Source organism: Lynx canadensis, chromosome A3 (assembly GCF_007474595.2).
Source record: "Lynx canadensis isolate LIC74 chromosome A3, mLynCan4.pri.v2, whole genome shotgun sequence".
NCBI lineage: Eukaryota > Metazoa > Chordata > Mammalia > Carnivora > Felidae > Lynx > Lynx canadensis.
Genome location: NC_044305.1, coordinates 35,046,804 through 35,335,161, shown reverse-complemented (window position 1 = coordinate 35,335,161; position 288,358 = coordinate 35,046,804). Strand labels below are relative to the sequence as shown.

Sequence of the window (288,358 nt, the reverse complement as noted above, 5' to 3'; positions counted from 1 at the left end):
AAGTGCTTGCTTCATGTATCTATGTAGCCAGTGCCAGGAAATTCAGTAAGTCTGAGAAGCCTCTTGGAAACCTATGTATATTTTATATAAGCACCACCAGGTGACTCTGGGGTCAAGATTCAGAAACCACGGTAGTGCTTCTCAAACTTCAATGAACACATGATTCACTAGGGCTCTTGTTAAATGCAGATCATGATTCAGCAAGCCTGGGTTGGGGTCTGAGATTCTGTACTTCTAACGAGTTCCCGGGTGATACTGCTGCTGGCCGCACACCATGCTGTCAGTGGCAAGAGGCAGGAGGTCTCCTACCATAGCCATGACCCATGCTTCCCTGGTGGGCCTCTGAGGCTTTATTAGGCTTCATCGGATATTTGAAATTTCTTCTGTGTTAGTCTTTGCTTTCCTTGATTTTAATACTGCTGATGCGATAAACTTCTCTATCTGGTATATGGTGCCTTACATGTCAGATTTGGGGGATGGTTTTTTTTTTTCCAGCTGAACAAACATGTTTTATTTATTAAAAAAATTTTTTTAATATGAAATTTGTCAAATTGGTTTCCATACAACACCCAGTGCTCATCCCAACAGGTGCCCTCCTCAATACCCATCACCCACCCTCCCCTCCCTCCCACCCCCATCAACCCTCAGTTTGTTCTCAGTTTTTCTTTTTTTTTTTTTTTTAATTTTTTTTTCAATGTTTATTTATTTTTGGGACAGAGAGAGACAGAGCATGAACGGGGGAGGGGCAGAGAGAGAGGGAGACACAGAATCGGAAACAGGCTCCAGGCTCCGAGCCATCAGCCCAGAGCCTGACGCGGGGCTCGAACTCACGGACCGCGAGATCGTGACCTGGCTGAAGTCGGACGCTTAACCGACTGCGCCACCCAGGCGCCCCTGTTCTCAGTTTTTAAGAGTCTCTTATGTTTTGACTCCCTCCCTCTCTAACCCTTTTTTTTTTTTTTTTTTTTTTTTTTTAAAAGGCAGGACTTTAGAAGACATGGAGTCAGGAATGCCTAATTGAGAAAGGGAGTTTTTATTGGTTTCTGAACAACATACTGACCATAATGTTCCCATTTGTTTTAATTCTATCTTTTCCCAGAAGATGTCTATTGGCAGGTTATTTTTCTCTTACAGTTGATACTCGAATGCAGATACAGAACTGCAGCATGTTTGCCTAAAACATTGGTTTAGGTAAGCCACAGGTGCTGGATTACATTAGCTCTTCCAACATCCATTTGATCTGCCTTTATTGCGGAGATGATCTGTTTTGAAGGCTAATGTTGTTAGAATCTTCCCAATTTTTTTCTTTTCTTACTGTTTGCTTTTAGTAAGTCATCCTAATTGTTGGGATGCCGAATATCTCCATTTTCACGTGAGGAGAATTTATCCCTTTCCTCTCTGAGAAACTGCTGTTTCTCAAGTACTTCGGTGACCCTTGCACTTCAGAGTCCTCAAATGTGTGCTCAGATGTGTCCTTGCATATCATTTGATGCTAAGCTGGGCTTGGTGTAGTAAGTGGTCATTGGTTTCCTGGGAAAGGGGCTTTGTCAGTTCAGGCAACTGCAGCCATTAATTCTGGATGTCAAAATCTAGTAAACCCACATTCTTAAAATGAGCTCTTTTTTGTGCCATTTTCTGCTTTCCTAATAGTGGCAGTGTTCTGAGTTATAAGCACTGATGATGTTTGTTATTGTCCTTTATTGTTTCTTGAATGTTTTAAGAAGCTTTGGTGCTCTTCAAATAAGCGTCTTTAGGGTTAGTGGTGATTTTCTGATTTTAGGTTTTCTTGGTGCAGCTACCTAAGTGGCTCTGTATTTATTTAGTCTGTATTTGAGGAGTGGATGAGAACTTCCATATTTTTAAGAATTTTTACTAAACAGTGCTTTTAATGTAAGAGTAATGCATGAACATGTTTATAATATCAAATGGTACAGAAGTGAATAAAACAATAGTTAACTGTACTCCTTCTAGCCCCATCCCTCCTTTTGTTTTCTGCTTTGTTTCAAACACTATTTTGACACCACTCTTTCTTGCTTGATGCAGAATTTCTTCAACCCTCACTCAGGGAAAGTATGGGGAATTAAGAGTGATTACATCACCTCTAACTGCTGTGGTCCCACCCCTCTCCAACCCCCAGGTTTTCCCCTTCCCAACGTTATGTATTTCTCCTTTAGGACTTTACAGTAGATGTTTAAATCCTATTACTTTTTCATAGCTCTAAATTTTGATAATCATTTTCGAATAGGAAACACATTTATATGGTTCAAAATCAAAACACAAAAATGTTTTCATGTTATTAATTTCTGGGCTACCCTGTATATGCTTTCAACACATATGAAAGATGTGCATGTGCTAGCTCCTTCTGCCAGTGACATCTGTCTGAAGCGTCGTTCATAAGCCACTTAAGGTCCTCTTGGCTAGACTTGTCTCTCTTTCGAGTCACTGCTATGGCCACCCACTCACTGTGGCCTTTACCTGTTGTCCCACACATCTAGCCTGGTCCTCATATTATGCATGTGCCACGTGCCTTTTGCCTCCCTTGTTTATACCCAAAGCATGAGACTCCACGAGATCTTACTTACTCTACACAAACATACAACCCAGAAATAAGGGAAATGAATGCCTCAAGGGGCTAATCTTTGACAGATGGGAAACAAGAGCCAGTTAAAAAAAAATTCTACTCCCAGATTGTCCTAAGAAACATTTATTAAGGCTTCTCAGAGGATTGTCTCCCAAGATCAAGTGAAATCAGTCACCCTTAGTTATGGCCAGCACCAGAAAGTACTTTTGTATTGGCTCTTTGCTTCCCTGTCTCAATTCCCACATCCTTCACTGTCGCTTCCTGAGCTGGCACTCTGATAAAGTAGTAATGTACAAACTTTTGCCTGAACTTTTGCCTCCTCTTTCATGGTATTTTGGTGACCTTTGGTTTGAGTTATTTTTATGTAGAATGAACCTTAATTTATCTCAAGCTATTCAGAATTGAGATACTTGAATTTACACTGGCTTTTCCTACAACTAGTCTGAATTAACAAGGGTTTATTATACTTAAATGTTGAATTACAAATCTTGTCAATATCACATTTAATGAAAATAGAATCTGAAATCATTATGGGATGGAGAGGAGGAAAATTTTATTTTTTCTAGCTGGCAGAAATAGTTTACCTGCTTACATGTGTTGCACACACACAAATACAGAAAAAAAAATCTATCTTCTATAGGAACTGAGTTTCTGAGATATTTTCAAGTGATAAAGAAACTCTTTAAGAAGATTGGTCTACAAATTTGCTGCTTTAAGTACAGAAGAAGAAAATCTTCATTCAGAACACAGCAGGATATTGTGAGATACATAGGGTATGCTATCTAATTATTGTCTTCAGCAAATCAAAACTTTTAAGACTGACACTAGCATATATATTTGGCAGAGTTTGAAAATTTGAGACTTTTCATAAGCCAGAAGAAAAGGAAGAATTAGCTGGGTGCTATGCCTAGTGTTTTCTCCCCATGGCAAATAAATGCATCTAGCTAGTGTCCCTTTTCTTCTTGTGGGTTGCAATGAAGGGGAGAGTGACCCACTAAGTTATTCTCAGCCATGACCTGAAAACCTTCTTGACAGGGGTGATATATAAAGTTTTCATGGTATCTTTTCCCACAGGGACAACAGTAATACTGAAGTAGGAATTCTCTATTCATGTTTTCTTTTTCTTTACTGATTCCATATCTTACGTAAAGATAAAAGATTATGCATTAATTGGATAATTAGATATCCCTCTCTTATATAACTATGCTGTTAGCAGACTTTTCAAATTCTCCTATAGCCTTTGAATTTTCAGCATGTGTCTTTATATTCATTTCTTTCACTATTCAGTTTCTGCAGTGCATTTTGCCACTCCCAGGGGTCTCTGTCCTTCAGGAGCTGGAAGCATGATCTAGAATGCAACTCCTTAGCGGAGGGAGGTTATGTCTGTGATGTTGGTTAGGCTCCTTACGGAAAGAGCAGGTTGGCAGTAGGTTGACATTTGTGACTTAGATTCCCCTCTCAGAAGGTAGAAGTGGAGATAGCAGAGGTTGTTAGGCCATAATCAGTCATTTCACCAGCCATGGAGATGTTGGAAGTAAATCTACCAAAAGAACCACCGTGAACTGCATCATGATAGATTCAGACTCTGGGTCTGGTATTATACATTCATTTCTTACTTGCTGGTCTTATTTATCATTCTGTCAAAACTAGTCCTAGTGCAAGAATATTGGGAAGTAGAAGGTCTCAGGGTATATTTTTCCTGCTTTCTCATAGGCACAAAGTTCAAATAGATGTTAATCTTCACGATAAACAGTTGAGCATTTCAATATAAGCTGTTTTGATAGTGGTTAGATAATAAACTGAAAGTTTAAAGAATGAAAGTGACCTGTAACTCCTTGCTTACAGCTCAATGAGAAACTCAAGTTGTTTGGTTAGAGTACAGGCACTGTTAGAAATTTAAATAACAAACAAGTAAAGTGAATTTATGTGCATGAAAATGGAATTTGGAACCCTCAAAACATCATAAATCTCAAAGTTCGAGAAGAAGGTAAAGATCCTTGTTGTAGACCTTAGCTAATGCCATTCAACCTGGACCAAAAGCCTGGGGGATCAGGAAAGATGGTTCTGTTTTATTAGGAAGTACTATTCTTATAGGTGGTACTAAAAGCTGTGTCCTTAAAAATTCTACCCTTGAATCTTTTAAAAAGATTTATGATGATGAAGTCTACGCCGTCCATCATCTGTCCGTTATTCACAGATTTCTTTATGGTTGTCCTGCTGGTCTCTTTTTCTATATTCTCTTCCCTCCAGTGAAGTCTCTATTTTAGGCCAAATATTCCCCATTCAACTATACCTTATGTTCGGTGGTCTCAGGAAGGCACTTTATCATTATGGTAGAGTTGTAGGTTACAATTTTTTTTTTTCAAAGTGTGTTATCCAGAACTGAGTAGGAAAACCCCGAGGAATCTTCCTGGGACAGAACTGAGTGGGAGTATTGCTGCAGTTGAACAGGACACACATTCCTATTAATGGAACCATACCATACTCTGGACTTCTTGCCTGTTTTGACTCAGACTCCTCTGGCTCTTTCCCTGTATGTTTTTGTGAGATACCCTCATACTGTTTTTCTAATTTTCATTTTGGGGAACATAAGTGCAATAAAAGATAGACAACAGTAACACAAAAACAATCACCAAAAGATAACTTTGTCACTTTTTAAATGGATGTAAATGATACAAAAATAAACTCAAAATGGATAAAGGACCTAAACGTGAGACAAGAAACCATCAGAACCTTAGAGGAGAAAGCAGGAAAAGACCTCTCTGACCTCAGCCGTAGCAATCTCTTACTCGACACATCCCCAAAGGCAAGGGAATTAAAAGCAAAAGTGAATTACTGGGACCTTATGAAGATAAAAAGCTTCTGCACAGCAAAGGAAACAACCAACAAAACTAAAAGGCAACCAACGGAATGGGAAAAGATATTTGCAAATGACATATCGGACAAAGGGCTAGTATCTAAAATCTGTAAAGAGCTCACCAAACTCCACACCCGAAAAACAAATAACCCAGTGAAGAAATGGGCAGAAAACATGAATAGACACTTCTCTAAAGAAGACATCCAGATGGCCAATAGGCACATGAAAAGATGTTCAGCGTCGCTCCTTATCAGGGAAATACAAATCAAAAGCACACTCAGGTATCACCTCACGCCAGTCAGAGTGGCCAAAATGAACAAATCAGGAGACTATAGATGCTGGAGAGGATGTGGAGAAACGGGAACCCTCTTGCACTGTTGGTGGGAATGCAAATTGGTGCAGCCGCTCTGGAAAGCAGTGTGGAGGTTCCTCAGAAAATTAAAAATAGACCTACCCTATGACCCAGCAATAGCACTGCTAGGAATTTACCCAAGGGATACAGGAGTACTGATGCATAGGGGCACTTGTACCCCAATGTTCATAGCAGCACTCTCAACAATAGCCAAATTATGGAAAGAGCCTAAATGTCCATCAACTGATGAATGGATAAAGAAATTGTGGTATATATACACAATGGAATACTACGTGGCAATGAGAAAAAATGAAATATGGCCTTTTGTAGCAACGTGGATGGAACTGGAGAGTGTAATGCTAAGTGAAATAAGCCATACAGAGAAAGACAGATACCATATGGTTTCACTCTTATGTGGATCCTGAGAAACTTAACAGGAACCCATGGGGGAGGGGAAGGGAAAAAAAAAAAAAAAGAGGTTAGAGTGGGAGAGAGCCAAAGCATAAGAGACTGTTAAAAACTGAGAACAAACTGAGGGTTGATGGGGGTGGGAGGGAGGGGAGGGTGGGTGATGGGTATTGAGGAGGGCACCTTTTGGGATGAGCACTGGGTGTTGTATGGAAACCAATTTGTCAATAAATTTCATATATATAAAAAAAATAAAAAAAAAATAAATGGATGTAAATGAAAAAAGAATTGTTCGCCTGAAACTAACATAACATTCATTGGATGTTATTCTACTTCAATAAAAAATTGTTGGGCAAGTATACAGTGCCGGGGGCATGGTTTTGCTTTGTGGATAGGTATGTAGAGTTTTTGGAGGGCCATTATGTAATATGTATCACAATTTAAAATTTAAAATAGGTATACGTCTCATTTAAACACAATACTTTTTAAATCTCCATCCAAAAATGGCTAAGGTATTTATAAAGAATGTCTTCACAGCTTACCCACTTCTTATTCTGTGGATCATCAGTATAATTACTCTTGCAGATGCATTTTAATTATTAGCACACTTTCCCTCCTTTGCTTTCACATGGCCAAAAAAAAAAAAAAAAGGAAAAAAAAACTCTTCTTAGATTAGAGGTTCTCAAACTTTCTATTGCATCAGAATAACCTGGAGAGCATGTTGACAGATGGCTGGGCCCTACCCCCAGGCCTTCTGAGATAGGTAGGTCTGGGGTGGAGCCAGATATTTGCATTTATCATAACTTATCAGGTGAGACTGATGGTGCTTGAGCAGGTAGCATACTTTGAGAAGCATTTCCCCAGATGAACCCTTCGTAAGTGTTACTTGACAGAATCACGGCTGGAAGGTGGTTGTCACTATGACTTCACGAGCCCCAACTAAAATGGAAGCAAAACATGACCTGGAGAACCTACCAAGCTTCCTTTTCCAGTGTCCACAAAAAATTCAGCGTGTTGATTTTTCCCCTTCAAACTCCTCTTTTTAGAGGCACATAGATATATGCACTTGAGCATGACTTGCCTCATGTTTTCTTGAGAAAATAGAGACAATTTGAACGAATGTTCTTGACATCACAAATCCACAAATCAGCTGGTGTCTGAATCCCATTTTCTCCTTTATTCACCCTCTTTCCTAAAGGAAGTTAAAGATAAATCTGCACTTTGAATCCTATCCTTTCTAACTTTTTCCAGACTTGATTGTTGGTGTGGGTATTCTCCCATCATCATACACATTGATTAATACACAAACATGCTATAGGATTTCTCATTTTAAAATTATACTTAGAGCAACAACTGTGAACCATTTTTGATCTTATAACTCCTGTAGTTACTCTTCTGCAGATTTTTAAAGTGAAACTTCCAAGAATTGTCTTCATATACTTTGTCCTACCTTCCCATGACTGGTAAACTCATTCCAATCTGTTTTTGCCCCCCAAATATCCCTGAACTGGATTTCCCTGTGGTCTCCCCCTGCTCTGAGTTCCACGTTCTTGTCTGTGTAACATTTGACCCAGGTAATCTCCGCACTGCCTCCTTTGCCTGAGCAACCTCCTCCACAGTCTGTTTCTCTCAACCCACTTTTCCTGTGGAGAGGAACCCATAGTTCCTCTCTCTGTGGATGATAGTCAACCATTCATAAGCTGAGGAATTGTTTCTATGTAGCATAGACCTTTGTGCTGAGATCCAGACTCTCACATTCACATAATTGACACCTCCACTTGTATGTCCAATAAACAACCCAAAACCAACATATCCAAAGTGGAACTCTGCATTTTCCCCTAACCCTATTCCTCTTAGCTTTTTCTGAAATAGAGGAAAAATGAATCTTGTATTTGCTCATCCATTGTCCCTACTCTGGTTCTAACCCCACCACTCTTACCTGTGCCCTGTGGTAACCTGCAACAGTTCCCCTCATGTGCTAATCCCTGGTGCGTCCCCCACAGCGGTGAGAGGGGTCTTTTAAAAATGTAAATGAAATCATCACTCCCTCACTCCTCACTCTTCGGTCATTATCTGTAATATTTGGAATAAACTTAAAACTTTTTTATTTTTTATTTTTTTTTAGCATCTTGTAAGATCTGCCCATTTCTCTCCCTCTTAAGCCAGCCTTGTTCTGTATTGTCTATACCATAGTCACATTCATTGTCTTTACTGGAAACAAGATTTCTCCCTGAGCCCTTTGCATTAGCTGTTCCGGGTACTTAGATGCCCCTCACACCTTTACAGCTGGCTTCATTTTCATCTTTTGGATTTCCAGTGACTGGTTACATCCTCAGAGGGACCTTCCTGCCTATCTGCTCTACGTCTCTTCCTTCTGCTCCCCACTCATGGTACAAATTAAAATTGGAAAGGATACATTCATTTTTGTTTTCTTGTTCTCAGTCTCCTTTCGTGAACTCTAGAGGTTAGAGTTCTTAGCTGTTTTGTTAGCATCTCAGTCTCCAGAGTCAGGCTCATCGCTTGGTGTGTGGGTGCTCAATAAGTATTTGTTGAGAGACTGGATAATGCTTATTGCAGCATTGTTGTTAACAGCAAAAAATCTGGCCACTTTTTAAAGGTCCATCAATTTAATAGTGAAGTTACAGAACAATCCACTTGAAACCTCGATAAAGAAAGAAGTAACTTTGCGTGTGGATATGGGAAACTGAAGAAATATTAAGTGGAAAAAGTACTGTTAAACATCATACAGACTTTACCATTTGTTCTTAAATATAGCTCTGTATTTATATCTGCATGCATCTCTCTATCTCTTTCTGCGTGAATTTCCAGGATTTCTGCTGGGATTTCTTCCAGGGAATGGCAATGTAGAGTGAAAAGAATTTCTCTCATTTCATCTCTTTTTGAACTATTAGATATTTAAACTTTTATAATTTGCACATAGTCCTTTTATCACAACCTCGTTTGAAAACAAAGACCTTTTAAAGCAGATTGCAAAACTGTATGTATTCAGTCTACAAATATTCATCGTCTATGTACTAGGCACTACTGTACAATAGGGATCCATTTTTTCCCCATAATTGGATATCTGAAAAAGAAGGTAAATATTGTGAGGATTTATCTCTGAGGGTGGTGGAATTATGGTTGGATTTCATTGTGCCTTATTTCCAAATTTTTGATGGTAAACACAATCAAAGTTGTAATCCAGTTATTTTTAGAGGCATTTAAATGCTTATATGGGAAAATACTCATTAATCATTTTGGAACAGTCTATTTAGCCAGGTGCATCCTTTTTGATGGAAAACATTGATTGTATAAATACCTTTGGTGTAGATGCAGTTATAAAAATATGTGTGGTACTTACAGCTTAGTAAGTTTATAAATATGCAACGGTTCCCAGTAGGAAACACAAAACTCAATCTTGCTTTTCTTTGCCTAGAAACTGATTTCTTTAACAGGTTTGGTGACACGTTCATCTTGGAAAATGAGTACCCAAGGGAGCTTCAGGATCTTCTGTTAATTGCTAATATTTGTAACACACACCTGAGGGTATTTATGGAAGCCACATCTTGAATCCAGAAGGGCAAAGCTCTCTATGTGGTGGAAGCTGAGTTATAGTGGAGTGGGTGCAGTGGGGGTCTGAGGGATGGAGGGAGTGTACATCTCGTGGGGGAAGAAAGATAAAAATATGCAGTAGGAGAGGGAAGGCATGGTGGAATGGGAGACAGAGGGAAAGCCATCCAGGGAGCCTCACGGACTAAAGTTGGGATTTTTGTTTTATTGGCAGTGTGTAACTTGGAGGGGGGAAAAAGACAGCTGTCAGATTTGGGGACTTTAAGGGAAAATGAAATGGTCTCTTTCAACAAGTATCATTGTGACAAACTTTTCAAAAACAAGGCAAGCACAATGTGTGTCCACATTTCTTCACAGGTTCCTTTATCTTCTCATTTCCAATGACCTATTTGTGCATTTTATCTTAGCCACATTCTCCCAAGGTCACACTGGGAGTCCTGGCCAGAAACACCTGTGCCTTCAACACAGGTGGTTGTGTATGTCCTACTCTCTGACCAAACCTTCTATCCTAGTTCACCTGCTGTATTCTCCCACAAGTGACATTTCTCCTTCATCAAACCACTGGTCTGTTAATCCACATTTTTCTCTCTGTATCCCTATCCTGTTTCTCTTTGTTATTTATGCTGAGATTCAGTGATTTACATCCACATCCTTGTATGTGGATGTATCTCCATCAGCTCTTGTGCCTTTTTCTCCCTGTGAAACTTCTCATAATTCTAGAATGCTGAGTCTTCCCTCTTACCACCTGAAACTGACTTAGGTCACCCATGGATACCTCTAGGTAACCTTTTGGTATAGGTACCCTCACCCACAGATTATTTAGTACAGGACAAATAATCCAGGACAAACTGATGTCCTTTACAGAATATTCTTATCTTTTAAAAACACTTGTTTACTCATTTGTTTCATGCTTTTGCTACCAAAGATTGATAATCACAAGGTTACGATTAAAGTTCATATCCCTAGGAAGTTAGTCCATTGCGGCAGAGTAAATTTTCAAATATTTGCTGAATAAATGAATGAAGTTAGCTCTAATGAGAACACAGAGAAGCAGAGGGAGTGGCCAGTTGGTGGATATGATTCATAAACTCTTCTACCTATAAGGCACAAAATGGCATCTCTGTGGTGCTGAGAAATTGATGAGACACTATCAGTTATTTAAAAAACTTCCCCCCTAAGTTTTCAAGGTAATCTGCTGATGTAACAGAGTAATTGATTTAGTCTCTTTCCTCTAAGCAAGCAGTCTAAGTTACCTGCCTGTTAACTTTGTGCCAGTGTCTTTGATTGATTCATACCATGATTGAGTCCTAGAAGGATTTCAGGTGCCAGCTTCCACTTGATCTGAGGTTAATTCTATCTCCTGTAACCTACGAATCTCTCACATAGTCTTGCTTTCTGAAAATACTGCATTGCCAGGGTTACTACTATAACATGTCGTAAATATAAATGGGTTGTCAGTCATCCCTGAAATGGTAATATATTCTCCAGCTTTCTATTCAATATGTTTCTTTGGGGTCTGTTATTAGGTATTCTCAAAAGGATTGTCTTCACTTACGCTTCTTGAAAATTAAGTTCAGAGATGTGTCTTCCAGAAATTACCATCCCACTTAAAAGGTTCCTGGCAATTCTTGGATACATCTTCATGTGAAAATAACTCCTTTTACTGTTCGTAGGCTGAGGAATAACGGCAAACAGCACTTCTGAAAGGCACTTAACTCATGGCTCTGTTGTAGAACTATTGTGACTTTGTGACACAAAATATTGTCTCAGTTTAGGGGCCAGAACCAGGGATCTTGTTCACCAGGATTACTAATATGCTTTTCCTCCTTAGATATCATAGTTTGGATTCTGTAACTTTCTTGTTGTTTGGAATAGATCCTTTAAATACTCAATCCCCATTTTCCTGCCAGTGTAAAGCTGTCAAAAATATTATCTTCTTAAATTGTTCATTCATTTTTATTTTATTGATTTTTAAATGTTCATTTTTGAGAGCAAGTGTGAGTGGGGGAGCGGTAGAAAGACAGGGACAGGGGATTTGAAGCAGGCTCTGCGTTGACAGCAGTGAGCCCAATATGGGACTCAAACTCATGAACCACGAGATCATGACCTGAGCCGAAGTCGGACGCTCAACCTACTGAGCCACCCAGGTGCCCCTATTCACTCACTTTTAAATTTATCTGTCTAATAAATATAGCATGTACTGTTTGCAGTGAGAGTATCCAAAATAGTCATCAAACCCAGTCCTGCCCCTTAAGGTGCTTATGGTCTAGTGAAGGATGTAGGCAGATGAGTAAGAACAAGAACATGGTAGAGATTCTGAGATAGAATGCACTCTTCCCTCCCAAATGCCTCTGACTTTGTTAACTAAAAGGTTTGCAGGAAGAAGCAGCTTCATAAAGAAGGTTTCCCTTGGATCAAGTCCTCAAAGACAAAGCGTTCCAGGGATGTGGGAAGCAACAATATCAGTAGAGGCAGCAGCTTGAGCAAAGCCAGGGAGGTGTGACCCAGTCAGTAGGGACAGGTCCCTAGGGAAGTTGCTTTTATGCCGCCCATGGCTCATCCACAAAATGCCTTTTTAAAGGACTCTTTCTTTGCTTTATTTCCAGGCCATAGCCCTTGGATATAAGGCAGGTTTATGCAAACTAACTATAAGAGTGATTTGGTCTGAGCACCAGTGTCTTGTTTGAAGCTATACTTTTTTTTTTTTTTAAAGAACTGGTGTGTTGTTTGTACCTGCTCATCCCATCCCTTGAGTGCTTTGCTGCTCTCCGAGTCAGGTTGACGGCCAGCCTGCTACACAGGTGGCAGAGAGACTTGACATGCAGAGAGAGGTAGAGCTGGTATTTGGAAGTCCCGTGTGTGTGAGGTGGTAAAGACAGAGGGTATGAATGGGGCACACTCCTGCCTCTGTTGACATGTGCCAGAATGACAGGAATCCAAGATGATTGAACATTTTCCTTTAAGTGATTGGGTGAGTGGTGGGTCATTCACTAAAACTACTCATGGAAGAGAAGATGGAGCATCTTTGTGAGGAGTCCAACTGTAGACAGATGTGTGGACTGTCTAACGCTTGAAGTCGTGCTGATGGACGTGTCCAGGAATCAAGGAATTTGGAGTACATGTCTAGAGCTTAGAGGTGACGTCTGGCCTAAAAATTAAGGTTTTTAAGATCTGCAAGTGGCTAATGGCAGCGAATGAGCACAATAGAGGGAGAAGAGAAACCTAAGAGATGCTAAATATGGGATGCTACTCTCATGTAAGGGGAGGGCAGATGAAATGGGTCTAAAAAATTGATGTCACGAAGGAGGGGCAAAATCAGAAGAAGGAAGATCAAGGAATATGGGAAATGCAACCTACCCATTCCCAGTGCTGCAGAGAGGTGAGGGAAAAGGAGGACTAGATCCCATGGCTTTGTAAATAGGGACTCAAAATCAACTCTGTTAGAGATATCAAGGGGCAGTGGCAGTGGGTGATAAAGAATGAGATGGCCCCACTTTTATGAAGCTTGATGATAAAAGGGAAGAAAAATGGAGTAATGACCAGATGGGTTTTGGGATAAAACCAAAAAGCTGTTCATAACATTAAAGGGAATTGGGCACAGTAATGCCTATGGCCCATCCCTTGACCTGTGTGACCTTGCCTATCCAATTGGAAGCTGCCCCTTGGTCCTAGACTGTGGTGCTATTCCCTGTTACGTGTTGAGACACCTTAACTTTTTCGTTTTCCTCTTAGCCTTGATTGGATCTGAGACCAACTGTGAAGCTGGGGAAGTTTATTTTCAGAACTAGTCTCTCCCCTTTCCCCATCTTTGATCCAAGATCAGACTATAAAATAGAACTCTTCGCAGGTGGCTTATTTTAGCAGCCACTTTCCCTGCGGGTAATGTTCCCACCCCAAGCCTTCTGTCCTCCCTTTCCCTCATGTCCTGGAATACATTTCTTTCTCCCCTGTCTTCCTCTTCCCACGCTTCACCTCAAAATAAGAACTTCTCTTTCCATTTGCTCTGTGACAGCAAACAAATTGGATGAATTGTTTTGTATAAGGTGCTATGGCTTAATAATGGTGTGGTATCGTTTGTGTCTTAATGTTGGATCTCAAAGCCTTGAGCCAAAGCAGCTGGTTGCAGGAATTTCAGACATCATAGCAGAGCCAAGATAGAAACTTTTGTGGGTACAGTTGGCTTTGCCTCGGAATGTGGCAGGCTCTTTAGCTGTCATGGATTGCTATTGGGCAATTAGGGTAGAAGGTTATGCTGGGGAAGAAGGTTCCTTAAGCTGAATTTTCTGACACCCATCTCAACTTCTTAAGGCTGATGCTTATTCATTTGCTTGCATCTTGGGTATAGAGACACCCCCCTTCTCTGATTTGCATCAGCATCTTTTTGCAAACTCATGTGGTTAAGATTACAGGGAAATGAGCCATTTAGTCTTGTTGATATCATTCCTGGGGCAGTTTTTGACTGATGATAGTCCATATGGTCCTCAGGAGTGACCTTAAAATAGTCTCTGGAGGTTCAGGGAGAGGGGATGCTTTATTTCAGCCTCTCCTGGAGCCTCCGCAAGAAATTCAGGAGACAGTTCCTTTGCTTGCCCCTAGAAATCCTGGTCTGCCCAGTCTTCTCCAGACTACCCTCTATAGGACCAGGAATGGATATTCAGGCTGGTGCTAGCAACCTCCACTAAATGTATTGAACCCTTCCTCATCCAGGGAAGGTCAAGCTTGCGGTGGTCTTGAAGTCCCCTTGAATGTTAACTCCAGATGATGGAAAGAGTTAACATTTGATTTAAGTGATACTTTATGAAAAACAGAAAAGAAGGGTTAAAGGAAGCTTTTTTTCTTCTTGTTGGAAGAATGGAAAGTTAAGTGACTTTTTAAATTTAGAGGGTAAATACTCACACCTTGAAGAGCCTAATGTTGCACTGGAATTGTGAGGGCATCTGGTGTGTATTTTGAATGGAAGAGTATTTTGATAGCCATCTGTCTCCAAGAAATGCAGCCTAGGCAGCAAGATGAAGCAAAAACGACATTCTTGGATTGAGAGTTGTGAATTAGGCATAACTTCCATTACAGATAGTGTTCCATAAAGAAGAAAGTGCATGGAGAGATTGTCTAGAAGTTTTCAGAGTATTTGAATGAACTTGAATGTTGAGATGTATTTGAGTAACTGAGGGCTTGACTTTGTGGCAGTGAGCACATACTTCTACAAATAATTGATCACTTCAGTCCAAATTGCATACTGATAGTTTGTAATGCAGCTTAGCTAGGAATGCTCTTAAGGCCTTCTGGTGGCCTTATTCTAATTGGTGCATCCCCTTCTGGAGGCTGCACCTTGACAGGTGCATCCCTTTCTAGAGGCTGCACCCTAAGAGTTAGTTTCACCTTGGTGAGTACATGGAGAGATGTCTGAGGACAGGATCTGGGTCTTTATTTGCTTGTATATCCTTACACATCCCAAGTTTGTATTTGATGCCTATTAGAAGCTCTGGCACCTGAAATTCACCTGCATGGCTGTGTTCCCTTGGTACCTGGCTCAAGGTGAGTTTTACTCCTTGGGTTTAAATGCTCTTCTCTTGGCTTTGTCAGTGATGAGATAGCTCTGGGATTAAGCTGAATCTTGGAACCTCTTTGATTTGTATCACATGAAGAATAGGATGGAGAACTTGAAGTGTTGGATGGAGTCAGGCATAAATTGGCCCAAATGTCTAATTTCAAACAGTTGTAAAAGCATGTCAGTGGCTTAGCTGTGAAGAGAGACTATGAAGACAAGTCACTTTGTATGATGTTTTGGCTTCAAAGTAACAACCAGGTTCATCTGTGTGCTCCATCTGCCAAATGTACCTTGGAGTAGAGGAACCTTAACTTTCTCTTGGTTCTCAAGTTGGCAGCCAGCACTTAATGCTTCTTTCCCCCATTTTGATCATATTCCCCCCACTTGGATTTTAACATAGTTGAAGCAGGTTGGCGGATTAGGACTTGGGTAGTGGTGTGGAAGGATTGGACCCTAACCTTGATTTAAAGCTTGTCTGGGTCTGTAATGTGTCCTGACAAACTTTTTGGAAATCTGTCAGGGTGAGATTTTGTGAAGAGACCAAGTATCTACTACAACAAAAGGCTAAGCCATGATATATCCCTGCCTTTTTACTGGAGACGCATTTTCTGAAGTTCCTTGGTTGAGATTCCTTGGTAATTCTCAGTATAATGTATCTCCGTTTCTGTGCATTAGCAATGAAGTTGCTGCTGTAGCCCCATGATTAAACATGCTATTACATCACTGGTACAAGATCCCATTCAATGAAATCAGTGCTCCCTTTAATTTAGGTCTGTTTAGAGAAAACAAAGAAAATAGTGTAGTTTTTCATTTCTGTAATAGCCTTGGCTTTGGTTTATCCAGTGGTGTTTGTAGACACATGCAGTGTTGTGCCAGAGCCAACTCATTTTCAGCCATTATTACAAATTATGTAAACATAGAAATTTTAAAAAGTAATAAGCATTTAAAACCTCCTCACTTCCTCATTATTTTACCATGTTTGACTACGTCCTTGCAGTTTTTATGTCCATTGCATGTATAGGGAGGAAAGACTACATAATGGTGTGATACTGTGCATCTTGTATTTAGCAGCATCAGGAACTTTTTTTTTTTTTTTTTTTTGGAGAGCCAAGTTGTTCAACATTTACCAGTTGTTCAACATTTACCAGTGGAAGCATGCACACGCATTTACACTGTTATATGTACATGCAAATCCTTTCCATAACCACGCAGACATAGGTGTCAGTTTGTCTGTTTCATACATGAAGAAATGGAGACTCAGAGCATAAGTTACTTGCCCAAAGAACCACGCTCGTGCCGCAACTCTCGCAACTCTCTCTCAACTCTCACAAACTGAAAGTAAGGAAGCAAGCAAGCATAGGGAGTGACAAGGGAAGACAGAAGCTGCACTGGAATAGAAGTAAAAAGCCAAGATCTGAAGGAAGAGCAAGAGGCAGGGATGGGGGAAGGGGTGGGGGAGACGGAGGCATGGACAGAGTGGGGTACAGCCAATGCAAAGGCGCAGGAGTAGGGTCATGTGTTTCTGAGCACAGCAAGGATGTTTTGGAGGGCTGGAGTGGAGAGGGGGAGAATTTAAAGAGGTGAGAAAAATAGGGCTAGATAGATCACTGACCACCTTCATGAAACCACACAAGTGACTTTGCTCTCTTGGACTTAATTTTCTGATCTGTTGTGTGGGTCTCTTCATGCTTGCAGTGTGAATAAACTGATGGTAATATGTGTGAATTCACTGTGTTTACATATAGTTTCCCATTAGTGAAGCTAAGCCACTACCATGCTTGTTATCGGTGCTTTTTCCCTTTGACTTAAAATCATCCTCTCTTAAAATGATACTTTTCCTGCCATCTTTACAGCAATATGATGAGTGATTTGGAAATACTTAAATATACCCCTTAGAACTAGTACCTAATAGCTTACTTACATCTACGTAAAATCCACAGTGCAGTGCAGCTTAAATCCATCTGGGATTATAGGGGCCTATCTTTGGCTATGGTAGAATCCCAACAGGATGCTCTTGTGACACTTTTCCAATGGCCAGTCACATGGCTCATGCAGTAATAGTAAAAGAAAAAACAAAACAACAACAACAAAAAACAACGAAATGAATTCTGTATTTTGAAAATATGGGTCTTCTGATTTTTTACCATTCATTATTCATAAAATAGTTTGCCAAGTCCTCTTATCCGCATATCGATTTGTGGATATATCTTAGAGTATAGTTAATAAGTTAAGAAAGGTACAACATAATAGGCTTCTGCGGTTTGGCAAATGTTCTGTTTCTTCTTACATGAGTATGTTCAATTTATCAAAACTGAGCAGGATGTATGTTTGCTTTGTGCACTTTACCGTGTATGTGCTATACTGCCATTTTATGACCATTTTTCTCAAAATAATGAGTAGGATTTCAACAGAGAGGAAAGTGTGTGCTCTACTGGACCACAAAAGCAAGACACCAAATGAGGTGAGGCTGGAGTTAGCATGGATGTGACCTGCATGTCACAGGGGGATGGATCATTGTACAATATGTAAATGTTCACTGAACACTTATTGTGCCCCAGCTGGAAGACCCTGAGGGCTGGGTACCCTAAAATCATTTACAACCCACATTCCCCTTGCCTACCTTTTTAAATCAAAGTTGGGAAAGCTCAAATACTCAATTTATTAACCTTGCCAGCTAGGCATGGCAATCTGTAAGCTGTTGAAAGGGCATCCAGAAAAGCCTTTTCAAAAGGGGGAGACCCACTAAACATACCCCCCCAATCCTTTTGTCTTTTGCCTTCTCTCTTCTTCATCCTGCTGGAATGGGGTGATAGCACCCAGAATCAGGTCAGCTGTCTTTCAACCATGCCATGACAAGTGTCAGGAAAGAGGCTTGTGTACTCAGAATGGAGGCTGGACAGATAAGAAGAGTGAAGTCCCCTGGGCCAGTTCTCCTCATTGATTGGTCAGTATGACAGGCAGGCTACATGAGTCAGAGATGTGTGGGTCAGTCTATTTTAGGACGCTGTCTTTCAGACCTTGAGCCTGCCCAAAAAGTTGCCCTTTGGGAATTTCAACATGTTTATATACAGACGTGCTACTTTTTTGAAGAATTATTTAGGTATTTGTTTTTATATACTGGACATAAGCTTGCAAGCAAGAACACATGATCAAATTAACCTAAGTTTTGTTGACCACCAGCTTTTTCAAAGTTACTGGCAGAAGGTTTTTATTGATTCAAACACTTTTCTCTCCTACTCCTTGGACTCCCACCCCCACCCCACCCCCAAGATGGTAATCTCATGTCCTCTTAGTCTTGGAGTTGTTCTCTCTAGAAGGAAACATTTTCAACATTTCCATAACTGGAGAGAATATTTTATCTTTACTTGGAGACTTGATAATTTACCAAGGAGACATACTCAGAGGGAAATGGAAAGACTGGAAAAGAATTTGATAAACTTGGAAAGTTGACAGAACAGATGCTGTGATTTTTTTCAGTTGAGCTAGCACATTTTATCACAGCCATTTTGAAGCTGAACATTGAAATTCTTTGCACACCATCATTTGTCACCAAACTTTTTATTTGTTTGCATTTTGTTGTTATAATTGGACAAGTCATATGTGAGTATACCAAGGCATGCTGATAATTTAAATAATGCAAATATAGTTGTATGTTCGTTTGCCAACTTTGAGGAGAAAAATGGATTAAATATGTTTAATAATTATGGATGAATATTTTTACATCCTTTCCTAGAAGACTTGATTAATGTCTGGACTTGCCATGATCATAGGGTACAGATTGGGGGAATGTTTACTGATTTTGATATTTGAAGCTGTAACTTGATATAGGTGTTTTGAGAAGATACAATGTAAGTAAGAGGGAATCTCATATGATACGAAGAGGTGCTGCAGTTACTGGAAAAGTAGGATCATACTAAAATGAAGAGAATGTTCTTCCCTTGAAACTAAGCTGCATTTAGTTCAATTTAACAAGCATTTGACCAATTTGTTCCCTTTATGTGTCTGTAAAGAGTGAGAGAATTTAGGCAAGTAGGATTGTGAGATGCCAAGCAGTGGTGTGGCGCCAGGTCTTGTGGTTTTCTCCTTGCATTTTGCTTGTGGTCCACTTCCACTTGGCAGAGACTGCCTCTGCTTCCCTCCCTCCCTTCCACCCACCCACCCTGGGGCTCTTGAACTAACACCAAACTTCCTGCAAACCCTGAGCTCAGACCCCACCTCCTCCCACCTGATCTAGGAGTTTGCATCTCCAGATAAGCCTTACATTTTCCAGGGGTATTCAGAGTATTTTTATTTATTTATTTTTATTTTCAGTATTTTTATTTTTTAAGTAATCTCTATACCCAGTGCGAGGCTCAAACCCCAAACTCCAAGATCAAGAATCACATGCTCCATTGACTGAGCCACCAAGGCTCACTGAGAGTGTTTTCTTGCCTCCTCATTCTCAACCCACAAATAGCATCAAGCCTTCCCACCCCTTGGCTTTCCCTTCAAGCAACTGAAAAACCTCAAGTGGTTTTCCTCCAAAACCTCCATATTGAAATGCCCGTGCATTCTCCCGTCCTCTCTTCAGCCTCAATTGAAGGTTTTTCTCATCCTCCCTTCTTCTAGGTCTCCACTTGGAACCCCATCAATGGCCAAGCTCTCCCTGAAAGTGAGAAACTAGCCTCCAAACCCAACAAGACATTTTAAGCCTCCATCCACCAGACTTCTGAAGATTCTCCATTACTTCCTCTTGACTCTCCTCCTCATCATTCCCTTGAGGTTTTCTTCACTTCATGGAGATTTTTTTCTGCCTTTATCTTCAGGCTACCCCCTCTCTTTGTAATTGTGTCCAGCCCTAGGGCTCTCAGTGATCCCCGCAATGCCTGTCACCCAGTCTGTGTCTCCCAACTCTGCCCTCTTCCATGAGCACCAAAGCTGCATTTCCAATTTGTGCTAGATGTCTCCACCTGGGTGATATCTTAAAAATACATCCCCAACCAAATTTATTTTTAGCCCTGTCTCATCTTTGAAGTCACTCTCCCATCCCCAATCCTATATCTCCGCAGTGGCAGACCCCAAAGCAAAAATTAAGCTTCTGGGGCACCTGGGTGGCTCAGTTGGTTAAGCATCAGACTCTTGATTTCAGCTCAGGTCATGCTCTCATGGTTCATGGGATCTAGCCCCACTAGATTCTCTCTCTCTGCCCTTCCCCTGCTCATGCAGACATGTGCACTCTGGCTCGCTCTCTGTCTCTCTCTCTCTCAAAATAAATAAACTATTAAAAAATTAAACAAGAGGGGCACCTGGGTGGCTCAGTCGGTTAAGTGTCCGACTTCGGCTCAGGTCTTGATCTCACAGTCCGTGAGTTCGAGCCCCGCGTCGGGCTCTGTGTTGACAGCTCAGAGCCTGGAGCCTGTTTCAGATTCTGTGTCTCCCTCTCTCTCTGACCCTCCCCCGTTCATGCTCTGTCTCTCTCTGTCTCAAAAATAAATAAACGTTAAAATTTTTTTTAAATAAAAAAAAATTAAACAAGATTCAGTATCATATTATAGAAATATAGCATCAATAATAGTCCTTTTAGGGCCTATCAATAATAGTCGGTTGAGCATCCGACTTCGGTTCAGGTCATGATCTCACGGTTCTTGAGTTTGAGCCCCAAGTTGGGCTCTGTGCTGACAGCTCAGAGCCTGGAGCCTGCTTCAGATTCTGTGTCTCCCACTATCTCTCTGACTCTCCCCCATTTGTGCGCTCACTCTCTCTCAAAAATAAGTAAACATTTTAAAAAAGAATAGTCCTTTTAATTAAAGTTTAGACCAGTAAAAATCTTTAGTATGTATATTTTTTGTGTTTTCTAAGATTCATGTGGTTGGTTGTGTCATTGTAAATTATTGAGAGGAGAGTAGCATCTGCTATTCAATTTTATTTTTTACCTTTTCATGGGACCTAAATTATGATTTCACTGTAGAATTGTAGTTGATTGATGTACCCCATTTCTTGCCAAAGTCCTACATTATGAATAATTTGATTCATGCGTTGATGGGCAATTGGGATAGTTAGAAGAATTTTACAGATGGGAGATTCTTAGCATGATTAAATCTATTAAGGAAATGAGAGCACTTTTGGCCTTCAGAATCTTCAAAAGCATCATGTTAAATGAGACCCAACCAACAGAATATTTCTAACTCTCTTTCTGACTTAGAGTATTCACATTGTATTGCAATTAAAAATTGAGTCCTAGAGTTCATAAACTTATATTTGATTTAGAGAGTCATATATATACTTTTAACCTGTGAAATAAATATCATTAGTCTCTATTTTAACACAATGTTCTGTAGCATATCCTGATAGGAGAAAACAAAATAGACTCCTTTCCTGAGGGTAAAAATAACTATCTTCTTGAGAGTTAATAATAGGATCCAAGATATTGATATGGAGAGGTTCTGAGTTTCTGGCACCTTGCTTAGAATTGATGAGAAAGAATTTCAGAATATTACACAATGTGTAGAGGCAGAAATGGAAGAAAGACAGGGTACCTGAGTTCATACTTCAGGATGGGGGTGGACAAAGCATCTATGTGAACTTGGAATAACTATAAATATGTATACATGTCTAATGATAGTTTAGTTGATATATTGGTGCCTTTTATGTCAATACTCTAATTTGTCCCATTTTTCAGTTTGGCAAAGAAAAAAGGGGGGGGAAATATAAACAACTATGCATACTCTCTAGTTAGCTTTGGAAGCATGGTTGGGGATCTCCTCTGAGACATCTCCTCTGAGATGTGCTAACATCATAGCAGCACACTGTAATTCAATCTCCGATTTATAGTCAGGCTTTCTACTAGACTCAAGTTCCTCTTGATAGCAGATCCTGTGTTTTCCTTACTGTATCTATAATGCCTGGTGCAAAGTAAGTTCCCAGGGAAGACTTCCTTAATGGATGAATGAGAATGGGAGTCAGAAGTTGACATCTCCAGTAGCTCCCCACTGTCATGCTGCTGTGCGTTTTGTGTAAGAGGTGAGGGAAGATACTCTCAAAGTACTGCCTGCCATCCATATGTCATTGATCCTAAAGTACCTATTGTTTCATATTTTAACATCCCCAAAATACAGTGAAGGGCATGCCATGGTTTTGTGTGTCCTACCAAGATAATGGTATGATTCACAACTGATGGCATCTGAAATTCAGTGAAAGTACATTGTGTTGAAAGTACATTGTGTGAAATTCAGTGAAAGTACATTGTGTTTATCAGGGTATAAAATGAGAACAAGGTAAGAGGCACTGAGTGGGTTGGGTTGGGATAGTGAGGGGGAAGGAAGGTTGCAGTGTTAAGTAGGATGGTCAGGGTGGGCATTATAGAGAAGAGGAGATCTAAGAAAGACTACAAGGAGGTAAGGGAAGGAATATGTGGATATCTGAAAGGAGAATGTTCTAGGGAGAAGGAATATAGTGCAAGGGCATGAGTGTACCTGACTGCCCCACACCTAAGGAACTAAATAGGAGGCAGCTGTGCCTGGAGCAAGGGGGAAGTAGTAGGAGATGAAGTCAGAGATGGAATGAAGGTTGGGGAAGTAGATCTCGCAAGGTTCTGAAGGTCATTGACTTTTGCTCTAGTGACATAAGGGGCCCATGCAGGGTTCTGAGCAGAAATTTGACTTGATTTGAATTTTCTTTGTTAAAAAAAAACATGTATTCTGTCTGGTGGCCAATAGCAGACTATATAGGGACAAGGGAAGAGACTAAGAGACCTGCCTTGAGTCTCTGACATGGATCTGGGGGAGAGAGGATGGTGGCTCAGGACAGGTGGTGACGACAGTGGAGGATGTGAAAAGTAGTTGGAACTTGGATATTTTATTAAAATGGAGCCTGGCACCCTCTCTTCCTGAGGGACTAGACACTGGTGTGAGAGAAGGACAGGGTTGAGGACAATGCCAAGGTTCTTGGCACAAGAAACTAAAAGGGAGGACTTGCCCTCACCTCAGTGAGGACAGCTGTGGATAGATGAGTTTGGGAGAAAATATCTGGAATCCAGGTGTGGGCATGTTGAATTTGAGTTAGCCTGATGGCAAGTGATCTGAATAATGTCGATATTGTCCAGCACTGCTGGATATTAGAGTCCCTGTGCTGGGAAAGAGGTCTGGTCTTGATATGCCTTAGTGTAGCATATCCTGATTTAAGCAAATGTATGATAAATGTTGTAACTTACTTGCTCCTTGAAGCCCCACAACAAGCAAAGACAACATCCTCTCAACTTCATTGTCGTGATCAGATAGCCTTCTCTGGGGGAGTGGTCACATTTAGACCTGCTCCGCAGAAACCTTTCTAAACTTTCTCTTTGCCTTTCTTTACACCTTATTTTAGACAGACTATCCTTTCTCTCCGTGGTAAATTCATGAAGGATCACTTGTACCTTTCTCCAAGGCCTGCCCACTTTGTTCAAATCCCAAATTGAATCAGTGACGGGATCTGTTTAGAAATGGGGACAATTAAGACTTAGTGCCCTGCGAAGGTCTTTTCACCTGATGATGCTATACAGCAGTATTTGTGTCAGTGTTAGTGGTTAACTTAAAAGAAAACTCAAATGGATAGTAGACAGTTTTTCTTAATTGCAGAGCATGCTGTAATAGGCACTGTCCATTTCCTGAAAAAAAGAGAGAAAGTCTGAGACCTCTGTCAATAAAAGAAAAATAACCATCAGCATCACAAGAGCCAGGTAAGTAAAGGAACAATGCATTAGGGTTGTGATGATATATGAGAAGATTAAATCATAATTACTATATGATTATAACCTTTAAAGCACATGATATATGGATGGAACACCAAGGAAGTTAAATCTCTATCTGATTAACATTAAAATGGTTATGGCATATAAAAAGGCTTGTTCAGAGGAAGCTACTATCCAATGCTTGTATGGTTTAAGCTAACAGTCTCCAAGGGGTTATGTGTGAACTAGATGATATAAGGGGTGTGGGAAGAAGATAACTAAGATGTGTAGCTTAGTTGTATATTTTAACCTAAATACAGATATTAATCTTTCTAATATTTAAAATATAGATTAGCACTAATAAAATATGGTTCTACTAAAATGTAGATATATTGATGGATAGGACGAATTGTATTTGACTGATGATGTATATAGTATAAATGTCTCAGCATCCTCTAGGACCTGGATAATATTTGCTTTTGGTTGTGAGAATATTATTTTCTATTCAAACTGGAAATAGAGTTAGTAGCAGAATAAATAAACATTGCTTTGAATATCAAAGCTGAAGAAGCATGAAGTGATTTTTCTTATTTTTGGTAAATATTGGCTTAACTTTGTAAATTTCACCCTTTTATATCCTATTTCTTTCTCTTTTTATCTATAATTTTCCTGATGTAATTTAGTGTTTCGGGAAAGTGAACAAGAGGTAAAGAGAGTTCTAGAAGGGTTATTAATGTGACTCTTTCATCTGATTTTGTCCCATACTAATAGCAACTCACTAGGAGCTGCCTTTTCCCCACGAGTCTAGAAAATTCATTTTTGGTCCTTTGGCCTCATCTCCAGACTGTGCAGAAAATGTGCCTCATGATAACAGTAGCTAGCTCCATGAGAGATTGTTTTAGAGATGGTGCTCTTAAGAATTGGAAGTCTAGTTTAGTGTGTTAAAATGTGAATTTTATCATAGAATATACATATTGGAAGTGGATGTCAAATACAAATTCATATATGTATTATTTTATTCAGAATTCATTTTCTTTGTTATTTGAGCTATTAGTAAAGAGCATAGTTTTAGTGAAGATGCATTGATACATTTTCCCTTTGCTGCTAATTGAAAATAAAGGTCTTTAGCAAATAACCTACTAACAATGCTACTTAAATGTTTAGTTGTAATACTAAAGTGACTTTAAGGGACTGTAATAAATTTCCCCTGAAATATTAAAGTTTATGTAAATATAATTTTAAAAAATACATAAAAGTGGGCATATATATATTTCAATATACAAAGGTGGGAAAATATGTAAGGGAGGGACTTTGCATCCCTTCCCCCACCAATGCTAAGTTTTAGAATTGGTAGAATTCTAAAGGAAGGAAGAATTACAATCTATTAATTTAATGCAATACTAACCAAAATGCTAATGTAATTTTGTGAAGTATAAAATCTAATTCCAGAATGTATCTGGGAAAGAAAATGCTCCCAAAACAAAACAAATGAAAAATGTGAAAAAAAGAACAGTAACGAAAGTTTACCTAGCCAGATACCAAAATTTACTATAATAATTTAAAAAGTGAATTATGAACAAACTTAATTGTATTGCTTAGAGATATGTATATTATATAAAATATGTATGTGTGTGTGTATGTATGTGTGTATATATATGTATATGTGTATATATATATACACATGTAGATTTATATACGTGTGTGTGAATGGTTACCTGAAAGTTCACTTTATGCTGTTCATTACACTGTACATATAAATTGATTGCCCTTTCCTGTGTTATTTTGTATTTCACAATAGGAAAATAATGTGATCTAGAACCAGGAATAGACAAATATATTGGTGGAAAGAATTGGTAGTTGAGAAATGGACTCCTGTTTATATGAGAATTTAGGTAGCATTTCCATTTAGTTTAGAGAGGGTGAAAAATCAAATAAATGGGACCATGTAGAAAGATCATCCATGCTTCATTATGTATAGTAAAAGTCAGTTAAAGAACCAAGTGTAATAAAAAAATAAAAGTATTAAAAATAAACATTAAAAGTATTAAAAATAACATTGGAGAACTTGTTTGTAATCATGGTAAGTTTGTAATACTCCTGAGGCTTAAGAGATGTTAAGACAAAAAACCCCATATCAATAAATTAAATATTAACCTACTTACAGTTCTTTGGATTAATATTTTAGTTAAAAGTTACAGACTTAAAAATAAATACGCATTTTTAGGGGCACCTGGGTGGCTCAGTCAGTTAAGTGTCCAATTTTGGCTCATGTCATTATCACGCAGTTTGAGATTGAGTCCTGCATCAGGCTCTGTGCTGATGGCTCAGAGCCTGGAACCTGCTACAGATTCTGTGTCTCCCATTCTCTCTGCCCCTACCCCTCTTGCACTTTGTCCCTCTCTGTCTCAAAAGTAAATAAACATAAAAAATATTTAAAACACACACAATTTTAAAGGAATTTTGCCCAATTAATAAAAGCACTCTCCAGAAATTCCTTCATCTTCATACTCACAGAGCTTCACACAGACCTGTCCTCATGCTCAGCCTTCCCAGGCCTTGTTATAATTCAGGAAATACCCTTGCTTCTTGACCCCACAGTTTTTGCTCCAGATTGCACATCCTCAGCTTGGTCATTTTTCCTTTTACACTAGGTTTTCCTCATCACACTATATGTATAAATTGATAGTGCTTATCTCAAAAAAGCAACAAGACCCACCGCTGGCAATGGCCCTCATCTTCCATCCTAGCTTTCTGCCATTTCTTTTGCCCTTTCTCCCTGAGATTTAGGAAGACATATGCATACAGTTCTACTTATTTCTATCCATTTACTCTTGATTTTACTCAAGTAATTCGTTTCCAATTACAGTAACTGATCTTGTCAAGGAAACAAGCTACCTTCGTGTTGTCAAATCCAATGAACACTTTCTTTTACTCCTCCTTTATGTCTCAGGTGAAATATTAAACCCACAGAGATACCTCCCATGTCCACCATACCTAAAGTAGCACTAGCCCCTTTCTACTTCTTTCAACCTTTTGTTTTCTTCCTGGCACATCTTATACTAGGGGCTTATAATGAATGTATCTTTTTTGTCTATTTAATTGCTGTATGACAAACTGTCCCCCAAACAACAAGTGTTTCTCCTCTTATGGTTTCTATGGATCAGGAATTCAGGAGCAACTTCACTGGGTCTCTCATTCATGTTCCTTCATGAGATTATAGTCAGAGTATTATTGATTAGGGCTGCAGTCTCTTCTGAAGCTATTGATGGGTTTGGGGGTCAGCTTTTCAGCTTTCTTCTGTGGCTGTTGTCAGGAAATCTCCATTCGTTCCTCACCACATAGGCCTGTCTATAGGGCTGCCCAAGTGTTCTCCTCATGGACATCTGCCTTCTCCCTGAGCAAATGAAGGAGGCATGTTGACAAACATTGGTTGAATGAGTAAATGGATGGATATACTACTAGACAGCAAAAATGGAGGTATGGAGTTGTTCAGACCAGGGATGAAATTCTGCCTTCTCCTTTTAGTGGCCCTGAACTTTGAGCATATTAATTTCTATGAGCCTAAGTTTTGTCATGTCACCTGTGTTCTGTTAACACCTATTTTCACAGGAATACTATGAGGATGAACTGAGATTGCATACACAAAGCACTTCCTTGAGAATTCAGTACAAAGTAAGCATTCAAATTTTAGTTTATCTGATTTTCCACTGTCTTGCCATTTTCCCCGACACTCTTAACAATAACCATTTCTCCACTATATGATGTCAGAATTTTAAATGCAACTCTTCTCATGATAAATTACTTAAATGATCAGTATTTGAAGAAAAATTGATTTACATTCCATTGGGGGAGATTTAGCATGAATGTATAATCCCTAGCTATTAGGTCCCCCCCCCCCAAGAGAATTCTAATATGTATATAGGGGGAACAGTTAACAAATGTGTCAGATGGACAGCCAATTTTTCAGTGTAGGAAGACTACCTGCAGTTTAGAGTCGATATTCTGTCTAAAAGAAATGAATGTGATAATACTTGTACCTAAAGGAAAATGAAAGGATTCATCTATAGTTACACCATTTATTCCTATGTGAACTGACAGCAGGGTGAATTTGGAAAATTGTTTAGTGAAGGGCATATGAGGCCATGGGACTCTGTGCATGGAAAGGAGCTGTTCAACAACTTTGATTGAATCCCAAACTGTAACAGACTTCACCCAAGCTGTCCTGAAACTTGATAACATATGAGTGAGTATACTGATGCTGTTCTTTTTTTTTTCTCGAAAGAATCCTAGGTGTAATTTATATTAATGAAAGGCACAGGTGTACATTTTATGGTTATATGAGTTTTCACAAATGTATAGATATGTACAATCCACACTCCGATAAGGATAGAACATTGCTGTCACCTTAAAATATTCTTTATGCCCCTTCCCAGTCATGTACCACAACCCCCAAGGTAACCCTTGGTCTGATTTCTGTCATCACTACATTAATAGCCTATTCTAGAAAGTATGTACTGTCACACCTATAACTATACCTTTGAGGTCCATTGTTGTATATTATCCGTAGTTCCTTCCTTTTTTCTTTGAAAAAAGTATCCCAGCATATGGGTATACCACAATTTGTTGATCCACTCATCTGTTTGAACAGTTGCATTGTTTTTGTTTTTTGGCTGTTATGAATAAAGCCTCAATGAACTATTTTGCACATCTTTTCTTTTGGGTAAATACAGAGGAATGGGTAATAAGGTTAGTGTTGAAATTGTTAAGAAACAGCCAAGGCATTATTGAAAGTGGTTTTACCGTTTTATACTCCCACCAGCTGGGTAGGAGCTGTCCAGTTGCTGAACCCTTCTAACATTTGAGGTTGACTGCCATTTCACTTTTAGGTATACATAATCTCTCCTAGTTAGGTTATATGCATACTCCAATTTTCTCCAGTCACAACTTTTGCTTTAGTTTCATAAGAGATTTTGGTCTTTGTTTCCTTCTTTTCCCAAACTCTTCTAGTCAGAAGGGTTCCCACCAGATGATGGTGATGGTCTCCTCCAGGGCACGTCTCTAGCCTGCTGGCACTTCCCAGCAGGAAGTGAAACACCTTGTGAAAACACAGGGTGTTTTAATCTCCTGCAAAATGGGACACCTCAAGCCAAGGTGTTTTCATCACCTGCAAAATGGGACACTGACAGTAATCACCTAGTTGTGGTCATGTGAGAATAAAATGATAAAAATTATTGTGAGAATAAAGTATTAAAAGCACTTAACCAAAGGTACCTCAGGGTCCCAACTCTGCTATCTGTTATTATCATGATGGCTGTTAGAATATTAATGTCTCTATTGTCACTTCTGGTGCCTACTAACTTGGCTCTTTCCCACCTTCTGCCTTTGCTTGCCACATGCTTTTATTTTCTTTCTTTTTGTTCTCTGTTCCATTTCACATAGTCCATAGCCATATTAACTCAACATGTAATCTTCAGGGTTTGGGGTTTTCTTTTTCACTTATAAGACCAGTTGAGAGAAGTGTGACCTACAGCCAACAAAGGTGGGGGGGAAGTAACATATAATTTACTAGCATAACATGCACTCACTGTCAAATGCTTATCATATAGAATTGAAAGAGAAAAAAAGGACAAGCCATGTCTCTTTCTACTGTTGCATGTTGTAGTTCTTTGGGTAAAGCCAGCTCATCTTCTAGACAGATCCTCATGAGTGGCCTTCCATACCTTGTTGAATTCATCATAGCCCCTTTTAATTTTGAAGGGTAATGAATCTAATTTCTCAGCATGTTGACTTCTGTATCTTAGTTTGAGTTTTCCCTGCAGACCTTTGAGGAGACTGTGTAAGGTGTACTGGAGTTTTCTCCACTGAGGGGTGAGAAAGTTGGGATATTTATCAACACTTGCTTGTTTGAAGATTGGTCTTGGAGTCAACTCCCTGGCACTTCCAGCTGGCCATACACACAGGCTGAGCACCACCTCCTTGAACCTCCAGCCAAGGGAAGCAGGAGTAACTTGCTAAGTGAGGAAAGTCTCTGCTGGTGCCTCCAGTGTGGGCCCAGGGGATATGCATGGGCACTGACAGCATCTGCTTTCTTACTTCTCAAACACCAATGCATGTTAACCACATTTAGTACAGAGACTAATGTATGAAAAATAATAGTGCTGCTTTATTAATATTCAATGAGACTCCTGACCACCAGGAATTCCAAATGTGTGTTCTGACAATGACAGCCTCTCTTTGTGGTTATATCCTGGTGCGAAGCCAGGTTATCTTCACAAAGAGATTGGAGCTTTCAGAGCTGGTGATGTGAGCTTCTTGGCTGGTGTCCTTAAGCTCTGTAGACCAATGGCATCCATCCCTGAGCAGGGCTTTTCCTTCATGGGGACAGCCTTGGGCACTCCTGTAAAACACTCAGTCTTGAATCTGATTCTGTTTTTGTCCTTTTACTGTAGACACGTGGCTGACCACTCTCCTCCTCCTGACCGTGCAATTGCTCAGACATAAGCGTGAGGGTTATAATCATAATCCAATTATACCTTCCCCAGGTCACCTTAAATTAGTTCTTAGAGTCACCAGTAATCTCTTAGTCACAGCTCCAGATGGTTTCTCTTCTCCGTGACTTTTGGATTCTTTGTCCTCTCTGTACCAAGGTTACATTTAATTTCAGTTTTGGGGAGATTCTTTAGTGTTACCTCCACCTAGCTTCCTGCTAATATTTTCTTCACAAAATTTGGAGAGTTAGTTAGAAATGCAATCATTTATTTAAAAAAAATCATTGTTGTCCGCTCATGCTTGACACTGCCATAGTGGAAAGAGCTCTGAACTATGTTAGTTTGAATGCTATAAAAGTAGCAATATCTGACCACTTTTGACCTATAAAATAAGTTTCATATGGGTTTGCTGACATAAAGGCAGTAATTTCCAATGTAAAAACTGAGTTAAGGGGCGCCTGGCTGGCTCAGTCAGTTAAACATCTGACTCCTGATTTCTACTCAGGTCATGATCTCATGGTTCGTGAGTTTGAGCCCTGCATTGGGTTCTGTGCTGACAGTACAGGGCCTGCTTAGGATTTTCTCTCTCCCTCTCTCTCTCTCTTCCCCCTCCTGTTCATGCGTGCATGCTCTCTCTGTCTGTCTCTGTCTCTCTCTCTCAAAAATAACCATGAAAAACAATAAAAAATAGAAACCGAGTCAAGATGTCTGTGTTACTATGATGAGGCTTTTATGTGGCTGTGGCTTCTTGTCTCACTCCCACCTGTTTGGATCTTACTTACATGTAAAATGGGTTTGGCTAGAAAAATTCTAAGGAGCTTTCCAACAATAGTAGTCTTTGGTTTTATGAATCTTAAGAGAGGCAGGAAGGCTCCAGGATGTGGGTCACTGCTGTGGCTACCACAAGAAATCCTGCTTCAGGAATCTTTTTCATATTATATATCTACAGTCTTAGGAAAATGGTCTTTCCAGGTATCTGTTTACTCCTAGTAGTTCTCCCCTCTCCTTTTCTAATGTCTTCCTTACTGGACACTTTTTTCTTGCCCTCAAGACTGCTCTAGTCTGAGCTGTCTGTTCCCATGATAGCCTTAAGCAATAGGAGACTCTGGTGACTTGGCATCCATTGATCCTACCACCTTTACACCATTCCTCACCCCCTTCATGTCCTTTCCCCCTGTTCCAGCTCAGATTCTAGTCTCACCTCCATTATTATAGCTCCTTTCTTGCCTACACGTGGTATACATTTCCCTTTTCTCCTTTTCTCTGCACTTGGCCACATTCTAGCCCTGATTACATTCAACTCTTGACTCACTTGCTGCCTGCACTTGCCCAGCTAAACACAGCTGGAGAAAACCCTACCACTGTGTTGGCTGGTTTCACTTTCCATTCATGACCACAAACCACCCAGGAGCCCTTTGAGCTGCTGGGCATCTGATGATATTTCCTGAATCCATTTGGTCTCTTGTCTTAGGTACCTGTTCCATACCTTCTCTTCTGTCTCATTTCTACTTGTACCTGATATTCTTCTTGTTTCATGAAGAAAAGAGAAACCATCAGAATAGAATGCCCCCTCGCCACCACCATCACACTACCAATTTTGATTCTGCACCTATGGTCTCTGCCTTGTTACCTTTTCTCTGAATGAACTGTTTAGTTCTCCTGCCAGGGCCATAGGGTCAAACCTTCCACTTAGGAAGCAGAGTGCCATCCTTTCTTGCTTGCACTCTCAACTCTTCCTCTCTCCTGAACCATCGGTTTTACCTTTCTGCATCACCCACATTTATGCTTATTTTTTTCCTTTTAAAACATTCTCTAGAATTTCCAGCTATCATCCCCGTTTTTCTATTCCTCTTTAGAACAAAATTCCTCAGTAGAACCATTCACACAGTTCTGCAGTCACATCATTGCATGGTCTCCTAGTTCTGTATTCCACCAGCTACTGCTGATGACTTTGGACCAGTTTCAGTTTTTAAAGAGCTTATCCCTCTAGAAATAATGCATCTTAATACCAGAGGCCAACTCACATGGGGGAATGGCTGGTTTGTGGTTTCAAACAGATGAAAAGAAGATGAAGAGTAGGCATATATTTAGAGAAAAGTGAAACCATTCAATTCCATCACCGTTGTTGAAGCATTTCAGTTTACTCCGTACCTTCAATGTGCTCTCTCTAGCCCACAGCTGAGCTAAAGGCACATTAAGTCTGTCTAACTGGGCTTGAAGGAAAGCTTGGAGACCATTTGTTCTCTTAAATCTCTTTGGTTTGCAATTGTCAGATTCAATTTTGAGGTGAAGAGTTCAGAGCGTCATTGAAAGTTAGGAAAAGGGGAAGAGCTATAGCCCAATCTGATAAATTATGTCAAAGTCTTCACCCTGTAGCGGTTGTAGCAAAGAAGTATTTTTAGTCTGATAGCTGAGGGGTAGAGCATGTCACAGGGACACCGTATATTGATGCAGACTGGCCGGGATACAGAGGAATTAGTATACTCTCTGCCTTGTATTTTGATGGCATGCTTTATTCCATGGGCAAACTTTGCAGGTAAGATTGGAAATCTTACATCCACACACTTGGAAATGGGTCTGTTTCAGTGTCCCTGTAGTGATGCCATGGTTCAAGTCACACCCTGTCTGCCTATCTTTGCATTCATCTAACAAATGGTAATTATGCCACATTTGCTGTGCTGTGCATCTGATAAGTTAGACGTTCAGGCCTAATAAGTTATAGCTCTGTGGTCGTTGGCTTATTTTGAAAATGTTTAAACATTGCAGTTAGAGGGAATTCAGGGAAGGTGTCAGTCTGGAAGGCATAGTTTATTATCTTTTACAATCCTCTTACAAACATGGGGCAATTAGATAGCAAAGCTGGAAATCCACGGACAATGATTAGAACAAAACTAGGTGACAGGCTGTCCCCTTGAATCCCAAGTATAAGTAAGACAGGCCAGACCCCCAGCGCCACAAGACCTGCTTGGTATCCATGTGTAGCAGGAAGAAATAAGGGGAAGGAGCAGAGGGACTGAAGGACTACCCAACTGAGACATCTAAAACTAGGCAATAGATACCCGGTGGAAAGTGTAAATGTTGCCTGGAAATGTGTTTCTTCTTTAGTCTTTTTTTTTTTTTCTTTTTTAAAGCACTTACTGATTGTCCACATTCTGCCAGGCCCAGTTTCAGATACCAGAGAGGGCATGTCAAACATGATAGAAAAGGTCTCTCTATTTTTAGGGTTTTTTAAGTTTGTTTTTTTTTTTTAATTTTATTTTGAGAGAGCGAGAGAGAGAAAGCAAGCAGGGGAGGGGCAGAGAGAGAGGGAGACATAATCCCAAGCAGGCTCCATGCTGTCAGCCCAAAGTCCCAATGCAGGGCTTGAACTCCCAAACTGGGAGATCATGACCTGAGCCAAAATTAAGAGTTGGAAGCTTAACCAACTGAGCCACACAGGTGCCCCTATTCTTAGGTTTATTTTTATGTGGAGCTTATGTTCCAGAAGAGAAACATATAGACAAAATTTTGGAGACATAGGTGTGCTGAAGAAAATAAAAGGGCAGTGGGAAGGGGCCTTGGGTGTAGAAGTTCTGTTATTACAGAATAAATAGAGATTTACAAATTCCATTGAGGGGGTGACATTTGAGTAGACCAATAACTTAGGGGACCCAATTTAATAAAGAGAATGATTAGGAAAACCTTTGCTATGATCTGAATGTTTCTGTCCCCCAAATGTCATATGTTGAAGTCATGATTCCCAACAGTGAGAGTATTAGGAGACAGGCTTTTGTGAGGTGCTTAAATCATGAGGGTGGCACCCTCATGAATGAGATTAGTGCCTTTATAAAAGGGGCTTCAGAGAGAGCTCTAGTCCCTCCCACCATATGACGGTACAGCGAGAAGGTGAACCAGGAACAGGACCCTCACCAAAACATGACCATGCTGGTGACTTGATCTTAGGCTTCCCATCTGTCAGATCTGTGAGCAACAAACTTGTTTGTATACCACCCAGTCTGTGGTATTTATAGCATCCCTAATAGACTAAGACAGCCTTGTTGTTTATTTGATGCAGTGTTGAAAATTATTCACTTAAATAGGTTAATCATTCTGCTTTGCAATCTTGATATTCAATTTTTTTTCCTTATCGAATACCAAAGGCTGCCTTCATCCAAAATCGGACTGAGTAATTTTGATGACACAACTACCCGAGGCCAAACAAAAATGATATTTATTATTTCCAAAACAAAAGAGCCAGAGGGACTTCTAAGATTGGTGCAGTGATTCAACCTTGTCATCAGAGATCCAGCTCTGCTACCCACAGGGTGTTGGTTAAGATGGCGGTCATAGTTCCAGGCATCCAGGTCTCACACAGCCGTATCTTAATATAAGAAGGAGAAATAAAGTCTGCTCATCTCTTTTCTCTCTTGTAGCTTCTCTTCCTCACCTTTCTCTCTCAAAACAATATTTTATCGAAGTGTATTATACACACAGAGAAGTGTACATATCCTAAGTATACAGCTTGATGTATTTTCACAAACTAAACGCATCTGGTATCTAGCACTCAGATCAAGAAACAATATATAATTAGCACCCAAGAAGTCTGTCAGAGCCCCCTTTTCCATAACTGCCTTCTCCAAGTGTAACTAGTTGTGTAATTTTAAATTTCTAACACCACAGATTAATTTGCCTGTTTTGAAGTTTAACCTAAATAGAACCACATACTAAGTACTGTCTTGTGTTGGCTTTTTTCACTCATTATGTTTGTGAGGTTCACAGGCATTTTTTGTGTATGGTTGTAAATTGCTTTCATTGCTTGATAGTGCTCTATTGTCCATTCTGTTGATGAGCATTTGAATAGTAAGCAGTTTTGTTGTGAGTAGTGCTGCAGTGAACATTCCAGTACATATCTTTTAGTGATCGTATGCCTGCATTTCTTTTGGGTATACTGTATAACTGTTCCATTTTTAGTAGAGAATTCTTTCTTGATGTTCTATATCCTATTTCCTCTCAAGCTTTATTGGTCAATATTGAGTCATATGCCTATCTCCTATTTGCAGCAGTCCCTGGGAAAGAAAGTAGTCAGCGATAGGCCATTAAACATTGAACACCAGCTCTCTGCATGAAGATTTGGGAAGTGGGGCTGATCTGTAGTATTTTCCAGTTTCCTTGGTGTAAATACTTCCACTGTGGCCAATTTCTAGGTACCTATGTTACATCAACTGGCTTGCAAAGCAGCTCTCCTAACCTAGTACAGGCTGGATCCAGCATACCACTAACTCTCATTTTTACCATTTAAAGTTGAAGTTTGGCTCTGCCAGGAAAAAAAAAAAAAAAAAAGGCAGGGGAAGGGTAGAGAAGGTTGTTCTTTATCAAGGATAAATTAATAGAACACCATTCTGTTCCAAAGATTGTTCTTGTAAAATTCTGACTATTGATGAAAACTGGTTTTTAGAGACTGTTAGAATATACTAGATTTATACTGTGATTATATCCCCAAGTTACAGCAGCTCAATACACAAGTCATTTTTCACTCACACCCTGTCCTCAATAGATGAAGCAACCCTCCAGGGCTGCTGTTCTCAATGCGTAGATTCAGCAGCCTTGGTGGGTCCTGTGTTAGGACTCTTCATTTAAACACTCAGGCTCCATGGCCATTGGAACAAAGGAGAGACGTCAAGGTTATGCATGGATGTGTAGGAGCTTCAGCTCAGAAATGACTTGTCACTTCCACTCAGAGGTCATTGGCTAGAACTGGTTACCTGGTCCCTCCACACTGCAAAGGCAGTTGGCAAATGTGGGAGGTCACTTGGGATATTTGACGCACTGTAAATGTCTCTGCCACATAGAGACCATCCACTCAGGGCCATGTGTTTTTGGTTTTGTTTAAGTCTTCTCTTAATTCATTTCTGTTTATTTCCATTCTTGCCTTTATCTGAATTATTTTAGAAAATAACTGACAGCTGTACTCAAAGAATTATCCCCTAGTAATGCATTTTCTCAACAAATAGAAAAGCAGAGAAACTCTTTATTAAACAATAATAGCATCAGTTGTAATGAATATTTTTGATATATGAGTGATGGGCTTTTATGTTGGACTCTGTCTCTTGTATGTATAATGCTTGAAGCATAATACTTTGCAAACACCATAGTGATTAATGTCGGCAAGTCATTAGTGGATGCTAAAACCACTGGGTTAAAGGTTGTTGGTCAAGAGAAATATTCACATAGTCTTAAAACTATCATCCACAGGGGCATCTGGGTGGCTCCGTCAGTTAAGTGTCTGACTTTGGCTCAGGTCATGATCTCACAGCTCGTGAGTTCGAGCCCTATGTTGGGCTCTGTGCTGACAGCTCAGAACACGGAGCCTGCTTCAGATTCTGTGTCTCCCTCTTTCTCTGCCCCTCCCCCGCTCACACCCTGTCTCTCCTTAAAAAATAAACATTAAAAAAAAAAGTATCATCCACAGATGATTTATTGCCTACAACAGGGAAAGATACCATTAAACTGCAGATATTTGGCAGACATTGTTCTTTCCAACTGATCAAATTTAATACTGTCAATAATGGGACATATTGAAACCATGTACCCTATAAGATGCATTGAGACAGGATGTAATGTCATCTATGCAGTGTTTATTCCAAAACTTAAGGTAATCATGAGGAAATATATTGGACAAGCCAAATTGAGGATGATTTTTGAAAAAAAAATTCAGTTATACTCTTCTAAAATGTGAATGACACAAAAGCCGACACGTTGGTATGGATTAAAGGCATCTCAAGAATCTTTGTGATCAAATGCAGTGTGTGGTTCTGGATTGGATTCTGGAAAAGTGAAGCTATAAAGGACATTATTGGGACAATGTGGAGATTTAGATTATAGACTAAACATTAGATAGTAATAGTGTATCAATGTTAAATTTCCCAAATACGATCAATATATTGTGGTTACATGGGAATATGACTTTAGCCTTAGGAGAAATGTTCTTCTTTTTTTTTTTTAATTTTTTTTTAATATATGAAATTTATTGTCAAATTGGTTTCCATACAGCACCCAGTGCTCATCCCAAAAGGTGCCCTCCTCAATACCCATCACCCACCCTCCCCTCCCTCCCACCCCCCATCAACCCTCAGTTTGTTCTCAGTTTTTAACAGTCTCTTATGCTTTGGCTCTCTCCCACTCTAACCTCTTTTTTTTTTTTCCTTCCCCTCCCCCATGGGTTTCTGTTAAGTTTCTCAGGATCCACATAAGAGTGAAACCATATGGTATCTGTCTTTCTCTGTATGGCTTAAGGAGAAATGTTCTTAATACTCATGAGTAAAGTGCCATATATGCAAATAGCTTTCAAATAATTCCCTGGAAAGTATATGTCTATATCAATATATGTAAGTATGTTTAATTATGTACACAGTATACAGATATACATAGAGCTAGGGAGATAGAGACAGGGAGAAAAAGCAATGTGGCAAAATGTTAGCCTTTGGCTAATGTAGGTGAAGGCTACGTATGCATAAATGTTCTATTCTTGCAACTTTTCTACAGTTTTGAAATTTTTCAGAATAAAAAAATTGAGAAAATGCAGTTGATTCCATTTATTCTGCAGTTTTACAACTCAATCCATTCTGTAATATTTTGGCCAAAGTCTTACTGGGATCAACTCCACTGTGTTTAATCTGTATTTGTCTAGGTATCTGGTGAGAATTGAGCTTTAAGAGGAAGGATTCTTAGCAATCAGAGCTCTACCCCGAAGACACGTGGAACAAGGGAAAGATCCCATCCAGAGAATCTTATGTGTGTTTGGATTGATACAGCATCATGACTGGACAGGATTAATTTTCTATGAGAAACAATGACTTCAGGAAGAGTAAAACTAGACATAACTTCCCCCTTTATCATTTCTGTCAGTTTAGATCAGCCTATGGTATTACCCAAAACTGGGGGGAAAAATCTTTGTCTAACTCTTGAATAACACTGGTGATACTTGATATGCTTATGTTGTAAGGAAAGTGATTCAGCATAATCTCTGGTGCTAAATGAATAAGCTGTGCTTCTGCAACAGGCCCTGTTATTTTGTGGAAAGAGTATCAATGTTGGTTGAATTGATACAGATGATGAACTTCAAAAAGAAGCTGAACTCAGATAAATATGCATTTTCTCTAAACCATCAAAAACTTGAAATTCTGTGCTGGGAACTTCTGGGAGCATTCTGTGAGAAATAGGCTGATGGATTTCTGGAAGCAACATTGATACTCATCATGTCTTTTAGGAGTCCAAATCCAAAAGTGAGAACAGCAGATTTGTGTGGGATAGTTTTGCTCAGAATTGAAAACAACAGTCATTTTTTGGGTTGTTCCCAGGATGATTGTTGATCAAAGTGATCATTAAACCCTCAATACTGGCACTTCTTGTGAATAGCATGGAGAAATAAATGATGAAGTTTTAAGATGTTTTCATTATTTTGTCATTGCCCTAAAAGTCTGGAATGAGCTTTTTAATCTTCTCTTTTTTCTTTAAAAAAAATTTTTTTTAATGTTTATTTTGAGAGAGAGAGAGAGAGTGCGCACGAGAAAGCGCACAAGTGGGGGAAGAACAGAGAGAGAGGGAGACACAGAATCTGAAGCAGGCTCCAGGCTCTGAGCTGTCCGCACAGAGCCCAGTGCAGGGCCCAGACTCGTGAGTGGCGAGATCATGACCTGAGCTGAAGTCAGACACTCAACAGACTGAGCCACCCACTTCTCTTTTTTCTTATTCTTTACTTTTTTCTTTTCTTTTCTTTTCTTTTCTTTTCTTTTCTTTTCTTTCTTTTTTTGTTTCTACTTTTTGAAACACATTTTTTTAAAAAATATTATTTGTGGTAAATAGGCCTCACAGGGCTGGAATGCTGTGGCTGCCACAGCTTTTCATAAAGCCATACAGCAAGGGCATCCACACTGTTTGATTTAATTACACATATTTAAATACCTTTCACTACAAGCCCAGGATAAAATGAGGTAGGGGCATACCCCTCAGTAGAGTAGCAGTTTATCCCGATGTGAAGTTGTGCACTTACCTAAAAGTTTTATTTACTAAATGGCTCATAGGTGGATGTTGAATAGAGAGTGACGTGGTTGTTTCCATAATTTGGCTATTGTTGAAAGTGCTGCTATAAATATGGGGGAGGGGAAAGAAAAAAAAAAGTTAGAGAGGCAGGGAGCCAAACCATAAGAGATTCTTAAAAACTGAGAACAAACTGAGGGTTGATGGGGGGTGGGAGGGAGGGGAGGGTGGGTGATGGGCATTGAGGAGGGCACCTGTTGGGATGAGCACTGGGTGTTGTATGGAAACCAATTTGATGATAAATTTCATATTAAAAAAAAAAAAAAAGAGGATGACATGGTTGGTATACATTGTGACCTGAATGTAACCTTAGGTGCAAAGCTTGAAATAGTCTCTTGATGTTTTATAAGATCCTCTTCTCCAGGATCCAACATTCTGTCACCAGGCAACATTGTCTTCCTGCCTCTAGGGAGTCATTCCCAGGTGTGTTTGAGTAAACGTGGTAACAGCACTCCTTGTGGGCTTCACAAAAGACACCTGCATGGGACTGGAGGTACCTCCCTTCTGGACATTGTTCACTGGGTATGGTCTACACTCAAGGTGCAGCTTTGTGCAGAACAGGTACTCAAATGGAGGTCCATGTGCTGGTGGCATCATCGTCACCTGGGGGCTTGTTTGAGATGCTAGCTCTGGGCCCCACCTACTGACTCAGAATCCTTGGGAGTGGAGCTCAGGAATGTGTTTTTCTTAAATTTATTTATTATTGTTATTATTTAATGCTTGTTTTGAGAGAGAGAGAGAGAGAGAGTGTGTGTGCACGCACAAGCATGAGTGGGGGAGGGGCAGAGAGAGAGAGGCAGGAAAGCCCAATGTGGGGCTTGAACTCACAAACTGTGAGATCATGACCTGAGCCGAAGTCAGCTACTCAACCGACTGAGCCACCCAGGTGCCCCAGGAATGTGTGTTTCCACAAGCTCTCCTGGATAATTCCATGAAGTCTAACAACCTTAGATTTCCATTAGGTGTGAGATGACAATCAGACATACAGCTTTACACTTCTCTGAAGATAATCTTGATCATTTTTTTACCCTGCAAGTAAAAGTTGTTTCCCAAAACGCAAATGAGTAAACTCTTATGTATAAGATATGATAAGAAGTAGATTGTTACAAATGGAAATGCGCTACAAAGTCATTTCCTTAAAACATGGCATTATTAGATGCTTAGCAGTGAAAAGAACAATAGAGGCAAAGCTAGATTTCACAACATCTAGAGGAACTGTCATACACCAGATTTTTTAAAATTTTATTTCCTTGTAGCATTGTAGGACACAATGTTAAGTGTTATCTTCCTCATTGGATTTTTTCTTATAATGGATACTTGCTTTCTCATTAAAAGTTCTTAAGGAGCTAAGCAAAGATTACATTAGTGTGTAACTCCTCAAGGGACTGTTGTGTCTGGAATCACAAAGGGTTCAGTCCCTTTTAGAAAGCAGGCTTTGAACTAAACTCAGTCCTGGAACCTGTTCCTACGTTGATAAAAGCTTCGCTGCCTTTCTCTTTCTTTTCCTTAGACATGGCCTCTGGGCAAGAGTCAAAGCAGACAGTTCATGGATAAGTGAGCCTCTGGACTGGACTGAGGCATTTCTTGTCCTTACCGCGGTGGAGATTTCTCCTGCATGGACAGAACACGTTTTCTTTTGATAAACTGCTATGCTGTTTCTAGTTTGCCCAAATTCAGTAGTGAGCTGGTAAATGTTAGCAACCTGCTGTGCTGGGGTTGGGGAGGTAGTTTGTAGCATTGGCTGATTTTTGTGATGCTAATACTCCCACCGTGGCCAATTTCAGGCTAACCAATGTGATGTCACTGGAGTGGAGCTGGGACAACCGGCTGTCACTGTCCCATGCCAGCTGGCCTCAGCATACCACTGCCCAAAGTACATCCTTCCCAGCACTCTGAGATTGAAGAAGGTGGGAATTGAGCTAGCCCTTGGAGGACATGGGTGGGAGCGGGGAGATCACTTTTGGTTCACAGGCTTGGCATGTGGGGAGGGAGACAGATCTCTGGTTTTCAGTAGGTGAGAAAATACATTGTTGTATTTGAGCCAACTGCTTTCCATGCTAATGTACTGGCCCCTGTGTTGGGGCGCTTTAAAATGTTAAAATGTTGGATTCTAGGGTGGCTGTGGCAAAAAAAAAAAAAGTTGGATTCTGTGTTTTTGTTAATATGATGAGTTACCACAAAGCATAAGGCTGGGCAGGACCTCACACGGTCGATTTTCAGATAAATGACGTAGCAATCACCCTTTTTCCCAGCCAAGGCTGCAGCAAGAGCAAAAGCCATATGTGAGCACAGTTCTTCATTGTTCTAGAAGGCCGTTAAAAGCATACATTTGCTCTTGTAGGAGAGAATAAAAGAGCCTGAAATCCAAATAAGACTAGGAAATAGCTTCCAGGGGCAACATAATTTCTGAAGCAAACTCCTCCTCCTCAGAGAATCATGTTCATACACCAAGAACAGCAAATGTGCACATTTACTTTTGTCAGTACCTGAGTAACCAAGGTATTTGGAGAGAAGGGGAAAGGTATTCAAGTAAACGTTTAAAAACAGAGCAGCATGAAGGAAATCAATAGAACTGGGGATAAGAATTCTCTTAGAAGTCCTGGAATGTGGAAGGTTTGTTTCATATGTTTACACAGTTCTTGAAATAGGGTCATTTTATGAGGGGAGAAAGTGATGAGGCACCTGATCTACAGATTCAAATCCATGTTGAAGTATGACAAAACCCTCTGTTGAATCTCAGAATCTCTGAACTTTGGTATCTCTTCCAAAAAGTCAGAACTTCGCAAACAGAATCAAAGAGGGCAGAGCATAAAATCTTAATGAGTGGATTGGTGGAATCCAATAACATATCTAGAAGGAAGACAACTCCATATTAGATTTGGTGACATTTAATGTTTATGTTTTTATTTTATATTCACATATTTTTTTTTGAGTCAAAGTCGGATGTTTATTTTTTTTATTTTTTTTTAAATTCTTTAATGTTTATTTTTCTTTTATATATATATATATATATATATATATATATATATATATATATATATGAAATTTATTGTCAAATTGGTTTCCATACAACACCCAGTGCTCATCCCAAAAGGTGCCCTCCTCAATACCCATCACCCACCCTCCCCTCCCTCCCACCCCCCATCAACCCTCAGTTTGTTCTCAGTTTTTAACAGTCTCTTATGCTTTGGCTCTCTCCTACTCTAACCTCTTTTTTTTTTTTTCCTTCCCCTCCCCCATGGGTTCCTGTTAAGTTTCTCAGGATCCACATAAGAGTGAAAACATATGGTATCTGTCTTTCTCTGTATGGCTTATTTCACTTAGCATTACACTCTCCAGTTCCATCCACGTTGCTACAAAAGGCCATATTTCATTTTTTCTCATTGCCACGTAGTATTCCATTGTGTATATAAACCACAATTTCTTTATCCATTCATCAGTTGATGGACATTTAGGCTCTTTCCATAATTTGGCTATTGTTGAGAGTGCTATATTCACATATTTTTATCCCATCTTGGATAAGGCAGAGCAATAAGTTTGATGAGCAGGAGAAGAATATCACCACACTTTTGTGTTAATGAGTTAAGTTTATGAAGAGTTGAAATGGAACTGTTTGGCAGATTAAAAGGTGTAGAGTGTGTCTAGAAGGTTTGTTTTTTCTGTATTGTAATTTGGGTTCCACCAGATGCAGACCTTGAGAGTGGATTCTTTTTTTTTTTTTTAATATATGAAATTTATTGTCAAATTGGTTTCCATACAACACCCAGTGTTCATCCCAAAAGGTGCCCTCCTCAATACCCATCACCCACCCTCTCCTCCCTCCCACCCCCCATCAACCCTCAGTTTGTTCTCAGTTTTTAACAGTCTCTTATGCTTTGGCTCTCTCGAGAGTGGATTCTAATACAAGTATAATTTCTTGGAAGGAATCCCAGGAAATATCTGGGTGAGTAGGAGTGATGGAAGTGAAAGAAGTCAGTGAAGAGTATATTATCGAGTAAGCTGCCCTTAGGGGAACCTGGTACTCAATCCTGCTGGAGAATTTCAGGAAACAGGGATTGTCCTAAACAAAAAGGCAAGAAAATGGGTGTATTTATTCATCTCACTTTCTGCCATTGGTTGAAGGTGGCTTCTGAGTTCATTAACTATTTGAAATTACTGTCTTGCTTTAGCCTGATAGATGCCCTCTGGGAAGTAAGGGGTTTGCAGTAAGGAGTCTTCACTGTGCAGAGGCAGGACATTCCTTAGTGCATCACTGTCCAAAAAAGTTTAATGCGAGCCACTAATGTCATGTACCTGTGTAATTTAGGGTTTTTTAAGAGCCAGTTGAGTAATAAAAAGACCCAGGTGAAATTAATCGATGTATCTTTTTTTAAAATTTTTTTTAATGTTTATTTATTTTTGAGACAGAGAGAGACAGAGCATGAACAGGGGAGGGTCAGAGAGAGAGGGAGACACAGAATCTGAAGCAGGCTCCAGGCTCTGAGCTGTCAGCACAGAGCCCGACGCGGGGCTCGAACTCACGGACCATGAGATCATGACCTGAGCCAAAGTCGGACACTTAACCGACTGAGCCACCCAGGTATCCCAATAGATGTATCTTTTATTAAAATTGTTTTTAACTTTGAGAGAGACAGAGATAGCATGAGTGGGGGAGGAATAGAGAGATGGGGAGAGAGAGAGAATCCCTAGCAGGCTCCACACTGTCAGCGCAGAGTCCGACGGGGGGCTCAAATTCAGGAAACTCTGAGACCATGACCTGAGCCAAAACCGAGAGATACTTGGCCAACTGAGCCACCTAGGTGCCCTTTAATATATCTTTTAGACTAGTACATCCAAAACCTTATTTCTACCTGTGGACAACAAAAATTATTGAGCTATTTTACTTTTTTGCCCCAGGGTTTTGAAATTTGGTGTGCATTTTCCATTGATGGCATTTCTTATATCTCAACCCACACTACCCACTTTTCAAGTGCTCTGTAGCCACATGGGGCCAGTGGCTACTGTATTGAGCAGTACAGTTCTCGGGGAAAGGACCAGTGTTTGACTTACTGTTAACTGCATTTGGGGGGCATGTGTCCGTTATACTTGGAGTCACCTCCCAAATTAATTCTACCCAGTACACCGGTGAACCAAATACGCAAATTCCATTTTTGGCTCAACTGAGCCTCTACTTTCTCAATTAGATTATGTTCCTTGGATTTCTCAAGATATAAAACCCAGGAATTGCAGGCTTCTGCTTATGTTATAGAACTATTGTGATCTATTGACATTTTGAAGGCTTTAACATTTTTAATGTCTTTGAAAACATATGTCTGCTGTCTCCATTAATAGATCAGTGTAGTTTTACTAGTAAAAATTAGGTGCTCATTTATCTTTTGCTTTCTCCCTCTACCTGCCAAATACTGATAGAGCACCTTTGTTGGGCCATGCACAATTGAGGCCCTCTGACCCTTCAGGAAAGAGACAAAGACTCTACCTCCATGGTGTTCACAGTTTGGTGGGGGAAGACCCAGTAAACAGAACACCATATAAACAAGTTCCATGAACAGGGTCATTTAAAAAAATAATTTATTACTTTAGAATGGTTTAAGGCTCACAGCAAAATTAAAAGGAAAGTACAGAGATGTCCATGTACCTTCTATCCCCACACATGCACAACTGCCCCATCAAATCACCCACCAGAGTGTGTATTTATTACAGTTGGTGAACCTGCATGGACACATTATCATCCAAAGTCCATAACTGACATTAAGAGGAAGAGGTTTTAGCAAATGGTTTTTGCAGGGTGTTACTCTGCTTTCTCTTGATCAAATGCCATGTGTAAAACTCAGCATGTATAAAAATAAACAAGTTGGATAGTGCGTATTCAAAATCTTCTTAAAAGAGTATTTCTCACTTTTCAGAACTTGTCACCTAAGGGTTCCTTTTACTTAGAGCCTTGATTTAGATTTGTTAATTTACAGGGGACCTTTAGGGACTTTACTGTAAAATGCGTTGCACTAACTCTGGTTAGGAAGATATTCACACTGCCATATTTTGCCTTTCCTGGTGCCTAGTTTATGGGAATTAAGCATCTTGCTTTCCCAGGGCTGTCAGATGCTGAATCACTGTGCCATCTTCGTGGCGTAAACTTTGTAGGCCTTTGAAAAGTAGCTGCCAGCAGGGCAGGTCAAAGACTTTACATTTCCATATTTCCAGATGAACCCTAGGAGGTATTTGAGTTGCTAATGTGAGCGAGGCTATGGTTTTCTCTATTAATTAAGGTTGTTTTATTCATTGGGTGAAATGTGAAAACATTTAATAATTTAAAGATGATGTTTTCAAGCATAATCAACTTTTGAGGTTGGAGACGCCAAAGAAAAAAATGTTAACTCTAAGCATTGGCACTTGGAAAGATTTTACTGCAGCTGATTATATATGCAGGGTATTTCTGGAGTTATGCTAGGAAGATTCTTTCAGTAGGATTTAACTGGCTGAGTATAATAGAGTGTTTTATTACATAATAATTGCCTTTAATGGGTGTGGGCATTTCATTTGGCTATTGGAATCATGCTAATGTAATTCTAATTGAAAAGATTACATTTACTTTTAAACATTTTTAACACATCAGATTGGGTCAGTGGATTCAGTATTGAGGATCATACATTTTGTTCTCATAGATCTCATTTTCTAGGGTGTATGGCTTTCTGAAGCTTCTTTAAGTCATTTCCCAGTAGACAAAAGTAGCTATTGGGTTGCTTTCTATACATCTTCTTTCTTAATTTGTCACTGGTTGTGAGCAAAATAGAAAAGGACGCTGGCTATCTTAAGCAAAAAAAAAAAAAAAAAAAAAAAAAAAAAGACTTCCTGGAAAGAGTGGGATTAAGAGAGTTGATAGAAGCCTTGAGCCTCAAGCTTTGCAAAGAGGCAGGAGCCGAGGGGTGCCATAGGGGTGGCTTAGGTTGGGGTTTCTAGAAGCAGAGCCTGAGATGAAGATTCTTGTACAAATGACTTAGGGAATGCTCTCTGAAGAAAACTGTAAGGGAGTGAGGGAAACAGAAAAGGGCCTGAGAAGGTGTCGAGAGGAAAAAAATGAAAGTTCAGGTGAAGTGTAGCCTGAGCTGGCTTCCAGAGGGAGCTCTGGAGCTCATCAGAGAATAGTTCCAACTTGTGGCATAGTGCCAGCTTCTTGTGCTCCTGTATCAGTCAGTCACTGGCTATAGATTGCCTCTAGATGGAACATAACCTCCCAGGCAATGATGTCTTGGTGAAGTGGTTATCTAGGGAGAGTAGAAACAGATCTAGAGTATTTGCCAATTTCCACGGTGTAAATACTCCCACCACGGCTTCTTTCAGGCTACCAGTGTGAAGTTACTGAATGTACACTTGCGGGGAATGTGAGCTGTAGCTTGCACAATAAGCTCTTGTGAGCTAGTATGAGCTGGATGCAGCAGATCACTGTTCCCGGGTATCTCTTGGAGAAGGGCTAGCTGTGTGGTGAGGGCAAGCCTTTGGAGAAAGAGGCAATTATAAGCTGTTAGCAGCCAACACTCACAGCAGCTGGGGATAGGCACACTAGCCCGCTAAAGATCTGAGAAAGATCTAGAGGCTGATACAACATGGGGAACATGGAGAGCCTCACACAGCAGGAAAAGGAAGGTCAGCGAGCAGGCCCCTGTTGCTGCTTTCACTGCCTCTTTAGTGATCCAGTCCCTGCCATTGCATTGCTCACTGAAAATGCAAAATCTTGAAAGAAGGTATAAATTGGTCTGCCCAAGGCACATGTCCCCTCTGGTTGTACCAGGAAAGTATGAGGAAAGGTGTAGTCCACTGTCCTTCAGTAGTAGAAGGGAAGCGTTAACTTCCTGTAAGACCAGACAAGACTTGCGGGAATGATGATTCCCAGAGAGGAGGCTGGGGGAACTCTTCTTGGTGGGCAATGGAGGCTGTGTAGCATCAATGGAAATTTTTACTACATATGGAGTAGAGGTTAGCATAATTGTAACAAAAGGAACTAACATACCATTTTTTTTTACTAAATGCCAATTCTCATTTGCTGGCAACTGTTTTAGCTAGTCCATATATGGTGGCAGAAATCGTTGGTTGCCTGCTTCCCTAGTAAACCTTTCTCTTAAACTTCCTCCTTGATGGCAGAATCCTACTCTCTTTAAAGAAGCTAAAAAATGCCACATAGTGACTTTGCCAGCATCCTTGGCACAGAGGGCATAGGCATATGACCCAATTCTGACCATTGGGTCCTGAGTGGAAGTCTTCAGGGAGTGAACCTTCTGAGAAACATTTTTCCCTTATGTGATAGATGGGTAAAGGGAAACCCCGAACACCTTTTCTTCTTGCTTTGCATGAAGTCATGTGAGAACACAGTGCTTAGAACTGTGGTAGCCATCTTGTGATGAGTGGAAAGCCAAGAAAAGCACAGAAAATCTGACTGGTAACCCTGATGTCGTTCTGGTAGATGAACTCGGAAGCCACCCATTTTTGTTGACATTACTACATGAGATTTTACATATTCTTATTATTTATTCTACTTTTATTTGGAGGTTCAGTTATGATATTTCATGTTATTTTACAGTATCCTGTGAGGAATATATTCTTATTTTCATTTCACATAGGGGGAAACTGAGGCAAAAATCATTAAATAACTTGACTGGGGTATGAGAAGAATGCAAACTTTTATGTCTGACTCCAGGATCTGCGATCTTTCTCTATACCAGACTACTTTCTTTTTTTTTTTTTTTTTTTTTTTTTTATATGAAGTTTATTGACAAATTGGTTTCCATACAACACCCAGTGCTCATCCCAAAAGGTGCCCTCCTCAATACCCATCACCCACCCGCCCCTCCCTCCCACCCCCCATCAACCCTCAGTTTGTTCTCAGTTTTTAACAGTCTCTTATGCTTTGGCTCTCTCCCACTCTAACGTCCTTTTTTTTTTTTTTTTTTTTCCTTCCCCTCCCCCATGGGTTCCTGTTAAGTTTCTCAGGATCCACATAAGAGTGAAACCATATGGTATCTGTCTTTCTCTGTATGGCTTATTTCACTTAGCATCACACTCTCCAGTTCCATCCACGTTGCTACAAAAGGCCATATTTCATTTTTTCTCATTGCCACGTAGTATTCCATTGTGTATATAAACCACAATTTCTTTATCCATTCATCAGTTGATGGACATTTAGGCTCTTTCCATAATTTGGCTATTGTTGAGAGTGCTGCTATGAACATTGGGGTACAAGTGCCCCTATGCATCAGTACTCCTGTATCCCTTGGGTAGATTCCTAGCAGTGCTATTGCTGGGTCATAGGGTAGGTCTATTTTTAATTTTCTGAGGAACCTCCACACTGCTTTCCAGAGCGGCTGCACCAATTTGCATTCCCACCAACAGTGCAAGAGGGTTCCCGTTTCTCCACATCCTCTCCAGCATCTATAGTCTCCTGATTTGTTCATTTTGGCCACTCTGACTGGCGTGAGGTGATACCTGAGTGTGGTTTTGATTTGTATTTCCCTGATAAGGAGCGACGCTGAACATCTTTTCATGTGCCTGTTGGCCATCTGGATGTCTTCTTTAGAGAAGTGTCTATTCATGTTTTCTGCCCATTTCTTCACTGGGTTATTTGTTTTTCGGGTGTGGAGTTTGGTGAGCTCTTTATAGATTTTAGATACTAGCCCTTTGTCCGATATGTCATTTGCAAATATCTTTTCCCATTCCGTTGGTTGCCTTTTAGTTTTGTTGGTTGTTTCCTTTGCTGTGCAGAAGCTTTTTATCTTCATAAGGTCCCAGTAATTCACTTTTGCTTTTAATTCCCTTGCCTTTGGGGATGTGTCGAGTAAGAGATTGCTACGGCTGAGGTCAGAGAGGTCTTTTCCTGCTTTCTCCTCTAAGGTTCTGATGGTTTCCTGTCTCACATTTAGGTCCTTTATCCATTTTGAGTTTATTTTTGTAAATGGTGTGAGAAAGTGGTCTAGTTTCAACCTTCTGCATGTTGCTGTCCAGTTCTCCCAGCACCATTTGTTAAAGAGGCTGTCTTTTTTCCATTGGATGTTCTTTCCTGCTTTGTCAAAGATGAGTTGGCCATACGTTTGTGGGTCTAGTTCTGGGGTTTCTATTCTATTCCATTGGTCTGTGTGTCTGTTTTTGTGCCAATACCATGCTGTCTTGATGATGACAGCTTTGTAGTAGAGGCTAAAGTCTGGGATTGTGATGCCTCCTGCTTTGGTCTTCTTCTTCAAAATTCCTTTGGCTATTCGGGGCCTTTTGTGGTTCCATATGAATTTTAGGATTGCTTGTTCTAGTTTCGAGAAGAATGCTGGTGCAATTTTGATTGGGATTGCATTGAATGTGTAGATAGCTTTGGGTAGTATTGACATTTTGACAATATTTATTTTTCCAATCCATGAGCAGGGAATGTCTTTCCATTTCTTTAAATCTTCTTCAATTGCCTTCATAAGCTTTCTATAGTTTTCAGCATACAGATCCTTTACATCTTTGGTTAGATTTATTCCTAGGTATTTTATGCTTCTTGGTGCAATTGTGAATGGGATCAGTTTCTTTATTTGTCTTTCTGTTGCTTCATTGTTAGTGTATAAGAATGCAACTGATTTCTGGACATTGATTTTGTATCCTGCAACTTTGCTGAATTCATGTATCAGTTCTAGCAGACTTTTGGTGGAGTCTATCGGATTTTCCATGTATAATATCATGTCATCTGCAAAAAGCGAAAGCTTGACTTCATCTTTGCCAATTTTGATGCCTTTGATTTCCTTTTGTTGTCTGATTGCTGATGCTAGAACTTCCAGCACTATGTTAAACAACAACGGTGAGAGTGGGCATCCCTGTCGTGTTCCTGATCTCAGGGAAAAAGCTCTCAGTTTTTCCCCGTTGAGGATGATGTTAGCTGTGGGCTTTTCATAAATGGCTTTTATGATCTTTAAGTATGTTCCTTCTATCCCGACTTTCTCAAGGGTTTTTATTAAGAAAGAGTGCTGGATTTTGTCAAAGGCCTTTTCTGCATCGATTGACAGGATCATATGGTTCTTCTCTTTTTTTTTGTTAATGTGATGTATCACGTTGATTGATTTGCGAATGTTGAACCAGCCCTGCATCCCAGGAATGAATCCCACTTGATCATGGTGAATAATTCTTTTTATATGCTGTTGAATTCGATTTGCTAGTATCTTATTGAGAATTTTTGCATCCATATTCATCAGGGATATTGGCCTGTAGTTCTCTTTTTTTACTGGGTCTCTGTCTGGTTTAGGAATCAAAGTAATACTGGCTTCATAGAATGAGTCTGGAAGTTTTCCTTCCCTTTCTATTTCTTGGAATAGCTTGAGAAGGATAGGTATTATCTCTGCTTTAAACGTCTGGTAGAACTCCCCTGGGAAGCCATCTGGTCCTGGACTCTTATTTGTTGGGAGATTTTTGATAACCGATTCAATTTCTTCGCTGGTTATGGGTCTGTTCAAGCTTTCTCTTTCCTCCTGATTGAGTTTTGGAAGAGTGTGGGTGTTTAGGAATTTGTCCATTTCTTCCAGGTTGTCCAATTTGTTGGCATATAATTTTTCATAGTATTCCCTGATAATTGTTTGTATCTCTGAGGGATTGGTTGTAATAATTCCATTTTCATTCATGATTTTATCTATTTGGGTCATCTCCCTTTTCTTTTTGAGAAGCCTGGCTAGAGGTTTGTCAATTTTGTTTATTTTTTCAAAAAACCAACTCTTGGTTTCGTTGATCTGCTCTACAGTTTTTTTAGATTCTATATTGTTTATTTCTGCTCTGATCTTTATTATTTCTCTTCTTCTGCTGGGTTTAGGCTGCCTTTGCTGTTCTGCTTCTATTTCCTTTAGGTGTGCTGTTAGATTTTGTATTTGGGATTTTTCTTGTTTCTTGAGATAGGCCTGGATTGCAATGTATTTTCCTCTCAGGACTGCCTTCGCTGCGTCCCAAAGCGTTTGGATTGTTGTATTTTCATTTTCATTTGTTTCCATATATTTTTTAATTTCTTCTCTAATTGCCTGGTTGACCCACTCATTCGTTAGTAGGGTGTTCTTTAACCTCCATGCTTTTGGAGGTTTTCCAGACTTTTTCCTGTGGTTGATTTCAAGCTTCATAGCATTGTGGTCTGAAAGTATGCATGGTATAATTTCAATTCTTGTAAACTTATGAAGGGCTGTTTTGTGACCCAGTATATGATCTATCTTGGAGAATGTTCCATGTGCACTCGAGAAGAAAGTATATTCTGTTGCTTTGGGATGCAGAGTTCTAAATATATCTGTCAAGTCCATCTGATCCAGTGTCTCATTCAGGGCCCTTGTTTCTTTATTGACTGTGTGTCTAGATGATCTATCCATTTCTGTAAGTGGGGTGTTAAAGTCCCCTGCAATTACCACATTCTTATCAATAAGGTTGCTTCTGTTTATGAGTAATTGTTTTATATATTTGGGGGCTCCGGTATTCGGCGCATAGACATTTATAATTGTTAGCTCTTCCTGATGGATAGACCCTGTAACTATTATATAATGTCCTTCTTCATCTCTTGTTACAGCCTTTAATTTAAAGTCTAGTTTGTCTGATATAAGTATGGCTACTCCAGCTTTCTTCTGGCTTCCAGTAGCATGATAAATAGTTCTCCATCCCCTCACTCTGAATCTAAAGGTGTCCTCAGGTCTAAAATGAGTCTCTTGTAGACAGCAAATAGATGGGTCTTGTTTTTTTATCCATTCTGATACCCTATGTCTTTTGGTTGGCGCATTTAATCCGTTTACATTCAGTGTTATTATAGAAAGATACGGGTTTAGAGTCATTGTGATGTCTGTATGTTTTATGCTTGTAGTGATGTCTCTGGTACTTTGTCTCACAGGGTCCCCCTTAGGATCTCTTGTAGGGCTGGTTTAGTGGTGACAAATTCCTTCAGTTTTTGTTTGTTTGGGAAGACCTTTATCTCTCCTTCTATTCTAAATGACAGACTTGCTGGATAAAGGATTCTCGGCTGCATATTTTTGCTATCTAGCACCCTGAAAATCTCGTGCCAATTCTTTCTGGCCTGCCAAGTTTCAAAAGAGAGATCAGTCACGAGTCTTATAGGTCTCCCTTTATATGTGAGGGCACGTTTACCCCTTGCTGCTTTCAGAATTTTCTCTTTATCCTTGTATTTTGCCAGTTTCACTATGATATGTCGTGCAGAAGATCGATTCAAGTTACGTCTGAAGGGAGTTCTCTGTGCCTCTTGGATTTCAATGCCTTTTTCCTTCCCCAGTTCAGGGAAGTTCTCAGCTATTATTTCTTCAAGTACCCCTTCAGCACCTTTCCCTCTCTCTTCCTCCTCTGGGATACCAATTATGCGTATATTATTTCTTTTTAGTGTATCACTTAGTTCTCTAATTTTCCCCTCATACTCCTGGATTTTTTTATCTCTCTTTTTCTCAGCTTCCTCTTTTTCCATAACTTTATTTTCTAGTTCACCTATTCTCTCCTCTGCCTCTTCCATCCGAGCCGTGGTGGTTTGCATTTTGTTTTCCATTTCCTTTAAAGCGTTTTTCAGCTCCTCATGACTGTTCCTTAGTCCCCTGATGTCTGTAGCAAGAGATTCTCTGCTGTCCTGTATGCTGTTTTCCAGCCCAGCGATTAATTTTATGACTATTATTCTAAATTCACTTTCTGTTATATTATTTAAATCCTTTTTGATCAGCTCATTAGCTGTTGTTATTTCCTGGAGATTCTTCTGAGGGGAATTCTTCCGCTTGGTCATTTTGGATAGTCCCTGGTGTGGTGAGGGCCTGCAGGGCACTTCCCCTGTGCTGTGGTGTATAACTGGAGTTGGTGGGCGGGGCCGCAGTCCGACCTGATGTCTGCCCCCAGCCCACCGCTGGGGCCACAGTCAGACTGGTGTGTGCCTTCTCTTCCCCTCTCCTAGGGGCGGGATTCACTGTGGGGTGGCGTGGCCCGTCTGGGCTACTTGCACACTGCCAGGCTTGTGATGCTGGGGATCTGGCGTATTAGCTGGGGTGGGAAGGCAAGGTGCACGGCGGGAGGGGGGGCAGGCTTAGCTCGCTTCTCCTTAGGTGATCCACTTCAGGAGGGGCCCTGTGGCAGCCGGAGGGAGTCAAATCGCTGCCGGAGGTTTGGCTCCGCAGAAGCACAGAGTTGGGTGTTCGCGCGGAGCGAGCAATTTCCCTGGCCGGAGCCGGTTCCCTTTGGGATTTTGGCTGGGGGATGGGCGGGGGAGATGGCGCTGGCTAGCGCCTTTGTTCCCCGCCAAACTGAGCTCTGTCGTCCGGGGGCTCCGCAGCTCACCCTCCCTTTGTCCTCCAGCCTTCCCGCTTTCCGAGCAGAGCTGTTAACTTATGACCTCCCAGACGCTAAGTCGCGCTTGCTGTCGGAACACAGTCCGTCAGGCCCCTCCGCTTTTGCAAGCCGGACTCGGGGGCTCTGCTTGGCCGGCGAGCCGCCCCTCCGCCCCGGCTCCCTCCCGCCAGTCCGTGGAGCGCGCACCGCCTCGCCGCCCTTCCTACCCTCTTCCGTGGGCCTCTCGTCTGCACTTGGGTCCGGTGACTCTGTTCTGCTAATCCTCTGGCGGTTTTCTGGGTTATTTAGGCAGGTGTAGGTGGAATCTAAGTGATCAGCAGGACGCGCGGTGAGCCCAGCGTCCTCCTACGCCGCCATCTTCCCAGAATCCTCCCAGACTACTTTCTTAAATATTAACAACACTTTCCACTATGTCCAGTATGATACAGTCCTCTGTTCATTCTTCTTTTTTTTAACTTTTTATTTTTTTATTTTTTAAAATTTACATCCAAATTAGTTAGCATATAGTGCAACAATGATTTCAGGAGTAGATTCCTTAGTGCCACTTACCCACTTAGCCCATCACCCCTCCCACAACCCCTCCCGTAACCCTCAGTTTGTTCTCCATATTTATGAGTCTCTTCTGTTTTGTCCCCCTCCCTGTTTTTATATTATTTTTGTTTCCCTTCCCTTCTGTTCATCTGTTTTGTCTCTTAAAGTCCTCATATGAGTGAAGTCATATGATATTTGTCTTTCTCTGACTAATTTCACTTAGCATAATACCCTCTAATTCCATCCACGTAGTTGCAAATGGCAAGATTTCATTCTTTTTGGTTGCCGAGTTATACTCCATTGTATATATATACCACATCTTCTTTATCCATTCATTCATCGGTGGACATTTGGGTTCTTTCCATACTTTGGCTATTGTTGATAGTGCTGCTATAAACATGGGGGTGCATGTGTCCCTTCAAAACAGCACACCTGTATCCCATGGATAAATGCCTAGTAGTGTAATTGTTGGGTCATAGGGTAGTTCTACTTTTAGTTTTTTGAGGAACCTCCATACTGTTTTCCAGAGTGGCTGCACCAGCTTGCATTCCCAACCTCTGTTCATTCTTTTTCCTGCTTTGTCCTTACCGGCCTCCCCGCTGGCTATACATTGAAACCTGAGTTCTCAAGAAAGCAGTCTTGTAGAACTATCAGGCTAAAGGTGAGGATCACATCTCTATAGGAAGAAAACCATCTCTGACAATAGAGAAACAACCCGTGAATATCAAATTCCATTAGAATAGCTCCAAACAAGATCGTGAGCAGCCACTTCCAACTGGGGCCCGGGTCATCTGTGATCTGCACAGAGAAGGTGTACTTCACGGAGGAGAGTTTCCAGTTTTAGGGTGGGGAGGCCTTAACCGCTCAGTACTTCTTAGAATTCATGGTTAAAATGAAAGGAGTAGTGGTACGTGATGGGAAAGCTCTCACTTACAGAAATAACAGTACTCCAGAATGTCAAACTACTCATACTCTGTGATGCCAGCCTTCTCAATTTTTTTTGTACCGAATGCTAAAACCATAACTGCTACCATTTCTTCTTTGAGTTTTGCTCTTAGTTATGTCTTCATTGCAGGCTTAAAGTTTTCCCTTTTCCATTTCTATGGTAGTCCTTATTATTTAGTCCCTCTGAGCACATACCCAAATGTGGTATTTAAAAAATAGATAACATTTTGGTGATAGGACAGTTGTTAACATAAAAATGAAAAGACATTAGAGAAAGCATTGTCAGGTGTGTGATACAAACATCTTTGGCTAGAACTTGAGTCACGCAGAGAAAGTATCCAAAGATGGGGTGTGTGTGTGTGCTTTTTTTACTCCCCACCAGCTGATCTTTCAGTACCCCTCCCACCCTACACACCTTAGGTTATGACATGGCTCCTTTTTTTTTTTAAATCACCTCCACTTTTTCTGCCTTCAGGAAAGTTAATAAAAATCTAACTTATCCTTAATCCATTTTTGTTCATTTTACTTGAATTGATGGTGGGATTAAACAGAGACAATATTCTGAGACTTCGAGATGTAACTAGATAATTTCCTTGGTAACTGTGTTGCATCCCACATGAATTATTGGTAGAAAAGGTCAAAGACTAAGCATATCTATTTTCTAGGCAGTATGCTGGGTGGACCGTGGTGAGGGAACCTAAAAAATGGAGTCCTTCTCTTCTTATACAGTATCAGAGATGGGGTGGTCCTCAATCCTATATTCTCTTTTTGTAAGTAAGTAAATTGTAGGGCAGAGGATAAAGTAACCTTGGACACAAGGGCACATTATAGCCCAAATGCTCACCTCTCTTGTCCTTCCATGAGCCCTCTTCTACAGTAGTCTACAGGTGAATGCCTATTTGGGACCATGTTTTTAAAAGGCCTGTCAAATCATGAAAAGTATGGAATGCTCTCCATGAAATTTTTCATTGGGAATTGTCTTTATGGAGTATCAACTTTTCATGAAATGATAGGGTTAGGAGAAGCAGATAAGTTTGGGTATGTGTGCATATGTAAAATGTCCTTACTTGGTAAATTGAGAAGTGGATAACTCTGTTAATTGACACCTAGAATTAAAAAAATACTCTGCGAAATGTGATAACAAGTAAACTCCTGAATTCTTACCTGGTATTATTAGTTAATATGAACTTTAAAGAATAGGAATTTATCATATCTTTCCCAGCTGGTCATATATCTTAATATAAACCCACCCTTCAGTGATACATATATGCTTGAGTAACATGGCCTTTCTCTGATTATAATAAATACTACCTTAGGGCTGCCTGTAGAATAAGAAAACATAAGCAAACTTCCTGGAATAGGGTGCTGCACTTGTATAAATTACATAGTGTAAACCTTATACTTGATTCTTAGCTTTCCCACTTAACAGTAGGTTTTTGCTGTGTAACACACAATACCTCAAAATTTAGTGATTTGAAACAACAAGCTTTTATTTTGCTCATTGGTCTTCAGATTTTTCTGGATAGCTATGCAGATCTAGGCTGGACTTGGCTGTGCTTAGCTGGTTGGCTTGTGTGGGGGGTCAGGTGGAGATCAGTGTGGGTTTGGCCGGTCCAGGGTGCCCTCTGCCAGGGTGTTGGCATGCCTGGGGCCTTTTTCCAAGTAGTCTTTCATATTCCAGAAGACTGGTCTGAGTGCATTTTCATAGGAATAACAGGGTTCTAGAAGAGAGTAGAAGCTACAAAGCTTCTTAAAACCCAGCCTTAGAACTGGCTGAGGTGTTGCCTCTGCCATGTCCAAGTGTTGACTCCCGGGGCAGAGAAGTGGACTCGGCCTTCAGCAGGAGGAGGTGCAAGGTCCTATTACAACAGGATGGAGGATGGGTGGTGATGTTTGCAGTCTGCCGCATGCTGCTTCTGCATGTTGAATAGGTCATTTTACCTATTCTGTCACTAAAATATTTTTAATAAAATTCATCTGTCTCTCACCACTACTGATCCAAGCAGCTGTCTCGCCCGGTTGACCACAGTAACTCCCTGACATCTCTCCCTACTTCCACTTTGGGCTGTCTCTAATCTGGTTTCCACATGGCAGGAATGGTTACTTTTTAAAAATATAAATCAATTCTTGTCTCTTGTCACTCTTAGAATAAATCTGCACTCCCTCCCATGGTCAGAAATGTCCTACCATGATCTGACTTCCATCTGGCTGCACCCTTACCTGCCTTCTATGAAGTCCTGGAGCATATCATGCCCCTTCCATCTCAGGGACTTTGTAATTGCTGGACCCTCTCCCTGGTATGTTCCTTCTGTACCTTTCATAGGACTTCTTTCTTCATATAACCACATCTCCTTGAGGGTGCTTCCTTAACCACTTGTCTCAAATAGGACTTTTTTCAATTACTTTCCACCATAGTGCTTTGTGCACTTCCTTATTAATACTCTTTGGTTTGTTAACTTACATGTGTATTGCTTCTCTGTTTCACCAAAATGTGTGCTTCATGAAGTCAAAGAAAGTATCTGATTATACACATCATTGCATAGTAGACCACTTATTAAATGTTCATTGATTCCCAGGGTGCCTGAGTGGCTCAGTCGGTTGAGCATCCAACTCTTGATTTCAGCCAAGGTCATGATCCCGGGCTTATGGGATCAAGCTCCATATTGGGCTCCATGCTGAGCATATAGCCTGCTTGAGGTTCATTCATTCATTTCTCTCTCTCTCTCTCTCTCTCTCTCTGTCTCTGTCTCTGTCTCTGTCTCTGTCTCCTCCTATGCCCCTCTCCTCTGCTCATGCTCTCTCTCTCTCTCTCAAAAAAAATCAAAAATTCGTCAGGCTCTGGGCTGATGGCTCAGAGCCTGGAGCCTGTTTCCGATTCTGTGTCTCCCTCTCTCTCTGCCCCTCCCCCGTTCATGCTCTGTCTCTCTCTGTCCCAAAAATAAGTAAAAACGTTGAAAAAAAAAATTAAAAAAAAAAAAGGGGGCGCCTGGGTGGCGCAGTCGGTTAAGCGTCCGACTTCAGCCGGGTCACGATCTCGCGGTGCGGGAGTTCGAGCCCTGCTTCAGGCTCTGGGCTGATGGCTCAGAGCCTGGAGCCTGTTTCCGATTCTGTGTCTCCCTCTCTCTCTGCCCCTCCCCTGTTCATGCTCTGTCTCTCTCTGTCCCAAAAATAAATAAAAACGTTGAAAAAAAATTAAAAAAAAATCAAAAATAAATGTTCATTGATTCCCTACAGAGCAGACCCCTCCATAAAAGTTGTATTAAATAACAAAGTTAAAGAATACTTGCAACCTTCGTTTTAAAACATGTTTTATTTTCCCGATTTTCATGGCAATATACTCAGTTACACATCATAAATATTGGATCATAACTAATGATCTTTTATTATGGAAATGGAGTTGGGATGGTCCAAAGAATGACAAGTGGATGTATCTGATGCTGCATCTATAGAGATGATACTTAGAGAAGAAATGTATCACTACCTTGCTTAATATGACACAAGTAAACATTTTCAGAGAGGAGTCTTCCAGATAAAGGCCTCTGTATGCAGAGCCTTGTTTCCCAAATGGAGAAGAGAAGTCTCTGAAATTGAATTTTATTCGTGCTTCAGAGAGAAATGAAATCTCTCCATCATGAAAAATGAGTATCAGGTGCTTCTGATTTCCTTTTATCAGCTGTTAATCAGAAGTGATGAAGAGAGAGATGAGCTAATGAAGAAGCCAGCCGTTGGACAGGCGGTTGTGTTGCAGGAGGGTTTGTGACTGTTAATTAGATGATGGCCTTGGGAAATACATTGTGAGACAGGGAGGTGGAGAAGGAAGAGTATATTGCACAGCCTCCCCCTAGGTGGATCCCATCTCAAAGAGTTTATGCTGAAATGGTTTGAGTTGCAAAAATGACATTTTGAGCAAGAAACATCTGTTTGAAAGATGCTAGAGACCTTTTTGTTTTTATAGGTCCTCTTTACCTTAGTAATGATTCATATAGATACATTAGTAATTATTCATATCCTCTTTTAGCATGAATAGTTTGGAAACATGTTGCAATGTACATTGGTAACTCGGGAAGGCTGCCAAGGACCCACAGTCCCTTTTCTAGCTGTGAGAATTGCCTCCTTTTAGAGTCTGTAGATGCTGTTCCCCAGCCTCCTTTGCAGCTAGGGTACAGGTATGTGGCCTGGGTTTGGGTTTGAGGGATCAGATAAACATGCCCTAGACTGGGATGAAAGAGCGGGAAAGAATCCATTTTATTGGTAGAGAAAGTGACAGGACCCTAGGGCCAGGAGGAACAGTGACCAGTGCAGATGCTGGTGGCATTGCAAATCATGTGACAACACCTGTCTGTCCTCACTGGGAAGATTGGAGTGGAATTGTAGCCATGGTCCATGTTGGCCTCCTTTGCCTCTCCCTGGTTCGTTCTTCAGCCTTCTCAGCAATGCTGCATTGTTTCTTATTATTCTTTCAATAAACTCTTTTACTCTTTTTGTTGCTTACATATAAGAGCCGTGACTGGCTCCCTCCAATTAATAATACTTACAAGGCAATGAGTAGTTCTATTTCATTAAATATGTTGTCCCTTGTTGGTGTGGCCCAGTACCAGCCACATAATGAAAATTTTATTTAGGAGGATTTCGAGGTTTTGTGTCATTGGTTTCCAAATTCTTTTATTAAATCATAATCATTTTAAATTAGAGCACTTTAAGTCAATGCCATGCTTCATTCTGTTTAAAAAGATGTCACTTTTTTCTTAGAATAGTTTGATTAAATAGAATTAGTCTATTTAACATTTTCTGTGGAGTCTGATCATTCTCATGTTATGTTTTAGGAGGTATCCGGGAGGCAAGCATTTGCTGCTTCCACCAAGAGAATAATTCCCCTTGGTAGAAAGTTTGAGCAGAAACTGATAAAGATAAATATATTAAATAGTTGAAGATTTATGTGGTCAACAACTATTTGTTGAAAGTATTTTATTGGATACTCACTAACTGCCAGGAATTATGAAGCACTAGAGAGTCACAAAAGAATCATGTTTGAGTAATTCCTCTTTAGGAAATAGCTCTCAAGAGTTTATAGTCTAAGGCAACCGTACTCAAAGTATGGTCCATGCACCTGTGCCATTGCACACCGTTACTGGTCAAACCACGAGATCAGGAATTTGTGCCAGAACAGAAATGATTCAGTACACTGTTTGTCCAGCTGGTGTTTTCATTGTAGAAGATTTTCTTGGAGGAAACAGTGACTTGAGTTATATCCTTATGCAAGTTCCTTGTCACCAATCATCAAAACAAGTTTGTATATCAGCTACTCTGAGTAGCAGTAATTGAGGGGATAATAAATATTACAAAAAGCAAGAGCAATGGGGCACCTGGGTGGTTTAGTTGGTTAAGCATCCAACTTGGTCTCAGGGCATGATCACTCAGTTCACAGGTTCGAGCCCCGCATCGGGCTTTGAGCTGTCAGAGCCTGGAGCCTGTTGGATTTTGTGTCTCCTCCTTTCTCTGACTCTCTGCCACTTGTGTTCTCTCTCTCTCTCAAAAATAAATAAAAATTTAAAAAAATTAAAAAAAAAATAAAAAGCAGCTAGTGATACATCAACCTGTGGAACAGCAAAATATGACCTCGCGTTAACATTCACTTCAAAACAAATTAGTACTTAAAGGCCTTGTTTTCCTCTTCCTGCCATAAGTGAACTTTGGACAGGTGCTAAATACAAATCACTACTCCGGATTTTGTTGGGTTTACAAAAACATCTAAGGTAAATGTGGTCATCAGGATTTTCCAACCTCATAAGTGGGGAAGGGTATCAGAATAATTGTGTATGTTCAAATACCAGATATGGTGAGTGCTCAGGGTTGTTTTTAATAAGAATTATAGCTCATTAGGAAGCTCTGTCTGTATAGTATCTTAAATGAATATTGAGTAAGTTGACTTAATGTTTTTATCGTGTGTGTGGGGGGGGGGAGAGAGAATTGGTAGCTTTCAGTAGATCTTCAAAAAACTACTTGCCCCTGAAAGAGAATTAAGAGTATTTATAAATAAAAAACAATGATAATAATGAAGTAGGACATTGGCTTTTTTGTTGTAGCTAAAGGGTTGTTTTCTAATGTTTATCCATCATTCATTCACAGAAAGCACCAGATATAAAAACTAAAAATGTTTTTGATCACCATAAATAGAGACAGCCAAAATTCACCTGTGGTATTATACTGGCGGTCAGAAGAGAGGAAATGTACACCTGAAACTAATGTAACATTGTGTGTTAACTATACTTCAAGGAAAAAAAAGAGTAGTCATGTTTGGAGAATACGGGCAAGGGACAGGGTACAAGAGAAAGTTTGAGGTGATGAATGTTCTAAGCTTGTGCTGTCCAATATGGCAACCACTAACCACTATGGCTAGTTAAATGTAAATTAATTAAAATAAATAAAATTTAAAAAGTGAAATAAAATAAATACAGTTAAAAATTTCTCAGTTGCACTAGCCACATTTGATGTGCTCAGTGACATGGTGGCCAATAGCTAATGAATGGGGCAGAAATAGTTATATTTCTTTACAGAAACTTTCCATTCACTGCAGAAAGTCCTGTTGGACCACACTGTGTTAGACCTTGGTATGGGTTGTTGCTTGGGTGTACAAATATTGAACGTCAGTATTCATTGAGTCTTACACTTAAGACTTCTGCCTTTTACTGTAGTAAGTTATATGTCAATGTGAAAAGTATATATAGAAGAAAATAGAGATTTGGCTCTATTGGCTTTTTCAGTTCAACTCAAGGGATATCTGGATCCCTTGATCAACTCAAGCCATTCCTGGATCCTGACAAGTCTGGGCAGGGACTTAGTTGATATAGAGAAGATGCATTATCAAGACCTGCCCCACAGGTACCCTCCGTGGAGCCAGGTGGCCCTCTAAGGAGCAGGTGTCAACGGTGTATAGGGCAGGGTAAAGCCTGCCTCAGATCCACCAGCCTAAAAGGGAGAGCCTGGGACACCTTAGGAGTGATAACAGTCTTTGGAAGATCATTACCAGAAAAGACGTTACTCTCTGCATGGGAAACGGGAAAGTTGTGGAAACACTTTTTATTAATGTTGGACTTGCTCTTAGCCATTTTAAAACCTTGCTTATTTGATACCAGACCTTCTTTTCATCACTTGTGATGGGGGCTAGTGCTGGGGCAAAAATTAGTGAGAAAATAATATATTCCATTAAATTAGACTCCCAATTTCTTTTGTGGTTTTTACAATGACACTTCCTCCTTTTATTTTCCTTCTCAGAGTTTGAGGATTTCAGCAGCATTAACTCACTTCTCTGTCCTTCATTCATTTAAAATCTTATTACTCAAGATGTAGTCTGGGAGGAGCAGCAGCACTGGTATCACCTGGAGTTTGGTAAAATGCAGATTATTGGGCTCTGCCCCAGACCTGAAAGCTAGAGCCTGTATCTCAAAAGGAGATTCTTTTGCACCTTGTCACTCTAGAGGAAGCATTGTGTAGGAGTCTGAAATTAATGGTGAAAATAATACGACGCTCCCAGAATAGCACATTAACAACACTAATAAATTAGGTTGATTGTTTGGTAGTACATTAGTCAAGACAAGTTGTAGATATTAACTATCTAGTGTCCGCTAAATTTCACAACTGTAAAAGGTGGTTTCCTTTTTGTGGGATTTCTCACTCACAAACTGAGTCACCAGTGTTGCAGTCCATTTTCTAACAGGCATGTGGGATGTCAAATGTATTTTATATATTAAAAGTGAAAATTGCTTTTTGATGTAGTGTCACTCACAGTGAAAAATGACATATAAAAAGATAAGTGCACCATTTTAAGCCTTGGACTAAGGCAATTTAATAAGGTGGCAGTTTAATAAGAAATAAGTGGGTACTGACAGCTTTCAATTAATCTCTGAAGTGGAAAGAAGAAAAGGAATGAATAACCCCAAGTGTCAGATAATTAATTTTACTTATAGTTAGCTTTGTAATGTATGTTCTGCTTACCTTTGACTAGGGATGACTTCATTTCAAATCACATGCTGAGGACATGCTCTGAAAACCTGACCTGAGAGGAACAAAGCTTCCTCAGGTTGGAAAGTTTCCTCTCTTTCCGCGCCCCCATTTACCTGCTATTGAAACTTCCTCAGCAGCTCACATCATAGGCACGATGCACGTTCCCCCAAGAGGCCTCACCTGGTCGCCAGAATGAGCTGATTTTGCGTAGATCACACACATAGAAAGCAAAACTCAATATTGACCTGGAAACAAAACTAGAACTGATGCAAAATGTTGTGGGTGTGCCAACTGCTGAATCCAAAGGCAAGATCAAGACAGGTCCCCATCACCATGGAGATAACTTTGAACTTGTCTGGGGAACACCATTCAAGACTGTCATCCCACCACACACTTGTCCCAAGGGTGAAAGAGTTCTGCTGGGGTGTTGCCTGTCATCAGGGAGATAGTCAAAATGGTCTCCCAGTATTGTGTTCAGTCCATAATCCGCCTAACTATCCATCTAGTCACCTAGCATGAACTTGATTTTTCCCCCCAAACTCTTAATTTGTTAATGTTTTAATTTTTTATCCATTCATTGGATATATTTCAAATGCCCATGAGGAGCTGTGTACTGAGAATGCCAATGTCGTCAGAGCAGTCTTTGCTCGTAATGAGCTTACCTGGTCTAGCCCCTACACAGTCTAGGTCTCCTATTAGGAGCACAGGCCAAAATTGCCAGTTAAGTGAGCTAATAACAGAAATGATTTGTCTTAGAGGAAGCCATATTGCTTTCTCGGGTTTTTCTATTTTAGGAACTGTTTGAGGGCATCTTCAGGGTATGTATTATTAGTTTCCTGTGACTGCTGCAATCAGTTACCACAAACTTGTTGGCTGAAAACAGTAGAAATCTGTTCTTTCACAGTTTGAAAGGCCAGAAGTCTGAAATCAGTATCATGGGGACGGAATTGAGGTACCAGCAGGGGCATACTCCATCCTGAGGTTCTGGAGGGGGATTTGTCCCTTGCCACTTCTATTTTCTGGTGGCTGCTAGCCCTCTTTGACTTGTGCCCACATCACTCCAGTCTTCAAGTCTCTCTTTCCAAGCGGGCTTCTCCTTTTTGTGTCTAATCTCCCTCCTCCCCCTTGATAAGAATACAAGTGATGGCGAATTCAGGATAATCTCCCCATCTTAAAACCTTTAACTCAATGACATCTGATAATTTCTCAGCCTTCCACAGACTTCAGGGAATTAGGGCATTTCTGTTTAAAATGTTGTTTATTGGGGGCAGGGGGCACCTGGGTGGCTTAGTCAGTTAAGCATCTGACTTGTGATTTCGGCTTAGGTCACGATCTCAGGGTTCATGGAGTGAAGTCAAGTGTCTGGCTGTGCCCTGACAGCACAGAACCTGCTTGGGATTTTCTTTCTCTCTCTCTCTCTCTCTCTCTCTCTCTCTCTCTCTCTCTCTCTCTCTCTCTCTCTCTCTCTCTCTCTCTCTCCCCCCTCTCCCTCTCCCTCTCCCTCCCTCTCTCTCCCTGTCCCTCCACTTTGTGCATGTGGGCTCACTGTCTTTCTCTCTCTTTCAAAGACAAAAACAAAAATTTAACATTTTAAATGTTGTTTATTGAAGAATAGATACTGTGTCTAGCGTGTTCTTCCACAAAGGATCGTAGATCTTACCCAACATCAAGCGTTACTAATAATTAAGAATAGGAGCAGAACATAAACCCAATCTCGGCCTCCAGCTGTCTGTAACCTCTGACACACCTTCCTAAAACTCTGTTTTGATGTCCTGGGATACATTTTGGTTTAGGAGTAACTGATAATGTGACCTAAAAGTGTGATACAAGTTAGTTCAGGTGAAGCCATTTAGCTTTAGGGCTTCTCAGTTTTTTATACTTGATTAGTTACATGGGTAGAGAGCCTTTATGAGTTACCTTTCCCCAGAAGGCTGTATCCTATCAATCCAAAAATTCTGGGTTAGTTTTTTGAAGCACTCAAGGCAAACCTGGAATGACCTGTTAAAACCCTAGATCGGAAATTCTGGGTTATCTTCCTGCTGGTAAATTCCAGCACAGTTATTACAAAAAGTTTTAGTTTTGTCAAGTCAACACTTCCTGGGGTAAGGGGTGGGAGGAACATCCTAGGGAGGGAGAGAAGGAGGGAGAAGTGATAGACCCACAGTGAGTTCTCTTTTTACCCACACATGAATTATGTTTTAGATGCAGAGAATATTCACTTTCGGAACGTAACCTATTTGGAGACCAAGTATTGTAAATAAATACAGAAAATTATTTTCTTAGGTCCATCCTGAAATGACTTCGCTAGTGTGTGTTTTCTATGACAGGCGTATAGTGCACACAGCGGGAATGAATGGGAACTATGTAAGAGCAAGGGATGTGGGCGTAATGTCTGCTGTTTGAACAGAACTTGGTATATTTGCTTATACTCACGATGCCTCAGGGACTTCTGCTAAGAGAATGATCATCAGTGTGTGTAATTTATTTATGGGATATTTAGATGCCTTCATTGCGTGAGATTAAAAACAATTAAAAACCTACTTCCATCTGATGAATGAAGGAATGACTGGGATAAAGTAGTGGAGCTCCTATTTTTGTTTATGGGCAGATCTACTTTAGTTTCAGCTAACCTTGGTTATGGAGACAATAATAGAAGTAAGATGATTCTCTTTCACTTTGATTTTGGCTTTTGCATGGAAGAAACACTGTGTATTTGGCACCTGATATTTACAGTGCCATCTGTCTATTGGTTTTCTTACTGTGAAGATTCACAGTAATGTGTGGGGGTGTGGGGAGGAAGTCATTATCAGAATTTTTTCTAAGAAGGTCAACCCTGTGTGGCATCTGAATGCCCTTGGGCAGTGAGGGTTGGAGAACACGTTGCTTTATTCAGCTTTCCTTGCTCTCTGCCTTAGGATGACCTGATCATCGTAAGACCACTGCTGGCCTCCACCTTCTCTTTATATCTTGTTATGGAAGCATTTAAAGGAAGGGAAGAAGGGCAAGATCTCTGAGTAGCCATGTTCAGTTTTGGGCTGACATTTTTCAAAGTCCTGCTTTCAGGAGAGGAAAAAGGATGTTTTTCTCTGCTGGATCATTGGGATCCTACATAGTGTTTCTTGAAAAAGTTGGTATCTCAGAGATTCTGAGTCAGACCTCAAGAGACTCCCCCCACCCCCAGCCAGGTCTTAACTAGTTGCCTTAAAGCCCCCCCCCCCCCCCCCCCCCCCCGCCAAACAAAGACCTTTGCCCTTAGCAACTGTGCTCATGATAGACCCTGACATTTTGTAGAGCACCTTAGGGTTTTAATTGCATTTTTATGGATATTAGCACATTTTCTCCTGGAATAACCCTCTGAAGTAGTCTGGGCAGGAATTAATCTTCAATTTATGGATGAGAAAATGGAAGCTAGGAGAGGTGAAAGACCTTGCCCAAAGTCATGTCATTCTTAATCAACAGAATGGAGGCTAGAGGAACTTAATCCAAAAGTCTTATTGTTAACCATGGTAGACATATTCATGTTCCTTCAGGGGCCTTGTGGATTAACATAGTCGAGTGAGATTGGGTGGGGAGAAAAAGTGGTGGGGTCATGGGTGATCTAAAGTAGTGTGAACAATTCTATAAGGTATTGTATTGTCAGTCTTAATTGCTTCTGTCTTCCTCTATTTCCTATCTGCAGTATTGGACATTTGTCACTCCTGTTTTTTCGACTTTGCAGGCAGTGTGAACATACGTGATGGTTATCCAGGAGGGGACCTTGCATAAATAAGTTTGACTAGAAACAGATTGCTGGTAGTGTTGGGCAATATAGTATGTGATAGGTATGTTTAAGGTGACAAGGAAAAGGTTTTGACAGGTGATCCCAAGACCTCCTGTTGGTTCAGTTGCGGAAATCTGAGCTGTAGGATCTGAGAGGCCATCTAGTTAAACTCTCATTTTCAAGCATTTCAGAGTATGTGAGTGTTAGAGCAATTTTCTACTACCCCAGTAATGCCTCATGACAAACGCAGAGCCTCAGTAGCATAGTGTAATAAATGTTCATTGCTCATGGGTCTTCAATGAGCCAAGGGTCAGCTATATCGCCTTGATGATCATGGCTGGCTGTTGGCTGATCTAGGTGGACCTCAGCTGGACAGAGGGAGGCAACTCAGCTCTCCAGGCACATTTTCAAGATGGGGGCTGTTGTGCTGCCAGAGCACAGGTGGGACCTGACACGTTCACTCAGGACCTTGCCTTGGAGTAGTAAACTGTTACTCTGTTGGACAAAGCAAGTTATCTGGGTGGAGAAATATACCTCACCTTTTTTGGAAACAGCTCCAAAATCAAATGGTAAACAGTATGGGTACAAGAAGGGTAATTACTGAATAATGGAATCATTACTACATCTGTCAGTCCCAGTTACCTAACAGTTTAGGAATAGAAATAGGACAGAACCAGGCCTTTGCCCCACCCCCACACTAGTTCCTTTCACTTCATTTCCAGAGAATCCCAGTTTGTCTTAGATATGCCCCTCCACCCCAAATAAACCCCGGGTATTTAGAGCCTTCCATTTGCTGCCAGGCTCCCTTCTAATTCCCCAGTTGTGCTGTGGCCTTGTTCTCTGCCAACAGTCCCCCTAATCCCTGCCACGGTATTAACTCTAAATTAAGGTGTTCACTGATAAAGTCCATTGGTGACTCCAACACTTTTACCACCAAAGAACATTGATAATTTCTTGTTCCTATAGGCTCCATGTTTGGAAATTGCTTTGTACCAGAGTTCTTAATAATTATTTTTCCCTTTAAAAATATGAAGTGTATGCAACTGCCAAGTAGGGCTTCTGGTTGGCATGAGATACTAGACTGAGCAAAAGCTAGACAGAAATAAAGACTGTCAGTGGTTCAGTTAGCTTAGACCTGCATTGAATGGGTCAGTGCCAAAGTGTGGTTAGGCCTTTTGGTTTTCATTTCTATCTTCACTGACTGCAGTTTTTGAGTTACAGTGACAAGATATGCTTCTATCTTGGGCATTTTCTTATAACTGGACCTCTCTGAAGATAAAAGATCCTTCCCTTCTGTCAGTCACTCAGTTTGGGGATTTCTCAAATGAGTCCTGGAAGATTGAGACTGAATAATCAATATTTTTAAAATAATCACAAAAGTCATCAATCTGTCCTCTGATAAGTTGAAGCAGAGGCACGGGTTCATTTTGTCCTGGGTAAAGACAGTTTAAAAATCCAGAGAAAGGGTAGGATAAATTAAAAAGACTGTTCTTTTGGGAAGGCAACTTAGTTCATGTATTTCTGAATTTAAATTCAACTTGCATAATATGCTAAGGGAGGTTTCAGAAGTTTTAGTGATTGCAGTTTACTGCTGTACTTCACGTGCATGAATTGTGTTCCAAATGCATGCAAGTTTCCTTTTATCTCTATCACGGGGAAGGTCAAATATGGAGATCATTTTATGCAGCTGGAATATTTGACTCTTTGTATGACTGTAGCCAAGTAGAGAAGTCAATGAGCACTTTGAAAATGGTTGCCAGCTGTGATTAAAAAAAAAAAAAAAAAACAACAAACGACCTTGTGTGGATCCAACATGAGGATGAAGAATTTTTCAGTGTGGTGTGGCATCATGATATTTGAAGAAGTTTGCATGTATTGCAGAATATTGCAAACACTGGATAAAGTACCTGAGGCATTTGTGAGAGGGAGAGTAATCCTTGTATGCTTTTGAAAATTTATCACTCCTTAATTACAATACAGGACTTAGAAAAGGGCTGATTGAACTTTCTGCTTTGATGGGAATGTTTTACTTTAATTTTTCCCCCAAAACATGTTTCTCCATTGTATAACATATTGAAGGTTATCATATTTTAATTCAGAGAAGCAGAAATTTTGTCTTTTAAGATTATGAGCTGAGTAAGGTACAAATTTGGCATGATGGAACATACAATAGGGGAATAATGGCTTCTCTCTTTCTACAACTGCATAGTCTCTCCTGTGTCATGTCTGTGACCATGTAAACATCATCCTTTTCAAATTTACTAATATAGTTGACCCTTAAACAAAAATATTAAGGGTCCATTTATATGCAGATTTTTTGATAAATACTGTTAATGTATTTTCTTTATTTTCCAACATTCTCTTAGCTCTACCTTACTTCATGGTAAGAATATAGTATATATAAATATAACATACAAAATATGAGTTCTTTGTTATCAGTCAACATAGTTGTTTAAGGGTCATCATAACTATGTAAGGTACATCATATCCATTCTTTTTTCATTGCAATACAATCAATCAATCTTTCCTCTGTGGTGGTGATCTTAACATAAACATAGCACGTCATTTCACATATTTGTTCATGATAGGCTAGTTCCTTGTACAATCCAAAGGCAAGGACATGTACTTGCATTTTACATTCTTAACTGTATTTCAGATTTAACCTGATTTCTTAGGAGCATTATATATTTCTTTTGAATTATACCAAATACATAGGAAGAGATTACTTTTTATCTCTACCTATATCATTTACTATATGGGCATTAACATAACATGTTAGCTGTACCAAATTGGGAATCATGCCAGGGTTTGAACTTTGAGTAATGCCACGTGATCTTCAAAGAGGTAACTTATCTCTGGCACAAAATAGAGTACCATCTAAAATCACTTGCAAGACAGTCTATTATTGTTGGTTTTCTGAATGATGGCAAGGTTTTGTATCTGCACTGATAGTATAGTAGACATTAACCTTACAAGGTTATCAAGCTTATGTGTATGACTAGTACAATTGAGGAACTAAATACTCCCTAAAACAAACAAACAAACAAAACAAATCCAGCTTTATTGAGGTGTAACTGATATACACATAACTGCCCCTACCTAAAGTATACAATTTGATATGTTGACATATGTATACAAACATGAAGCTATCAGCATAATTAGGGCAGTGAACATTTCTATCACTCCAGAAGTTTTCTTGTGGCCTTTTTCAGTCTCTTATTTCCCTCTCTATCCACCCCCACATCTGTGCCCAGGAAACCACAGATCTTATTGCTGTCACAAGGTATTAGGTTGCATTTCTTAGAGGTTTATATGAATGAAATCATGTAATATGTATATTTTTTTGGTCTGGCTTCTTGCATCATTATTCTGAGATTCATCCACATTGTAGCACATATCAAGAGTTTATTCCATTTTATTGTTAAGCAGTAGTCTCTAGGATGTATATACCACAAGTGGTTCATACATTTCCCTATTGATGGACATTTGGGTTGTTACCAGGTTGTGTTGTGTTGTGTTTTGTTTTGTTATTACCAATAATATTGCTATGAACACGCATGCACAAGCCTTTGTATGGACATGTGCTTTGATTTCTCTTGAGTTAACTACCTGAGCATGAAATGTCTGGAGTATAATAGTGAACATATGTTTAACACTTTAATTTCCAAAATGTTCTCCAAAGTATTTACAACATTTTTCATTCACCAAGGAATGTGTGAGAGTCCCAGTTCTTCAGCATCCTTAGCAAGACTTGGCATGCTTAATCTTTTAATTATATCACTTCTAGTGATAATGTAGTTGTACCACATTGTGTTTCTATTTTATATTTTCCTAATGACTAATGCTATTGAACATATTTTCATGTGAATGTGTATCAGTGTGCAGTATATTCAGGTAGTCTGCTCAAGTCTCTTGCCCATTTTTTAATTGGATTGATTTTTTAAAGATTATAAAAGTGTGAAGGATATTTACACATTCTCACTACAAGTCCTTTATCAGATTTATGATTTTAAAGTAGGTTTCTCAGTCTTTGGCTTGCGTTTTCATTCTTTTAAGAGTATCCTTTGAAGAGTAAAAGTACTTAAGTTTGATGAAGCTTAATGTTTTAAAATTCTTTTATGACTTATGCCTTTCATGTTGTGTCTAAGAAATCTTTTCTTACTTGTGACCACTAAGATGATCTGTGTTTTATGTAGGTCTGTGATCCAGTCTCATTTATCTTTTTGTGTGGTGATAAGTACGATTGAGGTTCATGTTTTTGCAAATGGATATGCAGTTGTTGCAATACCATTTGTTGAAAATGCTTTCTCTACTGCATTGTCTTTCCATCTTTGCTATAAATCAGCAGTCCATATATCTGTGGTTCTATTTCTAGACTCTATTCTGTCCATCGATCTGTTTGTCTCTCTTTCAGTACTACACTGTCTTGATTATTTGTCCAACTGTTATTTTTCAACCTTGTTTTGGCTATTCTAAATTGTTTGACTTTCAATATGAATGTTAGAATCAATTTGTCGTTTTCTATAAAAAGATTGCCTCCTGGGACTCTGATTGTCATTGTATTTAATCTGTAGTTCAAATTGGGGAGAACTGGTCTCTTAACAATATTAGGACTTGAGACTTAAGAGCAAAGTGTGTTTCTCTATTTATTTAGGTCTTTAATTTTTCTCATTTATCTTTTATAGCTTACAGTGTAGTTTTGTCATGTTAATAGCTTTTTGTAGTATTTCATAGCTTTTAAGGATATTTTAAATGGCATTTAAAATTTTCAGTTTCCACTATTTGTTGCTAGTACATAGACATACAATATATTTTAATATATTGGTCTGGTATTCTTCAATCTTGAGAAATTGCTGTATATTCTGTAGCTTTTCTGTAGATTCCAATAGACCATTTTTATGAATAAAGAAGGTTTTACTTCTTATTTTCCAATACAGATGCCTTTTGTTTTCTTGCCTTATTCCCCTAACTAAATTCTCCAGAGCAATGTTGAGTAGATGTCTTTTATCCTGTTCTTTACTTTAGGGGAAAAAACAGTCCTCTTACTATTAAATATGGTAATAACTCAGTTTTTCATAAATGCCCTTTATCAAGTTAGATAGTTCCCTTGTATTTCAAATTTCCTGAGATTTTTCATCAGGAATGGATGTTGGATTTTGTTAATGCTTTTTATTCATCTATTGAGAATAGAGTCTTTTCGCTTAATAATGTATGAATTATGTTAATTTTTTAATATAAATCAACCTTGATTTTCTGAAAAAAATCCCATTTGGTCATGATGTATTTTCTGTTTTATATACTGTTGGATTCACTGCTAGATTTTTTATTAGAATTTGCACATCTGTGTTCATGATGGTTATTGGTATGTAGTTGTCTTTTATTATAAAGTATCCTTTTGGTTTTGGTAACAGGGTGATATTTGCTTAATACAATTAGTTATAAGGGGTTCCTTCATTTTAATTTTCTGGAAAAGTTTGTGTAGAGTTGGTATTATTTAAGTGATTGAAAAAGTTCACCAGTAAAGTTCTCTAGGCCCAGAATTTTCTTTGATGGGAGGTTTTAAATTCTAAAGTCAATTTCTCTAGTAGATATGGTATTGTTATTCAGTGAGCTTTGGTAGTCTGTGTCTTTTATGGAATTTGTTCTTTCACCCAAGTTCACAAACAAATTTATTGTCATAAAGTTTACAACATTTTTTATTATACTTTTAATATTTGTACAATCTGTAGTGATGCCCTATAATTCTTGATATTGGTAAATAAAAAATCACAATTGATAAATCATGTCACCTTTCTTTTTCCTGATAAGTTTCACTATCAGTTTTATCAGTCTTCTTAAAAACCGGGTTTATGTTTTTATTGTGATTTTTATTATTTACTCTCTTGTACTTTGGGTTTAATTGTTATTCTTTACGTGGTTTTGTTAAGGTGGAAGCTGAGATTATTGATTTGACCTTTCTCATGTTACTTTATAGTTTAGTGCTGTATGATGTCCCTTAGGTACTATTTTCATGGTATTCTACTATATATATATATTTAAACATATATTTAAAATTTTTTTGCTTCTGAATACTTGCTAATTTCTGTTTTGATTTCTTCTTTGAGTCATGATTTATTTACAATTGTGTTATTTAGTCTCCAAATACTTGGGAATTTTCCAGAGATTTTTCTGTTACTGTTTCCTAATTCCATTATAGTCAGATAGCATACTTGATATCAATTTTTTTTGTGAGTCCTTTGTACTGAATCCTTTTAAACTAATTGAAACTAATTTTATGGCCAAGAATATAGCCTATCTTGATAAGTTTTCTATGTGTTTTTGTCAAGAATGTTTTTGTGCTGTTGCTGGTTTAAGTAGTCTATAAAATGTTAATTAGGTCAAATTGGTTGTTCGTGTTATTCAGGTCCTCTGTAGCCTTTCTGAGATTGTTTTATGGAGATAGCACTGAGTCTCTAACAATAACTGTAGATTTGTATATTTCTCCTAGTAGTTCTATCAGCTTTTGCTACGTGTATTTCAAAACTGTTTTTAGATGTACAAACATTGAGTATTGTTAGGTCTGGGTGAATTTTTCCTTTTATTGTTACAATATGACCAATTTTATTCTTGGCAATATTCTTTGCTCTGAAATCTACTTTCTAGGGCATTAATACAGCACTCTAGCTTTCTTTTGATTTGTTTTAGCATATATTTTTCTATTCTTCACATTTATTTATTTATCTGTAAAATGTGTTTCTTGTAGGAAGCATATGGTTGGGTCTTGCTTTTTATCCAGTCTGACATCTCTGCCTTTTAATGGAGTGTTTAGACTATTACATTTAATGTGGTTATTGATATCGTTAAGTTTAAGTCTGATGTCTCTTGCTATTTCTTTCTTTTTGTCCCATGTGTTTGCCTCGGGGTTTTTATTTTGGGGGGGTGGTGGGGAATGAATGTGGTTCTCAGAATATCATTATTTCACTTTCAGTTGTGTAATACATTTTTTTAGACAGAATTCTAGATTGACATTTTTTCTTTTACTACTTATAAGATTTGATTCCACAGTTGTCTTGTGTATGTTATTTTTGATGAGAAATAGGTCATCCTTATCTTAATTTCTCTGTACATAAATGTCTTTTTTCCTCCCAGCTTCTGCTAAGGTTTTTTAATCACTGTGAGCAGTAAAGTGTGATGTGTCTTGGTGTAGTTTTTTTCACATTGTGTGTGTGTGTGTGTGTGTGTGTGTGTGTGTGTGTGTGTGTGTGTGTGTGTTTGGGTTTTTTTGAGGTTTTGGATCTGTGGATATATAGTTTTTCCCTCTTCCTCTCCTCTCCTTCCCTCCCTCTCTCTCATTTTCTGGTATTTCCTGTTGAAAACTCCAGCTGCTTTTGTCTCTTTGGTCTCACAGCTCAGGGAGTCTGCTGTTCCTCTCTTGGGTTCACCTGTATGTACCCCAGCCTGGAAGCTTACTCTTGGGCCTTAGTTTTCTGATGTGAAAAAAATCGAAGTATCTAGAACCAATTGGTATGGTTGTTCCAAAGAATGAGATTGTATATATAAAGCACAGAGGTAACAGGAACTCAATGAATATAAATTCTTTTATATAGTATTGTATATTGCATATATTGTTCTTAAGAGTAATTTTGAGAAATGGCAGTTCACTCACCACTCTGAAGTCAGCCCACAAGGAAGGCTGTTTCTCCCATTCATTCTTCCATGGCTCTTGGATCCAATAGCATCTTCGTTCACCAGCTTGCTTGCCCACCAGTATGGTCATCTCTACTCTTCCTTCATTTCTCAAAACACTTCTAATCCTAAGGGGAGTATTGCTAGCAGATTTTACTAAAGAGTTACGTAGAGAAATGATATCAGACAGTGATAGAGAAATTTAAGTTTAATGTTACTTATTAATATTTTAGACACATGACATTTGCATCCATAGGGGAATTCACACTGGCTCTGTGCTTAACATTATTGGCCTCAACTTTGTTAGGTCTCGCCTTTGTCTCTTCCTTTTCTTTCTCTTTGTATCTTTCTGTTTGTGTTTCTCCTATTGTCCCTCCTCTCTCCCACTATCATTCTGTTCATCTTTATGTCCCTGTCTGTCCCCCACTTCTCCCCTTATTCTCTCTGATTTATCTAGTTGCCTACTCACTTCTTTCAAATTCCTTTTACTCTTCCATGGAGGCCAAACTAGCTCTCTGCCTTATCCCATCAACACCGTAGGCCTACTTTTGTTATATATACACATTCAGTATACTGCTTTTGCTCAACAGAGATCCAAAAATGTCTCCAGGTTTCTATCCTCTCTAATACAAAAAGCTGTCATTTTCACAATTACAGTTAAAAAAACTTTTTTAAAATGTTTATTTTTGAGAGAGAGAGAGAGAGAGAGACAGAGCACAGCAGGGGAGGGGCAGAGAGAGAGGGAGACACAGAATCCAAAGCAGGCTCCAGGCTCTGACCTGTGAGCACAAAGCCCAATGTGGGGCTTGAACTCACCAACTGTGAAATCATGACCTGAGCCAAAGTTGGATACTTAACCAACTGAGCCACCCAGGCACCCCCAATTACAGCTTTTTAAAAGTATATCTGAGATCGGCTTCATAGGTAGGATGCCACAGTAGTTTTAAAGGGAGACATTCCCCTATTGTAATAGGAAGTCTAATTGAAGCTTCCTAAAGTCACCTTTTTCTCTGTGGTAGTCTTTGGAAGGATTTCCTTTTTTTTTTTTTTTTAAAGGAAAGCCACCTCCATATAAATGACTTTACCTTAGTAATTGATTAAAAAATTATTTGCCACGGCCAGTGTGTACAACCAGATACAATAGTATCTGTCAGTGCAGATAGCTCTGTTTGGGTCTCTTTAGCACAGTGCTATGCTTCTGAGCAGAAAGGTCAGTGTTGGTGAAGTGGTTGGGAAACTTCCTGGGTTCTTGATAGTCTTTCAAATAGGTCTTTATGTCAGAAACTAAAGTAGGCAATATCATCTTCTCTGTGTCCACATTCATGTCCATTTCTTTTGCAGCACTGATCCCAGTAGGTAATTATGTACTTATTTGCTGACTTGATTGAAAACTATTTTCTCTACTAAAATATTACTTCTGTGAGGCCAAAGGATCATGTCTGCTTCATCCACAACTCACTGTCTGGGCCTAAACCCAATGTCTGCCCTTTAAAGCACTTGGCAAATGTTATTGTTGAATATAGAGATTCATGTGAGAAAGTAGGTTCTTTCAGGCACAAAGTAAAGCTTAGTAAAATATGGCCAAAAGGTTATGTTTATCAGCCAGTACCAATGTTATTAGTGAGAAAGAGAGAGAAGTTGGTGTCTATTCCCAATAATTCTGTTTTACAGTTTTAAATAAGCAGGACTGATAGTCTGTGTTTCTATGAAGCACCATTTCTTCTTACGAGCACTAAAAATCTTTGAGCTAACTGGAAGAGTGTGGGGTTTTTTTTTTCCAACATTTTATTCATTTTTGAGAGATAGAGCATCAGCAGAGGAGGGGCAGAGAGAGAGAGACACAGAATCTGAAGCAGGCTCCAGGCTCCAAGCTGTCAGCACAGAGCCTGGCATGGGGTTCAAACCCACAAACTGCGAGATCATGACCTGAGCCGAAGACATATGCTAAACTGACTGAGCCACCCAGACACCCCTGGAAGAAAGTGTGTTTAGGCTGAGGTTTTACTGTGTGGGTTTTCAGGGTATAGTTGAGGGGGATGGAGTGGAAGGAAAGGAACAGAAGACATTGACAGATCAACCCCAGATCAGAGTGCTTCTGAACGCTGTACAACCTTTGAGTAGATGGCTGTGTAGGAGAAGGGCAGCGTATGGGTACTTGTGTGCCAAGTGGGATTATCAGATCTGTTAAGAGATTCATATCTACAGGAGAGCCCACATGAGTATATTATATCACCAAGACCTGGCAGTAATAATTATAATAGTATAGACATGGAAGAATATAGACTAAAATAACAGCAGTGTTTTAGGTACTAGGATTCTGAGTGATTTTTTTTCTATTTTGTGCTTTTATGTTTTTCCATTGTTTCTACAACGAACACATGAACAGTAGATAAGGAAAGTTTTTTAAATGTATAACTTTTGCCATTTATATTTGGTGCAGACTGTTTGTTTCATGATATCCCAAAATGCAATTAAAATCTGCCCTGAGAAGCACACACTGTTACTGACTCGTAGTTTGACAGCTTGGAGGCTTGCAGTGTTTCATTGATGTTTGAGTACTTAAGCTGTTTAAAAATAAATGTCTTTACATAAAAAAAAAATTTAGAAGAGTTTTTCATTTTCTGCACAGCACCTATTTTTGCCTAGAGGTTTTATAGCTTATTAACATGCAACTGGACCTCTATACCTTATATTTGACCTACTGGTTGCATATGTCATTCTAATGAACTAATTTGACTCTGGAAAAAAATAATCCCATGTCAGTTTTTAGTGTAGATAAATTTTGACCTAAAGAGTAATAATTGGATTGGAGGCTGATTATAAGATTATGCTGTTAGTTTTGACATTTTATATTCACTTCAGGCCTCCTATATTATGTTTTATTATCTGTGTTACAGAATATAAATAAAAGTGTTTCATTATTTGCTTGGTATATTTCACTAAAGTTGAATGGGTTTCATTTTGGTATACTTTAATGTCCCAATAATTTCTCTATTCACAAAGAACTTACTTTAAAGTGGGTGTATTTAAAAATGAAAATAGGGGCGCCTGGGTGGCGCAGTCGGTTAAGCGTCCGACTTCAGCCAGGTCACGATCTCGCGGTCCGTGAGTTCGAGCCCCGCGTCAGGCTCTGGGCTGATGGCTCAGAGCCTGGAGCCTGTTTCCGATTCTGTGTCTCCCTCTCTCTCTGCCCCTCCCCCATTATGCTCTGTCTCTCTCTGTCCCAAAAATAAATAAAAAACGTTGAAAAAAATTAAAAAAAATAAAATAAAAATGAAAATAAAAATCTAGCTAGTTGGTGACAATTTTTCATTTTTTTTTAACTTTTTATTTTTTATTTTTTTTATTTTTGAGACAGAGAGACACAGAGTATGAAAGGGAGAGGGTCAGAGAGAGAGGAAGACACAGAATCCAAAGCAGGCTCCAGGCTCTGAGCCATTAGCACAGAGCCCGACGTGGGGCTCGAACTCACAGACGGCAAGATCATGACCTGAGCCAAAGTCGGATGCTTAACCGACTGAGCCACCCAAGCACCCCGGTGCCAATTTTTCAAATGCTAGTATAATTTTTTACCAAATTCTTGGAAAATTGATTTACTCATTGTATTTTAAATCTCATTGTTTTCTTCTCTAGTTACTGTCACTTCTTAGATTTTTAAATGATCACACTAAATCACAGAGGACTCTAGACTTGCAGTGTCCAGTATGGGAGCCAAGAACCACAGTGACTACTGAGAACTTCAGTTGTGGCTACTCCAAATTGAGATGTGCTGTAACCATAAAATACACACTGGATTTCAAAGACTGATTATGTAAAAGATAAATGAAAAAAATTATTTTGGGCCACGTGCATGGCTCAATTAAGTGTCCAACTATTGATTTTGGCTCAGGTCATGATCTCACGGTCATGGGATTGAGCGCCATGTCCATGCTCAGTTTGGAGCCTGCTTGGGATTTTCTCTTTCTCTCCTCTGCCCCTCTCCCCGACTCATGTATGTTCTCTCTCTCAAAATAAATAAAATTAAAAAAAAATATTTATTAATACATTTTGAAATTCTGTTTTGGCTATATTTAAGAAAATGCTTTATTAAAATTAATTTCACCTGTTTCTTTTTTTTTTTTTTTTACTTTTTTAATGAAGCTATTATGGAAATATGAAATTACATTTGTGACACACATTTGTGGATCACATTATATTTCTATTGGACAGTGCTGCTTTAGAGCCTACTTCTTCCCCAAGAAGACATGTCCTACTAAAATCTATTGGTAAATAAACACTGCAGGACTTGGCAAAATGGTATCCCAGTTCTCTGCCATTATGTCAGTGTCCACTGGAGCTCTTCGAATTGCTTCTGGCTCTATGTTGCAGCACATAGAGGTACTTCTGAGGTATTTTTTCAAGAAGTATTTCCTATCAATCATTGACATACCTGCATCTCATTTCACATTGGATGAGGCTGAGTCTCTATACACTAGATAAAGGGTTAGCACAGAAAACGAGCTGACAAGAATATGAGTTCAACAATCAAGAGCTCAATGAAATATACCATCACTTGCTTGGGCTACCAGTGGTTGTTGTCACTTCCAGTTTAATTTTTTTTTAATGTTTATTTTTGAGAGAGAGACAGAGCATGAGTGGGGGAGGAGCAGAGAGAGAGGGAGACAGAGAATCCGAAGCAGGCTCCAGGCTCTGAGCTGTCAGCACACAGCCCGATGCAGGGCTCGAACCCACGAACCGTGAGATCATGACCTGAGCTGAAGTCAGATGCTTAACTGACTGAGCCACCCAGGTGCCCCTGTCACCTCCAGTTCAGTGTAGATATATGTACCTGTTCATTCCAAGAGAGCATACCATATCAGAACACACCCATATCATACTTTTTTCAGATTTTAAGAGCTTTTATGTTTTACAAAAAATCTTTGGAGCCAAAGGTACTCTTGAGCATGCCCATATTTTTATTTCTGTTTACTTTTTTTGTGATGCATAATGAAATGATAAATACCTAAATTCATAGCATGGGCTTGATATTCTTGAGTTTCTCATGTAACTGAATTAATGTAAAAAAGTGGAGGTCTCTAGGGGTGTCTGGGTGGCTCAGTCAAGTTAAGCGTCTGAGTTTTGGTTTTGACTCAGGTCATGATCTCACAAATTCATGGAATTAAGCCCTGCATCAAGCTCTGCACTGACGGTGTAGAGCCTGCTTGGGATTCTCTGTCTCCCTCTCTCTCTGCCCCTCCCTCGATCATTCATACACACACACACTCTCTCTCTCTCTCTCTCTCAAAAGTAAATAAATACTTTTTTTAAAAAAAACGTAGAGGTCTCCAAAAGAGAAGTGTCTCTTATTTTTTTATTTTTTTATTTTTTTTTGGAAAACACAGCAAAATACCAGTTATAAATTGAAGCATCTTTTTTTGTGGTAATTTTATTGATAGAAACTGCCATTTAGTTTTAAAATGGTAAATATAAAATGATAAAATTGAATTGTACTACTTTTCATTAGCAATATAAACTATTAATTGCTCTTAATGTATTTTAATTGATAGGTTGTCACTTCTTGTATATTTTTTTTATTTTTTATTAAAATTTTTTTTAATGTTTACTTATTTTTGACAGAGAGAGACAGGGCATGAGCAGGGGAGGGGCAGAGAGAGAGGGAGACACGGAATCCGAAACAGGCTCCAGGCTCTGAGCTGTCAGCACGGAGCCTGACACGGGGCTAGAACTTACAGACCATGAGATCGTGACCTGAGCCGAAGTCGGACGCTCAATCAACTGAGCCACCCAGGCGCCCCTACTTCTTGTATATTTTAAACAATCATTACATTAAGTCTGTTCTAATTTATGTATAGCTAATTATCATACATGTACATTATTATGACTATTAGGACAATGTGGTTAGCATTTGTTTGAATTATTGTATGTATATATGTTAAAGGAAATGGTAGCCTGAGTTTTCACTTTTTTTCTACATTTATACGGTTCTTTAAAAAAAAAAAAAAAGGTTTTCTCTCTAAAGGGATTTCATTGAACCTCCAGTAGCAGTTGACAGAGGCTGGCATAAGTTTAGTAAGTTTTGAATACTCTAAAAAAACATCATTCCAGTTATTTCTTTCGTATCCCATGGGTATTTCCACTGTTGTCCTGAGCTATAGTCCTCCAGCTCAGGTGGTTTGGGGTGTGGTATGAGTTTCACACAGAGTATATAACCATCTTCAAACATGCTTCCTTTAAAAAAATCCACTAAGTTAAGTGAGCCTCATAGTTCAAAGTGAGACCGAAACATCCTCTTTCTAACTCTTTTTCAAAAATGTGGCTTTAGAGTGGAAGTCGCACATTGGAGTGCTATCGGGGCAAGGCATGTGACATAAATGGGTGACACATGAGGAATGCGGATTGTAGAAAAGTAGACAGCTCATGCCCTTTACGTATCAGGAATTCTATTTGGTGACAGGAAAGACAGACTGGACATAAAAGTGGTTTAGACAAGATGGCTTTTTTGTCTTATAAAAGATGACCTTAGGTTTATCAGGGCGTCTGGTTGGCTCAGTTAGTAGAACACGCAACTCTGGATCTTGGGGTGGTGAGTTCAGACCCCACACTGGGGTAGAGTTTACTTTAAAAAACATAGATGACCTCACGCAAGAAGTCTCAGGCCACAGCAGTAACTTCATGGTTATCAGAGATGTATGTTCTGTGTCAGGCCACTAACACCATATAGAAGACTATCCCAAACTCAGTGTCATAAAGCAAGAATGTATTCTTGCTTATAAGTCTACACAACACCTGGGAGAACTTTCTGGTCCTGGTTTCATTTGCATCTGCAGTCAACATTGGGTTGAATAAGTAGCTCTGTGCATCCTGTATTTGGGGGCCTGACTTTAGATGTCCTCAGCTAGGACCACATGGGTCCCACCCTGCATGACCTCTCACCATTCTCTAGCACAGGGTATTTCACATATCAGGGGAAGGTTTCTAAGAAAGTATCTCTCAGGGCCTGTTGAAGTCTAGGTTCAGAACTGATACTGTGTCACTACTGCCGGATTCTCTTGACCAAATCAGGTCATAAAGTCCAGCCCAGATAAAATGGGTTGGGAAACAGGTTTTGTTCCTTGATGAGAAATGTTGCAAAGGGTATGAATGCAAGGATGCGTGAAAAATTAGGCTACAATAAATCTACCACAAGCTTCTTCCATTCTTCAGCTCTGCCTGAAGTGGATGCATGACTGCTCTTTTCACCTCATGGTCTAATACAATGGCTGAAACCCGAGCCATCACATCGATTTTCCAAACAAGAGGCAGTGGAAAGAGGGAAGGGAGAATATGGCTCATACCCTATTTTAATGAGCTTTCCTTAAAGTCTCATGGGAACAGTTGTGCTTCTGCATCATTGACCATCCCTGGCTCTCAGAGAGACTAGGAAATAAGGTCTTTAACTGACGCCTTGTGCCAAACAAAATTAGGGTTCTGATGTTATGGAAGCCAATAGTGAGTCAATAACCAGCAGTATCTGACACATTAGCCACAGGTCCCAACGTTCATTGTACTGTGATTTTGGACAATGTTATGAAATTTTCTGGCTTCAAAAAAATCTACGTAGAGATTTTAGGTGAAATTTCTTGAATTTTATATGTCAGCACTTAATTTGAATACTTTAAAATTTTTATTTTGAAATTTTAGATCCAGAGAGATGTTGCAAAGATAATACAAAGAGCTTCTGTATGTTCTTCATCCCTGATGTTAACATTTTACATAACTGTAGTACAATTACCAAACGTAGGAATTAAAAAATGGTGCAAAACTATAAGCCAGGGGTTAGCAAGCTTTTTCTGTACAGGGCCAGATAGTAATAATCTTAGGTATCTGCCACTACTACTTAACTGTGCCGTTGTAGCTTAAAAACAGTGTGCGAACACATTGTATCTGTGTTCTAATAAAACTTTATTTACAAGAACAGGTGGCAGAGCACATTTGGCTCATGGCCTATAATTTGCCAACTTCTGCTATAAACTAAACTACAAACCTTATTTGATTTCATCGCTTTTCCCATTCATATCCTTTTTCTACAATCCAAGATCCCAAATTACATTTAATTATCATGTCTCCTTAGTCTCCTCCAAGCATAGACAGTTATTCATTCTTTCCTTTCATGAGCTTGACACTTGAAGTATATAGTAGCCAATTATTTTTTAGAATGTTTCTCAAGTTGGATTCCTCTGATGGCTTCTCATGATTAGATTGAAGTATACATGAATGCAGGTGTGTGTATATGCCTGGGTTAGTACACATACATAGATTTTGTAGCTCTGTCCACTGAAAGAGCTTAAAGTCAATGACACCTCAGGAGCAAAGAGCATCCTTTGCACCAAGATCTTGATTTCTAAACACTATTCTCCAATAAAAGGAATGAGGGCTCTTTGCAAAAGTGATTGATTCCAGGAAGGGTAAGAGAACTACCCAGAATATTTGTGTTGTCAAAAAGTAAGGTAGCACCCTAAACGGAACAAGAACATATCAACAGCCCACATGAACTAACCTGTCAGGGTTATAAATGGACAAAATTGGGGTAGTTGAACAACTAAATATATGAGAGTGTTATACCTGTAGGAAAAAAAAATCCCCAAGTACCTGCAGATATAAATAAGTAATTGAATATATACATGGAGTGAAGGGACAGTTCTCCTTTAGGGAAGAATTCCAATTAAATATATGGAATTAAATAAATTCCAATGGAAGAGTAGAAAGAAAATTACCATTAGGCAAATACCATAGTAATAATTGTTGCAGGCACAATCCACTGATGGATGCTAAAGTTAATGGGATGAAGTTTGTGGAGAACAGGATATTTGCCTAGTCACAAAGCATCTCTCCCCACCCCCCAAACCAAGATGGTTACTAATTACAAAGTGTGGAGAAATGGTAACTGTTTACTATGTGGCAGATACCACCTTAAACAAATATCGAAAATCCTTATGCTCTTTTTCCTTTCAGCCATATAATCAAAGTTCTATTCATGTTTTTCTTCAAAAAAAATTCCTATGCTCCATTTTGTCATGAATTTGATTAATTTCAGTTTCACTTAGAATCAGTTACCCTTATCAGGATTTCAATTCATTGACACGCACGACCAGCTGAAGATGAACTCCAGAAGTGGAATTGCTGTGTGTAGCCATCACAGAGACAGACAAGGTTACCCAAGCTGCTGCTTTTGGACTGTGACATTTCTAATTTGATTGAACTGGTAGTCATGCTTTGTACATACATTTTAGTTAACTTTTTAAATTTAAACTTTGAGTAATCATACTGAGGAAAAAGTAGCCAATGGCCCAGCAAACAAGATCCATAAACCTAAAGATCCATGAGTTTCAAAGGTGTGTCAGGAGATACAAAATTAAGTAGGAATGTGAATATTCAGAGTAAAATATTCCTGACAAATTACAAAGCTAAAGAGGTAACAGTGGAACCATCACAAAATCAGAAAAGCAGTATACTTTTATTAATAGCCTGCCCACTCCACCCCAGTAATACCTTGACCCATATACATTTTGGCTGAAAATGCCTGGATTATCTCTTTACCTTTACATATAAAAATTGTTTTGAAACTTTTTTTATAGAGCAAATGGAAATATAATGCAGCCTTTCTGTTAAGATGTCTGATCGAAATTTATTTTTTTACCCATATTTAGAAAAGTGTATTTTGGCATTATGGCTTATCAGAAATTACCTGTAAACTTCTTTTAAAAAAAAATGTTTGTTTATTTTGAGGGAGAGGGGGGTAAGGGAAGAGAGAAGGAAAGATAGAATCCCAAGCAGGCTCCATGCTAATAGGAGGGCTCCATCTCACAAACCATGAGATCATGACCTGAGCTGAAATAAAGAGTCAGATGCTCAACCGACTGAGCCACCCAGGTGCTCCAACATGTAATATTTTTTAAAAATTACCGGATTTTGGAAAAGCTCTATCACATGTTTTGAATACAGGAGGCCCAGGATTTCAGTGCATTTGAAGTTTGCTTGCACGATGACTAATCTTAATATTCTTCAATGCCCTGCATCACCACTTACTCATCAATTCATCAATGTCTTCCTTGTTATGACTGTGATGAGTTCTATGTTATCTTCACATTCTTCATTTGTGTCAAATCAGGAAGAATTTAAATATTTTCCGGTGTTCATACGATTCACTCTTTATTAGTTGAATTATCAAACAAGAACCAATCTGTTACTTTGATTGACAATTTCCTTCCTAATAAATGCTTTGGGTGTGGTTTGAAAATTTCTTGGTACCAGAGGCTTCAGAATGATTGTTATTGGTTCATTATTTTAATTGTTTGTCTCATATTCTCAATTTTTTCTTAGGTTTTCTTCCATTCTTTAATAAATACAGTGATGACATTAAAAGGTACCTTTCTTATATGATCAAAGCAGGGAGATTTAGTGTTTCACTTGTTTTAATGATACCTCGAAAACATCTTACCATATTGCAGTTAGATGGTATGTTCAAACATCAAGTTTCTAAACAAAAATTTCGTGAGCCCTTGGAACACATTTTAGCATATGAAGTATTGTACCCATGTTGCGTGACTTAAGAAGCTTTATAAAAGGCAGACTTCCTCCATGCACCTGCCTCCAGAGCTGCTGGGCACACTTATGTTGCAATGTGCTCACAAGTCCTGCGTCTCTGTGCTGTGATGCCAGGTCAGTCAGTACAGGGAGGTGTTGGAGAATTCTTGGAAGTCATTGCTGCATTGAGATGACCACCAATACTGAAATATAATGGAAATTTACTGCAAAACACATAAATAGAGCCCGCTAATTACAAATCAAATGCATCCTCAGCTCAAGTTCCCCCTTAGCTAGAGCTCCAAAATAACCATCACCACCCCAACTCCACGCAACACATAGAGAAGTGTGATGTAGGAAGTTGGAATGTAAAGAGACAGCTGTCTTAACCAGTTGCTGTTAAAATATCTTACTTTGCCTGGTTTGTGAAAATAGGACCATATGAACATATTGCTAGGGTCCTTCTCAGGGTCTTGATGTCCATAAACAAGTGAATGGCCTTGAGCCTTTGGCTTCATGATATATTTGTCTCTGTTCCTTCTTGTGCAGAATGGTATTAGAAGCCAAGTCAATGAGGATATTGATGACAAATTAATAGTTGAATGTTGGCAATCCAAAGAAGTCCTGAAATGCCCTAAAATCTTACACTTGAGAGAAGTTTCTTGAATTTAACAATAATCCTTAAAATATACTGCAGTATTAAAAATCTTAATAAACTTTCCTAAACTACAGATTTTTAAATATTTTTTTTAAACGTTTTTTATTTATTTTTGGGACAGAGCGAGACAGAGCATAAACGGGGGAGGGGCAGAGAGAGAGGGAGACACAGAATCGGAAACAGGCTCCAGGCTCCGAGCCATCAGCCCAGAGCCCGACGCGGGGCTCGAACCCACGGACCGTGAGATCGTGACCTGGCTGAAGTCGGACGCTTAACCGACTGCGCCACCCAGGCGCCCCTAAACTACAGATTTTTAAAAAACTTAATTGCAGTCACCCAGGCTGGGCCTTTCTTCGAATGGGCTTCTACAAGTGAGGGAGCCTGGAATTTGTGGTTCATTCGTTATTTATGATTCAGGTTTGGTTACTAATTTCCTATGGCATTCTGTTTGTAACACAGCAGCTTAGAATGTTAGAACAGGATTCTGTCACACACAGACTCTTCGGACTGGCTGGGATGGGCCGCCACTGCAGTTCTCATGTATGGGTGAAGAGGAAACATCCTGTGTCAGTCTTATATCATCATGAAAATGCTGTGTAACAACCAGCCACACAATCATACATCTATTAAGTTCACAACTCTGCAGGGTTCAGCTAATCCGAGCCAGGCTTGCTTGTACATCTCGGGTCAACTGTAGGATGACCTGATGGTCCTGCTAGTAGTTGACTGGGCTTGTGCCTATTTGTCAGGTGGCTATTTACGTGTGTAGGATGGTTTTGGCTAGCGTGATCAGGGCCATGTTTCTTTCCCTATCTCTACATCAGCTATCCTGGACACATATTTACGGTAATGTCAGACATGCCAGAAAAGTCACAAATGTGCAAGTAATTGAAAATACAGGGAAGCTGCTAATGTCTCATTGGTCAAATCAAGTCACATAGCTAAACCTAGAGTCATGGAGGGAGGGGCCTCAAGAGTTACCTGCTGAAAAGCATGGATACAGTGGAAGACAAAGAATTTGGGCCACCGTTTGCAATGAATCTGTTATGTCCTAAACTGAACCCTTGATTTTCTTGACGAACACACTTGCTACAGTCTGAATGTTTGTGTCCTACACACAGGACATGCGTTAAAATTTGTGGGGCTTTGGGAAGGTGATTAGGTTGTGAGGGTGGAGCCCTCATGAATGGGTTTAGTGTGCTTATAAAAGAGATACCACTGAGCTCCTAGCCCCTCCTACCAGTGAAAACTCAACCCAGAAGAGAACCATCACCCAGCTGTGCTCCCATCCTGATCTCAGACTTCTAGCTTACAGCCTCTAGACTGTGACAAATAAATTTCTGTTGTTTCTAAACTATCCGGGCTGTTATATTTTGTTATAGCAGCCCAAATGGACAATAGTTCCACTTACAGCTGCTCCTCTCCAGTTGCCTTCCAGCTCAGTAAGTGACATTCCTGTCCACCCTGCTCAGGCTGGAGTTCCTTTTCATGCACCATAGCCAACCCATCAAAGAGTCATCTGGCTCCACTACTCCTGCCCTGGTACAAGTTGCTAATGGTTTTTGTTTGTGCTGCTAAATAGCCTCTTAACTAGTGTTTCACCCTTGCCCACCTGCTGTGTTTCTACCACATCTATTAACAGTTTTAAAAATTATTTTTTAATGTTTATTCATTTTTTGAGAGAGAGAGGGAGGGAGGGAGGAAGGGGGGGCAGGCAGAGAGAGATGGAGACAGAATCCAAAGCAGGCTCCAGGCTCTGAGCCATCAGCACAGAGCCCAACATGGGGCTCGAACTCATGAACCGTGAGATCATGATCTGAACCAAAGTTGGACGCTTAACTGACTGAGCCACTCAGGCTCCCCAATGAATAGTTTTAAAATGTAAATTAGATCACACCACTTTCTGCTCAAAGCTCTCCAATGGCTTCCCCATCAGATTTACAATAAAATCCAAAATGTTACCCATGATCTCTAAGGCCATCCACAGTCTGGTTAGTGGCTACTTGGCATTGCTTTATTTTTATTCCATTCTTTCCCCACTGGTTCCAGTGTTCCTCATGGGCCTTCAATGTTGTTCCATGAACATTCATGACCTCAGGACATTTGCGCATGTTATCCCCATAGCCTAGAATACTGTTCACCTCACTGTTTGATACTCACTAATGCTCATTCGAGTAATACAGAGGAAATGAGTATCAAATACTTTATTCAAGTTTCTGTTCAAACGCCACCTCTTGGGAGTCTCTTTCTTGATCTCTTTTTCTAGTAACTTGCTGTCATTCTCATTCCTGCCCAGTTTTTTTTTCTTTCTTTGTAACATATGTTACTGGTGGATGTGTATTTGTTGAATGAAAAACACCACCTAAGGGAAGTGCAATAAAGTTCTAGGAGCATCATACCTGGCATGAAGATATCCCTAAAAGAGTCAATGGTACACAGGAGAACCGACAGCATGGGAAAACCGTACTACTGCCAAAGTAACGTCCACCGCTTCTGCTCGTTTAAAATGTGTAGTTTGTTGTGGTAGCTAATGGCTATCTTTACCTGAAAATTTTTTGATCATTCTCTGTTTCCTGGAATATATCTGTAAGTCTATATTAGAAACATAGTGGCAGACAGGACTTAACAGCAATGTAGTGCTCGTTGGTTACGTCCTTGTTTCCTGTTAACTTGAACTTCAGGCCTCCCGTGCTCTGGTATGCTAGGGAACTTTGCATAACTGTGGAATAAGCCCAGCATCTTCAGTTGGACCAAAGGAAGAGGAGGCTGTGTTTGCTGTGCCGTGGACTTCTTTGGCAGTCCCAGAAAGGCTGGAAGCCAATTTTGAGCACCTTGTTTGGTTTTACTTATCAAGATGAAGTTCATGTGACATAAAATTAACCATTTTAAAGTAAGCAACTCACTGGCATTTAATACATTTGTAACATGATGCAACCACGGCTTCCATCTAGTTCCAAAATCTTTCCACCATTCGAAAGCAGTCTTCCTCATAACCCTGAGCCCCATGGCCCTGGTAACCATCATTCTTTCTCCTTCTATGGATTTATCTGTGCTGGATATGTCATATAAGTGGAATCCTACCACATGTGACTGTGTCTGATTTCTTTCTCTTAGCATATTTGAGGTTCTGTCCACGCTGTAGTATGTATCAGTACTTCATTTTTATGCCTGAATAATACTTTGTTGTATAGAAATACCACATTCTATTTATCTTTTCATTTGTTGATGGATATTTGGGTTGTTTCCATTTTGGGGCTACTGTGAATAATGCTGCTATAAACATTCCTGTACCAGAACTTGAGTATTGGTTTTTAGTTCTTTTGGGTAGATAGGTAGGAATGGAATTGCTAGGTTACCACAGTGACAACATGATGTTTTAATTTTTTTTTTTAATTTTTTTTTTCAACGTTTATTTATTTTTGGGACAGAGAGAGACAGAGCATAATGGGGGAGGGGCAGAGAGAGAGGGAGACACAGAATCAGAAACAGGCTCCAGGCTCTGAGCCATCAGCCCAGAGCCTGATGCGGGGCTCGAACTCCCGGACCGCGAGATCGTGACCTGGCTGAAGTCGGATGCTTAACCGACTGCGCCACCCAGGCGCCCCAACATGATGTTTTAAAATGCATTAAATAAAATACCTAGGGTTATAAAGGAAACCAATTATGTTGACATAAAGTTTACAAAACCTAAAATAACACAAAAATAAACTAAACAAAAATATATAATAACACAAAACACACAAAAAATAACACAAAACATAAAACACAAAAATAAATTTGTTTTATGGTGATATGTGTTACTTGATTTTGAAATACAATATCCAATGCCAGACCTAATAGGTGGTGTATGTTTAGAGTAGTGATGAATGCAAATGATGTTTCATGGTGTCTGCAACAATCGTAATGTGGTATGAAAAGGTTTATGTTTCTCAATCACAGACCCTTAGAATATTCCTGGGTTTTGTTGCCTGTTAAAGGCTAATGAAAATAGGTAGTTTCTTATCTCAATTCATGAAACTCGTAAATCCTATCTAAATGATCCCAGGGGCTTGAAGTGAAGACCCCGGTTAAGAACCCCTACTTTAGGGAGCCTGGGTGGCTCAGTCAGTTGGGTGTCTGACTTGATTTTGGCTCAGGTCATGATCCCAGGGTCATGGGATCGAACCCTGTGTCAGGCTCCATGGTGAGAGTGGAGCTTGCTCCGGATTCTCTCTCTCTCTCTCTCTCTCTCTCTCTCTCTCTCTCTCTCTCTCTCTCTCTCTCTCCCTCCCCACCCCTCATACCCACTAGCACTCTACCTCTCTCTCTTACTCTCTCTCTCAAAAATAAAAATAAATAATAAAAAAGAACCTCTGCCTTAGAGGAGTGGTTATAAAAACTGCCTCCATGGTGGCCCATTCTCTCTCTGTCTCTCTCTATATATACCCCACTATCGCCCCCATTTCATTATCTCAGAAAATCTAAGCTCAGGAGCATCAGCTTGGCCAGGTGCAGATCTGTGGAAGTGGAAGTTAGAGAATCCTCATATTTCAGAGATGTTATCACCAAATTTTGAGCTGTTATCTTTTCTGTATCAGATTATATAACTGAAACACATAGGAATTAAAATAACTCTTCTAATGTTGTATAGTACTTCAGAGTATCTAAAGGTCTTGCACCTACAGCATTGCATTTAACCGTCTCAAAGATGTGTAAGTGTGTGTGTGGCATTACCAGTCATTTGAGATAAGGCAGCCCTGATACAGAATGATTTAGTCAATCAAGCTTGAAAAGCAAGTACTTATCAGAGGAGCTAGGACTCGGGGTATCTCCCAAATAAAAATTCAAAGTGCCTTTTCTATTCAACTGGAAAACTAATATATCCAAACTTAATTGTTTACTCAGATTTTAGCCTAAAGAATAGTTACTCCTAAAATAAAAGCCAACAAGGAAACTGCTCTTGCAAATGAAAGGAGCGTTAACATGAGAATACCACCTACAGTTCAGTTCAGTCCTGTAAAGCTCAAAGCTTCCATCATCTCAGGGGAAAGGTTTCATAGAGGCCAGACTTTTGAACAGGATATTTTCCTGCAGGAAGAGGTGAGATTGGTTTTAGAAAATCGAGGTTCATTATTCCCTGAGAAGAAAAACCAAAATAGTGTTCCATCCACATTAGAGGAAATCCAACGACAGCAAATAGTTCTATAGGCCCCCTAGAAGTTTCCCTAGAGAGGATTTGGCACACTTGACAGGTGCATAAATAATTACTGCAAAAATGCAGTTCCCTTTGTCAGTTACCTTGCTTTGAATGAAAGAAAAATCTGTTTTTCAGTGTATGGGGTTCTCTTCTCCCCCAGAGTTATGTATTCAGATTTTTAGTGTTTCTGTTTGTTTGCTCCCAGGGAACGGAACACACCTTATTCCAACAGTGAAGAAAGAGGAAGGGCTGCTGAGCTCTGGTATAAATATTTTATTATATAGAGAGACAAAGATCACAAAGGGGCAGATGAGGAGCAGAAAACAAATTTAATGTTGTTTTCAAGTCCTCAGAGAAGGTTTATATTAAACTGTCTCTGCCAGCTTGTTTTCTGCTTGGCTTTTGCACTGTCAAACCCAGTAATGAGATCCTTTTGTGTATCTAGAGTTTTCCAATTGGATGAGGAGTGCTACATCTAGTTGAAAGTGTAGAATTATCCACGTCATAAAGTAGACATAAAGAAAAGGCTGTTATAAAATGGCACAGTGATGAAGGTATATTTTCAAGAAGGATGATCCATATTAATTTGTTTTGGAAAGATTCTATCATAGTCAAAAAAAGGTTAAGAAATAAATTACAGGTTTTCTTCATACAATCCATTTATTTTTCTCCTCTTACCCCAATGTCTTGGAGTTGTTGGAAGACTTTGACCTGATGGTATTTAGCATCTTTCATGATTTCATAATCCGCTGGACTTCATTTGCTCAGAACTCACTATTAATGAGGATAAGGTCATAGCCTTTTCTCTTTGAGAGAGAAAGAAGGAAAATAAATCTGCAATTCACAAACTCAAATTTCTGGGTACCAGGAGAAGTGGATAAAAGGGTGAATAATGCAGCAAATATTCTTAGATTGCAAGGCTGATGGGCCTATTTCCTCCCCGGGTCTAAACCACCTTAAAATGATCTGCATAAGTGCTCTTATTCTTGAATGAGAGAAGAAAAACGTGTGCAGGGCTAGAAGTATTTGTACTGAGTTGATAGCAAATCTTTGTTCTGTTTTTATGTTTTACGTAAAATAGAGTTTTTTAGTAATTGGCCAGTGAGCTCAATAATATATCCATTTCTGAGTCAGGTGCCATTTGTAGTGAAGCTTTTTTATTTGATCTGATGGTCAAGGAGTCCAATATTGAGGGGCCAGTTTACCAGAGAATCCGTGGAATTGAAATGTACAAAATGGCTTAGCTTAGACTTATGGATAAAAACTTAGTTACTCTCCTTTGGGTAGATCTCTATTTTTATAACAGACACATATAGAGATGCTTATTTTGCTGGTAAGAAAAAATGTGGGTGAACTCTAAATTTTCCTTTGATTGTTTCTTTTGCAAATTATTCACTGATTTTTGGTTTTAAGAGCTAAATTTAGTTGTCCGAAATGCTACTTGGGTTGGTTTTGTACTTCCTAAAAACCAGAACTAACATTCTTTGCTCTTCTCGATTGGCTGGGTAATTTACATAGGACATGTTCACTTTACCCCAAGGACCCCTCTGTGTTGCGGAAGATTGTGTCCATCTCCATTTGTCAGATGATAAATAAACTTGAGCAATGATGAATTGGCCCAAACTGTGCAGCTAGTTCACACTGGAGCAAGTCTGTTGGTTCCAAAGTCAAGCCCTTCCTCTTCAAAGGTTGCAAATAAATTTAATTGGCATCAGTACCTCATAGTAAGAGGTACATTATCAGCAGGTTCAGAGTGGGATAGCTGTTATCCGAACATAGTCTACTGAGCATTCAGAGTGCCTTTTCTAGTTCAATAGCGAGTGGCAATATGGCTCTACAGAGATGTATAGGTAAAGGTTTCATAGCTGCATGTTTAAAGAAAAAACAATTTGAGAGGAGAGTTTTAGTGATACTCTAGGCACATATTAAATTTATGGCATCTGACTTTTTAAATTTGGTTATTTCTAGTATAAATAGAAAATTAAAAATCATGCCAATTCTTACAAAATAAACGTACAGCCACCATATTGGTTAATTATATAGAAAATGCAATATAATGGTACTAGTAAGGAATAAAACATGCATTTATTTTGCTTAACTTTTCTGGATCAAGATATTTCTCTGTAATATATTACTGTTATATGACAGACCCATATGGCTATATCAGGCTTGAAATTGCATTTCCTGACACGGTGACTTATTTTTTTGCTACTCTGAAATATATGAAGAGAAAATCACCAGACTTTAAAAGGAAATTATGTCTACTTATATTTTAACTGATTTTGAACTAAATTAAAAGCATGTTAAAAAAATTAAAGCGTGCAACAACTGAGCTTTCAGAACTATCTAGGATTTTTCATTATCTATGCAAGACATTCATTTTTAGGAAGTTCTGATCTTAGCAATCGTAGTTTAAAACATAGGGCATGCTTTTAAGATGATGATTTTACCAACAAATTGCTTTCCATGAACTACAAATAAATCAAGTTTAAATTTAACCAGTTTTAAATATTAAGAAGTAAACTTAATTGGAAAATCCTTGCAACAGCTTTAAAACATAAATCTGTATTCCTAAGGAAGTCTTAAACATTTTTTTGAATGCACAGGAAAGTAGATACTTAAAGTGTGCTCCCTCCATTTTTTAGATCATAAAGTACTGGCATTTTTACAGAAAATACAAGCACACTAAGTGTGTACATTGTGTACCTACAGTTAACTGATGCATGTAATGAAATAAAAGCAGGTATTTCTTACTATTCAAGGAGAAAAATGGAGCCATCTTCTGGAAACAGTTTGGGTTGTCCCATAATGGATAGGGTAGACTGTCAACCTATAATTATTTTCAGGGACGTTTTCTTTGGACTTGTCTGAAAATTGGATGAGCAGTGATTAATATCAGGAAGAAGAAAAGAACTAGGACCTGGAATTTGTCTTTTTAATAGGGTAGGAGAGAATAACTGCTTTCAATTTTTGTATCTTTCATGAAGCTTATGAAATCTGTATTTAGTTCCTTTGTATCCTACCATTAGTGTTTATTATTTCAGTGGCAGTGCTGTGCTGGACCATAAGCAAGACTAGGAACTTACAGATATACATATAACTTTGAATTAGCCAGTGTGTACATAGTCTTCATTATTCATAGATTTTGTATTTGCAACTTCACCACCTCACATGTTTTGGCAATTCTGTGCTTTTGTTGGTGGTTTTGCTGTGTGAAACGGCCCCCCAGCATGGTGCTAAAGTGCTGTCTAGTACTCCTCAGTGTGATGTGCTGTATGGAAAAAATAATATGTCTTCGGTTGTCTTCATTCAGACATGAGTTCTGGTGCTATTGGCTAAGTTGACCATTGATGAATCAACAATATATATGAAATGTGTCTTTAAACAGAAACACACCTGAAACTATCAAACAAGGTTATGTATCGGTTGATTGGTGAGTAGAGACGAGCACGTTAGCGTCAGAGACTTGGAGAAACCTAGTCTTGGATTTCCCGGAGGAGCAGTGGGTCAGCATTCACTAACCTGGTGTTTACGGCTGCCTTATAGAATGTGACTGCTGCAGATAATGAGGATCTCTGCACTAAACATGTGCAATTACCAGTTAGTGGGCTCAGTCCCAGAGATTCGGGGACCATGGGAACAGTTCCTGCCTCCGTCGGGCTCACCATCTGTTGGAGAGCTGGACTCACAGGGGACCGATTTGGAAAAGTGCTATGACAGATGCAGGAGAGGTGCTAAGGGGGAGCCTGACACTGCCGGGGGGTCCAGGGAATAACAGGTCAGCGGCCGCATGCCTCAGAAATGATTGAAACAGTAGAGAAAGGATGTGCAGCATGTAGGGGAATGTGAAGTAAGTGAGGTGTGTGTTTATTTTTAAACAGAGCATAATGTTGGTGGGTTCCTGACGCATGTTGGTACCATGTTGTTACAGAAATACACTGTGGCAAAATGCTTCCACCTCTTGCCAAAATGAACACTGAAGAAAAATGAAGAACACTGAAGAAATCCAACAAAAAGTTGCAGAACAGAAATAGCCAAACTCCTCTGGAATCTGATTCATCCACAGCCATCATAAAAAGGTAGGGGAATGAATTGTGGTACGATTTTGCATTTTTAAATTTTATTTTAAATCATTTATACACACACACATACATACACGCAACAGAATACTATTCAGCCATAAAAAGGGAAGTCTTGCCATTTGAGACAATGTGGGTGGACCTTGAGAACATTATGCTAAGTAAAATAAGTTACATGGAGAAAGACAAATACCACACGATCTCACTTATATGTGGAATCTACAAAAATTTTGTTTAAATCTGAACTAAAGGTTACAGAGAACACATTGCTGGTTGCTAGAGGTGAGGAAGCGGGTGGACAGTCAGTGAAATGGTGAAGGTGGTCAAGAGGTACAAACTTCTAAAATAAGCCAGTAAGTTATGGGGATGTAATGTGCAGCATGGTGACCATAGTTAACAATACTGTATTGTATATTTGGAAGTTGCTAACAGAGTAGATATTAAAAGTTCCCATCACAAGAAAAAAAATTATAACTGTGGGGGTGAGGGATGTTAACTAGACTTATTGCAGGGATCATTTTGCAGTAGATACAAATACCAAATTGTGTGGTATACCTGCGATTAATGTTCTATGTCAAGTGCATTTCAGTAAAAATATGGAATGGTAAAAAAAAAAAAGCAGAGGAGAATGTTTATTAAACTAATATCCATTGGGTGGCTTCTATATATCTGCAAACTCTTCTAGACACAAGGAATGTGGTAGTAAACAGAAAACATAAGGGTATGGCCTTGAAGGAACTGACATTTTGGCTGGAGGAGATAAGTAAATGCACAGGAAACCAACAGCTGTTAATCATGTCTGCAAACATGGTGAATAGGGTAGTGAGTGAGATGCAGGGTGATTGAGGGGCTACTTTAGTTTCAGTGTCAGAGAAGACCACTCAGAGAATCTTGGCTTGAGAGTAGAATGATGGGAAAGAGCCAGCTGAGTGAAGGTTTGGAGAGAAAACCTTTCAGTGCCATGAACCAGGATCTGGACATACGTGTTTGAGGCTCAGAAAGCAGACCTAAATCGCTTGGAGAAGGGATTTGGAGAAGCATGAGGTAGGAGATGAAGTTGGAGAACCTTTAAGATATAGAAAGTTGCCTGGATTTAACTCCAGTGGAGGTAGAAGTTATTGGAGAGTTACTAGCAGAGAAGCGAGCTTATATTATAGTTTTAAAAGGCCTTTCTAGTATATTTAGCTAAGGGGTGGGGGCTTAGTGACAGTGGAAAACAGGGTGCCGTCACCTAGGCAAGAGATGATGATGAATTGGTTTAGGGACATGGCATTGGGGATAAATGGATTTAAAATATATTTGGGGTCTGCTTCAGCTAGATTAAATTAGATGATCGCCAATGTTATTTATGAATCCCCGGACATAATTCTATGTTCCATATGAAGAGTATGTTGTTCATTTGTGTTTTAATATATAACAGTCAAATGGTATTTTTTTCTTTCACATTAACAAAGAGCAGCATATGATGTGTATGTTTGTGGTGTGCTTCTGAACTTAGAGGGGGCTGATGTCAAGTTGTGAGAAAGAAATAAAGTTCCGCCCTGAAAGCTCAAGTTCTAGGCAGGTTATCTCATAACACTTGGAGTTGTGAGCCTTCCAGATGCTTGTGCAACTTCTCTCCTGCTTCCAGCAGGGTTTCTGACTTCTCATAACATTGTTACTCCCATCACGTAGAGGTTGCCTGTGTGATGGGTGTCCTTCTAGATAAGAAACCTATGCATTTTTTAAGGACTAGTGGCTTGAGTCACTCAAGCATGACTTCAAGAGTATAACTTCCATACTAGATTACTCCTAAATGGAATATTGAAGCAAAAACTAAAATACAACTTAACCTTGGTGTTCCACAAAGACAAGAATATGTGGATTTAAGCAGTGTTCACTAGACAACCTAATGGATTGTGAGGGCTCTATGTCTTGGAGTAACCATAAGCAAAGTCACAGAGGAGGGGAAGAGAGGATAGGAATTGTGCAATGACCTTGGTGGATAGGTCTAAGATTTCAAGAAGCCAACAGCCACTATTGGAGAATGGGCCAACCTCAAAGTCTGTGTTCAGAAGAATTTTCAGGGTGACTCAAACAGTATTGTAAGCACTTCGGCAAAGTACAGGGTTCTGCTTTCCAGTACTAGTAGTAACTCTGTGAAGTGGCTCTATAATTGGGCGCTGTGGGAACCCTTCCTTTCTCCACCCCAAACCCTTCTCAAAAGCCTTTGGCTATCAGAAAACAGGTCCAGTACAGTAGTTATACAGTGTCAGGTAATTGAAAAGATTGTTGAGATTCCACAAGGTATACACATGTAAGGCTCTAATGAAACAAAGGAAAGGGTACAGCAGGAGAAAGAAAACATAGCAAGCATTAGAAGAAACCAAGACTTCTAGGTGCAGCTCTGAGTCCTTACTCCATCACACATCTTAGTCTTCAGATCATGAACCATCAAGATACAAGTGTGATACCTTGGTCTCAGGAGCCAAGGATCAAGCGTACTGAGAAGTATTTTAGACCCTACAGCTCAGGAAGCTAAAACCAGGCTTTGTGAACAGGTAAACAGGTGTAAACCATCAATCCATACAGTTTCAATAAACAGCATAAACAGGCTGGTACCATATGCCTTTGGGGGAGTTTCGGACTTCTAACCGCACATTATAAATCACTAGCTATTACATTTCACTTCTGTCTTGGGCAAGAATCAATACCATGGTTCCAGGTACCCTTCAACATAAGCACAGAACTACCCAAGATCAATTGAAAGTTAACCCTATCCTCATGTACTCAGAGAATTGGACCATGACGAAAACACCCAAGAAAACATAAATGTTTTTAGGTTTTACCTAAGGGTATACTCATTCTGTGATTGGTCATCCACTGGACTAGATTAGCAGGGGAGATCATTAAAAGGGTAGGCTTTCAAATGCAAGTCAGAGTTTCATGGAAAAAGTAATTGTATTCTAAATCAATAAAGATGAAATAAAACAGAAAGAATAGTAGTTGATTTAGGTTGATTTCCCTGGAATCAAATAGACAAAAAATGGATACTGGTATTTATTTGGAAGGTGATGCCAGTATACCTTTGTAGGAAAGTGGGGATGTGAGATGGGGAAGAGAAGGAAAACAGGAAAAGAACATTATAATTACTGTGACCAAGAGGAGGGTGATCCCGTTAGGCAATTCTGGGATATAGTATAGGACAAACCTTGGGTTTATCCTAATCAAGGGCAAGGGAATCAGGACATATAGCACCTTCTGCCATCTGCCTTGATGGAAGATTGCTCCCCTGAATGGAACTCCCTGGCCACTGTGGCCTGCCATAGATGTGGGCCAAAGGGACTCCAGCAGCCCGAGGAAGCCTCAGGCAAAGAATATCAGGTGTTTGCCCGTTGGAGGCCACCATCAGATCAGCATGCACAGAAATGATGAATTCCAAGAGGATATGGATGGAGCCCTGACAGTTTCTATATAAGAAGTGACAACAGTGATGCTCATAATAATATTAGTAGAGCTGTCATTTATCAAGTACTAAGCCATGTACTATATTAAATGCATTACATGCATTTCATCATTTAATTCTTATTTGTTGAACAGTCACTCAGTGCTGGGTACAGGGGAGGAGAAATATATATTTTATCACTACGGTACTGAAGCATATATATTTATGCTAGTCTTCCATTTAAAGATGAGCATATATGGGGTGCCTGGGTGGCTCAGTCTGTTAAGCATCCGACTTTGGCTCAGGTCATGATCTCACAGTCCGTGAGTTCGAGCCCCACATCGGGCTCTGTGCTGACAGCTCAGAGCCTGGAGCCTGCTTCAGATTCTGTGTCCCCCTCTCTCTCTGCCCCTCCCCTGTTCATGCTCTGTCTCTCTCTGTCTCAAAAATAAATAAACATTAAAAGAAAATTAAAAAAAAAAAGATGAGCAGTAAGGTTGAACAAATTTAACCAAATTCTCTGGAGTAAGACATATAGGAAATATATCTGGGGTTCAGATTCTGGTTTGCCTTCAACACCATTCCTTGGGCATCATTAATGTAATTCTTAATTAACTAATTAATTATTTTTCTGACACCCATTTATTTGAAAGTTGGCAGGAGCTATTTAGATTTGGTGATACAAAAAAAAAAAAAAATGCCCTTGTCAAGGAGAACAGGAAGAGAAAGACAAGAAAACATGTAGTGTAATAAGAGCTATAATGAAAGGGTATTATCTGCTATTAAGTAGGAATAAGAAGGAGGGCATCAGTTCTTGCTGCATAAGAAGTAACCCCACAACTTATGGCTGAAAACAGTAAGCATGTATTATTGACTCTGAATCTGTGGGTGGGTTGAGAAGGTCTGATGTGGGCCAGGTTTAGCTGATCTTAGGTAAGTCCACTCATTCATCTGCAGCTAATATTGGCTGAGAGTTGGCTAGTCAAAGAAGCTTCCCCTCACATATCTGGTAATGGATTGACTGTAGCTGGATCAACTCAGTTCTCCAGCAGTTAGCCTGGACTTATTCCTATGGTGGCTAAGGAAAGTTTGAGAGTGAATGAAAGTGTGCAAGGCTTCTTGAGGCCTCAGCTCGGAACAGTCACTTCTGCTGCATCATATAGACCAAATTAAATCACAGGACCAGCCCAGATGTAAAAATAGACTCTACCTCTTGGTAAGAGGAGCTTCAAGGTCACATGGCAAAAGGGCATTGACACAGGAAGTGGGGGGTGGGGGGTGGTAGATCTACCAAGAAGAGAAACATCTGGATTAAAGCTTACAGGGTGACTAGGTGTTCCCCAGCCAAATAAAGTAAGAAGTGAATTGAAGGCAAGGAGGATAGCAGGTGTTCAAAGACACCCAGAGCCCCATAATGAAGGCATATAGCTCTGGGAAGGAAGCAAGCACCATGAGAGAGAGCAGCATTAAGGTTAGAAGTATGTAAGTGTACCCAAATTTAGAAAATAAAAATTGAGTTGCAGGAAGAATAATATGTTTAAGAAAAAAATGCTAAGTAAATAGGAAGAGGAGCAAAGGTTAATAAGTGGATGAATGGGTGGATACCCAGATTGCTGTAGCAATATGGTTAAGAATTATAAGATTTTCTCTTAGGAAATGATCTGTAGGATTGATATTTATTTCAAAAAAGGAGGGAGGGAGGGAGGAAATACCTTGGTGGATGCTTGGAGAAAAAGATGAGGTTGAGAATAGGCGTGAATGCATGTGACTCAGTGTATGTATCTTGTGGCTTCAGGGAGGTAATGCAATGATGTAGATTACGTGATAGAAACTCTTTCTGACATGCACCTTCCACAGCATGCTAAGCATGGTCAGTGGGTTTTTGTGGAAACCCACAGAATAAAGTATGCCTGAAATAAATGATTTTGGGATTATGGTCCTAAACTGAAATACCAAGGCTCCAGACTCTCACAAGGACAGGTTTCTGGGGTAGGTTTCTGTGAGGCAGCTGGGCCCCATTGACATCAGGGATGTATTTATAAAGAGATTTTTCCATGTATGGTTCCATTGGGATGTGTGTGTGAAATGGTAATTTTCAGTTCATGGATTTTTCACTTTGAGACTGAATTGTGTAAATTAAATAGAAGCCTTATTCTATAATTTTCCCGAGTGACTTTTGTTTTTCCGCTGGGCCTGTGTTTTAGTGTGGTGCTCATCCAAGCCACCAGGTGCAGCAAATTTTAGTGTGAGCCTTAACAGGCTGATATTAGATAGCATCACCAGCTTCTTGGAGGCAGGATGGGAACTAGGCTACGGAAATAAATGCTGGTCAGACCCTTGAATGGGGATCCCAGGGCCAAAATACCCACCCTTTTTGGTTTGTGGAATGTATTCGATTCATTGTTGTCTTGCCAATATGTTGGTGATTGTTAGCTACCTATTTCTAAAAACTAAGATAAGGATTAATATTTTAAAAAGTAAAATAAACAACAAATTATATAGTTAAAGCTGACAGCAAAGATACGGAATCCCATGAACACTTTGTGGGGACCTACTAATTAGTAATTTTTCCTTGGGAAGCACTGTCCCAAATTTGCATAAACCATTTACCATTGTTTTGGCTTAAAAAATTGGCCCAAACATGAATATATTCCTGTTTAATATATTATTAATTTTTGCTTCCTTTTGAGCTTTATAATGATTTTGTACTCATAGTCTAAAGATATGCTCATTGCGTTGAACATTTCTAAGATTCATCCATGTTGTTACATGTAACTGTAGTTCGTTTTCACAGCTAAGTAATATTACATCCTGTAAATATATCACAATTTATTCTTCTGTTTATTCTGCATTTTGTACTAGAAGAAATGATACTGTAATAATTTTTTATATGTCTCCTAGTGTGTGTGCAAGTTTTTCAAGGCTATCTGCATAGATAGCATGATAGAATACATGATATATAGGAAACCAACTATCCCAGGTTGCCTGGAACTGGGTGCTTTCCCAGAATACAGGATTTTCAGTGCTAAAACCAGAACAGTCTCAGACAAATTGGCATAAGCGGTCACCGAAATATGTATGTGTTCAACTTTACAACATAGTACTAAACTCTTTCCTAAAGATTTGTTCCCAACTAGCAGTAAATGAGAATTACCCTTGCTTGGTGTTGTGGATATCTGAATTTTTGCCAATCAGTTGATAAAATGATATCATATGTACAATGATAAAATGATATCATAAATGATATCATAAAATGATTTGATATGTAAAATGATATCATGGTTTGAGTTCTCTCATTACTAATGAGGTTCAATATCTTTTCATGTTTTCTTCTCCATTTGTATTTTCTTTTCTGTGAAATGTCTTCCACATTTTTTGTCTTTCTGCTGGGAAGGTTTGCCAAATACATTCTTAGGCACTTCTTTGGATTCTCTTGGCTTTACCATCACCTAGTATAGGGTTTGTCAACAGAAGGGCTAATAACATTTTGGACTTCATAATTGTTGTTGTAGGGAACCTTCTGGGCATTATTATGTGTTTAGCACTTTCCTTGGCCTCTACCCACTTAATGCCAATAGTTCCTTCTAGCTGTGACAACAACAAAAATCTCTAGACACACACACAAAAATATCTAGTCAGATGTCGCCCTAGGGGACAAAATTATACCTGGCAGACAACCGCTGACCTGGATCTTAGCAGCTTGCTCCTGTGGAAGAGAAGAGGAAGCAAGGCAGTTAAATTCCCTCTCAATTTCTCTCTCTGATGGCCTATTCCAGGGCATATGTATCTGTACAGCATGTTTAAAGGGGCTCCATGTCACTTCAAGGATGCCTTTGCTGGGCTACTGCCTGTGCTTTTTCACAGTTCCTGGTAATGCAGTGGCCAGACTAGTAACCTATTACCTTGTCCTCTTCCTATCCTTCCTTGCCCTATTTTCTTTCTCTTTTTCCTACCTTGGGATTTCATATTCCAATTAAAGCATTAGCACTTAATACTTGTCTCAGGTCAGTTTCCTAGGGAAACTAAGCTAAAGTAAGTGGTTGTAGAAAGGATACCCTGTCAATTGGATTTTGGAATTGGATTACTGATCTGTCTGAAAGCAATAGGGCTCACATTTGTTTTGTGGGAAATTGGAATGATAATGAACTCTGGTATGGGGCAGCAGCACAATTATTTGAGCTTTCACCTGTAGTAAATGGAGATAACACTGATATGGAGGGAGATTTAGCAGCTACAGCACACAGTAACTCGTAGGGCCATGACGGTTACATGGATTGTTCAGCAGCATGTCTACTTTTGACCTGCAGAAAGAGATTGTTAGGCTGAGGGTGGTTAATTGCCAACTTAATGCATGCTCTGAAAGACAGAGGGCATCTGCAGCAGCTTTCAAGGAGACTTCTTTCCAGCCATTGTAGGGCAGACTGATGAAATTTAGCCCAGGATCTGACTGTAAGTTTGGCAGAGCTTAAGAGGAGACCACATAGCTTTTTAGGGTCTCCTGTTTCAAACTCAGGGCCCTGACAAGGATGCTGAGATGGGATGAGGTCATTGGGGTGGATGAGCTTGACAACCTTGAACATTTAAATACCCCTAAACTATCTCAGAAGATAGGAGCAATCCCTTCTCCCTTGACAAAGAACAGCCTAGTATTTTACCTAAAGGAGGTTCCTCATAAGACTATCGTCATTCTCCTTAAGATCTTTCTCAGCCACTCCTCATTGCTGCAAGGTGACGATGAGTATAGTGTCAGCAGAAGGAGTGTTAGCCCTTTGGGAACAAAGAGCCCACTCACTGAGAAATTGAAGTACCTGGGTAACAGGTGCCATCAAAACTAAGGAAACCTTCGTGGGTGCCAACCTTGAGTATATCCGGGAAGGGGAAGGGGAAACCCACATGGAAGCTGGAACAGTGAGGATTTATTAATATGGGGGCCTCACACATAACTCAAATTTAATCTTTTGTCAAAGACAAAAGATTGAAGTTGGCCCTGACAGTTTTCTTAGGATGGTGTTTTGAAGTCTTTATGCTGTGATGGCTTATAGCAAATGAGGAGGAAATTGCAGTTTCTTTGATAGAGCCTTGATAAAGGATCCGATGGCTCACAGAAAAGGAATGCTTACAGTTTTAGGTACTGTCTGGGAATCTATCACTTGACTGTTTTCCTAACGGACCAAGAGGGCCCAGAGGGTACTCCCTTCACAAAGACAATAAGGTACTCTCTGGAGATGAGGGTTGGCCTCTTTGAGAAGCTCTGTAAAGGCTGCCATCTGTTGCTTGGATTGATGTTTGGAGATACTCACTAGGAGCTGAGCTTGCTAATATCACTGAGATGATGGGACTCAGAATAGCAGAGCTCAGTAGCTACACTTACTGTTAGTGGAATGTGGACCCAACTGCCATAGGGGAGCACAATTAAAATGCCAGTCAGGGTGCCTTGAACCACTGGGATCTGACAGTGGCCAAGACAGCATGGAAGTCTTTGGGACAAAATAATTGGACAGCTGATGGGGATGTTGCAGAATCTGGATAATCAGGAAAAAAAAGTCAAGAGCTTATAAATCATGGAATATCATGGTCCCTTACCAAGTTTCCACGTCTGAGTTTATAGATGGCAAAGATACTATGTCAGCTTGTGCTCGTCTTCCATTTTCAATTGTTTTTACATTTTTAGACATAGTTATTTTATGGGTTTTTTTTAAATGCTTTTATTTATTTTTGAGAGAGAGAGCACAAGTGGGTGAGGGGAAGAGAGAGAGGGGGACACAGAATCCAAAGCAGACTCCAGGCTCTGAGCTGTCAGCACAGAGCCCAACATGGGGTTTAAACTCATAAACCACAAGATCATGACTTGAGCCAAAGTTGGATGCTTAACTGACTGTGCCACTCAGGCACCCCTAGACGTAGTTATTTTGTATTTAGCTGCTCAATCTGTAGATGAAGTACAAAGGATGCAGAAAACTAGTCATTTTGTTAACTGTTAATTCTTGCTGGCATTTTTCTTCATGTGATTGGGATATTTGATTACTAATGTTAATATGTGGGAATCCTTAGGGCCTCAATGGGGATGTTTTCCTGGGGAGAGTATTGCTTTGCTTCCTCTGTTCCTTTTCCCAAGTTCCATTCTAGATTCTGTCTTGGAGGTGTGACTGCCCTGCCTTGCTCTGCAAAGGGACCGAGAGTTGGTCTCCAGATCTTTCTATAAGTTCTCTTATTTCTTTTTTCCGTCCTTCATTTTGGCAGGGTGGGGGTGGCCAGATATTTCCTTTACTGTCTAGTGAGCCTAGCAAAACTTATCATTTTTAAAAACGTATCCAGGATATGTTTGTAGTTTAGCACAAGGAATCTTCAGATTATCTAGAACGCATACTGCCAAAATGAGATAACATTGGCTCCCTAGTAATATCTTTGGCACCAGGAAAATATATGAATGCAGTTAGCAACTGCCCAATGCACTCATCATAATGGAATTGAGTCTGGTCCAGGAAGTATTTAATTGAATGGGTCAGAGGGGCCGTTTTTCTCATCTGTTGTCAAACATCCTGCTCACATGGTTAACAGATGTTGATCAGAAGCCTGGGCATGTGGGCATATATCCTGAGTAAAGTTTCTCTCCATCAGAAGAAACCAGCCCAGCTTGTTCTCCTCTCCATATTCCCTATGCTGCATTTGACACACAGATTCAGCATTCTCTGAGCTGTCCCTCTTATTTCAGCCATTTTTTGGAAGCAGGTTAGTATATTGTACTTTCTGGAAAGATTTCCACACATTTCAAAGTTTGACATGTGAAAAGACAAAATTTTAACTCTCCAGAACACTCTCATCCTTGGAATTTCCAAATTCCTGTACTCTAAGTGGGAGAAGTGTGAGTGAACTTGACTGTCAGGTCATAGGGTAGACGTTCTCATGCCTTTAGAGACCAAGCAGTGTAAGAAACAGGTGGTGGTGGTGGGTGCTGTGCAAACAAGGGCATGTGTACAATGGAACCTACTTTACTCTGTTAGTGGCTTATGGGAATGGGGACTCAGGTCTACCAGATATTCCAGCTTTTTTAGGAGAAGCTTGAAAGCTGGAATTTTCTGATAAGAAATCTCCCAATTTTTGAGGACTGGTTTACTAAAAACAAAAACATGCTAACAACAAAGAATCTGATTATACAAGGGGAAAAAAACATGTTTGTAGGCAACCTACAAATGGAAGGTAGCCTGCAGACAAGTTCAAATAAACAACACGTAGCTTAAAATTGACCAGTTTCATAAAGTAAAGCCTATCTGCATGGCAGTTTGATTATTTTGTGCCAAAGAAAATAACTCTCCTATCATTTATTTTGCTTTTGCTTGCTTGTTATCTTGCTTGTTTTTCCCCCCTTCAGCAAAACTGAAATCCTAGTGGATACTGCATCAACTAAAGTTACACATACCCTACACACACACAGATCCTGTATGTCTGTAACATGGAAGAACGGAAACAACTCAGAATTTCAACAAAGCTACACTATGACTCAGCAACAGCCCACCTAGGTTTGTATGCAAGGAAAATTAGTGTAAAGCCAATCTACCATAATAGTCCAGAACTGGAAAGAGTCCAAATGTTCAACAATAGAAGAATGATAAATCTTGATTTAGTCATTCAGTGTAATAGTGCACAACAGTAAAAAGAACATACTACTGATAAACACAATAACATGGATGAATCTTAAAGATACTATGTTGATCAAAAGAAGCTGGACACACAAAAAAAGATGTATGTGTGATTGATTCCATTTATACAGAGTTCAAGAACAGGTAAAACACATCTATAGTGTTAGAACTCAAAAAACTACTTCATGGTGACAGAACTCTAAAGGACACACAGGAGCCTTGTAGGGTGGTCGTGATGTCTGTCTCATCCAAGCAGTGGTTTTATGGCTGCAAACAATTGAAATGTCTGCTTTCTATGTGCAATAAAAGTAAATAAGTAAATGAGCAGCTGTGGTTGGTGCATTGCATTAACCTTCTGGTCTTGCAGCTTCAAGGATGCATTCAGGGATGACTGCTGAATAATATGAAGTAGGTTTTCAAGTAGCCCTGTTTGCCCATGCGTTTGCAGACCAGGTGCTTGCAGGCTAATTCTTCCCATTGTCCTCCAACCCAAGATGTCTCCATGGCGAATACACGTGTATAGAGGTGAAGGCCATCTGCTTCCCCATGTGGTGTGATGGTTTTTCCAGGATCTCCACCTGTATAGTATGAGTTCTTCGGTTATCATAGACATTTGGAGTTTTCTATAAAACCAACTAAACTTGAAGGAATGGCACTTTGGGGGCATTACTGGTATATCTTCTCTTGCAGCATCCTAATCTCTGCACACTTAAAAAAAAATACAGCGAATAGAATAACCATGCTCCCTTCACTCACAAGCTTAATGTTGCCTTAAAATTTCCTAAGAAATAGACTTAAGGGGAGAAAATATGCACCCGGTCTTCCTCTGCTACTGGAAATTTGTGTTGCCACACAGATTGTTTCCCATGCCCCAGGACCGGTAGGTGCAGTCCCAGAAGGAAGCAATTGAGAATGGCCTGAAAGCGCTCCCAGCCTGTTTTGTCCAGCATCTGACCTTTTGGTTGGAAAGTGGGCCAAGGAGAGAGTTGGTAGGAACTCAAGGAGTAACTGAAGAAGTGGAAACACACACTGGCCCTTAAGCCAGGAGGGGCTTCTGGTGACACAGTCAAGACTGTATTCCAGGTTGCTTGTTGCAGCCTATCGCTAATATGGCATGAAATGTGAGAGCCTGAGAGCTGGTTGGAGCACAGGAAATGCAGAGAAGGGTGCTGTGCAACTACAACCTGGGGCTGATGCTCCCGCTTGTATTCTAAAGGTGTTGCTCCTAATGGAAAGTTTTAGTTTTATCAATACGTGATGCTCAAAACATAAAGCAACTTAGAATCTCTGTAAAGCACTTAGCTTGCTTGTCTGTAACATAAAGAAAGAAGAAGTATGTTTTAAATGGTCTTTGTGTCAATTTCCAATTTTTTTTTTTTACTTTAAAGACAAATCAGATTTCATTACAGTAAGTTTCATGGGGAATTTGGCATTTTATACCATGACATTTTTATTTGGCAAGACCAAAGGTGCCTGACATGGGAGTCAGGTGACCTGAGTCATTTTTAGCTGAATCCCTTAGAGTCCACAATGCAGTCTTAAGCTTGTTCCTTAACCTCTCTGAGTGCTGAGTGAATGAAACAAAGTGAAAACACCTAGTCTGTATATTCCTTGAGTTTGGTATAAAGGACAATGAAAGGCACCCTAGAAAGTAAAAAGATGAGGTGAATGGAAATTGTGATCATTATTGCCCCTGTGGCTTAGAAAGCCACCATACCAAATGGCATGTCTGCAAACATTCCTTGGAGGAAGTACTGTTTGATTCTTGCAACTGATGTTTTCATTTTTATTGGAATAAGGTATGAATGTACTTCGGTGTGGAAGGATGACTAAAGAGCATGCATTTTAATGGGAGTAAAGGAGCTATACAGTTATAATCTAAAATCCTGATTTTCTTCTCTCTCTTTCTGGCTGGCCAAATGGTATTAACTCAATGAAGTTGTTTTATTTCTAAAATGGGAAAACCAGTATCTACCACCTTGATCTACTTAAGAGGAGTGTTGTAAATATCAAAGGAAATCACACGTGTGCAAAGGCTTTGAAAGTACAAACTAAAAGAGCATATAGCGTAAGAGTTCATATTACTTTTTCCTTTTTCTTAGAAAGGTTTCTCAGCAAGGGGCACCTGGGTGGCTCAGTCACTTAAGCGTCCAACTTTGGCTCAGGCCATGATCTTGTGGTTCCTGAGTTTGAGCCCCGCATCGGACTCTATGCAGACAGCTCAGAGCCTGGAGCCTGCTTTGGATTCTGTGTCTCCCTCTCTCTCTGCCCCTCCTTCACTCACCCTCTGTCTCTCTCAAGAATAAATAAACATTTTAAAAAAAGGTTTCTCAGCAATATTTTGAGGAATCAGAGATGACTGATCAAGCCAGTTGTCCCACTTGCCATACTATTTGATTTTTTTCTTCTTTTACAAATGCAAATAAATATAGCAATCAAAGGCACTGATTGCATGGGTCAGATTCATCACAGTGGTCAAACAGTTCTAAAATCTTGGCTTGTTGTCAAGAACTCGAAGATGCCTGATGGCCAGTGTTGTATTGTATCAATGTTGGTGCTATAACTTGAGAAAACAGATTATTTCTTGTCCAAACCAGGACTGATTTGAGAGTAAAAAGGAGAGCTGTTTAGTAGTTACACCAGGATAATAGTAGTAAACTAGGACTGTTCTGGGCCAAAAAAAAAAAAAAATACCGTTAGAAAGTTTCCCCTTTAAGTCAAATCATAATTATGTCTAATATGTTCTAAGTACTCAGCTCTGGGAAAGATTAAAAATCCAATTAGGTATATAGCATAGTTCTGGCTTTCAAGAAGCCAGAGTCTATATAAGAAAGCTTACAGAATGCAATGATACAGAAACAGTGAAAGACATCATGTTAGCAAGTGTTGGATTTGAGTAAGGAAGAAGTTTGGAGCTTAGATGGGAGTATAGCGGCTCAGACAACCTTGGGTTTCTGGGGAGCCTGTCTGGGAGGGGAAGATTTGAACACCTTGAGAGGACTGGTGGGTCTCAGTAGATGTGGAGAGAACAGAGTGGACTGCTTTCCAGGCAAGTGGAACAGTCTGGACAAACACCAGCATGGATGGGTTTCTTGGCTGTGTATAGAAGGGAGAGAGAGAGGAGCCAGAAAGACATTTTAAAAGGATAAAATGTATTCTTTCAACAGGTATTTATTGGGCATATGTATTATGGACAATACTCTGAATGCTATGGATTCAGCAGTGAACCAAATAAAATCCTTATCCTTAGGGAGTTCACAATCTAATATATTTTAAGAACTTTCCTTAAAATCTTGGGGCACCTGGGTGGCTCAGTCAGTTGAGTGTCCAACTTCGGCTCAGGTCATGATCTCACAGGTTTGTGAGTTTGAGCCCCGCGTCGGGCTCTGTGCTGACAGCTCGGAGCCTGGAGCCTGCTTCAGATTCTGTGTTTCCCTTTCTCTCTGCCCCTCCCCTGCTCATGGTCTGTCTGTCTCTGTCTCAAAAATAAATAAAACATTTAAAATCCTCTATTATGAGGATTCATCATAATCTTCCTCTATATGAACTTTTAGATGGAAAGAAGTCTTTTGGAAAGAAGGGGAATGCTGTTTGAAAAGATGAAGAGGCAGAATGATTCAGCTCGTTTTGTGTTAACATGATGAGGGAACCCCACTAACTGAGCTAACTGGGCTTTCTAAACCAGAATCTGAGACATGGAGAGGGATTTACCAAGCATCAATCCATTCATTTAATAAACACTTAATTGAGAACCTGGGTGCCTGGTACTGTTCTGTGAGCTGGGGATACCACAGTCAGAAACATGGGGAAAGCTCCCTGCCTTTAAGGCAACATTAATAAAATTAAGTCTTTCAAGATCATATATCCCAAGACAAAGAAATGAATATTAAAAAAAACATAAAGGTTCTTTAAGCATCTCTTTACATATTCACTTTATTCATACAGAGCTAATAAAGGGAAAGTAGTTATTTGCTTTTCTCTATGATACAGTTTTCTTGCTCTGATTATTACTATGTGGGCCCAAGTCTTCTGCAAATGTAATAGATGCCTGTGGCAATTGGGAATCATCAGCAAACAAAAAATTTTTCTTCCATGTATCTGTTGCAGAGGGTAGTAGACCATATGTCATGCCACAAGAGGCCTAAGAGGTTATACATTCCCCTAAAATGCTTCTATTTCAGGTAAGACAGTATATTTATAATGTTTAATACAGAGATTAATATCATTGTATAAAACAGATAACCCTGTTATTCTCAGAGTTGGGAGCACACATCAAAATCACAGAGACACAGATTGCTAGACTTACCACCAGAGGTTTTTTGATTCAGAAGGTCTGGGATAAGACTGATAATTTGCATTTCTGACAATCCCAGGTGATGATTATGCTGACTGTCCAGAGGCTATGTGTTGAGAACCACTGTGTTACTCTTCAAATATGTAACTATAATATGAATACAAAGTTGGTTGATTTGTAGGTATGTAAATTGTAATAGTTATGAAGAAGGTCATTGTCTATGGCTGGGTTGACTAATATGGTAGACAATAGCTACATGTGGCTATTGGGCTCTTCAGTTGTGGCTAGTGCAATATGTTGAAACGAAAGTATTTTGGGTCTTATTTTTTATTATTTTAGGGAGAAAGAGTGTGCAATCAGGGGAGGGGGCAGAGGGAGGGAAAAAGAGAGAATCAAGCAGGCTCCACACTCAGCATGGAGCCCAACACGGGGCTAGATCCTATAACCCTGGGATCATGACCTGAGCCGAAATCAAGAAACGACGTTCAACTGACTAAGTCACCCAGGCACCCCTAGACCTTTTATGTTAAATAGAATATATTATTAAAATTAGTTTCACTTGATCTTTTTTATTTTTAATATGGCTACTAGGAAATTTAAAGTTAACATATTTGGGGCGCTGTGATGGCTCAGTTGATTGAGCATCTGACTTTGGCTCAGGTCACGATCTCACAATTCATGAGTTTGAGCCCCATGTTGGGCTCTGTGCTGACAGCTCAGAGCCTGGAGCCTGCATCAGATTCTGTGTCTCCCTCTCTCTCTGCCCCTCCCCAGCTGGCACGCGTGCGCACTCTCTCTCGCTCTCAAAAATAAATACACATTAAAAGAAAATTGAAGTTAACATGTGGCTTGCATCATATTTCTACTGGACAACACTGGCTTTGAAGCTTTTCTAAATGTGCATGCTGAGGATTTGGGGGATTTTGTTTTGTTTTAGAATTTGGAACTTTCTTCAGAATTTAAGAATTACTAGCAGAGGAAAAGAAGGTATTGTGTTTTCTTTGTAAATCAGTGATGTACTTTCCAACAATAGTCTTTATTCCATTTTATTTGAATACTAGTTAACAAGGTAAGATTTACTAGAAGATACTAGAAGATTCTTTCAACAGATGCTTGACCATATCCTTATCGTAATGTGTGCTGTTGGATCAGTTTCTCCTGAGTTTTCTTTAGTTCCTTGGAGTTGCTAAGAACTGCTGTCCTTCAGAAGCAAAGGCTATAAAGAGCACTGGGCTGCTCTTCTTTGAATACATTGGGACACCTTTTGTAACACACATAAATCAGTTACAGATGGATTTAAATCTAAGTTTAGGAGAATATATTCACAACTTTGGTGGAAGCAAAGACTTTTAAAACAGGGCACAGACAGTGATAACTATAATGAAGAGACTAAATTGGACTAATTAAAATTAAGTACATGTTTATCAAAACATTATTTAAAAAAAATTTTAACATTTATTTATTTTTGAGAGACACAGAGAGACAGAGTGCAAGCAGGGGAATGGCAGAGAGAAAGGGAAGCACAGAATCCAAAGCAGGCTTCAGGCTCTGAGCTGTCAGTGCAGAGCTGGATGTGGGGCTCGAACCCACAAATCGCAAGCTCATGACCTGAGCTGACGTCAGACACTTAACCAACTGAGCCACCCAGGCGCCACTATCAAAAGCATTATTAAGAGAGTGAAAAAATCCTAGTGCGAAGAAATACTTCCACACATATATACAACAAAAGACTTTTATCCAGAATTTCTAGAGTATTCCATCAAATGAGTAAGAAAAAGCAAATCCAATGGGAAAACGAGCAAGGGACTTGAACAGATATTTCACAAAAGATAATATTCAAATGGCCAATGCATGTGAAAGATGCTCAGACTCATTAATCATTATGGAAATGCAAAATGAAGCCACAATGAGGTGCCACTACACACAATGTGAAAAATGAATGACTGAAATGCAAAATATTGACAACATCAAGTGTGGATAAGCATATGAGCAATTGATAAGTTGCTGGTGGGAATGTAAACTGTGGAACCACTTTGGAAAGCTGATAGAAACTATCTACTAAAGCCAAATATACACATAACCTTGACCCAGAACTTCCACTGCTATGTAGGTATATACCCAACACCACTCCTATGTAGGTATATACCCAACAGTAGCATCATATGAGTGTTCACCAAAGGACAAGTACTAGAAAATTCATGGCAACATTATTATTGATAGTCCCAAACTGGAAATTACCCAAATGTCCATTAGCATGAGAAGGAACTTAAAAATTTTGGTATAATTTTGCAATGGGATATTACACAGCAATGAGAAAGAATATGGCCTACAACAACATGAATTAATCTCTCAAACTGTTCAATCAAAGACACTTGACCTAAAAGAATACATGCTATGTGATTCTATGTTCAAAATCAAGCAGAACCAATTTCTGGTGGGAGAAATCAGGATAATGGTCTAAATTTGGTAGAGTTGATGACTCGGGTACTGCTTCAGGGAGGCTTCTGGCACTTTGCTCCTTGATCTGCCCTGTGGTTGCAAGAATGTGTTCTCTGTGTGAAAATTCATTGATTTGTACCCATGATTTGTGCACTTTTCTGTATATATGCTACACTTTATTAAAATGTTCTAACAGAGAAGTCAAAGTCCAAGACTCCCCTCCAAAAGTAACTTACCTCCTTAAAATACAGACATATGGTTATATCTGACATCTTAAAACTATAAGTTATAATTGACTTAATTAAATTGTTTAAGAATTTTGGAGCTATCAGTCCATTTTACTCTAAATTCCTCATTAAACACTTATTGAAAATCAGGAATATAATAACTGAGTTACAGAAACTTTAGTGTATTCTATATTCAATCAGGTATCATGTGGCTAATAGAGATCTTATGTAATTTAACACGTCCTAAAAAAAACTAAAAAAATAAAGGATCTTGATAGCGGCATGTTATATAGATGATGGGATTTGAAAAATCCTCTACGATTCCAAAGATTGACGACAACCACATTTATGCAGTTGCCATCCAGTTGTTTACATTAAATGGAAATGATAAATTATATATAGAGAGGCATTATTTTAGAAAATATAATTTGCTCAACACCACTTATTCAAAAGCCTTCATGCGTGTACTGATATATTCTTTATCGGCAGGAAGTTGGTCTTAATGCATGTTTTTATAAAGTACTAATGAACTAAAATGATAGGACTCAAAACTCATTTGATCAAATGCATTTTTGGTTTTAGTATATGTGATTGCACTGTAGTAACATAGTATCTATGCACGACTACTTCAAAATGCACATGACTGATAACTTTCCACTAATTTAATGTGTTATATGCCTCTTTGAGTTAGAAATGACTGTAATTACTGTTATTTGGGTTTAAGATTACACACTGGAGTGTGTGTGAGAGAGAAAGAGGCACAGGCAGGGAGGGAAAGATGGAAATGGAGTGGTGAGAGATGGGGAGGAAAAGAATGGAGGCAGAGATGAAGAGGGAGAGAAACTTACTATAATTAATCAAACTCATTTCTGCACTGACTTCCTCATTTGGTGGAATTAAAAAGTCAAATCAATTTCTCCTTGGCATACTGTGTTTCAGAGCATTACTCTAAACGAAGGTCTTATCCCACTCTGAGGTTATCAAGAATAATATCAGATTTATAAAATGAAGCTTTTATCCCCTTTCCGTTACATTACCTTCACAAATGGTCAGTTACATTCTCTCGTCATAAATGTCATATTTATCATTCATGGGCCCAGATGTTAATTCACTCTAATTGCATGATACATAGAATAAAGTAGGAATATGTTATTATATTGATTTACTAGTTGGGAATAAGTAGCATTGTTACTGTGGTAGTCACTTTATATACCAATTTTATTTATTTCTGTTAGTAAACCTGCACAATAGACTTTTTGTTTTGTGAGGTTTTTTGTGTTGGTGGGGAGAGGAGGGAGGTATTTCCTTGTTGTTGTTGGTTTTTTTTTATGGGAATAAAGCACTAATCCAGGACTTGCCTGTGGGATCCATACAGCTGGCAAGCTGGTATTGACCCATGTAAAACTTGCACTCTTGCCAGGACAACGTCCATTCTCCCTGAGACTGAGAGGGTTGAGCTTTGTCATTACCACTGCTAAATCTTTTAAAATGCCATAATTGTGCATTTCCAAAGCTTGTTAAATATATGTGTTATAACTATATAAAAAGCCACCATGAGTGTGTGAAAGTGAATAATGATGAATTCCCAGTGTGTTTTCCCCCTCTAAAATAGCTAATTGAATAAAGTTGAATCAGCTACTTCAAAAAAAATTGCTGAGTTGGAATTCTTAGTATCAAATAACTTCATTTAAAGCATATGAAAGTTTATCCACAGAATAAAACATAGCCTAACTCCCAGTTGAAATAAAATCATGGTTGAACCTTGAATAAGTTACTGCACAGACAGTAGCAAAGATGGATACTTAACACTTTTGAATCCCTTCCAGGACTGTATATGCACTTTAGTATAAAAGATGTAATACAAATAAGCAGTGTAGGTGAACACAACAATGATCTTCAACTTTCTTGTTGCTTTCACACAGTGAACGTGGCTCTGGTATTTCTTGACATCAATGTCAAGTTAGAAGCATTACTGGCAAAACAGGTGCTGTTGTCTGACAGTTTTCTTTTATGTGAAATTTTTATATTTTTCATTTTTGTAGTTTTTATTTAACTTTCAGTTAACATACAGTGTAATATTAATTTCAGGTGTTTTTCAGTACTTAAATACAATACCTGGTGCTCATCACAACAAATGCCTTCCTTAATCCCCATGACCTATTTAATCCATCACCCCCTCCCTCATTTCCCTTGTGGTAACCATCAGTTCTCTATAGGTAAGAGTCTGTTTCCTGGTTTGCCTCTTTTTTTCCTCTTATCATTTGTCTCTTAAATTCCATATGTGAGTGAAATTTACATGAAAAATTTTAAATATGTGCAAGAACTATATTAGAATGAGCAGTTAGTTAAATGGTAATTCTCTGAAAGGGAGGATATATAATCGAAGTTTCAACAATGAGTGATGTCTGTACCTGAGCAGGTTCAGTGATCCCTTTGCACAAGGATTTAAACTTGGCCCTGCTAATGAGGTAGGCTTATCCATCTTAGGAGATTTTAGAGGACGGGCTAGTTGCCTGTTTCAAGGTAAGACACAATTGAGACTTGTGACCACCTGTCAGATCTTTTGGAAACATTGTTTTTAAATCAAAGGTCAAAATGAATGACCCCAAATAAGTGTTTACAAAAAATACCATAAACTGCAGACCAACTATGAGACGCTTTTGAGAGGAAATGAGTGTTGTTCCATAATGAAATATTGGGCAATATTCTTTGCATATAAAGAATATTAGAGGACATGTACTGGTGATTTCACTTTTCTTTTCCTTATAAGTCATAGAATAAGATTTGTGACTTAATTTGTGTGAATCTTAATTATTAAAATTAGATGATCCTCATATCTGAGAGTGACCAGAAATCTGTGGTGTCTTCTCAGATGTTTTTATTCAAGCAAGGATAAAAAGGAACAAATACCATGCAAAAGAGCCTACTTAGAGTGGTCATAGAAAAATAAGGTGGGGTTTTTCCCATTTAAACTCTATACCAAATTCAGGCCATTTGTTCACTGTGTCACTGATTGGGTGGGTGGTTGAGAAAGCAACCATAGGTCCTTTTCCTTCCAGAGAGTCTATAATTCGGGTGCCAGAGTTGCCTAAGGTCTTTGGGATGACTTTTCACTCCCCCAAACAGCATTCCTTCTGTACTTTCTTTCTTTCCTCACCCTCTCCCCTCCCAATCTGAATGTTCTCGGTAACCAAGTGCAGCCATTCTTTGGTACAGATGTTATCTGGCTTATTGTAACTCTATGTGTTTTCTCTTGGTAACTTGTGGGCCCCATGCATTCTAAATCTCTACAAGTGCATCTCTTCTTAGGCATGGCTGAGCATGTTTCTGGGAGTGAGCTGTAAGACACATAGATGCTGGGGACGCCTGAGTGGCTCAGTCTGTTGTGCGTCCAACTTCGGCTCAGGTCATGATCTCATGGCTTGTGAGCCCCGTGTCGGGCTCTATGCTGACAGCTCAGAGCCTGGAGCCTGCTTCAGATTCTGTGTCCTTCTCTTGCTCTCTCTCCTTCTCCTGCTCACATTCTGTCTCATCTCATCTCATCTCATCTCTTCCCTTTCTCTCTCTCTCTCTCTCAAGAATAAATAAACATTAAAAAAATGTAAAAAAAAAAAAAAAAAAAGACATACAGATGCTCTTGTTGCCCTGACTATATTCCTTTGGCTTCCTCTGGCTGCCCAATCTGTATGTGGGTTGCAGACAGAAATGGTGAGGAACTAATTCTCCTGGGAGCATCTCTCAGCCATCTTGTCCAGTCCTTGTCCAGCCAGTGGCAGATGAGAGTTAATGTATAAAAATTGCAGCTTCCTAGCTCCTGGCTGGGATGTAGGGGACGGGGGTGGTTGTCCCTGAACTCTGAAGCTCTTTATACTGTCTTCCAGAGCTGCCCAGCAGGATTGAGACTCAGTCATCCACAGCAGTAACTTGCTCATTAACTGAGCTTGTGTCAGTGCCCTCCTTTTCCTGAAATATTTCCCTACTTCCCTGCCATTGCTTCTTGGGACTACCTTTCAGCTTAGCTACTTGCACTCAAATCCCTACGCTAGCTAGGGTCTGCCTCTTGCTGGAACCCAACTGAAGACCACATATTTTTCGTTTCAAAAATGACATGGTATGGCCATACCAATGTTGCATTTGATCACAAGAGAATTCTCTTCAGGAATTAGCCATCCACAGTACTGAGCAACAACCACAAATCCCCAGCATTACACAGGGTTAGGAGAGTGTTTAGATATGCCTTTGTTAGCCTGCCCTCCACAGGACTCTGGCTGCCATTTTGATTCCTTCTGCCATGATCACAGCTTTTCTTTGTCTTCCTGACCAGGGGCAGACTACTTACAGTTTTCCTATCAGCTGACCTAAAAGAGTCATTTATAAATAGTCACATATTTGTATGATCTTTTGGCTGACTCACTGGAGAAAGGGTGGTGTCAGGTGTGCTTTTTCAAAGATCTAGAACAGAGAATCTTGTCCTCAAAGAAGAATTTTACCTCTGAGCATCTGTATGTGAAGGTTCCTGAAAGCTCTTAGAGCCCCCAGGTCAGTTTAGTAACCACATAGCCATAGAAATGGCCTAGGAGTTCAGATGTGTTCTAGTTATGTCTACACAGGGCAATAAATATTCACATATATGGATATGTGTCTACCCATAAATTCACAGAGGTAACTAAGAGAGATTTGGCTCTTAAACTATTTCTCACCCTAAATTCCAGTGTACTTCAAACCTCACAGTAACAATTATGAGATGCAAGGGATCAAAAAGTCATTTTGGATAAAGACTTAGAATCTCAATAATCCATTTATCTCATTCGAGTTACCAACGATCGCTTTCTGCAAGCCAGTTTGCAAGATGTCTCTTGCTTATTGGAAGTTTCATTACTAGCTTCCAAGTCATTAAACACTTGAAGCGTGAAGGCTGGGGAAAGGACTAATTGTTGGTTTGGTGAAGTTGCAGTGGAGATTAGGGAACCCAAGAGAGTTCGACTGCCAGATATAGACACAAAGGGAGAAGAGGGGTAGAGGAGGAGACACCATTAAAAGTCTGTTTGAAATCAATTGAGTGCCCATCTGCCATTGAACTTCACGGTAACACTGATTACAGGTAATTGGTATTTGGCTGAGTAGATAATTAGGCTGGTCATAGAATGAAAGGAAGCAAAGGACTGCTGAATTCATCCTGCATCCTGATTTCCTCCTCTTTCTGAAGCAGGGTTTTGAGGAGTGCTATGTGGCAGACAACCTCCCACGTCTTCTGCAGAGGGGAGGGTGTTTACAGAGCAGGGACACCTCCTGACTCAAAACAAATGAAGCAGTACCTGAGAAGAGAAATATTCAACTACAGACCTTAATTATAAGAAACAAAGGCAATAAAGGCTCGTGGCTCTTTGGGAACAGTTTGAAATATCACTTTGATGCAAATGAACTTGGTAGTGCAAGAGGACGGTTTCCTAATGATTTAGAAGGCACTTCTGCACTGATGGGGCTGAATCCATGCTGTCCCCACACCTCTAGTGATGGGGCTGCATCTTCACTGACACACCTGTACTCTATACCTAATTGAGACTCTCATCACTTGGCAACCATCACTTTTGCAGGACTGGCTAAAAAGATGATGAGTTAAAATTCAGCTTTCATTTTTGCCAGGCAAAATTGTTTTCATACGATAACACATTTAACACCCATGCTGGGTGGTTTTTTACAAGGAGGCAAGGAGAATGTTTAAGTGCCCCTAACTCACTCCTCATTCCTATCCTGTATGCAAGCTCTGTGGGTTTCTACCTCCCTGTTTGTTGGAAGGAATTACCAATGTTTCCCAGACTCTGCATGCCTCTGGCTTTGCAGGGAGATGGAGACAAAGGGGCCATCACTGGACAGAAAAGGATACTGTCCACACCAGGGAAGAAGCCCCTGTGCCCCTAGGACAGGTGAGCAGCTCACAGAAGTGGTGAGGACCTGAGTCAGGGTTGGTTACCAAGTGACTGAACACACAGGTATCTTCTGTTCCTAAAGACCTTGGACAGTCTCAACTCCACTTTGCAGAAGCTGATCAAGTTCAGAGAACTCTGTCATCTCCTAAATAACACAAAATCCACACAGGAGAAGAAGAGAATCTGAGCAGGACATTTCACTTGCTCTCAGAAGAAACCTAATTTGGAAATAGAAAAGCAGCAGCGTCTGCCATCTGCTAACTCTGCATTTTCACCCATCCCTTACCCTTGGTTTCTACCATGGCTGTGATGTAGCCAGTTTTAGACTACTTCCACCTCCCCACAGAACGCCAGCCTCTCTCTCACCTTGATGTCTGTTTCAATATTTGGAACATCCTTATTCCAGTTCCTGTCCCACCCCTGCACCCCCAGCATCCTCAATCCACTTATCCCCCATCTCAGTTCAGAGACTTCTTTGATCCAACCCTGAATTCCAGAATAGATAATCAATCTCTCTCTCTCTCTCTCTCTCTCTCTCTCTCTCTCTCTCTCTCTCTTTCTCTCTCTCTCTCACACACACACACACACAACATACACCAGTCTTCTCTTCACCTAAGCACTTGTCATGCTCCACTACAACAATCTATTTATTGGTCTGACTACTCATGAGGACAAAGACCCTATAATGTCCTTCAACACATTCTCGGTGCTGGGAGCGTGGTGGACAGAACAGTGTAACTCACAAATGGATACGTGAATCCACCATAGTGACCCAGAAATGCGTGTGGCCATATCTGGAGCCAGAATTTGCAGCATTTGAAATTAATCACCATATATTTATATGTCTAGCCCTATGCTTTGGAAAAAACATGAAACCTGGGGAAACCCTGACCTGATCGATATCCAGAGTAGCCCCTAGATGGTGAGAATCATGTAAAGTATTATTTTTAGAATGCAGTGGAGGAAATAAGAACTCAAAATGACAAGGTAAAATTGGAAGTGTCAGAATAAAACCCACTACAGAAAAGCACAAGGAACCATGGTTGGGGAGGAAGAGTAGTTTACAAGTGAGATGGAAAATGATAAAGTGTCATTTGATAATTCCAAGAAGGATAATGTGACTGAAGCTTCCCTAAAATGAGAATCTTGGCAGTATGTAGACTTGATGTATGCAACAGCTGGTCTCTGAGCACCACCCATATACTCTGAGCCTTGCAGTTGGTTCCCAGCTGCCAATTTGTGCAGTGCTAGGGCTGAAGGCTCTTTTCCATTCTGAGCAAAGCTATACAGCCTGGGGACAAGGTAAGCTGGTGGTTCCAGTGAATTAACACCCCCAGTGATAGCTCTCCTCCCACTGACCTCGGTGAGACAGTTCTGAGGCATGTTTTCCACACTTTCCCAGAGTTGCTGGCAGGAGCGAGCCTCTGTCAAACACTGTTGTAATCGTCCCCTTCCCATATAACTTCCTTGAAAGTGGTCCCAGTACTTCCCAAATAAACTTGCACTCAGTCCTGGTTTCAGCATCCGCCTCAGGATCTAACTTCACAAATGCATCAGTCAGGGTACAGGTAAGAAAGAAACCACTCCCGTTGGTCCAAATGAAGAGTCTATAATGCAAGAAATGCCTACAGAGGTATGGAAGCAGTGGTTTGAGGAAGCAAACAAAAGATGGTGAGGCCCCTAGGGACTAAGAACAGCAGGAAGCCTTTTCTGTCCCTGGGCTTAAAGAGATATGAGGACCACAGGTGTTTTTCCAGGCTCTGTCATTATGGAACAAGGCAGCTACTTCCAGAGACAAAGTGCCAAGGCAGGAAGAGAGAAGGAAAGACCCGAAGCTTCATTTCCTCCTGCCCTCATGTCATCTGCCAGTGCTGCCCCAGTGGCCAAACCCATCTGGACACCAGTCACCAAGGGAATCTAGGCCACATAGTCCACATAGGTCAGCCTTCAAGGGCACAGAGAAGGGCAAATAATTGGATTTGGCTGAGCACACAAAGAATAAATAGCCCATATGGTATTCCCCCTTATCACACTAGAGTCTTGGCTCCTGCTGATACCACATCAGATTATAGATTCTTTTACTAAAGAGCTTCGAGAGCCTTTCTTAGACACTATAGAGATGATTAGAAAGTCAAAGCATTAGGCCCTATTAAGAAAAAAAAAATCAAGGCTCATTTAGCTCAAAGAAAAGAAGTCTGAAGGATCAATTAATATTGTTCATTGCATGTAGCAATGCTTTGCTAATCAAGAAGATGGGTTCCAACATAATAGATTTTTTTTTAATCAGAAACTTTGAGGGCAGGGATGGAAATAATACAGGCAGAATGGGGCTGCACTTTAGAACACAGATGATGCAGTTGACAGATGAAAGGATCAGAAAATAAGTAGCAGAAGTAGCATCATCAGCTGACATTTATTGAGCGCTTGCTATGGGCTAGACACTGTGCTGTGAGCACCTTCAGTATTACCTCTTAAAATCTGTAAAGCCACCCAATTACATAGATACCATCTATTTTGAATCAGTTTGCTAGGGTTGATGTAAAAATGTATCACAAATTACCTGCCTTAAGCAATAGAAGTTTATTGACTCTCGGTTCTGGAGGCTAGAAGTGTCCAAGGTCAAGGTATCCACAGGATTGGCTCCCTTCTGAGAGCTTTCAGGGAAAAAGCTGTCCCATGTTTTTCCCTTAGCTTCTGGTGGTTTGTTGGCAGTCTTTGGCATTCCTTGGCTTGTGGGTCTCTTCCTTTTACTGATGTTTTCCATGTGTGTGTGTTTTTGTCCCCTTTGTAGAAAGATACCAGTCATATTGGATTTGGCCCATGCTAATATGACCCTATTTTAACTAAGCACATCTGTAACAACCTTATTCACAGAAGGTCATGCTCTGAGGCATGGGTAATTAAGACTTAAATATAAGAATTGAGGAGATCACAGTTGAGCCCATAACCATTGTCAGATGAGAAAACAGGAGTCTGCAAGAATTTAAGTAACATGAAGTTCACTCAACTAGAAAATCCCTTAAGGGTATCCATTGTTCTTTAAAAAAAAAATCAGCATGGAGCCAATGTTCTAGAAAGGCAAAGACAGAGTTGGATTGAGATTAGAAATATTAGGACCAAGCTGTGTTCAAGAAGGAAAGAGATTAAATGTGGGGCTGCAGTGGGAACATGTGTCTGTAGACCCTGAGAGGTTGAGGTTGGCAGGGGCTCCCAAAAGAAGGAAAAGAATCTGGGTAGATCTTCTGTACAGCAGCTCCTCAAAGAGTGAGGGGCATCTGCCATGGCAGGCATGCTCCAACCCCACCCCAAAGGCCCCACATGGCCATCAGATCTGCCTTCTAGCCAGCTACTGGTCACAGTCTTCCATCTATTTACTGGAACAGGGGGACCTCTGTACTTCAAGCTAAGAGGCTTAAAAATATGAATGCCTGATTGAAGAAACACTTTGCATGAATGGGTTTAATTAGTTTAGTCATTAGTTTTTTGATGGGGGTAGAGAACAGAGATTTATTTATAGAAAGCAACAGAAGCCATTCAGAATGCGGTAAGAACATCCCTGGGACGAGAGAAAAGGGCAGGGAAAAGAGGGTCAGCATGTCTCAATAACAAACCAATATGCCCAAATTATTCATGAAAAAGAAAACTGGCAAATTATCAATAGGTTCCTTTCTGTACATTTCAAACATTGAATGCTGCCCATTTTCCAGACTTCTGTATCTTGATGACTTCCATATCTTCAACACCTTCTGCTCTCTGATTTTAGGTAAATCACTATAATAAACAGCTTCAAAACTCTGGGTGGCTTAATGCAAGAGGTTGTTTATTCTTCATTTCCTGGCTCAACACAGGAGTTCTGGCCCAGGAGCCTTCCACATAATCATTCAGGAACCAGAATCCTTAGGGTTTTCCCAGAGTCACATGATTAATGCAAATGGCATACCCAGAATCTGAATCTAAGGTGTTTCCAGAGAGTACCTGTGCTCTTAAGAACAACCTCCAGATCCTGATTCCTCTTTCTCTAGGATGATAATTGGCTAACTTTGTAACAAAATGTCCTAATTCCCAATGGCCTGGCACAATAAAAGTGTATTTCTCATTCACTTCATGTTGGACTGTGAAGTCCTGCTTGGCAGCCTTCCATATGCTCCATCAGGGACTCAGGCTGTTTCTGTCTTGTTGTTCTACTCCTTTTTTTATTCGGCTAGTATATGAGGAAAAAGAGCCGAGAATCACTCAGGGGAATTTTATGGGCCATGCCTGGAAATGGGAGAAATCATTATCCATATTTCATCAATCTGAACTTAATCACATGACCACACCTAACTGCAGGGTGGCTGGGAAGTGTAATTTAATGGGGTGCCCAGGAGAAAAAGGAAGCCATTTCCATCACAAATTCATATCTCAGACCAGGGCATGTGTACAATAAAAGGTGAAGAGAGAGGCAGAAGATAGGACCCCCCTCCAGGTTTCACAATGTCTTGTAAAAATCATTTTAAAATATTATTTATCTTCATTGGTCCTGCATTAATAGAAACTATATTGCATCTGCAAACATAGCAGCTTCACTTTCTGAGATATCTGAGAAATAAAAAGTATCTTCAATTCGGATGAGTTAGTTTATAGAAAATTCATTCCCAAGAGAATGGCTAATTGAGGTCTCACTCTGTGTAAAAATATAATTATTCGGAGTGTTTGGACATGTGTGTTTCCATTCCTTTTGAGAACAGAACCACAGTCAGGAGCCTAAATCACAGCATGAGATATTTTTGGTGAAGTAGAAGTTTGAGAGAGAGAACATGGGAATATTTGAGCAGAATTCCTCTGTAGGTTTGTGAAATTGCCTCTGGAGGTTTCTAATGAACAATGTAGGATCGCATCACTCCCTCAAGAAAAGAGTGTCAGCCAACCAATTACTACCCAAGTGTCCTGAGATTGTAGTTTACTTAAGTATGAGGTTTTAAACCCTGGCACCCTAACGTCTGGAAGAGAGTAAATGCTAACTCTGCAGTTGCTTTCATAGAATGCATAAAACCCCTTGCTAGAGCTTGAACACAATTAGGGTTTGTGATCATGGATCCTTCCATGTATAGAACGTTATCATTCCAATGAATAAGGAACTGTTCCCAAGATGGTAACCACCTCTTTTCCTCCTGCTAAGGCGACATAGTGATAGACGTCCCTTCTTAAATCTGTGTAAGAACACAAGGCGGCCCAGACTGTGGGGCTCACCTCAATATGTTCTCCATTTCCTCAGGACCTTGGGTCCTCAGGTTTTTGTAGCCCTAGTATTGAAGTTTTCATTTCCCAGACTAAGAAGACTGCTGTAATCTCACTTTGGCATCTCAGACTTTTGGCCACTGCTTTGTGCATGGCTTTTGAAGTTTTGGTTGTGTAATTTTCCTGTATGAATAAATGCCTTGAGAGGAAATGAAGCTCAGAATGTCACCTCATGCAGTTCCCTTCTCTCTGACAGCCTGGTCTCTCAAGTTCTGGGTGCCTTAGTAGTTTTCTGGTGCCTGTGAACATAATTTCAAAACTTGTCAAGCTTTGCTAGTCGTTTAGGTGGAAGAGCTTGTATTCTACCCTTTTCAGAAATGAAAAAAAAAGTTTTCAAGGTATATTTTAATAGTGGAATTCTAGCCACAGGAAAAGGTCAGTGGTAAAAATATTTATGGTAAGGGAAACTTGCTTGAGATTTTCCAATCACAACCTGTCAGTACCAGTAATTCTGCTTACAGGCCCAGCCACCTTGGCTCTGATTTGCTTATGTACCATTAAAAGGAATGCATGTAATAAAACTCTATAAACAAACAAAAAGCCATGAAATAGTTATATGCTATACGATTTATTTTAAATCATCACTACAGGGGCGCCTGGGTGGCTCAGTCGGTTGAGCAGCCGACTTCGCTCAGGTCATGATCTCGCGGTCCGTGAGTTCGAGCCCCACATCGGGCTCTGGTGCTGACAGCTCAGAGCCTGGAGCCTGTTTCCGATTCTGTGTCTCCCTCTCTTTGACCCTCCCCCGTTCATGCTCTGTCTCTCTCTGTCTCAAAAATAAATAAACATGAAAAAAAAGTGTTTAAATCATCACTACATGCCGTTAGTATGCCAGGCAAAAGACCATATGCCTATTGGTTATTAAAATTGAACGCCACCAGCTTTCTTTGATCTTGGAAATTTTGTTAATGTTTAAGTTTGACATTTCTGAGCATAAGGCTTTGGTAACAAAGTGGGGCAGAGTCTCCATTCCGCTAACTTGCAAGCTGTGTGACCATGTCCTGTTATTTCATGTCTCTGTGCTTCATTCAGTCTTTTCATCTGGAACATAGGAGTAATGCTATGTGTTTCATAGGATACTAATGAAGCTCAAATAATACAATTACAAAATGTGCCTGGATTTCTTCTCCCCCTATTTCTCTCTCAGATCATTTAGAATAATGGCTCAAAGCTGAGAAACTATGAAACCCAGCAGAAGGCATATCTAGGAGGTTAGCAATCTGGGAGCTTTTAACTGTCCCCAGTTTCTTGGGGCTTGACCAATGAAATAGGAGCTCCAGGGACAGCCCCGATAAACAGGAGGACTCCAGCCCAGGAATGAGGCAGATAGTTACAGACTAGCTACTGAGCATACACTCTGAAACCAGCTTAGAACAAGCTCAGTGCCAGACAGAACTCACTTTCTCTTCCCTGTTGTAACTACCTACCATAAAAAAGTAATAGTTCATTGTAAGAAGAAAATGTCAGCCAGAGCTTCAAATTATCACCATTTTCTTATCCACTGCCAAGCATTTAATAAAAAATTTTCCAGAAATGCTAAGAATGGGATCAAATTACTAAAAAATGAAGGAACAAAACAGGTAATAGAAATATATCCACCATCATTGGTGCTGTTTTAGATGGACTTTAACATGGCAGTGACTAATGTGTTCAAGAACAAAGATAATCCAGTGGATAGCATTTTCAGAGAACTGAAATCTGTTGGAAGACTCAACTGAAGATCACGTGACTCAAAACTATGATGACCAAAATTAACAACTCAATAAATGGGTTTACATTTAATTTAACAGATGAAATAGAAGATAGAACTAAGAATATAGGTCAATAGAAAATCCCCAGATTGAAGCATAGAGAGGAAAATGGGTGACACATATAGAAAAGAACATAAATTCCAGGCTGGAAATGCTAGGGAGTTAATGTGCCAGGAGTAGCTCCCAACCAATAAACAGTGAGAATTGTTGCATAAATATATGACTTCCTTACCTCTCGGGTGGGACAACTCTGGGGTACACTCTCCACCAGCTTCCTGGGATCCTCTTCAGGATGGATCCCCAGTTTTTCCTGGCATAACTTGCTTGTAAACACACCTCTTTTGGCTGCTTTTTTACTTCCTGAATCATTTCCTCATACATGATGTCCATGCCTCTTGAGATTACCTCCCAAATAAAAGATTTGGACTCAAACTCTTATCTAAGTGTCTGTTTGTGAGAACCCAAACTAAATGCCCTGTCTGTGCTTCCCTAATAGAGTTGTAACCCACTTAATTGCAATCGGCCATCTCCTCTAGGAACTCTGAGGACAGGGATTCTGTCTTTGCCTCTGTGTCCTAGGCCATGGCATGGCACCTGGAGCATAAGAAGTGTCCAACAAGTGCTCAACTAACAGTTGTCACATTGATGAGTGAAGCTTGATGTGAAACCCATCATCCACACTCTCAGGGCAGGGTTGCCTGAACAGACCACACAGGTGGAGTTTTAAAAAGAGGGTAGAGAGAATTCTGAGCTCTGAGAAGGATAGGCCTGGATTGCATGCTGCAAGGAGTGTCCTCCATTCATGTACCAGGATGTCAGAAGAGCTCTGAGGGCTTGGAAGAGGCACATGAAGCCTCTGTGGAAGAAGGGCAAGGCTGAATGACAAGGGATATCAAGATTTCAGAGACAGGCTTTTGTCTATAAAAATTTTGCCTGGAACCAGCCTTGCTTAGAACACAAAAAGATGCTTTGTTATACTGGGATTTTATTTGCCATCAGTCAGTAATTTGATTGTAAAATCAAGAAACAATGATGTTGGGAAGTGAAAGCACTGCCCTCGATTCAGAAGTTGTCACTGCAGGCAAGTGGGTTCTGTCACCTCACCGTGTCACATCACTCTGCTATTGTGCCCTGACTATTTAGAATGCCTTATTAATCCATCATCTCCCGGAAGATAGCCCTTCCTTTATTCCTTTAGCATCTTTCTAGGTCTGCAATGTGACAATTGCTATGTCAGTCATTGGGAGATGAGAAAACATGGTATTTACGAGACAGAGGTGTAAATGGTAGAAACAGATGCAGACTCAATATACTAAAAACTGAAAATAAGGAAAGCCTGAAAGGTTCATATTCAAACTCTGCCTTGTAACTTAAGGGAAGGCTTCATCAAGCTTGTTCTCCCCAAACCACTGTTAAAGGGTACATTTTCCAACAGTAAAGATCTCGAGCAAGGAGCTTGACATGAGGTCATGAAAAGACCGTGGAATGTTTTGGGAAGAAGATGCATCTTGTTATAGTGGAAGCATTAAGTAGGTAGAATCAGTAACAGCTGGACTGGAATGTGGTTTTAGCCTTTGTTTATGCCACAGGGTGGTAATGTGGTGAGGCCTGTGGGCCTTTCTCAGAGTGATCTTGATCATATTGAGCTTACAGATCTCAAAGCACTGCAAAAACTCTTAGGTGAAAATAGCTGTAATTCCAGCAAGTGAAAGAGTCACAGGTACTGTTATTACTATTACGGTCTGTTGCTACATGCATAATTTAAGGAGATAATCTGTTTCTATTGGTTAATAACAATAAAATTATAATTTTTCTTATCCAAGCTACAGTCCTTCAGGATTAGGTTAAGAACCCATAGGTGAGAAATTGTCTGGTGTTCAAGAGTTTAGACTTTTTTAAAGAATTTTTTTAAGTTTATTTATTTGTTTAGAGAGAGAGCACATGCATGTGTGTGCCTGTGGGGGAGGGGCAGAGAGAGGGGCAAAGACAGAATCCAAAACAGGCTCCACACTGTCAGCAGGGAGCCCGACACAGGGCTCAAATTCACAAACTGTGAAATCATTACCTGAGTGGAAATCAAGAGTTAGACACTTGGGGCGCCTGGGTGGCTCAGTCGGTTAAGCGGCCGACTTCGGCTCGGGTCATGATCATGTGCTGGCAGCTTGGAGCCTGGAGCCTCTTTCGGATTCTGTATCTCCCTCTCTCTGACCCTCCCCCATTCATGCTCTGTCTCTCTCTGTCTCAAAAATAAATAAACGTTAAAAAATAAAAATAAAAAAATAAAAATGAAAAAAGAGACACTTGACCAACTGAGCCACCCAGGTGCCCCAAAGAGTTTAGACTTTTTATCTACAAGCAATTGGGAGCCAGTAAATGTTGGCAAGGGTGGGATTGTGGTGATCAACATTGTTTTAGAAATAGAAGTGTGTTCATACAGACCTCTCCTGATACACTCCTGTGTAGGGCCGCCCCCTGCAGCATGGGTGGAGGCCCAACCTCCCAGTCATTCAAACTGGAACAAGAAAGAGGAAGCACAGGTCACTGAGGGTCTACTCAGCCCCAGCGCTCTTCTTTTTCTTCCAGCAAGTGCTGCTGGGGCTGGAATGCAAAAAGCAGGGTATGGATGTGATGCATCTCATTAGAATGCCAAAGTATGTGAGACTGGGCAGAGGGGAGAGTTCAAGTGCGGAGGAAAAACTGAGCTTCGTATTAATGCAGAATGTATTACCAAGGGAGAGGCAATATTCTTACTTTGTGAGTTATGAGAGAATGTGCCCCTCCTCCCCTCAGGTAGAAAAAAAAAATTAGAATTTTGGTGTGTCCCTAAGGATGTGGCTCTTAGTTCTTCTAGGAAGATGTATTTGTTTTCCTCTGGCTTTAGATATTCTTTAGTGGTAAAATGTTAGTGCCCCTGAAACACTAGCCAACAGCTATTAGGACCCACTCTTCTCTCGTTTTATTGTGAGAATATCAGATATATATTTAATACATAAAATTCACCATTTGAAAGTAAATATGTATGGAGCATATAAAATATAAAAATATATAAACATTTTGAATATCACCCAATATGCAAAACTGTGAACAAAATTATAAGAGTTGATTGACACAATTTCTTTTGCCCACTGGGAAGTGATTCATCACCAATCAGGATGATTTTATATCAAAGAAAAGACTGTGTTTCATATATATATATATATATATATATATATGTATATATATATATATATGTATGTATTCCTATGTCTGTGTGTGCACCGAACTACCCTTTCAGTACTCCCCTAAAGTCTTTCTTTTATTTGTTGCTTTTGAAAGAATTTTCATACTGAAAAGAAATGTCAGAATTCACATTTCTTTTTCTCCCTCTACCTCTCTTTCCCAACCATATTTTCCAGCAAAGCTAAAATGGAAACCACCACCTTTTCTTTCTTGTTAAAAAATGACATCAGTAATGTTCACACAGCTCTGAGGAATAAGGATCCTATTGGATACTCTTATTTGGGGCAGGGGAAGACAGTAATCAATTGATTAGGCCTTTCAAAAGTAAGTTAATTTAAAAACTATTGTGTGCGGTATTTTATATATTCATAAAAAAGATGTGTATTGATCCAATTTCACTAATTCATATATTGCCTAAAGGAGTTACTTGTTTCAATGCCTTTACTGATTTACAGTTATACCTGTGCTATAAGGAAGTGTTATAGAATTGGGAAATAAACATTGCTCATAACAAGTTGTCACCAAATAGCTTTGTGACTAACAAAATAAGCAGCAAGACACATGGTATTCATTGACTAATTTATTTATTATCCATAAATATTTTGGATGGCTTATATGGTTTGCTTTCCTTCTTTAAAAGCCTTCTTTTCTCTGATACATTTTAATTTAAAAAATGTGAACTGAATAATGTAAACACAATGAGGAAGAAATGAATATTGGAAATGATTAATTATTAGCCTGTTTAGAGTTTTATCCATTCATTTATTCATTATTATGTTCAAACATTAAGCAAATCTTTAAAAGCACCCACTGTGTCATGCCTTGCACTAAGTGCCATTGGTCCTGAATGCTCTTTTAATTCCAAATTGAATCTTTTGTCACTGCCAAGTGTTACATAACCCCTCATTTTCTCATTCTTGCCTTAGAAAAAGGTGTCCTCTCTGCTGCTTTGGGTGTTCAGCTGGACGGTTTTGATCCTTGCCCTCTCCGTATTTCATTTTTTTTGTTCTTGTATTCAGTTCTGTCTACTTAAAAATCTCCCAGGATCTCCATATCCTTGATCATTCTCAATCTGAGGGAACTCCTTTGCTGAGTTCAGTACTTAAAATTTTCAGATGTACCATTTTCTCCTGAGGACTGGAGTTCCTGTGTAAGAAGAAGCATGTGGTGGATGTGGTCAGTGCCCTGCATGGATCCCCAGGTCCTCTCTCTGGGCCTATGTACCATCCCTGAGCTGCGGTGACTGCTGGCTGCCACAGCTCAAAGCTGACGCCTTCTCTGCAGAATTGCCTTCAGCCAGTGGTAGCTTCTCCACCCAAGATGCTACGCTCATAAGCAGTGACTGACACAACAGTATAAAATGTTGATTCCCCTTTGCCTATGAGGCAACTCATGCTCCAGAGCTCCGCCTTGCCCAGAGGGATTATGTTAAGACCAGAGACATCCTTGCTCAGCTCCTGGTCCTGCCTATGCTGCTTCCCTGAGAACTGTCCCTCTGTAAGTAAATCATAAGCATCCAAATCCTGTCTTCAGGCTTTGCTTCTGGAAACCCAACCTAAGATGACTAGAATTATGCCAGGTTTTGCCAGACCAGGATGTTCTAACCTCTTCCACATGACCTTCCTCATATTCAAATAACAGAGTCAATTAAAATTCCAATGGCAAAATTTTTTTTTAATGTAGATCCTCTGTGATTTTCTTAGTCCGTGTATTTAATATTGTTTCTAGTCACTTAACAGTTATACTGGCTCTAGTTGTTTTGTGTCCCTTAAAATGGAGTATCTGCCTACAGACAATACAGTCTAGGAAGTACTTTATAAGAATTAGGTCCTACGAAAACTTAAAAAAGTCAAAGTACTAACAAAAATTAGGAAGAGTGTTTCCAACATTAATACAAAATCATATTCTAATAGCAGAGATTACTCAGAAGCAATACCTAGTGAAGGAACACCCTCAAGAGAGACATGTAAGAAAAGGTAACCCACTCTGTAAAGTACATGTCTTCTTCCTCCAGGATTCATGCAGGTTCTTCAACCGTGGGACCCATGGAATCTCAGGTTCTTGTTGTTTTGGTGGGGGGTGGGGGGAAGGGCTCAATCCACACATGTGTGTTAAATATGTGTCTCTTAGTGAACAGAAGCTTGCTCAGGTTCAGCTTTGCTAGGAGAGGGGGGAGAGAAGGATGAGTAGTTCTTGTTAGAATTGGAATATGGAAAACAGTGACCCTAGCGAAAAAGGATTTTGGAACTAGTCCTGCCTGTCAGAAGATGAGGCAGTTCTGTTCTTCCTTCAGCCAGACTGTGCCATTCTTGTTCCATTTTTGCTTCCTTGGAGCTTTGCTTCACTCATAATTCCAATTTACATGGTACCATTATGCTGCACCGATCCCTCTATAGCACAACAAATCATACTGTATTACTTTGGTCCCATTCGCATGCTATCTAGTAGAACCTCCCAGATTTCTGATTCCAAATGCATGTCTCTGATGAACCCAGTTTAACTTTTCTCACTGGATTTTAAGTTATTAATTGGCCAGCTTATAAATGGACTGAGCTGGGGTCAGTAGCCCCCCAGGAGCGCTGGGGGAAGTCATAGATTATACAACAATTAGGCTCCCATTCTGTAGAACTGTGAGTAGAAGCAAATTGCCCAGAAGGGGTCTGTGGGAAGAAATGTCCAATAAAATCAGTAATACAGTATAGTGATGGACAATTAGAAGCTAGAAAGGAATTTTCAACTTGATTATTGTAACAACAGATACTTGGAGAAGTTAGAAGGCAGAAAAACGGCAATTAAATCAGTAAGATACATTATAAGGGAATTATTGGCACTGTTAACCTCCCCTAAAATAACCTATAAAGTCCCAGTCATCAGGGATATACTGTCCAGTGTGTTAATAGACACATGTAGCTTTTGAAATTTTATAGAATTAATTAAAATTAAATATAATTAGGGGTGCCTGGGTTGCCCAGTTGGTTAAGTGTCTGACTCTTGATTTCAGCTCAGGTCACGATCTCATGATTCATGAGATTGAGCCCCATGTTGGGCTCTACGCTGACAGCATGGAGACTACTTGGGATCCTCTCTCTCCCTCCCTCTCTGCCCTTTCTCTGCTTGCATGTACGTGTGTGCATGCTCGCTCGCTCTCTCTCTCTCTCTCTCTCTCTCTCTCAACAAACTTAAAAATAAGTAAATTAAAAGCTCACTTCCTTGGTTGCATGAACATATTTCCAGTGCTCAAAAGCTACAAGTGGCTCATGGAGCCTCCACTGACAGCTCATATATCCAATGTATCTATCATTGTAGAAGGTTCTGAATAGCCCATTTAAAAATGTTATTTCTTTTATTTAAGGGAAGAGATTTGAGAGGTTCATTTCTTTTGAGTTCTTTTTCTCTTTTCCAATAAATATGATAATAAACACATTTTGAGTCCCTTTCATGGAAAAACATGAAGGACAAGGTGTCAGCTTCCTTCCATCTGTTATAACAGGAAGGACAACTGGCACTTTGTAGTCATTTTAAATGCAGTAAGATGTCAAACACAGTAAAAACATTCTGTGTCTGTCTCTCCATGTTAAGAATTCTTTCTTGTCCATATAATTCTTCCTTTTGTGTGGGGAATGGTTTTGCATGGAAACGAATAGAAGAGGAAGTGAACATTATTCTTGGAGTCTGTACTCCTTAGCAGAAGGGACCTCATGGATGTTTCCATAACCATCCCTATCTAATGCAGCAACTGTGTTTGCTGCATCCTTATAGACTGAGCTGATAACAAGAGTTATCAAAGGAAGACTGTGGTTCAAGAGCCATCTGTTTGTATTTATGCCTCCTACCTGTTTATGTGGACAGAGTTAAAAAAAAAAGGGGGGGGAATGAAAGAAAACTCACTATTGTAATCTCAGGATAGAGAAGATATAAATTTCTAACTTCTGCTTTTTAGAATTTACTGAATGTCTATTATTTGCCAGGATTTTGCATAAATTAAATAAAATAACCACAAGCACTGACCTATATCAGGCACTCAATAAATGTTAAGTGTATCAATGGGTTGCATTTCTAATGATGTTGGGTAAATATGGAGTGAAAAAATATCCATGTTCACATTAGTTTCAAGGCTGCCTTCAAAAACTGAATTATTAACCCATAATGTATGACCATTTCTGGCATTACTACTATAAGAACGTATGGTTCTTCCTTCCTCTCTCATTCTTTTCCTTTATTCTTTTGTTTGTCCTTTCTTCAACAAATTCGGCATTCAAAGACTAAGAACAAAGCTTCTCTAATCTAGCTTTCTGCAAGGTATAGTTGATTTTCTTGGAAGGATCAGGAGTTCTGTGATAGGAGCAGAGTCCATTTTAAACTCAGAGCTACCTTTACAAGAACATACACTGGTGTGGGTTTCCCCTCTTAGGGTAAATTAGAAAACAAAATTGAAAACAGCTGTGTGTCCAATTCTGGCACCAAATCAAAATGGCCGATTTTCCTCTGAAACCATGGCAGAGATGCCCCAGCGTGGATGGTGCTTGGATGATACATAAAGTTCTTCCTTTCTTTGCGTAAATAGGAATCCTTTTTTTTGACATACCTTCTTACAAACCCACAAGACAGGATTTATTCAGGTTATAGCCAAGAAGAAATTCTAGTCTCAGGAGAATAGAGAAAGGAAGACATTTAATGTGATTACATCTAAATATAGAAGAAACCACATATGGGAACCACTTAAAAATAAGACAACCACCTAAAAATGGAAGAAAGAAAACTGTGTCTCTGAGATATTTCTAAAAGGACAGTAGTTATATATTTAACAATTCCATGTGTATAGATATATAAAAAATTTTAAATAGCATGTAAGCAGTGATCTGAGTTCAGGAGAAACCATCCTAAATATATTTAAATAAATATAAAACAGTAACCAAATCACTTTTTACCTCTAAAACATGGATATGGCCTTCCATTTGAATATTTTCTGTGCATGTCTTTATTTTTTTAATGTTTATTTATTTTTGAGATAGAGATAGAGCATGAGCAGGGGAGGGGCAGAGAGAGAGGGAGACACAGAATCCAAAGCAGTCTCCAGGCTCTGAGCTGTCAGCACAGAGCCCAATGTGGGGCTCAAACACATGAACTGGGAGAATGTGATCTGAGCCAAAGTCAAACGTTTAACCAACTGAACCACCCAGGTGCCCTTTCTGTGTATGTCTTAAAAGGTGTGTCATTGGGGCGCCTGGGTGGTGCAGTCGGTTAAGTGTCCGACTTCAGCCAGGTCACGATCTTGCGGTCTGTGAGTTCGAGCCCCGCGTCGGGCTCTGGGCTGATGGCTCAGAGCCTGGAGCCTGTTTCCGATTCTGTGTCTCCCTCTCTCTCTGCCCCTCGCCCGTTCATGCTCTGTCTCTCTCTGTCCCAAAAATAAATAAACGTTGAAAAAAAAAAATTAAAAAAAAAAAGGTGTGTCACAAGTGTATTGCAACATGTATAGTTACAATTTATGCTAAATGCCTTTTGTTAAAGAAATTTCCACTGACTTCTACAATTAGCACCAGGTTGGATTTTGTATTCCATGATACATTAAAGATGTCAGTTGGAGTGCCTGGCTGGCTCGGTTGGAAGAGCATGCAACTCTTGATCTCAGGGTCATGAGTTTGAGCCCCACATTGGGTGTGGAGATTACATTAAAAATTAATTAATTAATTTTAAAAAATCTCTTACGATGATGCAATCCAAAAAAAGAACTTCTCTTGAGTATGTGGTAGCTGTTGGGCACTGGCAGGCTCCTGGAGGAGTCTGTGCTGGTCTGCAGGAAGACCCCAGCATATTTTCTCCAGGAGAGTGCCCATTATGTAAATGGACATTCCTTTTCATTTCTGCATTTAGGTAGCTGTGTCTTAGTTGCAGCAACCCCAAATAGGATCAGCAAAATTGAAAGTATCTCAATAAATTTTCCCAATAGGATGGAGGTCATTACATCATCAAGTATATGGTGCCCTCATGTCCAGAAACAGCTAATGCAGCTCTAAAAGATGCTCTTGGTTATTGGTTAGAGCGAGACACTAATGACAATGTACAAAAATGTGTTCTCACTCTCAGTGTTATGCTTTAGTAAAGTTCATGGGTTCACTTTCCAAGTGGCCAATTACCTTTTTGCTGATGTATTCATTGACTCCCCACCTAATCCTGGCCATTTTTCCTGGTCATTTACATTTCCTGGGATTTATATTCATTCAGGAATTGAGGTTATTGGGAGAAGCAGTCATGCCCACAGTTAATTGTGGGCCACATTTGTTGCCTGATAAATTATTTTTTTCACCATAATCTATTTTTAATAAAGCAATATTCATTGTTTTGTATAAATGTTAATGTAGTAAATACTAATTAAAATATGGAAAATCTAGGAACATATAGAAATAAAATAATTACCCATAGATATTCATATGAACATTAAAAAAATTTTTTTAACATTTATTTATTTTTGAGAGACAGAGAGCACAAGGAAGAGAGGGAGACACAGAATCCAAAGCAGGCTCCAGCTCTGAGCCACCAGCACAGAGCCCGACGCAGGGCTCAAACTCACAAATTGCGAGATCATGACCTGAGCCGAAGTTGGTTGCTTAACCAACTGAGCCACCCAGGTGCCCCATTATGAACATTTTGTTATATATCATACCAATTTCTTTTACAGAATAAGATTTTTTTTTTACCTGACACATATCTATATGTGAATGAACATAATTTGTTTAACCATTTTTTTACTGATGGACATTGAAGTTGCCTCTAATTTTAAGTGTGATGTACATCTTTGTAGAAAATTGCTCATTTTTATGTCTGTTTCCTAAGATTAGTTCTACAATTAAATTTGCTGGTCATAGAGGGGTACCTGACTTGTTCTGTCAGTAGAGGATGCAACTATTGATGTCAGGGTCATGAGTTTGAGCCTCACACTGAGCATAGTTAGAGCTTACTTAAAAAAAATAATAAATTTTCTGGTCATGGAATAGACAAAATTGTTGCCCGATAAATTAACTCAACTTTTGAATAGCAGATACTCAGTGGTGACTATTTTTCTCCACACCCCACAAGCTATACTGCCAGGCTATGCTTCCCTGTGCCTATTTTTTTGAGACTGTTTTTTAGTAAAACAATTTGACATTTATGGGTCAGGGCTTTGTCTCAGTGAATATTTACTGATTTTAAATATCCTTTAGCCTTAGATTTATGAGGCTATGATACATAACGTGAAGCTGGAGGCTATGAACCATTTTTTAAAGACAATAACTATCATCCATGCATGACTGTTGCCTTTAGTACTGCTAAGAATACAGGGTGGTAACTATAGAAGAATGTGGGAGAAATAATTACAAACAACAGCAACAGCAAATACTGTCTTGGTTCTTTTGGAAAAAAAAAAGAAAGAAATGCTTTTCCATGACAATGAAAGGATATCTGGCAAAGTTTCATTGTCTGGCCAAAGTGATGGTTTCTGGATAGGTTATACTGTAATATTGCCATTTCCTAAACATTTTTTGTACACCTCTTGTTAGTTTTCAAAGTCCCAATTCCCAAAGCATTAAAGAATCATAGGATTTTAAAGCTGGATACGATCATTGGAGGTCTGATTTACCGTAGGAAACCAGTGGAGGTTGAAGAATCTCTTGTGATCACTCTGTTCACGTACACAAGAGGGTGTTAGTGCACTGAACCCTTTGTAGAGATAAGGGGAAATGCTGGACAACTTTCAGTTTGGATTAAAGCATTGCACCTTGGTTAGGATCTACAGGCTGTCTCTTCCAAGCCCTGCTAATATGAGATCATTGAGTCTCAGAGTTCTGACATGTTTTCTGGGGCTCTTTCGGTCACATAATGTAACCTTGATGGAAGGGACTTTTCTGCCTGTGCCTGGCCTATTTGTAAATCCTCATATTTATTGTAGGATCAAGCATGCACTCATTTGTATCTAGCTTTTTTTCAGTCAACATTATGTTTGTGGTGTTCATTAAGTATTTCTCTATAGTTCCTTCTCTTGGTCTACAACATTCCAGTATAGGAACTTGGCACAATTTATACATTCTACTGCTGATGGCTACATGGGCACTTTCCAGTTTGACACTCTTGAGCAAATAGGCCATGAGAGCCAGTAGTATGTCAAAAAGTAGAAGTATAAAGCAATAGCATTACATGTTTTCATTCTGAAGAGCTCCCCTCTTATACTGAGAAAATTTATTTGAAAACTGCCCCTCTCAGGGGTATTCTGGGTTCCCTATCTCTACTTGAGGGCTCAAAAAAAGCCTACTGGACATGGGCTCCAAAGAACAGCCCTACCTTATATTTTTTCTTTTCTTTTCTTTTCTTTTCTTTTCTTTTCTTTTCTTTTCTTTTCTTTTCTTTCTTTCTTTTGTGGTGGTGGTGGTGTTGAACTTGGGCTTATAGAGCATCTTTTTTAAAAAAAAGGTTATTATTATAGTTGACATACAATGTTCTGTTAGTTCCAGGTGCACGACATAGTGATTTGCCAAGTCTGTACATTCCTTGGTGCTTACCATGGTGTAAGTGTTGTCACCATCTGTCACCATATAACATTATCACAGTATTACTGACTCTGTTCTCTTTCTGTACTTTTCACCCCCATGGCTTGCTTGTTTTATAACTGAAAGTTTCTTCTTCTTAATCTCCTTCACCTATTTTGCCTTATCTTGGCACAGGGAAGGGCACTCTTTGTTGAGTTTACATAGTTTATAATTCTGACATCATAGAAAGCAGGAACAATAAGCCCCTCTTCCAATTTAAAAAAGCCAGAAATCCCACCATTCTCTGCAACAAAACTCCCCAAATTAAGCAGTAGCATTCAGTTTGAGAGGAAAATGCATTTTGGCATTTTTTCAAAGATTTGAATTTCAAAAGGTTATTATTATGCATAACAGAGAGAGGGAAATGACAATGCAATTTAAATAACCCTCTCTAGAAACTTCACATTAAGTACATTTTAGACACAGTTTCAAGATGCAGAAATTAGGCGTTACTCTTCTGGCAATATTTCCTTCCTCGAGGTTATTTTACAGGGCCGACTAGCCACTGCATTGTGGGATTGCTTCATAGGAACACAAAATAACTACACCAAAATCAAGATTTGGTGAATACAAAACATTGCTCCAGACCACCACAGATTGTACCATTGCGATGTTTTTGCCTTTATTAATTTATAGGCTTAAAGGAGCAAAACTTCCAACACTGTCATATATCACAACAGAGCCCGTCTTCTAAAATAGGCAATGATTTTATTAACGACTACATTGGCAATCTGCTTTAGACTGTTAACTACTGATATTTTGCATAATAGCTCATAATCACCATTGCTGCTTCTTCGTGTATATGTGCCACTCCGACTCACGAAATATAATGTAAAAACCATACATTAAAAGCTGGAAGAGTTTTACATGGGCCCTATACCTGCCACCAGCTAGCCTAGTGACCTCAGGCACTGATTTCATTCCTCAGCTCTTCCCTGTTTGATACGAGACTAATGCCATTTGTTGACAGGATAGTGTTGGTAGCAGAAGAAAATGACATGCGTGTTGGGGTAATGCTCACTGTTAGAATAACTAAGCCCCAGAATTTCATTAGCTCACCCATTAGACGTTTATTTTTCTCCTGTTTGAAGTCCAGTGCAGCTACTTCTGGTCAACAGGTGGGTGTCTTCCATGCAACGATCCAGGGACCCATTCTCCTTATACCTTGAAATTTTACCACCTCCTTGCACTTCATCTCTGCCTGCATCCAGCTGGCATGAAAGCCCTGAGCTGAAATTGACGGACTTGACTTCTGCACATGTCCTATTGGCCGGGCCAAATCATGTGGCAGTAGCTGAATACAAAGGGAGTTGGGAATGGAGTCCCAGGCTGGGCACACACTTCCTAGGGTGAACTCCATAGTACAGAAGGGGGACCATGTGAAACTCATATACATTACGAAGCATTTGACTGTTGCAGCTGTTGACATTTTAGGTACTCTTCTCTACAGTACTGACATTCCATACCAGCCACCCATAATCACATTGAGTATCAGTATGTTTAGATTGACCAAGGAGTGACCACAGCAAGACATATGGTGGCTTTTAATACCCACTATGTGGTACACCTCACTGCAATATTTTGCTGTGTCAACAAATGGTTCCTTATCAGGTAGGAACCAAACTATGATAAATCTTAAACTACCATGTATAGACAATTTTCTCTCCTATAGTGATTCAAGTGTCATAGTGAAGGAAATCTACAGAGAAAGCCAGTCTTTCATTACAGTGTATTGGCATCAGGCAGGCATCCTCTTTTCCAGGACTAGCCACTGTCCACAGAGGCAAAAGAGAGGCCCAAGGAGGCCATGCTAAGGAGGCAGGTCCTACATGACCGTCTCCCCACTATTCTGTCCTTTGTGGTCTAAGAAAATGAATATACCTGGAAAACATACAAGCAGATCACCACATCTTAAAAAAATTTTTTTAACATTTATTCATCTAAGAGCAAGAGCAGGGGAGGGCAGAGAGAGAGGGAGATACAGAATCCAAAGCAGGCTCCAGGCTCTGAGCTGTCAGCACAGAGCCTGATGTGGGTCTCAAACCCACAAGCCACAAGCTCATGACCTGAGCTGCAGTCGGATGCTTAACCAACTGAGCCACCCAGGCGCTCCAACAGATAATCACATCTTTTTTTTTTTAATGTTGTTTGGTAAAGATTTCTTTTTTAAAAATATAATTTGGGGCACCTGGGTGGCGCAGTCGGTTGAGCGTCCGACTTCAGCCAGGTCACGATCTCGCGGTCCGTGAGTTCGAGCCCCGCGTCGGGCTCTGGGCTGATGGCTCAGAGCCTGGAGCCTGTTTCCGATTCTGTGTCTCCCTCTCTCTCTGCCCCTCCCCCGTTCATGCTCTGTCTCTCTCTGTCCCAAAAATAAATAAACGTTGAAAAAAAAAATTTAAAAATATAATTTATTGTCAAATTGGCTTACTTATAATACCCAGTGCTCATCACAACAAGTGTCGTCCTCAATGCCCATCACCCACTTTCCCTCTCCCCCACCCCTCATCCACCCTCAGTTTGTTCTCTGTATTTAAGAGTCTCTTATGGGTTGCCTCCCTCCCTCTCTGTAACTATTTTTCCCCCTTTCCTTCCCCCGTGGTCTTCTGTTAAGTTTCTCAAGATCTACATATGAGTGAAAACATATGGTATCTGTCTTTCTCTAACTGATTTCACTCAGCATAATACCTTCCAGTTTCATCCACGTTGCTGCAAATGGCATGATTTCATTCTTTCTCATTGCCAAGTACTATTCCATTGTGTGTAGAAACCACATCTTTTTTTTTTTCATTTTTTTAAAATGTTTATTTATTTTTGACAGAGAGACAGACAGAGCATGAGCAGGGGAGGGGCAGAGAGAGAGGGAGACACAGAATCTGAAGCAGGCTCCAGGTTCTGAGCTGTCAGCGCAGAGCCCAACGCGGGGCTCGAACTCACAGATCATGAGATCATGACTTGAACTGAAGTTGGACGATCAACCTGAGCCACCCAGGCGCCCCGATATAAACCACATCTGCTTTATCCACTAATCAGTTGATGGACATTTAGGCTCTTTCCATAATTTGGCTATTGTTGAGAGTGCTGCTATAAACATTGGGGTACAAGTGCCCCTATGCATCAGCACTCCTGTATCCCTTGGGTAAATTCCTAGCAGTGCTATTGCTGGGTCATAGGGTAGATCTATTTTTAATTTTTTGAGGAACGTGCACACTGTTTTCCAGAGTGGCTGCACCAATTTGCATTCTCACCACCAGTGCAAGAGGGTTCCATTTTCTCCACATCCTCACCAGCATCTGCAGTTTCCTGATTTGTTCATTTTAGCCACTCTGACCGCTGTGAGATGGTATGTCAGTGTGGTTCTGATTTGTATTTCCCTGATGAGGAGTGACGTTGAGCCAGATGATCACATCTTAGTCCAAATCAAATATTGCTTCAAATAAAGTCACCAAACATTCAAATCATCTGTCATCCCACTCAGAGGAAAAAAAAAAAAAAAACAATAACTATCACAAACCAAAGTCTGGGAGTGACAGCTGATGCCTTAAGTTGCTGCTTCTCAAACTTGAGTGTGCCTCAGACATTCTCTGGAGAGCTTGATAAGATACTGTCACGTGGGTCCCACCCTGTCAGAGTTGCTGGTTCAGGAGGCCTGGAATGGGGCCCCAAAGTTTGCACTTTTTACAAACTACCCACTGATGCTGATGGTCTGGGGACCACACTTGAAGAACACTGTCCTGTGCTACCTGACTTCTCCTTTGTCCCTGTTCCTGTCTCTCTGTCCCCTTGCTCACTAGCCAGCTTGCTATTCCAGGAACCCACCAGGCATGTCTGCATACCCAGGCCTGTGTACCTGCTGTTGCCCATATATTCCTATGGTTATACCCTTGCTGCCTTCAGTTATTTGCCCACACTGCACCTTCTTGGGGACCCCTTCTCTTCCCTGACCACACAGTTTAAAATTTCTACGCTCCTACCCCACCACTCACTAGCCCCCCTTCCCTGTCTTTTTTCCCTTCCCCTAGTCTTATCACCTTCTGATACCCTAAGAAATTTACCTGTTTATATGTATGCTGTTTTTCTCTCCTAACGGGAATATGAGCCCCTTAGGGTGACAGGGATCTTCATTTCCCTATTGAGTTTTCAACACCCAGAACAGTGCCTGACCATTAGTAGGTGCTCAATAAAATATTTGTCAAAGAAAAGATGGAGTGTGGATGGAGGGAAGAAAGAATGGAGAGACAAGTTAAGCTCATCTTGCTCTGTAACAGATTTAGTCAGCTTGGAATGCAAATCACATCTCCTGTGCACTTGGCCAGTTTGCTGTACAATTTGCTTGCAGCATCTTGCCTCATTGTAGAATTCTGAAAGCCTTTAGCCCACCGGTTACCTTGTTGCCAGCATTGTCTTCAAGCTCTTCTGGGGTTTGAGAGCTGCAAGTGACAGGCATTGCATGAGACTCTAGGATGGTCTTACAGTAGGAGTGAACATCTTTAGGTTTGGAAGGGAGTTATGGTCTCACAGGCTAATTATTGTTTTTACTGCTAATATTGGACCTCTTAGTAGTTCTGACTCGGGATGTATGCACCAAGCCCGTTCTGGGCCTTCCCCTTTGGCATGCTTGCTATAATAGAGAAGCAAATGTAAGGAAGAGAGCCACAAGATACAGATTACACCTTAAGGTAGGGTTTCTATGCATGGAAATCTCAGTTTAAAGCTAACATACCATCAAAAGTATAGTTCTTACTTAAAATGTTGGATTGTTTGAATACAGAGCAATATCTAATAGTTCCAATTGTTTGGATTTTTTAAATATTGGCTAAAATTATACAAGTTTGTAGTATGGAGTGCTAATGAGGTTCTATTCTTTATTCATAGCAGCGAAATCCTTTCTTGATGTTTTGACCCTTATTATCCAACAGGGAAGAGGTTGTTTTTGTTTTGTTTTGTTTTGTTTTGTTTTACCAGTGCTCTATTTGTAAAACTATATGATCAGAAGCTTTAGAAGTGGACAGCTTGCCAACTTGCTGTTTCCATAGCCTCAAGCAGGTGCTCAACTCTGTGAGGTTTTCAAATAATTGGTAGAATGATAATAACTAACTTTTGGAAATAAGATAGGTCCTATTGCTTTGCCCAGGCAAAGCCTGTATTCTCACCAGGAGATGGTGTCAGCATATGACCCTCAGATGAGAAAAAGCAAAATTAAGGATGTGTTGATATGACCCATATGACCAATCTAAATAAAGCAGAATTAAGGTTACTTAAGGTTATTAAGGTTCTTTTGCTCAGTGTGAAATTCCAGTACATCAAATTTTATCATCTTGGAGACTGAAGGAAAGAAAACAGTCTTTAATGTTATTAAATTTGATGGTGTTGCCCATTATAATTTATAGGTCTGATTTTTATTGCCAGACACATGTACTTGTGCAAATACACGCCGTCCTATTTTCAGTCCCCTGGGAAGTTTGAGAATTAGATGGTGACACCAGCCACTGTGTATCTCATAGTTTCTGTTTCAAAGACTTCTAAAATCTAAAATCAGTGTGGGAATTTGGAGGCCTTTGTACCTGCTGCCAGGACACGTAGCTTCCTACAGTAGCCTTTGTAAAAGAGGGCAGAGACCTTAGTGTGCTGGCCTGAATAGGTGAGTGCCAAAAATTGGAGCATTCCACTGCCAGCTCTCAGATTTATGCTGGAGCTTGCTTACCTGGGCCCATGCTCCTAAGAGAGGCCAATTGTGAGCATCTTTTAAAAAGTCCTTGTTCAGCAATGTCATGTTGGTGGCTTGAAATCAGCCATGGTTGGGAACATTTTCACCCTAGAAATGGGCAAGACACTACAGTCGGAGCTTGTTTCCCCACCTCCCTAGCCGCTTCCCAGAGCCAACTGTTGAACATTTACCGGCATGTGCTGTTACTAATTGCAAGAGATTACAGGCCCGGTCCTAATTCACTGGCTTTCCCTGTCGCCACATCCTTTGTAATGTGACTTTGACACTCCTTCCTTAAAGAGATGGACTCTGTTTCCCTGTACCTTGAATCTGAGCTGGAGTTCTGACTTGCATTTGTTGTACGATATAGTGAAACCAAAAATGTGCCTATTTCTAGCCTAGGTCTCAAAAGGCTTCACTTCTGTCTCTTGTAACACTGACACCACCATAACAAGCCCATGTTGTCCTGCTGAAAGATTAGAGTCCATGTGGGCATGCCAGGCCAATCGATCTCCATCCATTCCGTAGCTGACCACAGAACACTTGAGGGAGCACAGGCAAGACCAGAAGAATCACCTACCTGAGCTCAGTACAGATTTCCAGTCCCAATGGTGAGCTAAATCAGTGGTTAAGTCACTAACCATTGAGTGGTTTGTTATTGCAGCAAAAACTAACCGATAAACTAATTGACTCACAATTTCCAGTAAGTTTTAAACAAACAGACATCAATGGTATTGCTAGGATTAATATATGGGCCAATGTCTATTTGGGAAACTGTTTCACCTGAAGAGTCACTTTGAAAATACTTTCTACCCATCCCCTCAGTTTGCTACCTGTTACCCTCAGAAAGTTGATGAGATTATTTGGGCATTAGCATCAGTGAGGTGGAATACAAATAGAAACTAGAGAATCTGGAGCTATCTAGGCAATGACTATCTCAAGATGGTGGGCCAGTCTCTTGCCCCTTCCACTGGTACTGCTTAGGCCATATGGGCTGCTTCTGTTTCTCGAAAAGGCAAGTCTTTTTATCTCTTGAGACCATTATCCTTGGTGTTCCTCCTACTGGAATGCTCTGTCTCAACTTGGCAAGACCTACACCTTCTTATCCATCCATATTCTTACTTATCTGAGCATTCTTCACTAATAACCATGTATCACAACTAGCCACGATATTACTCTCCTGAAAGTTACTCTATCACAATGCTCCAACAGAAATATGATGCAAGGTACATATTTAATATTAAATATCTAGTAACCATATTTTAAAACACAAAAGTAAAATTTAATATATTTTACTTAATTCAAAATATCCAAAATATTGTCATCTCAATATATGATCAGTACAAAAAATTAGTAAATCTTATGGACCACAAAATACCTGCATACTACTTTTTATACTAGCCTTACTTATAATAGCCCAAAACTGAAAACAACCAAATTATCCCTCAATAGGTAAATTGTGGTGTGCTGTATCATGGAATACTACTCCACAATAGGAACTATTGATACTCAAAACAATTTGGATGGATCTCATTATATCGAGAACAAAAAAGCTAATCTCAAATGGTCATACACTGTATTTATAGAACAGTCTCAGAATCAAAAACTAATGGGTATGGAAAACAGTAGTGGATGCCAAGGATGAGGGGGTAGAGGTCATTATAAAAGGGTAGCAAGAAGACAATCTTTGTAGTGATGGAACATGTCTGTATCTTGATTGTGCCAGTGATTACACAAATCTACACATGTGATAAAATGTTATACTACTCTTGGTGCACATTGCACCAATGTCAAATTCATGGTTTTGATGTCATACTTTAATTATGTGACTATGGGAAGAAACTGGATGAAGGGTACAGAGAATCTCTGTACACGAACTGTGCAACTTCCTGTGAATGTAGTATTTCAAAGTAATGTTCAAGCACTAATTCCTGAAACCTATGAACATGTTAGGTTACATTGCAAAAGGGAATTAAGGTTCCAAGTAGAATTATGGGTACTAATAAACTGACCTTAATGTAAGGAGATTATCCAGATGGACCCAGTGTGGTCACAAGCGTTCTTAAAAGTGGAAGGGTGAGGCAGAAGAGAAGAGTCGGGTAGAAGAAGAAAAGTCAGAGAGAGATTCAATATTTCTGGCTTTGAATATGGAAGAAGGGGCCAAGAACCAAGGAATGCAGGTGGCCTGTAGATGCTAGAGAAGGCAAGGAAATGGATTCTTCCTTAGAGCCTCCGGAAAGGAACACAGCTCTGCTGACACCTTGATTTTCACCCAGTAGGACTCATTTTAGTCTTTTGGCGTCAAGAATCATAAGAAATAAATTTGTGTTGTCTAAGATACTAAGTTTGTGGCAATTTGTTACAGCAGCAATAGGAAACTGATGCAGTGGGAATTCAGAGAGATGTACAGATGTAGCGGATAGTTGGAGAATGGAATGAACACTAATTGGTGGTGATTGGATGTGGAGGATGATAGAGAAAGGGGAAGTCAAAACGGATTCCCAGAATAACTTTAGCAATTTGATGTAACATAGGAGCTGCATAGTAGGATTGAGTTATCTGTAGAAGGAACCAGTTGAACAAGTAGGAAGTTTGTGACTTATGTTTCAGAAAAGTCAATAATGGGAAGAATCCAAGAGGAGATTTGGATTGCATAAATCAGAAGCTTAGGAGAGGAGTTTGGGCTATGTCTGCATATTTGGAGACATTGGTATAAGGAGGAAATAAACTTGTGGTTTGCAGTAAGACCGTGGTGAAATAGTAGCTTTTGACCATAACATTTACATATTTTCTGCAATTTTTGAGTGCCTGTTCTGTTGATGCTCTTCTATGAACTATGATAGTCCTCTTGCTACTGTTTTAACATTATGTTATCACTCTGGACAGTGTAAAAATGATTAGAATTTAAATATGTTTTCCTCGAAGGATGCCTTTTGTCAGTCCCCTGTGTTGGGTGGCAGAAAAATGAGATGGATGAATTAAAGCCAGCATGAAGAATTGGGCTGGACCAGAGTGGTCTTGCAATGTTGAGGGTCCAGACAGTGTGAAGTTGGGTGCATGAATGTGATAAATCCAACCACAGCCACAGATTCCAGAATCAGGATGGAATCGGGAAGTTTGGATGAGAAGAAACCAGCATGTAGAAGGAACCAGCAAGTAGGTGAAATCCAAACGACTCAATAAGTAGGAAGTGCGTAAGAGAGTCATACAGTAGAAAAGGACAAATAAGAAACAAAGAGTGTGGTATGGAGGCTGAGTTCAAATGCATATGGTAGAAATTGGAATCCAGAGTCAGCTCTACATGAGAAGAAAGGGGCTCCAGCTGTTGAGAAGGCAGATGCAGTCAGATTTGGGCTCAGGTCAGAAAAGCAGGCTTGAAGCTTGGAACAACTGGATTACAGGTGTCCGTGCAGTAGAAATGGGGACCAGGTACAAGAATAATCTTACTGAGCCAGCATGCTCTGAAGTTTTTCTGGAGGGGGAAGCACCTGGTGGAAAACAGGGACTGTCCCATGCGTGATGTCCAAGAGACACTACAATAAAAGAATCTGAGGGAGAATATTTTTAGATGCAATAATAATTTGTCTTTGAAAATAACTTTATTTTTAGATTGAACCCATCCCAAGTTTTTTATGTTTTCCCCTGAATCACAGATGTGTGAATCATGTTATATTTTATATATTTTACCTAAAAGCAACATACCTGAAAGCCTTTTAGTCCTGGTCCTGAGCCTATGACAAATGTGTATCTGAGCAATGGCATCTGGACAGGGGTATAGTGGGGTTGGTGCCATCCCCTCTGCAATACAATTTCTCAAACAGGCATCTTTCTTCTACCAGTGACAGGCCGGTCATTAAACCTAAATTATCTGAACACGGCTAGGTATTTCTGAAGTACTTAAGTATCCATTATTACATTTGCCAAATTCTTCAAAGTAGAATTGAGGCTAAGAAAAGAAAAATCTCTTCATGAGGGAGTCAGTGAGGAAAGAACCACTTTTGAGATGTACATTAAAGGTGCCATATTTAATTCTGTGGGCTTTAAGTATCCAGATGTCTGTCTGGCTCAAAACCTTCATAGTCCAGTAATTATATTGACTCCTCACTTCAGCTGTAGGGCCTGCAAGTGTACCTCCAAGTAGTTGTCAACGTCAAAGATTAGACCAATACCATTTTGATGGTAAGTGGGGGGAATATGAACAAAAGATTGTCTAATAGATTGGATCCCATTCTGCTCATCTTGTCCCTAGCCCTCCCCATCTTCAACACGACCCTTTTCTGCTAAATGCATCCCCCATGAAGGTCAAAGCTTTTGGAACATATTCATACTATTAGCTATTATTTTTTATGTATTTTATTTTTATTTTTGTTATAAAATATACATATCATAAAATTCACCATTTTAACCATTTTTGAGTATATAGCTCAGTGGCATTAAGCACATGGACATTATTGTGCAACCTTCACCTCCATCCATGTTCAGAACGTTTTCATCTTCCCCAAATGAAACTATACACTATCAAACAGTAAGTCCTGGGGCACCTGGGTGTCTCAGTCAGTTGAGTGTCTGATTCTTGATTTCGGCTCAGGTCATGATCACAGAGTCGTGAGATCAAGCCCCATGTCAAGCTCCATGCTCCCCAGCTCCCCAGTTCGCTTGCTTTCTCTGTCTCTTTCTAAAGTTATTATTAATAATAATAATAAAACAATAAGTCCCCATTCTTCCCTCATACCAGCCCCTAGAAACCACCATTCTACTTTTTGTCCTTATGAATTTAACTACTTTAGTTACCTTATGTAAGTGGAATCCTACAATATTCCCTTGTGTATGGCTTATTTCACTTAGCATAATGTCTTCAAGGTTCATCCATGTTTTATCATGTGTCTCAAGTATCTTTTTAATAGTTTTGAATACATTAGAAAATCAATACCTCGTGAACTTGTATCCTGTGGCCCAAAGTCCACTCAAAACCTCTTCTGAGCATGCCAACATTTTGGAAACTACAGCTGCTCCCCATCAGTGTACCACTACTATTACTGAATATTCAAGCTCTACAAATTAATAAAGAATGGCAGAAGTTGCAAAAAAGAATAAAAATAAAATTACCAGGCATGTATAGCGAATTAAACTTTGAGCAAGAAAGTTGAAAATGGAATTCATGGTCCTGATGCTGAGTTTTTGCTCTAAAAATATTCAGGAGAATAAAGTGTTAGTGGCAATTTTCTGGGCCAGTTAGCATGCTCAAGTCAGGTTGAGTTTTAAAATCTACCTGCAAGGTCACTTCATTTTCTACCTAAACAAGAACATTCTTATAAATTCTTCCATACATGCTTCTGATATTTAATATTATATGCAAACTTGACTGGGGAAGGGATGTCCAGATAGCTGGTAAACTGTTTTGGGGTGTATCTCTGAGGCTGTTTCTGGAAGAGATTAGCATTTGAGTTGGGAACTGAATAAAGCAAATGACCTTCCCCAAGGTGGGTGGGCATCATACAATTCTTTGAGGGCTCAAAGAACCAAAAGGCAAAGGAAGAGTGAATTCACTCCCTCCCTGCTTGAGCGGAGACATCCTCTTCTGTCCTTGGACATGGGCCCTACTGGTTCTTATGTTTTCAGATTGAGACTTATATCATAAGAGTCCTTGGTTCTGACACCTATGTACTCAGACTGATTTATATCACTAGCTTTGTCCAGCTTGTAGACAGCAGACCATGGGACATTTTGGCCAACGTTACCACATTAGCTAATTCCTATAATAAATCTCTTACATACATCTGTATAAATTCTACTGGTTCTGATTCTTGGAAGAGCTCTGAGCAATACAATGCTTATACCATGAGCTTCAACCAGTATGACCTAAAAGACTTCCTAGAGGGGCAAGAAATAAGGGATACCAGTTTAGGTCCAATGTGGTTTCTTTATATGTCTCCATCTGCTCATCCACTTGTTCAACAATCAGAGGAGATGTTTCTTTCCTAAGCTGCACACCACTTTTGGTGAATATGGCCACCACAAAATTAAGTAGGCTTTTCTGGTACTCAAAAACTTTAGCAAGAAATGTAGAACAATAGAAATATAGGTGAAAGGGCCCAGGATTAGAAACCTACTTGTGAGTCAAACACATTAATGAATGATTCAAACACATCAAAACACTCATTCTGTATGAACCGCCATTTCTCAGGCAAGATAAGAATCTGAATGGACTGGTGCCATTTGGAAAACCAAGCTGTCATCTGATGTAGTTTCCAAAGGATAGCAGCTTCTTCAGTCATTTGTGAATGACTACTCTCGATATTTCAAAATGATGGTTGTAGAAAACAAAACAAAAAACAAAAAGATGGTTGTTACCCATGTAAATCAATCTCTTTTTCTGGACATTAACCCAAAGGATGGATTTTTAACATTTTATTTCTATATGTTTGGATACATGTTAATTTCAATAAGTGTTGCCTGTTGGTTTAAAAATACTTTTAAAAATTGAGGCGCCTGGGTGGCTCAGTTGGTTAAGTGTTAGACTTCAGCTCAGGTCATATCTCATTTGTGGGTTCAAACCCTGCATCAGGCTCTCTGCTGACAGCTGAGTGCTTGGAGCCTACTCCAGATTCTATCTGTCTCTGTCTCTCTCTCTCTCTGCTCCTTCCCTGCTCACACCCTCTTTCTCTCAATAAACTAAATAAACATTAAAAAAAATATTTTAGGAAAGAAATATACCACATGTGGTTTACAAAAGAGCACAAGAAATCTGATGATTGCCTGACCATACCCCATGATAACTCCAAGTTCTGCTTACCAGAGGCCATCATGACATTTCTTCAGTTTGGACCTTTTTTTTCCTTTCAGTTGTGTTTTGTTTCTTTGTTTTTTTAAAAAGATTTTATTTTTAAGTTATCTCTACACCCAATGTGCTGTTTGAACTTAACAACCCTGAGACGGAGTCACATGCTCTACTGACTGAGCCAGCCAGGCACCCCTCAGTGTTTTATATATAGCCAAAAATATATGTATGCAGCTTCAGCAATTTTAGGCATCTCCCTCCTTTTATTTTTTGCTATGTAGATAGAAGTTAGCTTTCTTACATAATCTGCCCACCTCCCTTATTTTCCCAATATAATTTTGTGGGCTGTTTTTGATTATGTATGTTAAATGGTCCTTATATTTTGTGATTTTTGTCATTGCTTACTGATGAACCAAGAATTATCTTATGATTATCTTTTCTTTCTATTTCAGTTTTTGGTTTTCCCAAAGTTTCATGTCTTTCTCTTATTTTTATGATGGGTTCTTTACAAATAATCATTTATTGGTACACCTGGGTGGCTTTGTCAATTAAATGTCCTACTTCAGCTCAGGTCATGATCTCACCATTCAGAGTTCGAGGCCCACGTTGGGCCCTGTGCTGACAGCTCAGAGTCTAGAGTCTGCTTCAGATTCTGTGTCTCCTTCTGTCTCTCTGCCCCACCGTCCATGCTGTCTGTCTGTCGTTCTCTCTCTCTCTCTCTCTCTCTCTCTCTCTCTCAAAAAAAGTAAACATTAAAAAATTATAAATAATCATTTATTTTGTAAAGAATGTACATCTTGCAAGGTGACATGTATTTTTCTGTTTATCTCCAAATTCCCTGCTACTTTGTGATGTCACACAGAGCTTGAGTGAGTTCCCCAGCTTGCCTATGCACCCAGGCTAGTGCTAGTTCCAGATACACAATTATTGGTGTTGCCTAAAATTGACTCCTAATTGTGTACTGAAAATGGAATAGGACTTTGCAACCAGACAGTCAAACATGGCCCCTTAAGAGCCAAGTCTGAAATGAGGTAGATTTGGGTTTCACTCCATTCCTGGCACTTGGTAACCATGGTACCATGGGTAACTAACTATGTGATTTAACTTCCCTGAGTTTAAATCCCTGCACTTGTAAAATAAATACCTCACAGAACTGTCAGAATATAAGAGAATGGCTATTCCACTTAGCCTAGACAATGTCTGATTCCAGGAAATATTCATTTCGTGTTACCCAGTATTACTGTTGCTGATGTTTTCAAATGGCTTCTTCCAATGCCTTCTTATTTAGTAATTCCAACTATTCCAGAAGCTAGGCAAATCTGGAATTATGTGCACTTAGAGAGGAAGACTCTATCTCAGGCCGCCAGGGTCACAGGCTGCCAGGGTCACAGTGATCCCACAGAGCAGTGGGGACTGCTCTGATATTCAAGACAGCAAGTGTAGGAGCCTGTTCCTAGGATGTGAATTGCCTGGGCTTGCATATCACTTCAGTTTCTTCCTACCTGGGTGAACTTGGGCACTCCTTCATCTCCCTGAGACTCAGTTTCCTTATCTATATGGCGGGAATAATAACAGCCCTTATGACACAAATTATTGTGAGGAGGATGCGTGAGTTTATACGTATAAAACAGTGTCTGGCACAATTAGCCCAATATAAATATACTTCAAGTAGCATTTTCTTGTTCCTGGTAAGGTGCTGTGCCAACCATACCAGGCAGCCTGACACAACTGATCCCAGATGCCCTTCTCTTGCTTGCCAGTCCTTTGAATCTCTACTCATTATCCCAGCTAATAGGCCCAAATGGGGAGATGCTACCTACAAGAGCTTTGAGACTAGGCATTCGTATAAAGCAGGACAACACCCCAAGCTGGGGCCAACAGCTGGGGTCTTGCTAAAAGCAGCTTAAGGGCTGAGATGACAGTGAAGCTGTCAGAGTGTTGTGTTAGAGTCTGGGGATTTGGATTTCCTTCAGTTTCTTCTAGGATAACTTCCATACAAGAACATGTGGTGACCAAAACCATCCATCAAAGCAGTATTTGCTCTGAGTTTTGCAAGAAACTTTTGGAAACAGGGATTCGGGGGTCTGTTTACTCTCTTTCTCTAGGAATGTAACTACACAGTAGCATAATAAAGACCTTGAGAAGTCCCACAAAGGAAATTTATGTAATCCATTGTTTCCCAGATTTACCTACCCGAGGAAACAACCTTCCATCCTCTAAATTTTTCACCTTTCAGAAAGCTGATGTTCCCAGGAACACACTTTTGGTAACCCTTAGTCAGACTAGCAGGTGAGTGCTCACATTCCTGTTTAGTAACGAAACGAATTAGGAAACATTAGCAATAAGTCTTGAAATGCCTGATTTAAAAACCTGTAGCAAAATTTTCTGTGCTGAATAGTCTCTACCAAATCGTTCTGGAAGTAGGTCTGCTGGAACTCAGGAGCAGGTCAAGGTATTCCATGCCCTTGATTCACATAGATGCTGAACAGCAGGGGTCTTTTTTCTACCTGAGGGGTTGTCCAGGTTCCCAGCAGCCCTTTGACCTTACTTACTCAGTGACAGAGTTCAGCTCAGTCAGAAAAAGGGTCTTCCTGGAGAGACATGGCAGAACCCAAAAATCTCCAAAATCTCAGTTACCTTATTAGAGCCCACCTTCCCCACTAATGCATATCTCTAGGGGAACAAGTTTCCTAAAAATCGCAGGGGTGAACATGTCTGATAAAGAAAGCTAGTGCAGGGCAGTGTTGCTTTTCTAGTGGGTGAACATGTCTGATAAAGCTAGTGCAGGGCAGTGTTGCTTTTCTAGTGATTCAAAGCACGTGTTTTGAGGTTCTGATTCTCCAGACTTGCCATTTTCTGACTTCTGAGTTTCTGTATCCTCCACAGAGATATGATAATAACACCTCCTGTGCAGAGAAGAGTTAATGTGTGAGACCACGTATCTTAGAAAAGCTGATTTGTAAGGTTGCATATGGAAGCTTGGATTTTAGGAGGGGTCCCACCTTTCCCTGATAAGAATGATTCACTGTGCCTAAATTGTTTATGCAAACAATATTGTTTATGCTGAACCCCTGATTTCCTTCTGGATTCTAAAATTTTGGCATGGGCCAAGCAAAGGGTACTTATGTGACCTATACTGAATAAAACCTTCAGGCACTGAGTGTATCACAAGCTTATCTGGTCAACAACATTTTTCACGTATTGAAACCATTCAGTACTGGAGGAATTAATCGCGTCCTATGTGAGTCCACTGAGAGAGAATGCCAGGAAGCCTATGCCTGGTTTCCTCCAGACTTTGCCCATGTGCCTTTTTCCCTTTGCTGATGATGCTTTGCATATGTTCACTGTAATAAATCACAGCTGGAGTGTGAGTATGTGCTAAGTTCTGTGAGTTCTCCTAGCCAATCAAACCTGAGGGTGGTCTTGGAACACCCCATCACCCCCTGCCACCAAAATAGGGCTATTGTGAGTTCTAAGTGAGATAGACAAGGTGAACCTTGAGCACTATGCCAGGTACAGACAGATCATGGACATATCCAAGAGAAGAAACCGTTCCAAGCAGATCATGGATTTTAGGAGGGCCCCCTACCGTGTATCTCTCTCTTTCATGGTGTAAAAAGCATCAGGACTACTTCACCTGAGTGTGAGTTTCCTCATTGCTACCAGAGTAATGGCCATCGCTAATGAAATACCACTGTACCTCATGGTGATGCTCTCTCTACATTTAGGGAAACATTGCTTGAAAATGTAGAACTTTTAAATTTTCCTGTCTAGTTTCTTCCTCTATAACTCTTTAGCTCAAACTTACTAGAAGTGTAGAACTGTATAACCATGTAAATTACAGTTATGTAGTATCACAGGATACAGTGTAGGTAAATTAATTCAAGCACAGGACAACTGTCTTATTTTAGAACAAGAACAGTATTAGTTCATTGATATCTTCTTTTTTATATTTTCATATGAGTGGCATGGCAACCACTGGGACATTCACAAATAGGAAGGGAATAGTAAAACATTTCTATTCTGATTCTAAAAATATTTGACCTAGCATTTTCAGTGCTAGTTCATGTATGAATTCATGCAAAATAACTCTCCTTAAGTGATTTTTCTAAGATAATTGCTACCTTGTTTTAAAAAAAAATAGTCATAAAGTTTATTCAAATGTCAAGTGGACTGCACCAACACATGACCAGATTATATTTTCAAATGTATTTTTATTTTCACGATATAATACTGAGAGGTAGTATATAGACCCACTTACATATTTGGCATAATTTCCTGGCCACTGAAAACATTCCAGGCCCTCAGCCAACCAGATGGTAACATCACAATCAAGGTTCCTCTGAGTTAATGCAATTGTATAACAGCTAACACAATTACCACATTGGATGTTATTACTTGAGACTTTGAAGCAGCTAAAGTAGAAAGAGAAAAATGATGGGCACCTGAAGATACAAGGTATGTGATGATAAGCAGGTCTTTGCTATTGGTATTTTCTGTGGCAAAATTTACTCCACTATGTAATGGCTTAAAGCAACAGCCATTTATTTATGTCCTGATTCTGTGAGTCAGCACTTTGGGTCTAGCTCAGCTGCATGATTCTTCTCCTGGTTTTGACTGGGTTCACTTAGTGGATAGCTGCTGGTCAGTTATGTGGCTTTGCTACCAGAGCTGATTATTGGATGCACTGATGGGTGACGGGACCACACCGTCTGTCATCCTCCACCAGGATGGCCTGGCCTTGTTTTCAAGCTGGCTGCTTGTTCCAAGAGCAGTAAGAAGGCAAACCCCAATGTCCAAGATCATTTCATGCTTGTGTCATGGTTTCTGTTGTCCCATTGGCCACAGCAAATTACATATTCAGGCCCAGAGTCAGTGTGGGAGAGACCCACATAAGGACATGGACACTGGGAGGCATGAAACATCAGGGGCCATTCCTCTAATGGTCTACCACAACTGGATTCCTTAAATTCTTTACATTTTGGCTTGGGTATTCTCAAAAGTTTAAAGTCAGCCGACCTGTATTTATTAACCCACTTTAGTAAGGCACTTAAAGAATTTTTTAAGTTGTGCTATGCTCTCCAAAAGAAACAACACATCAAGGTGTTTTCAGCCCTTATTATCTTTCATTGATTTTTCTTTATCCCTTTATATTAGTTTCCCAATTAGTCTTAAGTAACAACCACGATGGATGGGAAAATGGGTTTTGATAGAGTCTAGGGAGTTAAGGCTGTGAAAAATCTGATCACTGTCAAGAGAATACATATCCAGTGCTGTGGTCTAAATGTGTCCCTCCAAAACCCGTAGGTTGAACTCCTAACCCTCGAGGTGAGCTCATTAGGAAGTGGTGGGGCCTTTGGGAGAGGACTAGCTCATGAGGGTGGAATCTCATGAATGGAGAATTAGTGCCATTGTTAGAAGAGGACAGAGAGAGCTCCTTTTTCCCTACCAACATGTGAGATTCCAGCAGAAAGACAGCCATGCAGGAAGTCCGTTCTCACTAGACACCGAATCTGCCAGAGCCTTGATCTTGGACTTCCAGACTCCAGAACTGTGAAGAATAAACGTCTGTTGTTTAAGCTAGCCAGTCTCGGGTATTTTGTTATGGCGGCCCAACACCCGGGTAGAGGATGGAATAGGAACTTGGGAAAACTTGAAGGCACCAGGAAGACCCTGTTTCCCAAGCAGGGATAACTGGTTAAGAGAAGAAACACATTTTAATGGAAGGTAAAGGCGAGGGAGGGGGAGGGGGAGAGCAAGGGAAGATGTTAACACCTTTGGTGCTCTTACCCCAGGTGTCATTCACTGAATAAATGTACTGTGCTCATGATTTTAGTCTGTGAGCAGATATTTCTTGAGCAGGTACTGCATGCAGTAGTGAACAAGCCGATAGTACCCCTTCTCTGATGGATATTACCAGGTAATTCCCTACTATGTCTGGTAGGGAAAAAAAGACACCAGGCACACCATTACACCTAATTAATTGATAGCAAGTGGATAAATGCTGGGAAGAATATGTACATGGAGCTATATGAATGTATAACTCACCTATTCAAGCCTAAAGGCTGAGGGAAGACTTTCCCAACAAAGCAACGTTGAAGCCAAACCATCATCATTTATAATGCCTGCAACAGTGTTTTTCAGGGTTCCCCAAATGATCATGATGGTCCTATTCACAATAAACTGAGAGATGGAAAAGCAGTTACCCACGATCATAGTGAATAGGCGACCTACCTGGGATTCAAACCCAGGTTGTCTGACATGTTTTTGGTACCATAAAGCACACAGTGACTATTTTCAATATTTTCTAGAGGTATCCTGGTCACAAGGTATATTTTAATTAGGTAAACTACATTGTTTCAAATAGGCAACTTACATGCTACGAAGTTCTAAACATAATATACAGTGAAAAAATGGGTCTTTCTCCCTGCTTTGTCTCCCCAGCTCCTTTCTCTGCAGGCAATGCCAGTCAAGTTTCTTCTCTATTTGTTCAGAGATCTATTTATATTTGTAGCACTTACTTTGTGCCAGGGACTTTTCAGAGTGTTTTACCAATGTTTACTAGTTTAATCCTAATAATAATTTTATATGGTGAATGTGATTACTAACCTCATTTTTCATGTATAAACATGTATTTGTCCATACAAAGGTTTGAGATTTCAAGTGCACACCAAATTTTGAGATGCTTCTCCCTGTGTGCTAGTCAACTTCTGCTTTGCTAATACCACATAACAAGTTCAGAATTTTAGTGGCTTAATTATAAGCCTTGATTTCTTACTCATGAGTCACCTGTGGCTCAGCTGGGCACGGCTTCAGACTGGAGGTTGTATTTGGATCTGCTTCATGCATCTCTCCTTCCAGGATGCAGGCTGAGGGAGTATCACCCACCAGAAGCACAAGGAGGAAAGTAGAAACACAGAGTGCCTTCTACTCTGAGTGCCTTCTACTCTTCTACTCAGAGTGCCTCCACACCGGACTGCTGCACACTCCATATCAAGGCAGTTCACATGGCCAAATCCAAAATCAGTTGGGCAGGGAACTGTATATTCTACATGGCAAGTGCAAGGAGAAAACAAATTATGAGTGAAATATCTTATCTACACCCCCTGAAAATCCACCTTTCATCTTTTGCTGCTGATACCTAGAGGAATAATCGAAAAGACAGAACTGCGAATGGATAGTTTTCCTATCATCTTCTGCTGGCGAGATACAAACATTATCTCTTTTCTGTTTGCATTTCCCAGGTCTTTGCATCATGTTCGGAAAGAAAAAGAAAAAGATTGAAATATCTGGTCCATCTAACTTTGAACACAGGGTTCACACTGGGTTTGATCCACAAGAACAGAAATTCACGGGCCTCCCGCAGCAGTGGCACAGCCTGTTAGCAGACACGGCCAACAGGCGGAAGCCCATGGTAGACCCTTCCTGCATCACACCCATCCAGCTGGCTCCTATGAAGGTATGGTGAGGATTCTGTCTTTATGTTGGCTTAAGAAGCATGTTCTCATTTAATGCAGTGCACCATATTTACAGGCAAGCTAGAAAATGCCTAAATCATGTATTTGTTTTTAAGTATCTGCTGATTATCCACACTTACTCTTCAGTGATTATAATGTTCACCACTTATTGTAAATTGCAGCACATGAAAAGGAACTGCAACTTTCAGATGTGAGATTTTTTTTAATCAAACACATAAAATGCGATCACAAAATAGACAAGTCTTATTTCTACTTAAAAATGGTGTGTGTTGGGTTGCCTGGGTGAAGCGTCCGACTTCAGCTCAGGTTATGATCTCACAGTTGGTGAGTACGAGCCCTGTGTCGGCTCTGTGCTGACAGCATGGAGCCTGGAGCCTGCTTCAGGGAGTTCAGTCTCCCTCTCTCTCTGCCCTCCCCCACTCACACACTGTCTCTCTCTCTCTCTCTCTTAAAAAAAATTTTAAATAAAAATAAATAAATAAAATGGTGTTTGCTAGTCTTCATACTGAAGAATATTATCTACCCCCTCTGGTAAGTGTGGTCAGTAACCTCTGATGAAATAGGCAACCTTTAGGTGTTTTGAATTTGCCCTTTAGAATGTTTAACTTGCATATCAAATATAGCACTAACAGATTTTAACAATAATAAATGATTCATATGTATGTATATACACATACACACATAAACATACATGTCCACACATATATGTACCTTTTATATATAATCATGTTTGTATACATATATATTCATATTTGTCTTCATTGTCTAAGAGCTGTTTCAAATAAGAATGAATCATTTGAGTCCCAGAATACAATATAATTTACCTTAAAGAAGTGGCTAGTAGATTTTTGGCAAGGTATGTTCATGAAGATAATTGCATTAAAGCAGAAAGGAGACACAGTAATTTCAAAATGTCAAGAGGCTACAAAGGAAATTCAGTCGTTGCTGTTTCCTTCTGCATCTCAGAATAAGAATTCCGTAGACCACTAAAAAATTGTCCAAAAGCTCCCTATGGGAGTTAAACATCATTGAAGTTTATCATCATGTTATGCAATAGGTCTCTTGTTCATTGTATTAGCAGACATCTGAGCTGCATGAAATAGCCTCTTCTGTGTAAACATGAATATTGAGTACATTGTGTGTTAGTGGTTAGGCAAAACAAGTGGATGCATTTTTTTTTTAAACAGTAATTTTTTTTTTCAACGTTTATTTATTTTTGGGACAGAGAGAGACAGAGCATGAACGGGGGAGGGGCAGAGAGAGAGGGAGACACAGAACCGGAAACAGGCTCCAGGCTCTGAGCCATCAGCCCAGAGCCCGACGCGGGGCTCGAACTCACGGACCGTGAGATCGTGACCTGGCTGAAGTCGGACGCTTAACCGACTGCGCCACTCAGGCACCCCAAGTGGATGCATTTTTAAAGGATGCAGAGAAAGAGGCCTGGCTGATAAGTTACAGGAAATTCTTACAACATACCACCTGAGCTAAGTAAAGTAGAATTGTCATTCCATCATGTGCACACAGTCTTGGTCATTCTGTTCTGGTATTGAATGGGTAGGTCTGTCCCACCCCAAGATAAATACAGAGTCTTCTAATCTTGAATTTTGTGAATTTGATTTTCTCATTAAGATTTAGAAACCTTTTAGGCCAGCTGAAATGTAAAATATTCAAAAGGTGGATATTGGAGAAGATACATCTTTGGGGACAAAAAGGAACCTCCCATTTAAAACAGATATTGACTGGTATTTAATAGAAATTAACCAAATAAATAAATAAACATATAAATAAAAAAGGGGGCGCCTGGGTGGCTCAGTTGGTTAAGTGTCTGACTTTTGGTTTCAGCTCAGGTCTTGATCTCAGGGTCATGAGTTCAAGCCTTGCATTGTGCTCCACACTGGGTGTGAAGCCTACTTGAAAAAATAAAAGTAAATAAATTTTAAAAAGAAAGTGACCAATTAACCAACTCTACTGCTTGATATTAGGCCATATCCTACTACTGAACATGATTTTCTCCCTAAGAGAAGGCTAATGCTTAACTAATGAGTAAATAATGGAGTGAAAGAATTTGCTCTTTCTTTTTATTATTTTTCTCCTATCCCAAGTTTTTATAAAACCCAAACAATGGAATGTGCACTGTGCCCAGAAAAATTTTCTGCCATTGAGCCTCATGGTGAAGGAAAAGCGCCCCAGTGAAACAATTATTGAGTGTCATTATTATTTGATGAGGAACAAGCCAGAAGGAGACAGAGTCTTAAAAACATCCTAGCTAAAGGCCCAGGACATGCACTGTCTTATTAGAGAGTGTGTCTATTATTGAGTAAGGACAGAGTATTATCTACGCACTGTGGTTTTTCATTCATCTGGGTCCTAGCAGGGCCTGGCTGGCAGTGAAGGAGGAGGTTCCTATCTCAGTGATAATCCACCATGCTTGGTGAAGGTAGGACTTAACAGGACTTCTAGTTCATTTCTTCCATTTCTCATGGAAGAATGGACTAGCCCACTATCCTCTCTGACAGAATTTGCCAGCTCCGCTAAGAGTTGGACCAAGGTTTCCTAACTGCTGAACTTCTGGGCCTCATGATTCACTTACTCACTCTATGGGCTTTCTAGCCCTGATGCCCATGAGTGAGCCTCCAGTCTGTATGAAATGATAATATTTGTTATAGGCACTTAAATGCAAACTGCAAGATGATGGGAAAATATATCTCCAGTAGAGACCCAGGCCTGAATTATGCAAATTGGACCTCAGGCACAGTTTTCTTTCTGTGAGAAAGAAAATAAGAACGGACAAGGAATAACAAAACAGTAATCAGCTAGGTAGAATTTTCCCCAGAAAGAGTGGAGTTAATCAAACATTTTGAACTGAAAGACACCCAATAAATCTCTACTTGATACTTTCACCAACTGCTATAGATTGATCCTCTCCTCCAGATCCTGTGAGTGAAGTCAGTGCTGTCGACACGTGTTGGACAATATTGGTCTGAGAGAATCCTGCTGACTCCATAGCATCTCTAGAATCAGAAAAGCGTTCAAGGGGCCAAAGTATGCCACGTGGTTTGCATGATCTACTTTTTGGAAATGCCTTCTCTGGAGGAATCTTCCATAGTTTTAACATATTATGAATCATGCAGAATCTATCTCAGAAGTCAGAACAATCCTCGAAATAAGCTATGCAGGAATTGACAGAAAAGAGTGAAAAGAATTGTGCTGATAAAGCCATTTTGGCAAAGTTATTTAAGTAGACCAAACAATTCTAATTTTCTCAGGCTGTCCTTTAAAGGGGACAAAGAAAAATAAGAGATCACCACACGAAAGCAGTAAATGGAAGAAGTGTGTAGCACTTCAGTAAGCTTTAGGCAGGCTGGTTCTGAATGGAGATTCGCCATTGCGATTAATTCTCTGATTAGTGTTTCAGCCGTTCCTATTCGGAACCTTCTTTAAATTGCATATCACTCTTGCCAGGACGCTCTTCTTCTGTGTAGATTTATTGATGTCAGTGTATCTCAAACTATAGTCCCTCAAAGTCACCTGGAGGGCTTGCTAAAACACAGATTTCTGGGCCCATCCCCCAAGTTTCTGATTCAGCAGAACTGGGATGGGGTCAGAATTTTGCATTTCTAATAAGTTTCCAGGTGATGCTGATGTTGCTGGTCTGGAAACCGCACTTTAAGAACTTCGATTTAGGTAATTATAAAGGAATTCATCCACATAAGGTGTAATCGATCAGTTTATGCTGACCAGGATGTCCAAATGGTCAGAAATGTAACCAGAAGCCACAGGTTAGCTCAGATTTGTGTCAAAAGTTAAAGTTCATGTACTCAAGCCAAAGGCACGTAGACAAACGAAGAAAATCTGAACCCCCAGAGATATGGGGGATCCTTTTAGGACATTTGGTAAGTGTCTTTGAGAAATTCCTTTTTCTGTCTAATGTCATTTTGTCATGATGTCCAAGCATCATAAGCAATGTTACCAAAATTTCTGCTGAATTAGATGCATTTATTTAAGTGGCAGGTTGAATGGTCACATTGTTCTTGCACTCTGGTTCTCAAACTGGGGCTTTCATCAGAATCTCCTGAGTGGCTTGCCATAACCCAGATTCCCTAGCCCCAACCTAGAGATGCAGATTCAGGAGGTCTGGGGTGGGCCTTGTGATTTGTGGGTCTAACAAGCCCTCAGATGAGGCTGATGCTACTGATGAGTGTGGGGGGGATACACTTTAAGAACCATTATTTTAGGTGGCCTGAAGTTAGAACTTAATGATCACTCTTGGTAACAGCCTGGAAATCATTTGAAAGATGCTGAAAAAAAAAATACAGAGGATAATATTAAAAAGCCTTTGTATCCTCTATTTAAAATGAACAGGTAGCATATTTTAATACTTGCTTCATATTGGTTTTCAGTTTCAAGTAGGGCTTTAGAAATAATAGTATTATTTGCCATACATATATATATATATATGTATTTTAGAGAGTACACAAGCAGGGGAGAGGGACAGATGGAGTGAGAGAATCTTTTTTTTTTAATATTTATTTTTGAGGGAGAAAGAGAAACAGACAGACTGAGCATGAGTGGGGGAGGGGCAGAGAGAGAGAGGGAGACACAGAACCTGAAACAGGCTCCAGGCTCTGAACTGTCAGCACAGAGCCTGATGCAGGACTTGAACTCACAAACAGAGATCACGACCTGAGCTGAAGTCAGACACTTAACGACTGAGCCACCCAGGCACCCCTGGGGTGAGAGAATCTAAAGCAGGCTCCATGCTCAGTGAAGAGCCCGATATGGGGCTTAACCCTGGGATCATGACCTGAGCCAAAATCAAAAGTCTGACGCTCAACCTACTGAGCCACCCAGGTGTTCCACGGCATATTGGAATTTTATTTAATGATGTCATACTGGATAGAATATTCTCCAAGTTGTTTTTTTTACAACATTGTTTTGCTGTAAATCATATTGATAGGCAGAAAATGAGTTTATTTAGAAATTAGAGGGTTTTTTTTATAGTTTACCCATTTCTCTACTAAAGGATATTGGCAAGTATTTGCTATTTATAAGTAATGTTGTTATGAGCATCTATATTTGTATCTCCTTGGGGACATGGTGAGAAATTTTTGTGTAACAGTTCTCAGAGTATGATCCAGAACTTCTCTCTTTGAGGGAGTCTGCAGGATCAAACCTGTTTTCCTAATACTAAGAGATCATATGCATTTTCTGCTCTCATTCTCTCCAAAATGTACAGTAGAGTTTCCCAGAAGCTATGTGATACGTCTTGACATCACTGGGTCTGATGCCTAATGGATTGGTGCTTTGTATTCTTTTATTTTTTTAAGTTTATTTATTTTGAGAGAGACAGAGACAGCGTAAGTGGGGGAGGGGCAGAGGGAGAGGGAGAGAATCCCAAGCAGGCTCTACACTGTCAGCACAGAGCCTTGACATAGGGCCCGAACTCATGAGACTGTGAGATCATGACCTGAGCTGAACCCAGGAGTCAGACGCTTAACTGACTGAGCCACCCAGGCACCCTTTGTGCTTGTATTCTTAAGTTTTTGTTTGTTTTGTTTTGTTTTCTTTAATGTTATTTACTTATTTAGTTATTTTGAGGGGCAGAGAGAAAGTGGGGGAGGGGCAGCAAGAGAGGGAGGCACAGAATCCCAAGCAGGCTCTCTATGCTGGCAGTGCAGAGCCTGACATGGGGCTCAATCTTAACAAACCATGAGATCATGTCCTTGAGGCTAAACCAAGAGTCAAATGCCTAACCAGCTCAGCCACCCAGGCGCCCCTCTTAAGTTTTAAATGTTTCTCAGTTTTAATTTCAAATACAATAAATGTTACTAGATACAACATAAACCAAAGTATTTTGTGGTATGCCCTTAATAATTATAAAAGGTTCTTGAGGGCAAAAAGATTGAGAGCCACTATATTTGGGCTGATATCAAATTTGATTATCTGTGGCTTCTACGACTTGCTCCTCACACACTACCAATACTTTTTAGGTGTGGGGGGGGGGTTTGGAGAAAATAGAGATTTTTGTCTTCTCTAGCTGGCTGATAATCTTGTAGTCTGTACAACTGTCTCAGAGATCATTGAATGTAATACTCCATCCCTTTCAGTGTCACAGAATATAATTTGTCTAAACTGAGACTTGTGGCATCATTGAAAATCCCTGCATCCTTACTCACCATCTCCTTCTCTAATTTATCTTTCAATCCTTTCTGGCAGTCTTTTTTTTTTTTTTTTTTTTTTTTTTTTTTTTTGTATCTTTTAAGTTTGAAGAATCACAGAGAATACCAAAGCAAAATTCTCTGGGTCTGCTTCATCTTTGTCATCTTCAGTGTTTTCTAGTCTTCCAGTCTTCCAGAGTTGAGGCTCTCCTTGCTCATTAACCGCCTCCCCCCCAACCCCTGCCATCACATCAAAAACTGCCCTACTCTCAGAAACAGGGAAAAATCAAGAGAGGTAAATGCTCAGGTGTGGCCACTCCGTTCTTGAGGACTTGTGGCACCATTTTGTATTCTCCCCTAGCAGAGCTTATGTAAAAAGCTCATCAAAGAATGCTTCCATTGTAATTACTCTGTGATTCTCTATCCTCTCTCTGTTTTCATGATTCACAGTTTTGCATTCAGGATCTACGTGTTTAGAGCCACATCATCCTTCTTAGTTGCATTTCTGTGGGCTTCATCATTTCCTTGAAAATGTTTGTAATCAACTTTCTTGAAGTACAAGACAACTCTCTGACATTTTCTGGCATTTATTTCCTTTTGACCCAAGGGAAGAGTTTCTCCCAAAGATCCTTCTCATTTCAATGTGGCTGATGTGCAATTCCTCATTGGTCAGAATTAAGTTTGGAGGGATGTTTTCTTTGAGTACCACCTCCACCTTTTGAGAGTTGTCACCAAGGGGTTTAAAGCGTGTATCAGGTGGTTGTTATGCTCTTAGCTGAAATGACTCGCAGCAATTCTGAGAGCTGAGGACTGCCCCATCATGACCTTTTGGCTCCCATGCCTATTTAATGTCTTATAACATGAAAGCCTCACACACCTTCCAGCTGGGCTGAGTGGCTCCTGCCCTTCTATTTTCATCCCGATGTTTTCCACTGGGTGCCCTCTTAAAGCTCATGGATTCCTCATAATTTTCTTCTTAAGTCCTTGTGGCTATACATCTTCCTCCTTTTAGATCTGTTTCTACTGAAATATACTATTTTTTTTCAACGTTTATTTTATTTTTGGGACAGCGAGAGACAGAGCATGAACGGGGGAGGGGCAGAGAGAGAGGGAGACACAGAATCCGAAACAGGCTCCAGGCTCTGAGCCATCAGCCCAGAGCCTGACGCGGGGCTTGAACTCATGGACCGCAAGATCGTGACCTGGCTGAAGTCGGACGCTCAACCGACTGCGCCACCCAGGCGCCCCTGAAATATACTATTGAACATAGAAGCGCCTTTCTTACAACCTGAAATTCAATACCTTGGTGTTCACCCAGCTGGGCACTTAGAAATGGAAGGGAGCCGGCACACTGGAATCGAGGTCCAGCATCTGCCGATTTATAAACTGCATGGCTTTAGATAAGTGGTTTGCCTACTTCTTTGAACAGAAGTCTCCTTATCCATACAATGAAGCTGCTAATATTTCTCTTGCAAGCTTACATGGCCAGATCCTAATTGTCTAAGAGCTTTAGCATGTGGAGAAGAATGCATTCCGTTGTTTTACTTTAGGTCAATAATGTGATAAAATTACAGATCTGTTAAGCAGTTTTTTTTAGTAAAATATCCCTTATTATTAAATTAATTCTGTAAATCATAGTACCTTATACAGTTAGATATTTGTCACAATCTCTCAAATATTTCAAGAAAATCAGAGGTGGGGTATGTTAAGTTTTCTTGGCTGCTTCAACCATAAACACTTAAAATAAATGCACATAAACAACAGTAAAAACACATAAAATATAATAAGGTAATTGAATGTGTTGTTAAACTAACACTTAGCCTAATATAAAAATATTGATCATGGCATTGTTAAGAATATGCACAGGGTTGCCAACCCTTGTTTGTTAACTCAGAGCCGGTTCTAAGATCTATATCATTAAAACCCACAGGATACAAAAAAAATTTTTTATATTAATTTCATTCATTCATCCATTTATTGAATGCTCACTGTGTGCGTGGTGTTGTTCTGGGTCAGGGGTTGCTTTTGTGAACAAAGAGTGCCAGGTGCCTGTTCTGGGGACCTTGAATTCTCACGGGAAGACAGACAATGATCATTTAAAAATAAGCAAACAACAGCTTCAGGAGCAGTAAATGTGAAGAATATAAAACATAATAAGATAAAGCAACTGAGGGTATGGGGAAGCTATTTGGAGTCCTTGAGTAGAGTCCTTCTGGGAAGGTGACAAGAGAACCGGGAGAATCCCCAGGAGGGGGAGAAATTCACAGATGGAAGGAAAAACCAGTGCAAAGACCCTGTGGTAGGAAAAGGTATGGAGACTATAAAGGACAAACAGGTGACTGTGGGGCTAGAGCAGAGTGGGTCGGGGAGAGGAGCAGGAGATGTGGTGAGATGGGTAAGAGGGTTTGGATGGGTGGCTTTCATCAGCCACAGGCAAGACTTTGCCATTAGTTAACCCCCCATGCACGAGGGACTCAAGTTGCGGATCAAGAAATTGTTCTATTATGAAATGAATCGATTCATTTAAAGGTCAGATCCAATTTAAACTGTGCCAACTCTATTGTTTTGATATGCCATCCAGCAGGTCTTAGGGGTATTATTAGTTAAATAGGCATGAAGAGTTGAGATTCAGGGAGTCCTTCTGACTACGTGATGTTGACAAACGTTCTTACAGAAGAAATAGGGTGTGTGTTCTAAAGACTAAGTTTTTTGAGAAGGAAAATCTAATTATAAAAGGCAGTCTGTTGGGCAGATAACTGGTATTTTAAAGCCTCTCGTCAAAAACACCGCCCAAAAAGATGTACAGCAGTGTCTGTTGAGTTGACTGAAACCAACACAGTCATGAGGAGAAAGGGGTTGTTAATCCTCTGCTGAAGTTATCACTGGTGTTTCCACACTTGCAAAACCAGTGAGGGTAACCATTGTTTTGGTGCCTATAGTGTTCTGGAATTCCTCCTCCAATTTTTAGTATGCCTTCTTAACCTTCCCATGGCCACAGAGACTATGGAAGAGAAACATCACACTGGCCCCTAAATTCTCTCACTTGCCTAAATTCAGGAGACTAGACTTGGGCACAAGGTAACCTTTGTTCCAAAGGAATAGACCAAGCCAAAACCAAAGCCAGATGTATTGTATACCTTCATTTCTATAATCCAATCATATCTGGAAGCTTCTGAAAGCAGTTTTTGCTTGTATCAATGAAATTAGTGTTTGATGTGTCCCACACCTGCCCCTCCCCACTCCATGCACGGATACACGAATGCACACGCACAGGCACAGACACAGACACACCCATGCCCCCGAAAGTTAAAAAAGTAAAAATTGTCATCAACCACTTATAAGTACCATCTTTCTTCTTTCCCTGCAGTGTTTTATTTAAATTGCCTTAACATTGCCTTTCAAAGGTGGGGCAGCCTTAGACTCAGATGGCCTAGTTGTTACTTCACAAATAACAAAGGCTGATGTTTTCAGGGGAGAGGGAACCATCACAGGAAGGTTATCACTGCGGGTATCACCCCTTCCTCCCTTTTGAGGAGGGCAGAATATTAGACACACTCCTCCTCCAGGCCTCTTGGCTGTTCATCCTGACACCCAGGGTGGCAGTTCTGTAACCACAAATGAGAGGATCCCACACCTGCAACTCACTGAAGCAAGCACAGAATAACTGGGCTTTCCTAGTCCATGATCCTGGAACTTGGGAGATGGATTCTAGTCTCCCAGTGAAGATTGGACCATGAAGACCTCATGAAGGAATGCTCACAGTCACTCCCTGTCAAGAGTTTAGTATCCATAGTCACCCTCAAGACGAAGATAAACACAAATGGAATGTACCATGTACTAAGTGATTGTCAATATTGGGTTGTATTGGGAAGTAATCTATGACTGACAGGTCTGTTTCTGAATGGCTCCTCTCACAGATGAAAATGCCTTTGCCAGCATCCCTGCAGTGACCGTGGTCTCCTCCTCTGACTCCAGAGAGGAGATAGAACAGCTCCCACACATTGACAGGATATAGGCATAGGTTCTGTGTCCACCTCAAGGATTGTTTGAACCCAGTACTAGTCCAGAGCAGATGCTGGTGTGAGGCAAAGCAGGCATCAAACCTGTAGTAATCTGTGGATTATGTAGAAATATCATAGGAAACAGGCCTGACCCAAACCCAGAATATTGTTACTAAACATTGGAGAGTGTTGTGAAGAGTAAAAAATCTTTAATATTATTTTGTGGTGATCCCATAACCAATAAATAGTTTTAATCCAGTTGTGTAGATGAAGGAACAAGTTATATAGATGAAGAAGCTCATGCTCTGCTCCAAGTGGGTGCTGAGCCTCGTCCTTGTTAACAGGTAGATTTGTGGGTAGTTGCTGGGTGAAGCCTTCCAGTTTGGGAGTCTGGGTTGAAAAGGGTTTAGGGAGAAAGAGAAGATGAGGGCCAGACCATAGGCTGGGATGGGTGGGACATTACCTGGCCTGGATTAAAGGAATTGGGGAGAGTCTAGATTCAGGCGCAAGTTTGACAGGGCTGGAAATCATGGGAAGGCAAGAACGTGTGGAGGAAGCATCAAGGAGACCTGAGGAATGGGGGGGCTCCACACCCTTCATATCTCCCCCTCCCCCATCACTGCCCAAGCGTTAGAGAATCCTACACACATTCAGTATGAGAGGTGAGCATTTCTTCTCCCTCACTTGGGAAGTCAGAGGAGGTTGTTAAAGTGGAAATGCTGAGTTCATTCCTAAAACCAGTGCTTCAGAATGTAGGGCAAGGTTTTGGACTCCCTAAAAGGTTGGGGAGAATAACCTCTTCCTTGGAGAAGACCATGGTTGATCAATTTGTTCAAATTTACCCCATTTCTAAGTTGTACCCAGATCTAATATCAAAGACCCAGCAGCATTCTTTTGCCCCATACTCCCATACCATTTCTCTCTTCATCCTCTGCCCTTCTTTCCTAACAGGTTAATGATTACTTTGTATACCTCCCTACCTCCAAAGTATTTGCTATTGATAGGAGGACCACAGGAAAAAGACAATAATTCCAAAGAGAGAAGCTTCTATTGCAGTGTCAGACAGGTGAGGAGAATGGTGGTATTTTTGAGCCAGAGTAATTTTCTAGTTTTTCTAGTAATTTTCTAGTCTGTGCTTCAAGTAACACAGAAAGATTGATTGGTATCGAGAAGGTTGGGAAAAAAACAAACAAACAAACAAAAAAAAACCATAATCAGAGATGTCAGTGATCAATCATGGCTCTGATCAAGCCCAGCCTACAGAAGAGCTTCCCATCTGTGCTGGGCTGAATTATTCAACTCAGTTCTTCATTCCTCTTGCCATAGCCTCATGGAGGACTGACTACTTCCCCACCCCTTGATTTTGGACTTTCCTATGTAACTTGCCTTGGCCAGTCGGGTAATGTGAACAAAGGCTTGCAATGTACAGCTGAGATTTGCCTCTGTGTTTTTGCCATCACCATTAGAAAAACACGCCTCAGGCAGTTGGGAGAATCCAGAAGAGTTAGGAGCACATGGGGCAGAATCACCCTGGACATCTTGCATCTCTACAGCTTAAAGCATTGCTCCAGCCCCAGGCACATTGTGCAACACTAAGCGTGCAGTGGTTTGTTACACAGCATTACTAGACAACTGACTTATAACACTGTCTCAACCTTCATCGCAGCTTTTCAAATGGGGGATATTTTCTATTTTAGGTGAGGAAAGCAAGGCTTATGAAGGGTAAAGAACTTGCTAAAGGTCCCACAGCCAGCAACTGGAAGAGGCCCAGATTCAAACCCTAAACCTCTGACTCAAAACCTATACTGTGTGGTGCCTGGGTGGCTCAGTCGGTTAAGCATCCAACGTTGGCTCAGGTCATGATTTCACGGTTCCTAAGTTTGAGCCCCGCATTGGGCTTCACATTGATGGTGAGGAGCCAGCTTGGGATTCTCTCTCTCTGACCATTCAGCTCTCTCTCTCTCTCAAAAAAAAAAAAAAACAAAAAAAACAAAACAAAACAAAACAAAAAAAACCCATGCTGTAACCACTGTACCACCCTGCCTCCTGATTATAATGGTGTGTTCGGGCATGAACAAGCGTTGCATGCATAAATGATGCTAAGTCAAAAAATTCCTTTCTACTTACCTCATCCTTCCTTTTCATCTAACAGATGATATAGCTGAGACTCTAGTTAGGTAAAGAAATTTTTCCCAAGGTCACAGCAGGTTAGTGCTTGATGTCAGATACTGTTTCTGAGTAAAAGGGGTGCTTCTGATTCAAGCACCTAGCTGTAGCCCACAAACTAGCCCTCCCTCCAGAATCTGAAAGGATATCATTTAAATGCCTGCCTCAATGTGATTTCTTATTATTGGCACGTGACTTTATTTTCTAGTTGCAGAGCACTGCATATGCTTTGCAGAGTCTTTTATTTTGGGTGTAATCCACAAGTCTTCTCAGGTGAATTAGGCAGAATATTTGAAGAGGAAATGTCAGTGCAAGTGTGCACTAAGACGCAAATGAGTACACATCCAGATGTGTGCTCCTCACGCTCTCTCTGGGACAGCCTCACCACTCCATGGGCTGATCATGCCTGAGGTCAAGCCATGAACCCTTCAATCGCAAGCCTCTCTCCAGACTTCTGTTGGTTTCCCACTGAGTGATCTGCTCGCAACTGCTGACGGCTGAACTCATCAGATGAGAATGGCTGTGCTTTGATAACTGGAAAATTCTATATAAAGGGAGATGATATTCTCAGGAATGCCTTATTTGCCCCAGCTCTTCTCTCCTGGCAGGGGTGACCTAACTGAAAATAATCCTTCTAAATCAAAAGAAAAAGAAAGAAAAAGCATGTGGCTCTCTGTGACTCCCACACACGCTTGGAACTTGAAAACTTTAATTTCATCTCTCATTTAGCATCTTGTAGAAATTGGGGCACTAAAATGGCAGCTGCAGGCTTCTTTGGGGACACTGCCAAATCCTATAATCTTTATCATTCTGTTAAGTAATTTTAAATAAAGCAATTATATTGCTGACTCTGTTTAAACGAGTAATGAAGCAGTGTATCAATACTTTGATCATTTCTAAGCAGCACACCATTATCCAACTAACTGGATGCTACGCCTGTTATGTATAAGGTTAAAATTTCAACAAAAAAAGCTGTACCCAGGATGGTACGAGTCTAAGTTTTCTGTCATCACACAGTCCATTACTTGTGGAGAATCTTTGTATTAGTTTTCCATTATTGCATAACAAATTACTACAAACATAATGGCCTAAAAGAACAGACCTCAGTTTCTGTGTCTGGAGTCTAAGGCATGACTTAACTGGGTTCTCTGCTCTAGCTCTTACAAGGCTGCAGGCCCGAGGTCACCAGGGCTTCATTGCCATCTGGAGGCTTAACTCAGGAAGAATCTACTTCCAAGCGCATTTAAGCTGTTGGCAAAAATCATCTCCTTGTGTTTGTAGAACTTACAGCAGCCTGCTTCTTCAAGGAGAGCAGTCTTATGTGTGTATCCTAACATAGTCATGAGGCTGTATCACATCATTGTTTCCATATCATGTCACATCACCATGGGAGTGACATCCCATCATCTTTGCCCTATAATCTAGTACAGCTGTGGAAGTGACATGCGATCACCTTTCCCACGTCCTGTTGGTTAGAAGCAAGTCACAGGTCCTGCCCACACTCATGGCATGAGCACCAAGGGGCTGGAATCATTGGTGGGGGGGGGGTGGGCAGAGTCCACCCTGGGACTCATCCACTTTGATCCCCAATATCCCTCCCACATGCTTAATGCATTCACCCCAGCCCTGGTTCTCAAAGTCGTTTCCCATTAGAGTGTCATCTCAAAGTTAGAATGGGAGCAGGTGTGGATAAAGCACTTGGGTGTAATCTATTAAGTACAGCTGCTAGGACTGGATGCCTCTCCAGGTGCGGACGCTTGAAACTAAACAGACATGAATCTGCTCCCCCACCTCCCCTCCCAGCTTATGATGGTGGCCTAGGATAATAGCTGTAGACATTCAAAACAGGGGAAATAAAAGTTAAGAAGGCATCACTGGTCCAAAGCTGTTCTGAAATCCAGCCTGGCAAAGGTTGGGAGTTCCTTGATTAGGTTTTAAGGTTTAGGATTAATCCTCTGTGGCTCGGACTCCACCCACTGGTTCTGCCCTTATTCATCACAAAAGCCTGTGTTTAAGCAAAACAATTTTATCAAGCCAGTAGAATTCAGGGAGTCTGAAAGCCTCCTTTTGTTTTCTGTCATCTCTGCCCCCTTGGTCTGAGCTAGCAGTATTTTCATTGAAACAATTTCTCAAGAACTTTGTAGACCCTTTATGGATTTCACTGTGGTTCAGTCCATCAGAAAAAGCTATATCCATAGATATTTTTTCACGTTTATTTATTTTTGAGAGAGTGCAAGCAGGGGAAGGGGCAGAGAGGGGGATAGAAGATCTGAAGTAGGCTCTGTGCTGACAGGCTGATAGCAGCAAGCCTGATGTGGGGCTTGAACTCACTAACTGCAAGATTGTGACCTGACCGAAAGTCAGATGCTCAACCAACTGAGCCACCCAGGTGCCCCTATGTCTATAGATATTTTTAAGATAAACCCTCCTGTACTTTGGCCTCTTGCTAGGATGACTGAGGGACAGTGCCCTTAAGCTCCCTAAAGATTCTCTGGTTTGATTGAGAAGGTCTGTGGGCCATACCCTTAACTTCTCTAAAAAGCCCTTTGTGGGGGCACCGGCATGGCTCCCATGTGTAAGCATCTGACTCTTGATTTTGGCTCTGGTGATGAACTCAGGTTCATGAGTTAGGGCCCTCCATCTGGCGCTGTCTCTGTCTCTCAAAATAAACGTTAAAAAGTCCTTTGTGTGATTGCATATTCTGACCTTTGATTTTTCTGAGTTTGTAACAGAGTTGTATGGTCACATTTCAGCCTTTTCTGAGAGTCCGTCTCTGCATTTTTGCATCTTTGCTGTCTACAGAGGCTCAGAACCTTTTAAGTCCTGAGATTCTGGTTCCTTTTTTTTTTTTTTTTTAAGTTCTTTCCTCTTGCATTTCTTCTTGTAAGTATAAAGAAGACATCAGGCAGCACCTTTCACACTTTCCTTGGAAATCTTCAATCTGTCACCAAGTTTATCACTTACAGCTTCTGCTTTCCAGATAACTTCAGAAGATGATTTTGCCATACTTTCTGCCACTACATAGCAAGGATCCCCCTCCCTCCCGTTTCCAGTAATGTTTTTCACTTGCCCTAGTCATCAACATCCTCAAAGTCCAGATTTCTACTAAGAGTCAGTTCATGGCATTTGAGACTTTCTCTACCATATTCCTCAAGGTTCCTCCAACCTCTACTCACTTTCTGGTTACAAAACCCTTATGCTGTTAGAGACTAATTTGTGTCCTTCCAAAATCCACATGTCAAAGCCCTAACTGCCACTGTGACTGCCTTTGGAGATGGGGCCTTTCAGGAGGTAATTAAGGGTAAAATGAAGCCATAAGGGTGGGCCCTAATCTAATAAGACTGGTCTCCTTGTAAAGAGAGGAAGAAACCTGGGGGCACTCAGACATAGTGGGAAGGCCACTTGAGAATGTAGACTGTGGCCATCTGCAAGCCAAAGAGAGAGGCTTTAGAATACCCTGCCAACACCTTGCTTTTGGACCTCCAGCTTCCAGAACTGTTAGAAATATGTTTCTGTTGTTTAAGTCACCTCATCTGTGGTTCTTGCATCATGGCAGCCCAAGCAAACTAATACCCAGGTTTTTAGGTATTTGTTACAGCAGTGCCCCACTTCAAGTACCAAAATCTGTATTAGTTTTGTATTGCAGTGTAACAAGTTCCCATAAACTCAACAGCTTAAAAGGACACATTGATTAATATCCTGACAGTTTTCATAGGTCAGGAGCTGGGCACAGCTTAGCTGGATCCTCTCTCAGGATCTCATAGGACTGAGATCAAAATGTCAGTTGGGCCACCCAGGGGCTCAGTTGGGGAAGTGTCTGCTTCAATGCCAATATAGGTTGTTGGCAGAATTTGTTTCCTTGTGGCTCTGAGGGAATGGAATACTCGGACCACTAAAAAAGAAAAGTCAAGAAAGGGGGTTAATGAACAGGTAACATGCTGTGTGGGTACCTGGGGCTCAGTCCTCCAGGGATGGCCTGAGCATATGTAGAACACACATTAGAAGTGCCCCAGCAAGGAATCTGAAGCATATCTATGCACCAACTTTAATTCCTCAATGATTGTGTGTTGCTCCCAGGAGTTAATTCCCTGGCAAAACCCAGCCTGCCCCACATTTGATCAGGCATTCCTTAGCAGCCAGAGAATGCCTTCAGGTAGAAGGACTCAGGAACTGTTCAGCTTGAACAGGAAATGTCTGCAGGTGACCTTCAAGGTGGACTGAGGGCATAAAGGGGCAACACCAATGGCAACTGGTCTCCAACATCAGCTTTCATTTTTTAATCAGATATTTATTGTGTACCTACTTTGTTCTAGGCACTGAAGCTCTAGAGAAAAACAGTGTTTGGTCACTACACAATACAGTAGGGGAGTCACATTAGTAAAGACAAAATATAATGTTACAGAAGGATATAGAACACTTAATATATAACAGTAGAATATATAAAAGCTTTTATGAATGCTTTGAGAACAGAATGGCTCTACTTCCCAGAAAATTTAAGGAAGGTATAATCTTGTGTTTTCAAAGAGTACAGTCACGTAGTCATGCCTAAGGGAAGGATACCCCTAGATTAAGGAAATAACTTTACAAAGAGGAAGTGACGGTGTCTTCCTTAAGAGCCCTCTGGAGCCAGACTTTCCAAAATAATTCTAAAATCTTGGTTGGGCCAATTCCAAATATTGGCCTTGCACAAGTTCCTCAAATCTGTGTGCTTCTGTTTCCTCGTCTGTTAAAAGTGGATATAATAGCACCACCTCATCAGTTTAATGTGAGGATTTAACAATCTAATTGATTTAAAATATTAGAAGTCTATAAAGTGAAGCAAACTCAATTATCTCAACTAGAGTGTGAGGAGAATTGCCCTTTTTCAGAGGACAACAATGTAAGTTTGTTTTCCCCTCACAGTTAATAAAACAAAGACTTGTGTATATCTTAGTGTTACAGCTAACTCTCTAAGGTACAGAAAAGGTGAGTTCTCAGGTGTTGGTCAGTTGTAACAGCAAAACAACCCATATCTCTTTCACTCATGGGTGCTTTCACGGGTGAATTTCCTCAAGGCGTGTTTCCAGTGATATCTTTCACATAGAACCTAAAGGATGCTGCAGGCCATTCTTTTCTCCATGAAGCAGGAGAAGAGATATGGGTGTCCTGGCAGCAGCATCTGACATTGAGAAACCCTGCCTCCCCATCCAGTCAGTTATGGTGTCATTGTTAGACCTATCAGCTTCTGGGCCGCTGTCACCTATGAAAACCCCAACCCAAGTTCACTTCCTAAAGGCTGCAGGGGTGGGACATGAGCCTTTTTAAAACAGCACCAAAGAGAGATGCAGGTAGAAATAGGTTTCTTCAGAATCTCAGTGTCCTAAAGCTAGATCCCAAATTTGTGGAGCAGGAAGCTGGAGAAGTTAACAGAGTGCAGTAAAACCTTCTCCCAAAATGCCATTCTCTGGTATATTTAACAGAAATTTTTATTCCTAGAAGCATATGTGCTTCTTTGGGAAGTCATTTTTTTTTTCTTTTTTTCTTTCTTTTTCTTTTTTTTTTTGAGAAAGAACATGCACATGCACACACAGTGGGGGAAGGGCAGAGAGGGAGGGAGAGAGAGAACCCCAAGCAAGCTCTGTGCTATCAGCATAGAGCCCAACTCGGGGCTCCATCTCACCAACCATGAGACATCATGACCTGAGCTGAAATCAAAAGTCAGACGCTTAACCAACTGAGCCATCCAGAAGCCCCAGGGAATCATTTTTTTTTATATGAAATTTATTGACAAATTGGTTTCCATACAACACCCAGTGCTCATCCCAAAAGGTGCCCTCCTCAATACCCATCACCCACCCTCCCCTCCCTCCCACCCCCCATCAACCCTCAGTTTGTTCTCAGTTTTTAACAGTCTCTTATGCTTTGGCTCTCTCCCACTCTAACGTCCTTTTTTTTTTTTTTTTTTTTTTCCTTCCCCTCCCCCATGGGTTCCTGTTAAGTTTCTCAGGATCCACATAAGAGTGAAACCATATGGTATCTGTCTTTCTCTGTATGGCTTATTTCACTTAGCATCACACTCTCCAGTTCCATCCACGTTGCTACAAAAGGCCATATTTCATTTTTTCTCATTGCCACGTAGTATTCCATTGTGTATATAAACCACAATTTCTTTATCCATTCATCAGTTGATGGACATTTAGGCTCTTTCCATAATTTGGCTATTGTTGAGAGTGCTGCTATGAACATTGGGGTACAAGTGCCCCTATGCATCAGTACTCCTGTATCCCTTGGGTAAATTCCTAGCAGTGCTATTGCTGGGTCATAGGGTAGGTCTATTTTTAATTTTCTGAGGAACCTCCACACTGCTTTCCAGAGCGGCTGCACCAATTTGCATTCCCACCAACAGTGCAAGAGGGTTCCCGTTTCTCCACATCCTCTCCAGCATCTATAGTCTCCTGATTGGTTCATTTTGGCCACTCTGACTGGCGTGAGGTGATACCTGAGTGTGGTTTTGATTTGTATTTCCCTGATAAGGAGTGACGCTGAACATCTTTTCATGTGCCTGTTGGCCATCTGGATGTCTTCTTTAGAGAAGTGTCTATTCATGTTTTCTGCCCATTTCTTCACTGGGTTATTTGTTTTTCGGGTGTGGAGTTTGGTGAGCTCTTTATAGATTTTAGATACTAGCCCTTTGTCCGATATGTCATTTGCAAATATCTTTTCCCATTCCGTTGGTTGCCTTTTAGTTTTGTTGGTTGTTTCCTTTGCTGTGCAGAAGCTTTTTATCTTCATAAGGTCCCAGTAATTCACTTTTGCTTTTAATTCCTTTGCCTTTGGGGATGTGTCGAGTAAGAGATTGCTACGGCTAAGGTCAGAGAGGTCTTTTCCTGCTTTCTCCTCTAAGGTTTTGATGGTTTCCTGTCTCACATTTAGGTCCTTTATCCATTTTGAGTTTATTTTTGTAAATGGTGTGAGAAAGTGGTCTAGTTTCAACCTTCTGCATGTTGCTGTCCAGTTCTCCCAGCACCATTTGTTAAAGAGGCTGTCTTTTTTCCATTGGATGTTCTTTCCTGCTTTGTCAAAGATGAGTTGGCCATACGTTTGTGGGTCTAGTTCTGGGGTTTCTATTCTATTCCATTGGTCTGTGTGTCTGTTTTTGTGCCAATACCATGCTGTCTCGATGATTACAGCTTTGTAGTAGAGGCTAAAGTCTGGGATTGTGATGCCTCCTGCTTTGGTCTTCTTCTTCAAAATTCCTTTGGCTATTCGGGGCCTTTTGTGATTCCATGTGAATTTTAGGATTGCTTGTTCTAGTTTTGAGAAGAATGCTGGTGCAATTTTGATTGGGATTGCATTGAATGTGTAGATAGCTTTGGGTAGTATTGACATTTTGACAATATTTATTTTTCCAATCCATGAGCAGGAATGTCTTTCCATTTCTTTAAATCTTCTTCAATTACCTTCATAAGCTTTCTATAAGTTTTCAGCATACAGATCCTTTACATCTTTGGTTAGATTTATTCCTAGGCCAGGGAATCATTTTTAATAACCTTCTTTAATTTTTTTCAGCATAGAAGAATAATAGCTATTTACATTAGTAAATACAGAAACTATGGAGAAGGAAGACCTAGTATGTCTCCACTGCCCACTGTTTAATTTTGATGCATTTTTTTTCTATTTAACACACACACACACACACACTCTCTCTCTCTGTCTCTGTCTCTCTCTGTCTCTCTCTCTCTCTCTCTCTCTCTCTAGGAAGAGCAAGACTGATTGCAGTGTCTTTGCAGTTTTTATTAAACTTTTTAACCTACTGCAGCCCTTTCCAAACTTTGTTCACAGCACCCATCACGTGTCAGCAATTTTGTCACAGCGCCCCCTAGGCAAAAAGAAATATCCGTTCTATTTATTAAGCAGTTCAATCCAAACAACGTATTAAGTAACACATATAAATTCGAGATTATAATTTTTTTGTGTAATTCCTAAAACACATATGACTTCTTCAACCATGAAACCAGGTTGGATACCACACCTTCATTTCCTGTTCCACATTGATTTTCACACATAACTTACCTTTTTGTCTTGGCAACTGCCAAATACGCAGCTTTACATTCAGTGATGTCATCAAAAGATATAGAGGGGAATAAAATGTAGAAATTAATGACCTTTGAGCTGGTGATTTACAAGGAATCTGACAGATTACATATTGCTGTTTTCTTCAAAAATTTAAAATATCCTGTCCCACCCTGTGAGTTCATGGCAGTCATCTGGGGTATCTTGGCATACAGTTTGGGAACCATGAAACTAACATTATATTTTCTGCAACATTATTTTTAGTGGCACCTTAGGACAGACATATTATGATTTAAAATGTTTCTCTTGGAAATTTATCTTGATTGCTAGTTTGCTTGCTATTGATAAGTTCATTGTCCTCAAAAGTGTAAGAAGTTCCATTTTTCTATGTGAAGGGAGAATTTCTGAACACATAGTTCCTACCCATAGCCAGTTGGTCTGTTAAATTCTCACCTTGCAGAATCAGAGCCCAATTAGCCCAATTAGCTGGTAGCACCTGCAGTCTTGAATGCTTTGATTTTCCACCTTTCAAATCCTATGATCCTCATGTTTTTGTCAGTGGTTCAGCTTTAGGAACAATGAGCCTATAACAGGAAACATTGTTTAACCCATCAGCTATGCTTCGCATTTCCAAGTTAGTGAATAAAAATAAAGCCAAGGAATTGACAAGACTTTGTAAATTTGCAACAACCGGAGAGAACTTAGCCTAGAACCCAGAAAAAAAAAATGCAGACACATAAAAATAATTGTAAAATTCCAAAAGTTCTGACTTTTGATAACTGAGCTCAGAACTGTCTCCTACCCCATCAGTGAGTTTGGCTCTGCAAGGAGAGACATCAGTGGGCTACTCAAGCATTTTGCTTCTCTCTTTGGCATAGATTTTTAGACCAGGATTCAGGTTTAGAATTAGCTCTTCACTTAAGAAGACATCCCTTCCCTGTGCTGCATTAACATTCCCTCAGCTCCAAACTGCATCTTCCTGACTTGTAGGTTGTTATGTGGATGGAGTCAAACAAGAAAGAACTTGAAAATTAAGAGGGCTCTCTGCAAACTGAAGGTGGTAGTGGAGGTGGAGGTGATAACAGAGATGATTCGTGGTAGTAAAAGTTGGGGGAGGGGACAGTGGAAATAATCCCCCCCCTTTTTTTTAAGCCTCAGGAAAGGTTACCTGTAGAAATGAAAGGCCCACAATTATTTTATGTTCAGTTGTCCACAAACAAGTGTGCCTGTAGGGTTATGTGTGCTTCTTCCAAATTTGCAGGGAACAGGTTCACAGTTCAGTTTTCTCTGTAGAGTACAAACGCTGGGGTGCAGGGCTGGGGCTAATAGTACTAATTTATTTGGATGGACATGACGTAACCTGAGCCTTACTATGCAAAGATAGGCATTGTTATCCTTGTATTACAGACTGGGTAGCTGGGGCTCAAGAACACAAGAGATTTGCCGAAGGTGACACACCTCTCCAGTGGCAGAGCCGGAACATACTACCACCCAGCTCCGGGATGCCAGTGCCTTTCCAGGCAGCTTTGCCGTTTGAGATGGATGGTAGTTGCTGAGGGTAGAGCAGCCTTAATAGTGTATCACAAGATGGGGATGGGAGGGGGAGAAAACAGCCCTTAATTTCAAGAAAACAGGTAACTTGGACGAAACTCTGTTTGCTTTATCTCTACAATATATCCACCCTGTATTAAGCATTGCCGGAAGACCTGTAAACCTCCCTGTAAACATCTTCCGGGTGTTCAGATTCTATTGTTTTCTAATTTCTTTACCCTGACAATACCTTTGTCAGGTATTCAGCATTTATTTGTTCAGCAAGCTAGACTCTCTGCTGGTGCTCGATGAGATGTGAGATGTGTATGTCCGTGACTGAGATACTGATAACCAGCGGTGGCTGAAATTCTTCTAGGATTGGACCAACTTGAATTTCCCGATGCAATTCTTCTATGCCTTATTTCTTTTTATAGCAAAACTTCTCTATCTCTGCCAAATTCTGAGAGAGATAGAAGTCCCTCTCTAGGATTGTGATTTTATTTTTTATTTTTGCTTTTTGAGAGCATGCAAGTGGGGGGAGAGGGACAGAGGGAGAAAGAGAATCTTAAGCAGGCTCCACACACAATGCAGATCATGATCTGAGCTGAAATCAAAAGTCAGATGCTCAACTGACTGAGCCACCCTGGTGCCCCTGGGATTGTGACTTATAATGTTTTCCTTGTAATCTTTTTTTTCTCTAATGTTGGACCTCAGATGCAGCTTTGAACTAAAAATTTCCTTGACTGTAGACCAGGCATGCTGTCACCCTAGGGTGACATTGCTGGGCCATTGGCGTATAAACCCTAAAATTGAGCGAGTACTGCCAGATGGCTCTCCAGAATGGTGGTACCAGTGCACCCCACCAGTAAAGCACAGGAGCACGCATCTCCTTACACTCTTACCAAGCCTTAGCAATATAAGCCTTTCTAGTGTTTACAGCTCCAAGAAGTGTGTTATTGTAGTTTTTAGTTCTTTTCTCTGATTGCTAATATGTTTGATCATCTCTTCATGTCACTGTTCACTGTTTAACTACTGAGTCCGCCAATTGCGTATTCAAATCCTTGGCCACTTTTTCTGTTGGTTTCCTGTCTTTCCCGTTGTGTCTGTTACAAGATTTCTTTTTGCATTATTAAGAGTTTGTTTGGTTAAATGACCTCTTGCCTGATACTGATATTTCCAAAACTGATTTTTTTGTTGTTGATGCTTATCTCATATCTTTGTCTAACACTGTATTTTACTTTGTGCGTGGGTAAGCATTTTCTTGCAAACTGCATAGTTATTTGGTTTTATGTCGTTTTGTCTTCATGAAATCTGTCATTTGTCAGAAGAACTCAGTACATTTATATTTAATATCATGATTTATATATTTCATTTTATTTCTTCCATATTCGTGTTTTAATTAGTGTGCATTGTTATTTTCTCCTTTTCCTTGTTCTATTGCCCATTTATTCATGTTGCTTTTCATTTGTTAACTTAGAGTTTGCATTTTTCTATTTCATTAATGGATTTCTCTGCTTTTGGAATCAGATACCTCCCTCCTTATTACATTTTCGAAACAAAATCCCGACTAATTCCCCCAATGACACTCATGGTGTCCCCCTGAAAGATGCTGTATTTCGTCCCTATCTCCCACTCCAATAAAACAAGGTATTTAGAAAACTTTCATCCATTCCCCTTCTTCCTCTTATCCACTCCTTATGGATGCCTTTCTTTCTCTAACACCTCCAAAACTCTCAAATTTTGGTGAACTTATTTTACATTTCCAGCACTAAACTATTATTAGGCTTTCCCTTACATTAATTCAGGATTTTTTATTTAGCAATTTTGCTATAGACCATGCCTAGACAGTTGTCTTTATCCATTCAGAATTAATACATAGAGAGACACCTACAGAGATAGAGACACTGGGTGTGTTGCTTAAGTTTTTCCTCTCCTCCTCATGTTTATCTCATCTTGAGGCATGTTCTGGATTAGTGCTATCCAGTAGAACTTTCTGTGATCATGGAGATGTTCCATATATGTGCTTTCCAGTAGAGTATCCACTAGTAACCTAGAGATAGTAAGCTCTGGAAATCTGGCAAGTATAGCTCAGGAATTAAATTTTTAATTTTAATTCAATTGTAACTTAAATTTAAATTTAAATGGCCATATATGGCTAGTGGCTACCAAATAGAATAAGCTAGATCTAGATAATTTATTGTTGGATAGAATCTTGACTTTAGTATTATCTCTAAAATCAGTATATGAATGTTTTTCTTTCTTTTCTTTTTTTTTTTTTAAAGTTTGTTTAAGTGATCTCTACACCCATCGTGGGGCTTGAACTCATGACCCCAAGATTAAGAGTCACTTGCTCTTCCAAATGAGCCAACCAAGTGCCCCTGTGTTGCTTTTTTAATTCTAACATAAGATCATCTATAGATTTGGTTTGGGTTTTGCTGCTAAGTGAACTACATCTTGGTTGAATATGGGTTTCTCAGGCCTTTTCTCTCAGGTCAGGTTCCCTAGAACCTGAGATGGGATTATTGCGCAAGTGGATTAATTGAAGGGGAGCTCTCAGGAAGAATCTGTGACAATAAAGGAAGCAGGACTGGACAGAAGGAAGAGCTGGGCAAAGACATGGCATCTGCCAGGGTCCAGCTTCAGCCCAGCTCCACAAGAGCTCTGCAGTGTGAACAACTCACACTCATCTCATCTCAGGGTTATCTCATCTTGGAGTAAGAACTCTGACCTTACTCCCACTTACCAATCAGTTGTTGGCTGCAGGCACCCCAAAGAGGGTTATAACCTCCCAGGCTCTGCTGGGTGAGGCTATGAACCCCTTTCCAGAATGTTCCTAGAAAAAGTGGGCAGCAAGTTGCTGTTAGCCACCAGCACTCAGCCCCTGGTAAAGGGGATATGGTCAGGTACCCAGTGTCTATTCTATGCTCTGTAAACTTAAGGTTTTTAGCAAATAAGCCCATTGACATTCTCATTGTTTTTCCTTTCCTAGAAGTATGTAAGCTATTCTTAGAGTCAAGGAATTTCAAGGAAATGCTGAGATGTATCTTTTTTTTTAATCAGTCCTGCCTTGAACTTAGTAAACCCTTTTAATGTGCATACTCAGATCTTTCTTTAGCTCAAGGAAATAATCCTCTATTTGTTAAATTATGTCCTCCATCAGTTCCTTTTTATTCGTTGGACACTGCTGTTACTTTGCAGATTGTCTCTTTATCTCATGATTCTCATTTCTTTGTGCTTTTGCACAGTTTTTGAGATGTTTCTTCCACTTGTTAGGCTCTGTTTTCAGCAGTTGATCATTCTCTTCTTCAGTCCACACGTTGAATTGTCCAGATGCATCCTTTGTGCCATGCTTGGGTCATCGAAGATGCTCTGGCATGTTGTATGTAACTTGTTATCTGTCTTTCACAGTTGCTCTGTTTTGCTGGATATGAGTTTAATTTGCTGTGAGTGAATATCTTCTCTCTCTGGCTGCTGGATCCCCTTAGTTGGGAATATATATTTTTACACTCAATCTCGATCGATCTCTGTCTTTCTGTCTCTCTCTCTCTCTCTCTCTCTCTCTCTCTCTCAGACTCCAGTTCAGTGATTCCCAGGTCTGGCTGTTTTCTTTCCAAGTGGCAGTAGTCCACCATTAGAGGCAGGCAAAGTGAACTAATGGTCAGATGCAGGCAGTCTGAGAGATCCCCACTGAGACACCTAGAGAAAGCCCCTCTCTTCTCCCACAATCTCTTTGTGCTCCCCCAGCCTCAAGGGCAGAAACTGCATATTTCAGTGTGTATCAGCTCTTTAGAGCCTGACAAAGTCCATCTTCTTCTGGGTCCACATGTTGCTGTGGGCCATGTTCTTCCTGAGATCTCTCCCTGTTTTCCACTCATACACAGCCAGACCTCAGGCTCTCTCCCAGCCCACGAGAAACAAGCCCACCAGCTTTCTCTATTCAGATGTCCTCAGCACCCAAGTCTTGCTAATGTCCAGCTGCCCACAGTCCCACAGGTCATTTGGTGGAGAGAAATAGCCTGGCACTGAACATGGAGAGGAGGAGAACAGTGTTTGGATCATCATGATTCCAGAATACTCCATGTACCTTCGGCAATCCTTCTGAAGAGTCCTGTATTCAAACGAACCTTCTTCTATTTCAAGTCACTTTGTTTCAACAAATGCTGCCAGGGACCAAGCCCAGTGCTACATGCTGAGAACACAGCAGTGACTAACTCAGGCTTGAATTATTTACTCCAGAGGGGAAATAATTATTAACGTGGCCCAGAGACATAAGTGTAGTGTGTTGTAGAGAGGCAAATAAAGGGTATGGTAGAATGGCAGTGAGTCCTAGTTCACATTTCTGCTCTCAGTACCCACACAGGCATCACCACAAAACCTACCGCCATGTTGGCTGTGCTGTAATAGCATCAGTTTCCTTCTGTTTCCTCCTTGGACAGTGTTTAACAAGTGTGTCCAAAGAAAGGTGGTCAAGATGATGGAGAATCTAGAGTGGAGGCAGTTTGACAGCTGATAACTCCCATCAAAGACCCAGAGAGGGCGGCACATAATGGCTTTCTTCACTCACTCAGTGGCTGCCCTATAGGCGGGGAATTCAGGATCCTCTAGGAATCCCCTGGGAGGAGGAGGAACCAGAAGAGAGAGCTAAGTGGAGAAAGCACCAAGAGGCCTCAATACTGCACCCTCTGCTGAGCGGGACTTGGAAACAGTGTGTATTCCCTAGCAATGGAAGGTGTCATCTGGGAAACGAGTGAGATCTTTATCATTAGGAAGGTTCCCATATTGACCCAACTGCACACATAAAAGGTACCCAGACACAGCAGATGGGGTAGGAGCAAAGCCAGGAGGGACTGGAGTGGAGAAGTCTATCTGGGAATTTAGTGTCTGAGAAGGAAGAGTATTGACAGGAGGGGAAAGGGGGTGTCAGATACGAGAACTGAGGCCGCAGTTTGGTGGCTGTGTCTCCTCCAAAAAGAAGTTAGAAAAGAATGGAGTTCGTTGTTCACTTCTCTCTTGTCGTGTCCTGGATCACACCTATGGTCCCTAAGATTGAATACAACCATGAATTTTTTTTCTTCCAAACTTCTTTTTCTGTTTTCCTATCTGGTCTACCAACAGTAAAGCAGCAAGAAAGAATAGGGCCCTCCTTCCTTATCTCCGCTCAAAACCTTCAGTCCTGAAACATATGCTATGTTATAAATATATTCATTTATCTAAGCTTTGTTTAATCTGCTTGTACATTCCACTTTCAGAAATGTGCCTGTCACCAAGCAGGTGCTCAATAAATATTTGATGACTGAATTGATACATTCCAGCCCATAGTAGTTTGTCATATGTATTAACATATGCCTCAGCAATAACACTGGGCAGGGGATCTCAACAAAGAAAACACTGCAGCCGCATGGAATAGAACAGTTTCTCCAATCTGATTATAATGTAGTAGTCTGATAACGTTTGGGAGGTACCTGATTTTTTTTAATATATGTACATAAAGTAACGTTAAACTTTATACATTAAGCACTTACCTCCTCTGTTAAAGCTCTATTTGTTTTACCTGCTTTACTCCGGATGGTGGCAACTAGAGTTGTATGTTCCTTAGAGTATGCTGCCATCTACTGGAATTGGGGCCACTTTACAAGCCTACCCATCTTTCTCGTACTTCTAAAAGGTTTATTTTTTGTTATATTAATATTAGCCTCGTTGCAGGTTAAACAGTTGCATAATTTCTTTTGATAGCTTCAACATTTTCTTCCATTGTGTATCTTGAATTTCAGAACACAATTTAAGGTTTAGTTGTTTCAGATGATTGACAGTAAAACTTATCTAACTTTTTTATTTTTTGTTTTCCCTGATTTGGTAGAGAAACCAATGAAACAAGAGTCAGGATTGTTGGGTCCTAGACTCATTGCTGCAAATTGAGTAAATTGCAACCTCTTCATTCCTCAATTAAAGCTTTAACTGTGTCCGCTGTTTCTCAAGGCAGCCCATGGCAGCCCATCAGCCAACCACATGGAAAAGTCACCAGGGAAGAATCACTTCAACTACAAATTCCCAGAGCCCAGTCCCCAGAGTTCTCAAAGAACCACTAAACTAACACGTTTCCTTCCCTGGATTCCAGCTTTAAATTCTGGCTTTGTCAAGAAAAGGGGAAAAAAAAAAAAAAAAAAAAAGGCAAAGGTGCCACCTAGTGGCCCTGAAGAGTTTGTACAGCCTCATGCTCCGAATTAACTGGATACAGCAGTGGCTGGGTGGCACCTTGCAGCCTTTTATGTTGTTACATCAGATATAGACATATTGAAACTTTAACTTGTCAGTGTTTCCACTTACAAAGGCAATCGAATTTGCATTTAATTAGGGAAGCCAGTGCTGTACTGAGATAAGCAAATGTTATCCCATCAACTCACTTGGAATAATTGGTATGATCTCTCTTTTGATTTATGAGTTGGCCTTTTTCTGAACTCAGTTGTGCCTCCCAGCCTTGCTGTGCCTGAATCACACACAACTGCCCTAGTCCAGCATTTTGCAGTTACCTCTATTTTACACAACTCCAGGAAGACCAAAGTGAAGGATTGAAAAGACGGGACTTCGCAAAGGAAAATCGCAATTTCTAACTCCCCATTCTTCTGTTTGTTTGTTTGTTTGTTTGTTTTTGAGAGAAAGAGAGCACGGGTAGGGGAGAGGGACAGAGGATCATAAGCGGGCTTTGTGCTAACAGCAGAGAGTCCAATGCGGGGCTCAAACTCATGAACGAACCATGAGATCATGACCTGAGCCGAAGTCAGATGCTTAACCAACTGAGCCACCCAGGTGCCCCTAACTCCCATTCTTACTGGCAATGAGGAACAGACTGCTCAGGAATTCAACAGTGTTTTACCTCCACCTCCCACCCACCCCGGATTTCTATCCTTAGGTTCTTTCTGCCCACAGAAAGCTAAGGTTATCAGACTCCTAAGGAAGGAGACTTGCTTTTCATGCACCCCAGCCAATCACTGTCTTGTGTCCCAGAGCCTAGCTTTCCACGGTGCAGGTCACAGGCCAGCAGCTTCCACATCCCTGGCTAATTAGATGCAGACTCTCAGGGCCACCCCAGACCTGCTGAATCAGAATCTGTGTTTGAACAAGATGTCCAGGCGATGCATGTGCAGGTTAAAGCTTAAGCACCATCGCAGAGGACACAATGGTTTTAGCCAGAGAGAACTCAGATTCCCTTCCCAACATGCTGCTTCCCTTGCTGTGTTCACAGGAACATAAACGGGTCTGGAAGGATGAGCATCCGGCAATCCAATCTGGCTTTGGCATCAGAATCTGCCACTTACTGCCCATAATATTTGGGCTAGTCCCTTAATCCCACTCTGCCTCCCACTGCAATGTGGGAGCTCTGGTACGTGCATACTTCAAAAGATATTGGGGGCTGACCTGTGTAAGGTGCCAGCATGATGCTTGCCTCAGTTTGTCCTTGATAAATACACATTTCTTTCCCTACCTACCCACCCCTGCTTCAGGTGAAGTTATAGTTGAATATACTTTCAGCATTGCTTGCATGGTGAGTGAGCCAGCCATGTAAGGGAGCATCTTGGTTGGCCCAGCCAACCTTGCAACCACTGACTGCAATGACAGGCAACTGCCTAGCCCCTCCCACCCCTCCTCCCCCTGCCAAATTCCTGACCCACATGATTATAAGCGAAATAAAGCAGTTGTTTTTATGCGACAGTAATTGGAACACACTTTGGTTTTTTTTCACTTGTTTAGCAGAGGACCTATGCTAGGAGTCAACACTATAACTTACTGGCTGAATCTCACCTGCCATCCATTTGGCGGGAGTGTGTGTGTGGGGGGGGGGGGTGTTGTTGTCATTGTTTAATAGACTAGACCTTTTTTTTTTTTTTTTTTTTTTTTTTTAGCATTTTTAGGTTCACAGCAAACCTGAGAAGAAGGAACAGAGATTTCTCTACATCCTGCTCCCCTTACATACACGCAGTCTCCCCAACTATCAGCATCCCCCACCAGAGTCGTACCTTTGTTCCCATCCATAAACCTCCACTGACACACTGTCACCACCCGAAATCCATAGTTTACATTAGGTCCACACTTGGTGTTGTAGATTCTGTGGATTTTGACAAACGTACAGTGACATGCGTCCATCATTTCTGTATCCTCTAGGATAGTTTCAACTCCCTAAAATTCTCTCTGTTCTACCTCTTCCTTCTCTCCTCTTCCCTAACCTCTGGCAACCACTGACCCTTTTAGTCCTTCCAGAATGTCACATAGTTGGAATAGTATGTAGCCTTTTCAAACTACCTCCTTTCATCAGTAATGTGCATTTATGGTTCCTCTGTAATGGTTTGATAGCTCATTTCTTTTTGGGACTGAATAATACTCCATTGCTGACACATACCTGTTTATCCACTCACCTAATGAAGTCCATCATTGTTGATTCCAAGTTTTGGTAATTGTAGAATCAAAGCACTATAAATACTCACGTGCACATTTCGTGTAGACATATGTTTTCAACTCATTTGGGTAAATATCAAAGAGTGCAGTTGCTGGGTCACGTAAAAGTATGTTTAGTTGTGGCGCCTGGGTGGCTCAGTCAGTTAAGCGTCTGACTTCAGCTCAGGTCATGATCTCGCGGTCCGTGAGTTTGAGCCCCGCATCGGGCTCTGTGCTGACAGCTCAGAGCCTGGTGCCTGTTTCTGATTCTGTGTCTCCTTCTCTCTCTGCCCCTCCCCCGTTCATGCTCTGTCTCTCTCTGTCTCAAAAATAAATAAATGTTAAAAAAAATTTATAAAAAAGTATGTTTAGTTCTGTAGGAAACCCACCCAACTGTCTTTCAAAGTAGCTGTACTATCTAGCATTCCCACCGGAGATGAATGAGAGAGTCCTTGTTGCTCTATATCCTCACCAGTATTTGGTGATGTCAGTGTTTTGGACTTTTTTTTTTTTTTTCATTCTCATAGGTGCATATCTCATTGTTTAATTTGCAATTCCCTAATATGTGATATTACTCATCTTTTCATATGCTTCTTTGCTATCTGTCTATAGGTATCTTCTTTGCTAAGGTGTCTCTTAAGATCTGTGACCCATTTTTTAATTGGGTTGTTTTCTTGGTGAATTTTAAGAGGGTGTTTTTGTGTGTGTGTGTGTGTATGTTTTAGCTAACAGTTCTTTATCAGATGTGTCTTTGCCAATATTTTCTCCTGTGGCTTGTCTTCTCATTCTCTTGACAGTGTCTTTCATAGAGCAGAGGTTTTTAATTTTAACAAAGTCCAGCTTATCAATTATTTCTTTCATCAGTAGTGCCTTTGGTGTTGTGTCTAAAAGTCATCTTCACACTCAAGGTCATCTAAGGTTTCCTTATTTACCTTCTAGGAATTTCATAGTTTTGCATTTTACGTTTAGGTCTGTGATACCTTTTGAATTAATTTTTGTGAAGAGCGTAAGGTCTATGTCTAGATTCTTTTTTTTTTTTTTTTTTTGGCATGTACCTATCCAATTATTTCAGCACTACTTGCTGACATGACTGTCTTTGCTTTATTATATTGTCTTTTGTTAAAGATCAGTCAACTGTATTTGTAGGTGCCTATTTCTGGGATCTGTATTCTGTTCCATTGATGTATTTATCAGTTATTTTGCCAACACTCCACTGATTTGATTACTGTAGACTTACAATAAGTCTTGAAGTCGGGCATTGCCAGCCCTCTGACTTTGTTCTCCTCCTGCAAATTGCATTGACTAGTCTGGTTTTTGTCTCTTCATATAAACTTTAGAAGCAATTTGTCAATATCCACAAAATAACTTGCTGGGGTAATTTTGTTTGGGATGAATCTATAGATCAAGTTGGGAAGAATTGTCATCTTGACTATTGAGTTTTCCCACCCATGAACATGGAATGTTTCTCCATTTGTTCTTTTTTTTTTTTAAATCAGAGTTTTCCTCCTATAGATCTAGTGCATATTTGGTTAGATTTACACCTAAGTATTTCACATTACAGGATGCCAGTGTAAATGACATTGTATTTTTAACCTTAAATTCCATTTGTCTATTGCTGACATATAGGAAAGTGACTGACTTTGGTTTATCAACCTTATATCCTGCAACTTTACTGTAATCACTTATTCCAGGAGTTTTTTTTTTTATTGTTGATTCTTTTGGATTTTCTGCATAAATAATCATGTCATGTGTGAAGAAGGACAGTTTTATTTCTTCCTTCCCAATCAGTGTACCTGTTATTTCCTTTTTTTAGCTGGGAACTTCCGGTAAGATATTGAGCAGGAGTGAGGCACCTGGTGGCTCAGTCACTTCAGTGTCCAACTCTTGATTTCATCTCAGGTCATGATCTCACAGTTCATGAGCTCAAGCCCCACATCAGGCTTTGCACCGATGTGGAGCATGCTTGAGATTCTCTTCCTCTATCTTGGCCCCTCCCCTCCTAGTGTGTGTTCTCTCGCTCACTTTTTCTCTCGAAATAAATACATAAACATTAAAAAAAGGTATTGAACAGGAGTATTAAGAAGGAACATCCTTGCCTTCTTTCTGATCTCAGCAGAAAAGCTTTTATTTTCTCACTATTAAGTAAGAAGTTCGCTTTAGATTTTCTGTAGACCTTCTTTATCATGTTGAGGAAGTTCCCCATATTCCTAGAATGCTGAGAGTTTTTATTATGAACAGAGGTTAGATCTTGCCAAATTCTTTTTCTGCATCTGTTGATGTGATCATGAGATTTTTCTTCTTTAACCTGTTGATGTGATGGATTACAGTAATTGATCTTTGAATGTTGAACCAGCCTCGCATACTTGGGATAAACTTGTGGTCATGGTGTATAATTCTTTTTATACACTGTTGGATTCCATTTGCTAATATGTTCTTGAGGATTTTTGCATCTATGCTCATGAGAGATAGTGATATATGGTTTTCTTTCCCTATGATATCATTGTCTGTTTTTCAGTATTAGAGCAATGCCGGTCTCATAGAATGGGTCAGGAAGTATTCTCTTTGCTTCTGTTATCCAGAAAAGATTGTAAAGAGTTGATACTATTCCTTCCTTAAATTTTGGGCTTTGGAAAGAAAACAAAACTCCAGAATTTGGGCTCTGCTACACAATCAGTTTGCTTGAGGGCAAGCCTTGTTAAGAAGAATGCTCTGGCATATTTCAGAATGGCTCCTGTCCCCCCACCTCCTGCTGGAAGCATGAGGGTGTTTTTCTCTTATTCACTGTAAGAGCCAGACTGAGTTCCTAGAGGTGAAACACAAAGTGGGGAGCACCCACCTATGGCTGGGTCCTCATGAACTTTTTAACTCTCAGACTTCTCTATCCTGAGCCTCCAGGAATTTGTCAAGTGCAGGTCTTCCTGGTTTGGCAGAGGTTTCTGCTCTGGTAAGTTGTGATTCTCTGTATCTTCCTGTTTTTACAACTTTGGGGCAGCAGTCTGCCATGGGACCTCGCTTCTCTGACAGAGCTAAGAAGAGTTGTTGATTTTTCAGCTTGTTCTGCTTTTTACTTGTTATTAGGATGGAGTGGCCACTTCCAAGTTTCTTACATGCTAGGCCAGAAACTGAAAGCCTGGTTTTTGTAAACAAAGTTTTGTTGGTACATAACCTCACTCGCTCATTTACATATGCTCTGTGGCTAAGGGCCACAGTTGAGGAATTGTCACAAAGACTATATGGCCCACAAAGCCAAAATACTTAACTATTTGGGACATTTACAGAAAAAGTTTGCTGACAACTATTCTAGGTGATGGGGATCGAATGGTATGTAAAACAAAGTTCCTAGTTTTGTGGAGTTTATATTTTAGTGAGGGACAGATGGTAAGTGCCAAGAGGAAAAATAAAGCAAAGAATGGGACAGAAAGTGACAGGGAGAGTAATAGGCAGGGTGGTATAAGGTGACATTTCAGTGGAGATGGGAATGGGGTGAAGACACAGGTCTGACACTAGCTGGGAAATGTGGTTTCCAGGCAGGGTGACAGGTGTTAAGGTGGGGTGTGCTCAGAGAGGCAGCTGGCCTGCAGCACAGTGAGATGCCAGGAGCTGAGGGCAGGGAGGCCATCAGAGCCCAGAGGTCGGGCCTCAGTGACAACTTTGGATTTGGATGTTCACTGTTCATTGTGCTTCAGGGTTGTTTTTAAAATTTTTTAAATGTTTATTTTGGGGAGAGAGAGAGACAGAGACAGAGAGCGAGTGGGAGGGAGCAGAGAGAGAGGGAGACACAGAGTCCAAAGCAGGCTCCAGGCTCTAAGCTGTGAGCACAGAGCCCAATGGGGGGCTCGAACTCACAAACCGCGAGATCATGACCTGAGCAGAAGTCAGACGCTTAGCTTAACCGACTGAGCCAGAGTTTAATTAACACATACCACTGAGAGGCATTTTCCATAATGGACCAGACAGCTTTTGCCTGAGGAGTTGGTTGAGGGATGGGGCGTAGCAGAATGACATTGTTCACACTTGTTTAAAGAATTTGCAGAGAACAGGGCTGTCTCAGATGGGGTTGCCTGGAAGGAGACCTTAAGGCAAAGATTTCTTATGAAAGGGATTTTCCAAGAAAGTGCTCCCACGAAAAAGTGGTAAGAGGGTGAAAGAAACAGGCAGAGAGAAGGAAGAAAGGAGCCCTGCATCAGGCAGTTAGTGGCAAATTCCCAGCCTCAGCCCAATCCCATGGGGAGTTCTGGAGCATAGATCACTCCTCAGAGTTTATTCCCACTTGAGGCAAGGAGCTGGGCTTCAGGATCCCACAACAAGCAGGCTGCCTGAGGACCACACTACGAACAGGGTAGAACGCCCAGGGTGGAACGCCCAGGCTCCACTGGTGTCTGTCTATGCAGGCAGAGCAGCCCCAGCAGTGCTGGAGCAGTCCTTCAAAGATAACTTACAGGAATTGGCCGTTAGCAATAAGCAAAGCACACAGGAGCCAGGGAAGGGACACATGGGAACAGTAAAAGAGATCCACACGGATCCAAGAGATTATCTATCAACAGCATCTGCTATGAAGACCAAAGTGGAATGTACAAAAAGAAAGAAGAAATACCTTAGGGTGTTGTAAGTATGCCAGCACCTTATAAATATAATTTATTTGTAATTCAAATATCAGGCTGTATTACATTCATTTAGATATAGGAAACATGATTCTAAGGAAGAATGCTGCAAACATACTGCACCACGCCAGCTGGCTCTCTGGTCCGGGAATGGCCCAACAGCACCACCCCACCCCCACCCCACGCCCAGCAATTTTGTTTGAGAAAGCCAGAAAATACAGCAGAGATAACTTATAGCACAGAACCTGTCTGCTAAGCCATCTTCAAAGTGTACCTGGGGCAGCATATGAGGGAAGTGTTTAATAATAGTTTGATTATCTTGGAGGCACACACTAATTCTTCCATTCCTTTGATAATCTCTGTAGTGGCCAGTCTGGTTCTGAATAGACTCAATGCAAAAACAGTGGTTGGCTTCGTTAGCCCAGCGTACACAGTAAGTTTTGCGTACAGTAATTTCAGCCTTACAACCAAGATACATTACTAAGGTGCCAGTTGTATGGAAACCAATTTGACAATAAATTTCATGTTAAAAAAAATTAATGTTAAAAACTGTTTTTAAAAAAGCACCTTAAATAGCTGCAGTTGCTTTTATCTATTTCCAACACCAGGGGGCAGCCTTCAGTCTTCTTGAAATCTGGTGTGTGGTCCTTACAAAACAATACCTAGGTCTAATTTAAAACAAACAAAAAACCTACTATGTTTGTCTACCTCAGGAGAAAATCACCATTCTGCATTTTACTTCTTCCACTGTCACTTGCTGATTACAAACCGTCTGTGGGTGGGCTTTGAAAGTGTTATTATCCATCCATCCTATCGGTGTTTCTACTTCATTGGGGAGAATTTTTGAGGATTCATTTGAATTTTAAACATGAAGATATTGCTCCCTGTGTTAAAGATCCACCAGTTAAGATATGGGCCACAGTTTTCAAAACCTTAGAATAGAAAATCTGCCCAAATTAGCCATTTTTAATGTGTTCTTGTTTTGCCACTATAAAATCTTTCATTAAAGCATGTGCAGGGGCCAAATGCACAAAAGCCCTGATATCTATACCTCTAATGGTTTTGACTGCTGATGGCTGAGCATGGGTCTCAGAGCTCAAGATTATAAATTCATTTGCCCAGTACAATCCCTCACCATAAACACCCACCCCATGGGAGGAAAGGAATGGTTTGCCTGCTCAGTCCCTGTTGGTGTCTTTGCCTGGAAAATACCAAGGTTTTCATGCTTCTGCTTTGCTCGCAGTTTGGATGTACGGGCACCTGCATAGGATTAAACCGTGGTGGCTCTGGAGGTGATGCCCCACCCCAGTTGCTTAGGGCCACACAAGTGGACTCCAACTGTGGGTAACCTCTTCATTTGGCTCATTCAGTGGGTAACCTCATCAGGTTTGGCCTGAAGACTGACGAGTCAGCTGGCAGATGAGAGCGACCAGCCTAGGCCAGGGGAAGCGATGGCAGGCATCTTTTCACTCCTGGAGAGACTACAAAGTGTATGTAATCCACTGCCTCCCGTGCACCACTCCCCACCCCTCCCCCGGACCCCCACCCTTATCGTCAGGAGGTTGCCAGTATCCTGTTACACAAAGCCTAGTGTCTGGCTACAGAGACAAGCCTTTCTCCCATCCTGGGGAAGGGAGAGAGTTCACACTTTCAGATAATGGGAGTCACTCAGTGAAGAGGAATCATTCCTTTCTGAAATGTGCAGCAGCTTTGCTTTATCCATCATTGCCCCGAATATCCGCCATTACTAGAGTTTTCCCTTTCTCCTCTTTTATTCTTGTGTCAGTTAGCAGTGGCATCAGACGAAGGAGCAGCAGCTGGACAGTTTAATTTATTAGAGTTGTCAGGACCACTCTCCCACCGGTAATAGAACACAGTGGAGGTGGGCTTGTCCGGCAAAGCAGATTTAATCTCAATGATTCAAAGTGTTTCAGCAGCTTCCTAGAAATTAATTCACTTTAGACTTCCCCCTATGCATCTTGTTTTCATTTGGGAATATGTACGCATTATACACATATTTCTCTTAAAAAAAATACCCTGTCAGGTTTCGCAGAGAAGATATTTGGTATTTACAATATTTTTCTTCTGGTTTTGAAGATGATACTGAAAATCAAATAGAAAGACATTGCTTGGGATCCAGGGGTATCTGAACACCTTGTCCCACATAGAAAACACTGAGGCTCAATGGTCAGTTCAGATCCATCCCAGGATCTTCCACCTCATGTTCTTGGACTACTTGACCGTCCTCTGAGCTTCACGCCTTGATTGCCCCACTGAAACTAGCTGTGTGAGTTTGACTGAGTCTCTTAACCCTCTCCACACCTCAGTTTCCTCATGTCCTATGTGGATAACTCTGCCAACCTTATAGGGTTACTGAGTGGATTAGATTTGAAAGTCTATATAAAGCCTTTAACACAACTCCCATGAGACAAAGCATGATTTTAATGTTAGCAATGGGACTGTGCTAAGAGGTGGTATCTGTAGCCAGGTGGGTTCAGACACACAGCTTTCTACTTCCTGGCTCAGGCCTCAGTTTCCACATCTGTAAAGTGGGGATTAATGCTAGGACAGACCTCATGGAGTTGTTATGAAGATGAAATACACAGAGAAAAACAGAACTTCAGACGGTGTATAGCACATCAAAAGCACCATAATGTGATCCATAGATCTAGAAAAACAACTTGAATCCAGAAGCTGTTTGGAAACAGGAAGCTGCAGTCATTGAGTGTGGATCCAGACAGTTTGGACTGACTCATCTGTAGGATGTGCATTAGCTTGGCCAAGAAGAACAATGTGAAATCACAGTCCTGAATTTTCCTTTGGGGCAGAAGCCCTGTGTGAGTTGGACACCAGCCAGGGAGAGGCCAAAACCCTTAGGTGCCAGGATGTGCTGATTCTCTGATGAAAGTAGGGCAGAGCTTGAAGCCTTTGGGGAATGAGGAGGCATAAGTAGAAGGGAGTCTCAGAAATAGGGGGAAAAGACAGATAAGGTGGAGTTGACAGAGATTGAGAAGATGGATCACTCCCTCCTCCCCCCACCACCCCACCCCCAGGTAAAGCTGCCTGCTGCTAATGGGTACTCCCTCTCAGTCATGAAGCACTTCCCGAGAGAGGCCAAAGGTTGCATTGTTCCCTGAGAGCTCTCTTTACCCAGAAAGCCATTGTGTCTTTGCACAGGTAGCTCATAGGCAATTGGGATGCTTTTCTGTCTAGAGACATCTACGATCTTTCCACTCCAGGCCACCGAACCTACCAGCTTGCTGTGCTCTGCGATGCTTCTGTGTCAGAGTGGTCCCACCCAGCTTCCTGGGTTCTGTGCCAAGACAAAATGGGGCAAAATCAATCAACTTGGCTTTCGCATCAAAGCCACCTCTGTCTCAACCATCTGTGACTCAGAGGAATAGGAACGAAAATGCATGACTGATGACGCATGTTATTTTTGTTTTGTTTGGTGCCTTTTGTGTTTTGTGTTGTTTTCTGGTTAGAGTAGAGTAAGCAAATGGATATTTTTGCCTGCAAACACTCCATAACATATACATTCAGGCAAGATGAAGAATTGGAATCTTGGATTCAGTTCAGATTATTCCCTAAGAGGAAACCCAAGTTTGCTTGACAAAGAGGGTCTTTTCTGCATTTTGCTCAGATGCTGTTGTCATGTTTGACTGACTTGGAGCAGCTCTGCATCTCAGCTCTGTGAAATGTTGCATGTACACCAAGCTTTTTACTAGCTACTAATCTAGCGTGGAAAGTCCTACAGTACAAAACAGTAACAATAGGACGAACTGCAAAAGGAACTTTAGATTCTTAAGACCTGAGTGCCAGATCAGCCTGAAGCTCTGTCCATAAAGATGACTAATGCATGGCAGGTGGGCATCTGTACTAGTCTTATCCCAGACACCAGAAGGCTCTGCTTCCCCTGAATACAGATGGGCTAGCCATGGCAGTGGTGTTCCTTAGATTGTATATTAGAGAAGTTACAAGCAACAGCTATGAATTCTGACATTCTTGGAATTTAATCCTCACTTCACAACTTTATTAGTCAAGTCTGGTTATAAAAATGTTGTATAACAACCCCCAAAGGTAATGGCTGATAACAGCAAATATTTTTCTTGTTCACGGGTGTGTGCAGGTTGGTGGGGTCACTCTACTTCAAGCTTCAGAAGAGATTCTGGTTTTAGGTTTGGCTCAAGTTTACTCTGGATGCCTCTTGGCATGATTCTTGGATAAGCAACTACCCAGATTAGGTTTTTCTCAGGGAAGGTGGCAAGAACTCAAGGAACCAAACTAAACCAGGCAAGCACATAAAAGCCTCTGCTTGTGTCCATTCACTAACATTCCAATGGCCAAGGTAAGACACATGGCCCAGCCCAAAGTCGATGGATCAGGAATGTATACTGCACATACTCCACTTGGGTGGAGCTAAAAAGGCACATGCAAAGGGTGTTATATAAATCATTACAGGGAGGAGGCGAAGAGTTGAAATAATACTTCAGTCTACTATGACCATTAACAAGCTATAGACCTTGAAAATCATGTAAGTTTTCTCATTTGTAAAGTGAGGCTTAATTTACATTTTCCTCCCAGGGCTGTTGGAAAGATTAAAACCAAGAGATAGATGGGGCACCTGGGTGGCTCAGTCGGTTGAGACTCCAACTTTGGCTCAGGTCATGATCTCGTGGTTCATGAGTTCGAGCCCTGCGTTGGGCTCTGTTCTGACATCTCAGAGCCTGGAGCCTGCTTCAGATTCTGTGTCTCCCTCTGTCTCTGCCCCTCCCCTGCTTGCACTCTGTCTCTCTCTCTCTCTCTCTCAAAAATAAATAAACACTAAAAAGAAAAAGAAAAAGAAAAAAAAACCAAGAGATAGAGAGTAGCACATAGTGAGAGATCAAAAAAAAAGTAACTTAGGGCGCCTGGGTGGCTCAGTCAGTTGAGCATCTGACTCTTGATTTTGGCTCAGGTCATGATCCCAGGGTCATGGGATTGAGCCCCATGTTGGGCTCTGCACTGAGCATGGAGTCTGCTTAAGATTCTCTTTTTCCTTCTGCTCCCCTCCCTTACTTGCTCTCTCTCAAAAAAATAAATATTTAAAAAAGAAAAAATAAAGGGTAACTTAATGAATCCACACTTTCCATTTTGGACCCTTTTCCTCTCCTGATGTCCTCCTTCTGCCATCACACCAGCAACACCTCCTTCCCCTAATTCCTAAATGCTCCTGCTATGCCTTCTCTCACTTCCAGAACCAACCCAAATTATTATACTTGCACATGAGGTTAGAGTATGTCTTTGCAGACTCTCCCTTGTATTTAGCCTGCAGGAAAGATAGACTGCAGTCCAGATATTAGCTTTGTGATTATGAATCCCCATTTACTAATGAGACCTCTGACAATATGCACCGCCACCTCGCCTTGCAGCTTAAATATGAGGGAGAGCTCTGCAGAGCTGATATTGACCCAGCCTGCTAGTAGGAGGAATCACTTGCACACACTCATCATCAGCCAGCACTGGATCAGAGTGAGACTGCTGACTGAAGTTCTGGGTCCTTGCCCCGTGTAAGTAGCAGGATGCACAAGCCATACAGACAGAAAGACTGTCCAGAAAAAGGAGGAGAAGGGTCCTCAAGCCAGGCATGTGCCCTTACCCTTCTCCAATCTCCCCCATCAGATGAGTCATATCCAGACAAGTGAGTGGGGGAGGCAAGAGAGAACAAAAGCATCATTCCAATCGAAGACCCTCCATGGAAACATGAGGACAAGGAAGAAGTGGTTTCCCCGACAACGTGTTTTGCAAATGAGGAAGGTTAATCCCTTGCTGGGAGCTTTCTAGCCAATGGAGAAATCCATAGGGTTAGAGTCATTGACATGAACTAATACCAATAAAAGATCAGCCATCTGTTATCACAAATATGGTTGTATATAACAAAGCACTCTGAAGCTAAAGAGCTTAAAACACAAAACTACCAAAAAAAATTGCTGAAAGAAATTAAAAACATAAATAAATGGAAAGACATCTGTGTTGGTGGATTGAAGCACTGTTAAGATGGCAGTAATTCTCAAAGCTATCTACAGGTCCAGAGCACTCCCCATCAAAATCTCAACGGCACTTGTTTGTATAAATAGACAAAACTGCATCCTAAAATTCATGTGGAGTCTCAGGGGACCCCGAATAGCCAAAAGATTCTTCAAAACAACAAAGTCAGAGGACTCACATGTTCTGTTCTCAAAACTTACTACAAAACAACATTAAAAAACCAAAGCCAGGGGCGCCTGGGTGGCGCAGTCGGTTGGGCGTCCGACTTCAGCCAGGTCACGATCTCGCGGTCTGTGAGTTCGAGCCCCGCATCAGGCTCTGGGCTGATGGCTCGGAGCCTGGAGCCTGTTTCCGATTCTGTGTCTCCCTCTCTCTCTGCCCCTCCCCCGTTCATGCTCTGTCTCTCTCTGTCCCAAAAATAAATAAACGTTGAAAAAAAAAAAAAAAGCCAGCTGTATGGTGATGGCATAATGATAAATGTCTAGACCAGTGGAACAGAATGTAGAGCCGAAGAACATACCCTCACATATATCACATTCAAATGATTTTTGAAGGGGGTGCCAAGACCATACATTGGAGAAAGGACAAAATTTTCCACAAATGGTGTTGGAAGAGCTGGATATCCACATACAGAAGAATGAGGTTTGATCCTTACCTTGTACTACATACAGAAATTAACTCAAAGTGAATCGAAGACATAAACATAAGAGCTAAACAAAACAAAACAAAATAAAACACTTGGAAGGAAACATAGAAAAACTTCATGACATGGATTTAGTAATGATTTCTTGGATATGACACCAAAAGCACAGGCATCAAAAGAAAAAAAAAAATCAGTAAATTGGACGTTGTCACAATTTAAAACTTTGTGCATTAAAAGACTATCAAAAAAGTGAAAACACAAGCCACAATGTAGGAGAAGATATTTGCAAATCAAATGTCTTATAAGGTATTAACATCCAGAATATATAAAGAACTTCCACAGCTCAGAAACAAACAACTAAACTGAATAGTGGGCAAAGGACTTGAGTAGACATTCTCCAAGGAAGATATACAAAGGGCCAATAAGTGCTTGGAAAAAAAATGCTCAATATCACTGGTCCCTGGGGAAATGCAAATTAAAAATCACAGTGAGATACTCCTACACACTCATTAGGATATATATTAAGTATACATAGGTGTAGATAGCTAGATAAATATTTTTCTATGGAAAATAAGTATTTCAAGGATATGGAGAAATTGGAACCTTCATGCCATGCTGGTGGGAATGCAAGATGGTGCAGGTGCTGTGGGAAACAATTAGGTGGTTTCTTGCTAGTTAAACATAAGACTTACCATACAATCCAACAATTCTACTTATCAGTATTACCCAAAAGAATTGACAGCAGTGACTCAAATAGGGATGCCTGGTGGCTCAGTTGGTTAAGCATCCGACTTCAGCTCAGGTCATGATCTCGCGGTTCGTGGGTCTGAGCCCTGTGTCAGGCTCTTTGCTGACAGCTCAGAGCCTGGAGCCTGCTTCGGATTCCGTGTTTCCCTCTTTCTCTGCCCCTCCCCTGCTTATACTCTGTCTGTCTCTCAAAAATGAATAAATGTTAAAGCAGGGACTCAAATAGATACTTGTCCACCAGTGTTAACAGCAGCATTATTCATAATAGCCAACAGGTGATGGATAAACAAAATGTGGTGTATACATGGAATATTATTCAGCCTTAAAAAGGAAGGAAATTCTGACACAGGCTACAACGTGGATGAGCCTTGAAAACACACTGGGTGAAATAAGCCAGACACAAAAGGACATATATTGTATGATTCCACTTATATGAGGGACCAGGAATAGGCAAGTCCATAGACACAGAAAGTAGATTAGAAGTTACCAGGACCTGGGTGGGGGGAGGGGGTGGTATTTTTTAACAGGTACAGTTTCTGTTTGGGATGATGAAAAAAGTTCTGGAAATGCATGGTGATGATGGTTGCACAGCAGTTTGTACCCAATGCCACTGCATTATACACACTCTCACATAGTTAAAAGGTAAATTTATTTTCTGTTTTATCACAGTATTTTTTTAAAGAGCTTAAAACAATAAGCATTTGTCTCTCACAATTCTGCAAGTTGGCAATTTGGCTGTGCTCAGCTGGCAGTTCTTCTAGTCTTGTCTGGGCTCACTCATGGGTCTACAGTCAGCTGCTGAGGGGGCTGGGGGCTGCCTCGGCTAGGATGGCTTCAGCTGGGATCGCTTGTCTCTGCTCCTCAAGTCTCTCATCATTCCCCTAAGCTAGCTCAGGCAGCTGGGCAGGGTCCAGAACTGCCCAGTCTCTAGAAACGGTAGGCTGGAATAGGTACAGCCTCACTTTGGCTGCATTGTGTTGGCCAGAGCAAGTCATGTGGTCAAAGCCAGTGTCAGAGGGAACTGAAACGGCCACGATCTCCCGATGGGAGGAGGTGCAGAGTTTCACCGCAGATGACCTGGATACAGACAGGAGAGGAAAACTGGCAACTTTTTTGCATCAACATACCACAGTTTGACATTGTTAATAGAGAACTCTGTCAGGACACCAAATGGTTTATGTTAAGATAGGCTCATGTATCTAATCTAGAAGTTGTTTACAGGAGCGGGGCAGTGCTGGTTCTAGAGATATAAAAGTATAGGAGAAGTATACACAAACTCCACCTAGTGCCCAGAATATTCTCTCTCAGGCATTGAGTACTTCTCAGATTATTTTTCCAATCAAGCCAGCTACTTGGCAGATTTAGTGCTCTGTGGGAGCTGTAACTTTTCAGAGAAGCTGAGACATGGAGAGAGTCTTCAAGACAATAGAATTTTGGAGGCTCAAGGGACCCAGGCAGATCATATCAGTAGGGACGGGAACCATAGACCTAGCAAGGGAAAGGGGTTTGATGAAGCCTTCAGAGTTGCCAACAACAAAACTTGGACTAGATCCCAGGTTGCTGAACTCACAATCCAGTGCTCTATGATCTAGTGATCCCCTTGAAGTATGCAAACCCCAGCTCAACCACCCAAGGAATTTGATTTTATTCTTTGGGACCTTTCAATTAAAGGGTGCTCTGCAGACCAGCAGCCTTACCTGAGAGCTTATTAGAAATTCAGCATCTTGGGACACCTGGGTTGCTCAGTCGGTTAAGCATCTGACTCTGGATTTCAGCTCAGGTCATGATCTCATTGAGCCCTGCATCAGCACAGAGCCTGCTTGGAATTCTCTCTCTCCGCCCCTCCTCTGCTTCATGCGCATGTGCTTGCAGTCTCTTTCTCTCTCCATAAACATTTAACTTAAAAAAGAAAAAGAAAAATTCAGAGTACTGTGCCCCATGCCAGACCTGCTGAATTAGAGTATGCAAATTAACTTGCTGCCCAGGGTATTTGCATTAATGGTAGAAGTTAAACATTCCCTGGGGACTCTGGTTTTCAATGTTGGCTGTTCCTTGGAATCACCTGGGAAAGGTTTAAAAATGCTGATGCCTGGGCTTCACCTCAGAGATTCTCACCTGTTCTTGGGTATGGTCTGGGCATAAGGATTTTTGAAAGCTCCTCGAGCCACCTCTAATGGCAGCTTTTTATTACATTTTCCTTCTGTGCAAGAGGCTAGTTTTTCCTAATGAGTAAAAACAACCTTCAGAAGACCCTAACTGACGACCTTGCTCCAGTGTCCTGGGTAGGGTTAAGTGACTTATAAATTGTTGAGAATTATTTAAATGTGTTTTTGTAAGAAAGGAAGGTTAAACACTAGAACTGGTGATTGGGAGGAGTGTTTTTAAAAAGCTACTTTGTTGCCAAAAAAGGATTGGCACTAAGACACAATGAAACCCCGCTTAATCAAAATTCTGCAAATTATACATACAGTAAAAGATTAACGACCCAGAAAAATATAAATCATGGAAGAGAGAAAAGACAATGAAAAAAACACAAATGTGCAAAGCTCACACATGAACATAATAATAGTTAAGCTATAAATTTGATTTTATTTCAAGCCTCCTGGGAATCCAGTATTTAACAAAGTTTTTACTTATGGGGCACGTGGGTGGCTTAGTAGGTTAAGCGTCCAACTTTGGCTCAGGTCATGATCTCGTGGTTCGTGGATTTGAACCCCGTGTCAGGCTGTGCGCCGACAACTCAGAGCCTGGAGCCTGCTTCAGATTCTGATTTTCCCTCTCTCTCTCTGCCCCTACCCTACTCACATTCTGTCTCAAAAATAAACATTAAAAAATTTAAGTTTTTATCCATAGGAAAGGGGAGTAAGAGAGTGTCTTTCCTGCAGGAAAACAAAGCTTTCTAACTCTTATTTGTAAATAAAAGTTTTATGAGGTCTTTCTGTGGGGACACGGAATGACATTAGTGAAGCGTGTCTTCAAGAAAGTTCCTAGGGCAAAAGCAGGACTGGATCTCATGCTTCTTGAGTGTCTTTTTGTTAAATCTGTTCATAATGTGAAACGTGATTGATGGAAAATGGAGAGATACTGTTTGCGTCTCTTGTGGGGTGTGTGTGTGTGTGTGTGTGTGTGTGTGTGTGTGTGTGTGTCCAGCCTTATCTAAGTTATACTTAGGGAAGGGGAGTTGTAAAATCCCTTTCAACTTGTCCTGGGAGCTGGCATCCCACTTAGAGGAGAAAGGTGGATGATTATCTCTTTGTGCTGGCGCAAGGGCTCTTGCTGTTCTGTTAATATCCTCGAATGAGTGAACAAGATTATCCAATGAACTCTTCAGACTCCTGCATTCTAGCCTTAAATGTTCCCTCAGGGATTGTTTGAAGACTTAATGGGATAAATGTGCTCTAACATTAAAGTCATAAAACAGGTTCTAGGAACGTGATACCCCAGCGCTGCCCTTTGTGGTCTGCCCCAGTCGTTTTCCCCTTTCTGTTTGGGAGCAGTTTTCTTTTCTTTTCTTTTCTTTTCTTTTCTTTTCTTTTCTTTTCTTTTCTTTTCTTTTCTTTTCTTTTCTTTTCTTTTCTTTTCTTTTCTTTTCTTTTCTTAAATATAAAACAAAGAAATGACCCTATTAATCTGGAGTTTAAAGACTACAGGGTATTTTTTCTTTTGAGAATATATATCTATAGATCTTTGCATATTTAGATGTGTGCGTATATGTCTACGTGTGTATGTGTGTATTTCTCACACAATTGGCTGACCTTCAAAATCTCTGTTGAATTGAAATCATTTGAGTTGTGAAAAGGGGACCTCAGGCACATGGTCTACCAGTGCTGTTCAGACTTGAGTGTCTACATGAATTCCCTGGAGTCTTTGTTAAGATGCAGATTCTGATTCTGAGATTCTGGCTGAGGGGGCTGAGAATCTGCAGTCCCCACAGGCTTTCGGTGTGTCGTAGGCTGCTGGTCCAAGCCGCACTCTGAGTAGCAAGGGGACAAGGTCTACTAGTAGTGCTATTCCCAAACTTGGCTGCATATTGGACTCACCTGGGGAGCTTTAGAAATTACTGACACCTGGAACAACCATCAGCGATGTAATTGGTGTGGGGAAGAGGCCTTGGCTTCATAAATGCTCACAGACTCCCCCAGGTGACCGGTGTGCAGCTATGGCTGAGAGCCACTGCATTTGAAGCTGCCGGGTAAAGAGGAACCTGTCACTGACTCAGCTGTTAGAAAACCTCCTGGTGCATTCTTAAACCTGTTATTGAATTTCAAAGACATAAAATCTTTTCAACGTCTATCTTGAATAGACGGAAGGATGGTTGCATGGATAGATGGATATCTTTGGGGGAAAAGTGATCGCATTTTGCAAAAGAAAGGAGAAACCACATGATTTTATCCTGTACGTAGCTTATATAAATCAAAGAAATGACTTAGCACCTCTGCTGTGCAGAAAGAGAGCCTCACAGACTTCCAGGTTTCTCTGGGGGAGCCAAGTAAGCAGGGAGAGCAGCACTAGACTACACTAATCGGAAAGGTAAAGAAATTAAGGATGAAAACAGCCTCCCAACTTGTGATAGCATTGTTTCTTTGGTATTTGCTAAGTTACTAGAATATTCAGTGCACAGTCTCATATCTTTTTTTAATTTTTTTTAATTTTTTTTAAATTTTTTATTTTTTTGAGAGAGGGAGAGAGAGAGAGAGAGAGTGCCAGCAGGGGAGGAGCAGAGGGAGGGAGGCAGAATCTGAAGCAGGCTCCAGGCTCTGAATTGTCAGAACAGTGCCTGATGCAGGGCTCAAACTCAGAAACTGTGAGATCATGACCTGAGCGAAGTTGGAAGCTTAACCCATTGAGCCACCCAGACAGCCCCCCCCCAAAAAATTTTTTTTTAACTTTTTAAAGCTTATTTTATTTTGAGAAAGAGAGAAAGCATGTGCACATGCTCAAGCTGGTGAGGGGCAGAGAGAGAATCCCAAGCTACCAGCATGGAGCCTGACTCAGGGCTCAATCCAACAATGAGATCAGGACCTGAGCCGAAATCAAGAGTCAGATGCTTAACTGACTGAGCTACCCAGGTACCCCTGCAGTGATATCAAAGATACCTTTGATCAGATTCGCCTCCTCTCTGACTCAGTCACTCACACAAAGTCACCTATTTAGTCCCCACAAGATTTCTTCTTCTTCCCTTGGACCTCCAGTCTTCCAATGCTACTGCATTATGCTTCCCTGTCAGCCCACTTCTTTATTAATTGCCTTCCAACTTAAACTCCATAATTCATCCACGTTGTAGCCCATATTGACCCTACCTGCCAACACCTGGCGAACACTGATACTGGGATATATCCACCGTCCCACTTTTGCAGAGGCTGCCCTCAGGATGCTACATATTTTCTGGACAAGACAAGCAATCATTTGCTTTTGTGCCACCCCAATGTATTTTAACAAAAGAATAATTTACATACAAGATCATTATTATACAGCTTGCAATATTTTACATATGTATGTATTCATGGGACCATGACCCAGATGAAGACGGAACATTTTCATCACCCACCAAATTCACTTGGGCCTCTTCCCAGTGAACATCTTCCCCTGGAGGTAATCATCATCATCCTGACTTCAATCACTGAAGAGAAATGAATGACTAATAGCTAGGAATGTTTGGTAAAGCTGACCTTAATATTTAATGGACTTTGAAGTTCAGTGTTTCTGAAACTTTTGGAACCTTTAGAGCCCAGATTTTCTCCACTTTTTTCCCCATAGAAGCATAATTTTTTCTTGGCATCCAAGACCAGTCCATCTCTGAAATATAAGTACATAGTTACAATACCAACTTTGTACTCTAAAATGTTATTTAAGTGCTTAGCAGTTTTATTTCCAGATTAACAAGTTTCTTTTTTTTTTTTTAATTTTTTTTTTCAACGTTTATTTATTTTTGGGACAGAGAGAGACAGAGCATGAACGGGGGAGGGGCAGAGAGAGAGGGAGACACAGAATCGGAAACAGGCTCCAGGCTCCGAGCCATCAGCCCAGAGCCTGACGCGGGGCTCGAACTCACGGACCGCGAGATCGCGACCTGGCTGAAGTCGGACGCTTAACCGACTGCGCCACCCAGGCGCCCCCAGATTAACAAGTTTCTTAACATTTATCATGCCTTGAAGAGATCATTTTAATGTTTATTAAAATTGCTTAAAATGTCAGGTGGAAAAAAATTTGAGTTTTGGACACTGAAAGGTAAAATTTTGTTGACCAAATTTAAAATAAATATGCCCTTGGAGATCTAGTAGAAGGGAAGACAGATGTCTCTGGAAATAGAATGTTAAGTAAAGGTGAACTGTGTTGACTTATTAAGCTTTTTTAATGTCCACGCCCTCCCTTGTTTGAATGTGAGGTCTGTGGGGGCAATACCATCAATAAATAATTATTAAATGGAAAAAATAAATATGCTTTGTACATCTTTATATCATCTATAGGAAAGCAAAAAAATTTTGACATTTGGCGTTGCATTTGCCCAATTTTTCACAAATCATGTAACCAGTTGGTGTTTTTACAAGGGTAGGGTAGCAACTGATGTGTAGACTACACATTTTGTTAGCTATTAAATTTTAAATGTCAGAATCTTGACCAAATGCAAGGTGAGAAGATGTTTCCTTTGTTGCATGATGGAATTTTGAAGTTGCTGTAAGGCTAACCATTCCAAAGAGCAATCAATTTGTTTTTCCCCAGTTCCCATAATCCTGAGTTTTAAACATCTTTCCTTCCTGGAAATATTTAACATGACCTTGTCGTGGGGTGTGCTTACGTTCCTCTCATTGTGTCACAGAGTGGGTGGAGCTTGTTCCTGTGTGCCGTGCTTCCTTTCCCACACCCTCAGAGGTTCAAGTTGAGGATGCTGATGGGCTGTGCTGTGGTTTTCACGTATTTTGGGAGGCATTGATACTACCAGCTGAGTGATACTGGGCAAGTTGCTTGGTCTCTCTGAGCCTCATTTCCCTTCTTTGTGCAAAGAGGTAATAATGTCATCCATCCCAGGGTCTTGCGAAGGTGAAGTATGAGGGAAACACCTGTAATTGTCTTGGCACACAGTGTTTAGGTCAATGTTAGTGACTAGAAGCTCTCTTAAACACATTCGTGGAATATTGGCAGCCATTTCATTGATCTCACAAATTATTTAAAGTTCACATCCTCCGTGGAGGGTGCTGAGCTTTTGTTTATGCCATCATGTCTGTGACGCCTAACACTGAACAACAACCCAAGCAGCTCGCATCTCTGATTGCTGCTGCTTGAAAATTCCTTTGAGAACAGGATACGATCTCTTATTCTAGTCAGTTGCCTTGACTCACAAATAAAATTGCTTCAGAAGTGGAAGACCTGTGTTTCACGTACCCTTCTGCCGTAGAATTGCAGATTATAAATGAACCAAGTGCTTTTCTGGTGCCAAGTGACTCTATCCCACTGACAAATAGAAATACTCAACAAGAGGCTGTCTGTCTCGTCCTTCCTCCCTCCCTCCCTCCCTCCCTCCCTCCCTTCCCTCCTTCCTTCCTTCTTTCCTTCTTCCCTTCCCTCCTCCCTTCCTTCCTTCTTCCCTTCCTTCTCCCTTCCTTCCAGCCTCCCTTCCTCCCTCCCTTCCCTCCTCCCTTCCTTCCTTCCTTCCTTCCTTCTTTTCCTTCCTCCCTTCCTTCCTCCCTCCCTTCCTCCCCTCCTTCCTTTTTCCCCTCCTTCCTTCCTCCCTCCCTCCCTCCCTCCCTTCCTTTCTCCCTCCCTTCCTTTCTTTCTCACTTCCTCCCTTCCCTCCCCTCTTCCTTCCTCCCTTCCTTCTTCCCTTCCCTCCTCTCTTCCTTCTTCCCTTCCTCCCTCCCTCCCTTCCTTCCTCCCTTCCCTCCTCTCTTCCTTCCTCCCTTCCCTCCTCTCTTCCTTCCTCCCTTCCTTCCTTCTTCCCTTCCTCTCTCCCTTCTTCCTTTATTCTTCCCTTCTTCCCTTCCTTCCTTCCTTCATGCTTCCCTTCCTTCTTCCCTTCCCTCCTCTCTTCCTCCCTTCTTTCCTTCCCCTCTTCCTTCCTTCTTCCCTTCCCACCTCCCTTCCTTCTTTCCTTCCTTCCTTCCTCCCTTCCCTCCTCCCTTCCTTCTTTCTTCTTTTCCTTCTTCCCTTTTTCCTCCCTCCTTCCTCTCTTCCTCCCTTCCTTGCTTCTTCCCTTTCTTTCTCCCCTTCCTTCTTCCCTTCCTTCTTCCCTTCCCTCCTCCCTTCCTTCCTTCTCCCTTACTTCCCTCCTCCCTTCCTTCCTCCTTTCCTTTCTCCCTTCCCTCCTCCTTCCCCTCCTCTCTTCCCTCCTCCCTTCTTTTCTCTCTTTCTCTCTCCCTCTCCCCCTTTCTTTCTCCCTCCTTCCTGCCCTCCCTCTCTCTCCCTTTCTCCCTCTCTCCCTCCTGCTACCTCTTTCTTTAGCCCAGGGATCAAATACTAGAACAGTTTTTCCCCCAAAAAGGAGCTGGGACAACTAGTGACACTCTAGATCAAGAGTCAGCAGACTTTTTCTGTGAAGGGTCATGGGCTACATGGTTTTTGTCACAACTCCTCAACTCTGCCTATTGTGGCCCCAAAGCAGCCACGTGCTGTACATAAGCACATGCATGTGACTGTGTTCCAGTAAAACTTATTTACAAAAACAGGCTGGATTTGGCCCACAGACCATAGCTTGCCATCTCCCGCTCTAGATGAATGCTGTCCAACAGAAATACAATGCAAACCAATATTCAATTTTACATTTTCTTGTAGCCACATTTTTGAAGTTCTTGATCTATTAAGACATGAATTTTTAAATACTTTTAAAAGATAGAATGAACAAATCTTAGAACAGGAAGAGACAGACACCTCAACTTACAGATAACATAAATTTACTGCGGCACCCTGATATCTATTGGCCCAAGATTTTTTAAGTGACAGTAGGAAACTGCACAACTGCCAAAATGCCCACTTTTGAATGATTTTTCTTATAGTCTATGTAAGTAGAACCAAAATTCTAACCATGAAGCTATGCCAAATTCAAATAATTTTAGCCACAAGAAACTAAAAGCGACTCAGAGATAAGCCTTGGCCATGCCCTGTTAGTACTTCGTACTGACTCATCCTTCTGTGGGCAAAAGCAGATGGAGAATGGCTTCCTGATTATCCCCACTTAAGAGAAGCCTGCATCGCTTCTCGGCCTTTTGGCTAAGATCAAGTGAAGAGAAGCCTGCCACCCTATCACTCAACTCTCACGAAATTCTATTCAGACAAATGCCTTCTTCTCTGGCCACATTAAGAATTGCCATCCCTGCCCACAGGCACACAAACCTTTCCTCCTCCCGCAGCCTGCTTTACCTGCTCTAGTATAAATGGGCCCAGCTCCTAGCTTTTATACCTCCTCTCCCTGCTCCAGCCATCATGGAGGAAAGGGGCACGTGGGTGAATTGGGGCTGGCTGATCTAGGATGGCTCATTTCAGATCTCCCAGTGGTCCAGCCCAAGCTTGTTCACCTGGAAGAAGCAGGGAATGGAGAGGGTAGCAGCTGACAAGGCTTCTGATAGCCCAGACTAAGCATTGATAATGTCACTTAAGCCCATTATCCATTGTCTAAGCCAGCCATATGGCCATCTCCTATTCAAGGGCGGGGACATAGACTTCACCAGCTCCCAGTATGAAGAACATAAAGTCACATTACATAGAAGGGGGGGAGGGGTAATTGTTCCCATTTCACAAGCTGTCTATCACAGAGATTAATATCAAACTACAAGGTTGGGTTTTGTGATATGCTCTAATGAATGTGCTTCTTCCTCTCCCCTGTGTGGGTTTATATCTCAGCCTGAAATACTGAAAAATAAAACATTTGTTCAGACATGGTCACCTTCTTGTTGATACCTAAAATCAAGCTGAGACAAGCACTTCCATTCACAGCTTTCAGTGCTCTGTCTCAGGACTCAGGTGCTCAACGTCATTTCTTCTACCAGGACAATCTCAGTGCATATACATGTAAGAAATTTAATACTGTTCTTTAAGCCTTCTGTGTACTATAGGCATGTCTTAGGCTGGGTTCCTCAAAAGCAGAGCTGAGACCAAGGCTTATATGTGAGTTTATTTTGGAAAATTAGGTTAAGGTTCATAACTGACATTGCTTCCCTTGGTATTCCTGGAGCTGCTGTGGATGTCCTGTGCCCCATGACTGATGCCAATTATAGAGAGTCAGCGTGGGCACACGTGATAGGAACATCAAGATCAAGTCTGTCCCTACCTGCTCTCTTTAATTCCTGATCTGCCTTCTAATTCTAGATTCACTGTCATCATCATTATTATTATACTACTTAAGATATTCCAGCTGCTGTGACATACTAACCCATACATCTTAGTAAATAAGGTCAACAAAAATAGAAGTTTATTTCTCATTCACTTAGTATCCAGTGTGGATTTTCCTAACCAGAGCATGGTATCCCATGTGGTCATTTAGCAAGGAAGAGTCTACCATGTGGCCCTGGCATCCCCTAGCAACTGAGAGGATCCTGCCAGGTCCTCTCTGTTCATTTGGCAGACAGGAAAATAAAGAGAAGAAAAGTCATTTCTTTGTGGCATTGGCCTGGAAGGGATAAATATCACATCCTGCTCCCATTCTATGGGTGAGAATTGGTCCCATTGTCTGTCTAGATGCAAAGGCTCCTGGTAAATGTGGTCCCTGGCTGGGAACAGCTTTGCAGCAATGCCTTTACACAATGGAAGGGGAGTACCCATTGTGGTGGCCACTTAAAATACCTGCCACATCAGTCAAGCATACTGGTATCCATGCCCGTTGGTTTACAAGAAGGGGACCCCATCCATCTTCATTTTCAATTTTTTTATTGTGAAATCTTTGTCTAAAAGAGGTATGCCTGATGCCTCTTGTGTCCCATCTCATGTCTTTTAGGCCAGCCTTTTTCACTCCGGCCATTGCTGAGGCAACCTGCTGTTCACCCCCATTGCACCACCTACCTTTGCTTTCAGACATGGCAGTTTCTTCACTGCCACTTTGTGGGACACACATGGGAGTCCCCTCAGCCATTCTGACACAGAAGATGGGAGCAGGTGGATGAACACTCCCATCCTCAGTCCCTTGAGTGGCCAGTTCTGAGACAGGTTCACAGCTCTTCAAGAGAGCTGAGCCCCAATTGTCCACAGATAGCTTGATAACCTACCATTGAATAGGCTTCCCCTTTTCTGTTTCACCCCCTTACAGTTCCTAACTTCATTTTCCAAAATAAACTACTCATGTGCGGGCCTTTGCCTCAGATCTGCTTTTGAGGAACCCAGACTAAGATGTGAATATGGCATATGAGAGGTTTAAGAGTAACATTAAATTCTTATATGTACTACCCAAGTTAAGAAATACATGGTGGAATCTTGTCTCATCTCGAAGTACTCCCTGCCCTTAGAAACAATTTTTTGTTTCAGTAAATGAATAAATCAATGAACAGAGATACTTCTATAGTCCTATTTCATTGCTGCCTACAGTCTAAACCAGAACACCACAAGTAAATAGTTTAAGTTCCCAGCTATAACACTCATAGTCTCAAACTGACTTCAAACCCATCCATGAAACACTTATATTACCTCTGATCAAACTGACTTCAGTTGACTTCAGCATGACTGCTTTACATTCTAAGCAGCAAGAACCAGGGCCATAAATTGCATTTGCTTTGCCAGATTAACAATAAATAGAAAGTCTGCTTTAGGGATTATCCTTGTACGAAACTGGTCACTAAATGTGTTAGATTCACTGTGTTTAACGAGGTAGAGAAAAATGGCAAACAGACTGTTTTCCAGTTAATGAGGAATCTTGCCTTTTACTAAATTCACAAAGTCATTCTTAGATACACTAGGCTTTATTATAATCTGTGCAGAATATAACGTTTAGTTAATAAAGGAATTGACTTATTTGTATTCTATATGATCATTACATATTTACTGAAAAGATCTTAATGATTAGAAATCCACACCCCTGCTGGGTGGCTCAGTTGGTTAAGCATCATGATCTCAGTTTGTGAGTTTGAGCCCCATGTCAGGCTCTGTGCTGACAGCTCAGAGCCAGGAGCCTGGCTCAAATTCTGTGTCTCCCTCTCTCTGCCCCTCCCCTGTTCACACTATCTCTCCCTGTCTCTCAAAAATGAATAAACATTAAAAAAAATTTTTTTTAAGGAATCTGCACCCCTGCTGCCCCTTGGAGATGTTCTGCCCTTATTCTCACATTTCCAGGAATATGGAATTCCACCTACTTACTCAATTAGCCCTACCCCCTGTGGTTACCAAAAAAAAAAAAAAAAAGTGTTTTCTACATTGAAAGAAAATAGAAGATCTGAGTCTTCTGGTGTATAAAAATCCAGCTGAGAATTAGCATTTCTTGCCATAAGGATTCAAGTATGTCAGATCCGTTTGTTGTTGTTACATACACAGCTGTTTGCAACCACATTCCTTAATAAAAACAAGGCAACTGATTCTCTGCAAACAGCATGAGAATTCAGATAAATTGTTAAAAGTAGATACTTTCTGAGAGAGTCTTGGTTTGTTCTTGAGTCATGGGAATGTTTAGCTTATTGACCTCCTGAGAAGTGTTTACCCAGAAAGACAAAATGAAACGCATTCTTGAAGAGGATAGAAGACATTGTTTCTTAAAAAGAAAGGCAAGGTCTTATTAGGGCAAAGCTGTTAATTACACACTTCATTATTGTCAAGGTTAATACAGTCTGTGAGAGCAGAGGCACTTTTTCATCTCTTCCTCAGAACAAGGGGAGACAGCTGTTCTTACAGACAGATCCATTATAGCTTATCACTGGCCAGCAGCCTGGGGAAGGAGCACCATGAAATATGGCCGCTGTCAACAAGAGAGCAGACGCTGAGCTGGTCCAGGCACAATGGAAAGGCAATGAGAACCAGGGTGTCAAACTCAAATAGGTTGGGTTGCATTGATTTTTAATGCCTGGCTGTTCTGCAGCATGAAGTTCAGCGATACTCTTGCCGTTATATTACTGATCTCTAAAACTGCACAATCTTGCTTTAATAAACATCAGATACTGACAGCCATAAATAGTAGTTCTTACATTTTGAAGCCTGGTTAAACCATGTTGTAAAATTTTGCATGTTTGGATTTCACTATTGTTGCTTTGGTGTTATGATTCCTTAAAGTGAAACCTGTGTTAGGGAAACAAATATTACCTCGGTTCTAGTTTCACTGGTCTTCCTGATTAAATAAGGTTACCAAACCCTTCTTTTTTTCTATTCTTTTTAGACAGGTCAACAGTTTATTTCTAACAGATATTTACATTTTGCAAGCCCTTGCTTTTTAACACCGACTAAATAGTTTTCACTGAGAGAAAAGCATGTGCTCCTTTAAGAGTAATACAGTTACACCATCTGTAAACATCTCCAAATGTTAAAAAGGAGATCCAAGAAAAGACTGTGTCTTCTATAGCCTGTTATTATAGTGTCTTTGGGTTTTTGTTTGTTTTGTTTTTGCTGTAGATGAAATTTTCTTCTTTGCAAATGTCTGCAACCACACCTTCACTTCCATAGTACTCGAGTTTTATTCATCAATAACTCTGAGATTTATAGCCTCATAATAAGATCATGATGCTATAGAAGCAGGTGTGCCAAAATAGTGAAATCTTTCAAAGTATTCATTTTGGTTAAACATAGGAAATATTTCACCTTTGTAGAGAATGGGAAAACATTGAACAGTGTAGCTCCCAGCAGCCAACTGTAACATCAAATAATTTTAACACAATACATATATATGTAATACTATATATATGTATACAGATATATGTTATACTATATATATGTATACAGATATATATTATATAGATATAAAATACAAATGTAACATTATACTATATATTTAATAAAATATATATTTAGTGCCATACACACACACACATATATATATATATATATATATATATATATATATATATATATATATATAAATAAAGTCCTGGATCGTATTATACTGAAAAATATATGTCAGTCTAATATGTTTTATTATAAAAGTACCCTAGTTGTAGAAAATATGGAAAATGCACTAACCCCATTGAGTACACAGTGTGAACAGCAGACCAGCAGGATTATCACTGCCTGGGAGCCCATCAAGATGCGGAATCCCAGACCCCACTTCAGACCTATTGAATCAGACTCTCCCTCTAACAGGATCCTCAGGTGATTTGTGTGCACATTAAGATTTGACAAGTACGGGTTTAAAATCTATGTCACACTTAATCTCCCCACCTAGAGATGACCACTGTCAATATTTTACTGTATTTCTATTAATCTTCCTTTTCCGTATGTATCTTTCAGTGTAAATAATAGGAAGTCTAATTTTGTTAATTTTTAGGACTCAGATATTACATCTTTAAGAAGGATTACAGTAGAGTGCTGATCATGTTTTGAAAGTATTCCATTTTTTATATCTAATAAGGAATATTTCTTTGAAATATATAACAATTGTAATTAGCTGAAGATATATCTTTAAACTCAGGAAATTTGTATTTTGCATCTAAAGTTACTAATAATCATTTTTAAAAATTTTATTAATGTTTATTTATTTTCGAGTGAGAGCAGGGGAAGGAGAGAGAGAGAGAGAGGGAGACAGAAGCTGAAGCAGGCTCCAGGTTCTGAGCTGTCCGCACATAGCCTGACACGGGGCTCAAACCCATGGACCACAAGATCATATCCCAAGCTGAAGTCAGACACTTAACCGACTGAGCCACCCAGGCGCCCCCTAATAATTGTTTTTAAAAGTCTAAAACATCAATTCTTTTCCTTCCATTGCATAAGGCTGAGATTGATTTATTCCATTGTTTACATCTTTCTTCTTTTCTTTAATTATTATCACCTAATTTTAAAGTAAAATTTAACTTATAAAATAGTTAAATAACTACCATTTATTAGTGCTTCCTGTATGCCAGGAATCATGCCAGCTGTTTTACACATTATTGTATTAAATCACATTAACCCAATGAGACAAAGATTTATTCTTGCCGTTTTATGGATTAAGAAACCATGGCTTTTAAAGGTTAGGTAACTTGCCCACTATCACACAGTTGATAAATGCTGTAAGCCTGATTCAAAACTAGGATAAAAAACTACATTGTTTTTTAAAAGTGTTTCTTATTCAATGATAGTTTTTATTTTTTCTTCTAAATAGTAGTTATCTCATAACCATATATTTCTCCTTCCACATCAACAAGTATGTAGAATTCTGTTTATTGAGTTTACTGCTATAATTCTGCATCTAAACTGAACATGTCTTTGGGTATGCAGTGATAAGTGCACAGAAACAGCAGACTTCCCAATTCTGAGGTCACAGATTAATTCATGTCTTAAAACAGTGACCCTCTAATCTCCCATAAAAAATCTAAATTAACTTACTTGGGGGACAAAATTGTGAAATAGGTGTTTATGATTGTTTGGTTTTTCATTTTCCAAATGTAGTATATTTATAGCACAACTAATGAGGGAAAGAAAGGGCTCTCTCCCAAACAGGCCTTCATTATGTTATCACTTAGTCATTTAAAAAAATATTTGCAGATAGTATGGATATAGACATATTACAGATCTCCATTATAGCTTTTGATGTTATTGTATGGATGGGTGGGTGGATAGATAGCCAGTTGGATGGATACATTGATAGATGATAGACACATAGATGCGTGCCTCTTTGTGACATCTAAATTCATTTCTCTCAGTATTCCTCAGAAACCAAGTGACTGAGTTTCACGTCTGCCCATTCAGCTCATAAATGAAATTGGAAAATTTTAGTTGGAAAACTGGAAGATTTAAAGGATTGAGCAGTTTCAAAGGAGGTACTCAACAATGCTCTGATCACAAAAGAATCACACAGGGAAGGATTTTTCCCCCCTTCTAAATATCTGTGTCTTGGTAGTGAATTTCTAAAACTGATAGTTCAGCCCCATCATAGCCATTTATTAATTTGCTGAAGATAAACTAACAAGTTCTCTGGATATAAATTCCAAAGGACAAGTGATTGAAATGCTGATTTGATATGAGTGGGGAATGCTTTCTTCTGTTACCATAATTATCCACATAGCCCCAAAGATGGTGGCATGTTAACATATTCTGATCATCTCTGTGTCTCAATCATTTAGTAAGTGATGAGCTGGTAATTACCTCTTTTTTTTTTTTTTTTGTCACCATCCAAGTATATCTATTATTTCCTCCTGGACCTAGCTCACAATTCTCCCCTCCCTGAAAACTTTCCAAGAGTTTTAGTCTGTTCTTCTCTGATCTTTTCTTTACTATATAATCTTCACATTTTAACTTGCCTTCATTTAGGAGTTGTGTTTAATATTCCTAACTTGTTTCAGATTTACAAGTTTGTGTCCACATGAAGGAAGTGCATACATTAGTATGTTTCAAAACTTCTATGTGACCCCTCCCTCCATCAGCCTCTACGATTCCTGGGTATCAATCAGTATCAATATCAAGTGATAGTATCCTTTTTATAAATTGGAGAATGGGTAATGAAAGAAGGATGAAAGTAAATCACATAACAAATGTGGGTGAAATTGAGACCAGAACCTGCAATTGTCCATGTGCTGTAAACTGAACAATTTATCGCTAGAGGGATGGAGTGCACAATAGAAAATGTGCACTTTATTAACCCTTTGTTGATGGATTATGATGTCACACACCAAACCTTTGCATTGCCAACTGGTGCTATTTTATTCAAATGAGTCTGAAGAGTACCTTGGAAAGAGAGCTAGACTGACCTGAAAGTAATATAACATTCATTGTGTGTCAGCCATACTTTGGTTTGAGAGAGAGAGACTGAGAGCATGCTAGACTGGAAGGGAGAGGATTGGAGTTTGAATCCCAGGTCTGTTATATATCAGTGGGCAAAGTCAGCTCTGAGTTTTAGTGGTACTCAGTAAAGGAAGGAGGATGCCTACCTAGCTGCCCTCTAGATTCCTTCCAACATTAAAAAACTGGAAGTGATTCTGTGGTCCCAGAGTTGAATATTTCATGTATTCAGAGATGGGAGGTGTGAAGGCAGACAAGAAAGATTGACTGAAATATTGTTTAAGATGGATAGAATTTAGAGAAGTTTTTTTTCCCTGCAGTATATACCCAAAGATAACACTGACCATGAAAAATTCTAATATAGTTAGCTATTATTTGTCAAGCTCACAGAAAGTCTTGATAACATTTTTGCTAAAGGATTATCCAAGCAGGTCCAGTAACTGAGAAGTTACTTGAAGACCTTGGCATACCTTACAGTCTTTATTCATGTTATACATCAGTCAACACAGATGCCCAGGATTGGAAATACCAGGAAGCTACTTTTGGGGAAGACCATGAATTACTGAGAACATTTCATTAAGTAATCTGCTAATTGTTGATAGAGAATAGGAATGTGCAAGAGTATAATTTCTGTCTAGAATGCTGGCTGAAAAGACTTTATCCACTGTGATATAAACAAATTAATACTGTTTTCTTAAAAATTTGTGCAAAACATTATTGAAGGGGAGAGGCCAATTGTTTAAATCCACAGAAAATAAGAGTATATATGTCTAAAAGGGCTTTAAGGAGCACCTTGAGGGGGTGCCTGGGTGGCTCGGTCGGCTGAGCATCCAACTCTTGATTTCAGCTCAGGTCATGGTCCCAGGGTCATGGGGTCGAGCTCCATGTGGGGCTCCATGCAGAGCGTGGAGCCTACTTAAGATTATCAGTCTCTCTTCCCCACTCATTCTCGTTCTCTCTCTCTCTATAGATATATATATATATATATCTATAGAGAGAGAACGCACTTTGAGCAAATGAGAGAAATAATAACAAACAGGTAAGATACAACTGAAATGCACTAGAAAGCTACTCAAATGGGCTTGATATTTTTGAGGATGAGTTAGCTAGCATTCATACTAAATGTATCAAAAAATGTCCATTTCCTCCTTTCCTCTTCCCAGCTACTTCCCCTTCTCTGTTCAAAGGTATTATTTCTTCAGTTCATCCATTGGGGTCAGCATAGATGTTGTTACTCTGAGAAAAGGTTCTGATGTATATGTGATACATGGTTCTTTTTCTCTCTGAGAAATCCTCAAACAGAGAACATCACCTATTTGGGCAATCAAGCCATTTATACCCCTCCTCCACAAATAACCATAACATTCCATATAATGGAAGACTATTCAGTGATTTAAAAAGAACTGGGGGGGGGGGTGCCTAGATGGCTCAGTCAGTTAAGAGTCCGACTTCAGCTCAGGTCATGATCTTACGGTCCGTGAGTTCGAGCCCCGCATCAGCTCTGTGCTGACAGCTCAGAGCCTGGAGCCTGCTTCAGATTCTGTGTCTCCCTCTCTTTCTGCCCCTCCCCCACTTGTGCATGAATACAGGCACTTGCATGCACACGTTCTCTCTCTCCCTCTCTCTCTCTCTCCTCCTCCTCTCAAAAATAAATGAACATGAATGAATGAATGAATGAATGAATAAGAGTATGCAAATCTGTGCAGAAGAATTCCATGTACTTTATGTAGACATACCTCTCAAGGAGGTAGAGTGACTTACTTCAAAGGGTGCAGTAGAGAAAGCAACAAAGGAAGCAGAATGTAACTTTATGTGTGGAGACCTGGCAAACACTACCTGGGCCAGGTGACCAAGGTCAGTATCATCAGGGAGAAGCCATGTTAATGGTATGCGCCCTGCATACGATGTGATATAATTGGTGATCGCCTCCAAAACCAATAACCCCAGTTTAACCCTGGGAAAAACATCACACATACCCAGTTGAGGGACATTCTGCAGAACCCCTGAGCACCACTTGTTAAAATTGTCAAGGTCATCAAAAACAAGGAAAATCCAAGAAACTATCACAGACCAGAAGAGACTAAGGAGACATGACAAATAAGTTTGTAGTGTCATGAATGGGGCCCTGGAATACTGGGGAAAGAAACTAGTGACATTCACATAAACTATGGAGTTTAGTTAATAGTAGTGCAAGATATTAACAATACAGTAAGGGGTACATGAGAGCTCTGTGTATGCTCTTTGCAACTTCTCAGTTTATTTAAAACTATTCCAAAATTAAAAGTTTATTTAAGGGTGCCTGGGTGGCTCAGTCGGTTGGGTAACCGACTTCAGCTCAGGTCATGATCTCGCAGTTTGTGGGTTCGAGCCCCGCGTTGGGCTCTGTGATGCCAGCTCAGAGCCTGGAGCCTGCTTCGGATTCTTTGTCTTCCTCTCTCTCTGCCCCTCCTCCGCTCTTGCTCTGTCTCTGTCTCTCAAAAATAAATAAATGTTTAAAAAAAAATAAAAAACTTTAAAAGAAAGGGGTATAGACAAAAAGTATTAGTCCAGGACTGATTGGATAGGAAAAAAAGAAAACCTTGTCTTTCACTGATCTATAAATCATATGTTCTAGGACAAATTTGACTTTTCCCTCTAGTTTGAAATCCTCTATTATACTGAGATGATTTTGAACTCCTTTGCTACTTGCTCAAAGGTATTTTTCTCCTAAAATTCTGGAAGTCTGAAGTCACAACACTTTGTTCTTTGTTCTTTTATCCACCCCCATCGTATTTTGCTGCAAACCTTGTCATTGTCAAGGCACAGCTGACTGGCTTTGTAAGTGGTTTGTGATTTCTTTCTGTTCCTGGTATTCTGGTGTTATTTAGGTTCGTTAAGGGGAACATTTGGGCTCGGCAGTTTGTCACTAAGGTTCAAGTACAACAACCATATCAACTACTAAGCCATCCAGACCTCAGCCGTGATGATACAGAAGTGTGGCTCTAGCAAGCATTACAGTTAGATGCTTAATGAAAATATCACAGGTGATCACATATAAAATCTCATAAGTGATCTTCAAGCTGTTCAGTGTAGTTCAGAAAATGCCTTCCTTTTCTATAAAATCTAGTAACTCCAATTTTTATGAATTCTGTAAAAGGGTAAAAAAAATGTGCGCCCATTCCTGGGTATGTTAATACTCAAGTGACAATACTTACTCGTTTTGCAAATAATATGAATAATGAATGTAAGAAATAATATGCTTTTTAAAACCAGTTATAGACTTAAAATTATAATCAGCTTATCATTAGATAGTTAGGGCTTATTATTTAAGGAGAGGAACCAGGGAGGAGGTTTCCCCTAACTAGTAAATAAGACAGTGATTGCTTAGTCTTCTAAATGGCTTTTTGATGTTTAATTGATATCTCTATTGAGATAGGTAAACGCAAATTTGCAATTAAGGTTATATAATATTTGACTTATTTCACCACTGAAACGATCAATTTTTATCACTTTTTAGGGGATGTTCCTGGGGTCTTTTTTCCTCAGTGGAGTAGGGGTGGGATTGCAATATCAGTTTGAAAGCATGAAATGTTTTCTTTAAATGGCATTCCCTTTACTGTTCCCAGACAATCGTTAGAGGAAATAAACCGTGCAAAGAAACCTCCATCAACGGCCTGCTGGAGGACTTCGACAACATCTCTGTGACTCGCTCCAACTCCCTAAGGAAAGAAAGCCCGCCCACCCCAGACCAGGGAGCCTCCAGCTACGGTCAAGGCCATCGGGAAGAAAATGGCTTCATCACCTTCTCGCAGTATTCCAGCGAGTCCGATACCACTGCTGACTACAGCACTGAGAAGTATCGAGAAAAGAGTCTCTATGGTGATGACCTGGATCCGTTTTATAAAGGCAGCCATGCCGCCAAGCAAAATGGGCATGTCACAAAGACCAAACACGGGGAAGCCTACTATTCTGAGATGAAGCCTTTGAAATCCGATATTGCCAGATTTCCCGTTGATTATCACACACACTTGGACTCACTGAGCAAACCAAGTGAATACAATGAGCTCAAGTGGGAGTACCAGAGAGCCTCAAGCAGTTCCCCTCTAGATTATCCATTCCAATTCACGCCTTCTAGAACTGCGGGGACCAGCGGGTGTTCCAAGGAGAGTCTGGTGTTCAGCGAAAGCGAGTGGGGACCCAGCCTAGATGACTATGATAGGAGGCCAAAGTCATCATACTTGAATCAGACCAGCCCTCAGCCCACCATGCGGCAAAGGTCCAGGTCAGGTTCGGGGCTCCAGGAACCAATGATGCCCTTCGGAGCAAGTGCATTTAAAACCCACCCCCAAGGACACTCGTACAACTCCTACACCTACCCTCGCCTGTCTGAGCCCACAATGTGCATTCCAAAGGTAATGTTATGTTCACTGCCTCCTTCCTCCTTATGTGCAGGCACCCCACAAAGGTGGTGCTAACATGACCTTCTCACAGAGATCTAATGTGATGCTTCACCTTTTAAGTGAGAGTCCATATCAAAACCCTACCTGATTTCTATCCACGAGCCCCAAGGGCACAGGATGTAGGGCAAGGCACATTTATTCATTAAAATCCAAGTCTTTGGAGATCCCCTACAGGGTTTCTGATTAAAAGACGAAAAATTATTTATTTGAAAGATGTCCTGATATACTACTACTAAGTAGTCTGCTCATATTGTACTGTCCTCTATTAAGGAGCATATGATCATAAACCATTAGATAGAGTAATTATAGTGGTTCCTATATTCTAACAAAGTTTACATGGATCTATAGAAAAGGAAAAAAATAATCAGGATTATATGGTAAGTTTTTAATAAAGTTTATTTTAGAGTTAAATTTTAATTTAATAACCATTCTCACAGGTGTGAGGTGATATCTCATTGTGGTTTAGATTTTCTCTTATGATGAGTGATGTTTAGAACCTTTCTTTCCATGTACCTGTTGACCATTTGTGTATCTTCTTTAGAAAAAAGTGTATTCAGGTCCTTTGTCCATTTTTTGATTGGGTTATTTGGGATTTTTTTTTTTTGCTATTGAGTTGAATGACTTCCTTCTATATTTTTTAACCTCTTATCAGATATGTGGTTTGCAAATATTTTCTCCCATTCCATAGGTGCATTTTCATTTTGTTGATGTTTCCCTTTGCTGTGCAGAATCTTTTTATTTTGATGTAGTCCCACTTGTTTATTTTTGCTTTTGTTGCCTTTTGGTGTCAAATACAAAAAATCATGCCAAAACCAATGCCAAGAAATTACCCCCTCTTTTTCTTCTAGGAGTTTTATGGTTTCAGGTCTTACATTCAAGTCTTTAATGCATTTTGAGTTGTTATGTATAGAGTAAGATAGGGACCCAGTTTCATTCTTTTACATGTGGCTGTCCAGTTTTCCCAGCACCATTTATTGAAAACATATCCTTTCTGCATTTGTATATTCTTGGCTCCTCTGCTGAAATTTGATGGACTGTATATTTGTGGGTTTATTTCTGGTCTCTGGTCTGTTCCTTTGAGCTATGAGTCTGCTTTTATGCCAATACCATACATTTTGATGTCTATAACTTTGTAATATAGTTTGAAATATCCAGCTTTGTTCTCCTTTCTCAGGACCGCTTTGGCTGTTTAGGGTCAAATGTGATTTGTGCATGTGTGCTGTAGTTGCACACTTATGGTAGGGAGCTGTTTGTGTCAAGGTCATAGAAAAAGCTTTGTCCAGAGACAATAACCATTCAGCCCTGGGGCCATATTTGGCCCATTGACCTGTTGGGTCCACAAAATAGTCATCTCCAGCTTCTGAAAAATCAAGATATTTAATTTAGTATCTTCAACTTCTGGGTTTCAGCCTTCTCTTTAAAAAAAAAAAAATGGGATGATCTGACATGCCTGGGCACAATTTTCACATAGCATTGGACATGGAACTGACTGGAAGCAAAGGCTGACCCATTAGAGGAGAGAGGCCCTTCTCAGTCCACTTCATTCATTTTTCTCATTAACCTAATCCTAGAGGCATTTGGGATTTAATATAACCCCCAACAGTGCCTGCCCACCCATTTCACAGGAGGAAAAACTGAGGTCCAGAGTGTCATGTGGCATACTTAAGGTTTCATAATTATTTGGTTGCAAAACAAGGACAAAATCCAGGTCTGGTGTTTTTCCCATATTCCCATATTCCCATGGTGTTAGTCCCATATTCTTCCCCTTATGAGGGCATAGGTGATTTCAGGGGATTAATTGCATTTGCCACTAAAATCCATGAGGGGCCCCAGTGGCTGCCAGAAGTCTCAGCTAGGTAGAGGAGTAAGAAGAGGATGGAGGGAAGGGATAATTTGCTTCATTCCTTGCTGGGTCCTTCTTCCTGCAGACTTCCAATTATAAAGCAAAGCAGACCTACTCTGAAATCTGGTTTTGTTAAACCCAGAAACAGTGCAAGAAACAATGCAGAAAACTATTGTGGCTCAGAAAAGATATATCTGTAACAGAAATAATGAGGAAACTGTTGTGGCTCAGGAAAAAAAAAAGACAATATATTCACACTTGGGAACTTCTACCAAGAGTTTTTCAGCCCTTATAATCAAGGGCTCTGAAGGAGCAAGCTGCTGTTCCATGTCACACGGGACCCACGAGAAATTCACGGGCAGGTTTTGTGGGAGGGTAGGTGGTGGGAGGCATGTTAGTAATTAAAACGTTTACTTGATTAAAAATATAACATCTCTCTAAAAAGACTTCGGTGCCTGTGTCTTTAGAACCGTACTCTTAAAAATCTACCAATCACATTTGGATTTCCTGCTGAGGGAAGAAATAGAGATCACGACTCAGATAATTTGGCTTTGCCTTATGGAAAGTCCTAGAGGCTGGTGGGTAATGTTCACATCTCAAATAATAAGAGAAAGGATCAAATTTGTGTGGGTTTCCAGATAGAGCAAATATGAGGAGGAAAGTTGTGTGTATGTGAGAGAGAGAGAGAGAGAGAGAGAGACCAGTTTTACATTTTGGCCTAAAGGAGGAAAAATACTAACATTAACTCACAGAAATAACTCCCCCAGTGTTATCTGCCTACCTAATTTTCCTGTTGACATGACAGGAATCAAGGATGTTACAAATCTGTAGATATAACATCTGTCTCCCTACTTTTGAATGTTTTTGGCTGCCACAAGGCAGATGATACCTTGGGGGGAAAATAAAGCCAAAAAAAAAAAAAAAAAAAACCCGTTCATACTACACAACTATAAAAACAGCTTGAGGGGAGCCTGGGTGGCTCAGTTGGTTAAATATCTAACTTCGGCTCAGGTCATAATCTCACGGTTTGTGAGTCCGAGCCCCGCGTTGGGCTCTGTGCTGACAGCTCAGAGCCTGGAGCCTGCTTCAGATTCTGTGTCTCTCCATCTCTCGGCCCCTCCCCTGCTCATGCTCTGTGTCTCTCTGTCTCTCAATAATAAATAAACGTTAAAAAAATTTAAAAAAAAGAAAAAAAGCTTGATGTGGAGGGAGAATGCCCTCCACCCTCCCCTGCAGACAAGTCTGCTTTACAGGGAGGGAAACTGACTGAAGGTATTGTCACCATGCCTCTGATTTTGCTCATTCCCGGGCTCTCCAGGGAGCAGGCAGCTGCCAGCTCGCGTGTATCAGTGCTGACCCAGCAATCCATTTCTTGCTCTGGCTCCAGCCTCTGAGAAGCCCCTGGTGTAATCACACTTCTGCCAGTTCACTAAGCACTTGCCGTGTGCCAGACACATGTGTTGCCTTGTTGAGCCTCGCAGTCCCGGAAGACAGCAATTCTTGCCTGCTTTGTACATATGAGGAAACTGGGGCTCTGAGAGGCTCGGTAATAGCCAGGTCAGCTCATAGCCAAGCTGGGATCCAGCTGTCCGGGCTCGGGCCCTTTGCTAGACCTTTGATATATCCCCAGTGGCACAGGAATTCTGCAGGCACCAAGCCTTCAACCTGCCTCCTTCCAAGCTCCTTTGAATACCTTTAACAGTGAAGTGCCCTAGGGTTGTACGGTACTGTCCCACTCAGGAGCAGGGTTTCTCAGCCTCAACACTGTGGACATCCTGGGCCTGATAGTTCTTTGTTGCAGGGGAGGAGCTGTCACTGTAGGATGATTAACAGCATCCCTGGCTTCTACCACTAAGTGCCAGTGGCATCTCTTCCTGTAACATCCAGAATATTTCCAGACACTGTCAAATGACCTCTGGGGCAGCAGGGAGGAAAATCAGTCCCAGCTGAGAAGCACAGTTCAAGGCTAACTATTTGTCAAGTACCTTTTGGCATTCAAGGGTGTAGGTTCTGGAGGTAGACTGCCTGGATTTGAGTCCTGACATTACCACTTACAACTGGGTGAGTAAATTGCTTAACTCTACTTCCCTATCTATAAAATGGGGACAATCATGTTGTGTGAGGGTTATATAAGTTAATAATTGCGGCAGCCTGATTATGAATACACACATGTATCTGTATGTATAGCATACCAGATGGCAGCTGTGACATGAAGCCGAGGGTTACCTTATTCCAGGCACTGTGCCAAGCATTTTGCAAGCATTACCCCCATTGAGCCCTCATGACGATTCTGGAAGACTTCAGGATCATCTCCCTTTTACCCTGAGAAAGCTGAAAGACAGAGGCCAAGTCTTTATCGACTTCCCAAGGATATGAAGGTAAACAGCTGAGTCAGGATCCAAAATTAGGTCCATCTGACTCCAAAGTCGATATATTCCAGAACATTCCTGTTTCCACAGAAGAAAACTGAGGAGGAAAAAGATGGATATGAGGCCTCAGGGCTCAGATATGCCACAGTCAGCCCTCACCTTGCTGGTGAGAAATGGTGATGAGTCACAGACGGATTTGGGGTACATGGGAACTGTCCTTTATTCTCTCTGTAGGGTAGGGTAGGGTAGGGTGAAGTCCTCTGAGAAGCTCCTTAGTGTCACCTAGACTGATTTGTGGCCAAAAAACTGGGATCACTGGTCAAAAAGAGGCATTAAGAGTAACGATCCCTGAGGGGCGCCTGGGTGGCGCAGTAGGTTAAGTGTCCGACTTCAGCTCAGGTCATGATCTCACGGTCCGTGAGTTCGAGCCCCGCGTCGGGCTCTGGGCTGATGGCTCAGGGCCTGGAGCCTGCTTCCGATTCTGTGTCTCCTTCTCTCTCTGCCCCTCCCCCCTTCATGCTCTGTCTCAAAAATAAATTTAAAAAACGTTAAAAAAATTTTTTTTAAAAAGAATAACGATCCCTGGGGCACCTGGGTGGCTCAGTTGGTTAAGCATCCAACTTTGGCTCAGGTCATGATCTTGCAGTTCGATTCGTGTGTTCAAGCCCCATATTGGGCTCTGTTCTGACAACTCCCAGCCTTGATCCTGGTTCAGATTCTGGTCTCCCTCTCTCTCTGCCCTACCCAGTGTGCGCGCGCGCTCTCTCTCTCTCTCTCTCTCTCTCTCTCTCTCTCTCTCTCTGTCTCCCTGTCTCAAAAATGAATAAATGTTTTAAAAATTTAAAAAAAAAAGTAACGATCCTTGAGACTCTCATATATACTCACTCTACCTTGAGTGATGGTGTTATTCTCTTTTATGAATGACAGTCCAGATGTTCTCACCCATTACAAAAGACATTTAAGAACACAAATTCTAAAATCCGATTCTCTGGATTTAAGCACTTATTGGCTTTATGATCTTGTCTGTGCGTCAGTTCGCTCATCTGTAGAGTGTTTCCATACCTACTTTGAACTTCTTCTACAGATTAAAAAAGATCAGTAAATGTAAAGGAGTTATCACATGGCAGGCACTCAGTGTTAGCCCTTATTCCCTGGAATATTTTTGGTTGGAAAACATGTCTCCATATCTGCTAACACCAGCCATAGAAACATCCTCTCTGTGTAATCTGTTACATTTTTTTTTCAAAACATGGGAACAAGTTCCATGTGACTTTGCCCTCACAGGCTCATAAGTACTGATGCCCTCACCTTAGAGATGCAGGTCACAGAAGGCCAGAGTAGCTATGTGCCTTCCTCAAGGCCCTGCGACTCCTGAGTGATGGAGCTAGCTGAAGGACCCCAATCCCGCCACCTTACCAATTGCTCTACTCTATAGGATGGACATGAAATTCTCAGACTTCCCCATAGAGGCCAGATGTTAAGAGAGCAGAGTATTTAGCAGCATTTAAACAAGAATCATCATAGGTAACTACATCTCCAGTCATGATGGTTCTTGCCAGCCAACCCCTCCATGTAACCCCAAGCATCTGGTCTACACTGGGCAGCAAAGTGACCAGTGCTGCAATCCAGGACATCCCAAACAGATGACATATTAAGGAGTTCTGGGTGGAGAGAGAGGGTGCAAGAAAACTGGCATGATTCCCCAGATCTGGGGTCACCACTGCAATGGTTTTTCACTGCTCAGCTGTTCCTTTGCTTTACCTGGAAGGAAAAAGCTGAACTAGTGTGCTTCATCTTCCTGCATCAATAATTGAATGACTCACTGTTCTTTGTGACACACTAGTACGCCGAGATTCTGCCAGGTTCAAGTTCAGGAACAAAACTTCAGCTTCTTATCTGCTAAGGATTCCAGCTGAACACTTTCAGAGATCCTGTGGCAATGGGAATGCTGGTAAACTCTTATGAGCTGCAACAAAAATCAGAGGTCAAGGGAAGAGAGGGAAGGAAAGAGAGGTGCTAATCGCTTAATATAACAATGGGTATTATTTTGATTTTTTTCTTTACATATGGGCTCTTATAGGGTGTTGATTCCGGCTCATAAAACATCCAAAAAGGTGATTCAGAGCATCTCAGACACCTGTCCCTTTGGCAGGAAGACTATAGGGGTTGTTTGTATATGAATGGACATATCTTCCCATGAATATTCCTATGGTTCAAAGTAAATTATGAGTGAGATTGCCATTAGCAAATTAAAATGAAATTCATCTAACCTGGCAATATGTGTTCCGGCTGTCTTGGAGGCCCTGACATACTTGAACCATATTCTGCAGCAGGGAGCCAATCCCCAGAGGTGCAGACACCCCCTCCCCACCCCTGTAGCTTCAGGCAGTGGCCAGTGTCAGGTCTTAGTAATCTGCTCTTGAACAGAAAATGCATTCTTTGTGTCTGGAGGAGCAAGGGGGGCGGGGGCAGGGGGTGAGGGTTGAAGACACCAATTCAGAGGTGGAGGAAGAGCCTGAAATACCTGTATGCTTAAGCCTGCTGATCACAGATTTATTCACTTCCTTAACTAAGCTTTCCCTACTTGTAGAGGTCATAAGCCACTTGTCCACGCTGTCTCAGTGTGCATTTGCCATATATTTTGTAAGGCAGGGTAAAGCACGACTTTTCCTCCTTCATGTCATAAGGGGTGTAAGTTGCCTGCATGCCTAAATAGGAATCCAGTATCATGGCGTGGGAGATCTCCTTGCAAAACACATATGGTGCGTGGCTTCCTGCTACATGCAGTTTGGAAATCCAGCAAGTGTCTGACTATCCAGAAGGTAACCTACTTCCCAAGGCCCCTGCATCAGAACCTTAAGCAGACACCTTGATTCTTCAGGTTCCGAGTAGGACCTGCTCATGACCACTGCTCATTGGCAGTGATAGCATATGCTTGCTTCTCTTACCAAAATTGAATGGCAGCTCATATTGTGTGCTGTGTCCCTTCGTCATCTAGGCAGGGCAAATATGAAATAGGGCCATTTCATTTTGTAAATGGAAATAAGTAAATCGGAGGAAACTGACCATGGCTGGGCGATTGTCGAAGTCTTGCTTCAAGCAAGAGTTGTATTAGGGTGCAGTAACCTCCCCCCACCTGAGGGCAGATGGGGAATAGCTCCCATCAGTGCCATTCCTGCTCGTGGCAAGGAGAATTGGCATGGCAGAGAACAACCAGAGGGATGCATGAGAGTAAATACATATTCAAGTCACAGGATTTAATGAATCCCTTTCCCCTAATTGCCAGCTTCTAACATGTCCCTACAGAGAAAGCTAGTTACTGATTCTCCCTGGAATTCTTACGGGCAGTCATTCTCCTTTCCCAAAGCCAAGGCTGCTACTGCTACACTTCCCTTTGAGTCAAGGAAGGACAATTTCAGACGTCCTTTCCTTGTTCAGATGATAGAGGTCTGTGATTCACTTTTATCCCACATTTGATTTACGTAGAACAAACAACACCCAGTCTGGCTCTTTCATTTTTCAGAGGAGCAGTCTCTTTGCTTTATTTTACTCCACAAAGGTGTATTGGAGCATCACACTCAGGCACTGGAACCAGCTGCCTCCCATCCCTTGTAGCTCTGTGGGAAGTGGAAAGAGACACTGTCCATCTTTCACTGAGCGTTCCGCAGTCCCCATTCTGCAGGCACAGACACACACACACACACACCCAGTCCAGCACAACCTAGCCACAGCCTCCCAGTCACCAGTACGGAAGACCACGGTGAACATATAAATGCTGCCTCAGGACTTTTTTTCCCTTCTTTTCTTTCCCCCGCCCTCCCCCCACCAAACCTTTTTTTTTTTTTTTTTCCAGCCTTGGCATAAAATGGTCAAATGATGTTCTACTGCAGAATTCAATTTCACAGTTCAGTTAGGTCCTTGATTACACTGCCAAATTCAGATTAATGTGCATTTAACGAACATGGATCAGGGGAATTCTGGCTGACAGCCAGCTGTAATCGGAGCAATTGATAGCTGTGTGGAGTTTTATGCCCGTCCACCCCAGCGTACCACTGGTGAAATTGATTGATTAAATGAATTCATTGCTATAATTATTTATAATTTTGATACATCGCAAGCCTGTGTCTGACCCTATCCTTGGAGACGTTGTGCTCATTGTCGAAGGGTAGTCCAGCTGAGTTGTTAGCCCTGGATTATTTATGCCCTTATAATATAGCCTTTTGTTTGTTTTGTGCCCTTATGTTTTGATTGAGTTTGAATAGAGACATGAAAGGGCACAGTTCTTTAAGAATTAATTTCTTGAATTAATATACTTGAAGGCAACTAAAAAATGGAACCTAAACTACGAATGCATGTTATTAAGCATTTCAAAGAGGAAGCAAACCAAAACTGCATATAAGTTCTTTTAGTGTTTTTAAAGAATCCCGTAGAGAGAATTCCTTTTCAGAACGTATTCGATTTTCAATGATAATTACTGGTCTCATAGCACTGCAGCTAAGCACTTTGGCAGGTTCGGTGATAATTCAAAACGGTCTAGTCTGCTCTTATTACATCTTGCCATTTGGAAGTCCCCCCCTTAAAAGTATGTGGACCATGGTCTCATTTCTATGAAGTTACTCTTTCACAAAATCCCAGGACCATTCTCTCAGGAGGGGTGGGAAGAAAGCCTTTCTGGTGTTGTTTTCCACCCCTGCTTCTAGTCCTGTGCCCTTGCAATGTCTTCAGAGGTGAACCACTTACATAGATGTTTTGGAAAGGTACATTGGATTTGCTTGTTAAATATCTGTACCTTTCGTTGGCCTGCTTCTACTGCATTGTGGTTTCACTAAATGATTAAAATCTATATCCGTCTCAAGATACTACACTCTGAATGTACTTTTTTTTCTAGAATATATATTTGTAGATCAGTTGTGAAAAAGATCACACAGGTCAAGCTTTACTCCTTTGAAAGCCTTGCTTACATGCACAAACGTGTGTGTCTGTGCAAAACAATATACATGAACAAATTCATCAGATTTTTTCACCCACTTCCAAATATAGGGTATCATGGGAAAGATTATTTAGAGTGAGACAATGAAATAATTAGAGCAGTTTAAGGGCCATGTAAGAGGGCCACAAGGGCTTGTTACAGAAGAAAGCTTGGGCTTGCTTTCTTCTTAGCAAAAGAAAGGACATTACTGTAGGTGAACACAAAGTTCTGGTCTGGCCAACGCAATAATGAAAGTGATGAGTTCTGTACATAGATGATCAGCTCATTTTGCTGTGATGGTTATTTCTTTGCTGTGTATTTTGAGCTGATTTCTCTAAGCCAACACTTCAAAAAAAAAAAAAAAAACAAACAAACTTAATTTATCTTCACCTCCCTCACCACCCCAGGCATTATCATTCATCATTTTCTGGCCCTTGTATTTCTAGCATTTTGCTCCTGGCCTCCCAGACATCTGAGCCCCTGGTGAAACACTTTAACCATGCTTTTGCTCTGTAGTTGTCTTTCCACACCATGCCCACCTCTGCTCTGACCATGTCTACCTTTTTATCACTGAAGGGTATCTCTGACAACATATCAAAGGCCCAAGTTCTAAAGTGACATTATCTGAATTTGAATCCCACCTCTACTTTTTTTATTTTAATGTTTGTTTATTTTTGAAAGACAGAGAGAGAAGAGAGAGAGAGTAGGGGAGGGGCAAGGAGAGAGGGAGACACAGAATCCGAAGCAGGCTCCAGGCTCTGAGCTATCGGCACAGAGCCCAACACAGGGCTTGAACTCACAAACCGCAAGATTGTGACCTGAGCCAACGTCAGACACTTAACCGATAAGCCACCCAGGCGCCCCAACCAACTCTACTTCTAAATAGCTTTCAGACCTTTGCATAAGCTGCTTGAACTCACTGTGCTTCAGTCTCCTTATCTGTAAAATGGAACAATTATGGGGCCTATCTCATTGTGTAACTTGAGGTTTAAATGCATCTATGTATATAAAGTGTTTAAAACAGTCCCTGGCACATGGAAACCACTCAGCAAATGTCAATTATCATTATTAACATTTATATGTATCACTCCTACAGGGATAGACTTCTAAAAGAGCAGTTGGTTAATGGAAGGGGCCCTGCTTTGGCTCCCATTAACATGCCCCTGCATTCTTTCAAGGAGTGAGTGTCTCAGCCTTGATTACACAGAGCGGGGAGGTGACAAGTAATGGTAGAAATGTCAAGACAGGCAAGAATGCAGGCCTGTAGTGACAATGTGCTTAGCACCTAGGACATCTAGACATCCTCCCCCTCGGAGTGAAAGACTGACCTGAGCAGAAGAAGAACTGGGTTGTGCAATCCTCTTGAGGGAATGGAGGGCCATTTGCCTTGGATGGCTAGTGGCGGGGGTTGGGGGGGTAGTTTCACCTCCCTGAGGCTCCATTTTGTCCACAACAAAATGGGATAAATTTCCCCTTTCTTGACTCTCAGAGTGAAAAAGAATGAGGCTGGCACAAATAGGCCAGCAATACCATCACGGAACCCACAGTTGGGTGGGTTAATGACCCAACTGAAGGCTATAGGTCAGCAACATGGTGGCCCTGAGCCAGGACATTCACTTCTCCTTCCCAAAGTCAGCTGTTTGTCTGTCATCTTCTCCTTGAACCGATGGAAACCTGGAGGGAGGACCACATGTTCTCTCCCGGGAAGCAGTCAATTCTCCTTCTACAGGTACACCTCGAGTTTCGTTCAAAAATTGTTTCTTGTGAGAGTGGTTGCTCCTCACCCATCACTTTTTTTTTTGAGTCTGTGCCTCTTACCAGCAGGCATGAAAGACAGTAGCACGGTTTTGTCTCAAAGACCTAATTTCAAAGATGTTTAGCTCCCAGCGAACAACTCAGCCTTCCCTCTCTGACTGGAAATGGTCCCATTCGTGTAGGCAGGCCTCCTTTTCTTTATGCCACACGTTGGCTGCTAAGAGTAGACTCGGATAATTCTGTTGACAGTCGGTAAAGGAGAGAAGTGGCCTGATGTGATACGGAATGGTGTTTGCGATTCCTACTGGATTTTTACTTTTAATATATCTTCAGAGATCAGTTACACATGCTTGTGGGGAATGAATTCAATTTCGCTTAAAGTACAGGAGCCAGGCCTCCACGGAAGACACCGCGGGATGAGGCCATGTGATAGTTCCCAGGACATACTTTCAAAAATAAAAGTCATAGACCCCGCTTCCCCTCACATGCTGGCCTTGTAATTAGCCTGGGCCTGGCTAATCTCAAACTTAATTTAAGGGAAGAACCCAGTTGTTTAATTCACACTGACATTTTATTCCCCCTCCCCACATCACAGAAACAAACCAGTTTTCCCTGAGTATAGCACAAATTCAGCGTGATTTCAAATACAGCATCTTAATTATAATACAGTATTCAGTAGATTATAATTAAAACCATCTTTGCTGATTGTTTTGAGGATACATTATACATTAGTATAGGAATACATATGCTACCAGTATATTATGTTCAATAAGTGCTAGCTGGGCTTTTAAAAAAATATTTTACTATTTCTTTTCTCTTGCATTCCCACTATGCTAAGGACTTTCTATAATGATACCAGCATGTAGAGTATATTGGCCAGTCACTATTCAAATCCTTTGATGTGCATTCAGTCCTTCAGAGCTCGCAATGACCTAAAGAGGTAGTTACTATTGTTACAATTCCCATTTTACCGATGAGAACACTGGAGTGCAGAAATTTAAATAACTTGCCCCATGTCACACGATGTGTAAATGGCAGAAAACATTTTTGAACCCAGAGCCTGTTTTCTTAGACATTAGGTTGCTCTAGGTTTAGCCTCATCAAAACCCTGTGAGGGAGGTATTTATGATCCCCATTTTACAGATGAGAAAACTGAGGCTCAGAGAGGCTTAGCGATTTGACTAAAGCCATCAGAGTCAGAATTGAACCCTAAGTATGTCCCTCAAAAGCATGTGTTCTCTTGCTGAACAGCCAGGACGGGGCCCTGGCTTCACAGTACCCTTGTTCCTGCTGGGTGGTGCAAGGCTGCCTGAGTGGTGAACTCACCTGAGTAGATTCTGGTGTTTTCATGACTAGGAAAGACTTCACTGCTGGATGTGCACAGGCCAGCACTGTCATCTGGGAGCCAATTAACAGTGCAAAAGAAGTGAGAATGGTGCCATGGTAGGAATTTTAAGGAGCCAACTGTGTTCAACTCTTGCTGCCAGACTTCTGGAATAGGTGTGTGATGATGTGTGATGAGGCAGGAGCTTGGAACACCTGCTGTCTTCCAGGTGACCACCATATTGCCAGATCCAATGAGCAATATGCCCCATCCTACTTCAGTTCTCCATGGCATTCGACATGCTTCATTACTTCTTCCTTTTTGAAATGTTTTCGTACCTTGACTCAGGACCACCTAGTCCCTTACTTTCTCTCCTACATTACTGGCTACTTCTTCTGTGCTCCTTTATGCAACATCTTCCTGCCTTTTCTGGTCTCTGAATGTTGGGGTCCTTGGATTTTCTCTTACACATGCAACATCATGGCTTTAATACCAACTAAACGCCAGTGATGCTCAGATGCATGTCTTAGCTTCATCTCTTTCCTAGACGCAAAGCATGTCTAAGTCACCTAAGCAACATCTCTGCGTAGATGCTTGATGGTTCTCCCAAACTTAACGCAGCCATGCTGGAATTCTTTGTTTCCCCCATGTAATAATTAGCTCTTGCCGTGTAACAGATTATTCTAAAACTTAATGATGTAAAACAATAATAAACATTTATTACTATTTATTTATTACCTCACACCGTTTCTTTGGGTCACTTCTCTGTGACTTACTTACTAAGCTGGATGATTCTGGCCTTGAGATTCTCATGAGGTTGCAGTCAAGATGTCAGCCAGGTCTAGTCATCTGAAAGCTTGACTGGGACCAGACGATCACTTCTAGGATGGCTCATATGGCTGTTGGTGGAAGACCTCAGTTTCTGAGTCTTGGCAGGAGACCTTGCACTTGGACCTCTCTATTGAATTCCTCAAGACATGGCAGCAAGAGAAAACCAGGACAGGTATCCAAGAGAGAAGGCAGAGGAGCCACAATATCTTTTTTGGTCATGGAAGGCACTTGCTATCACTTCCACTATATTCTTTTGGCCAGACAGATGAGCCTGCTACAGTGTAGGAGGGGACTACCCCAACTACAATAGCCAATCTAATCTCAACTCACACGGACCACAATAAGCTAACAGGCATTCCTGTTTCCTCTTTTGCCACAAAGGTCTTTTCTGCTCCAGCGTGCAGATCAGGATCAACATCAAGCTCATGTTTCTCTTCTCAGCAACCTCCAATGGTTCCCATCTTACTCAGAGTGACAGCCAGTGCCCTTGCCATGGTGTACATGATCCCCTCCTAGCTGCTTTTCTGGCCATCTTTCCAAAATGACTCCCCTGCACTCTAGAAGAACCTCTGTGCTGTTCCTCAAGCCTGTATTTTCTTAGAATTCTGTGTGTGCTGTGCCCTCTCCCCAGACTACCCCTCCCCACATAGACATTGGGCCTATTTCTTCATGTCAGCCAGGTTACTGCTCAAATGGCACCACCTCAGAGAGGCCTTCCTTGGCCATTACATCCAAGATGGCATCTCATTAATCTCAAGCCCCTTGCTTTGTTTTATTTTCTTCATGTCTTTATTAATACTGGACTGCATACTGTATATTTATTGGTTTTCTTGTTTATTACCTGTCTCCTCTAGAATGTAAACCCCAAGAGGGCAGAAATACCATCCATTTTTATTATTGCTGGACCTTCCCATGGCACCTAAAATGGTGCCTAGCACCTAACAATTGCTCAAAGATTAATCAGTGGGCTTCATGAATGTACTACATGGGAGCAATGAATTTATTTGGAAAGGTACTACCCAGTAGAACTTTCTGCAGTGGTGAAAATGTTGTATATCCATGCTGTCCAATGTGTGGCTATTGGATACTTAAAACGTATCTGAATAATGTAACTGAGGAACTGAATTTTTTATTTTAATTTTTTTTGTTGATTTCAATTAAGTAGTTACATGTAGCCAGTATCCATATATTAGAGTAGATATAGATCCTTGAGATAGACGGGGGGTGGGGGCATATACGTGTCATTTCCTGTACATCCCAGTAGAGTGGTAGAGATTTCCTAGGGTGCTGTGTTAGTATAATCAAAAATCTTTTTGGAGAGCTTTCTGTGTACCCAGCACTGTGTTGTCATCAGAATATTATATATGAGTGCATTGATTGATTAGTGCATTCTATCCTGCTCAAGGAGGTGAATGTGGCACGATGTGGTATATTCATGACCTCAGCCATTCCAGGGTTGGTCAAAGATCCTTCCTGATACCTCTCAGGGAGCAAATGCTGGCTGTACATCAAGTATCATATAAACCCCTCAATGACTTCCCCTACCCTTGTTCTGTCTTCCCTCCCTATATTCCTCTGTTGAGTTCCCTCAAGCCATCCTTAATTACCAGAGTAAAGTGTTCTCTGCCAGAATCCTTTTGAAGGATGACCAAATTTCCTTTCACACATACAGCCCTGCAAATTTTGGCTGCTCTCAATTATATTTCTACATATTTGATGAGAGCATTGTACTTACCTTATGGTCCATACTGAAAAGCTGCTTAGCACAGGGAACCATATTTTTCCTTTTACATATATCTGCTAGGTTATATGTGTGGATAGTGCATTCCCCCCTCCAGTAGATGGGTTCAAAAGCATGGACAAAGGCCTTCTATCCCTATCTCATTGAAGACTAACACCCATTAATGACAAATGGGATCTTATATTCCCAAAAAAGAAAACAAGGCCTAAATACACATTGGATAAGGCACATTTTAACTAAAACTCTCCGTGTGGTTCAGATGAGGGGGGAGAAAGCCCTCTCCTAGGAGCAGTGGGTACAGTTGTTGCCCAGCCATATCCCTTCATCACCTATTGCTTCTGTCTGCCAACGCTGCTTTCCTTTGTCTAAAGCAGTAGTTCTCAGCCAAGAACAATTTTACCCATATTCTGGGGATATTTGAAAACATCTCAAGAAATTTTTGCTGGTAATGACTGGCAGAAGAGGCTGCTCCTGGCATCTAGTGGGTAAAGGCCAGGGATGCTGCTAAACATCCTGCAATATCCAGGGCAGTCACCCACACAGTTATCTGGACCCCAAAATCAATAGTACCAAAATTGAGAAATTCTGGTTCTAAGAGCTTTCTCTACCCACTGGAGCCTACCCAGCCCAGAACATGGCAGGCCAGAAGTGCCAGGAAACTAATATCCATGGAAGCAGATGTTAAACAGTGTTTTAAAGGGAGCTGGTGCATAAATATTCCAGCTCTCTGTCCCTCAGATGGGATAACTCCCAGGTACATGCTTAATATAGTCTCTGAGGATGCAGAGTTACCTAGTGGTATTAGGTTCCCTGTTTCATTGGTAACTTGCTGTGCCTGTTAGGGTTCACTAGAGAAACAGAACCAGTAGGGGTGTGTGTGTGTGTGTGTGTGTGTGTGTGTGTGTGTGCGCGCACACACAGAGAAAATGAGTCCTCTGTGGATGACCTTAGTCTTTTCACTTAAAGCCTTCAACTGATTGGGTGCAGCCCATCCACTTTATGGAGGGCAGTCTGCTTTGCTCAAAATCTACTCATTTAAATGTCAATGACATCTAAAAAATACCTTCACAGTAATATCTAGACTAGTTTTTGACTAAACAACCAGATGCCGTGGCCTAGCCAAGTTAACTCATAAAATTAACCATCATAGTCTATGACTCACCCTTTATTGGTTTTCCCCTTCCTTGTCTCACTTCATAACTCCTGGGATCACCTCTCACCATTTATATTCAAATCCAGGTCTCATAGTCTGCTTCTGGGGATTTTAGTAGGGAAAGGGGAAGAAAGAGGCTGGATGGGGGTAGAGGGTAGGTAAATGGTGGAAGCAGGGACAACCTGGGACCTCACAAGGTAAGTGTCACCCACGACCATGTTGTATAATGGCACTCTTCATTCAGGCCAACTGTGGGTTGGCTCACTGACTGCGGCATTCAGATCTAGCATGTGAATATTTTCCATCCGTGTCTGTCTTCCCAGGTGGATTATGATCGAGCACAGATGGTCCTCAGCCCTCCGCTGTCAGGGTCTGACACCTACCCCAGGGGGCCCGCCAAACTACCTCAAAGTCAAAGCAAAGCAGGCTACTCCTCAAGCAGCCACCAGTACCCATCTGGGTACCACAAAGCCACCCTCTACCACCACCCCTCCCTGCAGACCAGTTCACAGTACATCTCCACAGCTTCTTATCTGAGCTCTCTGAGTATCTCATCCAGTACCTACCCCCCACCCAGCTGGGGCTCCTCTTCAGACCAGCAGCCCTCCAGGGTGTCCCATGAACAGTTTCGGGCTGCTCTGCAGCTGGTGGTCAGCCCCGGAGACCCCAGAGAATACTTGGACAACTTTATCAAAATCGGAGAAGGGTCAACCGGCATTGTGTGCATCGCAACTGAGAAACACACAGGGAAACAAGTTGCAGTGAAGAAAATGGACCTCCGCAAGCAACAGAGAAGAGAACTGCTCTTTAATGAGGTATGTGGTGTGTTCAGATCGTTATTTCTTTCCTATGTAACATTTATTTCCCATGCAAAAATATTACACATACAGTGTAGGATACTAGAAAGCAATGAAAATATAAATACAAAAATAGTGCCCCCATAATCCTTCTGGTCTTTTTCTATGCATGTATGGCTGCTACATTTACAAAGTACTTCATGTGAATCAGCCACTATGCTAAGCACTGATATGGCCTGATTTGCACAACAACCCTATGAGACCGACATTATTGCTATAGCAACAAGGAAACCTGGACTCAGGTTAAGTGACTAGCCCAGGGTCATAGAGCAGGTCAATGATAGATCTGGGATTTGAATTCTAGCAGATTCCAAAGCCTCATGCTACACTGTCTATGTAGATGTATATATACATTTTACACATGGTGGTGATACCATGTATATACCCTTTATAGCCATTTTTTAAAAATCTCAATAAACAGGGACTCTGCATGGCTCAGTCGGTTGTGTCTGACTTTGGCTCAGGCCATGATCTCATGGTTCATGAGTTCGAGCCCCATATCAGGCTCTGTGCTGGACAGCTCTGTCTCCATCTCTCAATCAATCTCTCTCTCTCTCTCTCTCTCTCTCTCTCTCTCAAAAATAGACATTAAATTTTTTGTTAATTAAAGATTTAAAAAATAATCTCAATAAACAGAGGTCAGCTTAGTGACAGATTATCACTCTGGGAAATTTAAGATATGTTTTCCTAACTATAGTAATAATGAATTCTTCCTGTGGAAAATACAGAAAATGTCCCATAATCTCACAACCAAGAAATAGCTACTTTAATATTTCAATATTTCTATATTTTTTCTCTTTAGAGAAAGTAATATAAAGTATTGACTTACAGAAAGTTTGTAACAATGAGGGCCCTCACTGATATAGTCTTATGTCATCCTTACCAGCACTGGATACTGTCATGTGATCTCTGTTAATCTGATAGAGATAAATAAATCTTCTTGCTTTAATTAACACTATTATTACTAGTGAGGCTGAATTTATCTTTATGTGTTAATAGGCCATTTTTATTTCTTCATTAAACCATATGTCCTTTGCACAGTCTTCAATTAGGGTGGTAGCATTTGTCTTATTGATAAGTAAGAACTATTGATATGTTAAGGAATTAACCTTTTTCTATGTGTTTGTTTCAAATATTTTCCACTTCTTCATCCCCCTTTTACACTTGAGAGCTCTAAAATGCACAGAGGTGGAAAAACATGAGTTCCTGTGTCTAAGGACACAAAATGTTCTGTAGTAATACTCATCGATTGATTTTATGAGAGCTTAGGGAAGAGAGATGAGCTTTTGTGGATGGAAAATTTAAGTCTTAAAGATAGCAAGTCAGGATTCCAATGTTAGATAATATGTCAGTCTCTAGCAAAGGATATACCACCCATATCCCCTAACAGACATTATAAAAATACAATCACATGTGACTTTGGATTCCTCTTCTATGGAGGCTCATGTGAGGCCATCAGTGGCCTCCACATGTCTTCAGCCCCCATGAGTTCATGTTTTCCTGTGTTCCACATTTCATAGAGAACACCAGGTGGGTGGGCTTCAGTTTGTCACTTCCACAATGCTGATTTCTGGAACTTATTTCCAAATCACAGTGCTAGAGCAGACAGAGCAATATAACATAGATAACTTTGTAATTTATTATTCAGCACTAATTCTGAAAATGTCACCAGAAGCAGCCACAGGGCAGCAATTCCTGGACACTCTCCCCAGTAAGCAAGTTCAAGTTAGCCTTTTATATGCCTGAGTCATATTTGCTTTTATCCTCAAGACCTGTCATTAGTATTTAGCCCAAACCTCTCTCACACTCAACCCAGATCTTCTCCCAAGATGTTAAGTTAGCCTCATGTGGCCCCACACCTACTGTTTACTTCATTCACTTGTGAGACCTACTTATCATTCACTCATTTATAATTTAGAGTTGGTGATGCTTTTGCCAGGTTAACCAATAGTAGAGTAGTCTGAAGGAGACTCTTAGAATCCTGTCCCCCCTGTTAATAGCCTCCCCCCAGAACAGTCAACAAAACTCCCTCTTATGAGTACAAATCTTGCCAGGGTTCTGCCTGTTTCACTCTTATTATCCCCAAACCCAGTGCCTGGGTGCTCTGCCATTTTCTCTGAATTTACTAACTTGATTCCTTTCTATTGCTACTAGCTGCCTTCAATGCTGTCTTTTTGTCTATAGTAGACTCCTGAATAAATCTCCCCCCAAATCAATATTTCTTAATCAATTGTACTCACAGCACAGATGTGGCCACAAGAGAACAGAAAGCCAAATTTCACCGTCACAAGTCAAAAAGCATCTTTCCATTTGCCCAGGTTGTGATAATGCGGGATTACCACCATGACAACGTGGTTGACATGTATAACAGCTACCTTGTTGGCGACGAGCTCTGGGTGGTCATGGAATTTCTAGAAGGCGGTGCCTTGACAGACATTGTCACTCATACCAGGTATGTCTCTTCATTATCCAGACAAAAAATTCCAAGTGCTTATTATCTACTCCAGGGTAAGTCTTCAATGGCTATCTCTATGAACTCTATAAATTGTGAGCCCTTGGAAGTCAGGGAATAGGGTGACCCTTTTTATTTATGTTCCCTAAGTGCCTATTGTAATATCATGTATGTAGTTCATTCATTCAATTAACATTCTATTCTCCTTGCGCTCCAGAAATTCATTAATACCCAATGATTTAAAATCAGAAAGCTGCTGAGAATGGGCTTTGGTGCCAAATAATAGAATTTACCATTCCTACATATTTTTTTAAAAAACTTAATTTTATTATGAGTTGCCATGCTATTGCTATGTGTTCATGCCACCAAAGGTACCTGGGTTAGGAGGAGGCAGGTGGGAAATTAGTCAGAGTTTTATGTCATAATAAGAAACCTACATAATAGAAATTCTTCAATTCTATTTTTAAATAGTCTTGCAAGTAACAATGGTTAATTGTCATTGTTACCTCTGCTCCTTGTTTCCCTGATGTATCAGTTGTGGTCATTTCGTTGTTTATTGATCACCTTTGATGTGCTAAGCTGTTTCCTGAGTGCTGGGGATACAAAAATACAAAGGATTAAGTCTCAAAGATATTCCATCAAGGAAGTCACAGATTAGAAATAAATACATTATAATACCTGTGCAGAATTAGAAAGATGTATACAAGTAGCAAAGAAGAACACCTGAATATCTCTAACAGGGAGAGTAAAGAAAGATTCCCAATATAAGGTGATAACCAAGATGAGTTTTGAGAGATGCACAGGAGTTTTCTAGGAAGGCAAATAGGGGGAAAAGGGCTTTGAGGCAGAGTGTGTGCTAAGACAGAGCTCCTCAAATTTTAATGTGCATGCAAAGTGCCTGTGGGTCTTAGTAAAATGCAGATCTCGATTCAATAGGAAGGGGCATGATACTGTCTTCTAACAAGCTCCCAGATGACACCAATTCTCCTCATTCATGGACTGCCTTGGGGAAGCAAGGGACTAAGGAACAGACCTATTTTTTGAAAAAACACATTACATTTGGGAAACTTAAATTTGTTCTTGGTAGTAAATAAAACTCCAAAGTATTAGGGGATGATTTTAAAGAAGGAGAGGCATTGAATGTTAGCTGACAGTGCCTAAGTCATAAGTGAATCCAAATGAACAATAGGCGGGAAGCAAAATAGCAAGAAGGTATTGGGAGGCCCTGTGAGGGGTAGAATATGCTGCTGTTTCTCCACTAAAATCAAATGATGTGTCCATTGTGACCCCCTACAGCTCTGGGTCTGTAGTAGACTATGTAAAAACAAAAGAACATGAAGGAAGACACAGAACGTTTATCACCAACATTTCAGATGGCAGATCTCTGTTGGTATAGCCATTGGACACAACCACCCAAAAAATACATAAGATCATCTTAACTTGTAGAAAAAAAATATACTGAAGAAACCTAAGCATAAGGCAAATGTGACTTATGTCTAAATTAATATGTCCAAAGGAGAGAACTTTTTTCTTGTCCTGGAGAGCTTCAGATAGCTATGCATGTCTCTCTAGAGCCCTCTCTTTGTCGAGGTGGGTTTTTTTTTTGTTTTTTTGTTTTTTGGGTTTTTTTTTTTTTTTTTTAGTTTTTATTGTGTGTCAGTGGGATCCACTTAAGAGCTAGCCTCTCTGGAATCCATTATGTTCTCCTATTCTCTCCATCCAGTTTGTCAATAATATTCCATTGAAAGTGGAGTAGCTCCAGAGAGCAGGGAGAAGTTGTATGTCAAGGAACACTGAATATTTAGAACTTGAAATCCTTTTAATCCTGAATTTAGACTTTAATCCTTAAATCATTCAAAGAGTTTCCTATACGAGATATTCAATAAATGCTTCATTGAATGATTGACTGATTAGTTAAATATCTAACCCTTTGCTACTCAAAGTGTGGTCTGGAGAATCACAGCATAATATCACCTAGAGGCTTGTTAGAAATGCAGAATCTCAGGAATTTCCTATGCATTCCAAAGTTTTGGACCTACCTAGCATCTTGTTAAATTACATCCTACTGATTTTTCTAGAAGGCAAAAGGAAGTGCCAAGCACTTCATACATTAACTCATGTAACCTTTCAAACCACACACCTCTTCAAAACAGAGCCAAGATTTGAGTTTGGAATTGACTACAGAACTGAGGCATCTTTATCCCAATTCAGGCTTCCTTCCTGCAAGAGTAGGAAAGCACAATCTTTCTACAGTGGATCCTGTACAAAAATTTCAAAGCCACTGAATTCAGAATCAGGAGCATTTGTCACATATGCCAGTTAAAGGTGATTTTTCAGTCAGTGATAGGGGCTCAGATTTGATTAATTTTTGTTGTAGTTGACCTGTAAGTAATCTTTATGCCTGCTTCAAATAACTCGAATCCCATGGAATCCAAGAAGAATGAATTTTACTAGAGAAGGTGATTGTTGCTTTTGAATTATTTTTTTTTTTTTATGAAATTTATTGACAAATTGGTTTCCATACAACACCCAGTGCTCATCCCAAAAGGTGCCCTCCTCAATACCCATCACCCACCCTCCCCTCCCTCCCACCCCCCATCAACCCTCAGTTTGTTCTCAGTTTTTAACAGTCTCTTATGCTTTGGCTCTCTCCCACTCTAACCTCTTTTTTTTTTTTTTTTTCCTTCCCCTCCCCCATGGGTTCCTGTTAAGTTTCTCAGGATCCACATAAGAGTGAAACCATATGGTATCTGTCTTTCTCTGTATGGCTTATTTCACCATTCACAATTGCACCAAGAAGCATAAAATACCTTTGAATTATTTTTAAGGTATATTTGAGCTTATCCCTGCTGATGATGCTCTAGACCTCTGAGGGCTCTGCTGTGGGCAGATGGGAGAGTTGTCATCTGAAAACAATAAAGCGCAACAACCAGCCCACTCATACAAAACTGAGAACACAGAAGTTGTAGGTTTCCACTCTCCCAGACAAGACCATTTCTTCTTGCCTGCCTTTGTAACAGACCGATGCATTACTGAAAGAAGTCTCTTTGAAGAGAAGGGGTACCCATCCACTTTATATGCTCAACATTCTCCCAATTGGTCATCTCTTTGGATTTTACTTTGAATCCTAATTTTACTCAGGGTTTGCTGGCATCAACAAGACTGACACAAATTCAGGGTCATCCATTTCCTTGTCCTGCTGAGCTAAGAGTTACTCGGGATTGTTTTTCAAGTCAGTCCTTAAATTTGGGCTCTGGTCAGTCACACCCTCTATCTCTCCTGACAGTGTTCTCTTTTTGTATGGCGGTTTGTTTTAGGAGCTCTTTCCACATTTGCTATCTGGTCTAGGCCTCACTCTGTGTGTGACAGGAAGGAAGTTTTATACCCAGATGAGTTAGGCAGATACCTCCCTGCGTCATTTTGAGGGTACCAAGAAGCCCCTGCTATTCAAATAATTCTTCCCACTTAGGTTCCTCAGTGGCTGAAAAGCCATTCATATGAGTTGCAATGTCAGCGTGATGCCGTGGGGACGGTGGAAATGCATGGGTCTGAACTCAAAAACAAGTGGGGTTAGAATCATGGTCTGGTCAGTTTCTTAGCTGTGTGACACCTAAGGCAGGTTACTTGACCTCAATCTCCTCTGAAACCAGAACCTTTCTTCGGAAGGGTGCAGCGATGACATGTGGGAGCACATATCCAGTGCTGTGCTTGCCTTTCCCATACCCATGATCCATTTGTTCAAGTGTCATCCATTCACAGTTATTAGTAACTAACTAAGGCCAGTTTTCTTCTTGATGGAAGGACCTAGAGCAACAGGAATCTCTAGCCCCTAGAGACAGGGCTAGTGCTAGGGCATCTTTGAGATCCAAAGACTGTGTTGTCTGAGTATAGCCTTGAAGAGAACCATAGATGTCCCCATTTCCAAGATGAAGAAAAAAAGAGACCCAAGGAAGTTAAAAGGGCTTGGTCAAGGTCACCTAACAGGCATACTTGAAACGTTGGCTCTATTCAGTACACTCTCTCTGTAGGACTCTGGAGGTTTGTACAATACCTAAGGAATTACCCATGAGAGTCTAAGGAAGTACATTTGCATTAATGACCCAAAAGCCAGCAGTAGGGGGGGTCTCTTTCCTTTGGCTTATATTTGGTCCTTGTCAACATCAGTGCCAAGCCTTAGGTTCTGGGAGTCACATTCTAAGATTTCTTTGTACTTGCCTGTAGATTTTCCAGACATGGGCTGGAGAGCATGGACTGGTACAATAGAACCAAGGGAACTGCCTCTCTTGATCATTTCAAAGATGTTCTTAAAACTGTCTTCACTCCTTAAATGTTATTTCCTTTCTAGAATGAATGAAGAACAGATAGCCACCGTCTGTCTGTCAGTTCTGAGAGCTCTTTCCTACCTTCACAATCAAGGAGTGATTCACAGGGACATAAAGAGTGACTCCATCCTCCTGACAAGTGATGGCCGGGTAAGATTTCATGTTTGGCCTCTCCATGGTTTACCTTGTCACTTTGTCTGTCATGGGCATTCTCCTCCGAAGAATACTTTCTCATAATTCTAAGTTTCCTTGCTCACAAGTCACCCACTGCCCTTCCCAGAAGGCTCGCCAAAAGGAAATTACTATTCTCTGTGTCATCCTGTTAGTCAGAATTCTCTGTGATCTGAATTTGATGGATGACTTTCCCCTTTAACAATGAGTGTAGGAAGTAATAGAAACTATGAAAATTTCTTTTTCTTCTTTGTTCTTATTTTTGTTGGGGGAGAAGAGAGGACTTTTCTGGGGATTTGTCCACCCTCGTTGTGGGGTTGTGCATGTCTGTAATATCTCTCAGAGTTCCTGAGGGAAATACGAGACAAACTCCAGCAGACAACTTGAGGAGAGTTTAATAACCGTGTCGGCAGATGTAGACAAGTCATAAGGAAGAGAACATGAGGATTAGTGTGGTACTCTAGAATGGAGTGCCACTCTTACTACCCCCTGCCTGAGGAAGTGAGACAGGAAACTGGCTACTGGAATCTGAAAATAAACATTGTTGTCTGAAGTGGGATGCCTGGCAGGAACTCTGATCTTTGGTGGAAGACAGACCATGGTAAATCTGCAGGATCGGAGCTGGGAGGATAAATGCCCAACCTTACTTCATTCCTTCCTTCTGGTCCCTTATGGGTTCTCCTCATTGGCTGAACCCAATCAGAAGCCATCAGTAAGGTCAACACAGGTTGGCCTCCCAGGGCTCAGAGAAGGGAGGAGAATAGATCTGGAAAGGCAAACAAAAGATATCCATCACACTAGCTTATCCCCAGGCCCAGAGTTCTGCATTTCCCATTACTACAGCCTGCTCAAGGGATTCTGCTGAAACTCATCAACCATGCTGGGTTACAAAAGGATATACAATACAATAGCCAGGGGATGAATGAGTTGACGTTTCAAGACAGTCTTAGTTAGATGGAAGAGTTTTGAAGCATAGATTTTCATCATCTAGACCCTTTTAACCTCCCTGAAACTCCCCCCAGATGTAATGGCCATGGCATGTAGGGAGCCAGCTGTCCCTTTAATATACCTGTCTTTTAAAACCTCAGCCATGTGGAAAATGTTCATGTCGCATTAGAATTGCCCAAGAATGATCAGAGGGCAGCCAGAAGAAACTGCCGAAGCACTTTGGCTTTTCTCAAGGGAAAAGATTGTTTTGAAATCTCTTTTGTTTTGAAGAGATTGTCAATTCTATTGTGGAAAATTCAGGAAATTCAGAAAAGTATAAAGGACAGAATAAAGATCACCCTTAATACCATTTCCCATTTTTCCCCACATTTCCCTGTATAGCATACTTGCAAACTTGGAATTATTTTTTAATGGGCGGTTTTAAGTACTGCTTTTTGCATTACTCTGGCTGAATTTTTTTAAGTTTTTATTGATTTATTGTGAGGGAGAGAGAGAGAGAGAGAGCACCTAAGCAGGGGAGGGTGAGAAATAAGGAGAGACAGAATTCCAAGCAGGTTCCGCACCATCAGCGCAGAGCCCCTATACCAGTCTTGAACTCATGAAACGTGAGATCATGATCTGAACTGAACTGAGATCAAGAGTCCGACGCTTAACCTACTGCACCACCCAGGTGCCCCATAAATTTTTTTTTTTTAAGAGGATATGGGAGTATGCCTTAGTCAGCTTTTGCTACATAACAAACCACTCTACACTTAGTGGCTTAAAAAGACAACCATGTATTCGCTCACAGTTCTGGGTCAGCATTTGAGCTGCCCTCTGCTGGAACAGCTTGTCTCTGCTCCATGTGGCATCAGCTGAGCTCACTCTTGCTTCTGTGGCCAGCCTGCTGCTGATGGCCTCACTCCTTCGACCGGCACTTGCCATGTGTCCTGCATCTCCCAGCAGACTATCACAGGCTTATTTCCATGGTGTCTATGACAAGGTTCCCAGCAGGAGCAAGGGAGGCAAGCTTCAATGCACACTTTTGAACTCTGCTTATATCTTGTTTGCTAATGTCCCTATGGGCAAAATAAGTCATACAGTCAAGCCTAGATGCGTGGGATAGGGAAGTAGACTCTACCTGTTGATGAGAGAAGATGCAGAGTCACATTGCAAAGGGATGTGGGTTCAAGGAGAGGAAAGGTATGTGGCCATGTTGCACATTCTCCCAGACAGGGTGCTATGGGAAATGGGTTGGGACCTTCCCCTGGCCGGACTCAGGAAAGTACTTATGCGAGGTTCCATGACCTCAGAACACAATTTACAAAGCACTGAACTGGTCCACAGCTTGGCCCTCAGGACTGGTGCTTACAGAAAAAAAGAAAAAGAAAAAGCTGGGCCGTTTCAAGCCAGGCTTTTGCCCCTTATTTCTGGAGACTGCTGACAAAGACTTCCTTGCTACAAGTACATGTCAGATGTCAAAATCAGACATGAGACTAAGATAATTCATTTAAATCAGCTTAAAGATCTCCCCTCCCCACAATGTACAAAAGGTTATTAAATCATTCAGTGTCATTCTTGAGGGTGGACCTACGCTTCAAACATGTCCTGCATTTCCATGTACCCAGCAAAGGGTTCATGGGGGCTGGCACATGGTAAATGCTTTTAGTCTTACTGGTTTGCTCGCTCCCTCCTTCCACAAATACTCACTGAATATCTGCTCTGTGCCAGGGGAGTTCTAGGTCCTACAGGTGAACAAAGCAAAACTGCTACTTTCATTAGCTTATTTGGGACATGGGGGTAGGATAAATCCACAAATAAAGTCATCTCCAGGCAGGCGGTGATAAGCACTAAGTTTTCGATAATTAATTTAAGCAGAGTAAGGATATGGTGGAAAGTGATAGAGGTGTGGGGTCATAGAAGTCCCCCTGAAGTGATGATGCTACAGCAGAGACTGAGGGAGTAGGTGCAATGGCTGTCAGGGTGAGAGTGTTCCAGAAGAGGCAACAAGCAGCATGTGGAGTGGATCCTGTGGCTCTTGGCCATGTTGCCCAGAGTGTGCTCATTCACACCTCAGGACAACACACACACCATATTGACTCTAGTGGGCTTCTTCAGTTTCCGTAGAGAAAGGAATTTTTTTTTTTAAGAATGAGAGCCAAGGGGTACCTGGGTGGCTCACTTGGTTGAGCATCTGACTTTTGATTTTGGCTCAGGTCATGATCTCATGAGTTCAGGGGATGGGGCCCCACATAGGGCTCTGTGCTGACAGCACAGAGCCTATTGGGATTCTCTCTTTCCCTCTCTCTGCCTCTGTCCCACTTGCACTGTCTCTTCCTTTCTCTCTGTCCCTTCCCGGCTTGCTCATGTGCACTCTTTCTCTCAAAATAAATAAATAAATTACTTAAAAAATTTGAAAAAAGAATAAGAATCAGGATAGAGTGTGGCTACTCCAAGAAAATTTTGTACTAATTTGTTTCATACTAATTTATTAGAGCATGAAGCTTTGCAGTGGAGAAAACATTCTCATTTACTTATTGTTGTTGTAACAAATCACTCCAATGCTTAGGGTCTTGAAAATTACTTCAGTGTTTTTACATGGCTCTGGCGGTTGGCTGGGCTCTACTAGCCAGGACTGCCCTGACTCGTGGTGAGACACTGCATCTAGAAGTCTTCCTCACTTACATGTCAGGTAGTCAGGGCTGGCTGGTGGCTGGGCACTCAGCTGAGCCATCAACTGGAACACCTACAAATGTGACCTCTCTGGGTGGCCTTCCTTACAGCATGGAGGCTGGACTCCAAAAAAACAAGATGGAAGCACGTGGAATTTTTATGACCCAGCCTCAAAGTCCCCGAAGGCCACTTCTGCAGCTACAGGCCTTCCAGCTCAGGAGGAGGGAATGTAAAACCCTCTCCAGTGGGAGGAGGATCGAGTTATATGGTCAGAAGAGCTCATGGGCTGGGGGATATTATTGTTGGCTTTTTCTGGAAAACATTGTCACATAAGCTGTATACTGAGTTTTCTTCTTGGTGGGAGATGTGCAGCATCATTAACCCTTAGAGAAGTACAAATTAAAACTAGGATATGCCATTTAATACCTAGAGGAATGGCTAAAATGAAAAATAGTGATAATACCACTTATGGGAATGTGAAATAGTAGACACTCTGGAAAACAGTTCCTTTCAAAACTAAAAATGGACTTTCCATGCAATTGCATTCTTAGGCATATATTCCAGAAAAAAAAATGGAAACTTATTTTCACACAGAAATTTCCACACAAACGTTTATAGCAGTTTTATTTATAAAAATCCAGAACTAGAAACAACCCAAGTGTCCTTCACAGAGTGAATGGTCAAACAGATGGTGATTTGTCTATACCATGGAATACCACTCAGCAAAAAGAAACAGGAATGAATGAGTGATACATGTAAGAGCTTGGATGAACCTCAAGGAAATTGTGCTAAGTGGGGGGGGGGGGAAGCCAATCTCAAAAAGATACATGCTGCATAATTCCATGTATATTACATTTGTGAAATAACATAATTATAGAGATGCACAACAGCTTAGTGGTTGCAGGGGTGAGGGACTACAGGGCGATTGTAAAGGGGCAGCACAAGGAGTCTTATGGTGACAGTACAGTTGGGTACGTTGAGTGTGGGGGTTGTTACTCAAGCCTACAATATGATTCAGTTGCAAAGTATTTACACACACTCACACACTACATACATAAATGAGTTCATGTACAAATGATTACATCCTAGCAAGCTCTATGGACTGTACCAATACCACTTTCTTTGTGTTGATATTATACTACAGTTGTATAAGATGCCAGCAGGAGGGAAGACTGTGTGCACATTTCTTTGCAACTTCTGATGAATCTAGAATTATTTCAAAATAAAAAATCTAGAAGAGACAGTGAATTGCTCAGGTTTCTTTTAAAAGGATAAATCCTTTCTGGCCTCTTCCAAGACTAGAAGGGAATGATTTGCTATCAAAGTTAAACTGTTCGCTGTTTTTCTGTGGCAGAAATAATGTCTAGTGAGTCACTAATTCGCATTTAGCAGGGGGAAGTGGGGGGTGGTATTTGGTGTTTGAAAAGGAAAATGAATAGAGCAGTTGCAAGAATTACATGAAGTAATCTGTGTAAAACCGGTCAAAGAAAACAAGGTAGATGCTCAGAGAGGATGATACCCCCTTTTTAATTAAATTCATCTATGATCTTTCTTTGGCCCAAGACTTACATTTGAGAGATGATACTTAGGAGCCACTAGACACTGAATGATTTAACTTTTACCAAATTCATTGGCTAAAATGGCATTCAAACCCATGATCTATTAAGCCAAGTGCCTATATTGAAAAGGGACATACATGGTGATTTTTATGGCCCTTTTTTTTTTTTAACTAAAATTTGATTGCCACAATTCACAATCAGGATGTTTCACATAAAATTTCAGATTCCTGTCTTCCTTTAAAAAATCTGAGTATCTTTGGGGCGCCTAGGTGGCTCAGTCAGTTGGGCGACCGACTTCGGCCCAGGTCATGATCTCACGGTTCGTGGGTTCGAGCCCTGTGTTGGGCTCTGTGCTGACAGCTAAGAGCCTGGAGCCTGCTTTGAATTCTGTGTCTCCCTCTCTCTCTGCCCCTTCCCCACTCATGCTCTGTCTCTCTCTGTCTCTCAAAAATAAACACTGAAAAACATTTTTTTTTAATTTTTTTTTCAACGTTTATTTATTTTTGGGACAGAGAGAGACAGAGCATGAACGGGCGAGGGGCAGAGAGAGAGGGAGACACAGAATCGGAAACAGGCTCCAGGCTCTGAGCCATCAGCCCAGAGCCCGACGCGGGGCTCGAACTCACGGACCGCGAGATCGTGACCTGGCTGAAGTCGGACGCTTAACCGACTGCGCCACCCAGGCGCCCCTGAAAAACATTTTTTAATAAAAAATAAAAAAATAAAAAATCTAAGTATCTGGGGTACCTGGGTGGCTCAGTCGGTTAAGCATCCGACTCTTGATTTTGGCTCAGATCCTGAGCTCACAGTTGATGGGATCGAGCCCCCAGTTGGGCTGTGTGCTGACAGCATAGAGTCTGCTTGGGATTCTCTCTCTCTTCCTCTCTCTGCCCTCCCCTGCTCTCATGCACTCTCTCTTTCAAAATAAATAAACATTTGAAAAAATCTAAGTATCTGACAACACTTTGCCTGAATTCACACATGGCAGTAATGGCGGTGGTGTGATGAGGGTGAATAGCACCTTGGAGAATGCTGTTGGTGCCACACCCATATCTTCACCAGACTCCGTCTTTCAGTGCTCACTAGTTCTACCTCCCAGTGCCACCACTGGCATCCCTTTTTCTGGGGACTTTCTCCAGCTACTGCAGTCTGTTCTCCCAGTACACAGAAGGCTAGAAATTCCAGAGAATTAACATTCACATTCCCTAGGAGCAGCCCAGGATTAAGTGATGGGAGTTGCTGTAGAAATACCCAGCTCTCTTGTCCTTGTGTGGACTAGCTCTGAGGCACATGTTCTGTGGTCTCCCAGACTTCCTCATCAGGAATGAGCTCTAGTTCCCACAGTGGTAACTAACCTTTGACTGACTGCCTTCCCTTCCCTGCTATATATCTCCGTTTCACTACCAGTGTTTCCTATGTCTCCCCAATAAATGACTTGCACTGAATCCTTGTCTCACAATGTGCTCAGAGGGGGCAAGGGCTGAACTAATCCAACCTCCAGAGATAATGTAATGTGTTTGTACCCTCTCTTTCACAGGATTTAAAATGAGGGTAAAGGGTAGAAAAGTGGCCATAGATGTCAACAAGGGCCTGTGACTATTCCACACCCCCTGTACTATGCCCTGACAATCATCTGGAAGTCAGTGTCTCTTCACCAGAGGCATGTACCCCTAGTTTTCCATGGTCTCCACCCAACCCATTAAATTCATTGTTAATTTGCCTGGCCCCCTTAGGCATTTGAGTGTTTTTGTCTCTCAAATAACTGGAATTTTAACAATTAGAAGACCTGAAGATTATCTCCAAGAAGCTCTTTCTAAATGAAGAAAGATGGGAACATGTTCCATACCTTGCATAAATTCATTCATTTCGCATAGTCTCTGAGAGATACCCAGGCTCTGTGTGCTCTCTCTCCCCTGCTACTCCACAGAGGTGGCTTTTCCTACATAGGAAACACAGCCTGACAAGTCAGGAGACTGGGTCTGAGTCCTCCTCTAATACCGTTGTACAGTCTTGGGCAAGCTCCCACCCTGTCCCACTTAGTCAAATGGCAGAGGAGCCGACTGAGGCCACTATACTGGTCCACCTTAGCTGCTGTGATGGCCTCCCTCTCCTCTCTGGTTGAGGAGTTGAAGAAGCTGGAGATACCTTCATCCATCTGGCCCCTTCTGTTACCCTTCTCTGTTCCTTTGTCCCTGGGCCATTGTTCTTCTTAAAACAGAAGTTCTCAAACCTTAGTGAGCATAAAACCTTGGCCAAAAACCAAATTCTTGGGTCCCCACCCCAGAGATTCTGATTCAGCCAGACTGGATGATACCCAAGATCCTGAATCTATCCCAAGTTCCCAGGGGATGTTGATGCTACACGTTTTGAGTACCATTGCCCTATAGGAAGAACCCAGGAACCAGGCACAAAAAGCCTCCATCTGTTTGCCTTAGCAAAACCTAGAGCAGATGCATGAATTCTTTAGAGTGTATGCAATTTACAAAATGAGGGTTTACCTTCTCTTTTAAACCTGTAGCTATCTTGTAGATAGACTCTCCCCCCAGCCACCACTCATGTTTTTATGCGGCCCCTGATTCCTAGCCAGGGCACACTGAGATGAACAAGATGTCAACTTTAAAGAGCAACTTTGAGCTCTGAGCTCTGGTTTCTTGTCTGGCCCATGGGGAACAGGCTGCATCTCCTCCTTTTTTTAGGGGTTGGCCATGTTCTAGCTACAAGTCTCTTAGCCTAACTGCATTAGTGAGACAGAGTGTTTCCTAATACACCATTCTGTACAGTTCTATCTCAAATAAGGCTCAGCTTAGAGTCTGTGTGATTTGCTTTGAAGATCTCCCTACAGTACTTTATTATACTCATTACTTAAGTTCCCATTATCTACTTTCAGATTTATTTGGAAGAGTGTTGTGTGCAATTATGTTCTTTTAGAAAATTGTCTCTTTTATGTCCTTGGATGAGTAAAAAAAATCATGTAAAAGCAGTTGCACTTCTACAACAGAGGAACAGGCCTAGCTTCCTAGTGTTGAGTTTCAGTTTCTCACCTTACATATTGCCAAGATAATTATTAGTCTGGCAGTTTTGGGGTTTTTTTTTTTATGTCTAGAAGAAGAAAGCCACATTAGAGGTATTAAAAGCTGCCAATACCAAAATGCTGATACATTCACCTCCTTAATTCATGTTTTTTAAAATCTACAGGCAAAAAAAAATGCTTTGGCAAAATTGTTCCTCCTCCACTGTCTGTATAGTAGGATTGCAAATTTATTCACACCAAAGCTTTGGAAATAACCACACATGCATGCGCCATCAATTATAGTTTCTCTGCTTCTTTTTTTTTTTTAAGTGCTTATTTATTTTTGAGAGAGAGAATCCCAAGCAGGCTCTGCACTGTCAGGGCAGAGCCTGACACAGGGCTCAATCCCATGAACCGTGAGATCATGACCTGAGCCAAGATCAAGAGTCAGAGACCTAACCAACTGAGCCACGCAGATGCCCCTAATTTCTCTGCTTCTTAAAACTGATCTGCACTTCTTCACAAAGCTCCTTTGATGAAAAGAAAAGAAAATAAAAAAGACTTTTAACTCAGTCCATTAAATTTAGCCTGCTTAAATAATTTAAACATTGTCTGTCAAAGTTCAACCACATTATTATAAGTTTCAGCTGATACCTTAGAACCTCAGTCTTTCAGATTTGGCCACCATCTACTCCATCTTGCCACTTCCTACCCCCCTCTTTCTCAAAGAGTCTGGGAGAATAAGGGACAAATGTGGCTTATGGGAATTCAAAGTAAAGGATATTAGACCCATTTTGTTCCGTTCTGGTCCCTGACTTGGCATAACTGGCTTCTTCTACCAAGACTGGTGACTACTGATGATTAACAGGTCACACAACTACTGGACTTTTCAGGAAGGTGTCTTCTGCAGCATTTCACAAATCCAGGCTCTTTCTTCAAGTCTTGAAAGCCATCCTGAAGCTCCTCATGTCAACCACTTCCTCATTCCCTCACTGAGATCTGTAGGAGCTCTGGGCCCCTGCACAGTAGACCAAGACCATGGAAGCCAGAAGCGTTGCCTCAGGTTCTCTGCCATCCATTCTGTTGTGCCATCTCTCCACGGGGGCCACATTGAGCAGAGCCAAGGTTGATGTTCATCCAGTATTCACTACTATGTCTATACCCATATTAAAATATTACAATATTTTCATGCTTGTTAGTTAATAGCCACTGTTTCAAGTCATTGGAGTATCCCCCATTATGACAGCCCTTTACTGGGATGCCCATGCCTCATTAAAGATAGTAAAGCCCTAGGATAACTCCAGGACACAGCTCAACTTTATGTCTAGATTCGAATTGATCTAGATGATTCTGGTTATTAAATATTTTGAATACTACCTCTGAACACAGATACATGTGGCTTCTCCTCTCCCTTGTTTGTTTGGTGGTGTATGCTACTTAGATATTTCTGAAGGCCACCACCATCTGCTTGGGTGATGGAAGTGATATATAATAAATTGGGACCTGCCATAATCAAATCACTGCTTTTTGTCTTCTTCTGCAAATAATCCCAGGCTAAAAAGGATTGGACTATAGGATTTTCACTTCTCTGAATTGTAGATTCCTTTTACAATAGGGCAGCAAGGATTATGGACCAGCTACTATGGCCACAGGTCTCTCTTTATACCACATGGGAAGTCTATGATCTGACTCATCTGGGTTTGATGCTTGATATGCCAAAGCAGTGGAGAAAAATCATCTCTCCATTAAACCAGCTTTCTATAGCATTCCATCTGAAGCATTTCAATCTCTTCCCACCCCAAACCATACCAACACTAACCTTGGCCTGATTAGAGAGGAGATCATGAACAAGGAAATAGAAAAAGGCCCCAATAATTTCTGAAACATTACTCCCACTTCATCTGTGTTCCAACTTTGATTCTAGTAACAGCTGTCTTCAGTAAGTCAATAGTGGTTTCAGAAAGAGTACCAATGTGTCCTCTAGCACATGATCTGCTATCATATATGTATGTGTCATTATAAAATAAATCAATCTAGTAACATGTGTTTTTTGGTTACCTACTGTTTTCCCAGCTTTTAAGGAACACAGTGAGGCTTCACAATTAAGAGGTAGAACCGTTGCCTCTGAGGACTGTCATCTCTAGTTGGAGGGACAAAATCAGCATCAGAAAATAGTTCAAGATTGAGTGAGTGCTAAATTCTCTCACATCTGGAGAGGAGAGAGATCAATATGGGCTCCTGAGAAAAAATCTGGAGGAAGTAAGAAGTGACCAGGGCCTTGAAATATGCTTAAAAATTGAATATACTTACCCACTAAGATTAGGAAGTAGGCAGAGATGTTCTCCTTCACCTCTCCTTTTCAACATCATACTAGATGTACTAGCATATGCAGTAATTCAAAAAAAAAGAACAATAAAAGTTATACATACTGGGAAGAAAGAAATACAACTGTCTTTCTTCATAGATGACATGATCATCTATGTATAAAATCCAGAAGAATTGACAAGAAAAACTAAAACTATTACAAGGTTGCAGGATATATGGTTTTAAACAGAATTACATCATTTTGCTATATGCTAGTAATGAACAAGTGGAATTGGAAATTAACACAGTGCCATTTACACTAACACCCTAAGATTAAACATTTAGGTATAAGTCTAACAAAATGTATACTCAATTTATATGAGGGAATCTACGAAAACAGTGACAAATGAAATCAAAGGACTAAATAAATGTAGAGATACTCCATGTTCATGGATAGGAAGACTCAGTATTGCCAAAATGTCATTTCTTCCCAACTCAATCTATAGATTCAATGCAATCCCAGTCAAAATCCAAGCAAATTATTTTGTAGATATTGACAAGCTGATTCTAAAGTGTGTGTGGAGAGGCAAAATACCATCACACTAGCCAACGCTTATTAAAGAAGAAGAGCAAAGTCATGCAAGACTACCACTGCCTGACTTTAAGCCTTACTAGAAAACTGTAGTCATTGAGACAGTGTTATTGGCAAAAGAATAGACAAATGGGCCAGTGGAACCAATTAGCCCAGAAATAGACCCACATAGAGTCAGCTGATCTTTGACAAGGGAACAAAAGCAATACAATGGACCAAAGATGGTCTTTTCAACAAATGGTACTGGAACAACTGGACATCCACAAGAAAGAAACTCTAGACCTTATACCCTGCATATAACTCCATGTGGAAACATATATTCGATGGAAATCTAGGTTTAGAAGGGAGGAGAAAGAGATCTTAATTAAGCATGGGAGGAAGAAAAGTACCCAGCAAGAGCATATACAGAGAGAAGAGATGAGGGTTAAGACCTGAACCCTAGGAAGCCCAGTCTTTAAGGCATAGGCAGCAGAGAGACAGCCAGGGAAAAGGGTTGAAACAATTCAGGGAGTTCTAAAGAGAATTAAGGGAGAATTTGTGCCATAGAGACTATACCTTTAATCTATGAGAATTTTTATTTTAAATGCCCATTCTGAACCATTGTTTTCTTTGCGTGTATTCTGTCATCACCAGCAGCCCTAAGTGGCAGTCCTCTTCAGTGAGGCCATCTGAAGTTAAGATCAAGTCATCATGAGCAGGAATCATGGCCCCCACAAATGAACTGAATCCTGGTTCTCTGAAGTATACACACCTGCAGGGTGCCTAATGGTGCAGTATGTTCTTAAGAGTAATCTTGAAAGCTCTGTGCAAGAGTTCTCAGGGCTTTTTTTAATGACATCTAAGGTAAATAATATATATATATATATGTTGGTTGGGTCATTAGGATGACCACCTTAAAGCCTTAGTACAAGTGCTAACATCCAATTTCTATACCCATATTTCTGCCTACACTGATGTTCACATTGGCAAATTCAATTTGTGATGAGAAAAAAAGGAAAACAAAAATAAGAGCCAATATTCAGCATTCTATAGAAATGGGGCCTTGCATTAATTCAAATATAGAAATGGGGTTGACGATTTTAATCATCTCATGGTACTTGGAAATCTAAATATGTTCAATGCAAAACAACCTAAATTCCAGCAGTTTGTACAAAACTCACGTGAAGAATAGCAATTCACTTACACTAAGCCATCATCTGTATATTAAGTATTAGAGTTGTGTGTTTGAATTTTAACAAATGTGTTGTCTGGAGTGTAATTTGTAAATTTTTCTGGTTTCACATTTGCAAGTCAACCCTGGTGGAGCCATGAGAGGTTTTTCCATTAAAATAGATCGTGCCTTTTCAATAAAAGGGTCTGACCACCTCCCATATTTCCAAGGCCTGTTCATGAGACTATTTTGTTCTGAATTTGAAATTCTCTTTCTCCATCTGGAAACTGGTATTATTAGATTGTTACCTTGTTATATTCCTTTCCTTTTCAGATAAAGCTATCTGACTTTGGTTTCTGTGCTCAAGTTTCTAAAGAGGTGCCGAAGAGGAAATCACTGGTTGGCACTCCTTACTGGATGGCACCTGAGGTGATTTCTAGGCTACCTTATGGGACAGAGGTAAGGGGGTGACAGTCATTGTTTGAGAGTGGCAGGACAGCAGGCTTAGGGATTCAGTGGTTCTGGGAGAGTTAATGACCACAGATCAGGGTGATGACTTTGGACTCCACCTTTGACCCCATTCACTAGACTTGTCACAGAGGAGGTTGTGGCAGGAAGGGGACTAGCTGTCATTGATGAAATCACCACAACATTGACCCAGGGGCATTTATTGAGGTCCTAAACAGACACTGAGGGTGAGGGAGGTAGATCACACAAACTCCAATCGCATCCTCTGTGGCAGGCACACTCAAAGCAAGGCAGTACAACTTGAAAAGTAGCCAGAGATGCACAGATGAGCAGGTGTCATAGAGGGACAGAGAACAAATGTTTTCCCAGAGAAAAAAATTACGTATGAATATTATAACATTTTAAAATATGGCACAATTTCTGTTTCCCTTGGAAAAGAAACAATTGCTCTTAATCTATTAAGGGACAAGGTTTGGAAATGTGAAAATAAGGGGCCAGAAGGAGTGGAGGAAAAGCCTTCTAGGGAGGGAGTAGCATGAGTGAAGCTCTGAGACACACAAGTCTACACACAGGGCAGCAAAGAGTTCGTTCTGGCCAGGCACACGACATTTCCACACATTATCGTGCAGAAGGTGATTCTAAGAGAGGAGAAGCATGAAGAGGCAGCATGGACCAGTGAACTAAGGATATTGGCAGAAGTGAAGGCAGACTCTGCTCTCTTTCCTTGTTTGCTCGCCCTTGAATGAGTACTTGTTTTTATCACTGTGGTCCCAAGAGCATAAATTCTCAGTGAAGATTACAGCAAGGGTTATAACAGGAATGCAGCTAACTGATAAGAGGTATAATGAGGCTGTAACAGGGAAGTGGCTGTAACTGGGAATTTATAGCACAGCGATGGCTTCTCGTTGTCCTGACTTCCCATTCTTTACTCAGAAAGAATTGCTTGTCATCCCTTCCTTTTCTTTTCTCCATTCCCTGAAAATGTTTTTACAAAGCAGAGTGTTGTGCATGCTGCTTCAAAATGATAAAATGCAAAGGAAATAACTCCAAAGTAGAGAAAGAAGAACTATTTTTAAAAATCAAATTAATAAAAGGATCAGCAAATATCATGTTGTGTAAAGTAGCTTTTTGCAGTTTGTTATGAATATGTCAGCTTCCCTTTTTTATGGTTTTAAATGCAACTTTCTTCTCTACATTCATAGTATAAAACTTTGGGTGTTTTCCTCATCTGTCCTGATAGGCCTGTAAACACCAAAGTTAACAGTAAAAAAAAAAAAAAAAAAAAAAAAAAAGTTCTGGACTCCTGAGGTCCAGAATGTTAACATATTCATGTGTACCTAAATGACAGAATCTTCACTGAAGTCACATTTAGAAAGAAATGAAGACCATTAGCAAAAACTTTATAACTCAACAGTTCAGTTTATAAATCTGTGTTGTAAATTTTGAGAGTTTACAAATACCACATTAATTTATAAATGGGTATGAATCTGTTGGGTCCCCTAGACACATCCAGAATTTCAGAATGTTCTCCTGGCCTGAGATAACCATTGGATTGTCCCTAACAGGTGGATATCTGGTCCCTCGGAATCATGGTGATAGAAATGATTGATGGCGAGCCCCCCTATTTCAATGAGCCCCCCCTCCAGGCAATGCGGAGGATTCGGGACAGTTTACCTCCAAGAGTGAAGGACCTACACAAGGTGAGAAACAGCATGTGTTACTGAAGTTCAAAGTCATTCTTAGCTTCTCCATTCTCTCTGTAGTTTCAAAGACTTGCCTATCCTCCCCAGGAGTAGATCCTGGTTTATGGGCATGAACTTTGGAATTCGAATCATTTGGATTCAAATCTCTGCTCTTCCTGTTCACTCGCTGGGCTAGGTACTTAGCCTCTCCATCTCTGAAGTCTATCTGTAAAATGGGATACAGTTGGCTCCTCTTTTGTAGGGTTGGCTAGAAGAGTAAATCGGGCACTCCACAAGAACTCCCTCTCCGAGCACCTGTGACATACTGGGGACTGTCCTAATTACTGGGGATATTGTAGCTCAAGACCTCAGATTTCCTGATTCTCATAGAGTTTGTGTTCTAGTTGGGGAGTCAGGTGGTAAACTATAAACAAATGAAGGAACAAAATTCATTTCAGACAGTGGTATATGCTATCAAGCAAATAAAACACTGTAATGCAGTGGAGTATGCAGGAGAGGGGATTCAGAGCTTGTTTAGGTTGAAGGGTGAAAGAATCCCTTTCTGAGGACAGATTAACTGAACTGGAATATGAATGGCAAGACGGAGCAAGATATGCAAAGATCTGGGAGAAAAATGTCTGAGGCAGAGGGAACAACAGGTGCAAAGGCCTTATGCCAAAATGGAAAGATTCTGTGGCTGACCAAAGTGAGCCAGAGAAAGGAGGAAGACAAGACATGTCAGAGAGGTGGGCAGGGACTGGATCATACGGGCCATGAAGGGCATGGTTAAGGGACCAAGTAGGATCTTTCCTGTTTCCTAAGGATTACCAGGTAGGGTCAAGCTCAGAAAAAAATGATGCTGAGTCAAAGAACCACCAGTCTGGGGCGCCTAGGCGTCTCACTAGATTAAGCACCCGACTTCGGCTCAAGTCATGATCTTGCAGTTCATGGGTTCGAGCCCCGCATTCAACTCTGAGCTGATATTGGGGATCATTTGGGATTCTTTCTCTCCCTACACTCTCTGCTCCTCCACCACTTACATTTTCTCTCTCTCAAAATAAATAAATAAACTTTTTTAAAAAATAAAGAAAAACAAAAACTACCACTCTGGTAGCTGCCGGTGCGGGTGGAGGGACAGGGCTTGCTGGGAGGGGCCATTCCCACGAGATGATATAACACTGACCCAGACACACACCTCCCCTGCCCTCTGCCTCATGGCACTGAGAGGAAGTAAGGCTGCCTTTTAGGGCAGTATTACCCTCTTCCCCCACACCGAAGTCTTAGAGAAGAGCTCCCAATTGAATCACCCCTATAGTTGTGTGAACTTGCAAAACAAACAAACAAACAAGCAAAAAACAACCAGGAGACTGTTTGAAACGAACAGGAGGTTAAAACCTTGACCAAATTGGAATAAGTTTACACAATTAAAAATGGCTAAAATAGCATGACATCAAAAGAGTCCCACATCCAAAAAGAATGGTGTGATGTTCTTCAATGTCATGTAGAAGAGCAGCCTTAATCCTAATGGTCAAAGATTAGACACTGCCAAGGTTGTTTTCCAAATGGATAAATAATATGTGGTACAATTTAACAGTGAATGTTACACAGCATTCATGAAAAGGAGAAAGCTTTTACCACATACATCAGGATGAATCCCACAGATGCAATGTTGAGTGAAAGAAACCAGTGAAAGAGTGTGAAAGAGGAGACTTGATGGTATATGACTCCATTTCTATAAAGGACAAAAGAGGCAATGTTAATTCATGCTATTAGAAGTCAGGAGAGTGGTAATCCTTTGCAGGGAGATGGGTATTAACAGGAAGGGGGCCGGAGGTCAGCCCCTGGAGTGGTAGAAATGGTCTGTATTTTGGTGGGGCTGGAGAGTAATTAAGTGTAAATATATAGAAAAATACTACTGTAAAACATACACGTCATATTTATACATTTGAATGTATGTAAGATATACTTCAAAAAGTGAATTATAATGAATTACAGAAAAACATGTTATCTGTGTCAGGTAACCCTACAGAAGCTTATTTGTCTTCAAGAAGGGGGAGTCCACAAAGCCTAGATGGTTGCAGTTAGAAAAATAAAACTATTCCATGTTTGTACCACATTTCATCATATGTGTGTGACCAGTCCTTATAAATAGTAAGCACTTCATAATGCTGTTATTTCTATTATTATTCATTTTAGTCAGCAGATTGTCATTCTTTATTGCCATGTCATTTGCTCATATTATTTCAAGCCTGAAGAAGGTAAAGAAAACATCTTATGTTAATAAAGGCAGTACCTGCTTTTTGCTTACATAACTTCTACCTTCTTAAGCTGACTTTCTAGAATTCAATGTTGTTTGATAGAATGACTTAACTGGAAATTGGCTGGGAAACCACTCTAGGGGAACTAGTTGCATTTCTGTGTTAGTCCTCAGAATGGAATCTTGTGTTCTCACAGGTTTCTTCAGTGCTCCGGGGATTCCTAGACCTGATGCTGGTGAGGGAACCCTCACAAAGAGCCACAGCCCCGGAACTCCTTGGACATCCATTCTTGAAACTGGCAGGTCCGCCATCTTGCATCGTTCCCCTCATGAGACAATACAGACATCACTGAGCAAAGGATTCAGTGGAAGCGCTAGATGAGGACATAAGAATAATTCAGGAGAACATGAGGAACACGAAAGAGTCTTGTGGACTCTACCCAGCTGATTGGTGGGACAATGTGATGACAGGCAGGGTTCAACAGACCAGGGCATCTTCTTGTGTCTTAAATAGGCATCTCTCCACCGACAGCTGGCGTGATCATTTGGAACAAGGCTTTAATAAGTCCTTATTATATTTTTCAGCCCTTCATCCAGCAAATCAGAAGGACTCAGTACAAACTCCGTTACGATATATCCTAGCCACATGCAGGGTAACGCATAGGATTTTCTATATTGAAAGAATACTTTTCTGGCAAAAAAAAAAAAAAAAAAAAAAAAAAAAAAAAAAAAAAAAAAAAAAAAAGAAAGGAAAACAAAAAGCACTTTTTTTCTTAATGGTAGCAGTGTAATGTATTTTGCAATGAATTTGTAATTTTTCTGTACGATAGTTTTGATAATTTATAGTACTTTGATGTCACGTAGCCATTGTATCAGTTGAAGTAATTGTTTACTAGCAAGAGTTTGAACAAAAGCCTTTCCTACTTTTTTATCCCTTTCAGAGAACCAACGATTCTTTAGGAACTTTGAATACTGAATGACTCTCAATCACCGTCAGCTTTAGTAGAATATCTTTCTTATCTTAACAAGTGTCTTACGTGATGGAGGAAGAATTAAGAGTGATGGTGATGGAGGCACACATTTCACTTATCCAACCAAAAATAATAAAATAAAATTTGAGCCACAATATGCCACCATGCTACTCCTTGGGATAAAGCTAAATATGGGGAAAAATCAAATTTTCCTTCAAGGCTATTAATCACAAGCCAGTATTTGCACAGCAGGGTGGTCCCCAGAGTGCCCTCTCTCAGATAGGTATGGCGTCCCCTTGTGGCCAAATTTCCCTCCACGGGAATAATTTCAGTGCTACGATCATTGGACTCAGTTCCCCAAATTGAATGTTTTAAGTAAGACTGTGAGAATTCCAGTCTCACCAAGGGAAAGGAGAGAGAACAGGGCAAGATGTTTGGGTTCGTTTGTCACTGTTTTTAAAACTCTGTATGCTAGCACACCAAACTCTTGTCTGTATTTACCTTTGTACCACAGTATTAATTGCTATTGTTCATGTGTTGTGCTGGAAGTTGAGGATGAATTTGGAAGGGGGTATCTTACCAGGTGTGCTCTGACTTCAGTTGTGACCATGTTATAATGTGTTTCCGACATAGGAGAGATGTACTGCTGACTAGATCTTCTTGAATGTTGATAACAATGAATGACGACTACAATACATTTTGTGTTGCTTGTTGGATGAATTTGCATGTTAACTGTAGGCCAATATAGATTTGCCTTTAAAAACTCTGGAAGAGCTACATAGTCATCATTAGTTTCTATTAATTATGCATCAGAAAAAAAAAGCCATTTGTTACCAAACTGGAAAACCAGAGGCTTTTCTTAATGACTTCACATACAGTAACAAAAAGGATTTGAAATGTATGAAAATGCTCTGGTTGCTCTAGGCATAATTAAGAATTTTTGTAATTAATAGGTTGCTAATTATTTATTATAGCTAAAAAAAAGGGGGGGGGGAAGGCATAAAATGACCTCTACAGATTAGATTTTCAGTTTTTCCCCCAAACTGGAAATGTCTCACCATAAATAGGATCTATAATTTTGTTTCATAAAACATAGCAAAGCAATGTTTTATGTAAAATATTAAAATATTGATATAAATATGTATGAATAAAAATCTAAATCCAGAAAATGGCCGTCCTAAAAGTTCATGGGACAGATTGTATTAATTTAACCAGGACTATGTAGAAGTAGAAAGAGAAAGAAATCTTTTTTTAACCAGAACAAATATTAAAAACCATTGCAGAAAATAGTGGATTTTGGATTCCAAACATTTTCAACAGTGTAATGGAAATTTTTCTGTAATTTTCTTATCACTGGGTATTTTATAAATATTCATTGAGTTTACCAAAAGTTACTGTAGCTTAAAAGGTTTTGTGAGCACTAACTATTGGCAGAAACTGCACTTGCAAATAAAAATAAATGTTTGCCTTTTTCCCATCGTGTTATTAGAACATCCAGTGATTTCCCAAATTAGTTTTCTTGAGTAACCAAGAATGGTTTCTTTATGATCTTGAGGAATGTACATGAGTTAGTATAATGCTATATGTAACATCATGATGACATGAACCAAAGATAAATATTTCTATCCCCGGAGGTTACAGATGGTATAAGACTGTGGTAAAGATACCACAACTGAGAACAAAATTACTAAATTCTGGAAGGCCATGGGCAAGGAAAGCCAGGCTCATGGCTAAAGACCCTTACACCTTTTTCCTGTGTCAAAGATGCTGAACTGATCTGAAGGCTTTTACCAACAGAGACATAAAAAGGAGATTATTCTGGATCAGAGCAGGTATGTGGCTCTCTGGCAGCTGGAAAGAGAGTATTGGGTGCCTCTTCTTCTTTGGCTGACCAGAGAGACATTGACATTTATCCTGTGATGTTGAGAGGGACACTTGTATATAAAGAGCTTGTTTCTCACCTGGAAATTTCAGGTGGTGGAAACCCTCAGGAAATAGCCTGAGATAGCAGGATGAGAAAGGATGTAGTATATTATGTGCCAGGGAAGAGAAAGTTGGAAGCTTCCTCCCCCAGGCAGGAAGCCATTACAGAACATGGAAGAAGAGGTCCCTTTGTGTATGATAGATAATGGAGAGGGAACAGGGAACATATCAAACCATTAACCAAGTAATGAGATGCCTCCCTTGGAGAGTGCATTGGAGGCATGCACCATGGGGGAAATTAAAGGAAGATGAGGCTACTTTTCTGCAGGGTGAAGGGCTGAGGGTGGAGCTGAACCTTACTCTAAAATCTGCATATACCATCTACACCAACACCACTCTAAACAGCAGACGCTGTAGTCTTCAGGCTGACACAAATGACATTCAGCCTCTCCCCTTCTTCCAACAAAATCTCCAAGGTGGCTGGCTACGCCCAGTTGGGTTACTGGAACCTCCCTTCCTGGCTGCTCCCTATGCATTTGGGCCATGTGTTAGTGTGACACCCCCATAGTTTGCGTGAAGGGTCTAGAAGAAAGAAAAGGAGACTAAGAATGCATACTGTGTCTTCTGCCACTTCCTATCTACTGCTGCCTCTTTCTCTGATACAAGTTTAGCCCAAGCAAAAGAGAAGGGAGTTATTTTGAATTCGAATGAGATTGATTTTTTTAAATGGATTAGACAGTTGGAATCACACTGACTTATGGTTGTGTCCCCATTACCCACTGGGAAGAACACACTAGCAATTACTGAAAAAATAAAATCATCCCATGAAGTTAACAACTCAATGAGTTCAGATTCTTTGGTCAAACTGGTCAAATGAATAGCACTGTGTCATCAAAGAAACAGTAATGAGGTTCCAGGCAGAGAAAGGATCGATTCAGTCTGAAGCAGGTACAAGATGTACAAGCAGGAGCAGTTCTGTGAAGGTGACACAGGGTAGTACAAATCCAAATTATTCAGGAAAGTCGGTCAACTTGAGCCTTCACATGTGTGCATTTTCAGTTGGATTTCCAGGTCAAATAAATATATTACCTTAGTGTGGGTTCTGCCAAAAGGAGAACCTAAGACAGAGACTTAGATACAAGTACTTTATTTGGGAGATGATGCCAGAAGCTCTCTCACACGGCAGAGTGGAGAAGTGACATGAAGAAGGGAGGTAAGTTTTTTAAAAACGCTTTTTTAATGAATGGTGTACCACTGTGGGTAACTGGGGCTCAATCCCAGTGAAGACTTTCTGGGAGAGACACTGTAGAATCGTTCTTCTGGGGGTGAAAATGTTTGGATATTTATTCACCACCTCCTACTCCTCATTGGTTGATAGTTGTTCCAAGGATATCAACTCCTGAACTTCTATCTTGCCCTATATATGGGCAAAGTTTGTTCCCTTTGACAGAGAGAGGCATGGGAAGCCTGTACAGAAACACTCAGCACATGGCCTCCAAGAAGGGCTGAGGGAATATGAGACCCTGAGACCCTGACAACATGTCCTACATAAATAGATAAAGTGAAAGACACAAAGAGAAGCCTTGAGAAATTCTATAAAGGTTGCTGATTTATAGATCAAAATATACTTTTTTAAAGGCAAAGGGATTTCTTAGCCTGAAAGATTTGCCCACGTAGCAAATGTTTTGATAATTATGCCTCACCATTGTCAACATTTTAAAAATATTAAAGCTAGAAGAGACTTCAAGATCTTCCTTCCATGATCCATTTTAACTGAGTCAAACAAGGCTCCCAACGTTAGGTAATGTCAGTACATTAATCTTACTACCTGAATGGAACACACACACACACACACACACACACACATACACAGACTTCGGTTCTGTTAGGGCAGGAATTTTTACTCTGTTCACTGATGTGTCTTCAGCACCCAGACCAAGATCCAGAAAACATATGGTCAGTCAATGCTGACGCATACTTGTTATCTCATTTGTCATATGAGTGTTTGTGAATCCTTCCCCAGCAGACAACCTGACAAGTTCAGTCACTTTTTTCTTTTGAGGTAATTGACATATTAGTTTCAGGTGTATAGCATAATTTGCTATATGTATATGTTATGAAATGATAATTCTAGGTAACATCTGTCAACACACATAGTTACAATTTTTTTTCTTAGGAACACTTGCAAGATTTATTCTTAGCAACTTTCAAATATACAATATGGTATATTAATCTGTATTGTATTATTATATAATTATACTTAATAAGTATTATTGATCCATATTGTATTATTAATTATACTTATTAATAAGTATTATTAATTATACTCACCAAGGTATACATTATCTTGCAGGACTTATGTTATAAAAATTTAAAAGGTTGTAACTTGGACTCCCTTCATCCATTTCACCCACCCCCTATCTCTTGCCTCTGGCAACCACTGATCTGTTCTCTGTATCTGTCAACTTGTTTTTTTTTAATTCCACATATAAGTGAGATCATACAGTGTTTGTCTTTCTCTGACTTATTCCACTTAGCATAATATATGTGATTTTTAAAGTTATCTCCAACAGGTGCAATGCGTTGATTTCTACTGATGACACACAGTTCCTGGTTATGCTGTAGTGCTTTGGTGCCTATGTTCATAACTGAAGCAAATGCTACCTTTCTTTTCAGGTTGGTAAAGGCTAAAGGTATAATTTTTTCCCTTACAAGTTCATGGACTCTGATGGTCTCCCCAACCCCTATCAATTGACACCCTCCCCCAGTGGTTTCCTGGGCTGGGGGAGCAGGGAATCCCTGCTTAGAAACATACTCTGAATTCAAAATAAATTGACATGGAAAACTGTGGGTGCTAGGTTAAACCCCCCCCCCCCCACATCAGTCCCTTTGGACCTTTCCTGAACTCAGATGGCAGGTGACATTTGAACGCGCATGTTAAGAATTGTGCCAGAAAGCATGTCAGTAAAACTAGCTTTTATGGAGCATTTCCAGCATGCCAGCCATTGTTCTAGGGACTTAAATATACTGTCATGAATCCTCAAATAGCTTTGCAAAGATTAGGGAGTAAGCTCCATTTTCAGGAGAGAAAACAGAGAGAAGCCCGATAATGTGGATAATGTTGCAGGTAGGCTGAGAGCAAAGGCTTTTTCACCAGTTTTCATACCCTGCATCAAAATGAACTGGGAAGCATAGTAAAACTGCAGATTCCAGGTCTCACCACAGAGATTCTCTATCGGTCTGGGATGATTCTCTAGAATTGATGTTTTATTTTTCTTTAATATGAAATTTATTGTCAAATTGGTTTCCATATAACACCATTGGTTTCCAGTACTCCTTCCAACAGGTGCCCTCCTCATTGCCCATCATCCACCCTCTCCTCCCTCCCACTCCCCATCAACCCTCAGTTTATTCTCAGTTTTTAAGAGTCTCTTATGGTTTGCCTCCCTCCCTAATTTTTTTTTTCCTTCACTCCCCCATGGTCTTCTGTTAAGTTTCTCAGGATCCACATAAGAATGAAAACATATGGTATCTGTCTTTCTCTCCCTGACTTATTTCACTTAGCATAACACTCTCCAGTTCCATCCACATTGCTACAAAAGGCCATATTTCATTCTTTCTCATTGCCAAGTAGTATTCCATTGTATATATAAACCACAACTTCTTTATCCACTCATCAGTTGATGGACATTTGGGCTCTTTCCATAATTTGGCTATTGTTGAAAGTGCTGCTAGAAACATTGGGGTACAAGTGCCCCTATGCATCAGCACTCCTGTATCCCTTGGGTAAGTTCCTAGCAGTGCTATTGCTGGATCAGAGGGTAGATCGATTTTTAATTTTTTGAGGAACGTCCACACTGTTTTCCAGAGTGGCTGGAACTGATGTTTTAAACTGGCCCCCTGGGATGACTGATGCCAAAGCTGCTTGCAAACTGCTCTTGGAGACACGCTGATTTAAAGCTACATCTGCCTGGTTCTGGTCATTCTGGTGTTTGTTCCCGGGAAGTGACTGCGCCCAATGCCAGCTGGGACCACCTCCCCGGTGAAACACCCCTTCCTGAGCACACAGCTTGCTGCCTCCAACAGACACTGCTGGGCTTTCCTACCACCTCTCCCCTCTCCCACCCATTTCTCCCTTCCTGTTTCTCAGGTGTCTCCCACACCTACATGGCTTTGCCAAGTCTTTGTTAACAGAAAGATTGGACAATTGGTGAGAAGCGAGTGGTTATAGCTTAGAAGGCCTTCTCAGGCTGGAGAACAGTCTCCCCTGCTCCCTGAGGCAGCTTCACTGGGAGCTATTTCCCCATAATGGGGGAATCTTGCAAAGAAGCACATTCAAAATTTAATTCAAACTCAGCCCCCCCCCCCCCAGTAGAAACCTGCATATGGTTCATCTGGCCTGGCTTTTCCAGGCAGGCAGACCAGCAACCAGACACAGCATCCTTTGTGCCCTGAGGCAGTTGTGTTTAAAACTGCAGTAAAAAAAAAATGACAGTTACAGGGGTAATTGAGCATCAGTGGTTTGTTTTCTCTCTTATCTCTGAGCTTGAGAAGCAATGCAGATACATGAGCCACCATCTCAGCTTGCTATACTCAGGTACAGGAGCTGCCGTGAAATGCAGGACAATGGGAATGGCCATGAACGGAGCCCAGGCTGAGATCCAGGGCTGAGTCAGTTCCTCTGGACACCTTGTGTTATCCACCCAAAGACCACTGCACCTGCCCTCACCAGGAGGCTCCCCTTTATTCTACTGAGTTGATAAGAAAAATGCAGGACTGAGAGAAATAAGGAGAGGATCAAAGAAATTAGGCTAAATTAGGCTCAGTTTGAGCTGAGCTAGTTTTAGGACAACTAGATAAAGATGCTGTGATTATAGCAATTATAGGCATGGTAATGTGGCTTTATACACATACTGCATATTGCAGGTAAAAAAGCCACTGGAATTTGAGAATTAATAAAGTTGGAATCTCGAAAGATTTAACGAATCAGCTTAAACACAGGGATGTGGCCATGTGACAACACTGTAAAAAGAGCCAGGGCACTTGTCCTTTTTAGAACAACCTGTGTATGTATGTCAGCCCTCCCCCATAGACTCAAAGTTGTCAGTTTACCCCTGTATATTCAGCACAAGAGACTGCTCAGTAGGTGCTCAAAACCTGTTTGTTGAACAAATGAATGAATGACAATACCAAAAACTAATCATGAATCCTATGTTTTGTGAAAGTAAAATTTTTAAAAGACACAAATTTCCTTTTGTGAAAGTAAAGAGATACAGAGTATTGAGAAGTGTGAGTCAGGTCTAAATTTTTTTTTTCCTGAAGGGGTTACAGAGTGCAAGGGTAACTCACTGATACATCTAAGTGACCATTTCTCCCCAGATTTTTGGGTGGTTCCAAATAAATGGGAAGTTTTTAAAAAATACGTGAGATGCTAAAAAGGAAAGGGCAATGTCAAGTTCGGGGCACGGAGTGACAAGATGACAGATGATAGAAGGTATCTCCTTTTCCTTGTGCAATGTCCAACTGTTATGAGGAACCAGGGCTTCTTCCTCACTGGAACTGAGCACTGAAGAGAGAGAGTGCAGGGGAAGAAACTAGCAGATTGACAGAGCAAACAAGTAATGAAACAGCAATTGACTGATATTTATCAAGATTTGCTGGGATAATGGACTTCCAAGGATACGCTACTTTTAGCAGTTGAAGACTTGGGGAGATGAACACATGAGTTGCTCTCATACGATGGAGATGGTATGGGGTATGGAGAGATTCCCACCTAACACCAGAGAAAAGAATTTCTCGTACCCTTGCTCAGATTTTTCAAAAAATGCTTATTTAGAAAGTGAGTGAAATTCAAACTATGTCCATTTCTCTAGAAAGTTTCAGCAAATTATATTTTACTTCAAATACAAATCATCCTAGGCTACCATGTTCAGACCACCTTTTTAATCTGAAGTTAAATGCCAAATTCAAGACCAGGAAACATCAAAAACAATAGTAGACCAATTATTCAAAAGGCACCATTATTAAAACTATCTTTGTCGGGGCACCTGGGTGGCTCAGTCGGTTGGGCGGCCGACTTCGGCTCAGGTCATGATCTCGCACTCCGTGAGTTCGAGCCCCGCGTTGGGCTCTGTGCTGACAGCTCAGAGCCTGGAGCCTGCTTTGGATTCTGTGTCTCCCTCTCTGCCCCACCCCCGCTCATGCTCTGTCTCTCCCTGTCTCAAAAATAAAAATTAAAAATTAAAAAAAAAAAAAAAACTATCTTTGTCAAAATAATTCCATGTTTGTTCACCTGGAAAAACCAACCTCCATCTTTCAGCTTCCCTGCCCTTTCTTTGCTCTCATCTTGCAGAAATGAAAGCCCATCTTCAACATTCCTCTCTCTTCTCTGAATGCCAAAGAAACCATTTTAGTTTTGTTTTCTTGTTGCAAGAAAGCAGCCAAATGTTAGACAGTTAGTGTGTTTTAATTCATTTTGAAAAACAAACTCACATGATTGATTCTTCAGGTCCCCTTACTTGGACCTGACACATTATGAAGTCCGAACAGCTCTGCATAGTTACATTAAACAGGTTCTTGTGCTGCAAAGTCACTGGGTGCAGGTAGCAGTGAAACATTCCCAAGACAATCACTAGACATGCAGAATGCCAGCCAGAAGCAAGGATCACTTTCAGGGGTCTTGCTGTAGGGAGCATGATGCTGTATTTTGTGTGCATTGACAACTGTATAAGGTAGGCCAAGGGAGCGAAGCACCCCCCATTTCTCTGAACCCAAAGGGGTGTCTTTCCAAAAGAAGTGTCTTTCCCTAAACTTCGAGCCAGATACTCCTCTGAGTTGTATGTGTTGCTCCTTGGAGAGTCAAAGCCAAGCCACCATGAGCATGAAGCCTGGCTGACCCCTCCCTCCTCATTCCCCAGAGTGGAGAGAATGTCTGCCACTTACCCCATGAATCCAAAAGAATCTCCCCCGCCCATCCCTGGGTTTAAGCATGGACGCAGGCCAAGCAAGCCTTGGACACCCAGGCCTGTTGCATTGTAGCTATGTTGGTGTATCCCATGTACAAGGTGGAAAAGTGCTTTTGTTTCTCTACCTGACCCAGCCGGGATAGGGGGATTTGGGGGCTGCCTGCCTAATGGCCCCTAGCCCATGTGCTTATATTGGGATTGGTCCCTAGGGATCTGCACCTGGTTGGCAGTCATTTTGTGGTGGATGTGGTAAATCGCCAGTGTTACCACAATGACGAGGCCTAGGATGAGCCCCAAAATCAGGGGCAAGGTTTCCTCCAACTGCTCCCGCTCATCCACCGGACACTTATGTTCTGAAATGGGAAAGAAGAAGAAAAGAAATCAGCTCCTGTCAAAACATTTTAAATCATAAGCTCTCCTATCAAAATAAAAAGAGAAATGGAGGTGAAAAGATTTCTCAAGGAACATTTGGGGAGACTCTTTTATTTAGAAATAATGTTTCCCCAACCAACCATAAGAATGAACCACTTAATATTTCTGCACAAGGTAAAAATAAAATGTATCAGTTAAACAGGGCAACAGTCGGTCATTGGATTCCTGGCAGGTGCCAATAAAACATCCAGACAATTGATTTCAATTTTCAGTTTCAGCATTAAACACAGCCACCATCATTTTTATTGTTGGTTTAATTTTTTAACTTTTTATTGAAGTATATGTACACACAGAGAATTTCACACAATATAGAGCTTTCAAAAAGACTGAAAATATCAAGTGTTGGTAATGATATGGAGCAGTTAGAACTCATATATTGTTAGTGGAAGATGGTACAACCACTTTGTAAAACTGTCCAGTAGTTTCTAATAAAGAGAAGTATACACCTACCTACCTACTAAAACAGCATTCCATTCCTAGGTGTTTACTTAAGAATAATGAAAACATATGGACACAAAAAGGCTTGAGCATAAATGTTCGCAGAAACTTTATTCACAATAGCTTAAAACTGGAAACAATCCAAATGTCCATCAAAGTGGAATGGAAAAACAAACAATGGAATAGTAATAATAAAAAGGGATGAATAAAAAGGAATGAACACATAACAAAATGGATGAATCTCAAAAATACTATGTTCAGTGAAAACTCTAAGACATGAAGAGTACATATATATGATTCCATTTACATGAAGTTCAAGAGCAGGTAAAACTAAGTCTATGGTGATTGAAATCAGAAAAGTGCTTATATATGGGGAGCAGGACAGGGAACATCCAACTGTGATGGAAATATCCTGTATTTTGATCTAGGTAAGGGTTACATGGTTACAAGTACAGGTAAACATGCATGAAGCTATGGGGTGCCTGGGTGGCTCAACTGGTTAAGCATCCAACTTCGGCTCAGGTCATGATCTCATGGTCCATGAGTTTGAGCCCCACGTTGGGCTCTGTATTGACAGCTCAGAGCCTGGAGCCTGCTTCAGAGTCTGTGTCTCCCTCTCTCTCTGCCCCTCCCCTACTCGTTCTCTCCCTGTCTCTCTCTCTCTCTCAAAAATAAATAAACATTAAAAAAATGTGTCAAGCTAAATTTTTTAGATTTTTGCATTTTGATATGTGTAAATTATACTACAATTTTAAAAAAGAGAGTGCAGAACTTCATGAGTTTTCACAAATGAACATCCCATGTAACCAGCACCTAGATCAAGAAAGAAAATGTTACCAGCACGTTGGTGTTGACTCCATTTTACTCTCTTACCCCCAAGACAGTTTAATAGCCCTTTGCCTCAATTTTTAACTAGAACCAGAAAAACAATTTGGGGCAACGTGTTGGTCACATAGTTTGTAGATCTGAGCAGAACTACATTCCTAGAAACCAGGACATGTTTGCTCAGGCTCCTTTGCTCCTTGTGGGTAATTGATGGCCTCTTCACCAAGCTCATGAGCCACAACCAGAGAAAACAGGCTTTAGATATCTGTTCATAAAGACTAAGTTTTTAAGTCAGGGTGACCCAGTAAACATTTACTGAGCACCAACTGTGTGCCAGGCTCCTCCATGTTGACACAGTCCTTTGTCTCACCTCTCCTGAGGCCAGCAGAAAGGAGAATAAGGCCTGAGCTTATTCTAGTAATTAGAGTCTGGAAGATTATGGACAAACATATAGCTTTTGAAAAGCTGTATACTTGGGGCACCTGGGTTGAGCATACAACTCTTGATTTTGGCTCAGGTAACGATCTCACTGTCATGAGATCGAGCCCCAAGTCAGGCTCTGAGTTCAAGTGGAGCCTGCTTAAGATTCTCTCTCCCATTCCCTCTGCCTCTCTCTCCACTTGTGCACACTCTCTGTCTCTCTCTCTCTCTCAAAATAAAAATAAAATAAAGGCTGTATACTTAATACACATGGTTCCTAAGTTAACTTTCAGTTCTAAGCACAAAGATTTTCTCATTTAATCCCCATGACAACCTTATGAGAGAAATACTGTTATTATACCCATTACCTAGAAGGTAGAATGAAGCTAATTTTCCCAGGGGAAATGAAGCCCCAATTTGAATTCCAACAGCCTAACTCAACAGCACAATCAGGGGGGCAGTTAGCAGACATGAGCTAGGGGTAGAGTTAGGGTCAGGTCAGTAGCAGACCTGACCTACTGGCATTTAGAGGCTACAGAATCAGAAGAGGGGGCAGGAAGAGGGCTTCCGGGCTCTGGGGCTGTGTGTACTGGTCACAGAGGTACGTTCAATTTCTGAAAATTCAGTGAGGGTCATACTTAATACCAAGAGGTATGAGGGTACTTTCAGGGGGGATGGATATGTTGTTTTTTCTGGATTGTAGTGATGACTTCATAGGTGTATTCCTAAGTCAGAATTTCTCATATCATATACTTAAATGTGTGAAGTTTATTGTATTTCAATTACAACCTGAACAAAAGTGTTTAAAATAAATAAGTAAACATACACATACATACATACATTTCCTGATTGAAAAAAGAAGAGATTTTTTTACAGGGAAGATTTTTTAAAAAGACATTTTGGCAAATGTTAAGGAACTTCTAAGGACCTATTATTAGCACTAAATTGAGCATTTCTCTTTATTACAATCAGAAGGACTAAAAAGAATCAGTAGGGGACTTTTATTTTTGACTATTTGATTAAATTCTAATGAGTTCCACACTTTGAGTGTCGGTCTGCAGCCCAACATACCCATTTCCCCCAGGGAAAACTCTTAAGGTTGTTACAGCAGCACCAGGAACAGCTATGGGCCCAGAGCTCCATACCCAGAAGGTTGCTTTTTCCCCCATGATACCACACTGCCCCTTTGAAGAGAAAAATGAGTAGAAATGGGGTTTCTTGGGGGTAGGGATTTTATTAACAACAAAAACTATTTGTTTTCCCCAACAGGCTGTTGCCTGTGAAATGTCAATGTAGATTGTGGGCTTTGCTCATTTTCTATGTACTAGTCACAAACTTACACCTTGATATTCATAACATGCCCCTTTCAAGCACACCTGACTGTAGCTAATGAGGTAACTTTGGGAAAGCCCCTAGGTCACCTAAGGATAGGGGCTGGTTGCCAGGAGAACTAAACTTGTGACCAGAAAGTTGGAACTTTCAGCCCCCACCCCCTTGATTTCCAGAGAGGGGAAAGTGGCTAGAGCTTGAGTTCAATCACCAATGGCCAATTATTTAACCAACTGTGCCTATGTAATGAAGCCTCAATAAAAACACCAAAGGATGGGATTCAGAGAGCTTCTGGTCAGTGAACACATGGAGATTTGGGACAAGTGGTGGGCTTGGAAAGAGCCTGGAACCTCCACCATCTTTCCCTGTGTCTTACCCTATGCATCTCCTACATATAGCTGTTCCTGAGTTATATCCTTTTATAATAAACTGGTAACTTAGTGAGTAAAATATATCTCTGAGTTCTGTGAGCCTCTCTAGAATTCAAGGAGAAGATCATGGAAACCTCTGATTGTAAGTTGATCGGAAGCCTAGGTAACAGTCTGGACTTGCAGTTGATATCTGAAATGGAGATGGGGAGCAGTCTTGTAGGAGAGAGCCCTTAACCCGTGGGATTTGATGGTATTTTCAGGTAGTGTCAGCAGTGAGTTGAATTGCAGAACACCCAGCTGCTGTTAGAGAATTGCTCAGTGGTTGGGAAAAACACCCACACATCCGAATTGGTATCAGAATCATACTGCCCAAAGTATTATCTTTTTAAAAAATGTTTTATAAGTGCTTGTTTATTTTTGTGAGAGAGACAGAGCTCCAGCAAGGGAGGGGCAGAGAGAGAGGGAGAGACACAGAATCCGAAGCAGGCTCCAGGCTTTGAGCTATCAGCACAGAGCCCAATGTGGGCCTCGAACCCATGAGCTGCGAGACCATGGCCTGTGCCATGACAACCGACTGAGCCCCCCAGGTGCTCCCCAGAGTATTATCTTTAAATAGATAATAACTTTAGTATAGTTATGGGAGAATAACATCTCATATCCCATTCTTCAAGGAAGGCAGAGGGGAAAAGCACAATATATTCTGACCAAAAAAGTTATGGTTAAAATACCATTGTGGTTTAGTTTCGTGGTTTTTTTAAAATTTTAATTCCAGTGTAGTTAACATACAGTGTTATATTAGTTTCAGGTGTACAATATAGCGATTCAAAAATTCTATACATCACTCAGTGCTCCTCATGACAAGTGTACTCTTAATCCCCGTCACCTATTTCACCCATCCCCTACCCACCTCCCCTCTGGTAACCACCAGTTTGTTCTCTATAGTTACGAGTCTGTTTTTGGTTTGTCTCCTTTTTTCTTTGCTCATTTGTTTTATTTCTTAAATTCCACATATGAGAGAAATCACATGATATTTATCTTTCTCTGACTTATTTCACTTAGCATTATAATTGTGGGTTACTTCTTAAAAATTATTTTTTGTGCCTTAGGAAAAAACCTGAACTAAACTCACCACAGAAAGGGGTATATAAAGGGAGCATTAAACTACAGACATGTCAAAAATAATCATGGGGAAAGAAGGGGATGTCAAAAATTATCATGAAAAATACTGAATCCCCATCCTCATCCATCCACATCCACTAAGTGGTCAAATAAGGGGACATTCCCAAGTCTGCCATCTCTTACCCACCCTTTCAAAATCCACAGAGCTCTGGAAATCCAGAGCACTTTGTATCATGCATTTGGCAGCAACACTTGAACTAATGTAGGATGCCCGTGATTTCATGCAACCTACTTAGCACGAAGGTTCACATGTTTCACTGCAAGAAACAGATATATTAATATATTTGATTACATGGGGCTGCCTGGACTCTTCTGGGGTTTTCCATAATATATGGACTATGCACTAAATTATCTTCCTAAAGTCTCAAAAATCCTGAACTCTGAAACCCATCTATCCCCAAGGGTTTTAAGTGAGAGACCGGGAGCTCACACAAGAGGGTCGCACATTCCGCGTTCAGGCTCAAGCCAGTGATTTCAAACTCTGCCTCTGACCCCGAGGGGAAATAGTGTTTTACATTGCAACTCAGAACATAGGTAGACAAACATAACCAAAACCAAGTTTTCACAAAACAATACTTATCCTGGCCCTATGCATCTAATAATTTCCACTCCAGTCTATTCTCTTTAACTTAAAACAGTGCTGGCCATGACCTACTAAGGCAGGAGATGCCATCTTTTTTTGCACCAGTAATGATGAAACTGGTGCAAACCAGTTGAAAACCCTTCTCAGAATCATGCTTACAAATGCATAAAGATAAAACACGCACAATTATGAAGGAAAGATATTACACTGAAATTCAGCTATCAAAATATGTTTAAATAAGTTGGGAGAAAGCAATACATGTACCCCTTTATTAGTACACATACTGGCTGGGCTTGCAAAGTAACAAGAAGCATCATTGTTACTTTGCAAGATCTACATAAGCAAATGAGGGATGACAATATCTGTGATTTCTATTGGTGAGAAAGTCACCACTAATTATTCATTAATTATCACCACTATTACTACTGTGGGTTGTTATCTTCATTTATGACTGAAGGGAATGTCAAAAATTAGAAATTTGCGAAAAGAAAGATGTAAATTTTTCCCACTGAAATTCACACATTCCCAGAATTCTATCCACAACCCTTACGGACCCCAAGGTTAAGATCCTTTGCCATAAATTGATTATGTAACCCACAGATTATGAAACAGGAAGGCTCTAGGCTCTGACTAGGAGAAGAACATCTTTTGGCTTAGACCACACTAAATCTGGCTTTGGATGCTCAGAGGCCCCTAATTTCCTGTTCACCTCCACAGGGCGTGGGGTCCCTCGTGCCTCTGCCCTGGCTGGGCTCAGGGTTCTCAAGTGCACAAAACAGATCCTGAAGATGATGGCATATGGCTGGAAAAGACAACAACCAGTCTAGCCATTGGAAAGAACCAAATAAAGACAAATTGGACAACAGAGCGTTAATCTATTGCCAGCCGCCAATTGCTGAATAAGGTACCCTCAACCATAAATCCAATGCTGCTGAAATTCTGATCCATCTTCAGTTCTCATTTTTAGTCCATGGTTTTGTTTTTTGGGTTTTTTGGTCACTTGTTTGTTTGATGACCACCATTGTTTGTATGTTTGATGGTTTTATGTCCATCTCAATGGTGTATTTACTCCCTGAGGCGAACCAACCACAAGAACTCTTCATTGTTCCCCAAATGAAAACACTGAGATGGGCAGTAGGCAAAAAGGCAAGCTACCTGCTTTCTCAAGGTCTGCTAACACCCCGGACTATTCCTGTTCAAGGAAGGGGCTGATTGGGCTTCTTCCACTCTCTGATAGGACAGCTGGAGGGAGGAGTTTGCCCCTCTTCCCATTTTCTCTGGGCTGGTTCTGGACTCCTGTAACCGCAGCAAAATGTGTTTTGTATTTTGAGAAAGAGCATAAATGGGCCTTGGAGACCTTTGGCTGGAGACAAGCAGATACTTTTACCAAGATGTAAGCGGTAGCAATTCAAATAAGATAATAAAAGCAGTTGTTGATTGATGCCACTGTGCACCAGGCACATGGTATGCACAAGAAAGAGTTGTATAAATCTTTCTTACAATCCTATAAGCTCTGCCAGGGCAGGAAATTTCATACACCCCAGAACCTACGTGTAACAGAGCCATCCAGACAGTGTCCTTGGCAGTCACTTTCTCACACATTGCAATGGGTTTTGCCTACAAGGCAGCTTAGAAGTCCCAGAGAGTCAATGCTCTTCCCCCACCCCAGCAGCCATCAGTGGTGGATAAAAGTTGATGGGTAAATGCATTGTTCCCACCTCTCAGGCTGGATAACTCTGACATGGGTTCTACACTCTCGGGGGTTCCAGCAGTGTCAGCCCCAGGTGCCCACAGTGGAAACCTGCTCACTAATGCACGGGTACTGGTTGCCTTACTATCTCACTTCCCCAAGCCCTTCCCAGTGCTTTCTAGAACCACTTCCTAAATAAACTACTTGCACTTACATGCTTGCCTAGGATCTGCTCCTTGGGGAACCCAGCCTAAAACACTATGTTCCAGGAAAGTACCAGGAACACTGAATTCTACAACTGGCTAGTTACATAGCCCTACACTGGGGCTCCACATTCCTGCCCTTGACACAGTTCTCAGCAGTGCTCATAACAGGATTATCTCCCCCTAGATGCATACCCAGGAGACCCTGAGGAGCAACTATGCATGCTGGGAGGTGCTATGTAAGTCACAGGTCTACACAATGCTGTGGATCAGCATCAGCTAAGCCTTCGTGCACATGGCAGCCAGCCACAGGGTGCCCTACCGAGGGCTGGTGTACAGAGAATGGTAAGGCACGATCATTTCACTATAACACAGACGTGGTTAAAACACAGATGAGGTGGCATCTTCCAATCATGCTGTTAGGAACACTAATAAAAGGCTCATGAATTCAGGGTACTCAACAACCTGTGTAAAGGTGCCTCCTGTGCTCACATGTTTATTAGGAGCAGCTGAGGCTCTGAGTAAGCGCTCAGGATCTGACACCCAAAGACAGGCTCTTGCCCCAGCCCTGGCAGCCACTAGAAGGGCAGGCTTCACCAATAACTTCACTTCTCTGAGCCTCAGTTTCTCTGCAGTCATCTGGGATCTCAGCACCTTCTTTACAGGTTTGTTTGTTTGCTTGTTTTTCCCCCTTGAGAATTAAAAAGGGACCAGCCTATATGTGGTCACTTTTAAATGCCTTTTAAACCTGAATTTTTTTTTCAATATATGAAATTTATTGTCAAATTGGTTTCCATACAACACCCAGTGCTCATCCCAAAAGGTGCCCTCCTCAATACCCATTACCCACCCTCCCCTCCCTCCCACCCCCCATCAACCCTCAGTTTGTTCTCAGTTTTTAAGAGTCTCTTATGCTTTTAAACCTGAATCTTTAACAAAGGGAAACAGAGACTGGGTGCCTGAGTGGCTCAGTCGGTTGAGTGTCTGACTCTTGATTTCAGCTCAGGTCATGATCCTAAGGTTTGTGGGTTCAAGCCCTGCATCAGGCTCTGAGCTGACAGTGCAGTGCAGAGACTCTGTCTCTTTCCCTCTCTTCCCCTCCCCTGCTCCTTCTCCTTCTCTCTTTCTCTCTCAAAATAAATAAACTTTAAAAATTTTAAAACAAAGGGGAACAGAGATACCCTTTGCATTCTGTTATGTTTCTTTTGAAATTATGCATAAAATTTGCCTTTAATTCAAGCCGTTAAAATTCTCAGGCTGATCTGTTGCTTGTCAGTGATGCAATCCTCATCCATCACAGCCAGGAATCTCCAGGAGGCCCACAAAGGGACACACTTTAAGGACTTAATTGTGGAAGGACACGTTAATCAACCCCAACTGAGAGACATGAGGTGCTTTGAACTGCAGGGTGGTTGTTACCATACAAGTGTATTGGTTGTAGAAATGAGCCAAAGTAGCCTCTGTGTATTGGCCCCTAGGTGGTTTATTTCTTCACTGCAGGCTGAGACCATTAGCTCTAAAGCCTATCATGCCAAACTCAAATTTTTACACATCTAATTATTTAAAAACCAGCCCAAAGAAGCACATTTTTAGCTATTTACAGCCTGCCTGCTTTGCATACCAAACCTCACCCAACAGCTGTTACCCATTGATAAGATAGGCCTTGGCCTCTGCTGTCCCTCAGAGCTCTCTGACCCAGAGACTCCTTACCGTGCTGCTGAGCCATATTGCCTAGACACGTAAGCCCCCTCCCCAGTACCCCTCTCCCTGCCAGGAGGTCCTTTGCCCTCCTCCCTTCTGGCTGGTGGTCCCCATATGCCTCTCTCTGGATAGTCTCATGCTCTGTCTGAGCAGCTTCCGCTCTCATGCAACCCTGTCCAAGCACCACCCAATAAAACTTGTGTATTATTGCCTCTCAAGGTCATATCTTTTCCTTGATCAGCTCAAGATTCCTCAACCACCCCCCCCCCACCACACACACACACAGAGTATTCCACAGACCAGCAGCATCACCAGGGAGCTTGCTAGAAATGGAGCATCTTGGGCCCCGCCCCCAGACCTACTGAACCAGACTCTGCATGTTAACAAGATTACCACAGTCGTGCACAATGCAGCTACAGATTCCTGTGCACACTGCAGTTGGAGACGTGCTGGGCTAAGAGACTTCTGTTGAGGATAAGCTTAGTAGCCGAGCTCAATGCACTAAAGGGATTTAAGTGATAAAGACGTCAACCCCCATTTGAGCTGCTCTCAATGCTGTGAGTATCCAGTAATCCATTTCACTGACCCTTTCTTGCTTTAGAGTCTATTAAACAGGCAGATGTGAAACTTCAGACAGCCAGTATGGCCCCCTTACACAGGGAATGGTTTCTTCATTGGAAACCCTGTGGCTATAGGTCCTGCACACACGTGCCAAACCCACATATATACCCTGCAGTAGGCGTGCAGTTATAAGACCAGATATGGCCCCCTCCCCCACTCCCCCGCTTCCCTACGCGGGTGAAGGCTACTCATCCAGAGCCTCCTGAGCTTCTTTTCTGGGAAAGCAGGGGTGGGGACAAGCCCCAGGTCCCCAAAAGGCACTTAAAAGGAATCTTTTGGATTCTACCAAATCAAATCAAATGATCCCTTGCAAAACACAGTGGGGGGCAGGTGCTGAGAGGCACAAATGGGAGGAGCCAGGAACAAAGGAACCCCTGCCACACAAAGGCAAACGGATCCAGTGAGTGATTCTGAATGAGGCTTGCCTCCTCCCAGGAGCAGGAGCTTTGAGCCCCAGGGTACCATATAGGAGGGGACATCCTAATTATTACCCAGAAAAGCCTGAGACAAGTGCAGTTTGCTTGTGCTTAATAATACATCTGCATTTAGAAAGTTCTACATGCCTACAAACTCTCTAAGTCTACCCAGCAACCGTGCCCCTCTAGGACCTGTAAGTGAATAAAACCTGGTTTTCAAACAAAGAAGGCCAAGACGTCCATGCTATGAACTTCACTGATTTTCAGGAAACCAGCTCTGGTCCTGATTCAGTGCTCATTTACTCTTATTTTGTATACCATTCTAAACACCGATGAGATTTGATTTCTCAGCTCATCAATGACTGTCAGCAACAGTGTAGAAATAACCCAGAACGACTGGGGTGAGGTTGAAGTAAGGACCTAGTAAAAGCAGCCATCACAGCACAGATAGCACCAACCAGTAAAGAAGTGCCTAAGAACAGCTGACCAGTAAAAAAACAAAGAGTAATTAGAGACTATGAAAAGTACCCGCATAAACTCAAACGTATCTGTGGTAGGAACCCTGGGGGCTGATTCTACACAGTCCAGGATGTTCATAATGAATTCCTGGTCATCAGTAATCATAAGTCCAATCACATTTAATTATAGTTAATATTTTCAGTTGAAGAAAGACACTGACTGTTATATTTTATAAACACTTATGTAATCAAACAGATATTTTTAAAACACTAAGGTCTTGACGCTTGTGAGTTTAATTTCAATTTGTGAAGATCCATGAAAATGCAGTTAGCCCATCCTTCCCCAAGTGTGTTCAAGTAAGTACTGCACTGACTTACTAAACATATTAAATCCTGATTCATCTGGTATTCAAGCATTTGGAAGTCTCTGTTAATTGTGTCCACAGCTTCAGGATATCAATTCAGCCAAAGTTAACTGGGCATCTATGGTGTACCAAGCACTGTGTTAGGCACTAAAAATACAAAGATGAAAAAAGAAGTAGGGTCTTCTGTCAAAGACAGTTTAACTTAAGAATGTTCAAATGGTCTTTAAATGATCATGGTATTGGGGGAGGGGAGCATATATTCTACTCAGTATAGTTTGAATTGGGAGGGGAATTTTATGAAAGCTGGATTCCCTGGGAAATGATCGAATGATTTGTGTATGACACAGATGGGGATTCCCTGATATCCTGTATGTTCTAATAGTTGTATTCATCTGGGGATCCCCACTCCAAAAGAAGGCATCCATACAGCAATGAGAATCTCTCCCCATTTCTTAGCCACAAGGAATAAACAGAATATCAAACCATCTTTAACAACCTTCTCCAGATGAATTGAAAAATTGATTCACCCTACGTTTGCCTGGTAAAAATTGTTGCTAGACTCAGATAATTGCAGAAATGTGGACTCCCCTTGTGCCCAACTTCTGCTGGGATGCAGAGAACCAAGAGAATGTGGATGTCCTGAATCTGCCTCAGCTATATCCTGCCTGACCCCCTTTCAGAGACTAGCACAGACTGAGAAGAAGCCTTTCTCCACACCCCAGGAGGAAAAGATCAGGGGCCCCTGCTTTTCTGAAGCCTCAAGGGTAGCCCTCCTCACAAAGGTGAGTGCTAGAGGGAGGCAGATCTCCATGAGTCTCTCTGTAGCACACACACACACACACACACACACACACACCCCTATTGCATTCTAGCCACACAAAAACTTAGACTCACAGTGGTACAAACTACAGCTGAAACTACCTGAAATAACATGGAGAAGTGAAGGCCCATGGAAGCAGAGGCCCTTCTGTAATCCATGGCTCTCTATGTAAGTGTTTGAGATTTTTAGCTGATTTTTCATTGGGAAATTTGCATCAAAATTATATATATATTTTTCCAAACGGTCTTTGTTACCTCTTTCCCTATCAAGGTTCCTCTCTTGGCAAACAAAAAGGAAGTGAGGAAAGAAATAAAAAGAAGGGAAGGACCAAAGAAGGGAAAGTGGGAGAGGAAAGAATGAAGTGAAGGAGGAAGGGAGAAGAAAGAACCATTGAGGAAGGTTGATCAGTTCACAGTCTAAAATATTATAGTGAGAGGAAGTGTCTCGTCAGCCTGAAGAAAATACAAGTAGTAACAGCCTGAAACCCTGGCAGGTCCCTTTCCCCATCCACCCTGAAGTCAGCCTTCCCTTCCCTCCATCCTGTCTCCTCCTCCCACACTGATCCCCACCAACCTACCTTCACTGAAGACAAAATCAGAGATGATGTCAAAAGGCTGGATGTGTACCGCAGACAGAATCATGGTAACTGTCTTCTGTGGATCGCTGGAGGCTAGTGAAATGGTCTGCTGAGCTTGACACTGGTAGGACTTCCCAGCTGGGGTGACCAAGGCAGAGAGGTGATGTGAGTTGGCCGTGTGCTTCCCGGCTGCAGGGAAGGCCCAAAGCAATGGTTAGGCCCCTACTTCTGGAAGAATCCTAACCTCCTAACCTCCTGTGCCTCTCTCTCTCTCAGCTCCAGAAACCTCTCTGATCCTCTGTGTTGCCGAGCTGGGGCTGGAGCTCTGCAGAGGGCATCAAGTGGTGACAAAGGACAGGCACTCCCCTTCTTTCAGGAGCAGGGGTTCCTTAAACATTGATTTGAAATTTCTTTTCTGGAAAAGGAGAGTGATACCTAAAAACCCAACTCTGTTTACTATATGCAACCTGAAAATGGAGATTTCAAAGAAACAGAACAGTGACGTGGTTTTCCACATTTCACACTGGCCCACACAGAATTAAAGATCTTCAACAAAGCCGGGCTGGTTGCTGGTGCCCTGGGCAGACTTAACATACATATATACTCTTTGCAGGGCTGCCCCTTTTTCTCCTTTTCAGGTACATGTTTGTTGTTTTTCCCCCTCTTTCCCTTTTTTGGAGAGGAAGGTATCTAATTTAACTGGGAGAAGTGCTTGAATATGGATTTTGATGAAGAGAAGAAAATGCTCTTTTTACTGCAATGATAAAAAGGGGTGGAAAGGGAGACATGATCCGTACATTCTTTCATGTGCTCAATAAAAATCTTTTCCCAACACCAGTGCCCAGGTGATGGAAGGCCTCATTAGGAGATTACACAGTTTACTAAATAAATAGGTTGGTTAATTAATTAATTTGAATGTGGTCTTTGATGGCTCTTGCACATGTGAACATTCTTATTTGGGGAATGGCTGTTGCTCTTGCCACAATATTTTTGGAGGCTCTGGGAGAGTTGGAGCGATGGGCAGGAAAAGCTAATAAATTAGGACACGGTTCAGAATCTGCTCTGGGGTGACTGCAGTCAATGACTGAAGACTGAGTGTGAGCCATAGGGCCACGAACAAAAAAATACTGCAGGCTAACCGAGAAAAGGAGTCACACTGCCCCTTTCAAGTTTCTGCGCATAAGAAGAAAAACCAGGGTGCAGGGGGGAAAAATTTAGCTTCTCCGTGCTCCTTTAAAGGACAAATCATAAGAGATCCTCCTGAAGCAGCCAGGGGGAAGACAGGCCCTCAAGAGATGTCTCATCGAGGATCAGGCTACGGTGACCTACCGGCTGATCCTTAGGCCCGTGGTTCCTTGCTCATCTACAAGGCCTAAAGTCCAGAGGACACGCAGGTGCTCCCGATTCCTCTACCTTGGAGAGAAAGCCCAGGGCGGACGTGGCCTGGGAGCGCAAAGTCAGGGTCTGTTTCCATAAATTTCCTGAGGAATTTGGTCTTCATGCCTGGGCTCTCTGCAGTGCCCAGGCTTTCCCAGGCTTCCTCCCCAGCTTTGGGGCCTCTACTCACCACTGACTGCGTCTTTAAAATGGGTCTTCTCTAAGGAGTCATAGACAAACTGGACCTTGCTCAACCTCCACGTCGCCTCGGGTCCTTTGGACGCATTATGACTTTCCTGCCAAGAGGGAGGCGCGCGTCACTCGTCCCCGCGGCTTTTAGGTGAGGAAATCCTGGGGGCGGCCCCCGCCCACATCCACCCAGAGGTGGGCAGAGCCTCCTCTGCGCGTCCCCCTCGGGGTTACCTTTACAAACAGCATTTTGAGCGCATACGCGCGATCCACCCAGAACACCTGCAGCTCCGACTCGTTGTGGCCACAGCGGCCCTTCACCTCAGCTCCTCGGGTCAGGGAGATGTCGGCCTGTTCCGTGATCAGCTGGGAACACATACGCCCCGCACCCCCTCAGCGCACCCGGCCTCCGCGGGGGCTGTAAAGGGCAGTGCATTCAAACTCGGGGTGGCACGCCTGAGCGCTCCTTTGCGCGCGCGCTCGCAGGTCCCGGAACATGCGGTTAGATGCTTGCTCTGCGTGCAGACCCGGCCGTTAGGGAAGCAGAGAAAGGGGTATTACTTTCAAAGCAGGCAGGGCGAGCAGAAGGCGTTACAAGCCGGAACCCCCATGCAGCATTCGGGAGAAGCCTGCAGGGGCACAGAGGGGGAAGGCGGGCGACCCAGGTCTTCCTGGGGCCTTGAAGGGGGATGCCCTTCGCCCCTGGAGCCCTAGGAGTAAGCCCGGAGGGAAAAGGTTCCTTACATCTACATAATTGCTGGCCCACACATCATAAGGGACAATAAATTTGGCTGCGAACTCGGCCATGAGACACGTCGTCCCATTTTCCCGCACCACAAATATATCTTTTTCAGGGTTAGTGGAAAGGCCTGAGAGATTTTCCACTTCTTGTTCTGCCATGATTCCAGCCGTTGTATCTGCGGAAAAACAAACCAAAAAAAAAAAAAAAGTCCTCTCGGTTCCGGGCTCAGTGAGCCCACGCGTCGCAGGCACAGGGGTGGAGAGATCGTGGTCTGCAGGCTTTGGGGTGATAAAGTTCCTTGCCGGCTGCTGTGCGCTCTGCAAGCCATTTCCCTAACCTAGCGCCGACAATTTCAACTCCGTTGCTGTTAATTTATGATAAAAATAAAAATTTAAAATTTAAATCCTTACTATTTTGTAAGCCGACTGGTCTTTTCCTTCATCTTAGGCTTTTAAAACCAAATCTTTCTTGCCAATGCTCAGACCCCACGGAGCAGGCTCGTATAGCATTCTGTCTGGGATGTGCGGTACAGGTGTGTGGCCCTCTGGGGAATTCCCTGCCTCCGGCGGGAAGGCCCTCCACCCCGCCCGCAAAGAAGAAAGAAAATAACAAAACGTAAGGGCCACATTTTGACCTTAAGCTACTGGTTTTGCTCTGCTCGTTCTATTCTCTGCAAATAGTGCACCCTGCCCTCGCTGTGGCCCAAAAGCTACTCACGGAACAGCATCAGGAGAACTCGAAGTCTATAGTCGCTGGAAAAGGCTCTTCCTCGGAGATCCATGCTCGCCGTGCAGCGAATGAGGCCAGATGTGCTGCTGCAGAGGCCGCCTGAGAGGGAATCCCTCAAAGTCGCCGCTGGAGTGAGCCGGGGTGAGCGAGGGGCGGGGGCACCGAGAGGGAGGCGGGGGGAAGCGCGTGTTCTCTGCGCGCTGCCGAAGACTTGGTGGCGGGTGCCGCACCGACCCGTGCAGGCTGAACGCGAGTCGGCTCACTGCGGAGGAACCGACCGAGAGGTGAGGGAGCTGTCCACGGCTGCGAGTACTGAAAGGGATCGGTTGTGTTGCAGGAGTGATTGTTGTGGCTTGGCTAGTGCAGCTAGCCAATGAGATTTGGGGGGGGCTAAAATTCTCCCTGAGTCTGTTTCCTGTTCTGCAATTGCATCCGCAGAGATGATTGTGTCCTGAGAAACTTAACAGCACTCTCAGACCTATTCGATATCCCTACTAGGAACAGTTATTAGGTGGTGTAGACATCACATCCTTGGAGTCCTGGTTGCTGAAAATGCCTCTGGTTCCTGAAAGAAAACGGTAGAACACAAATTGTTTCTGCTTTGGGGGAGGAGGAGTAGGCAGAAATAGAGAAGGGAAATGCTATGGCAACAGTTTCCTGCATTTGGAGACATCCCCTTCTCTCCTCTGCTCTCAATGAGCTAATGGATTTAAAGTTAAATTGACGCCTCCCTAAATGAGGCCGTCAGTCAGTGCAGTATTCTGGCTTATTTTCTGTGAGTTCTGCTCTCTGACTGCATGAGGGCTCTAAACTCTGGGGTCATCTACCCTCACTCATTATATTGCGACTTTTCTGCCAAGAAGAATGTAAGTGAACCCCAAGTTTGTGAGGGTTGTCTAGGGTCTCTTAGGACAGTAATGTCACCTACTTTTGTAAACATAGACATTACACACATATTGCTCTATGGCATCCAGTGGGACAAAAAAAATACTACTGGACTAATTCCTATATTTACATTTTTGGTAGCTTACTTTTTAAAAAATTTCTTGCTTCATAAATCAGAATACAGCT

At 40.9% G+C, this 288,358-nt stretch overlaps 2 protein-coding genes across 2 annotated transcripts; one reads left to right on the top strand and one right to left on the bottom strand.

Moving 5' to 3' along the window:
* Window positions 1–95,103: 95,103 nt before the first annotated feature.
* On the top strand, window positions 95,104–262,696 carry PAK5 (p21 (RAC1) activated kinase 5). The gene is made up of 9 exons (XM_032592601.1): window positions 95,104–95,244; window positions 157,724–157,938; window positions 220,721–221,506; window positions 237,863–238,354; window positions 240,715–240,848; window positions 245,194–245,320; window positions 257,890–258,015; window positions 259,590–259,724; window positions 262,161–262,696. The coding sequence occupies exons 2-9, from the start codon at window positions 157,735–157,737 to the stop codon at window positions 262,314–262,316; spliced, it is 2,160 nt and encodes a 719-aa protein (XP_032448492.1). The 5' UTR covers window positions 95,104–95,244; window positions 157,724–157,734; the 3' UTR covers window positions 262,317–262,696.
* An 8,608-nt stretch (window positions 262,697–271,304) lies between these two features.
* On the bottom strand, window positions 271,305–287,865 carry LAMP5 (lysosomal associated membrane protein family member 5). Its single transcript, XM_030310092.1, has 6 exons — window positions 287,276–287,865; window positions 286,561–286,733; window positions 286,051–286,182; window positions 285,818–285,923; window positions 284,251–284,439; window positions 271,305–272,175 (listed from the first exon to the last, which is right to left on the bottom strand). Exons 1-6 carry the CDS (start codon window positions 287,337–287,339, stop codon window positions 271,997–271,999), a joined length of 843 nt encoding a protein of 280 aa, XP_030165952.1. The 5' UTR covers window positions 287,340–287,865; the 3' UTR covers window positions 271,305–271,996.
* Window positions 287,866–288,358: the final 493 nt, after the last annotated feature.

Coding starts and splice junctions, on each gene's coding strand:
- PAK5 (XM_032592601.1), top strand. CDS start 157,735: ATGTTCGGAAAGAAAAAGAAAAAGATTGAAATATCTGGTCCATCTAAC. Junction 221,507..237,862: donor CCACAATGTGCATTCCAAAG/GTAATGTTATGT, acceptor CTGTCTTCCCAG/GTGGATTATGATCGAGCACA. Junction 240,849..245,193: donor GACATTGTCACTCATACCAG/GTATGTCTCTTC, acceptor TTTCCTTTCTAG/AATGAATGAAGAACAGATAG.
- LAMP5 (XM_030310092.1), bottom strand. CDS start 287,339: ATGGATCTCCGAGGAAGAGCCTTTTCCAGCGACTATAGACTTCGAGTT. Junction 286,734..287,275: donor AGTTCTCCTGATGCTGTTCC/GTGAGTAGCTTT, acceptor GTTTTTCCGCAG/ATACAACGGCTGGAATCATG. Junction 284,440..285,817: donor TTTTAAAGACGCAGTCAGTG/GTGAGTAGAGGC, acceptor CCTTCCCTGCAG/CCGGGAAGCACACGGCCAAC.